General features: G+C 46.2%; 1 protein-coding gene across 1 annotated transcript; it reads left to right on the top strand.

Moving 5' to 3' along the window:
- Window positions 1–63,062: 63,062 nt before the first annotated feature.
- Window positions 63,063–286,999, top strand: GALNT10 (polypeptide N-acetylgalactosaminyltransferase 10). The gene is given in 14 exon segments (XM_027605662.2): window positions 63,063–63,221; window positions 162,081–162,183; window positions 165,249–165,387; window positions 196,535–196,701; window positions 243,794–243,979; window positions 247,868–248,051; window positions 253,508–253,521; window positions 253,524–253,559; window positions 253,562–253,623; window positions 268,139–268,246; window positions 273,107–273,328; window positions 276,693–276,809; window positions 282,376–282,525; window positions 282,998–286,999. Coding segments are annotated over 14 exon segments (1,806 nt in total). The 3' UTR covers window positions 283,157–286,999.
- The last annotated feature ends 1,359 nt before the right edge of the window (window positions 287,000–288,358 follow it).

Raw genomic sequence — 288,358 nt, 5'->3', positions numbered from 1 at the left:
CTGTTTAGAGATTCTGCCTCAGAATCCAATAGTGAGAGTTCAGATCCCAGGTCTGCTACTCATTAGCTGTGTGGTTTTAAGTTTCCTAATCTCTGGGATCCTGGTTCCCTCATCTCTTACACTGCAATCATGACCGTATCTGCCTTATGTGGTTGTTTGGGGAATTCAGTGATATAATAGGCAAATAAGTGATTTATTGAGCCACTGACATGAAATGTCTTATTTTCCTATTTCTGCCTCTGGTTGCACCCAGTCAAAGCCACCACCTTACCCATTTGGTAATGATCACTTTGGCAGACACCAAAACATTCTGGCCACTTAAAGTCCAGTCCAGTTTAAATCTCATTTCTCCCCTCCTCCTTGTGTGCGTTGGACTGATAGCTCAAGAAACGGCACCAGAAGGGGGACAGGGTCTCGGCCTGCTCATTCACGCCCCCTCTTCCCTGCACCTCAGAACGACATCCACCTCCCTCCCTCTCTGATTCTAGGCCTCTCCTTCCCCCTCTGACATGCAGTGTCCAAGGCAAGTAGCTGGTGTGTTACCATCTGAGCTCCAGGAGGTTGCGGGGAGGCATTTCTTCTCTCTTAGAGGGTCAGTGGCTTTCCATGATGTGGTCTCTGCTGATCCAGTGGTCTTTGCATCCGTGGTATGCCTGCTTTCTCCGGGGTGGCATTAACGTAGTGTAACGGTGGCTCTGAGCATCACTCAGAGAGGGGCAGCCCACTCATCCTTCAGCCCTGTCTGGAGGCCATGAGGGCCCTTTTGTCTTGCCAGCCGCAGCCCCTTTTGGGAGCCTCCAGGCTCCTTCGCATGGAGCTGCGGGAGCCCCTGACCACCCAGTCCTTTGGGTCTCGAGGCGCATACTACACACCAGCTCCCTACTCACTGTAGGGGAGGAAAAAGTTTGCCTCGTAGGGTCCGCGGCTGGGTCTGAAAATTAAACTGACAGAGATTAACAGGAGAAAAGCAGGCAGATGTATTTACTACAAGTTTTACGTGACATGCAAGCCTTCATAAGGAAATGAAGAAATGACCAAGCCTGGGTATTTTTATGCCAGGTTTGATGAAGAGCAGACAGTCATAGAGGACTATGATAGGTCACAGAGTATAAAGGAAATGAGTTAACTGGAGGAAACTCAGCAAGGCCTGTTCACACGCCTCCCTCTCTAGGCCCCTTCAGGCCCCTTTAGGCCCCTTTGTCTGCGGGGATGAGAAGGCTCCTTCCCTCCAGGTATAGGCAGGCCCAGAGGCCAGGTCAAGCAGCTCCCAGCTAAACTGCAGCAAGCACTTCCTACCTTCGAAGGTGTGAATTGTAGCAAGCACTTCCTACCTTCGAAGGTGTGAATTGTAGCAAGCACTTCCAAATGGGGCTGCAGCTGTCAGGGCCCCTGAGAGGACTCTCACAGGAGGGTTTTAGGACCTGCCTCAAGGTGAAGGATGGGCGTGAGAGGGACCTTCCCCCTCCTGCTGTTTCCTCAAACCCCTTCAGCTTAAAATAATTAATATGCCAGCGTACCATATTTTGGGGTAGCGTGTCCTGAACCCCATCATCACCCAGCTGGCCCAGGCAGCTCCAGCCGTACCCACTGCCTTCCTCAGCACCAGTCTCTATGCACTCCGTGTTCATGTCTGCCCCCAAACGCCGGGGACCCGGGCGGAGCACGCCCACCAATTGCTCAGCACCCTCGGGCCCCAGGGCAGCAGGGACTGGGCCTGTGGGCTCTGCGACTCAGCAGATGTCCAGCTGATCCTTTGTGCAGGATCCTCCAAACTTCCCTTAGAGGCCACCCCCCCCACCCTCACCCTTGGACTGGCCTCTGGGGGTGGGGGGAGGTAGGAGGTAGGGAGAGGCTAGCTGGTGACCCCAAGGAAAAGCTATGACATAGCTGATGTGAGGGGCCCAGCTCAGTCTCTACTCCTAGCTTATCTTTTATCAGTATTACTGTGATTTATAATACATACTCAGCTCACATAATAATAATTGCAATTTACATCACAAAGAGTTCATATATCTATATGCACATGAGCTTCTAAAAATGAGAGAAAAGACCAGCAAACCTAGAGAAAACCCTCACTAGAACATTGCTCCCCACCATTTCTGCCTCTCTCCTTGGTTTTCAATTACACACCGGAAGGCGACCCGGGGGCTGGTGTGGGGGTGGCAGGACTAATCTGCTGCCTTTTCTGGGGAGGGGATCCTCATCAGAATAGGGAGAAAGTAACACTTCTGGATCCTCTGCTCTGGACCTTAGGCACCTGTCCCAGGGGTTAAGTTTCAATTTCTCTAACATCCCCAAAGGTGAAGTTAACGTGGCAAATAGTCAGTGGTCACCTCAGTTTAGCTGTTGGCTGCTTGCCCAGCCTCTACACCACCCCTTGCCCACCATGCTCCAGCCCACCAAGCTTCTTTCAGCTCCCCAAATCCGCCCCCTGGGTCTCTTCCCTCTCCATCCCTTCACCCCAGGGAATGCTTCTCCAACTTCCTCTTCCCCTACCTCACTCCTCTTGGCCACTCAGGTCTCAGCCAAAAGGTCTCAGGGAAGTCCTTGCTGACCATCCCTGCATGAGTCAGGCCCTCACACTCAGGGGCTCCCAGGGCACTGGCCCTTTCTTGCAGGCTTATTTTTCTGCTTCTCCCACTGGAAAGCAGACACATATCTATTGAGCACCCCCCTCAGGCCTTCGCCAGCGGCATAGTGGTGGGTACAGAAGAGGAGCCCAATACCTGTTTGTTGAATGGGAAAAACCCACCCAATTAGCTGTTCTTCTTAAAGGCCACTGGCTGGTGAAGTTCTGGTATCCCAGGGGATCGGGAGACCTAAGACCTGGGGAGCTTGGAGCCCTCTACTCTCCCCTCCAAAGAGGCAAAGCAACCCCTAGCAGAGGTTGTGGGCTCCCCTAGCCCTGGACAAACCTCACTCTGCCTCCCACACGCTCCCCCCAGGGTGCCACCTATCAGCAGATTTCTTAAGGCCGGGGAGAGCTAGGGGCAAAGAGGAATAAAAAGCAAAAAAGACTCAAACCCAATTCTATGAAGCTATAAAGTTACCAGGGCCCATTTCTCCCTGAAGGTCCAAAGCCTCCCTCCCTAGTATCTGTGTTAATGGAGCAGTTATCAATGTTCCATCTGAGAACAGCCAAGATAGTTAAGGGCTTGAGACCAAGTCCGTGGCCATTAACCAGCTAATAGGTGAGAAAGAATGCATGGGCCAGCACTTGGATGGCTGTCAAACACCACTGGGCTACACAGCAAGGCAGAGTCCTTCCTCTGCTACCCACTGGTCAGGAGACCTTTGCTAAGTCAGCTCAGCTGTCAGCACCAGATTGGGACATGGGGATTCATTCGTTCCACAAATATTTGCTGAGCTCCCACTATGTTCCAGGGCCAGGGATTTCATTCCTTCCTTTGCCAGTGGTTTTGAGAAGAAACACTGATTCAGATGTTTCTGTGGCCCAGGCCGGTAACAGAAATGGGGGAAGGGGGACACTGGAGTGTCCATGCCTGGTGGGAAGGGGACAGCAGCTGCTCTACTCCAGCTGGCCATTGCCCTCTGAGAATGTGGCCCAGCAGGGCCAGGGCTTCTGTTCCTTTCAGAGAATCTGAAAATCGCTATTTTTATGCAAAATCTTATCATTTTTAGACGTTGGCAACAAATGCAAAGTTGTAAAAATTCCCATGCAGGTCAAACACAGGCGCCAGGTTTGGCTTACCAGAGGCTAGCTGGTGACCCCAAGGAAAAGCTATGACATAGCTGATGTGAGGGGCCCAGCACAGAGTCTCTACTCCTAGCTTATCTTTTCTCAGTATTACTGTGATTTATAATACATATCCAGCTCACATAATAATAATTGCAATTTACATCACAAAGAGTTCATATATCTATATGCACATGAGCTTCTAAAAATGAGAGAAAAGACCAGCAAACCTAGAGAAAAATAGGCTACAGAATTATACCAACAGTCCACAGAGAAAGAAATGAAAGCGGCTCTTAACCTTTTGAAAGGTGATCAAATGTGTTCATTATAAGAGAAATGTAAATTAAAACTAGACTGGGGTATAATTGCTCACCTATTCTATTGGAAAAATTAAAGTTTGACAAATTCTCTGCTGGAGAATCTCTGGAGAAATAGCATCTCAAGCTTTGCTGGTGGAAATGCATATTGTACAATCCTTATGGGGGAGAATTTCAAAATACCTGGAAAAATTACATAAGCATTTACCTTTGAACCAGCAAGCCCATTTCTAAAAATAAAAATCAAATATACCCTGGCAAGAAATATAAAGAGATATATGCCCAAGGCTACTCATTGAGAAATATTTGTAGTTGTAAAAGATTGGAAACACCCACATAGCCATCCAGTAGTGGTTGAAAAAACTATAGAATACTCATACAACGACAGGACGACCAACCAACCTGGTTTGGGACACATGGAACTTTCAGTGCTCAGACCTGGGAAGTCCCGGACAAACGGACACAAGTTAGTCACTCTTACAATTGAGAACTATGCAACCGTAATGAAGGAAGGAGCCATATCTCTTGATACTAGTATGGAGTAGCCAGCAGAATACATAGTTACATGAAAAAAACACAGTGGAGGAAAGTATGTTAGAGTATACTAGTATTCATCTAAATAAGGGGTGAATACAAAACACACATACACAAACTCTCACACACACACACAAACTCTCACACACACACCTGCTGATGTTATCAAAAGAAAGAACAGAAAATAAACCATACACATTATTTTTGTTACATACAGTGGAATGAAGGAAATAGGGCAGAAGGTACAGAAATACCAGCTAGACTTCTATGAATAAATCTTGTTTTATATATTTGATTTGTAATCATGCAAATATCCTGTGTGATTATAAAATAAATTGAATTACAAAAAGAAACTCCAAAAAAATTTTTTTAAATAACTTCTGCTTCAGGCAGTGACAGAGGAACTGAGACTGGACCAGGCCTTCCACCATGGGAATGCATATAATGTAACTGTTTTTAGATGTTGTACAACAGGCAGTTGAGGACTGGGATCTGTGAGAGAAACTACCCTGGCTCTCCGCTTGGAGGTACTGCTCTAAACCATGCAGCACAAGACAGTAGACTCCGAGCAGAGCAAAGCAGTTTTGCTGAGAGGGAGTAGATAGAGTTCCGGCTACTGAGGCAGTTGGAGTTGCAGGACTGGGAACCAGACAGGAGGGACTTGTGCATAGAAAGGGCTTTGAGGGGTGCCTGTGTGGCTCAGTTGATTAAGCATCTGACTCTTGATTTCAGCTCAGGGTCATGGGATTGAGCCCCATGTCAGGTTCCAGGCTCAATGCAGAGTCTGCTTATCTCTTTCTTCTACTCTTCCCCCCACCTGCAGCACACACACACTCTCTCTCTCTCTCTCTCAAATAAGTAAATAAAAATAAAATTTTAAAAAAGAAGAAGAAAGAACTTTGAAATCTACATAGGAGTCCCCTTAAGTCCTAGCTGAATACAGAGAGTAAATATACATGACTAGATTCTGGAAAGCCTGGCAGAGAAACAGCTACAAAGGGACAGTGATCTGAATGCAGATTCCGTAAGTCATAGCTCTGGGAGGTATACTAGGTATGATCATCCAGAGCAGAGAGACCTACCGAACACTCACGACATTCAGCGGAGATACTGGCAAAGCCACCCCCTAGAGTATAGGGTTATTATAGCCCCAGAATAAGGTCTACTCTAAACACACGTTTCAAAAATGATCAAGCTGATCCACTAGTAAATTAACTGTCTGCCAGGAAAAAAAAAATCCAAACTGCTTAAACGAAGACACCAAATCCCAGATTCAACATCACACGTCCACAATATCCATCATATGATCAAAAGTTATTAAACAGGTGAAAAAACAAGAAAAGGAGACTATAACTAGGAAAAATAATGAATAGTAATCAAGAGAAACAGATCCAGAGATGACAGAGGTATTGTAATTAGTAGACAAAATCTTCAAAATAATTATAAATATGTTTTTTTTAATTTCAAGGAAAAGATAGAATGGGTAAACCTCTGGAGGAATATCAGTATAGAAATGGAAACTATAAAAAAATGGAAACTCTAGAACCAAAAAGTAAAATATCTGAAATTAAAAAAATTCAGTTGGATAAGCTACATTGGGCGGTGCAGGAGAAAAGGTCAATGGACTCGAATTTATGACAATAGAATCAATCCAAAGTAAAGCTAAAAGGCTAAAAAAAGAAAGAAAGAAAAAGAAGGAACAGAGTCTCAGTGACTATTGGCATAATATCAAACACTCTAACATACATGTACTTAGAGCTCCAGGAATAGAGGAGAGAGAGATTAAGAGAGAAAAAAATACTTGAAGAAATTATGACCAATTTATTTTTCCCAAATTTGTCAAGTATCAGTTTCCTTCAGAAAGGTCAATGAACCTCAAGCAAGATAAACACAGGGAGCATGTAGGCATATTATGGATCAAACCGCTTTAAAAAGATACAAAGAACATCTTAAAAGCAGCCAAGGCCAAAAGATACATTATATACTGGATAAAAATGGAAAACCACCCACTTTTTACTAAAAACAATGTAAGTCAGGGAAAAAAATGTAATGACATATTGAAAGTGCTGAGAGAAAGGGGAAAAAAACCCAACTCTGTTAACCCAGAATTCTATATCCAGGAAAATAACCTTCAGAAAGGAAAGCAAAATAGAGACATTTTCAGAGGAACAAAAGCTGAAAGGATTTGTCATCAGTAGATCTGCACTGGGAGAAACACTAAGGTTCTTCAGATGAAACATGGACCTAGATGAAGACACAAAGAGAACTGAAAACAGTAAATGTGTAGGGGGATAATAAAAGGCCTTTCCCTTCTTGTTTTTTAATTTTAAAAATATAATGACTGGCCTAAGGCAAAAGCAATAATGTACTGTGGAGTTTATAACATATGTGGAAGTAGAATGTATGATGATCACAGAAAGGTTGGGTAGGGGGTAAGTGGAAATACACTGTTGTAAATTTTTTATGTTACCTGTGGAGTTGATGCAATATTAGCTTTAAGGAGACTATGATAGGTTAAGGATGCATATTGTTTTTGTAAATCAACCATCAAATATAAAACAGAGAAGTCTAGCTAGAAAGCCAATAGAGGAGATAAGACAGAATACTAAAAATAATTAATTTAAAAGAATGCAGGGGGAAAAAAGGAATTCAGAGGAAAAAAGGAAGGTAAGACATATGAACAAATAGAAAGCAAATAGCAAGACGACAGATTCCAAGCTGACCGTATCAATAACTGCATGACTTTACATTATATTTAAGTAAGACTGGGCACTCCAATTCAAAGGCAGAAATTTTCAGACTGGATAAAAAAGCAAGACCCAACTACATACTGTCAAGAAATGCTCTCTAAATATAAAAGCAAAAATAAATAAATAAAAAGACAAAGACAAGATTGAAAGTAAAGAAATCTGAAAAGACATGCCATGCAAATAGTAAGCATAATCAAGCTGGGGTAGTCAAAGATTTCTTGGACAGGACACAGGAAGCACTAATCATAAAATATTGATACATTTGTCTTTCTCGAAATCAAAAACTTCTGCTCATCAAAAGACACCATCAAGAGAATGAAAAAGCAAACCACAACTAGGAGAAAATGTTCACAATACAAATGTCTAACAAAGGATTTTTATCTAGAATATATTAGGAAGTCTTATAATCCAACAGCCAGAACAATTCAGTTTCTTTAAAATGGCAAAACAATGGGACAGACACTTTCGAAGGGAAGATATACAATGACTGAGAAGCAACTGGAAAAGTGTTTATATCATTAATCAAGGAAATGTGCATTTAAATCATAATGAGATATAAGTCCTTCAAGCAGGTAAAATTGAAACAATTGACAACTTCAAATGTTAGCAAGGATGTGGAGTTGCTAGAACTACCATGTTTTGCTGACAATACTGTAAAATTGGTCAACCACTTGGGAAAATGGCCTGGCAGTTTCTCATGCGGGTGAACACATACCTACCCAGCAATTCCACTTCTTAGATATTTACCTAAGAGTGTTCACAAAAAGACTATGCATGAGAATGTCCTAGCAGCTTTATTTATAATTACCAAAACTGGGAAGTAATTCAATAGCCCATCAACAGGAACATGGATAAACAAGTGATGAATTCTCATAAACGGAATACTATTCAGTAATACAAAGGAACACACTACTGAAACATACAACATGGATGAATTTCTAAAACCTTATGCTGAGTGAAAGGAACCAAACACAGAAGAGTTCATACTATATGAATCCATGTATATAAAATTCCATAGGCCAACCGATCTATGGTAAAAGATATCCAAGTAATGGCTGCCTTGGGGTGGGTGTAGGGTAGGCAAAGGACAGATAGCGTCTGGGAAAAACACACTGTGTTTTCCTTTGTTCTCACACAGTACTTCTGACACAAGATGTGTGGGGTTTTCCTCACGTGGACTTTTCCTCATGTGGACCAATTCTTGAGATGTCCTACAACTCAATTCAGTTCTGACACTGTCTACTGGACTTAGCATCAGCTGATCCCACAAGGCTGTCCCCACTTCAGATGCCAATTACAAGTCCTAGGTCGTCCTCTGTACTTCTGACAGAACAGCTATGATTGGGGTTCCCACGGCCCTCTCTTTGGGTTGAACAATTTGCTAGAATGGCTCACAGAACTCAGGGAAATAGCTAGCTATATTTGCCAGTTCCCTATAAAGGATATAGATGAGTAGCCAGATGGAGAGATTCATAGGGCAAGGTCAAGAAGCTTCTGTCTCTGTGGAGTTGGGGTGTATCACCCTCCTGGGACATAGAAGTGTTCATCAGCCCGGAAGTTCTCTGAACCCCATACTTTTGGGATTTTTTATGGAGGCTTCATCGCATAGATACGATCAGTTGTTAACTCAGTTTTCAGCCCCCTCCCCTCTCTGGAGAATGGGGGGTGGGGCTGAAAGTACCAAGCTTCTAATTATGGGTTGGTCTTTCTGGTGACCTGCCCCGACCCAGGAGCCCACCAAGTGTTGCCTCAGAACAAAAGCTGCTCCTACCACCCAGGAAATCCCAAGGGATTTAGGAGCTCTGTGTCAGGAACTAGGGTTGAAGACCAAATATCAGAACAACAGTGCTCCTAGCACCCCTATTTAGAAGGATTTTAAGAGCTCTGTCTCAGGAACTGGAGAGAGAGACCAACATATATTTGTTATTTCACAGATAGAAAGGAGCTTTCTGAGCTGTGGACAATTTATATCTTGCTAGGGGTACAAGTTACACAGGTATATGCATTTGTCAAAGGTCATCAAACATAAAACCATTTGCAAAGTAAAAACTTTAAGATCTGAGCATTTTACTATGTAAATTATACCTCAATTTAAAAAATAGAAATAAAAATTTTAAATGAACTAAATTATATATGTATTTGGTGGCATAACCACATATATAGAAATATTCTAAATGACTTTAAAATACCATAAGTTGACTGTACATCCTTAATAGTATACATGCCAAGGACAAAAATAATTGCAAGAGAAAAACCGTAAGCTCTCTCCAGTGATCACATTGTTGGTGGTTCTGTTGGTATTGTCATTTTCAGACTGTACTGTGGGACAAAGAAAACGAGTAGTTAAGTGATATTCTAATGCTATCATTGTCATTGTCCTTGAGGACCTGGATTTTCAACTTAGAAGAAAGGACACACTGGTGGAAAATTTTTTAAAAGGTTAAGTAAAAAAATCCTGAAGTACTGAATTTAAATAGAAAGGATTGCTATTGAACACAAGACATACTTTATCCTTAAAAAAATTTTCAGGCTCGGGGCGCCTGGGTGGCTCAGATGGTTAAGCGTCTGCCTTCGGCTCAGGTCGTGATCCCAGGGTCCTGGGATCGAGCCCCACATCGGGCTCCTGGCTCGGTGAGGAGCCTGCTTCTCCCTCTGCCTCTCTCCCTGCTCGTGCTTTCTCTCTGTATCTCTGTCTCAAATGAATAAATAAAATCTTAAAAAAAAAAAAAAAAAAAAAATTTTCAGGCTCTATCTACTGAAAAGGCCTAAAAATCATAGCCAACCAGTGCCAATAAGCTCCCTTAATAACCATAGTGTGATCTTGAAATATCATTGCCTACCAAAAGGAATTAGGGATTCTTGGAGAAGTGGTTGATTCAGGTCAGAGATAATTTTAAAAAAGGTACAAGATGAGCCTAGAATATCTTATTCCTGATAATAAAAAGACTATCAACAAGTACTAAAGACATGTCAAAAGGACAAGTAATCCACTTGAAGATGTTCCCACTGGCCAAATACGGGATAAATGGGGCATCAATAAAGACAATAACTGCAATAGGTTAAAACACGTTCAATATGTTTAAATCCAGGAATTCATTATGACATTAGGACAAAATAAGATATTTGAACACCATGGAGGGTGTAAGATAATCAACTTTTAAAAAGTTGAAAATCGGTGAAGAAATGGAAAGAATCAAGCATTTATCCTGCCTTTTCTATTCAAAAGATACCACTGGAAACCTAATAGTAAATGAGGGGAAATTTCTCTTTCCAGAAACATTCCAGCTAATAAATGGAGAAGAATGTTACCACTTTGCAATCCCTAATGAATTAATGAGCCTGGCAATGGGCAACAACTGTTAACATCACAAGCGAGTCAATCAGACATGATGAACCTCCTAGTAGAAGAATAAGGCACCACCTATGAAACAGGCTTGCTGAAAAAGATTGAAACTGAATCTGATCAAGCCTCTGGATCTAACTTCAAAGGACAGAGGAACGTGTTAAACAACACCATGGTTGTATAATCTGTAAACTTCATTTATCTATGGGAAACTCTACAGGACAACTCGTTTCTTCAGCAAACAAATTGCAAGGCCAGAGAGAGAGAGAGAGAAGTAAATAATTGTAGAGGAGTTGAGGGATTTGAGGACTGATCAAGGAAAAACATATGAGTATGAGAAGCAACAACATACAAGTCTTATTGACAAGAGGGGGAAGTCCATCTCAGCACAAGACCATCCAGAGCTTAGGGCAGGGAGGGGGCGAGGGAACATTCTGGGGAGTGGGAGATCAGACAGAGGCCTAGGTGTCCAGATGACATCTGTCACTCAGAGAACTCGGAAAGGCAGCTTGGGGTCTCATAACCACAAGGCTCCACCTTATCAACAGTCAGCAGATGCCGGGTGAGGTATCAGAGGTATGCAAAGCAGGCAGGCTCTAAGTGGCTAAAAATCTGCTTGTTTGGGATGTTTTGGAAAACAATTAGATGTGTAAAAACTTGAGTTTGGCTCCTGAGCGCTTTTAAGCTAATGAGTCTCAGCCTGCAGAGAAGAAATAAACAATGCATACACAGAGGTCATCTTTGGCTCATTTAAACAATATATAACAATACATGATTTCTGAGATTTTTCAAAGTAATCTGGTGGAGGGGAAGTGGGTGAGAGTAATGAAATGAGATAGGCTGCAACTAATTGTTGAGGCTGGGTGGTAGGTCCATAAAGGCTCAATGATACTCTTGGTACTTTGTGTAGGTAGAGAGCCAGCCATCCTCTTGCTGTGCAACCTTGGGCAGAGTCCATCCCCTCTCCGGGCCACCACTTCCTCATCAGCGGCCCAACCTCATCATCTACAGAAGAGGCAGAAATGGCTACTCAGCAGTGCGGGGCAAAGGGCTTGCCCAAAGTCACACATTTTGTCAAGGACATTTTTCATTGAGAGATCACTGAGCAGTAAGCTTTGGGTAACAGGGGAGGGCTAATGGAAGAGAAAAGGAACAGCAAGGAAAACAGGGGTGAAGAAGGTGAGGGGGGCAGTGAGGTGGACAAGGGCAGGGAGTCACAGAAACTAACAGAAGTCGCCAAGTGCATTCCCAGCTGGACAAGGACGGAGAGATGGGGGTATGGCCATAATTATAGAAACCCTTCAGTGCAACAGTGGCATAGAAATCACCCACCCCTGCTGCCTGGCTCCTCCAGCCTGACTCTTGAATCATCAGTGAGTAACAATGCAGAGCCCCGCAGGCAGACACTCAGAGTTTGATTCAAGCCAGTCAGTCCTTTGATTTGTTTTCCTTAACACTAACAGTATCCCTGCAGGTCCTGCACTTAAAAGGCCCGAGGGCCCGGGAGCTGAGGGCCTGTGAGAGAGGAGAAACAACGAAGAGGGGCTTTTGCCACGGGCACCAAGATGAACTGCTCTGGCTTCACGGTTAAGGCTTCAGGCTGTGGGTTCGAATCCTAGCTCCTGCACTTCTTAGCTGTGGGACCTTTGGCAAGTTTCTTATACTCTCAGAGCCTCCTCAACTGTAAAATGAGGTTACTGACAGTTCCCCACTAAGAGTGTCCTGGTAAGGATTAAATGAGCTAATCTAATGTATGCAAGGCATTTTCTCGATGTTAACTGTTAGAAAAAGTGAACAAGCCATAATCTCTGCTGGCAAGGAACTCACAATCTGGTAGGAAAGATTAAGCTAGGGATACAAATGGCAATATTGGAAGGCATAAAGTGCTAATGTCTCAAGGGTGGAAAAGATAAAGTGTCGCATGAGTATGGAGGAGAGAAAAAGATCATTCTTGCCGCCAAAGATAGGACCAGCTCCCAGGAGTGTTGACATTCTAGCTGGACTGAGGTAAAGTCTGGGCCCCAGAGGCCAGATGGCAAGAGCAAGAGAGAGAAAGTAGAAGCATGAGGAGGCTTCCTGGCAGAGGCAGGTGTGTAGAAAGAGGTCAAGAACCCCATTTGGCTGAAGAGTAAGGTCCACGATGAGAGTGTGGGAGATAAAGCTAAGTAGGGCTGGGGCTGGCTTCTGGATTGGGCTGTTCTGCATGTAAGGAGCAGAGAGAGACACTGAAGCTCACTTTTTTTTTTATTATTATGTTATGTTAATCACCATACATTACTGAAGCTCACTTTTTAAAGCAAAATTATTTTGGGGCACCTGGGTGGCTCAGTCCATTGAGCGGCCGACTCTTGATTTTGGCTCAGGTCATGATCTTGGAGTCCTGGGATGGAACCCCGCACCCCTCTGTACCTCCCCCTGCTTGCTCCTGGGCTCTCTCTCTCTAAAATAAATAAATGAAAGTTTAAAAAAAATAGATAAAAACAAAATTATTTTAAGGGAGAGATATAGGAAAATCCAAAGAAAGGGGGAAAGTAGGATTTAAGAGTGTTGGGTTTTGTGGAGGCTGACTGGTGGGCTGATTTATTCAACAAAGGTTTGCTCAGTCTTACCACTGGGTACCTGGCAGTGTTCTACTTGATAGGATCAAGGTCCCTGCCCTTGGGGGCCAATAATAAACATGGAAACAAGTCAATAAGATAATTTCACTTAGTGATAAGTGTTGTAAAGACAATAAAAAGCAGAGTAATGGGACAATGACTGGCAGGGACAAGGAGATCAGCCTTGATTTGGGGGTAGGGGAAAAGGCATGCGAGCAGAGGTTGAGAATAGAATGAATGATCTTGCCGGCCAGCGAAAGCCAGGTGGGGAGAGCCAGATCATGAAAATGTTAGACTTGTTAAGCCATAGTAAGAGGTTTGGAATTTATTCTGAGTGATGGGAAGAGATTCAAGGGTTCTAAGCAGAGGAGTGACATGATCTGTTGGCCATGGTTACAAACCAGCTCAGGGTGCCCTGTGGGAATGGATTGTCAGGGGAAAGCTCAGAAGTAGGAGGGCCAGTTAGGAGGCTGCCCCATTGTCCAAGCAGGGGATGGTGGGTAGGGAGAAGCTCTGGGGACCTTGACAAGGGGAGTTTGTGCCGCTTCCTAACAGGGAACCTGATGAATAATTTATGGCATATCCTCGAATCATTCTGTAGCCATAGCCATGGTGTAGATCCGAATACATTGCCAGGATCCGAGACATGCTGTTTCAGAGAAAAAAGCAAGTTGTACAACTGCACAGATATTTTATGAGCCCAGCTATGTAAAATTAAATACTCATTTCTATATCAGTTTATCTACATATAAAGAGACATCTGGGAAGATACTGAGTTATCAGTGATTTTTCTGAGAAGCAAGGTTTTGCTTTTTTTTTTATTCTGTACTTTGAACTTTTCTGAGCTAAAAATTTTTCAGTAAGTGTGTATCATTCATACAGAAGCCTACTTACTTTTGTAAAAAAAAGGGGGGGTGTGGGGAGAAGGAAGAGGAAAGGAAGGAAAGAAAAAAATAAAGAAAATTAAAGACCAACGCCTCCGTACCCCTAACCCTCACACACACACACACACACACACACACACACACACACACACACACACACACACACACACACACACACACACCCATACCAGGACTGAAGGACCAACTCCAGATGTGTATCTTCCAAGGACGTCACCAGAATCCTGGAGAGTTCCTCTTGGAGAGGATGATTAATCCTGCTACAATGTGGCTCAGGTGCCCAGAGCAAAGATCCTTCACTCCTTCAGAGGTCGGCTTTGAATTTAAGAGGCAGGAAGCAGAGATGGTGTCTTTGAAGGGCTCCCGTCCCCTGGACACACACACATTCTGAGGCTGCCAGGTTGCCCATGACCATGTGTGGAGAGTTGCCACGACATCCACGGGCAGGAGGGAAGTGTCTGAGTGGCCAGAAACCAGAGCACAGACAGCAAGGCAGGACACCTGCAATCTTAAGATTCAGGCTCAGCTGGGTGAGCTTGTGAAGATTTCTTGATCCTCTCAGAAGGAAACTCAGAGCTCGCCTGGTAATGGGATGGTCCAGACAGAAAGAAAAGGGAAGAAGGTGGGAGAGGCAAGCTCGTCTGTCCCTGTGGAGCCTTGTGCCAGGAGCCTTGGCTCCTAGGTGCCAGTTTTTGTCACTTGGCATCTATGGGTAATTACAAGTTCCTGGCCCTCCAGATGTGTTCTGTTTGACTCACCAGTGCTTAAAAACTGAATTCATGGGCACCTGGGTGGCTCAGTTGGTTAGGCGACTGCCTTTGGCTCAGGTCATGATCCTGGAGTCCTGGGATCGAGTTCCGCATCGGGCTCCCTGCTTAGCGGGGAGTCTGCTTCTCCCTCTGACCCTACCCCCTCTTGTGCTCTCTCTCTCACTCTCTCTCTCAAATAAATAAAATAAAATCTTAAAAAAAAAAAAAACTGAATTCATTGCCAAGGTCTAAAATTTGGGAGTTTTACATAACAATCTAAATTTCTATTTTTTTTCTGGGAAAATGCCGTCTGTGGGCCTGCCTTCCCACAGGAGAACAATCGGCCGGCACTGAGTAGCAGCTTCCCCTGGGGGCCTGTGCCTTCCTGCTAGCCCACCATACATGACTGCTCACCTCTGTTACTTTCCTGGGCAATGTAGACATGCCTTTGCTACCCCTGACGTGAATAGCTTCTTTACTCCTTACACAAACCTACGGTGTAGGAGCCATGTCCATTTTATGGCAGAGAAGACAGGCTTAGAGAGGCTCAGAGACCTGCCTGAGATCACACAACGTTCAGGGACAGAGCAAGGATTTGAACCTTTGATTTCAGAGCCTGAGCCCTCCCTTATCAGTGGGCAAAGACACAGAACCAGGAACTACTGGGTCATCTCCCAAGCTTCTGGCCATGGTCCCTTTAAGTTTCCTTTTTTCCAGAAAGAACTGGTCCTCCAGCCCAGGACTGCACTGAGCCCCAGGTGGTGGCGAGGTGGCCCTTGTTGAGTATAGGGGGAGACAGGCATGGCAGCGGGGTATTGGGAGGATTCTTCTTCTGTGAGGTGGAGCCGGTGAAGGAGCATAAGCATTTTAAATCTGAGCTGAGACCTTTGTTGCCTGAGGCCAGGCCTGCGTGGAGGGGGATGGGCATAACCTGAACGGGTAGGGCACTGTGCCCCATCCCCGTTTCCATACTGGGACCAGAGCAGCTTGCTTTCTTCTCCTTTTTATGTCAGGGTTCCATTTAAAACCTCCTTTGGGCCAAAGAGGATTTTGCTGCTCAAAAATAATTTGAAAAAATTTGATATTTTGAGTTTGTGTCAAAAAGCCATAGATATATATTGTGCGTGCAGCTAAGAGCTATCTCCGGGAACTGTCAAATGAGTCCTGTGGGCCATGGCCAGCCTCTTATCTTCAGCTTCCAGGAGGGGCCTCCTGCTAAATTTGCGTCCCCCTTCACAGCTCCTGAAATGGAGTCAGCCCTCCCAGGACTCCAAGCAGGGCCCAGAATTTGTTTGTGTGGATTTGCATAAAAAGCTTCACTGAATGAGATCATTCATTGAGATTCACTGAATGCAGGTGAGATTCACAGAGTCCCCCAGGGCAATGATTTTTTTTTTTCCTTTGGATTTCATTTTCTCTTGGGAAGTAAAATTTCACTTCTCTGGCTTTCTCCCCTGACTAGACCTATACCACATGTCACACACACGCACATGCACACAGACACACACATGCACACGTACACACGCACAAGGGCACATGCACACGCACCCAGCAAGCTTTAAGTCGCTGAACAAATGGCTATGTTGTTTCTTGCACACATGGACCCTGGAGTTTGACTTTGGCCTGTATTGGAGTCTGGCTGGAGTTCAAAGGAAAAGCTCCCAGCCCCATTTGCCTGAGAAGCACCCACCATTGGCTTGGGCATGGTGGCGTGGCCAGCACACGGGGACTCCAGGATCTGTACTGGAATCTCAGGAGAGTCTGAAGTTCAACTCGCTTGGAAACCCCTGAGGAAGACCCTCTCTCTCTGTTCCTAGACTGAGTCTAGATTCTTGGGAAAGACCTTTGGACACAGCGTCACCCAGACATTGTCACCTGCCCTGCTCATGTGGAGTGACTCTAATAGTAAGAGTCTGGCATCATCACAGGGGATGAGATAGAAACTTTGAATGGACTTTCCCAACAGCCCACAAGCAGAACCTGGGGATATCTGCCACTCAGAGACCCAGGTCAGCTGACACTGAGATGGCTCTGTCCCTGGGCACTGAAGATGGGATGGATGGGCTTCCCACCTCACCAACCTGTGCCCCATTTCCTGGCTGGACCAGGCATCCAAGACCCTCACATTGTCTTGTGAGGGCTCCCTGCTTGTTAGGGCTCCAAACCCACTTCTGTCCTCTGGGCTGGATCCCTCAAACCCCTCCTCTCCTATATCATCCCAACCCCACCCACAGCCAGCCCAGTTTATTAATTTTCAAAGTGACAATGAGCAGGGTTAAAAAAATCAAGAAGTGCAAGGAGGTATGGAGAAGTTTAAACCTCCTTCCTCGATATCCACTGCACTTCCTTCAAGATTATAGGGCTCTTATGTGTCCTTCCAGAGATATTCGAATGTTCTGTGCATGTGTGTGCTTGTATAAGCATGTATGTAATTGTGTGTGTGGTATTACCTCATAGAAACCATCCCGCAACTTAATTTTTTTCACTTAATATAACTTGGAAGTGTTCAAATCAGTATATATACCTGCACACACACAAATCCCTATGTTATTAACTTTCATACCCATCATGTGGGTCCCAGAGAAGTCCTGGAGACTGGAGTAGTAAGTGTGACCTGGCATCATGGATGACCTAGAATCTTGGAGTGAGGAGGGAGCTCTGAGATGGTCTGGTTTAGCTAGCTCCCTCATGTTACAAATGGGGAAATTGAGGCCCAGGAAGTGGTGGCGGTGGGAGTAGATATTCCTAGAGCCACATAGGGAGTTAATTACAGATCTGGGGCAGGAACCGGGCCTCTGGGACCCTTGGCCAGGCTCCTGCTGCCCCAGCCTCCTCTGTGCTTGGCAAGCTCAGAAGAAATCATAGCTAGCTCCCAGCAGAGAGAATGCTTGCTTGGGCCCTGTCAATGGCAGTGCCCTCCCAGGCAGGCTGGGGCGAGAGAGATTATGTAGGTCGCTTGGTAATCAGAAAGAGAGCTCGAGCCCTTTAAATGCTGGCTGTTTCATTTGGTCCCCGAAGATTGGATTAGCATCGATTGTCTGCACTGAGCTGGTAGATAAAAGAACCACACCAAAAGGGAACATCAGCCTGTGAGGATGAGCCGCCGCACCTCACTCTCAGTGCAGCCTCCGCTCTGGCATCCGGGGTCTCCTGAGCAGCTTCCAGGAGTCTGTGCTTTTCCCTCTCGTTGGCAAAAGTATGGGTGGGGTGGGAGTTGAGGGGACAAATCAAGAAGCAAAGCTAGGGGAGCAAAATTCAGGGGAAGAAGTCTCCATCGGGGTGAATGCTCTTAACTGCATGTACCTTCTCCCTGTGCCTCCCACCCCATCCTTTACCTTACCCTCCCCAACGCACACACACATACACACCTGCACGCTCCCGCTCCCGCACCCGCACACGCACACACGCGTGCAGGCACATACACACACTGTACGCTCTAATGAGAGCAGGAATCTAGCACACCTTTTTCGCTGTGATTCCCAGTGCCTAGAGCAGTACCTGACATGTTAGGTGTTCGATAAATATTTGTTGAAGCAGTCAATCCGTGCACACACATATATGTTTCCTCCACACAGAAACACACTGTGCATTCCCTCCCTCTGGATTATTGGTTGACCAGTTTCTACCCCCTCGCCGGTCCTTTTCCTTCCTTGCGGCTCCGGGTAGAGCCTCCTCCGGGAAACCTTCCCCACTACTCTGGCTACAATGCCCTCTCTTCTCCCTGCAGCTCTTAGAGCTTCAATGAGTAAAGCAATCACATCTTCGCAAGCCCAAACCCCAGACATGGTCTGGTGGGTAGTCATGATTTATAGGAATGATGAGACAGAGGGCTTAGAATCTGGACCATCAGAGAAAAATCCACTTTGAAAAGACAATTGACACCATACAAGCAATAGTTAATTCTGTGTTGCTTTTTATACAGAGGTAAGGTGGGGCAGTGGAAGGAGCCTTGGGCTTGCCATCACACAGACTTGGGTTCAAATCCTGCCTCTGCCACTTGTTAGCTTCATGGCCTTCGACAAGTTGCTGAGCCTCTCGGTGTCCAGTCCTCCTCTGTACAATAGGGGTAATCAGACCCTCCTCGCAGGTTGTGAACACGAAAGGAGTGAGCACTCAGATGTGACCCCATGAGAACCATGGTTTCTGTCTGTTTTGTTCACGGATGTATCCCAGCCCCCAAAACAGTGTCTGGCATGTAGTGAGCACTCAGTAAACAGTTGTTGAATGAACAATCAGGTAGTAGTAATAATGTTGGCTATGATTTACTAACCAGCCTGTGTGGCAGGCTATAGGCTAAACACTTACATGCATTTGTTATTTAATCCTTACCATAGTCCTGCTAGCCCCATCCCCCCCCCCCCCCCCCCGCCCCGGGTAGAAACACTGAGGCTAAGCCCCAAGCTTCACAGCAAGTTTTCAATGAGAGTTTATTCCCTTCCCTCCCCTGGCACACGGTCCCTTCTCCCTCTCCTCTGCTGCTGGCTCTGTCTCCTTCACTCAGCCCTCAGCTCCTCAGCAACTGCAGCCTGAGTCTCATCCCTTGAGCATCCTGGCCTCAGGCCCTCTCAGTCTGCAGTGTGCAACATGTATTCACATCCAGACAGAGAAGCGTAAGGGCCAGACATGGACGCCCATTTCCCCTGCTCCATCCCTCTCACCGGCTACAAAGCAGCTGCCTCTGCTCCAATCCTCACTGCAGTCTCCTCCTCTATCCATCACTCTAGCTAGTCACTGACTTCTAAGACTTACACATTTTCTGCCTAGACCGAACCTTTGCTTGGAACACACTTCCTGTCTTCTTGGCTTGCAAATGACTAGATATCTCAGGTGAGGGGTGGCATCCTCCAGGTATCCTTCTCTGAACCTTCCTGCACCATGACAGGGGCCTTCCTTCTGTTCCTGTGGCTCTATATGTCCACCCCCACCATCACTCTGTGTTCTCATTGCCCGTTTAACCGCCTGCCTCCCCTCCTCCCCCACACTGACTCAAAGATCTTATTTAAGACCAAGAACATTTGGGGGCACCTGGTGGCTCAGTTGGTTGGGCATCCGACTCTTGATTTTGGCTCCAGTCATGACCTCAGTGTCATGAGATTGAGCCTCACGTTAGCCTCCATATTGGGCATGGAGCCTGCTTAAGATTCTCCCTCGCCCTCTGCCCTTCCTCCTCCCTGTCTCTCCGTCTCTCTAAAAAAAAAAAAAAGACCAAGAACATTTTCCATTTCCCCCACACCTCACTCAGTGTCTGGCCCAGAGTAGGGCTCAGTGACACTTGAGAGAATGGCCTGCCCTCTTAGCTGACTAATATTCTATCAGGTCCTACAGTTCTGCTTTCTCTTTCCAGTCCAGTCCACAACCCTGTTAGCAATACCTTCCTCCTGTTGAGCCGAGCTCCTGGATTTGGCCCTTCCTCCTGGTAGAAACAGGCCAGGCCAGTTTCTACCAACCTTCCCAACCTTGGGAAGAGTCTTCCCTGCTAACTCACACAGTTTTTCCAGGCTGTTGGTGGGGGAAAAGAAATGTCTCCCAAAGGGACTAAAAGATCATGTAGTCCAGCCCTTGGATTGTACAGAACTGAGGTGAACTGGGGTACAGGTCAGGAAGACTGTTTAGGGTCAGTCTGTTTAGGGCAGGGACTGGAACAAAACCCAGGATTCTCAACTCAACATGCAAAATCTTTTCTCTGCATTTAGCCCATGGTACATACCAAGCCAAATAATGAGACTTGTTTTGGATGGGATTTTACAGTGCTAAAAATCAAGACTACACCTTGAGTTGAGGGTTTTGTATGTCGTTAATGTTATATCTCCTGTCCCGTTGTGTTTGGGAACGAGGATAAAAAGCTGGGGGAGGACTTGGGTGTTACCGCTCTGGCCTCAGCCCTGCCACTAATAGGCAAGCCATTTCCCCACTGCTCTCCATAGAGAACAGTGAATCTGACTACAGCATTAGAAGAGGAATAGTGGGAAATAAGGCTGGAAAGAAAGGGTGCAGCCCAATCAAGGAGAGCTGGGAATGTCAGGGTGAGGGAAACTGTTTTGAAAGGCGCGGGGAGCCTCAAAGGGTCTTTGAGCAGGAGAGAGAGCCTGCTTGACCATGGCTGAGCCCTTAGGGAGCAATTGCCTAATAAACCCGGGTAGAGAAGTGATGATCGCTTATGAGGTTGTAACCTTAACCACCTGCTGGGGAGGCTAATGTCCCAGTAGCTCTACCTCTCAGGTGACAGTTATCTCCCCTAAGGACTCTCATTTCACAGGCTCCGATTTCCTGAGGACAGATTTGAGCAAAGCACAGATTCCCCCAGGCAAGTCATTAGTGGGGTGGCTGGAATCTCTATGGAGGGTTTTGATAAATAAATCTGCCCTGAGAGACCAGTCCTTGGCAAAACCTGTCATGAGGTTCCCCGGATCTCTCCCAGTTTGTGCCACAGAGCCTGGCCTTCCAGGAGGGGACTGTGAGTGGAGCCAGGAAAGGCCCCACGAGGACCGTCTCTTTACCCAGCCCCAGCTGAGGGGGGAAACTTGCGGTTCCTGCAGGAACTCGTACTCTAAGCCAGAATGTTGTATTGGGGGAGCCTGGAGGACGGTGTCTGCCTCAGGGTGTCAGGGCAGGAGGCCTGGCTGAGGAGGGACAGCTGTTCCGGCCTTGAAGGATGACCAGACGTTCTGAGTTGAGGAAAGGGAAGGGAAGGGGACTTCGGCAGGAGAAACAGGTGCTAACGGGAACAGGGCGGAGAATCTTGGCATGCCAAAGATTGTCCTGTGGCTAATGGCTTAGCATGTCCCTGGAAAAGACTTGATCTCTCTGGACTTCCCTTTCCCTCACCTTGGAAGGAGGGATTTGGACCATTTCAGATATAAAATAACAAATAACAGATGGGTTCCATCTCCCCTTTCCAACTCTGATCAGTCGTTAGTGGTGGTCAACATGTCTTGTGTTAAGAAGGACTCTGAGGCTACCTCCAGAGAAGATGACAGCATTCTATCAGATTCCCCAGAAACAGGAGTAGCCTCAGGTATTAGCCTCCTATTGCTGTTGTTACAAATTGCCTACCCTTCGTGGCTTAAAACAACACAAATGTATTCTCTCACAGTTGTGGAAGTCAGAAGTCTGAAATCAGTTTCCCTGGGCTCACCTCAAGGAAGTAGAAGGGCTGGTTCCTGCTGGAGGCTTTGAGGAGAGACTCTCTTCCCCCGCCTTTTTCAGCTTCTGGTGGCCCGCCTGTGTTTTCCTTGGCTGGCAGCCCCTTCCTCCGTCTTCAAAGCACACCACGCCAATCTCTGTCTCCATCATCAAATCACCTTCTCCTCGTAGTTAACCCTCCCTCTGCCTGTTATAAAGACCCCTGTGATTACACTAAGTCCCACCACCCAGATAATCCAGGATCATCCCTCCATCTCCGGGTCTGCAGCTTCCTGGCACCTGCCAAGTCCCTTATCCATGTAAGGGAGCACAGTCGCTGGTTGTGGGGATTAGGACATGCTATCTTTGGGGGGCCCATTATCCCGCCTGCCACCCCTCCCACCTGGCACTAATTTGCAGTCCTGACCGTCAGCCTGGAATTAGAACTGGAGGGGAATAATGGAATAATTCTAAGTTAGTGTGTGAGGCCTGGCATATGGGAGCTGTAAGGGAGGGAAAGATTGCACGTGGCCTTTTCTCTGTTTCAAGAACCATGCCAGCCTCATTGAAATTCCACATCCCACTGCCTTCTCCTGACACTGTATCATTTACAATGCTCCTGAGGCTAGTACAGTGACTCATTATTATTAGTTAATGAAGCATCTAAGGCCTAAGCCCACAGTCAGCAGCTGGGCTAAAGAATGAGGACAGAGCTGGGCTGAAGGGAGTCTGTAGCCGGGACGCCGACCGGAGGAGACAGAGGCCATGCTGTCCTCAGGCATTCATTTCACAAACATTTACTGAGCACTTAGGAATGGTTAGTAATGGTTCCTGGAACCAGACGGATAGTCCTGACCCCAGAGAATGCGCAGGCCGGCGGGAGAGACAGACGTGTGCACGAATCTGCCAAGAGGCCCGTGAAAATGCTCCAAAGGGGGTGGGTATTGGGGAGCCCAGAGGACGGTGTCTGCCTCAGGGTGTCAGGGCAGGAGGCCTGGCTGAGGAGGGACAGCTGCCCGGGCCTTGAAGGATGACCAGACGTTCCGAGTGGAGGAAAGGGAAGGGAAGGGGACTTCGGCAGGAGAAACAGGTGCCAACAGGAACAGTGAAAAGGCACATTTTTTCACAGCGGCTGGAGAGAAATGCAGAGATATTCTGGCAAGAGGAAAAGAGGATCTGGAAAATTTGCCTTTAGGCTGCAGCGGCGGCAGGGAGGTGACATTTGGCTGGTAATGGGAACACGGGCAGAGCCCACCGGGGAGTCTGGCTTGGTGGCTTGGGGAATAAAGAGGCAACCAAACCACTCTCTGAACAAATTCAGGAGGCTGCATGGAGAGGCCAGGCATTGGCTGACGTTGTGAAGACGGACTTGGCTTCACCATGTCAGGTCTCATGCCTACTAGTTCTGTGACTCTGGTGAGTCCCTTAACCCCTCTGGGCCTCAGTTTCCTCACCTATAAAATGGGAAGAATCATAACCACCTGTGGGGATGGTTGTGTGGTGAGGGCCTTTTCTGTCTGGTTTTCTGCTGTACACCCTGCATCTGGTGCTTGTTTGTAAACTGAATGAGTAATGTCGGGAAAAAAATGCTTGGCAGGGTGTCTAATGAATAATAAACGCTCAGTGAATTAATGTATTAAGTTTAGGGGGAAAACTCAATGATCATCAGCCCTGATGTCTCACTGGGTGACCCCTGATATTCCCGATAAATGCTCACCCCCTGTGGGAACATGACAGCCTGGAACCATGGGAAAGACCCCTAACTCTGGATTAGGGGAACAAGTGGCCTTGGTTCCAGTTCTGTCACTCAAGGACTGTGATTCTGGGGATGCCCACCCCCTTTGGCTTCCTCCAGGCCACATTCAACCCAGCTTTGCCTTTTCCTAGACAAGGTTACCAAGGGCTAAGGAAGGCCACCAGTCCCCTGGTCCTTCTTGATGAGCTCCATGCCCTCTCCTTCCTTCTCAATCAGCAGTCCCACAGAACCTCCAGAACTTTCCATGGGTCTTGCACCATAGAAAGTGTATCGTCTCTGGAGCTATGCCACCACTTATAAGCTGGGTGACCTGGGACAACTTTAACCTCTCTGACCTTAGAGAGAGTTTTTATTCATTTATCTGGGCATGCTAGTTCCTGGATTTGAATCCTAGTTCCAGAATTCTTTAGCTGTGGGACTGCAGGAACTTAACATCTCTGTTCTTCATGCCTACTGTATGGGTAATAACACCTTCTCCCAGACTTACTGGAGGACTGGTTCCCAAAGCTGGCATAACTGGACTCATCCCTGAAGACTGGGTCCTACCTCAGCCTCTCAGATGAGTCCTGCCTCGAGCTGTCCAGCTGCTAATCCCACCTGTGCTGAGTCTCTTGACTCTAGGTACCAGTGTTGGGGACCCGGGCCTGGATTTTTCATCCAGTCCAGTGATGGAACATCATCTCCTGCCCCAGGGCTGGGAGGGTGCCTCTGGAGGAAACCCCTGAAGGCTGATTCTTCCCATTTCCTCCTCAAGGGTAAGTGGGGATGGTGGCTCGGCCAATAACACATGCATCACACCAGAGACCACTGGGCCCAGAAGAAGAAATATTTTGAGAGAGAGGACTTCAAAGGGAACCCTCTTAATCCCTCTCTGTTTTTGGATTTCGCTTTAATAAACTATCATTAACTTTGGGGGTCCCTCAAATAATAGAAGACAATGGCTTTCCCTTCAAAAGTTTCAGGAGACTGCTTCCTTCACGTCACCAACAAGTGCATGTGAAGTGAGAAGAGAGTGTTTCCTGGGGCTGCAGGGAGGGGGACGGCGTCAAGAATGGCCAAGAATGGCCCCGCCATCACTCGGTGTACCTTTTCCCTCTCCCTCCCCGTTTCCCCCCCTCCTTATATATACACACACACATTCATCCTTATGATTGGTTAACCCCTCCACTGGTTGTGCGTGACCTCGATCCTAAAGCAGAGTAAGATAGTGGGGAAGTGTTCAGGCACTAAGTGATCTGGCCCAGGGTAGGAATCCCAGTTCTGCTCGGGCAACCTTGGACAAGATTCTCAACCCACTAGGAGTTTCAGGTTCTTCATCTGAGGCAAAGGGGACAATAAGAGTACCTCCATGATAAGGTTGTTGGTGAGGATTAAATTAAGTAAGACATGTAAATATAGTACCAAGCAGATGGGAAGTGCTCTTCAAATAGAAGTCATTGCTGTTACTATTGTCATTATAATCTCCATGAGAAGGTAAGCCCTGTGAGAATAAGGTCACTCTCTGCCTTGTTCACCATTCTTTCCTCATCACCTAGGACACTGGCTGGTATATTATCGATGCTCAATAAATATTCGGAGAATCAATTAATGATCATATTTCTTGGAAGCATGGCTTATTCTCCTTGCCATGTGATTTCGAGAACCGGTCTCTGAGCTCCCACAGCACCTGGACACAAGAACTATTGCAAGACCTTCCTATGAGCCAGGCACCAAGCTAAGGGCCTTATCCTACATTGATTTTCTTGCCTCTGCTCCCCTCACCTTGTGAATTCCTGAAGGAGAAACATCAGCCGTGCTAACTCAGGATGAGTGTTTGGCAAATGTTTTCTGAAAAGGTGGATAAGCAAGCAGCCTGTTTTACACGTGAGGAAACTGAGCCCCAAAGGGTTAACATGCTCATCCAGAGCTGGAGGGGGAGTTCTGGTCCCCAGAGGGCCAGATCAGCACTGTGTTTCCCCCCATCACCAATGACTCAACATGGGTGGGTCCACCAACACCAGCAGATAGTGAGCTAAGGTAGCAGAGGAGGAGAGGACTGGCTGCTTCTACTTGAATTCCAGAGACACTTGTGTGACCTCATGGGAGGGTCACCTATGCCACCGTGATGTGCTTTTCATTAAAGCAGTGCTCCCTCAACAGGTAGTCTTTGAAATGCCAAATTTAATTAAAACCCCAATCCTAATAAACACACCATAGATTAAACCCAGCCAGAGCAGCTTCCTGCTGGGTGAACGTCTCACATGCTTCACTAAACAAAATTGTCTCCAGTAAAAGGGCTTGTTTGGGAACATCCAGTCCACCAAGCATCCTCACTCAGAGAAGGGCCTTGGCCATGGTCCCCAACATCACTGACTCCAGGCTTCCAAAGATATAGCTCAGAGTGGAGACAGCTGGATGCTGGTCTCAGACCTGCTGCTGATATGGGTTGATGCTTAGCCAGATAGAATCAGCATCATCAGCATTTGAAGGGACTCTGGAGATCATCTGGTCCATGTCAACTTACAGAAGGGAAACTGAGTCCTAGAGAGAGGAATGGAAATAGACCTGTCAGTAGCAGGGAATCCAAGGCTCCTACCTCCCAACTCAGTGCCCTTTCCACTCATCATCCTGGCTTTGCCAACTGGTAGCTGTGTAACCTTGACCAAATCCACTTTCTCTCTGAGCTTCAAATTCCTGATCCTATATCATTGAAGGGGCTGGACCAGAGCAGGGGTCTCAACCTTGACCACATACTTAAAACATCTGGGGAGCTTTTAAAAATCCCAGTATCTAGGCTTACCTGAGACCATTCATTAGAGGCTCTAGAGTGAGCCCTGTACATTTGTTTTATAAAACTCTTCAGGTGATACCAGTGTGCATCCATCCAGGAGTAAGAACCAGTAGACTAGATAATCACTAAGTCTCTTGCTCTAACACTTCATGAGTTTAGAATTTCTCTGCCTGGAACTCTCTGTCCATCACACACACCCATGCCCTCCCCCATCCCACACACCTACCCCACAATTGATCTGAGCAATTCCTCCTCATACTTCAAGTCCTAGCTTAAATATCCCTTCACTAGACTAAGGGAGGGAGGCATTACCTGAGTTCTTCCCTTCTATAGCCTGAATCACACGACATAGTAATTATATTTTCTGGCTATCTTCTCTGTAAACCGACTCACAGCAGAAACTAAAAATAGTGCACAGACACTAAGATCATCCCAGTTACCCTCATCTCCTATATGCACACCCATGTGTGGTTCCCCCAACCCCCCACTCCTGCCACCTTGAGTGTGGGAAGGACCCATGACTTGCTTCTAATCCAGGCTATATGGCAAAGGTGATGGGATGTCAATTCTGATTAAGTTACATAAAATTGCAATGCCTGTAGTGCTAGGGGACTCCCTTTCTTGCTGGCTTTGATGAAGCAGGAGGCTATTTTGGGGAGGGCCATATAGCAAGGAACTGAGGGTGACCTCCAGCCAACAATTAGCTGGGAACTAAGGCTCTGAGCAAGCATCTGAGCCCTGCTAACAACTACATGAGCTTGGAAGTGGGTCTTTCCCCAACCAAACCTTCAGATGAGAATCCAGCCCTGGCTGACACTTTGACTGCAACCTTGTAGAGGACCCAGCTAAGCTATGCCTGGAATTCTGATCCACAGAACCTCTGAAATCACAAATGTGTTATTTTAAGCTGCTAAATTTCTGGTAATAATGTTACATGGCAACAGATAACAAATAACTGAGCCTAATTCATTCAACTACTATATTCTTGGCATCTACTACAGTGCATGACACAACATAGGTGCTCAAAAGTATTTGGCAAATAAATGATTTAATTAATTAATCAGTATAATGACATTAAGTCCTTTGAATCCAACACTTGCCCAACATTTTCACTTTCTTTCTCCTAGGGACAAGCTAATTGCTCAAACTTCAATGTCAGTCTCAGCCCATCAAACAAGGGTGGTACTCTCAAACCTTTCACCCTTGGGAGGAAAAATGGGAAGCACACACTGTTATTATGAGGATAAATGTGATTTAGCCTAATGAAATCAACATGTGGTTAAATAACTGTTTGCTGAGTATAAATTGTTGTCATTATTGATGGACAATTTCCTCTACCCAATAAATGCAGTGCAGTGATCCAGGTGAGGGAGTAATCATGGGTTTACTGATCGATAATCATTCCAAAGACACAGAGGATGCCATTGACCACCGTGGGTTAGCCTTTGGATGACAGTGTCCTTCAGTCACAGCCCACACCGGGACTCTCCCACACAGTCTTGGCTTTTAGGTCTGCTTAGGTCAGTCAACCAAAGCAGACTGCCATAAGTTGCAGTCCTGCCTGGGCATTTACTGCTGCTTTTTTGTGGTGTGAACGGCAACAGAAGTTGCTCATGCTGCCTGACCAGTCTCCACAGGGCTTTGACAGGACTCTGCAGGCTCAGGACTGGCTTTACGAGGTTATCAGATGTTCCAAGTTCACCTGGAGTCACCAATAGAGAGTGAGACAGGATCAAAAGGCAAGACCTCACTGGCCTCTGCTTACCAAGAACACTACTGGCTGGCACTCTGATAAAGTTCCAGTATGCTGAATGTGACTAGGTCTTGAGAGTTAGCTGAAGGACTCAAAGGAGCCTGCTGAAAGCATGTTGGAAGGCCCCAGGGAAAGGACAGAGGGACTTTCTTAGAGAACGTTTGTGGCAGATACTGAGTAGACAGTGTGTGGTGGAGCCCAGGGCAGAGAGAGCTTCTGGGACTTTCTTCTCACTCTCACTCTGCTTCTTGGTCTCTCTTCCTGATTCTCAGGTTCCTCATCTGTCTCTGCTTATGGCTCAGGCCGGTCATTGCCCCTACCCACTCACTGATCAATGCTCCGAGGCTGTGGATCCAAGTGACTTGCTCCTTCCTTGTGACAGCTGGGCCTGCAGAGGGAGTTCTTCTGGAGGGCAGGACCTACTCACAGCAACAGGACCAGAACAGGAGTTACATGATCACATGCCATGTACAATGTGCTAGGCTCCTTGTGCACATGATCTCACTCAATACTCATGGCAGTCAAGAGAACAGCTCATTCTTGTTTTACAGTCAAGGAAATTGGACTAGGTTAAAGCTTTGCTTCATGTCACACAAATACAGAGAAAGGACACTTCTGCGTCTCTGTATGGCTGACAGATATCTAACTTAAAACTCCCGAATTCTCCAATGTCCTCATCTATAGCATAAGGATAATACAAGGTATAAGGATTGGTACATTCATTTATCATACAGAAAATATTTATAGAGAACTAGGCACTCTTCTAAGTGCTAGAGACTCCATAGTGGGAAAAACAGACAAGTATCTTCTTTCATGGAGCTTACAAATGAAATTATTACACACATATGTGTAATGTTTATAAAAAGTGCCATGAATGGTATGCATATAGTAGTATAAAAGTATATAATAGTGAAAACTGACCAAGAAAAGGCAGCTAAGGATGGATTCCTTGAGAAGTTGTGTTTGAGCTGAAGAGTTAACTAAGTCAAATAGGAAGGCAAGGACCTTCTGAGTAGAGGTAATAGCATGTGCAAAGGCCCTGTGGTGAGAAGGTATGAGGGAAGTACAAGGGCTAGAAAAAGACCTTGAGGGCAAAAAGCAAAGAGGGAGAGAAGAATGTGGCATCAGATGACAGTGAAGAGAGAAGTTTGATCTCCACTTGGTCAGGGGTAGAAGGTACAGTAAGTAAGACATGGACCATGCTCTTATGGGGCTTACAGCCTAGCAGGACAATTAAAACACAGACAAATGATTAAACAGGAGCTTTCCAAATGGCAGTGCGAGCTATGAAAAAGTAAAATGAGGTGATATGATAGAGTCAGTAATGTTGAACTAAGTAATTCAGACCAACTCACCAATAAGAAAAGATGGACAATTTTTTTAAAAATCTACTTGAGTGTATCATAATGCTAATGAGGGTAGTGAAGAATCACTGAACCAAGAGTTGGGAGGAACTGGAGATGTGCGTTCAGAATTTTGTCCTAGAGGGCTCTGTTCATCCAAATGTGTCATCTGAGAGTCTGAAAAGCACTCCTTTGACAGTCTCTCTGGGCTGAGAGGACAAAAATTGATGTCTACGACCCATTGTGCCTGAACAGAAACTCAAAATAGCCATAGTACATAAATACAGGTAAGCCAGAAGCAAGCCAGCCCTCTGGCTAACAGCAGCCTAAATGACACATTACTTTCAAAGGAGCGGAAATTAGACCAACAGCTGGCTTCTCAAGAGAAACAATGGAAGACAAAAAACAATGAGATAGTATCTTTAAACTGACAAAAGAAAATACCTCAAGTAAAATTCTAAATGTAGCAAGAATATCCTTCAGACATAAATATAAAATAAAGGCATTTCATACAAACTATATTTTGTCTGAAAGATTTTATCACTGGCAGACTTATGCTAAAGGAAATAGTAACTTGTGTTTTCTTGAGCAGAAGGAAGATACTCCACATGGAAGGTAAGAGAAGTCAGAAGGGATGAAAATGGTAAATGTGTGAATTAATCTAAATGGTTAATTACTTGACAACGGTAATGAGGCTTCCATTCATATGGAAGTCCACGACAAAGAAATATATAGACAGAAAGTAGATTAATGGATTCTTAGGGCTAGGGGTGGAGATGAGGGGCAGAGGCAGGGAAAAACTAAAGGGTATAGGGGGTCTTTTTAAAATGATGGAAATGTTCTAAAATTGACTGTGGTGATAGTTGCACATATCTGTGAATGTACTAACAACCATTGAATTGTATACTTTAACAGGCAAATTGCATGGTTTGTGAATTATATCTTAGTAAAGCTATTTAAGAAGGGAGATATTCCTATGATGTTTAAAATACACATAAAATTATAATACAGGAGAGTAATAACATGTAAGCTGGAAAGAGTTAAAGCGTCCTGAGCTTCTTGCAGTGTCAGGAATAAATATACATAAATTTAGATATAGATATCGATAGAGACATTAGATAGAAATAGTCTACATGCTCCAGTTAAAACAAAGATTTTCAGCCTGGGTTTAAAAACCAACAACAAAGGCATATGGTTTAGAGGAGACCCATCCAAAGCTTAAGAATACATGAAGGTTGAGAGTAAAGGGATAGAAAAATACTAGTAAAGGTATGCCATGCAAATACTAATCAAAAGAAAGTTGACATAGCTATGTTAATAGCAAGTAGACTCCAAAGTCAAAAAAGCGCCTGGCTGGCTCAGTCCGTGGAGCGTGCAACTCTTGATCTCAGGGTTGTGGGTTCGAGCCCCACATTGGATGTGAAGATTGTTTAAAAATAAGATCTTTTTTTTTTTTAAAAAAAAGCCCTATAGAGATAAAGAGGCACTTTTCTTAATGATAAAACACTCCATCAGAGAAAAGGGTAACAAATTTAAATTCATATGTACCTAATTCCATGGCCTTAAATATATATATTTAACATGTATATATATTTTTTATTTTTTTTACTAGACAAGCCATAATTATAGTGGAAGATTTTATCAGTAAGTGATTTTTTTAAAAAGCAGACCAAAAAAAGCATGAATATAGAAGACTTAAGACAATTAGCAATATCTACCTAGAGGACAGAAATAAAATTCAAAACTACAGGACAAATACCTTTTCAAGCACACACAGAACAATTACAAAAATTGGCCATATTTAGGCTATAAGACAAGTCTCAACTAGGCTCAAAGGTAAGAAATTATATAGAGCATATTCTCTGATCATAGTCGCAATTAAGCTATCAATCAATAACAAAAGCATAACTAGGAATCTCCGTATATTTTGAAAACAACAAATACATTGTTAAATATTCTATAGAAACAAGAAGTAATCACAATGTAAATTAGGATATATTTCGTCCTGAATTTTAATTAAAATGACATGTTTAGAACATTGAGATACTGAGATACAGTTAAAATGTACTTAGAAATATCTAGCTTCAAATATACATGTTAGAAAAGAGGAAAGGCTGAAAATAAATTAAATATTCATCTCAAAACAATAGAAAAAAACAACAGACTAAATCCCAAATAAATTTTAAAAAATTAAAATAAGAACAGAAATTAATAAAATAAGAAAACCATATAATAGGCAGGATCAATAAAGCCAGAAGTTTGTCCTGTGAAGAGACTGATAACATTGATAAAGAGCTTGAAAGTCTGATCAAACTAAAAGAAAGTAGAAACAACCAATGAAAAGAGGGCTTTCACTACATATTCTACTGAGTTAAAAATATAATAAAGTAGTAGTATAAACTATTTTATACCAATACATTTGAAATAAATTAGGTAAAATGAACACATTTCTGGCAAAGCACAACTTATCAAAACAGACACAAGAAGAAATAGAAAATCTTAACAGGGCTATTCAAATTCGTATTTAAAATTTTCTCTCAAAGAAAATTTTAGGCATAGATGGCTGCACAGGCAAATGTTATTATATGTACTATACCAACTCTTCTAGGAAAGGGAAAAAGAGGAAACACTTCTCAACTCATTTTTTGAAGCAAAATGCTTTTCAATTCATTTTATGATATGTAATTTTGATATCAAACCTTGACAAGGATAATACAAGAAAGGAGAATTACAGACCAATCTCATTCATGAACATAAATGCAAAACTCCTCATTAAAATATTAGGAAAATGATTCTAGCCACCTATAATTAGGATACACTTGCTAACCAAATTAGGTTTATTCCTACATGCAAGGTTGGTATAATATTTAAAAATTAGTCAATATAATTCACTATGTTAATTGAATAAAGGAGAAAAATCAAATGATAATCTCAATAGTTTCATAAAATGCATATAATAAAATTCAATATCTAGTCATGATACAAAACTTTTAGAAAACCAGTAATAAAAAAGGAATTTATTTAGTTGCATAAAAAGTATCTTGAAAAACATCTTATTGCAAACATCCTACATAATGGTGAAAAAAGCTAAGAGCTTTTCTTGGAGAGGTGGAATGTGTCAAGGCTGCCTGCTATCCCTACTTCTATTCAACATTATACTGAACATTTTAGCCAGTGTGGTAAAGTAACAAAAAAATTTAAGGCATAAGGACTGGATGGCAAAAAATAAAAGTATCATAATTTGTACTTGATCTGATTATACAGAGAAAGAATTCATGAGAGTCTATTGATAAATTACCCATACATAAAAATCAGTATCAGATGGTCACAGACATGAATCTGAAAGACAAAACAACAGAGCTTTAAAAGATAAAAGATACATTTTCCTGGGAAAGAGAAATTTTTTAAAATAGTATTCAAAAAGCACTAATCATAAAGGGGGGGAAGGTACAAATGTGCCTACACTAAAATTTAGAAACTCTGTTTATTATAATCATATCATTAAGGAAGTGAAAAGCCAAGCTCTGCGCAAGAGGATAAGATATCTTCAAAAACTGTAACTGACCAACGGGTCATAGTCTGAATATATAAAGAACTGCTACAAATCAGTAAATAAAAGACAACTCAGTAGAGGGCGCCTGGGTGGCTCAGTTGGTTGAGCAACTGCCTGCGGCTCAGGTCATGATCCTGGAGTCCCGGGATCGAGTCCCACATCGGGCTCCTTGCTCGGCGGGGAGTCTGCTTCTCCCTCTGACCCTCTTCCCTCTCGTGCTCTCTCTCTCTCATTCTCTCTCTCTCAAATAAAAAAAAAAAAAAAAAGACAACTCAGTAGAAAAGAAGACCTGAGCCTTGAATAGGAATCTCACAAAAAAGGTGATCTGAATGACCAAGAAACATAAGAAAAGCTTCCCAACTTCATCATTCCCCAGAAAATGCACGTTCTGGCAGTTTCTGTCCCAAATATATGTGCAATAGAAATTTGTATGCTGTTGCACCAATAAATCTAAATAAGCATGTTTGTTGTAGTATTTATCATTTATAAGAGCCAAAAATGTGGAAACAATCCAAACGTCTATCAAGAGAAGAGTGGATAAACAAGCTGTGGTATGTTCATACAATGGAATATTACACAGCCATGGAAGCCGACAAGCTGCAACAAACCCTGTGTTGAATGAAGAAGTGGGCCACCAATGAGGGCGCACAGAATGATTCCGTTAATATTAGACAAAACCGCATTTTAGTGTTCAGGGATGCATTGTTAGGTAGGAAAAGTTTGTGTGTGTGTGTGTGTGTGTGTGTGTGTGTGTGTGTGTGTGTGTGTGTGTGTTTAATGCAAAGGAATCATGTCAGTCAGGGTCCACTCATGAGAAAGACATCACCACACAAGGTATTCTAACAGAGAGAATGTCAAGAATCATCCATATTCAAGAACCGAAAGGGCAAAAGCAGTTCACAGAGGTGGTAACTGTGGGAAGCAGCTTCTGGGCGAACAGAGAAAAGAGGTTGGACTGATGGAAACTTTGCATCTTGGAGGTGGACCGGCTCATCTAAGGAGGGACGCTGGCTGGCTGGCAGTTGCCAATGTCTCTCAAGGGCCACCATGAGACTGTTTCTGTGAGTGCTGGGAAAACGGAGTCAGAATCTACTCCTGCTACTGAAACACAGTGCCTTGCTGTGGTGAGGCTGACAGGTCCGGAAAGCCAACAGGACAAAGCAAGTCCTTTCTTCCTCCTCCGGGCTCTGCTGTCTCCCCCCAGTGCCCCCTGTGGGCAGCATCCAGGAAGAAGCTAGCTCTAGAAGACAGAAGGGGCTTGCAGGGTCCCAGCCTTGGCAGAGGTTAACAGGGTGGGCCAGAGGCAGGGAGACCGTCGCCTAGAGACATGATTACTGGAGGGCAAGGTAGTGGTTGCCTTGAGGAGGAAGGGAAGGGCGCACCTGGGGGGAACTATTTAGGGACTGAGGAGAGCCTCTTTCTAGGGTGCAGGCAATATTTTCTTTCTTAATGTGGAGGGGTGGCTACGTGGGTGTTTGGTTTATCATCCCCTACCATGCTGCACACCTGTGTTCTTTGTGCTTTGCTGTGTGTGTATTATTTCTCACAATTAAAAGTGAAGTAAAAATTTTAATGGAACAACATGGGGAGGAGAACAATGTTGCTGTAGATTGGAGGGTCAGAGGAGACTTCTCTGAGGAGGGAATATCTGAGCCCAGCTTGAATAATCAGAAGGGCCAGCCATGCCTGGAGCCACGTACAACCTTCCATTCAGAGGCCATGGGCACCCTACATCTTATGAACACGGGCCTGGTGGCAGTGCGCAGGGTGGCCTGGAGGAGTGGAAGGGAGCGGAGGAAGAGAGGTGGCAAGAGGCTGCTGCTGTGGAAATTGTGGGCGAGCAAGCGGAGGAGGGCCTGGCTCTGGGGGTGGCTCAGCTGGTCAGGCGCAGAGGAGGCAAAGCACCCAGAGATCAATCCGTCTCTTACCCATTGGAGGGCCGATGAAACGCACCTGGCCACGGTGAGCACACCTCTCCTCAGTCCCAGCCTCCTGGAAAATGTCCCCAAGTGCGGAGAGGTGATTCTGGGACAGAGAAGCCAGCAGATGGACTGGCTCCAGAGAGAGTCCTTGAGGTTTCTGAACCAATTCCAGTCTGCATTCCTGGAGCTGGCAGGGGCTTCTGGAAAGAACAGCAAGATCTGGTCTTGTGCTGTCTCATTTCCCTCTTTCCCTCTTTCCTTTCTCCAGCCTTTCCTTTCTTACTAGTTCTTTATCCAACTTTCCTTCCTCCCTCCCTCCCTCCCCCCTCCGTCCTCCCTCCTTCCTCCCTCCCTCTCAAACATTAACTAACACACAATCAGACATAACACATATGTATATAAACATACACACCCTACAAGTCCACCTCCTACACACACACACATTCATATCTACACACACACACACACACACACGCACAAGCTGAATCACACACAACATATGCAGGTTCATTCATACACATCTCAGATATATTCCTCTTACACCTGCAGAGCACTTTAAAGTTCAGCTTTCAGGGCACCTGGGTGGCTCAGTCGTTAAGCATCTGCCTTCGGCTCAGGTCATGATCCCAGGATCCTGGGATCGAGCCCCGCATCGGGCTCCCTGCTCCGCGGGAAGCCTGCTTCTCCCTCTCGCACTCCTCCTGCTTGTGTTCCCTCTCTCACTGTGTCTCTCTCTGTCAAATAAATAAGATCTTTAAAAAATAAATAAAATAAAAAAAATAAAGTTCAGCTTTCAAGTTCATGGCCTCTTTGCAAGTCATAGCAACCCCATTTGACAGGGGAAGATCTTCCGCCTCAGAGAAGTTGAAGAGTATCTTCAAGGTCACAGAACTGGGAAGTGACAGAGTTGGGAGCAGCACTCAGGTCGGCCTGGCTCTGTGTGTGTTAGTTAATGTGGGGACTGGCAATGTCCCTTCCAGCTCTGTTGCTCTCCTCCTGGGCCCAGGACTTCTTTAGGCTCAGTGTCTCCATCATCTTTTCCACTTACAATGCTGTTTTCTCCATGAGGGAAGATTTTAAGACAGAGGAAGTCCTGGCAACTGAGGCCATTTATGAAGTTGGCTCTTGGAGCCGTATTCCAGGTATCACACTGAAGAAATCCTTCCTCTCAGAAAGAAAAAATTAATATGTGCAAAGAATCTATTATTTTCCAGGTACCGTGCTGAGCTTGGCTGGACACCTCACTTCTACGAGGTCATTTAAATATCACAACTGCCTTGGGCAGCATTATCGTCCCCATGTTGCACGTGAGAGAACTCAAACTCAGAGATTTAACAATTTCCCCAAGGTCACACAGCTTGTAAGGGCCCCCTAACCTGGGTCTGTCTGGCCCCAAAGCCTGGGGCTCTTTTCACCAGCACCTGCCCACAAATTAGGATTTCTTCAAAGAGAGAGACCATCAATGGCCAGTGCCTCTTTCCCACAGATACCCAAAGGATTCTGCTCACTCTGGCTCCCAACTGTCACTCTCTTTCTGCCTCAACTACCATGTTCCAGACTCCTGGAACACTCTGGAAGGTGCACGTATTTCGTGGAAAGGGGATTATTTTATTGTACTTAGCATGCAGTAGCTTATTTGATTTAATCCTGGGGAATTCGTTCCTGAAAATATGGACTGCAGGATAGACAGACAGGGGGGAGACAGGATGCCTCTGAGCATCCCTGCTGCTTCCATCTCCGGGGGCTAATGTGGAAAAAAAGAAGCATCAAGGGGACTGTCTCACTGAAATTATGATCAGTTTTTCCATTTCTTGAGCTTTTCTCTTAATTCTGGGAAATTTTAGAAGAACAGCATCTACCAAATAGCCAAATATCCACCATCGAAAAATGACCATTCAAAAACCATTTGTCAAAAATTTTCAGTTTCTTAAAAATAAAATAAGCAACATGTTGCTCATCTAGAGATGAAACCCTCTTGTTTGGCCATTCTAGATTTCATTTCCTTCCCACCTCATTCCCCAGCACCCTCGGTCATAAATTTAGATTATTTCTGCCTAATCCATTTTGTATTTATACCTATAAGTATGTGTTAAGTACATGTATCATGAAAAGATAAAAAGTAAAAATTGAATTTGTATAAATGGTACCATACTGTACCGATCATTCCATGCCCCGCTTTTCTTTTCTTTATGCTGTACCACTGAGAGCTCTTTAGAAGTTGAGAATCATGTCTTATTTAATCCTGGTGGCCTGGTGTGTTCTGAATGCTCAACAAATCAGGAAGGAAGGGAGGGAAAAGGGAGGGAGGGAAGGTGGGAAGGTGGAGAGGGAGGGAGGGAGAGAAGGCAGGGAAGGTGAAAAAGAAAGAAGGAGGATGGGCGGGAGGGAGGAAGGGTCACTCAAAAGTTCTTGTGTGGCTCCCAGTTAGAAGTGAGAGTAACGACAAAAGCCTTCTAAGTCCTCCATGCCGTGATTTCCTTGACTGGGAGTTCACATCCCATCAGAGCACACAACCCCTCTACCCTTTGGTCTGCTCACCAGCCTGCTCTCTGGGGAAGTCCCAGGCTGGCTTTGAGAAGCTCCAAGCCACAGAGCTGCCTAATGTGCTTAGCTCCAGTGTGGCCCAACTCTCACTGGGCGTAAATCAACCAGGCAAGGCTGAAGCCTGCACTACTCTCTAGCTCTCAAAAACCCTCAAGGATTTGGGGAATTAGCTGCCAGTTCAAACACATGCCTTCCCTCCTTTCCTTCTCCCACTCCGTCTTTGTCTCTGTCAACCATGGAGCACCTTTCTCGAGGACTGTCTCTGCCTCGTGAGTGTCTTTCTCTCTGAGTATCTCTCTGTCTCTGATTCAAAATTACGCCTCTGTCTTCCTTCAGCCCCCGCACCTTCCTTCCCACCCTTCTCCCCTTCCCGCCCCTGAGTCTCACTCCAGGCACAGGTCCAGGATCCCAGCTGGCCCGTAGATCTCCCCTTTCCCACTCTTCTCTCCCTCTCCCTTTTAAAAATGGTTTTCATGGTGGCTTCTAGCACAAACAGCTGTCGGAGCGTCTTTGAGAAAACCTCTGGGAACAGATGCTCTGGCGGTAGCTCAGATTCTTCCCTACTCTGCAAGCTGAGATGGATTTGGGAAGAAATTCATTCATTCATTAACCCATTAAACAAATATGTACTGAGCTCCTATTGTATGCCAGGCACTGAGATGGACACTGGAAATACAGCAGTAAATAAAACAGCCCTTACGGAGTTTACAGTCTAATGGGGGAGGCAGATATAAATCTAACAGCCACTTAAATATATAATAACAAACGGTGATCAATACTATGAAGAAATGGTCCACAGTGCTCTGATAATAATAATAATAATAATAGTTAAGGTCTATTGAGTGTTTATTAAATAAGGGGAATGATTACAAGCATTTCACATACATTTTTCTTAACACAAACTTCCACAATCCTACTTTACATACAATATAGCTAAGGAACAGAGTGATGAGACAACTTGCTCACAGGCACAGAGTTTGTGAGCGAGAGGGCCAATATTTATTTATTTATTTTTAAAGATTTTATTTATTTATTTGAGAGAGAGAGAATGAGAGATAGAGAGCACGAGAGGGAAGAGGGTTAGAGGGAGAGGCAGACTCCCCGCCAAGCAGGGAGCCCGACGCGGGACTCGATCCCGGGACTCCAGGATCATGACTTGAGCCGAAGGCAGTCGCTTAACCAACTGAGCCACCCAGGCGCCCTGAGAGGGCCAAGATTTAAACAGAACCTAGGGACTGGGGGAGCAAGGGGAGAAAAGCCTTCCTAGAGGCTCAGTTTTCTTCTCGTATGAATAGAATTTTCTTTCCAAAAATCACATACAGAACAGGACACAGAGACAGAACTAGAATCAAGCCTCCTGAATCCTAAACTAGTCCAGTTCTAAAGTTAAATACACTGGAATGTGAAGGTGGACTGTTACCCACACTATCAAGCCCCACGAGATTTCCGAAGAACACAGAGGAGTGTGGGAGTGGAGGGGATGCTAGGTAATGACACTTCCCTCTCAGAAGGGCATGCAGGGGCTTGAGGCTCCTGCCCTGGATGTATTTGGGAATGATCAGCTCCTTGAAGGAAGGACCCTGTGTGTTCTCCTTTGCATCTCCAGCCCTTAACACTTCCTGGTGCACAGTAGGCGCTTAATTGTTATTTACTGAAAAATGAATGAATGGATAAGTTGAATTAAATGTAAGTGAATTAAGTGAAAAAGATAGAACAGATGGAAGCTCCACATTTCTTCCAAACTAGGGGTTTATGATCGCAAGAACTTCCTTTCTTTCCACTGTCACTAACACCAGCCGGCAGTGCAGAGATATTCTGCTCGGTATCTGGGTCAGTTGCTACCCTTTCTTTTCAATCTGCATATCCAAAATGTTTTCCTGCTGTTTCATAAAACTCCCCTTTTAATTTTTTTTTCAGTTTTGCTGATTCAATTAAGAGCTGAGTTTGATCTAGAAACCTTACCTCTTAAGTCCCTTTTGATAAAACAGTCCCCAGAGCCCCCGTCTCTTTGAAGCCTCTTTATGAGTTTTGGAACTGAGTAAAATGCCGACCACTTTCAAGATAATTACACTGGAGCAGACACATTGTTCCTGGAATCTGTTTCCCAATCTGAGTAAACAGAGCCTGGTCCTTTTTATGTTCTTGTAATACACACTGCCTTCTCTTTCATTTTTCTTTCTGTCTGGAGAGCTGCCTGTGGGTTATTTAATCTCTGGACCCGGGAAGAGGGAAGGACTTGTTTGGGAAAAAACATCATCCACAGGAAACTTGCCCTTGGCTGGAGGGCCAGCTCTTGGCTGATTCTGGCACCTTCAGTTGCTCTCCCTGTCCTACAAAGAGATCATGGAAGCCAAGAATCACTCAGCAACCTTAGAAAAGACTGAAGAACCAAATGTCCCCACCAACTCAAGGGTCATTAGGCTGAAATAATCAATTAAAGCAATGCCCACTGTTGTATCTTTTTTATAGATGCTGTGTTGGATAAGGACACACATGTGGGAATCAAGCCAGGTGAGTTCCAGTCTCAACTCTGCCACTTAAATTAACCATGTGACTTAAGCTCCAGTGCCATCAGTTTTCTCATCTGTGTAATGGGAATAATGATAGACTTTATCTCAAATGCTTATTATAAGAATAAATTTAGGGGGACACCTGGGTGGCTCAGTTGGTTAAGCATCCGACTGGTGATTTCAGCTCAGGTCATGATCTCAGGGTCGTGAGATCGAGTCCCACGCCGAGCTCTGACCTGAGCATGGAGCCTGCTTAAGATTCTCTCTCTCCCTCTCTCCCTGACCCTCTCCATCCCCACTTGTGCCTACGCTCACACTCTCTCTCTCTAAGAACGAAAGAAAAAGAAAGAAAGAAAGAAAGAAGGAAGGAAGGAAGGAAGGAAGGAAGGAAAGAAAGACAGACAGACAGACAGACAGAAAGAAAGAAAGAAAGAAAGAAAGAAAGAAAGAAAGAAAGAAAGAAAGAAAGAAAAAAAACTTAGGTAATAACTTCGAGCAGTGTCTGATATTTAAGTGCCTGACTGATGATGATGATGAAGGTGATGGTGATGATGATCCGTGACATACAAAGCACTTTCACATTCATGTTTGCATTTCATCTCATTTTCCTTGCTCTCCTAGCAGAGGACCTACAACAGAACCACATCCTGCAGACTCTCAGTCTCTGTGCACCTCTGTTCTGGGCCATTCCAAAGGAATTTAGCTTATTCTCTGTGATTCCCAGGACAAGGATGTGGAAGCTACAGGAAGACAGATTTGGACTCAAAATAGGGATATTTCTTTTTAATGGTCAGAGGTATCAAAAAATGACTGTCTCAGAAAAGGAGTGCGCTTCCTGTCCCTGGCAGCATATCCACTCAGAGGTGGCCGGCCACCAGGAGAGGACATTGTAAAGGGAATGGAGAAGTCAGACTTGGTGGCCTTCCAATTCAGAGAGTCTGAGTTTCTCGTATGAACAGGAAGCGTCTATTTCTGCCAGCCCTCCACCCTCATACGCCTCATTATTTTTCCAGGAAATCCCATGAGGCTTGAGAGATTTACTTGCAGATCCAGCCCCCACACTCCAGCCAATTTGACTAAAGAACCAGAATTTTGGGTGATTCAAGAGGCTGGATTCTAGTACTATTTCTGCATCCTACTCTCTAAGTGATCTGGGGAAAGAAAATTCTATAGTTTATGCCTGCCCAGCACCAACTCCCTTTCTCTGGTAACACTTCCTCTATTTCCATTGTTAGGGACCACTCCTCCCCTACTCTCAGTCCCTGTGGCTCTGCTGAGATTGTCTCATCTCCCACGTTCGGCCCATGACCCAAGTCTAACAATGAGGTAGGTATTCCAGTTCCCCGGCAACAGTGATTGGTTCAGGAATGGGCATCTGATTCAAGGTGCACCAATCAGAATCCAGTCCAAGACTTTTGCTACATTTGTTGAGAAAGGGATTCTCTTTTCCTGGAGATTGCTGAGCTGGTAACATGCAAGCCTGGATTGTCTGGGGTCTACCATGTGGGCAGAGCCTGCCTTAAAATGACGTCAACACAGAGGAAAGCAAATCTAAGAGGTGGTGAGAACAAATCCTGATGACATCATTTGAATGCCTGGATCCACCAGTACCTGAAGTTAGACATATAGCTACAGTTGGTCAGTTATACTAGCCCATAAATTCAGGTGATTTTTTAAATTTTTGGCTATTGCATGTATGTATGTATGTATTTCTAAGATACATTCAACTTGGATTGCTACCACCTGTGACCAAGAATTCCAACAAACACCGATCACAATACGCTGGACTGGGGACAGAAGACTTCCTATAGAAGGTGAGCCTTGAGCTGCATTCTTCTCTGTATCAAGGTATACCTAGTAAAGTCCTTGGTAAAGACTGTTAATTATTTAATATGTCACTCTATACAGAGGACAAATCATTAGGGTCTTAACCAGAGCCATCAATGCCTTCACTCGAGGGAAATTTAATCACCTCTTATATTCCATATGTGCACCTCTAGTCTTAACCACCAAAATGCCGGGTTGCCTCCTCCCCATTTTTTAGTGAAGAAATTATCATTCTTCCACTATATATTAAAAGTACCGGGGCACCTGGGTGGCTCAGTCGTTCAGCATCTGCCTTCGGCTCAGGTCAGGATCCCAGGGTCCTGGATTCGAGCCCTGCATCTGGCTCCCTGCTCAGCGGGAAGCCTGCTTCTCCCTCTCCCACTCCCCCTGCTTGTGTTCCCTCTCTCGCTGTGTCTCTCTCTGTCAAATAAATAAAATCTTTTTTAAAAAGCACCTACTATGTGCCAAGTGTTATAAGAAATCATGTTTGGAAAACAGAGATATCTAAGGTATTAAGCCCCTTGCAGGAAACCCAGAAGGCAGCATTTGTAGTGAACTTTTATATGACCAGCTCAGTGTGCCTGCAGTTTGACTGATTTTTTTTAAATCACAACCCTGTATTAGGTTCCTATTGCTGCAGTAACAAACTACCGCAAATTTAGTGGTTTAAAACATACAATATGGGGCACCTGGGTGGCTCAGTAGGTTAAGCGTCTGACTCTTGGTTTTGGCTCAGGTCATGATCTCACGGGTTGTGAGATCGAACCCTGCCTTGGGCTCCATGCTCAATGGGGAGTCTCCTTGAAGGTTCTCTCCCTCTGCTCCTCTCCCCATGTGCTCATGTGCTCTCTCTCTCTCTCTCAAATAAATAAATAAAAATAGTTAAAAAATTTAAAAATTAAAAAAAAATAAAACACACAGTACAGTTCTGGATGATGGAAACAGGCTTCACTGAACTAAACTCAAGGTGTCAGCCGGGCTGTATTCCTTTTGGACGCTTTAGAAGAGAATCTGTTTCCTTGCCTTTCCTGGCTTCTAGAGACTGCCTGCATTCCTTGGCTCGTGGTCCCTTCCTCCATGTTCAAAACTAGTATCTTAACATCATTAAATCTCTGTCTCTATCTCTCTCTCTAGAGAGTGTGCTCACACTTAACCCTCTTAACCCTCCTGCCTCCCGCCTATGAAAACCCTTGTAATTATATTGAGCCCACCTAGATAATAGAGGATAATCTTCCCGTGTCAGCATCTTTGGGGGACCATTACTCAGCCTACCACAAATACAAAGAAGTAGGTATGATGATAATTATGATTATCTCCATTTTACACAGGGAAAAACTAAGGCTTAGAGAGGTTAAAGTGACCCTCCTGATAACAAGGAAGAGCCAGAGCTTTGCTTCACATCCAGGGGTTCTGATCCACTGTTATTATTATTCATGGTTATTGTACCTGTCAACCCAAATAATTATGGATTTTTAAGTCACCCAGACCTGGGCAAGTCACTTAACTATCCTGTGCCTCACTTTTGCCATCTGCAAAATGGAGCTAATAATTTTGTGTTTATGAACATTTGCAGTTATGCATGTGACACCCCCAGTGCATACTAGGTGCTCAATAGGTGGCCACCATTTCATATGGTGTATGAATAACATATGAATAACATACCTGTTATTCAAGGTATAAAGATGACAGGGGCCTGGAGACAGATACAGTGCCCTTGCAGGGGGCAGGGGGCAGTTAAGGGTGGGGTGGGTGGGGGGCTGTCCAGGCGAAAGAGGAAACGCTCAGCTTTGGCTCAGAGGAGTTGGGTTTCCAAGGATAGCTGTGGCGCTCTGGGTGAGCTGGGGGCTTTCTGCTGGCTTTTAGAACACAGGTGGGGGGACACCTAGCCAGGTTCAGCCATCTGGGGGAGCAAGTCTAGGGCCAGACAAGGCTGGGATATGGGGCTTTTGTTGTAGATTAGTGGCAAAATGAGCAGATAAAAAACCTACTGTCCTCCCTGACTCCTTAGCAGATGGCAGGTCAGCTCATCCCCTCAAAACAAACTATTGGCCAGGTCCCACTTTGAGAGAACATACTTGGGGAGCAACCACACACCCCACTCCCCCAGAGCTTTGCTGCCAGGTGTGCCCTTCTCTTTACCCCCCGCTGAGCTGATTTGCTGCAGGGGGCAGCTGACAACAGAAGGGCAGCAAGATTTATCAAGGCCTAACCTGTCCATTTGTCTTCTGCTCGGAGGGTCCTGACAGGGGAGTTTCCAAGGACTGCACTGAAGCATACTGGAGTTCTTGACAGAGACACATGGCGGTGATTACATGCGGCGTTAGGCACAGTTACTGCAAGGCGCGGCAGCTTCAAGTCCTCTCTCGAGCACAGTCTCAAATTGACTCTACAGTCTCCTTTGCTTCCAACTACTTTTATAAATTTTGTGTGGGGATGGAGAAGGAGAAGTGCGGAGCACAGAAGGCCCAAGGAAGGGTTTCTTTGCCCCAAGGGCCGAGATGGGAGTTTCCTCTGGTGGCCAATGGAATGGGGCAGCCTAGAATGATCTTCTTCATCACCAGACTTCTGTCCTAGGACAGGAGAGCATTCGTTCCTTTCTCAAGCATGAGACTCAAACCAAGACGTCCCTGAGAAAGGGAGTATGGTGATGGTGTTAGAAGGCCGAGAGCATTTCCCGAGATGAAGGACAGAGGATAAGAAGGTGGAACCACAGAGATTGTCCTGGCCATGAACTGCAACTCCTGAGCTAAGGTTGCAGTTCTGTCCCGTCTCTGCCGGGTATTTATCTGGCATTTGCTTGCATACTTCCATTGACAGGGGGCTTACTACTTCTTAAAGCAGCTTATTCCATTCTTGAGCAGCTTTGACTCTTAGAAAAGTGCTTCAGATGGAACAGGAATCTGCCCCTAGCTGTGGGTCTTGGTTCAGACTTTCAGTCCACTTTCTCAACCACAGGGTTTCTCCAAGAACGCCTCTTCTAGGAAAATCCTCGGGGGTGCTCATTAAAATGCAGATACCCAGGCCCAACAACCTGGCAACTCAAAATATCTGAGTCGGAGGCCTTGGAATCTGCATTGGTAAAGGTGCCTGATCTGTAACATGAGAGTTGTAGGTCCTTGAAATGAATTGGAAGGGTGCCCACAAGCAAAGAATGTCCAAAGGGAAAGCAGGGAACCTGGAGGACAGCCTCCCCCAACTTGTCAAACTCTGCCAAGGGTGGGGCTGCTTGGGGAGGAAGCCCCACCAGACAGGGATGAACTAACCAGGAAATCACAAATGACAACTAGCACTTAGAGGTACCCACCTGCGCAGGCCCAGTCCAGAGGCTTTGGCATCACCCCTCCATGTGCAGCCATTACACTGATCCCCACTTAACATACAGGGAAACTGAGGCTCAGGGGGGTGAGTCTCCCCAGGAAATACATCTGGGAAGTGGCAGCTTGAGGTTTGACTCCAAACCAGTGACCACCATCCAACAGCCTGATGGGAACCCCAGATCTAAGCCTCCGGAGGCCCCGGCCTCTTCTTTTATCTCAGTGAGCAGACAAACTTGCTGTCATTTAACTGTGGGCCAGTTTTCACCCTGACCACCCAGGAAGAGAGAGAGCCCTGCCAGCCCTTTGGGGGGTTGCCCCGGCCAGTCCCCAGAAAGGCAGGGCTACCAGTGGCTTCTGGGTGATGATTCTGGCCCTGGGCAAGAGCACAGCCCCTCAGGGAGCGGTCTTGCTTACAGGGTCACTCCTGCAGGCAGCCGCATGCCAAACACTTGCAGGGCCTGAGCAAGAGTATCTCACACGTCTGAATAGTTAGAAGTTACAAATTGAGTAACTAAAAAAAAAAAAAAATGTTCTGTCTTACTATCTTGACAAGTATTCTTTCATTTTGGCCCAGCAGGCCAAGTTCAAATTTGAAATTTGAAGGAGCTCCTTGCCTCCTTGGAACATGGCAACATGGAGAAAGCTGCTCCCCCCAGCCCCAGCTCCGGGTGAGACCCGCCTTTCCACTCCCGACTCTGCCTCACACCCCGAAAGCCTCACATCACATGTGAACAGCACAGCTTTCACATCCCAGCTCCGTCCACGTACCCGGCAAACAGCTGTGCCAGGCAGATTCCTCTGGTGGAGCTCTGTCTTGTCCTGCCTGCTGCAGACATGGCCCCTGGCCCGCTGTCTCTGCCCGCCCCTTTGCTTGCAGCAGCAGCTAATCATGGGGACGGAGGTGGCCGAGGGCCCGGGGCACGGCAGTTCCTTGGGCCGTGTGCATTAGTAGGCCACTTAGCCACGCCAGGGCCCGCAGTCCCTGCTCTCAGCCTGGCCCCGGGCCTGGCAGTGGTGCCTGGGAGGCAGCCCCTCCCACAACAGATGAAGCATGGGGCCAGGCAATGAAGTCTTGCTCAATGCTCCAGGCTGCAAATGAAGGAGACAGGGAGAGAGAGAAAGAGAATCTTAGACTTTAGGCAGGGAAGGAGGTCACCAAGATCATGAGATCGTATCTGCTTCACACCTCACCTGAAATTTGCCTATTAAATCTTATTATCTTTGGATTTTTAAAATAGTATGATGCATCTTACTGGGGGATGATATCAGCTGCAATCCTGCGTGTCAGTGAGGATCAGAGTGTCATCTGGACCAGCTGGACCAGTTTCACCTGTTGTTACACATGCAGATTCTTAGGCCCCTGTCCAACCTACTGAACCAGAAACTCTGGAAGGGGGCCAAGCACTCAGTGTTTAACAAGCCCTCCTGATGACTCAGATGCTCACCCAAGTCCAAGAACCACTGACGCAGATGATGCAGAGTCGTTGATGGTTTCCGAGCAGAGTAGCGATTCTGTGAGAGCCATGTTCATCAGTGTGTATTCATTTAACAAATTCTTATTGAGAACCAAACACTGTGTTAGGCACTGGAGGTTCAAGATCAAGTTCTGCCCTCAAATTGCTCATGGCCAAACTCAGGAGCCGGCAAGTAAACAGATCACAACACGAGGATGTGACAAATGCTAACATGGGACAGGCTTGGGGCACTGTGCCGGGGAGGGGTATCAGGTAAGGCCTCCCAGAGGCCGTTCCGCCTCCTCCAGAAACTGGAAAAGTAGGCATTGTCAGATGCAGAGCAGAGCAAGTCAAGTGCTCCTGCTGACGCACTCTCTCCTTGACCAAAATTTACTGGGGCTCCTCTGAGCCCTCTTCTCAACTGGGTCTTGATCTTGGCGCCCATCCTGGCTTTGGTCTGCCCAGTGCAGTCTTAGCAAAGAAGCCTGCCAGGGCATCCCCTCACCCAGGAGATCTGATCACCCTTGATACCTGAACAAATTCCTTGTCCCTTACCCTTGATGTCCAACCCCTGGGCTATAGCAAGAACCCTGTTAGGTCAGTGTAACAAACTCCCCCTACGCTGGGCACTTCCTCTTAGTAATTTTCCATCCATTGACCCCCTTCCTGTGCGCATCGCCCATAAATCCCTAGCTGCCTTTGTTGTACTGGGAGGTGAGCCCTATCTCTCTCCTCTACTGCAAAACTCCTATTAGAACGGTCCTGAATAGTCCTCCGGGCTGGTTTTAACAAGTGTCTGGGTAGATTTTTCTTTAACACTGGATGAGGGGAACTGTTGTGCACAGGCTTAGAAGAAGGAGAGAACATGGACCGGCTCATTCAGGCCCTTAGCATGGCTCACATGTTAGGGCAGAGTGTGAGTGAGTTGGCTGGAGAAGTAAAGAGGGTCTGTGAGGCTCTCCAGGAGTTTGGGGTCTGTCCTGTAGGCAGTGAGATGTAGGGGGATATTTTAAGCAGAAGAGTGACATTCTAGAGGCTTTCATTCTAGAAAGATCTCTCTGGCAGGCTGCCTCACAGGGTATGGATTGGGGAACCCAAGCCTGGAGCCCCAAGAGACCACTGAGGAGACTGCTGTCCCAGGGGAGAAGAGGGGGTGGACAGAGCTGGAGTAGGGCAGGTGGCTAAAGGGAAGGGGACAGCTTTGAGATCAATTTAGAGAGTGGGCCACACATCAGAGTCACTGGGGAGAATCTTTAAATATACATGTGCCCAGGCCCCCATCTGAGCCCCTGAATCAGAAAGTCAAGCATCTGTATGTTTAAAAAGCTGTCCTGGTCAGTCATCTGAAGCCAGGGCTGAGAACCACTGAGTAAGAGGTAAAGAGACCCAGCCTACTGACAGATTGATGGCGGAGGACAAGAGCGAAGGGAAGGAAGGAATGTGTGTGTGTGGGGGGGGTCCCCCAGGAGTCTGTGTGAGTCATCCGAGATGCCAGTCACTGCATTTCAGAAGGTGAATCATGAGTCTGGACTGGGGCAGTCAGGGTCTGAAAGCTTCATCCTCTTCTCTTTAGGTGCAAAGATACTGGGTTTTGAGTAGGCAAAAGCTCACATAAATGACCCATTTGATTAAAGGGATTGAATTCAGACTCATTCATTCATTTCTTCGTTCATTCAGGAAATGTTCATGGAGCACCTTGTATGTGCTGGGTGCTGGGCTAGCTGCAGGGATTTGGTGGTGAGCAAAAGCAGAGATGTTCCCAATCTTGTGGGTGAGAGTTTGTACAAGCAATGACTAATAAATGTAAACGTACCACTGTGCGAAGTGTTACCAAGGGAAAATACTTAGAGGACATAGAAGAGGGGATGTGGCCCAGGCTGCGAGGTCTGGAATTCCTTTCGAAGACCGCTCTGTCCTCTGACCAAAAGTACAAGAATAAGTAAGAATTTGCTAGGCAGCAGCGTAGCATGAACAAAGACCCTATGTACGCAGATGACCTCTATCTTCACAGGTATGCAGGCCCAGCTTCTCCAGTCTGTGCGAGAAACCTCCCCGGGGAGGTGCCCCTGACACCCCTTTCAGAAAGCCCCCTGTGGAATTGCTGCTGGCAGAAGACCCCCCTTCCCACCCTGTCTCCCACGATGGGGAGATGGCCAGGGGCCTGTGTGGAGTTCCCCGGTGGCCTCCCTCTGGTTGGCAGGACAGGCCCAGGTGTGTGAGCCCAGACAACCTTGCAGCCAGGTCATCTGCTGTCTCCGCTGGGGGAAGTGCTTCCTGACAGCGACTCTGAAGCGATTCTCCTTCAATTTCCACTTTATAGCTCCTTGTTCCCTCCTCAGCAGGAGGCTGTGTTTCCAAAGAAGTCAGTCTGACATTGCGGGCTGTAATTACCATGCCCTTCGCCTGGCTGAGATTTCTTGGTCATCTCCCACCTTTGGTGCTGTTAAGTTTCTCTGCGTTGATTCTGGTACCCAGATATTTATCAAGCCCCTGCTGGGTGCCCATCACAGAGCTGGGTGTTATGGAGGATGACACTGGATAAGAAGAACACTTGGGATGGCCTTTCCATTACCCACTCACGGGTGATCCCTCACAGCCAACTAACAAATGTTTGTAGAGTACAAGCAAGGAATTGAGGCTTATATTACTTAAAGCCCCCAAAGGTACCCACAACAGAACTAAATATTGCAATGTATCTATCTAAAATTGGAAAGCAGAAGGCAGGAGGATTAAGTGAGCTAAATCCTCATCAATCATACTAAGAAGTCAATGGATAATGTCCAGAGTTGATAAATCAAGGAGCACAAGTAATCAGTCTTTGACAGGAACCACCAGAGTATGGTGATTAAGAGTATTTAGGTGTCTGGAGTCCAGACCTGAGTCGAAATCCCATTTCTATTGCTTAACAGCTGTGTGGGACCTTGGACAGATCGCTTATTTTCTCTAGGCCTTAGTTTCCCCATCTGTACAATGGGCATAATAATGGTAGCTGCTTCATGGGGTTGTGGTGAGCATTCATGGAAACAATGTACAGAGAAGGTTTAGCACAGGGCTTGGCACATGACTAGCCTCTGTATTAGCCAAAGCTAACAACATAAACAATGAAAAAATGTTGGTCTGGGGGAACAGGACACGGTGGGGGAGGGGCAGCTGCTTTTTATTATAAATTCTCTGAATTATTTAATTTTGTAGCCATATGCACACATCTCATTGCTAAAAATAAAATGTTAAAATATATCTACAAACTGGGTAATGACAATAGAAAACTGGAGCGTAACTGAACTTTTTTGGCTTGAATGTGTCTGTTTCTGCCACATTCCAACTCCTCCTCTTTCCTGCCCCATTTCCATCCCCAGTCTCCCCTGACCCCTCCTCTTCCCTTTCTTTTTGTTTGTCTTGACGTTACCCACTCTTCTGTGTTCTCAGTAGGGCTTGGTGTCTGTATTAGTTTGTTAGGGCTGCCATAACCAAATACCATGGATTCAGTAGCTTGAATATAGAAAATGATTTTCTCACAGTTCTGGAAGCTAGAAGTCCAAGATCAGGTGCCTGTAGGTTTGGCTTCTTCTGAGGCCTCTCTCCTTGGCCTGCAGATGGCCACCTTCTTGCTGTGTCCTCATGTGGTCTGTCCTCTGTGAGTGTATTCCTGATGTCTCTCGGTGTCCAAATTTCTTCTTAGTATAAGGGCACCAGATTGGATTAGGACTCACCCCAAGGGCCTCATTCTAACTTAATTACCTCCTTAAAGACCCTATCTCTAAATACACTCCCATTCTGAAATTCTTTCCCATGTCCCTCCATTTTCTTAGCAAACCTGTCCTTCGGGATCCACCCAAATACCACCTCCTCTGTGACCACTCCTATATACCCCTCAGCAGAATTACAATCCCTCCTCTGGGCTCTCATGGCAACCTGTATGTTCCTCCAAAAAAACACTTCTAGTGTTCTATCAAGGTTTTGCCTACTTGTTTGTTCAGTGTTTAAATGCTTGCTAGTCATCTTTGAACCCCCAGTGCCTGGATCAGGGGCTGGCCCACAATTTGTGTTCGATGAATAAGGGAATGAATGAATAACTGACCCTTTCTGCTGTCCCTTTTTTTTTTTTTTTTGGTTGCTCAGAAGAAATAGAAACCAATTTGTCACTCTACTCTATGAGGATTAGTCACGGTTTAATCAACTACAGGGTAATGTGATCTATTTAGTGAGCAAAGCAAGTGCTAAAAAAAAACAATTCCAGTTTTAATGCTAAATTGTCAGTGCTTTTATACACTTACCCTGCCTCAATTCTTGAGCTTATTCTGGAGGCCAGATGGTGCACTGGACTGAGAGATAGTGATGTAGGAAAGATGTTGGGGTCCAGAGCCAATGGTCAAGAAAGAATTCTTGAGACATCTCTGGTGCCAAAAGGTTAAGCACTGGGAACAGGACCCATGGGCAGGAAGAGCCGCACAGGGTCATGAGGAGTGGCCCATTCTATACTTTCAAGTTGGGAGGGGGGTAGGGATAGCACAAGTCTCTAACAAATTTTAGAAGCAAGGTTTCCAGGACTTTGAGGGGGCCAGCTGGTCATTTATTACTGTCTAACAAAACCTTAGTCATGAGACCCTTCAGATGTATATTGGTGGGTCTTATGCTTCGGGGATGATTGCTAACATATATCTTGGGGGTTGGACGTAAAGGAAGTTTCCAAAGCAATTTTGATATGTTAAAGTAGACTTACAGGATCCTGGGGGTTTTGCCCTTAGCAAAGTCTCAACATCAAGGCAGCTGAGTCCCTAGAGGAATGTCACTCTGCCTGTTTCAAGGACTTGTCAGTGGGCTGTAGGTAGTAAGGAAATTTAATTTTTCTTTTGCCTTTATTTCCCATATCAGTAGGAGACCTGGGTTCTAGTCCCCACTCACTTTCCTCTATGAATCTGTGGGGTCTCCTCATCTTCATAATGAAGGGGCTGGACCAGATCAGGAGTTGAAACTTTCAAGACCCACAAGGGCCATAGTGACAACTTGGCCTCAGTGACCCCTCAGCCCCAGCTTGTTATGGCTATGCGGGAAAACAGGCCCAGTGTTTGCCAGATTTTGTGATTTTTAAGAGCAACTCGGAGTATAGATATTTTTTATATAAAATGCATGTTTTAAAAAAAAATACCCTGTGGGCCCGGGATGTGAAGAGTCAGGCACTCTCATACATTGTTGGTAGGAGTGCAAAAGGATTCAACCTTTGTGGGAGGGAACCAGACAATATTTTTGAACTAAAGGTGTGGTTACCTTTGATCCAGCCAATCTTACCTCTAAGAATTTCCCCTCAAGATTCACCTCCATGTTAACAAATGAGACCTACACCAGGTTATTCATTAAGGTACTACTTTATTAGCCTCCAAAGCAAACAACTCCAAATGTCCCCCTCACAGGGGACTGTTTGAACCCTGCTTTATTCACACCACCCAGTACTTTGCAAGTGGAAAACAGAATGGGACAATGTCTATGTATTTAAATGGAGTGATCTCCAGAATCATTTACATGATAAAAGCAAAGAGCAACACTGAATAGAAAAATGCTCTTCAAACTTGAGTCCCTCAACTGAAAGAAGGCATTTGCAAAATCCACTGCACTGCTTCCTTCCCAGCTCTCTCTGCAGCTGGAGGTATGGGTCAGCTGTGTGTGTGTGTGTGTGTGTGTGTGTGTGTGTGTGTGTGTGTGTGTTTGAGTCTTTGTTGTGTAGTGCATTTAGGTCGCCCACAGTAAGTGGCAGACTTCCTACAGGGACAGGGACTGCCCAGAGGGCCACTGGCAAACCCAATGTCTCATTAGATCAGCCTAAGGGAGTCACTCTGGTGTAACTTGGCAGAAAGAGTCTTGGACTTCCTCCAACTTGGATTTCAATAGTATTAGGTTCTAATACCAGATCTGCATCTAACAGCCATGAGGACTTTCTCCTTCCTCCCACCTAATACAATTGTTATTTGTGTGTTCATGCTTATAATGCCTTTTCTGCCACTAGACCCTGAGCACTGCAAGACTGTGGATTTATCTGTTTGCCCATCACGGAATCTCTCGCACTTGCCATAGCGCCTGGTATGTGGTAGGTTCTTAATATCTGTGGAATGAGTGACTAAAAGGAATAAATGGGTGATGTACATAAAGAACTTAGCATAATATGTAGATGTGGTTAAGTGTTCTATTACGGGGAGTAGCAGTTCACTTAATGTGAAGATGAAGGTGATTACAAGGTGTGTGACTTTAGACAAATGAATGAAATCCCTGAGGCTCCAATAATACCAACTTCTAGGTGTCGTTGTGAGCATTGATAAGATAACATATACCAGTCACTCAGTGTATGGCTTGGCACATAAGAGATATTAAGTGGTGGCTATGATTAGAGAAACAGCATAAAATAAATAAGCAGAAGAATCAGGCAAACCCTTGTTTGATGCAAAGAGCCAAGAGCGTTGCACAAAGGGGCTGTCTTCTGCTTTCCACTGTCCTCTAACTTAGGGTAGACATCCATTCTTCAACGGGTGCTGGCTGAGAGATACTATGTGCTGGGTACCATGCCAACTGCTAAGTGCAGCATCAAGAAATGAGCAATTAATGACCATGAGTTTCTTTCAGGGGTGATGAACATGTTCTAAAATTGTGGCAGTGGTTGCATACACTCTGTGAATATACTACAAACCATTGAACTGTACACTTTAAGTGGGTGAGTGAATTGTAGGACATGTGAATTATAGCTCAATAAAGATGCTCTTAAAAAAAAAAAGGAAGAAATGAACAATAGGTCTGAGTCTACTGCTTCCTACCTGTGTGACTTTGGGCAAGTCACGTTACCTCTCTGCTTCGGTTTCCTCTTCCGGAAAATAGAATAATAATAGAACTTACCTCATAGGGTTTTGGTATGGATTAAAAGATATAATGTCTGGGGGCACCTGGGTAGCTCAGTTGGGTAAGCGGCCAACTCTTGATTTCAGCTCAGGTCATGATCTCGGGGTCCCGGGATCGGGCCCTGCATCGGGCTCTGCACTCAGCCAGAAGTCTGCTTTGGGACTCTCCCTTTCCCTCTGCCCCTCCCCCAACTTGCTCACTGTCTCTCTCTAAAACAAATAAATAAATCTTAACCAAAAAAAAGAAATCATGTTTGTAAAGTGCTAGCTTAGAATCTGGTATGTAATAAGATCTCCATAAATGTTAGCTAACATCATCATCATCATCTTTATGCATATGTAAATACTAAAGCAGAAATTACACAAGTAGGGTGGGAGGAAGAGGAAGGGGCTCTTAGCTCCCCTGGGTGGGAGGAGGAAGGAGTCAGTGAGTAAGTGAGGCAGGAGAAGCTGACATCTAAGCTAAGTAAGAACTCATCCACAAAAGGCTGTACAGCGTAGACCTGGAAGGGGGATCAGCGTGAGCAAGGGCACGGTGCTCAGAGGCAACACGGTTAAGTAAGGTTAAGGAACTACTGGGAGTCCCGCACAAAGCACAAGACCAGCACCCTGAGCTCTATGAAGAAGACAATGAGGAGACCACCTGCAGGAAGCCACATGGCAAGTTTGCATATGGGAATAATCACGGCAGTGGGGAGGGTGATGTTTAAGGGATGCAGGACCGCAGTGACAGCGGAGTTAGGAGACTCTTGCAACAATGAACATGGGAGATGATAAAGGCTTTAACCTGGACTTCGAGATGAGGGTGCCAAGGCCAGGGCTCCTTTGATCAGAAGGGACAGAAGATCACTCACAACTTCAGGGAAAGGGATTACAGCAGGAAAGCCTGCCTGAAAAGAAAAAGTCCCAAGGCAGGGATCCAGGCAGGATCCCAGAAACCAGCACTGGAGCTAGAAAACCAGGAACCAAGGTGGTTCTCTTGCATAGTTATCTCTCTCGGCACCTCTGTTCCTCTCACTTCTGCTCCATTGTCTTCTTCTGCCTGATGCACTCCCTGTGTTACCACTGGCTTTCTGCTTTCCTGAACCTCCTCCTTGTGTTCGGCCCACGAGTCATCTCCACCCTGATATTACCTGAACTTGCACCTTCAGGGAGGGCCAGCAGCTGCCTTCTTCCCTCTGTGGCACTTGATTCCAATTTCTTTTTTTTTTTTTTAATTATTCATTTGAGACAGAGACACACACACAGAGAAAGAGAGAGAGAGAAGACGAGCAGGGGAGAGGGGCAGAGACAGAGGGAGAAACAGACTCCTCACTGAGCAGGAAGCCTGATGCGGGGCTCAATCCCAGGACCCCGAGATCATGACCTGAGCGGAAGGCAGACGCTTAACGAACTGAGCCACCCAGGCACCCCTTGATTCCAATTTCTGAGGCAGAATCTGAGGGGCTCCGCTCATGCTTTCCATCCAGGTCAGGCTAATCCTCGGCCAAGGGCCAGCCCAGAGATGAGGCCGGGGGCTGGTTCACAAGGCAGGGAATTCGGCCATTTGAGGTAGCAAGGTTCTGATCAGGGATTCTTCTTGCAGGCCCCTGAAATATGTCTCATATAGGAGGCCCAGAGGGGAAGGGATACATTTAAAATTTACTAGGCAATAAAATCAGCATTATTAGGTAATTGTTTGAATGTGGGAGGTGAGCTGGAGTGGAGTCAAGGATGACGTCAGGGGCTGGCTTGGGTCACTGGGTGATCTCTCGGCTCTGCTCTTCTCTATGTTGGTGCTATTCTCAGCTTCTCAGGCAGCTTCTCCACTTGATTCAGTCAGGGGCTCTGGCTCTCTCACCCTGGGAAGCGTGAGTGTTTAGTAAGAAGACAATGGGACCAGAGAACCGCAAGGGAGAACGCAGCACCCCTGGGGCAGGAAACTGCGCTGTGCTGTCCAGCTGGGGATGGTGAGGGGAGCTGGTTACTGGAATGCAGAGAGGGAGACCCGCCTGACCGCAGCTGAGTGGCCTTTACCACGGACACATCCAGCCCTCATGTCCCAGGAAGGAAGCTGGGCGAGGAACCCCCCCTGCCTTGGTTCTTCTCTCTCCCTCTGAAATCCTGGCCAAGATCTAACCCCAACAGGAAAACAGTGAGCAAGGAAGCCCACTGATGTATCCTTCTACACTCTGGGGCGGAGACCTGGGAGGAGCAAAGGTAAGATGTTCACTACCTTCCTTCCTCTTGGTGGGGCCCAGAGCCAATCCTCTGAGCAATCCAAGCTGGAAGTGGACACAACTTCCTGATAGCCTCTACATCAAAACCACAGAACTGAAATGTGACTGTTCTAATTTGCCTTAGGTAAAGCAGGGATCCGTCCTTGGACCAGTCATTATAGGGGAAAGGGATAGCATGCTCTGATTGGCTAAGCCAGAAGCCAAGGCTGGGGTCAGCGCTGATCTAAGCTTCCCAGCTGAGACGGAGGAAGGTAAATCCCCGAGGAAAATCAGGGTGCTGTTTAGCTAACCATGTAAAAAGAACAGAGGTCCGCTACAGCCCCTAACAGGGCTCGTTGAGGACTTTTGAGCAGATTTTTTTTTTGTTCCTGCTGGACAGATTGGGGGTAAGACACAATGGGTGAATGGGTGAGCCCAGCCCTCGGGGATGGAGCTGCCCCCTTCCCGGGCCTCAGTTTCCTAGCAGGGATACGTCTTAATATTCTGTGGTTCCAACACTCACCAGAGAGTTGTTAACCAACAGATTAAGCCCTCCCACCAGCAGTGCAGACCCTCTGTAGCCAGTAAAGACCACCAAGGATTGTTTTCTGAATTCTCTCCTTGCAATTAGACCTAGACAAGACCTCTCTGGACCCACTGAAGTTTGCTGGAAGGTGCCACCTAGTGGAACATCAGATGACCTGCCACTTAGACAAAAAGAACCCTTAGGAGGTTTTAGAGGCCTGAAAGCCATTGACAAACGGTTCTCTCAAACTACTGGACTGCAGATTGCAATCACCTGGGGATGGCCGAGTCCTACCCCCAGAGGTTCTGACTTCATTTGTGTGGCGTCCAGGGCGGGCATCCCCTGGTGATTCTATGCACTGCCTAAGGTTGAGACCATTGGGTTATAGAGCATCCAACCCTTTATCTTACAGAGGTCCACAGATGGGAGCCACTTCTTCAAGAGTCTCAGACTCCTAAGCAGCCCCTTTCTCCTGCATCACACTACCTCTCCATTTGTTTTTGTACAACTTTTTCCCTTCACGCAAAAATGAAAAATAATTAAGCAGGAAGAACTCTCATTTCCCAAGCCCTGATATTTAGTTTAGTGGCAGTGCTGGGAGGAGGATTGGCTCCCTGTACACCTGATATTTGCATCTGACACTCCCGACTAATACTCTGTTTGAGATGTACCCAACTAATGACGTAGTCTATTTACTTTTTGAGATTTATGGCATTCTCTGTTTGCTCTTTCAAAACGTATCCTACTTGAAGCACCTTCACATCTGCTGCCTTGATTCAGCGGCATTTCTTTATAGTTCGTGGGACTCATTTAATTGGCAATCTCATTGTGGAAATGACAAAGTAGACTCCAAGAGAGAGACAGACAATTTTCTGTCTAGAGGTCATTTCAAATAGGCATCCTGCAAACACTTTCTTTTATTCAAACTAGAGCTGAAATGCCACTAAATGCACACTCTGGACTGAACCACCTGAGTGGTGTTCCATATCCGGCTCCCCTTTTCCCCCTACTTTGCAAGACTGAGTCCCCGAATTTTAGAATTTAAAAAGACCTCAAAGAGCATCTGGTTTGATGCCTTTTTAAATGCAACCATAGTCTATATTTATCTAGACCTCTCTAATTCCTGCTATCACATATACTCATGGACCCATACATAATAAACCTGATGCTCAGAGAATTTGAGCAGCCTGTCTGAGCCACACAGGAAGTTAAGAGCAAAGTCTGGACTGATCCAGGCTGAGAGCCAGCTGGAGAAATTTCAGCTCCAGGACTTTTGTTCTCTTCTCTATATTAGAAGTTGGAGCCTTGTTAAATGACCAACCTGGTAGAGATAGCAATTTGGGTCATTGACACCAGTGTTAATGAGTTTCCTGAGTGCAGGTTTTAAAGAGGTGAGTGCTTGATTGATTAATTGATCCATTCATTCATTTCCCAAGTGTTTGCTGAGAACCTGTTTGGGGCCAGGTACTGTACTAACAGTGAGAGTACCCTGGGGAGCAAAACAAACAAAACAACATGATCTCTGTCCTCGTTGGGCTTACACTCCAGTGAAGGAGGCAGATATCAAACAATCTTTCAGGAACCATAAACCTTGTGACTGTTACGGAAAGGCATTGCTAAGAGGTTGAGAAAGCTAGACGGGCTTCCTCGAGAACGTAACGCTGATCTTGATGATCTCCAAGGAGAGGAAGAGCAAGAAGGCTTTAGGTTTGCAGCAAGCATAGAAGTCCAACACCCAGAGCTTCTTAGTTTTTGTTTAGGGTCAAGCAGACTTCTGTCTTACCAGCTTGGAAATTACATCATTAAAGGGTCATGATTATCCCCATTTCACAGATGAGGAAACTGAGGCTCAGAACAGCTAAGAGACTTGGTCAACGGTCAGGAGTGTCTGAGGTAGACTGAGTTGCAGTCTGGCTTGCCTCTGGCTTGCCGCTCTGTTCCATTTTCACACCCCTTCAGCTCAAGCCTCGGCCAGACCAGCCTGAGGGGACAGCCCTGGACAAACGGGGTCAGCAACAAAGGGCCCTGAGAAAGCCAAGGTGAAGACATCTAGTTAAAAAGATTTTCATATCTTCATCAGGAAGGACAAGGGCCTGCCTCTATCACTTCTTTTCTGGTTGGCCCTTCTTGCTGAAGTAGATCTCAGGGGATCCCAAAAGATCTGCCTGTTACTGATGACAGGATGGAAGACTGAAAAGTAAGCAAGAGAATAAGCAGCTCATTGGAAAAAAAGAAGAAAGAAAGAAGAAAAGGAACCAAAGATGGGAAGATGGGGGAAGAGAGGAGATACTCACCATTCATCAAACCTTGGTGTCAGGCACGTATGGGGCAGAATTTGGGGATATAGCAGGAAAGGAGAAGCCAAAGCCTCTGCTCCGTGCCCCTGACGTGTGATCTGGAGGAGCTCAATAACAAACAAGTAAATAAGCAAATAAATAAGATCACGGCCAAGAGGGATGTGCACTAGGAAGAAAACAGAGCAAGATGTAAAGTAGGCAGCAACATTTCTGGTGGGCGGTCAGGGAGGGTCCCTGTGAGGAGGTGACATTTAAGCTAAGATCTGAAGGATGAGAGGGAGGAATAGTGGAGGAAGAACAGGGAACCAGCATTCCTGGCAGAGACGAGGGCCAATTCAAAGGCCCTGGGGCTGGATCTGGGCAGAGTGGGGTCAGAATCCCAGAAGAAGTTGGGGGCGGCTGGTTTGGAGTGACAAGAGGGTGATAGGAGATGAGATTGGAGAGGCCCAGGCCACTAGTGAAGATTCCTGCCATGCAGCTGAAATCCTGTTCATTCCTCCTCAGTGTTCCTAGTGGTGCTGGACTTTTATTTCAGCCAAAGTTACTAGTTCCATCTCATGGGTGTCTGCAGTAAGCCCTTTATGCCCATCATCTCATTTAATGCCCACAATAGGCTTAGGACAGGTCAGTCTGAAAGTAATATATCTTGTTCAATTTCAGTCAGTGTCCAGATCAGTTTTCCCAGAAAAACAGCCAGAACTAATAGGCTGTCTACATGTCTCAAATGGTATGGTCTCAGTGAGTGGGATAAAACCCTAGGAGCTCCCCCCAGCATCCCCACACTGTAGAAGGTGATCAAAGAGCCCTGGGATTAAAGCTGGGTTCATGGGTTAGAGTTTCCACTGGAGGCTTACCGAGCTGGTGTGTACAGCTTTGATCAACAAGTCACTCAGTAAGACACAAGAAAAAGCTCAAATCCAATTTTGTACAGACTCCTCTAGGGAGCTGGAAGAAGGGGTGGGGAGGAGAGAGACACTGAAGATTTTCCAGTACATGACTTCAGCTGCTACACGTTACTCCTCCCATAATTATTGAGCACCTATTGTGTTCCAGGCCTGGGAGGGGCATTAACTTAGCTTTGTGTGGTCTGAGCAGCAGTATGAGCTGAAATCCATCTGCCCTGGCTCAGCTCCTGTTGCTTTGGCTCAGGAAAGGGGGGTGGTTTTTGCAGATTCCTCTGCTTGGAAGGAACATCAGTTTTCTGATTTCCAAAAAAAGAGAAGTATGTGCTAGCAGCGGCAGAACATACTATAAAGGATACCTGTTCTAAAGAAAAATAAAGCAAATGGAAATGGGGTACTCTTTGATATTTTAGATCAGCTGGTCAGGGAGGCTTTCTCCAAGGCAGAAAATTTGGTCTGCTTCCCAAGAGATGGGAGGGAGAGGTTTAGAGGACAAGATTGCTAGACAATGATGGCACAGCAAATGTGCAAAGGCTCTGAGGCCATCAACTTGGCGCATTTGAAGCATACAGCAAGAAGACCAGTGTAACAGAAGGGAAGGAGAGAGAACAGAGTCTAGAAATTGGGTCAGATCATGTAGGGCCTCATGAGCTATGTGAGCATTCTCATAGATTATTCTAACACACAGAGTAGTCCCAGGCAAGTTCCCAGGAGCAGAGGGAGCCTCATGTTTATAAAAGGATGGCTCTAGCTACTCTGTTTCTAGCATTGTGCTTCTGCTGTGAAGGCACATAAAAGAATTTTGCAACACTATCTTCACCTCTAGAAACTTCCACTTTTGTCAGAGACAGATGGACATTCAATTACATAAATACCGTGTTATCAACTGCAGTATAAAAAGCATAGGGCTCTTTTTAGCAGCATTAATAACGATAGCCAAAAGGTGGAAATAATCCAAATGTCCACGCATGGATGAATGGATAGACAAAATGTGATATCTACGTACAATGGAATATTACTAAATCTTCAAAAGGGATGAAATTCTGATACATGCCACAACATGGATGGACCTTGAAAACATTATGCTGAGTGAAATAAGCCAAACACAAAAGGACAAATGTACAATTCCACTTATATGAAGTACGTAGTTAAATTCATAAAGACAGAAAATAGAATGGTGCTTGTTACCAGGGGTTGAGAGGAAAGGAAATGAGGTGTTAGTGTTTAACGGGTACAGTTTCAGTTAAAGATGATGAAAAAGTTCTGGAGATGGATAGTGATGATGATGCACAACAACGGAAATATACTAATGCCACTGAATGGTTTAAATGGTAGGTTTTATATTATGTATATTTTACCACTGAAATAATTAAAAAAAACATTTTTTAAGGTATAGAGCTAAGATCTAGGGATAGAAGAGTGAGCCTTCTAGGCAGAGGCAGGAAAGAACCTCTGATGACAGCAAGAAGGCAAATGAGCTGGGGCACAATGAAGAAAGAAAAGGTGAGGGCTATTCGTATATGGCCTTGCAGGATCTTGTAGTTCCTTATAGAAATCCAGGAGATGGGAAACCACTGGAGGGATCTGAGCAGAGGGGTGATGCTGTCTACCCTTTGTTAAAACCCTGGTAGTGGCTCTCTTAATGAGTCTCCTTTGCAAACCAATATAAGAAAAACACTTACTTCACAGGGTAGCTAACTGTGAGCATTAAAAGAGGTAATGTGTGTCAAGGGTTTAACATGGTGCCTGGCACAGAGTAAGCCTTCAATAAAAGGTCAGCGTTACTATGAAAGACAGCAGCCCTCTGAGGAGTTTTGGAGGAGTTTGTGGAGGAGGCAGCAGTTCAACTAGATGTGGAAGGATGAACAAAGATTTCCATCAACATAGATGTGGAAGAGGAGAGGGCTTTCAGGGTGGAAGGAACTTCCTGGACAACTGCAGAGAAAGGAAAACAACTAGCCACAGGGCAGGGCAGGGCAGAGGAGATAAAGCAAGGAGTGTGAACTCTGGAGCTTAGGTGATGGGAGTTTTTAAGGTTTTGGAGATGTCCAGATCCAAGCTATAATTTCAGCAAAACTGAATCCCCATCGCTCATCCTGGAGCGTCAGGATGGTGGTCCGAGGCTGGGAGGCTAGGCATGGGGGTCAGTGGTTGGGCAGGAGACGCAGAGAATCCGGAGCACGCAGGTGGGGGTGGTAAAGAGGAAGGCAACCGAGAGGGCGCGTCATCCCTCGCCATGAGAGAGGAGAAGCAATTAAGTGGAGAGCCCTGAGGAGCCACAGCCGTCGCCGTCGGAGTCAGCTCTGCAGCCCTTCAGAGAGCCCAGGCAGCTCGACTTCCTCAGAGCCCTCATCACGGGTATAGACACACTCCCTCGCCTAATGCTATTATGCATTTAATGTTTCAGCTCCCAGACCACACGGCTCGAGTTTGTTTTCATTTCATCCCGGTGCCTGGCACAGTGTCTGGCACACAGAAGACATTCACTAGTGGCTTGCTGAGTAGCTGAACAGGAGATAGAAACCGACAAAAGAGTTTTAGAGAAAGGGCTCCGTGAGCTAAGCACCTAGAAGTATTCATTGGACCGGAGGGCATTCCAACTCCAAGGAGACTGGGCTTGCGTGAGAAAAGCTCCTGCAGGGAAGCTCCGGTCCCCTCCCGCCGCTTTGCAGAGACAACAGACGGGTGGCAGGCGGGCGCAGCACTCCACAGTTTAGAGGGCGTTCACAACCAACGCCAGGAACTCTGAGAGGAAGGAAACTAGGGCCCTGCCGCAGCCCGGTAGCGTGGAACACAGCTGCGGCTCCATTTCCCGCCGGGGACTATCGAGTCCCCGGGACAAAAGTTGGTCCTCAAAGCGGAGCCGAGGGGGGCGGGCAAGCCACAGCCCCGAGCGTCCCGCGGAGCTCCAGCACTATTTGCACACCCCCGGGGAGCTCGCAAACGCTCGGGGGAGTCCGGAGCAGAGCTTGCGGGCAGAGCTTTGCGGGGGTCCCCGCGCGTCTCAGCGCGCGGACAAGCACCTCCGCTCAGCCGGCAGCAGTTAGCGCCCAACTCGCCAACTCCGGGACTTTCTCAAAGCTGTCGCGGGCGGGGCAGCCGCCGAGGAGCGGGCCGCACCATCGCGGCCCGAGAGGGGGAAGCGCTCCGCTCCGGGGCCCCCGCCGCGCCGGGGCTGACCGGCAAGAGCCGCGAGAAAGCCGGGGCCCCTGGCGCACAGAGTTCGGCCACCGAGCCGGAGGAGAGCGGCGCGGGGCACCGCGGCTCGGCCGGCTCAGAGGCGGCGGCGGCGACGGCAGCCTCCCCCGTGGCTGCGGCGCGGTGGCAGAGGCCGGCTCCCCGGCCGGCGAGCGGCGGAAGTGCCGCGGAGTTGGAGCGGGGCCGGCGCCGCGGCAGTTTCTCGTCGCTGAGCTGCTGCCGCCGCCGGGCGGACGGGCGGACGCGCGGAGCGGGGGGCCGCGCGGCGGGGCCGGCGGGGCGCGGCGGGGCTGACCGGCCCCGATGAGGCGGAAGGAGAAGCGGCTTCTGCAGGCGGTGGCGCTGGTGCTGGCGGCCCTGGTCCTTCTGCCCAACGTGGGGCTCTGGGCGCTGTACCGCGAGCGGCAGCCCGACGGCACCCCCGGGGGATCGGGGGCGGCGGTGGTCCCGGCGGCCGGACTGGTGAGTCCCCCAGTTGCTGTGGGGGTGGGAACACTCTCTCCCCGTATTCACTTGGAGCCTTCGGGTCCTCCCTCCACCTTTCCGTTTCTGCATCCTCAGTGTCAGAGCCGGAGACCCTTCGGTTCTTCCCATTTTGGGGATTGGGAACATTGAGGCTCAGAGAAGGACAGGAACTTGTCCAGGGCCCCCACGTCAGCCAGAGGCCGAATCAGAACTAGAAACAGACTCCTGTTGCTCAATCTGGAAGATGTGTTTGTTACCTTAGGTTACCATCCTCCTTTCTATCCATGTCTGGTAACCCCTCACCTCCCAGCATCTCTTGCTTTTGGAGGGTCCAGTCTGCATTCCTATATCCCAGGGTGACTCCTTCTTCAGGAGCTGGCGGTCCTTCTATTTTTGTTCTGCTTTCACCCCCACCTGCTGATCCCAGTGTTCCCTACTCAGGTCAGCCACTTTCCTGTTTTCCCATCTGCCTAATGGGACACCAGGCCTCCCTCCTCTCCCCATTTGCTTACCCTCCCCCCTCCTCACCCTTCCTCTTTCCCAGATCTGTGGGTTCCTTGGAGGATGCAAAAATCATGCTCCCCTTGGAGCTTCAGGTCCTGGGGGAGGGAGGAAGCTCCTGGTTCTTGAGGGACCTCCTGCCTTTGACCTTCTGGGAGTCCAGAAGTGTGAGTTCTGGTGGAGGGACCCCCAAAATTTCCCAAAGGCTATTTGTGTGCAGTATGCCCTGAGGATGGGACTTCAGGTGCCTTCCCTGTCCCTTCGTAGAGTACCCATGATCCCTTTTGAACTTGTCCAGTTTGATTAGGTGCATTGTTTCTTGCAGCCAAGACTAGGATCTTAATTGTTCCTGCTTCTTCTGAACTCACCCACGTGTGTGTGTGTGTGTGTGTGTGTCTGTTGTGTCACACGTACCTACAGATTGATAGCAGAAGCACTGTCAGAGCCCTCCTGCTTTCCCAGCTCCTGGCTCAGTAGGTGCGAGTGAGTGTGTATATATGCTTGAACTGTTTCACACAGTGGGACATTTCAGGTTTTCTTATAGGATTTCCCTGGCCCCATGGGAAGTGGATAATTTGTCTATTGGGGTCAAATTTAACTGATTGTTGGCAGGATGAGGGAAGAAGCTGACTTTTGAGGCTGATGTTTTTCTCTCTCTTCCTGGTATCAGGCTGCTGCCTGGGCAGTCTGGCATCTTGAGCACGGAGGGCTGCTTGCCACAGGGATGACCCAATATGAGTACAGCCTGTCACTGGTAATTGTTGCAAACCGTTCTGGAGGGCCTCGGTGATCTTTTTGGTAGATCTTATTGTTTGGAAATTAAGCTCCCTCAACGCCTTCACTAAACCCCTGGTTCAAACCCTGACAGCCATATTAGACCTCTTTCCCTTAAATTCTGTATCCGTATGAGTTTTTCCTTCATGAAATCTTTCTTCTGTTCTCACCCTATGTCAGCATCAGGGGGAGGAGGCCAGGGTTCTGTCCTCAGCTCTACTGTTAACTTGCTGTGTGTATCCTTGATCACCTCTTATCTCCCTCTCTGAGCCTCCCTTTCTCCATCCGTAAAATGTGGTTATTGGTGCAGGTCCAGCATTATGATACCCAGTCAATCATTGAGAAGTACAATGGCCACTTCTTCTTTCTTTCCTGAGGGCTGGGGACCCTTGTAGCATCCCTAGCTGTGGGGCCTCCATACTGGACACAGCCCCATGTCAAGGTGGGGAGTGTCCTGCCTGAGCACTAACTCTCCTTTAGAATAGCTGTAGCCAGTTCTAAAATAGCTCCTGACATTCTGCCTCGCCTGAAGAAAGCCCTCGTATTTCATTTGCCGTGGATGCCAGAGACGTCCTGATTTTCATTTTCTATAGACCCAGATGTGTAGAGAGAAGGTCAAGGTTAACTGCCAGTTTGGCCTGAGCTTTCAAAGTAAATTGCTCACTTGTGCAAGAGGGAATTGATGGAGTAAGGCAGCCTTTTGGGCAAAGAGAGAGGGGAGCAACAACTGGGCACTGCTCAGAGCCCTTAACTGGAAAGGACAGACAGGCTCATTTGGGAAGGTCTAGTTCTTGTTCATTACTTTTGCTCTGGAATATCATGAGGAGGAGGAGGAAGACATTAGGGGTGTGGTGGTGGGTATGGGGGGCGGGTACTGATAGATTATCCTTGCTTTAAAGAAACTCCCTTTGCTTTCTGGGAGCAGCAGAAGGGAGCTGTTTCCCCAATGATAAGCTCTGCTAGATGCTGTAGGATTCAGCATTCATCTGCTGCCTTTCAGGAATACTCTGCCAAATTTCCACACAGCCACTTTTTGTGTCACTCTCCTGCAGATGCACAGCACTGGGCTTGGCCCCCAGTCCCTTGTCTGAATGTCAGCTGGCCTTGAGGGAGGAGGCTGACTTCTCAGAGCCATGGTGTTCTGTTCCTCATCCCAGGGTGCTGGAACATTCACGGAACCTGTCAGTCCGCCTGCTATCTGGGAAATCTGGCCTCTTGAGCACACAGGGCTTCTTTCGACAGGGCTGACCAGTTTGGAGCTCAGCTTGTCACTCTTGTAATTGTTGAGAATTATCCCAAGGCACCTCGTTGATCTTTCTGGTAGAAATAACTGCAGAGGCTCTGGAGGGAAGTCTGACAGGACTTTATCCAAATGCAAAATATATTCCTCGTGGGTTCCAGGGTTAACATACCCACTGTTAGAGCAGTCCTTTAACTCCTTAACTTCTCCACTGGTTTGAAGAATAGAGTTTCAAGTTAAGAGCATTTATCATCTGCTAGAAAGTAAGTCTATAGAACTGTCATACTAGCTCATCCTAGGTATACCTCTGGAGCTGGGTAGGGCAGCTGATTTATAAACGACACATAATGCTTTTAGGGTTTCAATATTCATCTGGTCATACAGCTGGCTTCTCCAACAGTTGTGAGACTGAGCAAGAAAAGCCAGTCCTGAAGCCATCCTCATTTTATTTATTTATTTATTTATTTAAATTTAAATTTAAATTCAATTAGAGCCACCTTCATTTTAATTTAGGGATCCCTCTCATTCCTAGCCCCAGTCTGTTTAATATCTTGATTTAATCCTGCAGTCTGTTTCCTATTCCAGACCGGGGGACTAGCTATCAAAACCCATGTTAGGAAACGTGATGCAGTCCCTCCCCATTTCAGAGCCATAATCTCTTGTGAGAAATGACTTCATTGGATAATAGCGACTGTAGCATAGAAATTGTAGGATAATAGAATACCAGTGACTTTAATTTTCAAGTATCAAGAGTTTTTCTCATTGTGTCAGAGCTGAACTTTATTCTTAGAACATCCAGACATCAATACGTCCCCCCTACTCCACCCTTTTTTAGTCTTCCTGGTGGCAGAGCCTTACCCATCAGAAAGTTAAGTACCATAGAAATGTAGCCTTGGAATGATTTCTTTAATTTTCCACAGAGGGCCTGGGACCCTTTATCCTGCTAATCTCTTGTCTGTCTGCAGGCCCAGCTGAAATCTGATGCCACCGGCGCGGGGTTGTTGGTTTACCTGAGCAAATCTGGCTCTCGGCATTCACCCTGTCATCCTAGGTTTGTAGTCTCCTCAGGAGCCCAGATGAGGAAGGCCTGGGAACAGAGGCTGGGATTCTAGTTCTCTCTCCTGCCCCTAAACTCCCTGTGGGACCTTAGGAAAGGGGTTTAACCTCTTTGGGCCTTGGATCTTTCAACTGTGAAGTGAAGGTTTATATTCAGGAGAGGAAAGGTAAATGTGTATCGTAATGGTGTTCCCCTCCCCTGGCCAGGCAGACATTGCTCATCGGTCTCTTTCCCACTAAGTCCAGACTTGGTTGCTACTCAAGTGGAGTTAATGGCATTAAAATTTATTTGTGACATAAGGAATAGATCCTTTGTTAGGATGTTTCCAACTTTAACTTCCTGGGGTTCTATGAGTTTGTTTGGAAGCATGTATTGCAAAAGTCCAAACAGTAGAAGTATGTTAAAACAGGCCTCCCCGTACCTAGGTTGTGATGAAGCCACTACTACTTAGGGATGTGTTTATACTCTGAGGATGTTCAGTCTTTAATCTGTTGGCACCAGTGACATGATAACAAATAATGGAATCAGGAATGAAAATGCAAAGACCTATTTCAAAGATAACCGTCTAGCTTGCTAATTGTACCTTGTCCACAGTCGACTCTTACACAGAGATAGCATCGGGATCCCATCACTGAAAAACATCCTGAGGTAAACTGGCGGCCCACAGTGTGTCCTGTGGCAGCTAATCGCTCATGATGGTGTTTGCAGTGGGTTCTGTATTTTGTATGTATCTGACCCTCTGCATCCCATCTGTGTATCCAAGCTCCCAGGAAGACTGAGGTAAGAGTCTTGCTTCTCAGAGAACCACTGTCCTCCTGCCCAGTGCAGTGGGGAAAGGAGGTACCCTATACCTTCCTGAGTTCCTGTGGCCAATGAGTGCATCGTGGCCTCCCCTTCCAGAAATGTCTTGAAGGAGGAACTGCATCCTCTTCCAGCACATAGCCTAAGGCTTGGCCCTTGGAAGATGGTCAGAACGTGTTTGCTGAAGGATCAAGATGTACCGGAGCTTCAGAAGTCATCTAGTCTGCCTGCCTTGTTGTGTACGTGTGGAAATTGAGGCCCAGGAGAGGGGGGAATCCATTCTCAGAGTGGGGAGTGCAGATCAGAACCCAGTTCTTCTCCACATTCTTGCTCTTTATCACCACGAATACTTTTTCCCTCCACATCCTGATAATTGATCCTTCTCTACATGAGTCAAAATCATCACCCCCAGTTTTGGAGGCTGGTACTTAATCGCTGGAACTTACCTGGTTTTTTTGCAGATCCATTTTTATACATTTCTTGTCAAGTTTTTATAGTGTTAAAGCAAGTAAAATGAATTAGATTTTAAGGTGGCAAAGGGATCCGGCTGAGAAATTGAGAAATTAAATGGATGTATCACATGTGGCATTATTACTGCTATCTGTGGCAGATGGAGCTAGTGCGAGCTGAAGAGCCACTTCAGATTCTCTATCACTTGTAAGTAACAGAATGGGCTGAAATGAGTAAGGGGATATATTAGCTCCTGTAATTGCAGTGGCCTCACGTATGGTCTGATCCGGAGGTTCATGCCCTAGACTGAGCCCTTGTGGTAGCAAAAAGTGGTTGTAGCTCTTTCTGACCTCATGTCCATACCCAGATCCCGGAGGAGAGAGTCTGTCTCCTCTGGTGGCTTCTCTAGAAGGGGGAGGAAACTTTTTTTCCTCTAAGTGCTCGCAAGTCTCTTTAGGTATTATCAGCCCAATTTAGATCTAATATGCTCTCTGAACCAATGACACTTGTCAAAAGCATGAGCTATGCTGATTGACTTAACCCACCCTGGAGCTAGGGTTAGGCTCAGGCCATCAGAGTTGTAGGAAGAACAGTTCCCAGAGAAAAATCCGAGTGCTTTCGTGGAGAGGAGGGGAAAAGCGATCTAGCGATGAAGACAACAAGTGTCCATTCCAGAACCTCTCTGATAGTGTCCCAAGCAGTCACTGCTGAGGGGAGTCAGGCTTGGCCCCCGAGGTAAAACCTCTCGGCCATCCTGGACTCAGTGTCGGTCACTGAACCTTCAGTCTGGAGGTCTGTGTTCTCATCGCAGCTCTGCCCTCCCTTGGCTGGGATGTTTCACTCTGGGAGCCTCACTGTCCTCCCGAGGAAAGCTGTGGACGCTTCCCGGCGTGGAGTAGAGGGGCTGGGATGAAGCGCAGGTGGGAACTGTCTTTATTTAATCTTGCCTATGAGTTCTGCTGCTGCCTTCCTCCCCCTCCCAGACGTCCTGAGAGTCGCTGCGTGCCCTGCCTGCACGCACGCACACACACTGAAAGTCAGTTCATTGAAAATTTCTCTCAAGCTGAAAAAGAACTTCTGTCTCTTCAGCTTCGACTTTTTTTCTGCCTGGCCCTCTTAGCTGGAGGAGGCGGAGTGTTCATACTTTGGAAGCTAGAGGAAGCTAAACAATTCAGCTTGCTGTGGTGGGTGGGTGTGTATTTATGAGTGTGTAGCTTTCTCTCCATGTGTCTCTCTTCTCTCTCTCTCTTATCTTTGGATGGTTCCTGTTTGCTGCCCTCTGCTGAGTATAGATAGGAGAAGGAAGGGAAAAAAGCAGGCCCATGTTTTCCTTCCCTTTGGTTTTGAGAGAATTCTGAGCTTCAGATGCTAGATTTTCTTCTGTTTGCTCAGGTGATAAAAGCCACAGCATTAAATGACACTAATAAGGATGATGATGATATAGATGACGGGGAGAATGACAAGGTTAATCATCATCATCATAGCAGCTACCATGTATTTGGCACTTACTCTGCTAGGCATTGGACTAAGAAGCCCTTTACCTGTACATCTTGTTAAAACTTCCAATTATAAACACCAGGAATGAATGGAACCAGGGCTCACAGAGGTGTGGGTACTGGCTGAGGATACGCAGCCTGTGGTTGTAGAGCTGGTATTTGAACCTGTGGGTCTCTGACCCAGTGCCTAAGCAGGATAAAGGACCTGTTTCCCACCCTGCCCTTCCATCCATTCCTATGAGGCTGCTAGGGGAGCCCTGACGTCTGAGCAGATGGGACCATTGTTCTAAGACTGAACCTCTTCCGTGGCCAAGGAGGAACCCACGAGGTCAGTTGGTGGTGGTGTGACCTTGAAGAGGAACCTTCGCCCAACCCCCACTGAAGCCCCATTAGCAAAGGGACTCTCCCATCCTCCTAGATTGAGATGCTGTGGGGCAATGTGTAGGGCTCTAGTTTTGGAGCTACACTGCTTGATTCAGATCCCTAGCCTTGGGCAAGTCACTTGACCTCTGTGCCTGGATTTCTTGGTCTGGAAGATGGAAACAGTGTTCTGTATATTGGGGGTTTCTTTCGGTGGTTGAATGAATTGTTGTTGGAAGCTGAGCAGTCTGAGGATAGGTGGTTGGCCTCGTGGCACAGCATTCAGAAGTGGAACAGGGCCAGCCTCGCTGATGATTGGGGGTGGGAAGGAAGGTATGTCTGCACTCTTTGTACCCCACTCCCTGACTCTTTGGAATCTGAAGCAATTATTGAGGGAATCTTCCCACTTCCCAATGTACCCTAGGAAAGAATCCAGCTCCTCTGCATCTTTCTAGGAAGTATTCTTTGCCGCCTCCAGGAAGTTTTTTGTTTATTTGTTTTTAGAGAAAGCATGCATACAAGAGGGGTCAGGGGGAGAGGGAGCGAGAGAATCCTAAGCAGGTTCCACACCCAGTGTGGGGCTGGATCCCATGACCCTGAGATCATGACCCAAGCTGAAATCAAGAGTCAGATGCTTCGACCTCAGCCACAGCAACTTCTTCCTAGAAACATCGTTGAAGGCAAGGGAAGCAAGGGCAAAAATGAACTATTGGGACTTCATCAAGATGAAAAGCTTTTGTACAGCAAAGAAAACAGTCAACAAAACCAAAAGACAACCGACAGAATGGCAGAAGATATTTGCAAATGCCATATTAGATAAAGGGCTAGTATCCAAAATCTATAAAGAACTTATCAAACTCAACACCCAGAGAACAACTAATCTAATCAAGAAATGGGCAGAAGACATGAGCAGACATTTCTGCCAAGAAGACATCCAAATGGCCAACAGACACATGAAAAAGTGCTCAACGTCACTCAGCATCAGGGAAATCCAAATCAAAACCTCAATGAGATACCACCTCACACCAGTCAGAATGGCTAAAATTAACAAGTCAAGAAACGACAGATGTTGGCGAGGATGCAGAGAAAGGGGAACCCTCCTACGCTGCTGGTGGGAATGCAAGCTGGTGCAGCCACTCTGGAAAACAGTATGGAGGTTCCTCAAAAAGTTGAAAATAGAGCTACCGTATGACCCAGCAATTGCACTACTGGGTATTTACCCCAAAGATACAAATGTGGTGATCCGAAGGGGCACATGCACCCCAATGTTTATAGCAGCAATGTCCACAATAGCCCAATTATGGAAAGAGCCTAGATGTCCATCAACAGATGAATGGATAAAGAAGATGTGGTACACACACACACACACACACACACACACACACACTGGAATATTATGCAGCCATCAAAAAATGAAATCTTCCATTTGCAACGAAATGGATAGAACTAGAGGGTATTATGCCAAGTGAAATAAGTCAATCAGAGAAAGACAAGTATCATACAATCTCACTGATATGAGGATTTTGAGAAACAAGACAGAGGATCATAGGGGAAGGGAGGGAAAAATGAAACAAGACGAAACCAGAGAGGGAGACAAACCATAAGAGACTCTTAATCTCAGAAAACAAACTGAGGGTTGCTGGAGTGGAGGGGGTGGGAGGGTGAGGGGGGTGGGTGACACTGGGGAGGGTACGTACTATGGTGAGCACTGTGAATTGTGTAAGACTGAGAATCACAGACCTGTACCTCTGAAACAAATAATACATTATATGTTAATAAAAAAAATGACAAAAAAAAAAAGAGGCAGATGCTTAACCGACTAAGCCATGCAGGTGTCCCCAATAAGTCTTTTTTTTTTTTTTTTAAGATTTTATTTATTTATTTGACAGAGAGAGACACAGCGAGAGACAGAACACAAGCAGGGGGAGTGGGAGAGGGAGAAGCAGGCTTCCAGCCGAGCAGGGAGCCCGATGAGGGGCTCGATCCCAGGACCCTGGGATCATGACCTGAGCCGAAGGCAGACGCTTAACAACTGAGCCACCCAGGCACCGCCACCCCCAAGAAGTCTTTTTTGGTCACTCCAGCCCCCAGGAGTTGCTCACTGGTCTTAGTTCCCCTGAGCCCTGATCTTATCATCTGCCCGCTTAGATCAGAGGACCTTCCAGGAAGGCATGGCCTTGTGCTTCTTCCTGCTGCTCACTCCTTGCACCTGTCAGGCTGTTGCACGTCTCTCAGCCTACACCCGCGCTGCTCCCTTGCCTCTCACACCTCCTTCCCTGCCACCTGTCCCCTAAGCCTCACTCACCTGTTTAGGGGCAGCCTGTGGTTATGTTCTCTCCTACAGGGACCCAAAGCCCCTTATGTAAATGTGTCATGCAGTGTAATTGTTTTAATTTGATCTGTCCAGAGTGACGGCTCCTGAAGGCAGGGACTAACCTCTGTCTCAGTCGCCCACTCTTGTTTGCCCAAAGTGTTTGCTGAATGACTGAGGAAGCGAGTGAGTGGTTGATAGGGTTGGTACTCAGTAACTGCTGGTTGAGCGCAGGAAGCTTAGCCTTGAAGAACGGTTCTTCAAGGACTCCCGGGCTCAAGGAGGTGGTGGGTGGGCCAAGGGTCTGTGTGTTTCCATCACTTCCTAGGTGGGGTGGGCCAAGGATCCGTGTGTTTAACAAACTCTACTGAGAGTCCATCCAGGAACTCTCGCCTCTCTACCCACATCCTCAGCTTGTCAGCACCCCTGGGAGGCCGACCTCACCTTCCCCAGGGGCCCACTCCATATTCCCCAGGAGCACTCTGGGACTGCCTTTGAACTTGTATTCCTGAGGAGTGTGTTTATTTGCCAGGTTGGCAAGCAGTGCTCCCAGAGGGCTCTGTGGTGCCTGTTACTCGTGGCACTCTTATCAGGTGCCAGTGGTGCGAAAGCAGGATCCGGGATCCGGGATCCGGGGTGGGTGGCACACTTTGAAAATTCCTCTGCCAGGGGCCACGAAGACTGTCTGGGGTGTCTCAAGTTGTGTTTTCCCCTGATGCCTGTGGTCTGTTGCCCTTCCAGGATGGGTGCTCTGCCCTCCTGCCATGGGGGCAAGGAGGAGGTGGCTGTAAGTGGGGGGTGGGGGGAGTACTCAACCAGGGCCTCCCTGGGAAGGTGTGACATTAGGAAGGCCTACACACCTCTCCCTTGAGGTGGAAGCAGTGTGGGAGTGGGGACAAACTCCTCTGATTCCAGGCCCAGCACTGGCACTTGCTCACTTGCTCTGTGTCCCACTCCGGACTTCAGCTCCAGCCTTATCCTAAAATGAGCTCAGTGGTCACTGCTTCACAGTGTCATGAGGATTACAGTAAAGATGAGAAAGCTGAGGTGCAGAGGGGTTCGGTGACATATCCAGGGCCACACAGCTAGGAAGTGATGGAAACAGGATTCCAGCCCAGGTGTCTCACTCCAGCAGAGCACCCGGCCCGAGGCTTCTTTCTGCTGCCTTGCCACCTACTGGCCCTATGACCTTGGGGGAATCTCCCTTTACCTTTTCCCCAGGACATGAGGAGACCACACGTGCTCCCTCGGGCAGCCTCCCAAGAGCCCAGTTAACTGGGGTTGTGTGTGTGTACGAATCTCCCCCATGATTCCAGATGTCAGCTTCCTCCCTGAGGCCGGCTGGGAAGCAGAGGGTGCCAGAGGTGGCTTCTGGAGGAGGGGGGTTTCTTAATTTTTCTTAAAGGGAACAGGTTGGAAACATCTGGCAGGGGAATGTGTGTGAGAATTACTTCCTGCTGCTGAAGCACATTGTATGTGCTCAACTGAACACTTATTTTTGCATGGTTCCTCCTGAGTATTGATCAGAGTCAGGTGCTGACAGTTAAAAAATGTATATGCATATCTATTTGTGAAATAATAAGTTTCCAAATCTGGCACCTAACTAGGGAAAAGTTGGTGATCGTGTTTTGGGGGTGTCAGGATCTGGAGTAGGATTCCTGATCATTCTATTGACAATAGACTAATGACTCTCCCTCAGAGAACTTCATTCGACCTTTGTACTGTTTTTTTTTTTTTTTTTTTTTGAACCTTACATGTATGCTTTAATGGAGATTTCAGACTGGTGGCCTGTGGCCAGAAGTAGCCCATGTAGCTCATGTGGCTCACCCAGTGTTGGCCCATAGATGGATGGACATCTTCATTTAAAAATTTTTTTTAAAGATTTTATTTATTTATTTGAGAGAGAGAGTGTGGGAGAGCAGGGGGAGGAGCAGAGGCGGAGGGAGAAAGAGGGGAAAGAATCTCAAGCCGACTCCACACTGAGCACAGAGCCCAACATGGGGCGCAATCTTATGACCCTGAGATCGTGAGCTGAGTGGAAACCAAGAGTCAGACGCCTAACCGATAGAGCCAACCAGGTGCCCCGAGGGTGTCTTTATTTTTAAGTGTTAGTTAGAAAGTTGTCAGTACTTGAACATTGGGATATTTCATATTTAAAAAAAATTCTCACTTCTGGCTTATGAGAAAAAATGTAAAAGTCTTGCTGCTGGGCCCAGGTTCCAGTATCACAGAAAGTGTCTGGATCAAGGTAGCCGTTGCCTGCTCTAGACAGGCCTCCGCTCAAACCTCGGTTCTTTACCCTTTCACATAACGAGCCTGGCCTCCGGAGACTTGTGAGTTTGGGAGCCCTCCTTTATAACCTTTGTCTAATTTGTTCTTTTTTTTTTTTTTTAAGATTTTATTTATTTATTTGAGAGAGAGAGAATGAGAGAAAGCACGGGAGGGAAGACGGTCAGAGGGAGAAGCAGACTCCCGCTGAGCAAGGAGCCCAATGTGGGACTCGATCCCGGGACTCCAGGATCATGACCCGAGCAGAAGGCAGTCGTCCAAGCAACGGAGCCACCCAGGCACCTAATTTGTTCTCTTTCTGTCATGGTGGAGGCACAACAGGGCTTATGACCCCCAGTTTACAGAATAGAAAACCGAGATTCAAAGGGCCTAAGTGACGTGACTAGTCACAGAGCCAAGTAAGTTGAGACTGGTCCTTTTTGACTCTTGCCTAATGCACTTTTTCGGGGACGGGGGGGAGATTGTTACCTGGAAATATAAACATATAAACCTTAGGCTCTTGGGGGCACCTGGGTGGCTCAGTCGTTAAGTGTCTGCCTTCGGCTCAGGTCATGATCCCAGGGTCCTGGGATCGAGCCCCGCATCGGGCTCCCTGCTCTGCGGGAAGCCTGCTTCTCCCTCTCCCACTCCCTCTGCTTGTGTTCCCTCTCTCGCTGTGTCTCTCTGTCAAATAAATAAATAAAATCTTAAAAAACAAAACAAAACACAAAAAACCTTAGGCTCTTGAACAAAGTTAAGTTTATATCCAGATGATTTATATTCCAGCTCTATCTAAGCCCAAGAACCATTTACCTTGTTTCTCTGTGTTTTTAGGTATTCTGAATTTGAGGTCTACCCTGTCTAATAAAGTTTGCTCCAGCTGTGTCAGGGGCTGCTGTAGGTTTATTAGAAATGATGTGAGCACAGAGTCCACTTTGTTTTCTGCCCTGGGCTTCCTGGCATGTCAGAAAACCCCAGAACGTGCGTTCTTGTTACTGCCAGAGTGTTGGGAATCTAAAAGGAGAGGAAAGACAGCTTTCCAGTGGGAATGGCACATGCCACATTCCCTTGTCTGAGGGGGCCCCAAAGGCATCTGGGGGCATTTCTGGAAAAGAGAGGGCCTGTGTGAGGGCTCTGAGCTAACTGGGTGAGGCGGTTCAGCTGAACACAGCCACCCGTGTCTGTGAGTACAGGACCCTTTGCCGGGGGCAGGAGTAGCTGCATCTCCCCTCCCCCCTCCCTGCTTCAGGAACCTTCCTTTAGAGGTTCCAGGTGGCTGCTGGTGTGGCAGTAGGGCATGGGGTGTGGCAGTAGGGCATGGGGTGTGGCAGCCTGTCCTGGGCTGAGAGTTTGCTCTCTTTGAGCCTCGGTGACAATAACGATCATTAATTTATTGAGTTCTTGGCGCATGCCGTGCACCAGGCCCTTCTCGCGTCTTCAGCATAGTATGTGCTCTTGCTGTGGTCATTGCGCAGACGGGAAGGCTCAAGCTCAGGAGGCTTAAGCAGCTTCCCAGGCCTGCAGGGGAGACAAGTGGTGGGACTCTGACTCAGACTTCTGACTCTCCGCCCTGTGCTCTTAACTACCATGCTTTACTGACACCGGGGCAAGTCGTGGAACCTCTCTCGGCCTCCATTTCCTCCTTTGTGAAGTGGGGATAATGTATTCCTGGCGTGCCAGCAGAGTACAGATGAGAGGGACTCCGTCAGCTTTCGGACTTGCCTGTGTCCCTCGCTCTGGGCAGTTGTCACACATTGCTGTCTGCTCTGCTCTCTTTCCTGCTAGGGTAGCTCTGTTCTGGAGTGCCAGGCTTTCCCTGAGGAGTCCGCCCAGCATGTGTGGAGTGTGCCTCTCTCCCCAGCTCAGATCCTGGCTGGGCTGCTGCCCTTCCCCTCCCCTGACAGTGGGAGGCCTGGCCAGGGAACAAAGGGGCACATTAAGAAGGCTGCCAGGTGCCAAGCCAGAGGTATTGAAGGGACATTTGATTAGTTTTAACCCTAGTTGTCAGGCTTTTGCTCTTTCTTTCTCTGCAGCAGGTAAGGGGGAAAGAAGCTGGGATGGCTTTCCTCTCTGTGTGGTTGTTGTGGGCTCTCTGACTTTGGGTGTAAGTATGCCTCTGTCCTCAACCCTCTCCACTTTCTGTGTGAGTCTGTCTCTCCCTCCTGCCCTCCATCGCCTGCTGTCTCTGTGCTGTGTGTGTCTAACTCAGCAAGTGGTGAGACATGAGACTGAAGAATCCACAGTTCCAAGGGGCTATCTTTCATCTTGCCCCATCTCCCCAACCTCATCCCTGCCAAGAGGTCAGCCATCTTTGGCTTGAACACCTTCAGCAAGAGGGAACTCACTCTCTTAGCTTCAGCAGAGTCCTAGGTAATCTGCTGTGGCTCAGGGAGGCTTAGAGGATTTCTTGAGTGCCCACTATCCTTCTTTTCAGACTCCTCTCAAATCTTTCCTTTCCCAGAAAGTCTTCTCTGATCTTTCCAGTTAGAATTAATGTCTGTCTCTTGGAAATGCTTATAGAATTTATTGTCTAGCTTTAGCGGCGCGAATGTTACAGCGCTATGTTTTGCCATTTCTGTAGGCAGAGGAAAGTAATGTTGAAGGAGCTTTCCCAGTAGGATAGCCCGTTGGGTGAGGTTCCAGCTGGAGAGAAGGGATCCCAGAGAACTGCCGTGTGGGCCTGGGCTTCCTCCTGTTTCTAGAAGGTCCATCTCCAGACTTGGCCAGTGTATGTTATGTATTGTTTTAGTCTGGAGAATATGTTAGGCTTTGTGGGCCATATGGTCTCTGCGGCAACTTCTCAACTCTATCGTTCTACTGTGAAAGCAGCCAGAGACGATACATTAATGAACGACTGTGCTGTGTTCCAATAAAACTTTATTTGCAACAACAGGCCCCAGACTGGATTTGGCACGTCGGGGTTTGCTGACCCATGTTCTAGTCTCTTCCCGCTGGAGAAGATGCCTTTAGTTGTTATGTGACCTCGGGGTTGGTGAGGTCCTTCTCTCAGGACCACATCTACCATTAAATGGATGAATGGAATATTATGGGTTGAATCATATTCCCTAAAAAGATATGTTGCTGTCCTAACCCCTATACCTCAGAATGTGACCTTATGTGGAAATAGGGTCATTGCAGATATAATTAGTTCAGATGAGGTCATGCTGGAGTAGGGTGGGCCCTTAATCCCATATGACTGACTGGGGTCCTTACAAGAGGGGAGACCAGAGAAGGACAGGACTGTGGGGAGACTGAGGCAGAGACCAGAGTGATGCTGCCATAAACCCAGGAACGCCTGGGACCACCAGCAGCTAGAAGAGGCATGGGGCATGGATGCATCCTCCAGAGACTTTGGAGGGAGCCTGGCTCTGCCAGCACCTTGATTTTGAACTTGTACCCTCCAGAATAGTGGAACAATAAATTTCTGTTAGTTTAAGCCACCTAGTTGGTGGTGCTTTTTTATGGCAGCCCTAAGACATGAATACATGGACCATTTTCCATTTTCTCATCAGATTGTTTTATGGGTGTGCATGAGTGTGTTTGTGTGTTGTGTTTGGGTAGAGGTGGATAAAACACTCTGTAAGGCAGACATAATTGTGATAATCTCTTCCAGCTACTTCAATTCCTTTTTAATTCGTGGAAAAATCCTCTCTTCCTATGGAGGATTAGTATATTACCCGGCATGTATGTATTCTTTAAAGCCACTCTCCTTATTAACAGATCAGCCTCTTTTTTTTTTTTTTCTTTTAGCTTAGCCCTTAGCCTGGAATACCAATGAGTAAACACAGGGTGCCCATACTGCCTTTTATTTAACCATATTATCTTTCTTTTTCTCAGTTTCCACTATAATGATTTCAACCATTTCTTTTTGTTCTGGGTCCCAGCTTAATTGGTTTGGGGGCTTACTGTGTGTTTTACTATGTTACTATGTGTGTTTCTGTAGTAAGTACAGAAGACAGCCCCTACCTTCATAGGGCTTGTCATCTACAAGGGACCTAGACAAGTTCACGGTGATGTATGCACAAGGCAGAGCGTACTTAGTACTGCGGGAGGGGTCAGCCCAGTGTGGTGGGATACCAGGAGGCACAAATCACATGGATTGAGGTCAGGAAGGACATCAGGAAGGTGGTGACTTCAGGGTAGCCCTGGGGAAGGATTGGGGCCTCTCGAGTAGCAGGAAGCGGGGAGTAATTTAAGAACAGGGAGTAAGCCAAAGTCACTGAACTTTGGATGTCTGTTAAGTAACTGCAGGGAGGTGGGCCAGAGCTCTGCTGGGAGGCTGGTGAGGCTGGCAAGGCCGGACTTCCGGAAGTAGGGAAGCCATGGACAGTTTTTGCACAAAAGATGATCTGAGCAGAGGGACCAGATCAGAAAGGTGGATAAGGCAGTGTGGGAGGCACTCGAGGCTGCGGGCCAGTTTGGAGGCTCTGGGAGGGAAGGGAGAATGAGTCCGTCCATTTGTGCGTTACACCCTGCGGTGGCCTAGACACTGTACCAGGTGGTGAGGCCATCAAGGAGTGTTACCTGCAGCCTCGGAGGATCAGACACTCATAATACGAACTACCATGCAGGCTACTTTGCCAGGCGCAGTGTAAGCACTTTATATAAATTACTGTTCCTAACTGTTCTTAATCTTCAGAGCAACCCAAAGATACACGCTATAATAGCCCCATTTTATATGAGGGCACTAAGCACCACCGAGAGGCAATGTTGCACCCAAGGTCACGGGTTGGTCACTAATGGAAGTGGGATTAGCCTGCAGGGTCCTGAGCCTTCACCACTAACCTTGACTCCATACATGCAGCAGGTCATTCGGAATACAGTAGGATCTCCTGGTGACTGCAGGTGCAGTTCTACATGAGCATGCAGGCGAGCAGATAAACCCAGGTGGCTGGGTGGGTAGAGCAAGGAAAGGCTTCCTGAAGGAGGGAATCCTCACCTAAGTCTTTGAAAGTGAGTGGGATGATTTAACCAGGCAGGGAAAGGGCTAGATGTGGAGTGGCGAGTGCAGGCATTTCAGCAGAGAGGACAGCACAGTCAAAAGCCCAGATTGGGGAAAACAACACAGCATACGCAGGGTCTTCCAAGTTCAGTGTTGCTGGCCCCTGGGAAGTAAAGCCAAGAGTGGGCCTGCAAGAGGCTGGAATGTAGTAGGGCCAGGACCATGGACTGGACTTTGCCTTGTGGTTCCCAGAGATTTGAAGGGTGTGGGGCAGAGAAGTCCTGTGACCAGATTTGCTTTCTAATGGGTCCAAGAGTTGGAAGTCATTTTGTCAATCACTGTCAGATGTCCGCATGTGAGGCCAGATGACATAAGAGGAGCTCCCAGGACAGGAATCATGAGGCCAGCGCACTCTAAGCCTGGGATATGACTCGGAAGGCTCAGCCCGTTGTTTAGCTGCTGTTCGCGTCTGTAGTTCTGCTTCATTCAACATGTCATTTATCCAGCAGATTTTGCGTGAATACTGAACGTGCCCAGGCTGGCTTTCTGCTAAGCACTTACAGTCCAGGAGGAAAGGATGGGGCTCTACCCTTGAGGACCTGCTGGACCACTAGGCAGATAGTTCCTGGGCAGTGGGATGCAAGCAGTAGGTGAAGTAGGCACGGGGCCCCGAGAGCATGGCGGAGGATGCACAGTAAACTTCAAGCTGATCTCCCGGCTGCCACCTCTCTCCTTGCTCCCGACCCACCTCGCTCCCAGGCTTAAAAGGCCACAAGTTTGCCTGGATTTGAATCCCAGTTCTGCCCTTCACTGGTTGTGTGACTTCGGAACTTACTGAATCTCTTTGTGTCCTCTGTTTTAAAATGAGCACGATAATAGTCCCTACCTCAGCAGATAGTTATCAGGATTAAATTAGTTCACATACACAAAGCACGTGGAATAGTGCCTTACGTATTAGAAGTGGTCCGCAGATGCTATTATTATTTTAGGTCCAGAATCCCTGAGCCCAAACCCTCTATATGAGGCACATTTTAGGTTTCAGAATTATGTTAGTCAGGGTTCAGTCAGGAGAGAGAAACCACCCAGCAATCTAAACACGGAAAATTTAATATAAAGAATTATCACCTATGACAAGAAATTGTAGGAATGAAGGGTTGGCTATCATGAAGAGCGCTCTAAATGTATTCTAAAGAATGTGAGAATAGTAGATGGAGGAGCAGCACCAAGGAGCACCCCCCCCACACTCCTGTTGAGATAGAGTTTCTAAGGAGACCCCCTTCTTGGGGCTGAGATAGAGCACTCCCAGAAGAGGCCCCCAGGCTGAGATCTTAGTTTTGTTGGGAAAGGCACAGGTGTGCTGACTGAATGGCAGAGAAGCAGCTCCGGTCCCACATCAGTGAGATGTGCTGGGGAAAGTGGATCATGGCGAGGTGTCTCATGGAAGGCGTTCAGCTGCTGCATTGCCCACAGGAGCGAGTATTAGGGGAAGCTGCTTCGTGCTGTTGGTCCCTGCAGCGGGACAATGGGAAAGCTGCACTTGCTGCTCTAGCACTGTGCTGGAGAAGGTGTAACCGAACCAACGTGAGTTCACTCCTTGGTGAGTCACAGCTGGGAAACCATACCAGGCAGAGTTGTTACACAAAGGAAACTGTGTTTGCAGCAAATAAGGAGATCCTGAGGAATAATTTCCAAAGCTGTGACTCCCCGAGCATTGGCGAATGGGTTCCTTTCATTTAGGGTTAGGGTGAATATCCATCGTGTAGGGAGGTGGACATGGTCGTAGATGCACCTTAAGGAAACATGCCTATACATACGTTGTATGTTATGTAAGTGAGGCTTGTGCTCCTCCTTGGGTGGGGATTTTAGTGTAATGAGGTGAAGGTAGTGGCCAATCACTCCATGGGTCACTCCATGGTCCATCTGCACAGGCTTATGTCGGAGGTGGATTTGAAATGGGTCTGGGTGCTGTGGGCCACCAGAGCTCTGTCCGGACAGTCATTATTGCTTGCGGGGTGTTTCGGTTTCCATCATGGGATGCTATACCCCTTGGGTCTTTTGCCTGAATTAGGAGATAAGCTGGAAAAAAGAACTTAAGGAAAAATGTAGGACAAGGGCTGGTGGGGACAAGCATGTGAGCGGTAAAGGTCAGGTCCTGGGGTCCAGCTGGTGACAGAGTCATCCATGCTGCCTGCCTGGCAAATACACCGGAACCAGGATGAAAAACAGAGAGACAGGAAAACCCCTTCTCCTGCGGTGTCTCTCCAGCATCTTCTACTGCAGTGTCTCTCCAGCATCTTCTACTGGTCACTGTGATTACTATTAACATCATGTTATCTGGTGAGGGAAAAATGTATAAAGGGCCCAGATCCATTTTTGCGCAGCAGTCAGTGAAGGGGGATTTGTGGTTGAGAGGCAGTGAATTGATGAGTGCACAAGGGTCTTTCTGATTTAGGAAAGTTGTTTCAGCACATATACTGCATTATTTAATAGTCCCAGTAGGACCTATGGTAGCTCCCCATAATCGTAACACATTTTTTCCTGTGGCAAAAATATAAGAATATTTACACTAAGTGGATAAGTAAAGAGTATAAGTAGCTTCGTGTGCATTCAGGTCAGGTTTTGTCACTGAGTTATAAAAAAAGTTATAAAAAAAGCTTTTGGGGGGACCTGGGTAGCTTAGTTGGTTGAATATCTGACTCTTGGTTTCAGCTCACATCATGATCTCAGGGTCCTGGGGTTGGGCCCTGTGTTGGGCTCCCTGCTTGGCAGGGAGTCTGCTTGTCTCATTTTCTCTGCCCTCTGCCCCTCCCCCTGCTTGCACGCTCCCCCCCACCATAAATAAATCTTAAAAAAAAAAAAAAAGCTTTTAGATTCTGAAATCGAGAATAAAGGATAAAGACTAAACTCCACTCCAGGCCCCCACCTACACTACTGTCCTGCCCCCTCTGCCTTCCATTCATGCTGACCTTGAACAAACCATCTTGCTGCATGGAGCGTTCTTCAGTTGCCCTGCCCCTCCAAATACACGCACGCACACACACGCGCAGTTGGCTTGGCTAACCCTGCCTCACCCTTCAGATCTCGGCTCAGGTGTCAACCTCAGGAGAGCCTTCGCGCCTTCTTTGCCCCCATCCCCCAGGCCTCATTCCAGTTGAGGCCTTTTTTCTTTAAAGCACATGTCTTAGTTTGTGATTACACAAACTTAGTGTGATTACTTGATTAATACGTCACCCTACGAAACTACAAGTGTCTTGAGGATAGTGGCTCTGTCTGTTATTCCCCCTCATTATTTTATCCCCAGGGCTTCACACAGTGCCTGGCACATGGCATATTTGATCAATGAGAAAATGAAAGGACAGGCTTGGATTGGATCCTGAATCAGGAAAAAAGAATTAGCTATAAAGGGCATTATGCAAACAACTGGGAGAATTTGGTTATGAACTGTTGACGAGAGGGTAGTATTGTATCAATGGTAAATTTCCTGACTTTGGTGTCCTTATTTCTAGGAAATACATACTAAAGAGTTTAGGAATAAGAGGTTATCATGTCTCCAGCTTTCTCTCAAATGTTTCAGAAAAAAAATTATAGGTCAGATAGATGGGGGGAGGGAGAGAGAATTATAAAACATGTGGAAGATGGTAACAGCAAACATGGATGAAAGATATATAGGAGTTCATTATGCTGTTCTTGCACCTTTTCTGTGAGTTCAAAGTTACTCCACAACATGACTTTTTTTCCTTAAAGATTTATTTATTCATTTTAGAGAGAGAGAGAGCGAGCACACGTGTGTGGAGGGGCAGAGGGAGAGGGAGAGAGAATCTCAAGCAGACTCCCTGCTGAGCCCAGAGCCTGACACGGGGCTCAGTCTCATGACCCCGAGATCGTGACCTGAGCCCAAATCAAGAACCAGACGCTCAACTGACTGAGCCACCCAGGCACCCCCACAACACAGCATTTTTAAGAATTCAGTGAATGGAAATAAATGAACAAAAGGGGAAAGGGATGCTAGAAGGAGGACCCTCGCGAGTGAAAGGCAAGCGGGCAGGAAAGGGCTTGGTCCCTCCGGGGGACTTTGAGGGGGCTGTGTAGCTGGCAGGTGGGATCCTCTCCCTGGGGCTGGGGAAGGGTAGGCCAGCGCTGGCTCCCTCAGCTGGGCTGCTGGCCTGCCCGGGTTTTGAGGGGGTGGAGCACTGAGCTGTTCCTCCAGCCTTAGCTGGAGTCATCTACAATCCTCCTCTACTTCCCTGTGGTGGTTACTGAGTCAAAGCCTGAATGGGTGAAGCCAGCCCATCTTGGGTCTTCCGTCTGATTTCTCTTGTAGCTTAATACTTAATAATAGGGTAGCTCTCATCCAAGGATGAGGATTACTCCTTCTACCCAAAAACTACAACTTTCCTGTTGTCTGTTTGTTGTTAAACTCACCACATGGCTCCTGTTTGGGTTACGTTTTGCTGTGTAACAGATTATACTGAAATGTGGTAGCTTAACACAGCAACATTTACTATCTCACGGTTTCTATGGGTTAGGAATCCAGGCATAGCTGGGTGGCTCTAGCTTTTGGTGGGTCTCTCATGAGATTGTGGTCAAGTTGTTGGCCAGCACCGTAGTCATCCAAAGTCTTGACCGGGGCTGGGGGATCTGCTTCCAAGAGGCCTCACTCACATGGCTGTTGTAGGAAGCCTCAGTTCCTCAACGCCAGGATCTCTCCCTAGGCTTGAGTGACGTTATTGCATGGCAGCTAGCTCACTTCAGAGTGAGTGATCTGAGAGAGCAAGCAGGAAGTCACAGTTCTTTCTGTGACCTGGTCTCAGAAGTCGCACGTTGTTGTGGACACTTTGTTCTGTTAGTTAGAAGTGAGCCACTACATTTAGCCTACCTGCAAGGAGAGGAGACTTAGACCTTACCTCTTGAAGGGAGGAGTGTGAAAGAACTTGTGGACACTTTAAAACCACCACAGTTCCTGAGGGCCTACTGTGCGCTTGGCACTAGAGGTGGTTCGGGGGATCCAAGGCATGGATCAAGGTCTGCCCTCTCGAAGTTTACATCTGCTTACGGAAGTAAGACACGCTCTGAAATTGGTCCCAAGAACCAAGATACTCCATGGCAAGCTAGGTCAGAATGGATAGCACAAGAGAGCTCTTTGGAACACCTGAGCTGGGCCTTCACAGACGAGCAGCTCTTCCTCTGGCTCTTGACCCTGATCATTGGCACTGTCATACTAGTGGTAATGAATACTGATGGTAGCCCTGAAGCATCTTCACTGGGATGGGTGCCGTGCCAAGGAGGATGGCCTCGTAGCGCATCTCCGTTTGTGAAGAGCATTCCTTGGAATTAATGGAGTCAGGCAGTCCTGATGCCAAGTGCTTCATTTATGTTATCTCATTTCTTGCTTTGAACTGCCTTATAGAATTGCTGTTATTATCCCCATTTTACAGATTACAAAAGTAAAGTTTAGAGACAATGGAAAACTTATGCAAGATCACACAGCTAGTAAATGGCAGAGGGCATAAACCACAGGCCCCATAGGTCTAAATTCCAGCGCCTGTACTTCCGAGCATTAGAGCCTTGAGCAAGTGCCTGGAACCTCACTGTGTTGGTTCCCTCCTCTGTAATATGCATATGGAGCTGTTTCATGTTCCCAGTGCAGTGCCTGGCCGGTGGTAAGCATTAGCTACTGCTGCTCTTGTTATCAGCGCAGAGTCAAACACGCAACTGTGCTGTCCTCAGTTCTTTGCATTGGTTTGTTAGAAGAGGAGAGAAGCAAGTGGTAACTACAACCGCCCCCTCTTCGTGTGTACGGATTACAAATTTGCAAGGAAAAAGAACTTGACCAGGCCAAACATTGCCAGTGGGTCTTCAGTGACTGATGCTGCCGTTTTTAGTTTCTACTTTATTCCATGAGGGTGTGAATGCTTCAGGGGACATGTGCCCATTCCCTCCTCTGCATGGGCCCAGTGGTGGCCAGACTGGATTTTAGGAAGCCAAACTGGAGTTGGCAACTTTCTTTGGAAATGCTTCCCTGTTGGGAAGCAAGGAGCACCGGAGTGAATATCAGTCAGGATGTAAGTCTGTGCTATTGTCCTTGAGCCAACTACTAAACCTTCCTGGGCTCCAAGGGCCTCCCCTCCAGGGTTCGCCACCAGAAAAAAGACAGAGAAAGTGTGTTTTGAAAACCGTGCATCTCTGCTGCAAGGCTTTGGACCTCTTCATTTCTTGGTAACCAGTTGAGAAATTGTGGTTCCTTAAGCAGTTGGAATACAGAAAGGCCATGTGATGGGAGTCACTCCTCCTACCCATTGCAACTCACACCCTCTTTGCTAAAACATTTTTGAGAAAAATCAGTTTCATTCTGAATTCTGAGGATCAAAACAGCCTCTCAACAAAATCAAGAACCAGGTGGTCCTCTTTTAGAAAATTCAAACCCAACAAGTAACTTGGGGGACTTATCTTTTAAAATTAATCTTTTTTTTCTTCTTTTAATGAATTGGCATTTGTCTTCTGCGCCAGTTCATTATGGAATTCATCCGAATGTTTCATTCACTGTGATCTCAGAAGCAGTGTGCACTCACTCACCACCCGTGGGAATGACAGAACCCACTTTGAAAAAGAAAAAAAATCTTCCTCCTTTCATTTCCTCACTTTAGACTGGAAGACTTCCTTTTTTAAACTTAAAAAAGGGACTAATTTTTTCTTTTTAAAATTCGGATATGCATGAACCTTTTTTTTTTTACAAAATCATAGCACATCTCTGTATCTTCGTTACCCGTGGAGGTTATGAGTAAGCCCTCCCTGGATCATCCGGTGGCACAAAGTGATGGGAGGGGGTTCAGTCAGTTGTCTGTATAGGAGGCTCGTTCTTGGTGTCTCTCCTCCATTTTCCCATTGTTAAACTGTACTTCACGGAAGACGGGAGGAGGAGTGTCAGAGAGGAGGCTGGCGCCTTCAGTGATTCCTGCTCTCTAGCTGTCTGACCTCAGAACAATTACTTAAACCCAGAGCCCTGTCCCACCTTTAAAATGGGGATAATGACAGTAATCCCTGTGTTGCGGGGCTGTGGCGATGATGATCTGAGAAAATACGTGCTGGAAAAATGCTTTTGTAAGTGCCATTATACTGTTACTGGTACTGAGAGATGATTGTGAACATGTATAACTTGTATGATTAAAAAAAAAAGTTTTAAAAGAGTTGCTCATATTTTTAGAAACAGTTTGAGTTGGAAGGGACCGTTAGGAATCCTTCACTATGCTGTCTCACCGAGGGGAGGAATCCTCTCTGCAGCAGCCTTTGGCTTGAATAGCTCCAGGGTTGGGGAGGTCACCACCTCTCCATCTTCTTTCTCCTAATCATCCCAGCCCTTTAGTTCTTCAAGATATAGGACATATCAGTAATTTTCTTTTTCCTGAAGATAGACAGCAAAAGAATAATGTCACGGTTAAAAACGGATAAGCATGCCATGGCATGCATTATGCAGATCTGCCGTCTGTACGCATTGCTGCTGGAGGTATGTTAGCTGGTCTCCAAAGTATTTGAATTGCTTGTTTGGGGGATCTGGTATTCTCTGTATCAGAAGCCACTGAGTTATCAGGACTAAGCCTGCGTACGCCCCAGAGCAGGAAGATGACCTGGCAGGGCCCTCTTAGCTCTGTGCATGTGAATACCTTTCTCTTTTTCAGCCGGTGGGGTCTTTTTAGCTGTGGGTAGATAGGGATTTCTCTCAGAAGGTAGAGTCTGGAAGCACTTGTTACCTCTCTCCTTCTCCTCCCCACTCTTCCCTCTGAAAGGGGGACTGGGGGGAAGCCCTTGGTGGAAAGCCCATTTCCTTCAGGCCTGCTCCTGCCCCTGGGATGCTCATTCCTTCCTGTTCAAGATCGAACAGTGAGGGTGAGGAGGCAAGGACTGGGGCCAGGACAACCTCAGACACCATACCAGCGAACACTTTACAGATCGCCTGTGGAGGTCCATGCGGGTGCTTCGGGGATTCTGGAAACCTCATTTCACATTGTGTAGACTTTTTAAACTGTAATAAAAGGTTTTTAATCACTTATATGTGTTACGTACTACGTTCTTACCTGTTGGAGGTCACCAACTTACTCTTCCAGCATCTGTTTCATTGGAGAGCATCCTGAGGTTATAGGGCAGGCTGTGTTAAAAAAAAAAATGCATCTACTTATTCATCAAATATATCTACTAGTCATTACATCAAAAGGTTTTCTCGGGCGCCTGGGTGGCTCAGTTGGTTAAGCGACTGCCTTCGGCTCAGGTCATGATCCCGAAGTCCCGGGATCGAGTCCCACATCGGGCTCCCTGCTCAGCAGGGAGTCTGCTTCTCCCTCTGACCCTCTTCCCTCTCGTGCTCTCTGTCTCTCATTCTCTCTCTCTCAAATAAATAAAATCTTTAAAAAAAAAAAAAAGGTTTTCTCAACACTGAGTAACTAAAGCGAAATAAAGAAACCCTGTACTTTGAGGCAGAGGTGAGCTCTAAGATGTAGTGTCTCCCTCCTGAGGTCAAATTATGTTGATCTAAATAACCGCATTGTCCTCATTGGTTGACTTTATACCAAGGACATGTTATTGATTCGAAAAGTGAAAATTTATCATAGTAAAATGCAACTTAGTAATCAAAGACTTTACTCGCTGAAAACCTCCCACCCTTTCATAGGACATAGACCTGGCCTCCTTCAGAGTGGCTGGAACCCTCTTCTGGCCCATCATTGCTTACCTATTAAATTATGCCCCAGGTAGTTTGGATAACAACATGATATTTGCATTAGAAGGCCTTCCTACTGGCAACTACATTTTTATTTTCATATTTATGTCCAAGCACCTGCTTTTTACTTGTGAGTGGACCCTGGCAGATTTTTCATTTCTAGATTTTCTTGACACATGGAAGAAATTCCCCTCTCCTGTGCTCATGAGTGAGAAATTCTTCCTTCTGCCCAATCCCAGATAGTCATGCTTTTATTGTAAGCCCATAACATTTTACCTCCTGTCCCATTTTTTTCTCATGTGCTTAGAGGACTATTGGGCAATTTCTCCAGCCACTGTGGAATACCTAGAATGATCCAGTAGATCACCCCTAAGCCTTCTTGAGGTCAAGCAGCCCCCATTTCCTTCCTGTTGTCTCACTGGACCTCTTTTCTACCCTCTCAGTCTCTCCGGCAGACCTCTCTGACCCCACTCCCATTCTTCCCAATTTTTGTGAACTACAGGGGCTTCAGTCTAAAGCCCTGTTTTCCATCCCAGTGATGCTAATGCGTCACAAGATTTGTATGTTCTTTGACCTCTGGCGGGTCAGGCCCCCCCCCCACCTTATGGAAAATGAGGATATCACCTCACCCTCCATGCTCACAGGGTGTATCGTGAAGGCAGGGGAGCAGTGCTGATAGTGGGGTGCCTGTTGCCATGGGAACCCGAGGTTCTGCTGCCTCCTCCTGTGGAGTTGGTGTCTGTGCACTGCCCCAGCCCTGTCTGCTGGGAAGTATGTTCCCTTCTCTCTCATCCCAAGATGACAGGTAGTAAAGGAGATGGAGGGAGTTCCGGCTTGCCTTCTAAATGAAGTAAAATCCAGTGAAGGTTCCCCCACACACAGAATGAGTGTATCCCTCCTTTCCCTGTCTCAAAATAAACCTGGGGAGGGGGCCTCTCCCTCGGACGCAACCCCCTCCTCAAGCAGAACAGGGGCTCAGCTGTCAAAGGCCTAGATTTGGGGGCACCTGGGTGACTCAGTGGCTCAGTTGGTTAAGCATCCGACTCTTGGTTTCACCTCAGATCATGCTGTCAGGGAGAGATGGAGCCCTGCATCAGGCTCTGTGCTAGGCGTGGAAACTGCTTAATATTCTGTCTCTCCTCCCTTTACCAGCCCCCCGCCCCCCAGCTCGCTTGCACACTCTCCCCCCAACTTTCAAAAAAAAAAGGCCTAGGTTTGAATCTTGGCTGTGTCGTTTGTCATAGTTGTGTGAACCTTAAGGAAGATGCTTAACCTTTCTGGGCCTTAGTTTTCCCATGCGGGAAATGGGGATAAGAGTCATCAACTGCATAGACTTATGCTGCTAACGATTCATCGTGAGACTGTAGACAGGGCTTGTGCCTGGCACTTTGTTAGGGCTTCACAATAGCTATGAATTTTTCAGCAGTAGTGGTGTTTAGAGCGTGTTTTCCCTTTTACAAGTAAACTGTACCATTTGATTGACCCACCTGGCCCCAGAGAGCAGTAGTGGGGTTGCGAGTAGAAGAAAGGGAAGCATTCTATGTGATTTGTCCCGTCTCCTCCTCCTGGCTCCCTTCCCCATCCCAGCCAGGCCTCTCCTGTTCCATCAGGCGCAGGATTATTCCCTCCTCCCAAGAGCTGTGCAGCTTCAGCCTCCTCGGAGTGGGCGTTTTTCAGCCCAGGTGACATTTGCTAACAGGCTGGCAACATCTTCCCTTTCCCACCCGGTAGTCCCTCTCATTTCAGAAGCCCTCCCAGGACTTCAAGATGAAACACTTCCACACTGGGTAGATCATTTTCATTGAATTCTCCAGGTTGCTGTCTCCAGTGCTGAGGACAGACATTTTAATTAATTACAGTCCCCATGGGCTCAGGAATCAATAGCAGGAAAGAGCCGTGGAATGAATTTCCAGCCCTGGCTCTGTTTCTGCTCTCTCCGTGAGCTTGCCCTAGGTGCTCAAGCCCTCTGGGCCTCCGTTTGCTGCCCCCTGAAATGGGAGTGCCGATCCCAGGAGTCCTGGGAGCCTCCAAGAAGGTATGGCAATCGCAAGTGTTGTGAACTGTAGCGTGTTGGCCATCAGTAAGATAGGACCGAGTGCGTGTGTATACCCGCAAGGGGCAGGCACGAGGGATGTTTTTCCTCGGAGCCATTTCTTGCTTTAGTTCCTTGATACCTTAAGACCAACTAGCAGTTTTCATCCCCCATTCTGAGCCTGAGAGAAGCAAGCGGCCCAGACAGAATTAGGCGGGTGGGTATGTGGGTGGGGTGCAGGTTCCTCCCCCAGGGAGGAAAAGTGATCATACTAGTGGGACCTGGGATGAGAAGCCACAAGCCTGGACTTTTCCCTGAGCGTCAGGGCCCCCAGCCGTTCTGACATTCACTACGCTGGCTACCTCTAGCACTGAGCCTGTACAGCCAAGAAAGAAGCCGTGTTTATTCCAGCCTCTTCTTCCTGCTTCCTGCTTCCTTCTTCTTGCAATGTATTCTGCACACAGCAGCCCAGGTGATCTTTCTAAAATACATGTCTGGTCGTGTTCCTACCCTGCTCAGAACCCTTCCATGGCTGCCTATAGCCTTTAAGATAAAATACAGAATTCTTGGTGCAGCTGCCTGGGCTCTCATGACCTGGCCCCTGCCACCTTCTCCCATGTCCATCTCCTGTTCTCCTTCCGGTCCTCTTGGGTCTAGCCAGAGCCCATCCACTTCCCAGACACATGTTCTCTACCTGGTTCTCAAGCCCTGAGCACACTACCAGTTTGGGTTTTCTCTGGCCAGGTCCTCCGTGTGCTACAGGGCTCTGCCGAGACATCACCTTCCCCAGTAAACCTTCCCTGACCACCCTGCCTTCCTCAGTCTGGGGGGGTTCCTGTGGCGCCCTGTGCTTATGGGTGTTATGGCCCTGACCACATCCCAGAGTCAACATCCATTTCCTTGGAAGCCTCTCCTTGCCAACCACCTGCATTCCTGCATGAGCTCCTTGAGAACCATGCCTGTGTGACTTGTTTCCTGTCATAGCCCCATGGCCCTGTCATACCTCCTGCCACAGAGTGCGTGCCAAGTCATGGAATGGAGGAACGACTTGGGATGTCACCACTAGATGACAAGTCTGGGGAGGTCAGAGTCACCTGGGCACTTGTCAGACACCAGCTTTCTGGCCCCATCCCACCTTCCAAGATGCAGAATTTCTGTGGGTGTGTGGGGAAATCCGCATGGGCACACTCAGGTGGTTCTAATGCAGATCTGAGGACCTCTCAGTGATCTCATTCAAGCGGTTCATTTTACAAAACAGGAAAAAAGATGGAGAGACAGATAGTAAGTGATCTCTGTAAGATCTCAGTCTCTCTCTCTCAAACACATACACACACTTCTGTTAGATGAAATAAAGGTCCAACGCTTTTTCTACTCCCACAGTGCTGATCTTCAAGAAACCCACGGAAGCACAGGAGAGAGAATTTTTGTTTTTGTCCTTATTCTACCCTCGGGTCTAAATTAGGGAATTTTGACTTTTTTTTTTTTTAAAGATTTTATTTATTTATTGGAGAGAGAGAGAGTGAGAGATAGAGAGCACGAGAGGGAAGAGGGTCAGAGGGAGAAGCAGACTCCCCGCCGAGCAGGGAGCCTGATGTGGGTGGGACTCGATCCCGGGACTCCAGGATCATGACCTGGGCCGAAAGCAGTCGCTTAACCAACTGAGCCACCCAGGCGCCCGACTTTTTTTTTTTTTAATTTCTGTTCCATGAAAGGTATGTAACCTCAGAATATGGGGTACTTATTTTAAAATTTGAAACAATTACTCTCACTCCAAGACTTAAGTCATTTTTCAAAATGTGGGAAATCCCTGATGTTTCCTTTTTCTGGTTCAGAAATGATTTGTAGAGGGTAAGAATTATCCTGCCTGATGCCATGAGGTCTATTTTTATCCATATGAGGATGTTGAGACTAAACGCGACAGAACGTATTTACTGTTACTTACAGTACTCAGTGATGCTGCCTCTCCTTAAAGCTTGCCAGAGAGAAGCCAGGTAGGAACATGTGTTAAGTTGACCTGCTCACAAGGACAAAACAGGGAGGAAGACTCCACCAGCCCCACATGTGGCAGAGAGAAAGTGGAGCATGCTCAGAGGAAAGTGCTGGAATGCCCAGGGACGAGGAAATGTGTCTAAAGGGAACGGCCATAGACACCGGGCGTCTAGGTTTTCACAGAAGAAGCGGTGGCTGTAAATGTCTGAAGCATGCGGGAAGGGTGGGGAGAGAGCCTGAAAGGAAAGCAGAACCCTGATGTGAGGGTGGGAGAGACCTGCCACTTGAAGGTGTAAGCAAGTGGAATCCTGCCCGTGAGCGTCCTCCGAGGTGACGGATGAGCTTCTCATCAAGAGTCGTGTTTAAGGCGGGGGGCCATCTTACAGGCCTGTCGCGCAGTGTCCCGGGTGAGGAGTCTGGACCAGGTGAAGTCCAAGTGCCCTTCTCACTGATCTGAGAACAGACTCAAAGCCCACAGGCCCAAGCCAGTGACCTGAGTGAAGGGTTCTGTGGGGGGCAGGGCAGCGGCTCTGTGGGCAAGCGAGAAGGGGTTACTTCCTCAGCTCCAACTATTGCTTGGGAACATGGGTCCAGTCAGGCCAGGTGTTTGGGTTTTTCAAGAAAAGTTAGATTTCTTGATTTTTTTTTTTTATATGGACTCTCCTGAGTTTTAAATACTGTGTGAGCTAAATAAAACCATCTGTGCCCACTGGGTCTTGGCCATGGCCTGCCAGTTTGACCCCTCTGTTCCAGGATTCTCAGGGTTGTTGTGCGCCTCAGGCCTTCAGGCGGGTGAAATGAGTGAGGTGGGCAGGGCAGGGATTATCTCTCCACCCAACAGATGGGGAAACCAGGACGCCTGGAAGTGCAAGGTAATGGCAGACAAAGGCTACACAAGGGAAAGAGTGCGCTTCCTCTCTCCTTATTCCGCTGACATTTCACTTTTAAGCTTTTCTCTTAAAATGTTTGATGAGGGGAGCACTGGGAGGGCTCAGTATTACTTTGTCGGGGGAGGGCTGGAACCGGGAAGTCGGCCTTCCAGGGGCACTTTCCCTTCCCCTCCCTGCACTGTTCCTGGAGCAGCCCTTGCACCACTGTGAATGGCGCCCCCTGGGGTTGTGCCCGCTCAGTCTACACATCCATACCTGGAGCCAGGCAAAAGCTCTGCCTCTCCTTTCCCCCAGGGTTCTGTATCTTTAGACCTCCAGCCATGCCTGAAATCTCCCATTATAATTCTCCTTTTGGGTGAAGCCTTCACCGGCACCCAGGAATCTCTTTCAAAATGCACACAGGAAAAGAAAAAAGGCCACTGGAATGCAACCTGACAACTGTCTCAGGCTCGAAGTATTGGACTGCCGGAGACTTGGGCACTGAATAAATTAGGTTTGCCACGAAAGCAACCTCAAAAAGCCAATCATATCCAAGCCACATTTATGGTGCTCCCCACTGCGATTTGAAGCCTGTCTGCCAAGCTTCCTGCCTCTTGGCCTTCCCGCGGCTCTTTGTGCTGAGACGAGGCTTTGAAGAGCAGCCTTCAGACCAACTTTGGCTTTTGCTTACTTTGCCAGTGAACATCCTGCTTGCTTCATTTTGTTGTTTGTTTTTTTAAGGAAAAAAAAGTTTTTAAGTACATTTTTTTCCATACAACTTTATTGAGGTATATTTGAAGTACAATTAATTGCACACTTTTGAAAAAGTGTAATTTGATCAATTTTAACATATGTATGAACCTGTGAGCTGGCCATCACAATCATAATAAACATTTTTATCATACTGGAAGGTTCTTTATGCCCTTTCGTAACCCGTCCTTGCCTGTCTCGATGCAACCACTGACCTGCTTTGTCTCCCAAGATGAGCTTGTGTTTTCTAGAAATTGTATAGGACTTTGCTTTTTTCACTGAACGAGATGATAATTGAGATTCATCCATGTCCTCGTGTGTATCAATAGCTTGTTTCTTTTTATTGCTGAGCAGTTTCCCATTACATTACTGTACTGCCATTTGTTTATCCGTTCACATGTTGGTGGACGCTGGAGTTGTTTCTAGCTTTTGGCTATTACAGGTAAGGCTGCTATGAACATTTTGTGTACAGGTCTGTGTGTGGATGTGGGTTTTTTGGTTTTTTTGGAGAGATACCTACGAAAACAATGTGTTGGCTAGATGGTACAGTAGGCATATGTTTACTTTTTAAAGAAATTGCCAAATTGTTTTCCAAAGGGGTTGTATCATTTTGAATTCCCACCATCAGTATATGAGAGTTACAGTTGCTCAGCATCCTTGACAACACTTGGAATGATCAGTCTTTAATCTGAGCCATTCTGCTGGTTGTGAAATATTTACACCTCTGAACATAACATTTACATGCTGTCATGAAGAGCATCTCTTCATGGGATTATTGGCTACTTTGCATCTTTTGTGAAGTATCTGTTAAAATCTTTTGCCAACCTTTAATTGGGTTGTTTGTCTCCTTATTGAATTTTAAGAGTTTTTAAAATATATTCTGTTATACAGGTCTCTTGTCTGATATATGTTTTGCGAATGTATTCTCCCAGTCCATGGCTCTGCCTTTTTGTTTTCCTAATAAGGTGTCATTATTGTCTAGTAAAATCTGGAACATAGGGGGTTTCCAGAAAACATTGAATATTGAACACGTGCAATATACCTTAAGAATCCTATGGAACCCAAACATGGTACCAACATGAATGAGAGCGTATTTAATAACGTATCACCTCTTGGCTTAGAAATGATTTTACATAATTTGAGAAAATGACCGTGTGGGGCACCACACTGGGTAGTAGAAGAGATAGAAGGAAAGGTAGAAACATCATCCGATGTGGATACTCTTCGCAGGGGGCTTACATCCATGGAAGAGTGGGCATAAGGCATGTATTCTGATAATAGTAATTATTGTGTACGCTATGTGCTTGATTGGCATGATCTCACTTAATGTTCAGGATGAATCTCTAATATAGATTGTCCCCATTTTGCAGATGAGGAAACTGAGGCTTAGAGAAGCTTCCTACAGCTAGGAAATGGTAGATCTGGATTCAGTCCTACTTCTGTCTGACTTTAAAGTCCATGTCCTTAACCTTTAGGCTAAATTGCCTCCCATATAGAGCATAAGATAGCATGTGTGTGGAGAATCATAAGAGAATTATAAACAGAGTGTTATGGAACAAGAAGTGAAAAAATTTGTTTTTGGCTCTGCACCCAGAAAGCACCATGGAGGAGTCAACATCTGAGCTGGGCCTTGAGGATGTTCACAACCTCAGTAACAAAGATGGTGGAAGGGCAATGACGCTTGAAGGGAACAACATATGCAAGGACGCAGAGGTGTGAAGGGTCATGGGACCTATTGACTAAAGCCTAGTATTATTCAGAGGTAAAGATATGAGAAAAGGTAATGAAAATCAACTCTCAAAGGGCCTTGAAAATCAGGCTAAGAAGTTTGAACTTGATTCCAGGAGACAGTTGTGACCCCCTGAAACATCTGAGCCCAGAGGGTGGGGAGGAAGTGATACCATGATGGCTCTGTATCATGATGAGATAAAGTCTGGATGGACAAGGAAATAGAAGAGGGGCCGAGGGCAGTGGAGGACCTTATGGCCCCTACTGTAGGTACCAAGGGCCTCGACGAGGGTATTAGCTATGGAAATGGACAGGAGGGAATAAATAATGTAATTCAAAACTAAAAGCTACCTCCTGTCCATGATTTTTTATTCTACCCCCTTTTCTGTAAGCTGGGACTAATTTGACTCAGTCCCTTTCTGCTGCTTCTTTTCCTGTCCATCTGCATTTCTCATACTTCATTGCTCCCAGACAGTGGCCAGGGAGAAGAGAGAAACTCAATTTGTCCTGCTTGTAATTTGTTCGCTAATTCTGATAAATGAAGTGGTGCCTGGAGAAGGCTGAAACTTTTGGCCAAAATGAAGTTTTATATCAGTCATACATTTATTCATTCAACTAACCAGATTCATTCATCTGCCATCCCAATGGGTTTTTTCCCAGTACCGTCAAGAAGGTCTCCAGTTCTCAGTGGACACTGACTGGGTGTCCTACAAATTTAACTCAATTCTGACACCTTCGACTTGGAGTTAGCATCAGATCCCACAGGCTCAGGGCTCATTCCCATAAGACTGCCTCCATTTCAGATGCCGATCACACGTCCAGCATGTCGCCTTTGCTTCAGACTACAGGCTATAAATCAGAGGTTCCCACCACTCCCTCTTCAGGTGTGATTAATTTGCTAGAGCACCTCATAGAACTCAGAAGAATATTTACTTATGTCTACCAGTTGATCATACAGGATATTATAAAGGATACAGGAGAACAGCCAGATGAAGAGGTACGTAGGGTGGGGTCCAGAAGGGTCCTGAGCACAGGAGCTTCTGTCCTGGTGGAACGGGGTTGCTCTACTCTCCCTTCACGTTTACCAACCCAGAGGCTCATCAGATCTTTTTATTGAAGAGTTTTTATAAAAATTAATCTGCAGCACCTCCTCACCCCTCCCCCTTCCTGAGGCAGGTGGGCGGCCTTTCTGGTGACCAGCCCCATCCTCAGGCTATCTGGAGGCCCCACCCTAAATCACCTCATTAGCATAAACTCAAGTGTGCTCAAAAGGGGACCAAAGGCACTCTTACTGCTTTGGAAATTCCAAGGGTTTTAGCACATTTGTGCCGGGAATCTGGGGCAAAGACCAAATATTTTTTATTCTACCATCCATCATCTGAACATTTACTTATTCACTTAGCAAACTCAGTCACTTGATGTTTATCAAAGGTGGTAATATGTGCCAGACGCTGTGGCAGGCTCTGAAGATGCAGTGGATGGCATCACACAACCTCTGTCTACAACAAGTTCACATTTTAGTGGAGGCTTATTTCTGCCGTCTTCAAGCATTCTTTTTACCTCATCTCTTTATGTTTTTTCCCCCTCCTTCCTTGACTTCTTTTTTTTTTTCATTTTGCTCTTCTCTTGTATTACACTATGAAAGCTCAGTATTCTGTTTCTATACTTTGAATAGTTAACTAAGAAATTTTAACATGTATTCTTGAGTCTAAAATTAGTCAGTATGCTTACCCTACTCCTAGCCAATGCAGGGAACTTAGTGAACACCTCACCTTTGATCACCCCATCTCCTAATTTACATGCTACTTTTGTCATGTATTTTAGTTACTATTATTGTGTAGAGTTGAGACACAATGTTATGTTAGTTTCAGGTGTACGACTTAGTGATTTGACAAGTTATACATTATGCTGTGTTCACCAAAAGTGTAGCTCCCATCCATCCCCCTTACATCACTATTATAGTTATCAGTGACTGTATTCCCTGTGTTTAGTTATCATTTTTAATTCCGTAAGACTGTACTCTGTTTTATGTCGGCCTTCCAAATGGAATCACTTTCCTTCTGCCCGAAGCATACCCTCTTAAATTCCTTTGAGGGTCTCTTAATAGCAAACTCTAGGTTTTGTTTGAGAATATGTTTATTTTGCTCCTGTTCTTGCTGGGTATACAATTCCAGTTTGACAGTTTTTTACCTTCATATATTCAGCACATTATTTTACTGTCTTCCGGATTTAATATAACTGTTGAGAAGTCAGGGGTAATGTAATGATTATTCCTTTATATTAAATCTGACTTTTCTCTGGCTACTTTTAAGATTTTACCCCCCCCCAAAAAAGATTTTATCTCTGTTTTTGATGTTCTGTTCTGCAGTTCCACAATAATGTAGATTTTTAAAAACGGCTTTATTGAAGTATAATTGGCATCTAGTAAATTGCACGTGTTTAAAGTGTATATGTAATTTGACATATGTCTATACCCGTGAAACCATCACATCAAGATAATGAACATACCCATCTTCTGCCAACATTTTCTTCTGTCCCATTGTATTTATAACCCCTCTCTCTGTCCCTCCTCCATTCCCCAGGCAACCACTGATCTGTTTTCTGTCACTACAGACTAGTTTGTATTTTCTAGAATTTTACACAAATGGAGTCATATAGTGTCTACTCGTTTTAAAATCTGGCTTCTTTCATGGAGCATGATTATCTTGAGATTCATTCTTGTTGTAGCATTATCAATAGTTTATTCCTTTAGCCAATAGTATTCTTTTGTATGGATATACCACTGTCTATCTGTTTACCTTTTGGTAGATTTTTGGGTTGTTTCCAGTTTGGGGCTAGTACAAAGTTTTTGTGAGTTTTAACATGCAAGTCCTTGTGTGGGCATATGCTTTAATTTCTCTTGGGCAAATACATAGGAACGGAATGGCTGGATTGTATGTTAGGTGTATATTTAACTTTTTAAAAATTGTGGTGGTACCATTCTAGTTCCCAACATCAGTGTATGAGAGTTTCAGTTCCTTCTTCAGTTCCATCAACACTTAGTATGATCAGTCTTTCCAATTTTAGCCATTCTAATTGGTGTGTACTTGTATCCCATTGTGGTTTTAATTTGTGTTTCTCTGGTGACCAGTGATGTTGAGCATCTTTTAATGTACTTATCTGCCCTTTGTATATCTTCTTTGTGATGTGTCTGTTCATACCTTTTGTCCATTCTTTAAAAATTGGGTTGTTTGGCTTCTCATTATTGAATTTTGAGACTTCTTTGTATTTTGGATGGAAGTCCTTTGTGAGATATATGCTTTACACTGTTTACTCCACTCCACAGCCCATCTTTTTATTCTCTTAACAGTGTCTTTCGAAGAGCAGAAGTTTTCAGTTTTGTTGCAGTTTTATTTATCAGTTTGTTCGTTCATTGTTCATGCTTTCAGTGTCATATCTAAGAAATCTGCCTAACCCAGAGTCACAGCATTTTTGTTGTTTTGTTTCCTTCTATAATTTTTATTATTTTAGGTTTTACACTTAAATCTGTGATCCATATTGAGTTAATTTTTGTGGGTAGTGTAAAATGTGGATCCTTGTCCCCCTCCCCCTTTTCCTCCTCCTCTTCTCTTTTTTGCATATTGATATCCCGTTGTTTCATTATCATTAGTTGAGTAGACTGTCATTTCTCCACTTAATTGCCTTTGCACTTTTGTCAAAAACAAGTTGCTCACATATATGTGTCTCTGTATCTGTACCCTCTATTCTGTCTCACTGATCCGTTGTTTCTCTTTATGCTGCTACCACACCATCTCGATTACTCTCACTTTGTACTGTGTCTTGAAATCAGGTGTTATCCAACTTTGTTGTTTTTCAAAGTTGTTTTGGCAATTCTAGGTGCTTTGCATTTCCAGATAAGTTTTTAAATCCTTTTATAATTTCTATAAAAGAGCCTGCTGGGATTTTTACTGGGATTACATTGAATCCATAGGTCAGTTTTGGAAGAATAGACATCTTATCAATTGTCTTTTGACACAGGTACATTGTATAGTTCATTGATTTGGTTTTTTGTTTACCTTAGCAATGTTTTATAGTTTTCAGTCTTTACATCTTTGTCAGATTTAACCATAGGATTTGATAATTTTTGATGCTCTCATAAATGGTATTTTAAAAATTTCAGTTTGAGGGGCCCTGGGTGGCTCAGTCAGTTAAGCGTCTGACTCTTGGTTTCAGCTCAGGTTGTGATCATCTCAGGGTCGTGAGATCCAGCTCCTTGTCAGGCTCTGCACTGGACATGGAGCCTGCTTAAGATTCTCTCTCTCCCTCTGCCCCCCCCTCCCCACATATGCATGCATGCTCTCTCTCAAAAAAAAATTCAGTTTGGGGTTGTTAATTCCTAATATATTGAAATCTAGTTAGTTTTTAATATATTGATCTTGTCTCCTGTAATCTTGCCAAACTCATTTATTAGTTCTAGTAGCTTTTTTTGTAGGTTCCATCAAGATTTTCTACACAGGCAATCATGTCCTTTGCAAATAAAGACAGCTTTACTTATTTCTTTCCAACCTAGATGGCTTTTTTCTTTTTTCTTGCCTTATAGCACTGGCTAGTACCTCCAGTACAGTGTTGAATAGAAGTGGCAAGAGTGGACATCTTTGTGTTGTTTCTGATCCTAGGGTGAAATTGTTCAGTCTTAATGGTGTTGTTATATATGATGCTAGCTGTAAGTTTTTGTAAATGGGCTTTATCAGATTGAGGAAGTTCCCTTCTATCTCTAGTTTCTTGAAAGTCTTTATTAGGAATAGATGTTAAATTTTGTCAAAACCTTTTTCTGTATGTATTGAGATGATTATTCGGTATTTCTTTTTTGATTTATTAATATAGTGGATTACAGTGATAGATTTTTGAAGGCTAAACCAACTTTGCATTCCTGGGATAAACTCCACTGGTCATGATTTATTATCCTTTTTGTATGTTGTTGGATTTGATTTGCCAAAATTTTATTTAGAATTTTTATATCTGTGTTGAAGAGGGAATTTGTGTATAGTTTTCTTTTAATGTCTTTGGTTTGGGTATTAATACATTTTTTAAAAGCCTGCTTGGATTAATTTTGTGAAACCTTAGATTATTATCTTTTATCAGTTCAGGAAATTTCTCATCTATTATCTCTTCAGTATTTTCATTACCCCAATTTCCCCTTCCTTTCCTACTTTATACATTTTTTTAGAGCTTTACCCTCTATTTTCCATGTCTCTTAACTTCTTTCATACCTCCCTTATTCTTTCTGCCAGTGTTGCTTTCTGAATAATTACCTTAGAATTCTTTGTCAGTTCATCAGTTTTATTTGAGATCTAGTTAGGCACTGTTATACCTTTCCACAGAGTTTGGGTTTTTTTTTTTTTTTTTTCTGTTATTATAGTTGTAAAAGTTGTGTTGTATATTTGGATCTTTTTAAAATCTCATTCTTTTTAATAGCTCATTATTTTTCATATTTTAAAAACTTTTTGTTTATGAAAGCATAATTAAACACATTCTGTGTCTGCTAATTTAAGGTTTTTTTGTGGGTCCAGTTTTGCTGGGTTTTTTTTTCCCCACTGCTTTTCTGGTTCCTTTTTTTTTTATATATTTTGTATGTTTATTTGGTTTTGCTCATATTTCTTGACACTTTTTTCTGTAGGGGTTCTTTGAGGCCTGGGTGAAGGTGTGTTCTTCCAGAAAAGATTGGCATTTGGTTCTGCTACATACCTAGTGGGGTCCCTTTATACTAAATTCTCAGCTTGACGTTTTTCAGAATACCCCTGGGTATTCTGGTTATTATACAAACCTCTATGAGAGCTGGCTTGTGGTAGCAAATTCTCAAGAGAGATTCCCTCCCACTTAGTTTACTCAATTTCAAAAGTTAAGCCAATTTTCTGGTGAGCTGGGTTTATTTCTAGCTTATTCTTATATAAACGGTGTAGGGAGTCCCAGCTATCTATGAGTGCTGGTGTAGGGTGGACCCTGATCAAGCTCCCCACCCCATGTGGACTTTTGCTTTTTCCTCTATGTCCTGTATTCTAAGATGATGTGAGAATCAACACCTGCATTAACCTAGTTTTGTAAATACCCTCAGACAAAAAAAAAAAAAAAACTAGTCTCAGGTGTCCACTTACCTCTGGGTTTCTATTTTCATTTTGGTTTTGGTTTCTGATTTTTTATTTTTTATTTTTTTGCTTTCTTGCAAGTTTATCGATTGATTTAAAATACGTGATTTTGTTTTTGTTGTTGCTTTTTATTCTCCCTTTGTAGTCACTTTCAGCTAGTGGTTCTCTTGGGATATCCAGTCCACCATACCGCTGGAGATGGAAGTTGGGCCTCAAACTTTTTATGTTGTGCTTGTTAAAAATTGTTTCTTATGTGGTATTGATTGCATTAGTGTTAGTTTTTATTTCCTTTGGTAAACACTAGAGAACCAGGGGAAGAAGGTGTTTACTTTTCCTGTATTGCTGATCTGTACACTGTGGTGTTACAACCACTTAATGAGCCCCTGGGCTTTATATCTTTTCCTTTTACTAAATCATCTATGCCAACAGAGTTGAGGTTTTGTTATAGTATGGTTAAAATGCCTGCACTCCACAGCATCTAGAGGCTGTCCCTTATTATCGTTCACACTAATCTCTATCTCTCCTTTAGATTATTTGTTAAATTAAAGCTATATGATTACTTGTATTAATGTTGGATTAAAATCTATCCCCCCTGCTAAAAACATAAGTTCTTTCAGATTAGGGACCGGGACAGCCTAACTCCCCCTTGTATCCCTGTTTTTCTAGCACAGTGCCTGGCACGCAAAGAACATTCAGTAAACGAAATGAATGAATGTATGACAGGTTTGTCAGAATACACTGAGGAAGCAGAACTTTGCAATAACTCAGTTTTAGCTCAGCAGCCGTCGATGGAGCCCCTACTCTGTCATTCTTCATGCCAGATGTATTTGGAGCATGAAAAGATGGGCGGAACAGGGGTCTCACCCTCAAGGAACCCACAGTCCAGTGGAGAAAAGGCTGTGTTTACATTGTTAGCATTTCCCCATTCACAGGATAGGTTCCTCACCTGCTGACTAGCCTCTGTTGGGTGTAACCTCGCCGTTGATGAATTACCCAGGGCTTAAATACTGTAATCCTGTGTACACAAACCTGTGTGTCCCTGGCACAGCCCAGATGGGCACGTCCTGCTGAGATGGTGAAACACCTGTCTCAGCCCTCTTTTTCGTCCAGTTAAGTATTGTGTGCTTCTGTATGCCCAAGACTGTGTCAGATAGCTCAGGGAATTATGAGTTTAAAATAAGATATTGGTTCCTTTCCTCAAGGAGTTTGTTTGGGAATGTGGGGGTCAGGACTGGACCTGCCCACAGAAGCCCTGAGTGGACATAAATAGAAAATTCCTAGGCCCTGCAGTGTAGGGCACAGATAAGGGGACCCTGGCACACAGCTTAGGCCTCTGTGTCTAGCTTGCTGAGATAACAGGTGTATGGTCTTAGAAGTTGCTTCCTAGGATTGAAGAGGCTAGACACATAATAGGTAACAAGCCCACAGTTCTGTGCTTCTCAGACTTGCAGACATCTCTTACATGGGGCTGCCTGGATCCCTTTAAGAAGACACAAGGCACTGGGGAGCTGTGTGTGCCCCCTGCATCTCATCCTCCTGAGTGCCTCCTCGGCACTGCTTTGTAGCTGCTTCTGGGCTAAACCAAAGTTAAGTGACTGAAGTTAATCCAAATCGCGGTTCTCACTCTTTCTGCAACCCACCCTGTCCCTGGGGTTTGGTGTAGCCTAGGAAGAATAGATGCAAGGTTTGATAAATAAAGGGAAGTCAGGCTCATTTGACATCTTTCTGATGCACGTGTCATCACAGATAAGGCGAGGCTCACACCAAGGCAGGGCAGATACTGCAGCTCTTGAGGGCTTGCCACTAACCAGCCTTGTGGAGCTCCGCGTTGTCTTTTCCTTATTTGTAGATGAATGGGATGGGCTGGATCCGTGATTCCCACTCACTGGTCCACAGACTTGTTCCAGTTGTTAAATTGTTCACCCATCCAAGGTAAAATGAAAAGAGAAAATGAGGGGAGAGCAATGAGTTTTGTCAAAAAGCTCAGTGGGATACTGATCCTGAGTGGACGTCTTTCCAACTCGGTATCATGTGTCCTTTATTTTATGAAATATGCCCTTATATAGTCTTTATTTTATGAAATGATAGCAGACCGTATGTTGTCTTCTTTGTTGTTTTGAATATAGTTACTGAAGAGAACACAAAGCTGACAACACTGTCTTTCCCAACATCTTTTGAAGAGGTCGAGGGGGAATCTCTTCAAGTTCATTGAATTTAGAAGTCAGAAAACTGCCAGGTTAGATGACTTTGAAATTGAACAGCTTTAGCTTTTCCAGTGTGTGGAATGGGGAGGGGAGAGATGACTTCCCTTTCTTATTAGCTGTAAAGTTTGGGTTTCAATTCATTTTGTTTTTGGTTTTATTATTTTACTATGAGCATATTAAAATGAGAGTGAAGCCCTCTCCTTGGGAGGAATAGGTCATTGTGGGCAGCATCTTGGTCCATTGTGTCAAGGTCATGCGCATATTTTCTAGGTCATGGGTTTGGTAGGAGCCTTATTGCTGGCATCCTGTCTCCTTCTGTACCCCTTTTGGCTCTCTGGGATACAGATGAGTCCTTTGACACTTGTGTGCTTGCCTTTGCTGAATCCTAGAAAACCTGGTTTTTGTGCCCATCAGCTTTTCTGCACAGGATCCTGGGTACATCGGGTTGTGGATTAGCTTTACCCCAGAGATCCTGTTAATTCACATTCCCTTGCAGTATGTCAGCTCAAAGAAATGCTGCAGACATGGGCACCTCTCTGCCCTCTTGGGGAGGGAGAGCCAGAGGGCTCAGCAAACAACACAGTGACCTATGAGAATCTTTAAGGCAATGGGAAGAAACTGAAGGAAAACTATTTTAAGCAAATTTTTATAAAATTTGACAGTATTAGAAAGCCAAATCATGGGTGAATTCAAGGCCCAGCCCCATCTCTGATTGCTGTGTGTCTTTAGGCAAGCCCCTTAATTTCTCTGGGCCCCTTGTTTTCATCCTTAGTAAAAATAGAAGGCTGTCATCTGTCCTACTTTATTTGATTATTGTAAGGTTAATTGGCTAATGTATATAATTTCGTTATTATAAATGAGTTGCTGTGGGTTTTGACAATGGTCAAATGCAAACAAGCTTTATTTATTAATTCAGCATACTTATTACTAAGTGCCTTGTATGTGCTAGGCATAGTTCTGTGGAATGGGGCACGCTGGTGAGAAAACCAGGCCCTGCCTTCAGGAAGCTTACCTTCTAGTGAAAGAAACAGACAAGAAAAGATGTGAATAAGACAGGGATGACGGGCGCTGTCAGGAAGTGAAGAGGCTGGTGTCAGAGAGTCAGGGTAGGGAGTTCAGGAAGTCTCTGTGAAGAGACGATGGTCATCCTGTGACCTGAAGGCCAGGAAGGAGCCAGGACAGGAGCGTCCAGGCAGAAGGAACGGCAAGTACAGGAGCTCTGAGGCCACCGAGAGCTGGCGTGCTTGAAGACTAGACGGGATTGCGCTGTGGCCCAAGTGCTGGGAATTGTAACAGACTTAAAGTTGCCTTCAGAAGTCTTGGAGTAGCTTTCCCTTTGTTTCATGCTTTTCTTCCTGTTTTTCAAACTCGTTTGTCTTGGGGGATAAAAATTAATTTACAGATATGTTCAAGATTTTAAAATCATTCTTAAAAATGCCTTTAGAATTTAGAAGGGAGGATACAGTATAACAGAGTGGGGGCTGTGGAACCAGTTGTCCCCTGGGTTCTCATCAGCTCTGTCCCTTAGGAGCTCTCCGACCTGGGACAAGGTCCTCTGCCTTTTTGAGCCTCAGTCTCCTTATCTAGAAAATGAATAATAAACCGCGAGCTCCATCCCTCAGAGGATTGTTATGAAAATAAGATTTTTTTTTTAAAGGCAGTGATAAATGTGAACATGCTTGGTATGTTTAGAGAGCGTGGTTAATGGGCAAGAGGGTGTCTTGACTCCAGATTGCCCCTTTGCATCCTGGGCTAGTTTGGCTGTCCGTGGTTGGAGACCTTCAGACAAGGTTTGCCGTGGCTTGGTCGAATCAGTGCTCGCTTGCGGGGGGGAGAAGCCTGTGCCAGGGCCTTGTCCTTCGACTGCAGCAGCAATGGTATTACAAGGAAATACATGAATAATAAATGAAGGGCTCCAAAGTCTGGCTGCTCCTGCCAGATTTCTGTGCGTAGGAAACTCAGCAAAAGGGAGTGGCCTCTCCACGCTGTGTCGGTGGGGGAGGGGGCCGCGCTGCTGGCCACGCTGGCAGAGCACAGGCTGTGGTCTCTGGCCCCCAGGGGTGGAAGCCTCGTCCTGGGTTACCCGGCAGCTTAGTGGCAACACTGGCGAGATTGGGGCTCCTGAGAGGGCCACCCCAGTGCTCGGGGGTGTTGAGCACCTACTGTGCTTCCGATAGCGTGCTAGCCCTGGGGATCCGGGGTACCCAGGGCCCTCCTGCATGGCGTCACAGCCTAGCTGGGAGACAGACTGTCAAGCACTGTAATGGCAAGAAGGTGATAGAAGTGCTTTCGTGGGCCGAGTAGAGGGTGCAGTGGGAGCACATAGCAGGTACCGAACCCAGACTTGTTTTCATTCTGCAGGATCCAGGGAAAGCTGCTCGGGAAAAACATCACTGAAGCAAATATCAAAGGATGAATTAGCCAGGTTGGAGTAGGGGAAGAGGAAAGGATTCCAGGCAGGGCGTCCTGCAGAGGTGCGGCTTGTCTGACAGAAGCTTGGCCTTGAGGGCTGCACAGTGAGGCTGGGGACGGAGAGGGGCTGGTCTTGGAAGGAAGAAGTGTCCCACGTTAAGGAGCTTTTTATCCCAGTGGCAGCAGGAAGCTGTTGGAGGGTTTACATGGTCAGGTTTGCATTCCTCCAGGGTCACTGCAGCTGCTCTGTCAAGACAGGTCAGGAGGGGACAGGGATCCCAGGAGCACAGCCATCTGGGAGGTTGTGGAGCCCAGGCAGGGATGCTGGAGAGAAGTAGACACGTCCAAGGGTATGTTCTCTTAAGATTTGCAAAAGCGAGGTGGCTTAACCACATTCAGTTAAGACCTCTGTCTCTCTCAACTTCCTCTTGTCGGGTGATGTTGGGGTGACCACAGGCAGGTTTAGGGTCCTCCGGTGGGAAAGTTGAGCTAGGACTACATCTGGCAGCATATTAAAAATACATGGTGTGCATGCCTTAATTTCATCTTCTTTTTCTTAAAGATCCTCTTCTTACCCTCACCCCCAAAACATAAACTGCAGGCCCTACAGAACTGAATCTACCCTTTGTGGTGGCTGTGATTTTTCCTATCTGTGGCCTTAGTGGCTGGCAGTGGCGGCAGGACGGAAAGTGTGTGAGGCTGTAAGAGCCGGCTGCAGATATCAAAAGGGCTGGCATGGAGATTGCTACGTATACTTCTTTTTCTCTCTGTGCAACGTGGACAGAAAAATAATTTGTTTACTCTATGCCAGGTATTGTTCTAAGCATTTCATGTAGTGACTCATTTAATCCTCAGAAACAAGTTTATGAATTAGAGATTACTACCACTGTTTTACACATGAGGCTGGTACTGGTTAGTAAGTGGGATCCAAACCCACGGAATTCACCATCGGAACCAGACCACATGGGCTGTGACCAGTGCAGTTGCTCAGGGTCTCATGCTTAGAAGGGCCTCGCATTAGGTTGATGGCTCTGCTGTTGCCATTTTAAAATCCTTTATAATTTTTTAACAAGGATCTCTGCATTTTCGTTCTGCACTGGGCCTTACAAAGATACATCATCAGTTCTGGTCAGGGACCCATGCTCTTAACCTCTCACTACCTTATTCTGACAATAGAATATGTAACAGGCTACCTCATGTGGTAGTGAGTTCCCCATCCTTAGAGGTATTCAAGCAGAGCCTGGCCGACCCTTTGGCAGGACTACTTTTGAAGGGACCTAAGTGGCAGCAGGGAGGAAGGGGTGGGGGGTCGGAGAGTGGAGTAGACAACCTTTAGTCTTTGAGATCCTCTGAGCCCAGACAGTCTGTGATTCTGTAATTTCCCCTTCAACGGCTTTACAGAAGTCACACAGTAGAGGAAACAGGGCCTGAAGGAAATGGTCTGATGCAGAGCATTTTGTGAAACGGTGGGACAGGTCCCAAAGGAAAGAGCTCGAGGGCAGGACACAGAACCTGGAGACGTTTCCTTTGGCACCAGCAGTGGTAGCTTCATAGGCTAGCACAGGCCTGCTGCTCTTCCTCACTCGAATCAGACATGTCCCCACCAGCTGTGGAGAAGTCAAATGAGCAGAGGGGGGCAGGGCTCCGTGAGCCTGCAAGTCCCGTCTGCAGGTCCCTGGCCACAGCTGCGGCTGTAAACGGTGTGCTTAGGGCAGCACAGATGGGGGTCCCTCTGAGACCCTGAGGTCACGTGTCCTCTGCGGCCACCCTCTCTGCAGCCTTTCCCTGCCACCTGCTCAAAACTGCAGTGCTAGGGGGACCTTTGGGAGTTCTCCCCAGGAGTTCTCAGCCCGTGTTTTCTACAGCCCTGGGGTGGGTGTGTGTTGGGGACTGAGACTGGAATCGGGACCAGGAGCACATAGCCCTCCAGAACCTCTGTTGTGGCTGTGTCATTGACTCTCAGTTCTGGGACCCTGAGCAAGTACTTAATCTCTGCTCCACCTCAGTCTCTGCCTCTGTGAAGGGGACGCGAGGGAATGCCCGTTAGCACCCTTCCTGCTGAAGCTGATCTAGCATCTTCACTAATATCACAACTTGTACAGTGCCTCAGGCTTCTCAAGGCGCTTTGCACATGCGTGATCTCACCAAATTGTCTGAATGGACAGAAGGTATGGCATCGCCTTCGTTTCCTTGATGCAGGAACTGAGACTCGAAAGTCAGGCCTGGAAGTTGACAATTCTGTCACAATAGGGACCTTTGTACTTTCTAAAAGTTTGTCCCTTTGTTCGGTGTGCTGGTGACGGGTTCCCGAAGCCTGGCATTTGCGTCGTCCACAGACCTCCCTGAGCACGCAGTGCTGTCCTGCTGAGGCCAGGGAGCTCCTGGTGTGCTCCATGGGGAGGGAGACCCAGAGGGTCATCCAGACCCTGAGCTCGAAAGCTCCAATCTGCCACTCACCAGCCAGCTACGGGACCTGGGACAAATGACCTCTTGGAACCTGCATTATCACGTGTGAAATAAGGACAGTGGTCACACTGACCACATGGAACGTTTGAGAGAATTCCGTGAGATAATCCACATAAAATGCTCAGCCCCATGCCTGACCCAGTCTGCCTTCACTGTCATCATTACTATTATTATAATCGTTAGCATTTTCACCCTAAGCAGATCCATCTTCAAATGAGCCACTTTCCATATTTTGGCCATTATGCATTAAATGCATTTTTAATAAACTCGTTTTAGGCTTGAAATGGTAGGCTCTTCCGGTTTTCTTTTCAGCATCTGTTAGAAGTATTTTTAAAAGCTCTGTCTGAATTCACAGGGAGCCCCTGTAAATCCACTTGAAAGCGGATCTCATCACTAAAAACACACAAAACACCTCAGTGAGAATGGAGGAGTCGGGCTGTAATTTATGGCGTCCACTTCTCGCTGCCATTTGGCATTTTGCAAACTGCCACTGCCATTAGCCGTCACTTGTGAGTATTTATGATCTTGCGGTTGAAGCACTTTGATTCTCATAACAGAAACAGGGTCACATTTAGAAAATGTACCCTACACCGAGCTGGAAAATGAGATCCCCTAGGGTGGCTGATGGATGGGGCCTCACAGGGAAGTGTGGCCTGCCAGCCAGGCTGAGCTGTGCCCTTTCCCTACACCCTGCTTGGAAACCGTGTTTGTGTCTCGGCCTCAGCCTGCCAGGCCTGGGCTTTCTGTTTGGCAATGGCCAGGGGCCTGGGGCAAAAAGACGTGTAGCTAAATACCACACTGTTTTCCACATGGATGCTCTTTATAGCCATGAGGTTGGCAAAGATAGAGCTAGAATTTGGCAGGAATTCCGCCGTGGCCCTAAACTGGTTCTTTGTGTCCCAGGTAGCAGGGTGACTTTTGGATATTGCAAGTGAAGAAGCGTGAGTGAAGTATGGCACCAACATACTAAACTGGCAATAGGCAAGACACCGTCCCCTACTCTGGGCCTCAGTTTTTCCTCTGCGAAATGGGAGGATTTGGTCTTGGTGAGCTCTGAGGATCATTCTTCCAGTCCCTTGAATCTCTGGGTTCCCATGAGATGCTTGGCTACCAAATTATACAGGATTTTTGGTCCATAGAGGTTTGAGGGTTTTCAGAGGAGGGAGGAAACTGCATCTTAGTTGCAATTTTAAAAAAATCAAGGCATTCACTATGTATGAAAAGGAACATTGCCTCCGTCATTCCATAATGCATGTTATGAGAGCCTATCTATCAGGAGAGGCTGTGAGAATTTAGATGGGTCCCTTCTCCTCCTAGACCTACTTCACCCTCTGTGATAGCCCTCCAGGATGCCACATTACACTAATTTGTGCCGCTTGGCCAGAACAGCTTCTTAAAATTTCTGGATGTTTCTGATGACCTTGACAGTTTTGAGGAGCCCTGGTTGGGGATTTTGTGGAATTCACTGGGATTTGTCTGATGTTTTTCTGCTGTTTATAGACAGGAGTTATAGGCTTGGAGGAAGAAGACCACGGATCAAGTACCATTCTCATGGCATCGTATCAAGGGCGCGTACTGTGAACATGACTTAGCACTTTGACATTGACCTTGATCACCTGGCTGAGCTAGTATTTGCAATGTTTCCACTGTGAAGTTACTCCTTTTGACACTGTACTCTCTAGAGGGAAGTCCCCAGGCACCCCCTCACCCTCCTTTCTGGGGGTCATTTGTTTCATTACATGTTATTCACTACTGCCTACGTGCCTGGCACAGGGCTGGCGACCAGGGATGCAGAGGCATGTCAGATGTGGCCACCGCCCTCAGGGAATTTGGGGTCCAGAAGGCAAGGCCAGAGAGGAGGCTTGCAGCCACAAGACCTGTGGTTAGTCCAGCGCCACAGGAGCACAAAGGAAGGCCCCTCCCTCACACCAGGCTTTCCTCTTTTATGTTTTTTGTGCTTTAAGTGAATTTTCCTAACGCCCTCCATTTCCTTCAACCATAAAATTTTAAATGTTAACAAAAAAGAGCCTAGCTTATTTCCTTTCCATACTTACCCTGTGACTCCTGGATGTTATTATTGTCTTAACCATTTGCATAGCACTTTCCATGTTGCAAGCAGTTTTAGTCATTAATTAGTAATCCACATTAATATGCAGATTGAATTAATCTATTTCAGGCAGAAGTTTGTCTTGAAGAAACAAAGTAGCGTAAGTGTTCTTCCTCCCCACCTGCACCCTCTGGTCTCCCCCCCCCCCGCCCCCGCACTTTACCCCGATCATTATTAGGATTATTGCCGTGATTAGTAAACTCTGGTGGAGCGCCGCAAGTGTGCGCAGCGCTTCGAGGAACTCCGGGGAGGGCACACCCCTGCGCTCTGCACTGGGAGCTGCACACAGCCTGCCGTGGGGGATTCATTAGCACTCGGAAACTGAAATTGGCCTCATAAATAGTCATCCTCAGGAAACGGTTTCGGCTCTCCTGTTTTTATTTTAGTTGCTGTAAGCCAGATTCCTTCTTGGCTCTGTTACTGTCTGAGGAGGTTGGCTTTTACCTTCAGAGAAACAGTGTATCCTCCATAATAAAACTACCATTTATTGAGGTCTTACTATGTACCGGTGGCTCAGCACACCTTATATTGATTCACAACAGCCTCCTGGGGCAGGTTCTGTTCTTTTCCTCCTTGCAGAGATGAGGTGACAGAGGCTCAGTGAGGTGAAATCTGAAGGCTGGTAAATGTCGGAGCTGGGATTTGAACCTTGAACCTTCCTTCTTAATGCCTGTCCACATTCAAGGCCTTCCCGGCCTCGCTGCCCGCTCTTCCCCATGCCATCACGCCATGCCCCTTCTCCTCCGTCTCAGGTGGGCAGAAGGCTTGCCAATGGTACTTCGTTTCTGCCTTGTTAGAACGCTGCAGGGTCGGCACTGTTTTCCTCCCCATTTTATTTATGTATTTATTTATCCCCATGTTAGAGGCAAGGCTGGCTCAGGAGCCTACAGATCTACAAAGAGAGAAGAGGTTCTCTCTCCTCCCTTCCACCTCCCTGCCCATCTGTGCACAGCTCACAATCACCGCCCTGGGCAGGAAAGGTCTCCATCAGCTGCAGCCATTTGTTGAAGACCGTTGATTGGCCAGTGCTCGGGTCACGGATGTAAGTGTCCCAGCCCTGCCCTCAAGGAGGTCACATTCCAGTGGGGAGACAGAACACCTGGCATTCCACGTGTCCCATTAATTGGGCACTTCTGTTTCTGGCCTTGGGGTAATAGATGTCTGTGTTTTAGTAAGCAGTTACTACATGCCTGATCTCCGCTCAGAGATTGATATCCCTGACTCCTGTTCATTCCTCATACCCTCCCTAGGAGGTAAGTTGGAGTCCCCTTTTAATAGGTGAGGAAACTGAAGGTCAGAGAAGACTGAATTGCTTAAAGGAGAGACACTTAGGATGAGGCAGAGCTGCTACCCAAACCCAGATCTGTCTGAATCCAGAGGCCCCTTTCTGGACTGCTTCCCTTGTAGTATGTCGTGTGTGTGTGTGTGTGTGTGTGTGTGTGTGTGTGTGTGTGTGTGTGTGTGTGTGTGTGTGTGTGTGTGTGTGTGTGTGTGTGTGTGTGTGTGTGTGTGTGTGTGTGTGTGTGTGTGTGTGTGTGTGTGTGTGTGTGTGTAAGCTTACGCTTACCATATATTGGGTACAGGATTAGGTCAGTGTGAGGGACATAGTCCTGAATAGGATGCCATCCTTGTCTGATGGGGTGACAGACACAAAAGTAACCCTCAAATGTGCCCGAGTGTGATAGGTGCTACAGGGCACTTGGTGGTTCTGCGTGACCTTGGGCATGCCTCTTAGATTCTCTCAGCATGTTTCCTCCCCTATAAAACAGTGAGGAATGTCTCGAAGGGTTGTGACAAGGCTTAGAAGAGAGGAAGTACGTAAAGTACTTGGTATGTGGTGGGTCCACTAAATGGTAGCCCTTACCACAGAAGTGTTAGTGAGACCCTAATCACAGGTCAGAGTACTCAAGAAGGGTCAGTTTGACACAATTTTGGGGACCTCTCAGTCTGTGGGTTATAGATCTACAAAGAGATGTTTAGATGCTTAAGGACATAGGCCATTTCCCATAGTTTTTGTATGTGTGTCCTGGGTTGAGCACATGGAAGGTATATACTCAACACCTAATAAATGCTCCCTGATTAAATGAAAACAACAGTTCTGTGTTTGTGGCTAGTGAGCAGTCTGGGAAGTTGGGAAAAGTCACATGGGGGTAGCTGTGAGTACCTTATTTAGCAATCTTGAGTGTTACCAAGAGCCCAGCTCCTTGGATGAGGAAAGGGAAATTCAAGGCCAGGTACACCGAGGTCTACAAAACCCAGGAGAAGATGCTGTGTCAGTGTGGTATGTAGCAGGGTTAGACCTGAGGCTGACTCCCTCTCAGCTCCTTCCTAGCTGTGTGACCTGGGGCAGGATATGGCAGAGCCTCAAGTGTCCTCATCCATAATTTGGGAGAAAAATACTTGCCTTGCAAGGCTGTGGAGATCAAATAAGATAATGCTTGGAATGCATTTAGCACAGCTCTGTGGTGCAGGGCAGAGCTTAAATGCTCAGTAAATGGCTGGAAGTGTTACTTCAAGGGGCTCCTTGCCAAGATTCTGAGCTGCACAGCCTTCTGCCTGATGGATGGTCTGTTTCAGATACCTGTCATTCTCGCTTTTGACTGAGGTTCTTTCAGGAAATGCCCATGGAAAGAATGTGTTCTTGCCAGTTAGATGAGGCCCCTCTGGAGGCCCCATCCCAGCCCATTCCTGAGGAGTATGGGTTTGGAGTTTGGCAATTCCTTGGAATGCAGGGGCCCCAGCTGGGGAACGAAGCTGCAGGATCCGTCAACCCGGAGTCCCTGGAATGTGGGAAGAGACATTTGGCGGAAGATAGAGGATATTGTAGAATGCTACAAAATACAGATAAGCACAAACACAAAAAGATAATCCCCAGTGATTATGACCTTCCAGAGATAAACACCACGGTCACATTTTAGTATCTGTCACTCACATTTTGTTGTCGTTGTTGTTATGTGTCTTGGTTTGGTCTGCTACAACAAAACACCACAGACTGTGTGACTTAGAAACAGCAGAAAGGTATTGCTCAGAGTTCTGGAGGCTGGAAGTCCAAGACCAGGGTGCTGGCATGGTCAGGTTCTGGTCAAGGCCTCTCCCACATTGCAGACTGCCGATTTCGATTTCTCATCATTCCCTCAAATAGAAAGAGAGCCGGTGTGATGGTATTCGGAGGTGGGGCCTTTGGGATGTAATTAGGTCATGAGGTTTGTACTCTCTTGAATGAGTTAGTGCCTTTCTTAAAATGTCATTAGACAGCAGTACTCTTTTCCCAAAGGATCTTTGCGAAAACATAATAACTTTTTGTCGAGTGCTTACTCTGTGGCAGTCACTGTTTAGGGAATTAACCGTATTAACTATTTTAATCCTCACGATGACCCCATAAGGTAGAACTACTACTGTCCCTATTTTACAGATGAGGAAATGAGACCCAGAGCGGTTACACAGTTTGCTCAAGGTCACACAGCTGCTAAATGAAAGAGCCGGCAGTCAAAGCCAGGCAGACTGATTCTGGCTGTGCATTATTAACTGTTATGCAGTATTGCCTCCTTTGGATGAATCTCAAAGAGAGGGGAAGTTGTCTGTGGAGGAAGGTGCAGAAGCCTCCAGGAACACCAAGGTTCTGGCACTCAGTCCTAAGTTAGAGAGCACCTGGGTGGAGACAGGCAGAGTCACCCCCAAGAGAACACAGTATTTCTCATCTGTCTCCCATGTGAACTGCAAAGTGCTCAGAAGGGAGTGGGGGTAGAAAGCAAGAGAGTCATCCCAGTTCTCTCCTCAGGAATGGCACTTAAATTTATGAGATGTTCAAGCTCTGAGCTCTAAAGTGTGTTTAGAAAGCTTCTGGTTCATCACCCTGGTTTCACAGACGAGGGTCAGAGGCCCGAGCACAGAAGGGCTTGCCAAGGTCACCCTGCGAGTGGTGGTGCCAGGAACTAGAAGCCAAGCCTCCAGCCCAGTGTTCAGACCATGACTGCAAGCAAGCTCTTAGTTTTCAATGCCACATTCCACACCAGTTGGGGATGGGAAGGCTCGTTTTCTCCTAAACCCAGGGCTTTGCCCATGCTGGGAACTGAATGACTGCCCGGTGATGGATGGATTACATTGTGAGATATCATTCACACAGCCTGCTTTACTCATTGCATAATCACAGCCACATTTGTACAGAGAATCATTCCAACCTGCTGTGAAAATGAGATGGCACTCCAACCCCGGAAAGGCTTTCCTGAGAAACACCAGAGCAGGTTTGTTCTGTGAGCCCAGAGGGTAGTGCTGGGACTGGCAAAATTGGGGGAGTTCAGTGTTTATCCATTTATTAAGTAAGTTTAGAATACCTCCCCTGTGCCGGGGTGGGTCATCATCTGGCAGTCAACAAGGGTGGCAGATGTGAAAACATATAAGCTCAGGAAGGTAGAATTGATGCTGAGAGGTAAGCAGGTGCAGCAGCCAGAGAGGGCGCACGCAGGGGTCGTCACGGCTACCTGAGAACAAGACTTCGAGCCGGCACCAGCTCTGGGCTACATCTGGAAAGATGAATGTGGCTGTGCCAGGCAGAGGGGGACCAGGCATTCCTACTGTGAAAAGGCCACAGTTCTTGTGGTCCCCAAAGTAATTAGGTGTAGAGTCTGGAAGGGGCCCAGAAATAAGGTCAAGGTTGGGGTGCCAATTACCAGGGGACTGGTGCATTCTGCCCAGGAGCTGGAACTCGACCCCGAGGAGCACGGGGAGCCACTGCAGGGATTCAGGAAGCTCACACAGCAGAATGAGTGGCTGAGCTTTGCAATTTTAAAAGCTCGCTGAGCTGTCATCCTGGAGAGCGTACCAGAGGCCAGAAGACCTGTTGGAAGACTTGCGTGGTGGGGCAGCAGTGTGCGCTGAGGACCAGAGCCACCACTGGCAGTGGGGATGGGCATACAAAGATGAAGAAAAGAGGCCAGATGTGGGAACTGTCAAAGAGGTACAGTCAGCATGACTCGGTCACTTGCTGGACATGGGGAGGGACGGGGCAAGGTGGTGGAGGCTAGCAATGACACGGAGCTGTGTATCGGACGCAGTGCTAAGCGCCCAACAGGCTGATCTCATTTCATCCTCCCTGACAGGCGCTGTCCCTGTACAAGTCACAGCTGAGGAAAATTGGCTCAGAAAGGTTACAGCTCGCCCACAGTAACACAGAGAACGAGTCACATAGCTGGGGTTTGAACCCAGGCAATGTGCTTCCCTAAGCTCCTGCTTTGAATGGCCCTGCCCCACCATTGCTGGGGTTTCTGGCTTTGATCATTAGGTGCATGTGGATGCTTGCCTCTAATGCTGGCCCTATAGAGGAGTCAGAAGGGGAGAGGGTGCCCTGCTCTGATCATCCCATATGAGGACTGGAAGTGTTTTGGGCTCAGGGGGCAGATAAGTTGTTAGGATGTATGCAGAAATACTAAAAGTGGTTAAGGATGGTTTTGAAATAGCTGACCGTAGGTTTGTGGCTTTGCAGGTTGCTTCCTTTTCTAATGCAAGGGGAGAGGCACCGGCCTGGGGGTCAGACCCAGCTTCTAGTTTAGCCTCTGCTAGTTTCCAGCCCTGTGATCTGAAGTCCGTCACTTTAGGCCCTTCCCTCACTGCATAATGAGGGCCTTAGTTTTGTCTTCGTGTGCATGGAAGTCACCTGGAGGGCTTGTTAAAACAGATTTCTGGGACCCATCCCCAGAGTAGCGATCCAGTTGGTCTAGAGTGGGGCCTGAGAATTTCCATTTTAAGATGCTGATGCTGCTGGACCAGGAGCCCTATTCCCATGGGCAGGAACACACCAGGCAAATAATGACTCTTTTTTTTTTTCTAATTATGTTATGTTTGTCACCATACATTACATCATTAGTTTTTGATGTAGTGTTCCATGATTCATTGTTTGCATATAATACCCAGTGCTCCATGCAGTACGTGCCCTCCTTAATACCCATCACTGGGCTAACCCATCCCCTACCCCATCCCCTCTAAAACCCTCAGTTTGTTTCTCAGAGTCCATCGTCTCTCATGGTTCGTCTCCCCCTCTGATCCCCCCACTTCATTTTTCCCTTTTTGCTTCTTTTTTTTTTTAACATACAATGTATTATTTGTTTCAGAGGTACAGGTCTGTGATTCAACAGTCTTACACAATTCACAGCGCTCACCATAGCACATACCATCCCCAATGTCATCACCCAGCCACCCCCCATTCCTCCCACCCCCCACCACTCCAGCAACCCTTAGTTTGTTTCCTGAGATTAAGAGTCTGTTACGGTTTGTCTCCCTCTCTGGTTTCATCTTGTTTCATTTTTTCCTCCCTTCCTCTATGATCGTCTGTCTTGTTTCTCAAATTCCTCATATCACTGAGGTCATATGATACATGTCTTTCTCTGATTGACTTATTTCGCTCAGCATAATACCCTCCAGTTCCATCCATGTTGTTGCAAATGGCAAGCTTTCATTCGTTTTGATGGCTGCATAATATTCCATTGTGTATATACACCACATCTTCTTTATCCATTCATCTGTCGATGGACATCTTGGCTCTTTCCACAGTTTGGCTATTGTGGACATTGCTGCTATAAACATCGGGGTGCACCTACCCCTTCGGATCCCCACATTTGTACCTTTGGGGTAAATACCCAGTAGTGCAATTGCTGGGTCGTACGGTAGCTCTATTTTCAACTGTTTGAGGAACCCCCATACTGTTTTCCAGAGTGGCTGCACCAGCTTGCATTCCCACCAACAGTGTAGGAGGGTTCCCCTTTCTCCGCATCCTCGCCAGCATCTGTCGTTTCCTGACTGGTTAATTTTAGCCATTCGGACTGGTGTGAGGTGGTATCTCTTTGACACACCAGGCAAATAAATGTGCATTCCAGTATCAGTACCAGAGAACATTCCGTCCAAGGCCGAGAGCACTAAACAAGTGACAGGTGTGGCACTTTGAGATGAGAAAAGGCTGCAGTCCACCGCGCCCTCCCATCCTTTTCTATTCTATTCCTTTCCATCCTTTCCCCACTACCAGTGACCTCAATCCAGCCCTCTCCCCAGAATAGTTTGTTTCCCTGTGTGGTTTTTAGGATGGATGGGTCAGTGGAGGAACCACACATACCAGCTGTTGTTAGGGCCAAGACACCTGCCCTGAGCAGTTGATGAGTTGAAGACACCCAGCACAGACACAGGCTCCGCAGATCTTAGGCCTCCCCAGCTTGGGGGGTGAATTTCTCAAAGAGCAGCCAGCAGACCCACCTCCCACCTTAGTTGCAGTGGCCCATGGCCTGACTATTGCCATGGAGTGAGGAGAGGAAAAGCTTCTCTCTCTTGCTTCCCCCCAGATCACCTGTCTTGGCTTCCTTAGCCTTCAGGGGCACATAAGGGAATGTTTTGGTTTTTTTTTTTTTTTCCTGACCACACTCCAGGCATGAGCAGCTTTGTGCCTCTCTGTGACCCTGTGCCAGAGATCTGATGAAAGAATTTCAGGGAGACAAATGGAGATTACATGGAAATCAATCACACGCAGCTGGTGTTCTCTGCAAGCAACTGTTCAATTTTATTTCCTTTTCATTTTTCCCCCTGTTCCCTGGGATCAGCTCCTTTACGAACTTGACACCAGCTAGAGTTGTGTGATTAAATGGTAAACTTAAGCTGGCTGCTGGAACCTTTTGTGTGTTTCTACAGAACTGGGAGATTGTTCAGGGCAACCAGTTAGATCATAAGTCCTCTGGACCACTGAGGGCATGGAGCCTCTTTAAAGGCACTTTTTGGAGTCTTACTTATAAGGGTCTCGGTGAGCTTTTTTAAATTATTTTCCCTTAAGACCTATTTATAATTTTGGCTACTTTGGGCTGCAAGTAATGGAAGACCCAACCATTTAAATGATACAGAGATTTACCATCTCACCTAACAAGAACCCTAGCAGGAGGGCAACTGTGGGATTAATTAATTCAGTGGCTCAGCAACATGATCTGAGATTCATATTCCTGCTGTTTTTCTGCTCTGTCATACTTAGCACGTTCTCCCAGGTTAAAGTTCCTCATTATCCCTAGGCAACTGCTGTAGCTCCAGACATTTCATGTGGACACAGAAACCTGCAGGTTGGGTAACTGGATAAAATCAGAGTTCTGGGGGCACCTGGGTGGCTCAGTCGTTCAGCGTCTGCCTTCAGCTCAGGTCATGATCCCAGGCTCCTAAGATCGAGCCCTGCATGGGGCTCCATGCTCGGTGGGAGGCCTGCTTCTCCCTCTCCCACTCCCCCTGCTTGTGTTCCCTCTCTCGCTGTGTCTCTCTCTGTCAAATAAATAAATAAAATCTTTAAAAAAAAATAAAATAAAATCAGAGTTCTGTTAGGATGGAGGAAAGGTTGGGGGTGAGAAATGACCACTGGGGTGGCTCGATGCAGGTATCAATCCTTGTTCAGAAATATTCATTCTTTCTCTTCCCCCTAAGACATTAACATCTTACACAGGTATAATGAGACTTCCACAGGATGCCCTCAGCTACTTTTCTAGTTTTATTTCCTACTGTTCTCTGCACAGAGACCTTGGGTAGCCAAACGGGACCCTTGCATTCCCGGAATGTGCCACACCTCTCATCTCTCCCACTTGCTTTGCTTCGGCTGTGCCCTGTATCTGGAATACAGCCTCTCTGTGATCCCTGTCTCAACGCAACACGTGTCAAGGACAGGGATAGAAATAGAGCCTTTCTTCTCTCCCTCCTGTTCCTATCTTTTAAAAACAACCTTTTTATTGTAAAATAAGATACAGGATACAGAAAACCATACAAAGCAACTTCAGAGTTAAAGAATTATTTTAAGGTGAATCCCCTTGCCACCAGCACCAACGAAAAAATAAACTGTTGGCAGTCCCTCTAGAAACCCCTTCTTGTGCCCTATCCAACCACCGCCCCTCTCTCCCCAAATATGACCACAGCAATCACGCCCTTCCATTTAAAAAATAGATTTATCCCCCAAATGTGCATCCCTAGTCGTTGAGTCTTACCCATTTTAAAATGTGTTGTTTAAGCCTTAGGGTGCCCCCTCCAGTTCTTTCTTTTCCTTATAATTTGTCTTTTGAAGAATCCAGGCCTGTCAAGTCTGGATTTTGCTGATCGTACACTCACGGTGCAGATTAACACATTCCTCCGTTTTCTTTATTTCCTGCAGATTGGCAGCTGGATCCAGAGACTTGCTCAGACTGGTGTAGATCCCTCTGGCAAGAATCCAGGGGACGCTGTGCTTCTTCATCAGGAGGCACCTGACGTCTCTTGGCATCCTAACTCTATCATTTCTTCTTTACTTATTTGGTGGGAGTCTCATCAAGTTGCATCCTGAGTTCTGCGGCATGACCCCAGTAATCTTGATCATTTCCTTGCTCTCTGAAACATTCAGGTATTTCAGATGCATCCAGTACCTATCTTGCCCTCGACCTGGAGTTGGTTACTTCTCTCAGAACTCCCTTTCTTTTAGTGGGAAATGGTATTTGAAGACCATCATGGGGGAACTAGAGATGCTCTTTGCTAGTGGACTCACTCCTGGACTTTTCACTGGACAGAGTATAAACATATGAGTATGTTTATGTTTATATTTGAGTTACATTAAAAGAGCAAGTAGCTCATGAATTCATAAATATGTGTTTAATGTAAATTCAAGGCTGGAGTTTTTTTCTTCAGTACATCTGTGTATCTCCTTTCTTCACATCAAGAACCCTGGCTTTCAAGAACACAGGACATAATGGAATTAAACTCTTGTCTTATTCCATAGTATACACACGGCAGGTGCTGGTGTCGCAGGACTAATACTGCTATCAGTACGATTGCTGGGAGCACTACAGCATCTTTTTTGCATGTACTTTCCCATCCCCTCCCCCCAACTTGTCTTATAGTTGTCTTTTATTACGCATACTACTCTTTCCCTCCCGACTCCCATTCAGTCTTAGTTCTACAGGTAACTATTTAATGTTCACCATCAGTCCAAAGGCTGGTATTTATACAGTCAGTTTGGTTGTCTGAAGCTTGTTCTGTGGGACATTCTTTTTTTTTTAAATTTTTTAATTTTGTTATGTTAGTCACCATACATCATTAGTTTTTGATGTGGTGATCCACGATCTATTGTTTGTGCATAACACCCAGTGCTCCATGCAGTACGTGCCCTCCTTAATACCCATCACCGGGCTAACCCATCCCCCCGCCCCCCTCCCCTCTAGAACCCTCAGTTTGTTTCTCAGAGTCCATAGTCTCTCATGGTTCGTCTCCCCCTCCGATCTCCCCCCCTCATTTTTCCCTTCCTTCTCCTAATGTCCTCCATGCTATTCCTCATGTTCCACAGATAAGTGAAACCATATGATAATTGACTTTCTCTGCTTGACTTATTTCACTTAGCAACATCTCCTCCAGTCCCATCCATGTTGATGTAAAAGTTGGGTATTCATCCTTTCTGATGGCTGAGTAATATTCCATTGTATATATGGACCACTTCTTCTTTATCCATTCATCTGTTGAAGGGCATCTCGGCTCTTTTCACAGTTTGGCTGTTGTGGACATTGCTGCTATGAACGTTGGGGTGCATATGGCCCTTCTTTTCACGACATCTGTGTCTTTAGGGTAAATACCCAGGAGTGCAATTGCTGGGTCATACGGTAGCTCTATTTTTAAATTTTTGAGGAACCTCCACACTGTTTGCCAGAGTGGCTGTACCAACTTGCATGCCCACCAAGAGTGTAAGACAGTTCCCCTTTCTCCACAACCTCTCCAACATTTGTTCTTTCCCTGTCCATTTTTGCCATTCTAACTGGTGTAAGGTGGTATCTTAATGTGGTTTTGATTTGAATTTCCCTGATGGCTAATGACGATGAACATTTTTTCATGTGTCTGTTAGCCATTTGTATGTCTTCTTCAGAGAAGTATCTTTTCATATCTTCTGCCCACTTTTTGACTTGATTATTTGTTTTTTGGGTGTTGAGTTTGAGAACTTCTTTATAGATCTTGGATACCAGCCCTTTATCTGTAGTGTCATTTGCAAATATCTTCTCCCATTCTGTGGGTTGCCTCTTTGTTTTGTTGACTGTTTCCTTTGCTGTGCAGAAGGTTTTATCTTGATGAAGTCCCCAAAGTTCATTTTTGCTTTTGTTTCAGTAGCTTTTGGAGATGTATCTTGAAAGAAGTTGCTGTGGGTGATGTCAAAGAGGTTACTGCCTATGTTCTTCTCTAGGATTTTGATGGATTCCTGTCTCACATTGAGATCTTTCTTCCACTTTGAGTTTATCTTTGTGAATGGTGTTAGAGAATGGTCGAGTTTCATTCTTCTGCATATGGCTGTCCAATTTTCCCAGCACCATTGAATAAAGAGACTTTTTTCCATTGCATGTTTTTTCCTGCTTTGTCAAAGATTATTTGACCGTAGAGTTGAGGGTCCATATCTGGGTTCTCTATTCTGTTCCATTGGTTTATATGTCTGTTTTTGTGCCAGTACCATGCTGTCTTGGTGATCACAGCTTTGTAATATAGCTTGAAATTGGGCAACGTGATGCCCCCAGCTTTGTTTTTCTTTTTCAACATTTCCTGGGCAATTCGGGGTCTTTTCTGATTCCATACAAATTTTAGGATTGTTTGTTCCAGCACTTTGAAAAACGTCATTGGAATTTTGATCGGGATGGCATTGAAGGTATAGATTGCTCTGGGTAGCATAGACATTTTAACAATGTTTATTCTTCCAATTCATGAGCATGGAATATTTTTCCATCTTTTTGTGTCTTCTTCAATTTCTTTCATGAGTGTTCTGTTGTTCTTAGAGTATAGATCCTTTACCTCTTTGGTTAGGTTTATTCCGAGGTATCTTATGGTTTTTGGTGCTATTGTAAATGGAATCGTTTCTCTAATTTCTCTTTCTACAGTTGCGTTTTTAGTGTATAAGAAAGCAACTGATTTCTGTGCATTGATTTTTGTATCCTGCCACATTACTGAATTGCTGTATGAGTTCTAGTAATTTGGGGGTGGAGTCTTTTGGGTTTCCACATAAAGTATCATGTCATCTGCGAAAAGAGAGAGTTTGACTTCTTCTTTGCCAATTTGAATACCTTTTATTTCTTTTTGTCTGATTGCTGTTGCTAGGACTTCTAGTACTATGTTGAACAATAGTGGTGAGAGTGGGCATCCTTGACGTGTTCCTGATAGTAAGGGGAAGGCTCTCAGCTTTTCCCCATTGGGGGTGATATTCGCTGTGGGTTTTTCATAGATGGATTTTATGAACTTGAGGAATGTTCCCTCTATCCCTATACTCTGAAGAGTTTTAATCAGGAAAGGATGTTGTATTTTGTCAAATGCTTTTCTGCATCAATTGAGAGGACCATATGGTTCTTCTCCCTCCTCTTATTAATGTATTCTATCACATTGATTGATTTGCGAATGTTGAACCACCCTTGCATCCTGAGGATAAATCCCACTTGGTCGTGGTAGATGATCCTTTTAATGTATTGTTGGATCCTATTAGCTAGGATTTTGTTGAGGATTTTGGAATCCATATTCATCAGGGATATCAGTCTGAAATTCTCCTTTTTGATGGGGTCTTTGCCTGGTTTAGGGATTAAGGTAATGCTGGCCTCATAGAATGAGTTTGGAAGTTTTCCTTCTGTTTCTATTTTTTGAAACAGCTTCAGTAGAATAAGTATTATTTCTTCTTTGAATGTTTGGTAGAATTCCCCAGGGAATCCATCAGGCCCTGGACTCTTGTTTTTTCGGAGGTTTTTGATCACTGCTTCAATCTCGTTACCGGTTATTGGCCTATTCAGGTTGTCAGTTTCTTCCTGTTTCAGTGTTGGCAGCTTATAGGTTTCCAGGAAGGCCTCCATTTCATCCAGATTGCTCAGTTTATTGGCATATAGTTGTTGATAATAATTTCTAATAATTGTTTCTATTTCCTTGTGTTAGTCGTGATCTCTCCCCTTTCATTCATAATTTTATTAATTTGGGTCCTTTCTCTTTTCTTTTGGATAAGTCTGGCCAGTGGTTTATCGATCTTATTAATTCTTTCAAAGAACCAACTTTTAGTTTTGTTGATCTGATCTACTGTGTTTCTGGTTTCTAATTCATTGATCTCGGCTCTAATTTTAATTATTTCTCTTCTAATGTGTGGCTTAGGCATCGTTTGTTGCTTTTTCTCTAGTTCTTTAAGGTGTAGCGTTAGTTGGTAAATTCGGGATTTTTTTATTTTTTTGAGTGAGGCTTGTATGGCTATGTTTTTCCCCCTTAGGACCCGCCTTTGCAGTATCCCATAGGTTTTGGACCGATGTGTTTTCATTCTCATGATTTCCATGAATTGTTTAAGTCGTTTGATTTCCTGGTTTACCCAAACATTCTTGAGCGGAGTGGTCTTTAGCTTCCAAGTGTTTGAATTTCTGCCAAATTTTTTCTTGCGATTGAGTTCCAGTTTTAAAGCACTGTGGTCTGAGAATATGCAGGGAATAATCTCAGTCTTTTGGTGTTGATTGAGACCTGATTTGTGACCCAGTATGTGGTCTATTCTGGAGAAAGTTCCATGTGCGCTTGAGAAGAATGAGTATTCTGTTGTTTTAGGGTGGAATGTTCGGTAAATATCTATGAGGTCCATCTGGTCCAGTGTATCATTCAAAGCTCTTGTTTCCTTGTTGAATTTCTGCTTAGATGATCTGTCCATCGCTGAGAGTGAAGTATTGAGGTCTCCTACAATTAACGTATTGTTATCAATATGACTCTTTATTTTGGTTAACAGTTGGCTTATGTAGATGGCTGCTCCCCTGTTGGGGGTATAGATTTTACAATTGTTAGATCTTCTTGTTGGATAGACCCTTTAAGAATGATATAGTGTCCTTCTGTGTCTCTAATTACAGACTTTAGTTTAAAATCTAATTTGTCTGATATAAGAATCGCTACCCCAGCTTTCTTTTGAGGTCCGCTGGCATGGAAGATGGATCTCCATCCCTTCACTTTCAGTCTGGATGTATCTTTAGGTTCAAAATGAGTCTCTTGTAGGCAGCATATGGATGGGTCCTGTCTTTTTATCCAATCTGCAACCCTGTGCCGTTTTATGGGAGCATTTAGGCCATTCACGTTGAGAGTGATTATTGAAAGATATGAAATAATTGTCATCTTGTTGCCTGTGAAGACGTTGTTTTGTAGATTGTCCCTGTAAATTTCTGTTGTATATCACTCTTGGGGTCTTTCTCCTTTTATAGAACCCCCCCTTAATATTTCTTGCAGGGCCGGCTTAGTGGTCACGTATTCTTTCAGTTTCTGCCGGTCGTGGAAGCTCTGCATGTCTTCATCCATTCTAAATGAAAGCCTTGCCGGATAAAGTATTCTTGGCTGCATGTTCTTCTCGTTTAGTACCCTGAATATGTCTTGCCAGGCCTTTCTGGCTTGCCAGGTCTCTGTGGATAGGTCTGACGTTATTCTGATGTTCCTCCCTCTGTACATAAGGAATCTCTTCCCCCTAACTGCCCTTAAAATGGTTTCCTTGGTTCTAAGATTTGCAAGTTTTACTATTACATGCCGGGCCGTTGGCCTGTTTTCCTTGATCTTGGGAGGGGTCCCCTCTGCCTCTAGGATGCAAATGTTTGTTTCATTCCCCAGATTAGGAAAGTTCTCAGCTATGATTTGCTCAAGTACATCTTCTAGTCCCCTCTCTCTCTCCATTCCCTCCAGGATTCCAATTATTCTGACATTGGAACACTTCATGGTGTCACTTATTTCTCTGATTCTATTTTCATGGATTCTGAGTTGTTTTTCCCTGGCCTCCTCTTTTCCCTTTTTATCTATTATATTGTCTTCCAGGTCGCTTATTCGTTCTTCTGCCTCAGTTACCCTAGCTGTTAGATTATCTAGATTGGATTGGATCTCATTGATAGCATTTTTAAGTTCTGCCAATTCAGCTTTCATTTCTGCCCTTAGAGACTCTATGTTGCCATTAATTGATTTCTCCATTCTAGCCATTGTCTTCACAAATGCTAGCCTGAATTCCACCTGCGACATCTTGGTTATATCTGCATCCATTTGTAAATCTGCAGCATAAGTCATAATCTCTGAGTCTTTTCTATTTTGGGGGCTCCTCCTCCTAGTCATTCTGTTGATGGGTGTTTGAGGGAATGTATAGAGTCCAAATTATTGACCAGAACCCAAGCAAGATGCACCTGTTTTCTTGGGACCTTAGGGTTGCTGGCCCCTTGTTTTCCCGGCCTGTCTTCTGGGGGAGGGGCCTGCTGCGCTGTTACTCAGGCAACCCTGTTTGGGCAGAGCTGCCCTGCCCCCCTGTGGCGGGGGATGGGCTCCACGGGAATCAGTTTTTGGGGCTTTTGTTCTCTGGCGGCTTTCCCTGGTGGCTTTCCACGTCTCTTCCCCGAGTCAGAGCAGAAGAGACCATTTCCAACCCTCTGCCTCAGAGCAGAGAGACCGCAGTCTGTTTTTTAGTGAGCTCTCAGGCCACACTGTCTCCGTTTCCGTCGGCGCTGCTATAAACTGCAGCGGCCTGGGTTGTGCGCCCCTCTGCAGTGCCCCCAGTCCTGCCTCCAGGTCGGAGCACGTCTCTGCCCTTTGTGCTTCTAAAACCGCCAGCCGCCCCCAGATCGCACCCGCGACCCCACCGCTCTGGGTTTCCACCCCAGGGGCTGCCCTAAAGTCCTTTCCCCACCGCTACCGGTCTGCGAGTCTGTGCCCTGTCCCCAGCGCGCGAGGCTGTTGCTCACTGGTGGTGTAGGATCCCCACGGCCAGGCTCCCTCCCGCTGCCGTTTATCCTCCGATATCTGCCCGTGGAACCACGGCTCCCCACTTCGTACCTCGAAACCAACCACCTGCGATATTCTGTTTGTAGAGATCCAGATCTTCTTACATCTCAGACTGGTTTTGTGGGTGCTCAGAGTGGTCTGGTAGATAACCAGCTCATTTCCGGGGACCAGTTGAAATAGGGTCCCCTACTCCTCTGCCATCTTTCCTCTACACCTGGAACATTCTCTAGAAAGACCTCATGGGAGCAATATTTCTTGAGTTCTTCAATGTTGATAACAGCTGTGTCCTTTATACTGGAAAGTCAGTTTTGCTGGATATAAAATTCTTGGTTCATATGTTTTTTTCCTTGAGTATCTTGAATATGTTACTTACTCCCATTTCTTCTGGCATATGGTGTTACTGTTTTTTTTTTTAAAGATTTTACTTATTTATTTGAGAGAGAGAATGAGATAGAGAGCATGAGAGGGGAGAGGGTCAGAGGGAGAAGCAGACTCCCTGCTGAGCAGGGAGCCCGATGTGGGACTCGATCCTGGGACTCCAGGATCATGACCTGAGCCGAAGGCAGTCGCTTAACCAACTGAGCCACCCAGGCTCCCCCTGGTGTTACTGTTAAAAAGTCTGGTGGTGATCTAATTTTCCTCCCTTGTAAGTACCTTGCCCTTTTATTGTTCAGATACCCAAAAGGATACTTCTTTCCTCCCTCCCTCCCTCCCTCCTTCTCTTCCTCCCTCTCTTCTTTCTTTCTTTCTTTCTTTCTTTCTTTCTTTCTTTTCTTTCTTTCTTTCTTTCTTTCTTTCTTTCTTTCTTTCTTCCTTCCTTCCTTCCTTTCTTTCTTTCCTTCCTTCCTTCCTCCCTCCCTCCTTCCCTCCCTCCCTCCCTCCCTCCCTCCCTTTCTCCCTTCTTTCCAGTACATTTGCTGGATTATGTCTTAGGGTTGGTCATTCCAGATTGATATTCTTAGTTAGGCAGTGAGCTCTTTCTCTCTGCCATCTTTTATTTATTTATTTATTATTAACATATAATGTATTATTTGTTCCAGGGGTACAGGTATGTGATTCATCAGTCTTACTCTCTCTGTCGTCTTTTAATCAGTGAAGAAATCCTTCCCCAACTCATGCCTCTAACCCCAACTAATTAATACCTGCACAGTGGTTCTATCCTTGGACCAGTGCCTCGTAAGGAAAATCAGACCACCGAGATTGGCACAGACTCACCAACATATACTGGTTAATTATGTGAAGGAAATATGGTAGCTTTATCAAAATTTGGGCCCTGGCAACATGGCAAATGGGGGAAAAGAGCTCTTAGGTAAGCAGTTCTAATGCTTGCTACAATAAGGAGTGTTGTGATTCATTAATTATATCTCTCACAGACATAGGGCAGAGATACAATGTTTTGTCCTGTATTCGTTGCACCTGGTACAACCTTTGGTTAAAAGGAAAAAAAAAAATGCTTTCGTATCTCTTGTCTCTACTGTTACTCAAAACTATCCTTGATGTAGGCAGTTCAGAAACTCTCATCTTTATTTTATAGTAGTGACATGGAGACCCAGAGAGGCAGTTGGTATCACACAAGATCACACAGCTAAGGATGGCAAGCAGGGTTTCCTGACTGTGGATCTTGTGTGCCTTCTACTTTCCCATACTTTACAGCTCTGGTAGTCTGGCGAAAACCAGATTTCTTTTCCAGGAGAGGGACACTAAAAAGGAAGCTGGGAGGTTACCAAGGCTAAACCTTGTCAGTATCATAGTCTGGTCAAGACCTTATCCTCTAGGAGCCTTTCTTCCTCTTCCTCCTCCCCCCCCCCCCCGTTTTACCCTTACCCCCTCTTCCAGCCTCCTCTGCTTCTTCTCCTTTAACAGCTTTATTGAGACATAATTTACATACCATAAAGGTCACCCTTTTTAAGTTCAGTTCAGTGGTTTTTAGTGTGTTCACAGAGTTGTACATCCACCACCACTAAAGTCTTCCTTTCTTTTTTTTTCTCTTTTTTAAAGATTTTATTTATTTATTTGACAGAGAGAGCGAGCACAAGCAGGGGAGCTGCAGGCAGAGGGAGAGTGAGAAGCAGCTCCCTTCGAAGCAGGGATCTCCACACAGGGCTCGATCCCAGGACCCTGGGATCATGACCTGAGCTGAAGGCAGATGTAAAAGTCTTCCTTTCTTAGTACCCCTTCTAATTTTGCTTCTGGAGTGGAGAGGCTGACAGAGGAAGAGGCTGGTGATGGCTTCCTGAGGTCCTAGATCTACTCCCTTCTTGGGGCAGCAAATGCAGATTCCTAGAGGGGCTCTGGGGGCCAGTTGCATGAGCGATCCCTGCCAAGTACGAGAGGGGCAGGTTGGGAAGAGAGCAGATGGTTGGAGAGCGTGTCCCCCCTCCCCATCTTGAGGGGCATCCACTGGCAACTCAGCGTCTGCCAACTGCTGCCATGTAAGAACATAGGGCTAGGTTGCCAGGCCTTGTGGTTATTCAAAAGAAGCTGGACATCTGGATCTTTAAAAGAACTTTCTGGATTTTTAGTAGTTGGCAAGATATGTTTGTATTGTTTTAAACAGGGATGTGTGTTGTCCCTTGTGGACTGGAGGTGACTTTCGACCTCCAGTTTGAGACTTCTTTTCATTGATTTGATTTATCTCATTTTATTTCATGTATTCCCATTTATTTTGCATTCATTTCTTCCTTGTAGTTATTATTTCATATTACCAAGTAGGGGAGGTTTTCTCAGTGCGCAGTAGGGGCCAGCTGTTGGAAACTGAGGGCCAGATCAGCCCCCAGAAGTTCCATTAGTGGAATATAATTGTGTTATTCAATGGGAAGACTAAACAGTGGTGTGGAAGAGAGTGGATTGGTGATGCACTTGATCATCAGATATCTGGTTCACATATTTATCTTCAAGCACAGTCACACTGTTTGGACAGGATGGCTTGACTTCCCCCTTGTTTCATCTTTCACCACAGATGTTTTCGATGTTAGCACTTCTGCATGGGCTTCAACCGCCGACTCCTGAACCCAGATGCTGCCATCCTCCCCCACTCCCTTATCTGTGCCCTAGCAAAGGAAAGAAAGAACCCTGTTAGGGCAGTACTTCGCTGTGCCATCCAGTATCTCTCTGGTTTTTATACAACCCTGTGCAGTTATCACTCCCATTTTAGACATGTAGAAATAGAAGCTCAGAGAAGGTTAGCAGTTGCCCAAGGCTGTTTATGTGGTTAGTTGCAGAGTCAGTTTCAAATCCCATTTGCTGAACTTCAAAACCAATTTCTTTTGACTTCTTTATGCTTTCTTGCCCTTATGACTGTACTTTGTTTTTTAAGATTTTATTTATTTGAGAGAGAGAGAGAGCACATGCACACAAGCAGAGGGAGGGGCAGAGGGAGAGGGAGATAATCTCCAAGCAGACTCTGTGCTGAGTGCGGAGTCTGACACGGGGTTCAATCCCATGACCCTGAGATCATGACCTGGGCTGAAACCAAGAGTCAGACGCTTAACCCTGAGCCACCCAGGCGCCCCCGACTATCCTTTTATCTGAGTAGAATTGTCTGACCCTGGATCTAAAGTTGAATTTTAGAGGTTAGAAAGCCCCACTTCATCTCTGCCTTCCTAATAGTCTCTATTTTTTAAAAAAAAAGATGTTTGTATTAGGACTCTTTTGGTTGCAAGTGACAGAAATTCTTCTCAAATGGGCTTAAGCAAAAAAGGGACTTTTTGGAATATGTAAGTAGAAAGACTGGAGATGTACTGCCTTCAGGTGTGGCTGAATCCTGGGGCTGAGAGGTCTCCTGCGATCTCTGCTCGGAGCTGGGTTGCTTCTCCTCGGGCTGGCTCTCCCCTACATGGTGGCAGGAGGCCTCCCAGAGCTCCAGGCTTCCTTCCTTCAACTTGGTAGCAGCAGAAAGAGAAAGGCTCTTTTTTGATCTTTTTAATCAAAGTCACTGAGCCAATCTCTGTGTCGACTCTGGGCCATGCACTTGTCTTTAAGCCTTCTATGGTTGTCAGGAAGATACCATACACTTTGTATGGGTCAGGCCTCCACTTGTGGAACTGAGAAAGAAGCCAGCCTCCCTAAACCCTGTGAACGGATGCTGGGAGAGGGCTGGCTCCTCAAGGTGAGGGTGTAGGTTCTAGAAAAACAAAGGAATGAAGACCACGAAGACAATTGCCTGCCTTTATATTTAAAACAACAGATATTTTAATGTTTATTGAGTTTCTTGAGGACCAAAAAAAAAAAAACACTCGTAACAGGGATCCCTGCTTTCCAAGAAAGAAGGGCCAAATGCAGAATTTTAACACTGCTTCAAAAACAGGTTATCTGTTATCAGCAGTTCAGATATTCTCCTTAAGAAATAAAAGAACCATGGGGACATTTGCCAAACCCACAGTTTTCAAAATAGAAAAAGAAAGGGCAGGCTTTATTTTCCCATGCATAACTAATATATGTACATGCCAGTTTCCTGAGGTCTTAACACAACTTCCTGCTAGAGCAGTGCTTCCTTTATCTGACATCATTAGGCAGCAAGGTTTTCTGGATGAGTGAGATTCTGCAGATGTATTTGTGTTTTTAAGCTTTAAATCTGTAAAAAAAAAAAAAAAAAATTTTAAAGCACTTCTTTGTACTAACAGCATACACTGATACATTGAATATAAACATTTCCTAAGCTATTTATACACTGTGCTTCTAGAAGTTAGGGTGTACACCAGTAGGTATGAGAACCCACAGAATTAACATGACTCTTCTTTTCTGGACATGATTTGGGGGTGGGCGACTGTATAAATGACTGTAACATTTATATGAAAATAATCATGAGTACATTAAGGAAGAGAATGCAAAATTCTCATGAATTTTATGGGTGAAACCAGAGTTGATTCAATCCCCAGCCAGTTTCCGTCTTTCCCTCCCCTCCCCCTTTTGCCTCTTCACCAGTGTGTCCAAGCTGCAGTGCTTTCTTCTTCAGTGTGTATTGTCTTGAGCTCTTGTCCATCACCACTTGGTCTTTACTTTATTCTAGGAATAATGGAGCATTGCCAGGAAAAGCCAGACAGTCAAGCTTTTTAAAATGAATAACATTAGAATTCACACATAGACCTAAATCAGACTTGGCATAACAGGGATTCTGTTATTTTTCTATATATATTTTTCATATTTGAAGATCAATCCAAAATTCCAATTATATTTCTCTCAGATGGTGATTTTTTAAAAATTAGATTTAGTTTGGAAACTTCTTTTTTTACTTTTTATTTTGAATAATTTTAGATTTACAAAAAATATTGCAAAAATATTCCTTTGTACCCTTCACCCAGCTTCCCCAATGTTGACATCTTATACAATCATAGTACAATTATCTAGACCATGAAACAATATTATTATTTTTTTTAGAGAGGGGGATGGGGCAGATGGCGGGGGAGAGAAGGAATCTTAAGCAGACTCCACACTCAGCTTGGAGCCAGATCCAGGGGTCAGTCTCACAGCCCTGAGATCACAACCTGAGCCGAAATCAAGAGTCAGACACTCAACCAACTGAGCCACCCAGGTGCCCCCATGAAATGATGTTATTAACCAATCTACAGACCTTATTTGAGCCTTGCCATTTTTTCCCACTAGTGTTCTTTTTTCTGTCCCAGGATCCCATATTACATTTAGTTGTCATATCTCCTTAGTGTCCTCCAATTTGTGACATTTCTTCAGTCTCTTCTTTGTGTTTCATGACCTTGACACTTTGAAAAGAATAACCAATTATTTTGTAGAATGTCCCCCAATTTGGGTTTGTCTGATGTTTCTCACGCACGTGGGTAAGAACACCATAGAAATGACAGGTGCCTTCTCAGTGCATCATATCAGAGGTACATGGTGAGTTATTACCCACAGTGTTAAGATGATGTATGTCAGGTCTCTCCAATGTAAAGGTACTATTTTTCCCTGTGCAGTTAGTATTATCTGGTAGAGAGATACTTTGAGACTAATATGAATATCCAGTTGTAGGACATTTTTCTTGAAAGGATGTTTTTATGTTAAAGCCTGGCACTGGGGTGCCTGGGTGGCTCAGTCGGCTAAGCAGCTGCCTTCAGCTCAGGTCATGATCTCAGGGTCCTGGGATCGAGCCCTGCGTCGGGCTCCCTGCTCAGGGGGAGTCTGCTTCTCCCTCTCCCTCTGCCCCTCCCCCCAGCTTGTGCTCTCTCTCAAGTAAATAAATAAAATCTTGAAAAAAAGAAAAAGAAAGAAGGAAGGAAGGAAGAAAGGAAGGAAGAAGGAAGGAAGAAAGAAGAGAAGAGAAAGCCTAGCACAGAAAACAGGTAGAAGTGAGTTGTTTCCATTGAAATGGATGGACGTAGGATGGGGTTGGCAGCCCAGCAGTCTCTACCTCCTTCCCTCCCTAACATAACCCCTGGTCACCTCTGTTGAATGATAGGCCTCTGTGGAATGCTGTTTGAAAATCATGGCTCTGGACTGTGGTTTTTGGCTTTTGGCTTTTATGATACTTACATGTGCAGTGGGAGCCCCTGTACTCAGAGTATTCCACAGGATGGTATTCTTTCAAACTGAAATTAGCAAAATTAGATTTAACTTAAACAGCATGAAGTGTAACTGATGCCAATCAGCAAACATTTATTTAGCATCTTCTGTGTGGCAATTACTGCACTAAATCCAGGGAATATAAAATTCATAGAACACAATCCCTGCCCATTAATCTTGTATCTTGTCTTTCAGAACAGTGAGAACTTTATAATCTAGACTGAAGGAAGAACCATGATGGAAGAAAACAAACGAAAAATATTTGGCTTTTTTGGGGAAAGATACTTGAGGTTTGGGGGTTGTGTTTTGAGTGAGTAAAGAAGCCACTTGACCTGAGTGGCCATCATGTCTTGGTTAAAAGCAATTACTTTCCTTCTGAGAAGCATGTTTACTTTAGTGGGGGAAAAAAAAAGAGAAAGACCATTCTAACCCCCTTAGCCCCCCAAAAAGGAGCCACCCATTGGTGCCTTTGAGTCTCCTTCGCATATTTGAAAGACTCCAAATTCTTGTCCTTCATGGATGAGGTGTTTGAGCTGTCCGTAATTACATTATTATTCCAGACACTGTCTGAACGCTTCTTGCTGAGGAGGGAGGATTAGGCCGAGGAGGGAGCGTGCAGCCAGTCATCTGCCCCATGCCTGGCAAAGGAGATTATGCCTCTGGAAAGGAGGTTTCTGGCTGAGGCTTTGTTACTTAATTAGTCTCCTGTCTCTTTTCCCTTTATGACAGTGGCAGGAACCAGGATGCACCCCCATTTAGATGAATGCAAATGCCTCTAATGAGGTTTTATAATCGTTCATTTTAAACAAATCAGAAAATTGTCAAAACCACTGGAGTCACAGGGAATTCAGGGGTAGGAAATAACTTTTAAAGGCATATGTTTCTCAAGGGAGTAAGGTAGCAAATACCATCTCTTTAAATTCTGTTTAACATGAAGCCTTTATTGACTGTTCATGATGGTTCTGCACAATTTAATGCTCTTTTAAGTGAATATTATTTAGCTTCTTCGTGCAAGTCAATGTGGACTTGTGGATCTGTAAATTTAGATGCTGATCACAACCAGAAGTCAATGTATAAAACGGTTACAATTTAATTAACTGGTAATAGATCTTATGCAATGTCAGGTTAAAGGGAATGTATAAATATTGCTTTATGAACCAGCCTCTGCAGAAAGTGTAGACACCGGCCATTCTCTCTCCTCTCCTTCTCATGGGAAGAGTTATGGGATGGCCCTATTAACTGCCAAGGAGTATGAGGTGGGGTGGAGGGGGGTGCTCATTATTAAACAGCTGTGTCCAGCCAATCAGCCTTGAAGAGTTTGACTTCAGAGTCAATAAAGATTCCTGACACTGTTAATTTCATTTTATGAGACACCACCGAAATGCATCAATTCATGCTTTGTCTTTGTCTTTTGATGGAGAAATGAATAGAGAAAGTTTTGAGAGCTCATTGAGTAGATTTGAGCAAAAGAGCAAGCATTAGTTCAAGCTGTTCACCTTGCAGGTGGGGAGACAGAGAAACTGAGCCCCAGCAAGAGGGGGACTGGGCTTTTAGCACTGTCCAAGAGTGCTACATGCAGCTGCTGAAGCCAAGGACCTCGGGGAGTTTACTCAAAACCTAACGTCCCTTAGCAGCCTTGCCCTGATTTCTTGTCTCTTTAGGAGATGAGGCCCGTGGGCACTGGTATTCATTCACTGGGCAGCTCTGTGTTAAGCACTGAGGGGAAAAGCGTTCTGTTGCCCTTCCTCCACCAGCAAAGTAGGCCCCAGGTGAGAGCTTTATTCCTGCTACATGAAGCATATCTGCTCCACCCTAGAAGACCTCGAAGAGCCCTGCGTGAGGACTAGGAGTCACATGGTCCGTGAAGGCCACCTGAGGCCAGCCACGAGCCACGAGCCCGGATTCGAGGCCCCTGCGTGGACTTCCTGCTCACATTTTGTTGTTGTAGCTCATTTACTCGTCCTCCCCACCCAACTAAAAGCTCAAGAGGGAAAACCTTCTTACCTAGCTCACTGTTGTGCACCCAGGCCTAGCGCACGGCCCCTGGTGCACGGTGGGTGCTTCGTGATGATTCAAGAATGAGTGAATTCACCTCAGATCTGTAAACCTTCACCTGCAAAATGGGCGTGATCCCTTGTTCCCCGTCTACCCCATGAGGGGACAAGTGAGCTGACACTTGTGGAAGAGCTATAAAAGGCGCCGCACCAAAGTGAAGAGTCACTAGCATTGTTGCGAGGCCACAGCCGTGTTGCATTAGCTCTTCTTGCTACGATCACCCTTTGACAAGAGCACATCTGAGTTATTGGCCAGTAACGTGAACTGACAGTGTCGTGCCTAGGATGAGAGATTCCTAGCGATTAAAGAAACCTCACGTGTTCCTCTCCCCCACATTATAAATTAGGGAGGGCCCAGAGAGGTTGATCTACCTGCCTCATGTCATGCAAGGAATCTGTGGCTAAGCCAGGAGTAGGTCCCAGGGTCCCTGATCCTGTCCCCCCATAGCTCAGTGCTTCAAGTCTTCATTGCTGTTGGAGAAGCTGTGGCGAATTTAATTAGCTACAGTCTGAGATGTGATACATGTCAGAGCTCATTACTGTGGTGGAGCTGGTGGGTATGACTCCATAGTGCCATCCCCTGTGGTAGTTCAGTGCCCCCAATTAACTCCAGCACTCACAACAGTCCGGCCGGAGCTTCAAGGCAGGAGCCCAGATTCCTCAGTGCCCCCAGACATGCTCTCCTCCATCTCAGACTAACCTGCTGCTTTCCCTGAAATGCCTGCTGATGCCAAACAGAAGCCTTAAGGTGTCGAGAAGCATTTCCCACTTAAGAGTCACAAGATCATTTTGCTCGGCTCTGACCAAAAACCCATACAAGGCTAGTGAGCTCATCAACCCAGAAACTGCTCCCAAGTTTTTGATGCAGTGAGCAAGAGAAAGGTCCTTTAGGACCCGCCAGGATCAGGGATGAATACCTTCTCTGGACTAGACTCTGTTCTTATTCTAATTTTAATGTCAACATCAGGAAAGGCAAAAGAAGGTTGGGGAACAGGTCCAGATTAAAGAAAACAAGAGTAAATACAATGCAGAATCCCTGATTGGATCGTGGTTCAGGGAAAAGATAAGGGTAAAAGCACTTTGGAGACAGACGGTAACAAGTGTTGGTGAGGAAGTAGAGAAATTCGAACCCTCATGCATTCCTGGTGAGACTATAAAATGATACAGCTGCTTTGGAAAACAGTCCCTAGTTCCTCAAAAGGTTAAACACAGAGTTACCCATGTGACCTAGCAATTCCACTCCTAGCTGTCTACCAAAAGAAATGAAAACATACTTACACAAAAACTAGTACGTGGATGTTCGTAGCAGACACAGGGTGGAAACAACTCAAATGTCTATCAACTGATTAATGGACATACAAAATTTGCTTTATCCATACTGTGGGAATATTATTCAGCTGTAGAAAGGAATGAAATACTGACCCATGCTTCAACATGGATGAACCTTGGAAACATGATGCTAAGTGAAAGAAACCAGCCACAAAAGGCCACTATTATATGATTCATTTATGTGAAATGTCCAGAAGAGGCAAATCCATAGAGACAGAACATAGATTAGTGGTTTCCAAGGGCTGGGGAGAGGAAAGAAATGGGAAGTGATTGATAATGGTACAGAGTTTCCTTTTGAGGTGATGAGAATGATCTAGAATTAGTGGTGAAGATGGCACAATTTTGTGAGAATATTAAAAACCATTGCATTTTACCATTTAAAAGGGTGGATTTTATGTTGTGTGAATTATACCAGTTAGAAATTAATAAAAATAACTTGGTTGGGGGGCGCCTGGGTCGCTCAGTTGGGTTGGGCATCTAACTCTTGATTTCGGCTCAGGTCATGATCTCAGGGCCCTGGGATGGAGCCCCACCATCGGGCTCTGTGCTCACCAGGGAGTCTGCTTGAGGATTTCTCTCCCTCGCCTTCTGCCTTTCCCTCTCTGACTCTCAAATAAATACATCTTAAAAAAATAATTTGGGGAAATTTTGAATACAGAGTGAGTATTGGATAATAGTTTATATCAGTGTGATAATGGAATTGTGATTATGTCAGGGAAAGTTCTTTTGCTTGAGAAATGGATGCTGAAGTACTCAGTGGTCAAGCATCATGATGTCTGCAGTTTATTTTCACATGATTCAGCAAAAACATATAGAGAGGTTGGTGAGCAAGTGTGATAAAATACTAAAATTGGTAAACCTAAGTGAAGGGTATACTGGTGTCTTTTTATATTTGTAAACTTTCCTATTGAAATTGCTCAGAATAATAGGTTGGCAAGTAACATTTTTTAAAGTGAGGTGGAAAGTTACAATACCAAGGGACAGAGACAAGTAAAAAGGCTTTTTGGCTGTCCCCTTGACCCTTTAGTCTCTCCAGGACAAGGCTAAACAAACACTTGTTTCAGCCTTTGTGGAGGAAATTAATTCCATTTCTGAGCAGTATAGGCCCCCTCTCAGCTCGTAGGGAGTGCCTGAAACCACAGCCAAACACTGCAGGCCCACATGTCATCTGCCAAAGAGGAGACTTTCTTCTGACCTCCAGTGGGCAGAAGTGACAGCCAAGAGAACCTCCACTCACAGCTCCTTCCCCGACCTTATTCCAGGGGTGGGGAGGAGTCCTGGTGAGCAGACTTTTATCTCTCTTCTCTAAGGGAAACACTGAAAAACAGTCAGCAAGTATAATTTTGAAGACAAGAGTCCTCAATGAGTTTTCCAAACCTTGCATGTCTTCCCTTGTTGGCAGTATTTATATTTTGGCAAGAGATATGTGGAGCCTTCTGGTAACTTGTCAGTCCCTATTTCTTATCCAACTCCCCAACATATGAAAGAACCAGCAAAGGTCTCAGGTAGTCTTTAGGCTCATGAAGGAGAATTTGACCACATCACTTCCAGAACAAATGGCTAGAACCAACAGTGGAGAACATCAGACCTTGAAAGAAAGGGACCTCCTTGGAAGGTGTGTTGGAGCCGCTTTATTTCTGATGTCAGTGAAGCCTTCCATGAGAGAAATCACTGCTCTCACACCTTGTGCACCTGGAAGTATATTCAGGAACATATATGCACAAAGCTTTAAACCAACAACTGTTTTATAGTCTGCAGACTGATTTTCAATGTGCAGATTTGCTATAAATTTATAGAGTGTTTTGATTCTAAATTCACAATGTGCTCTTTAATGGCTCCAAGTTTGGATAATTTCATGCTGTTTATATCCTAGCAGCAATGGTTTGTGCATATTTCCCAAGCTATTACCCTCCTAGGAGAGAGTGAACAACTCTTTTACAAAAGACAGTCCCATATGTCCTGGTTTAGTGTGTCTCTCTCCAAAGACATTTTGTATTGAGATGCAAGGAGAGCGATGACAGCTGGATGAGGCACCCACCCCAGTTTGTGGCAGGTGGGTTTGTGGGTTTCCTGGATCCTCCTACCCGGCTCCCAGATGGCCTGCATTTGAAAATCACCAATTAGGCACTTTGCAGTCACCTGGAGTTTTTCTACTAAGACATTTCTCAGCTTCATTAAAACAACAACACAACAACTTTGCCCACCTCCCTCTATTCCCATCAGGAAAGAACTTTTTTTAACGTGATAAGAGTCTTAGAAAAAGAGCCGGGAATTTGCTGTCCAGGGAGTTCATCCTGAGATGGTAATCAGAAATGTGACATGGATAGGATGTTTATTGAAACTTACCCAAAAAATTTTATTGTAGTAAAATATATATAACATGAAAAAAACATAATAGTGGAAAATTGGAAGCAATTAAATGTCCAGCAGTAGGGGATATGATTCACCCATGTAATAGAATATAATGCACCCTTTGAAAATACTTTCAAAGAACTTTTAATAATAGGAAATTTCTTTGACACAATGACGGGTAAAGAAAGCTGTTTCCAGACTTCCAAATTAGGTCTTCAGATTTCAGATTTCAGACACATGCACTGAAACAAGATAAAAAGGGTAACCACAGAATTATTAACAGTGGTTATTATTGGGTGGTGGGATTATGGAGGTTTTTTTAAATTACATTTTTTATTTTGAGATAATTATACATTTCACATGTAGTTGTAAAAACATTACTAAGTCCTGTGCCCCTTTTTCCCAGTTTCCTGTATTTAAATTTTCTTCTCTGTGCTTTTCTCTTTTCAAAAACAAAAAAATCTACAGTCAGGGAAAACACAATTAGGGACTCATTAAAAACAACAAATTTATCCATCCTTTTGGAGAGAACCTAACTCCAGATTGTAACTGATCTATCTTCCTTTTTCCTGGACCCCATAGCCCATTGCCTGGCTTTTTGGTCCACCTGCTTAGCACCTGCTAATATGGTAGTTAATCAGATCTTTGCCTATGAATGGACTTTCATGCAGTAGATTTCTTGTTGGAATAACAAGGCATACCTTCCAGAAGCATCAGTAAGTTTACTCAAAATATTTGGAGAAGAAAGGAAAGAAACACATTACTTTTATAATAAAGTTAAATTAAGACATCCACATTATGGAGAGGAAAGTAAGATTTGAGATACGATGAATAAGATAAAACAAAGTCACAGAGAAGCATTGCTATGCACATTAAAGAAATGCTTCTTGAATTGAATCACGCCGTCTGGTGGATATCAGGGAACACCCAGCACTGTAGGAAATCATGGAGAAGGAGCATGACTGGAGTCACTCTCTTAACTTCTGAGAAAAGATTTAGATTTTCTCTTTGTCCTAGTGCCACGTCTTGCTGGAACGTACGCTACTGGGAGGTCAGGGGCCCTGGGTTGGATTCTTGACCCCAGCATTGACCTTTATGGTAGCCTGGCTGAACGTCCCGTCTCTAGGCCTCCTTTTTCTTGCCAGCAGAATGAAATGTTCAGCCCCGAGCATCCCTATGGGTCGAGATGCTTAGGTCAGTCAGCGTGAAGCGTGTGACTTCCCAGGCTTCTCAAACCTGCATCTAAGAAAGCACAATGCACAGTGAGCCTGCAAGGGCTTTAGCATCCTTAGAAGTTAGTTCATTGATTTGGGTCTTCCTCTGCCTCCTCATGACCCTTCCTGTCAACACCTCTTTTTTGTCATTAAAAAAAAAATCAAGTGAAAGGTCGTTAGAAACTGATTAAATGGAGACCCTCCTACCCCCCCCCTTTTTTTTTTAACTTTGTCTTTTCCCTAAAGATTATCTTGGGGATGTCAAAAGCAATTTTTATAGGCAAGTTGGTCTTTTACAAAAGGTGTGTTTGCAAAGCATGAAATTAACATTTTTGCTCAGAGCCAGATAATTGCTTAAAACGTGACTTTCAGCAAGTTTGTAGCTGGAGCAGTTATTAGCAAGGTCAGGTGCTTTATGCAGTAATGCAATCATCAGACGCCACCACAAAGCCAACTTGGCCAAACATCTTGCAGGGGAACAGGTGTTCATCCATGAGATCATTTCAGATGTCGGGAACAGTTAGTCCACCGATACCGCAGTCTGCCAACACCGCTGTATCGCAAGGCCACCCCACCCGTGGAGCTTCAGACTCCTACAAGCCCACTTGTAAGGTTACACCCCCAGAGGGGCTGAGGAAGTTCACCAAACAATGTCCAGCACGAGAGGGGTGGCTTCCCCTTCAGACAAGACAGCACATTTTGGATAGAACCAGATGCCAGAATCCAAAGGGAAGAGACAATAGAGCAGACAGATTTGGGCAAACAGCTTGCACATTTCAGTAGCAATTTAGGACATCCTTAAGTTCGTAAAGGTGACAAAGAATATTAAGTTCTATCCAGGAAAATCTCCTTAAGGAATCATGCAGGTGTGTGATTTTGGATTTGCATTCTTATTGGTAATGTTAGGTGGTATAACAGGTCAACCCTGAAATGTCAGGGTTGTAACCCACAGAGATTTATTTCTCACTCACAAATTACACTCTGGCCTAGATCTCCAGACTACTCCAGAAACGAGAGGTGGGAAGATGGAATTATTGAGAGGTTCCCATGGAACTTAGTTTAAATCTTTTGGGAAAATATGAAGAATCTGAGGATGTCTTATCTTTTTGTGGCTCAGATCCATGTTTGTGGAGAGAACATTCTCCCTTCCCTGTGCTCACCCACTGGCAAGCTTATACTCTGAAACAAAGGGAACATATTTGAGATGTTTTCTACTGCCTGGCTGGGATCAAGTTTTGCAGAGTAAAGAGCACAAGCATTGGAGTCAGACAGACCTGAGTTCAAGTCCTGGCTTTACCACTTGTGGTAAATATATTTGTGGCCCTGGGCAAGTTACCAAACCTTGTAAAATTTTAGCTATGTCTGCAACTTGGGGATAATAACTGTACCCACCTCAGAGGGTTGTTTTCAGGATAAATGAGATTACATCGAGAGGGCCTTGTTCTAGGGACTAGCACATAATATGCACCCATTCATCCATTCAGTTTATTTAGTGGACAGTGTTTGAGCACCTTTGTGTCTGCTACACTGCTAGGTGAGCCAGAACAATGCTACCCTGCCCTTCTGGAGCTTATCGTGCAGGCACGATATATGCATTAATTAAGAACCACTCCGAATAAAGGTCTGCTTGCTAACTTCATGCTGAAGAATAGGATCACTGGGTCTGCCAGAAGCCTTGACTGAGAAGTCAGGGAGAGCTTCTCAGAGGAATGGCATCTGAGTTAACGTGCTCGAGTGGAGGGACCAGGGTGTGTGACAAGTGTTCTTGAGGAAATAGCATGTGCAGAGGCCTCATGGCAGGAAAAAGTGGGGTGTCTTTGAGGAACTCAGGAGAGTGGCCAGAGCTCTGAGACCAAGGGGAGCATGGTGTAGGATGGGCTGGCACGGTAGGCGGAGACCAGGCCACGCAGGATCTTGTGAGAACGTTAAGGAGTTTGGTTTAATCTTAAGAATGATGGGAAATCATTGCAGGTTTTTAAGCAGGGGCTTAAAAATGATTAAGCTCAATAAATGTTAGCTGTTATTGTTCCTTTCCAGGAACTTTTGTGTTACATCCCAACAATATTAGCTCTCTTATTGGATTCCATGAATACATAATTTTAAAAACAACAACCCTGGAGATTCATTTGGTGGTCTGAAGGAAGGATCTGTAATGTGCCAGAGCCACTTTGTCCATTGTGATGTGCTTCCTCCTCTGTGTGGGATCAGAAGGACTCGAAAAGCAACCTGGACCCAGGACAGAAAGGGTGAGGCCATGGGAAGTGGAGCAGAGCCAAACTGGATGTGGCAGGGACTTTGTCAAGTTTGCTGAGCCAGATAGGCTTCCACAGCCGAAGCCAGGCCACCTGCAGGCCTCTGACAGTGAGGGGATGCAGGGCGATAGGAGAAAAAGTGGGAGCAGGCACGGGCCAGGAGACAGGACATTGGGATATCTGTGGGCAGGGAACTTAGGGCCAGACTGGCAGGGGGCAGAAGGAGGGGCTCTGGGCCAGGGAACTAAATGGGACGCCCAGGTGAAGGTGGCCCTTGTCTGAAGGAAGGAGAGAGTTCGGGCACTGAAGCTCCTGTAGGAAGGCCAAGTGTCTGACCCACATGAGGATGCTGACTCCCCAACTCTGGGGTCCAGTGACCCTCCTCTTTCTCCTGTCAGAGGCCACACTCATCCCCAAAGCTGGGTGACTTGGCTGACGTCTCTGGTGGGGGTCAAGGGATCCCAACTCTCAGAACATATTTGTTTCCTCCCTGTGTGACTGCATTTGACTTGCGCTGCTCTTGTCAGCTATCTGGCTCGACGCCGGGAGCTCTCCTGTCTAACAAGAGCTGTGTTCCCCATCTTTCCGCCTTCACTCACTCATCCATAATTTCCTGTGGTGAATCCCGAAGTTGGAACAGGATAGCGTGCCTTCCTCATGCCAGGCTTTGATCTGGCTCCAGTCTAGTTGTGTGACTGGAGAACCAGTGACAGAGTTAACCGAACTTAGCATCATTTTCCCTAAGAACAAGAGCAGGGCCAGACTGAAGATGGCCTGGACCCACAGACTCAGCAGATTTTTACAGACAAGAAGCAGATGGGGAGAGTGATTTCCACATCCTCAGCTAAACAATGTGAGAGACCACTGGTTCCATAGCTTCAGAAGGTGATGTGGCCACTTCCACATGTCTGTCCCTTCATAACCACAGAATGCTTCCATATATGTGGGGGGGGATCCCCCTTGAGCCTCCATACAGCTGATGAAGACTCTGGGGCAGGTGTTATCCTCTCCCTTCTTTGGATGAAGAAACCGAGGCCTGGCCAATAGGTACTCTGCTCGGGGTCTCACGTGAAGTCACAGCTCCTGGGACATCACGAGGCCAATCGGGATTCACCTGCTGGGAGCAGCTTGTGTTGCTCACTTCTGTGCCTTAGAGAGAGAGAGAGCCAGAACTCGGACTGGCGCCATGACTGAGGAAATGCTAGCCTGGACAGATATTTAAATCCTGTAAATGAGGTTACATATAGAGCAAATAGGGATCAGTGTGGGGCTTAACCACAGAGTCGTGGGCTTCTTTAGATGATCTGGCTGCATTCAAGCTTTCCAAGTCCAAGAGCTTGTGTGGGTGTATCTGTCTGTCTCATGTGTCCATTTCTATCTGGCAAGGAGGCTGAAGTTAATACGTCTATAAATTTTGTTTCTTTGAGCCCTGACATATTTCAGACAGTGATCCAGTAAGTGCCACGTGTCCAGTGGTCCGTGACTCCTTTAGGAAAAACTAAAATGCACACCAAGAGAGGAAAGAGTTGAAAGCCAGAAATGCAGGTAGAGGCCACGTGCCGATTCAGGTTACCCTACTGAGTGTGTTTCTTAGAAAATAAGTCCCCCGCAGTATGAAGACTGAGTGGCTTCCCCCCTCCTCCGCCTCTTTCTTGTGTAATTTTTAAAAGCATGACAAATGAAATGGGGCCTATCACATATGAGACAGCTGTTTGCTCAGGTCTCATGCCTTCCTTTTGGCTAGCCTGAATGATACAACTTATAATTATGCCCTGCCTGGCAATGTATTTTTGCCTTCTGAGTGCTAGCCGAAATTTCTGGGCAGGTGAACGCCATTGACAGGGAACCTCTCTTTTCCCACCTTGGTTCCAGGTGGCCTCTCTGGGGTGCTCTTCCCACCCACACGGGCCTCCAGGGCTGAAATGACTTCAGTCATTTCACCGAGAAGAGCTCCCCAACTTCCTTGGTTACCTGGGCACTGTGGGGAGGGCCGAACCCCCCTCCAGAGGGAGCCACGCGGGTCTGATTAATTAAGGTAAATAGGGGAGTGATCGGCAGTGGCTTAAACTCCAGGCACGTAACCTAGGCAACAGCAGGGAGCCCGCTCTGCTGACAAGTAACATGGGATTATTTTTTTTCACAGATCTAAGGCCTTCTCTTCTGCTCAGAGTCCACTTCAAGGGCCTTGAGAAAAGGCTGGGCTGTTGGATAACGGGGGGAGGGGGGAGGGGAATTACCCAGCGTCTGCCAGGGGTACCGTGGTGTTTTGTCTCCTTCCAAAACATGATGTGGGCAGTGTACTGGGCAGGCTTGACATCAGAAGCCTCAGGGCCCAAGGCAACTCTCTGGCTTTAGGAACTTGAACAAGTCCCCCCCTGAGCCTTGGTTAACCAGCTCTGCATTCCTGTGCCAGCTTCATAGTCACCTTCCTTATCTGTAAAATAGGACAATAAGAGTCAGTGCCACCTTCTAGGCTTATTGTGAGGCTAACCCCTGTAAATTGCCTCGTGCAACCTGGCACATGGAAAGCCCAATAAATATCAGCCCTCTGGGTCTTCTCTAGGAGAGAAAGAGCTCCGAGTGCATTTATATTCTCTTTACTCCCAGGGAAGAAAAATGGGTTCAGTCTGGAGATGGGCCCAGAAGAGAAAGCACATAGGAAAAGGGGCTGCAGGTGAATGAGGCACATGATGCAGGCAGGAAGGTTGGGAACTGGGGGCTGCAAGCCCAAGGGCCAGGAGACCAGTGAGGAGGTTGACAGTGCCCCCAGAGAGGAGCCAACGGTACAGAGATGTTCCCCCTTCTCCAACTTCTAGGATTTGGGTCAAGCTTGAGTTTCCACCCAGTGGCTCAGACCTCTCGCTGAGCATGCACTTTGCAGCACTGCTCCTGGCTTGAACACTGGCCAGTTGAGAATGTGATTCTGGTTGTTTTTCCACCATGTGAAACAAAGACCATGGGGAAATAGGGTCCCATGAAAAAGACACAAAAATATTCCTGTTCAGTGAGTGAGACCAGAAGATGCGTAATGTATGGTTTCTGAAGCTACAGATGGGACTGGGGAGGGAGAGTTTTGCAATCTATGGAAACATTTGAGACTTGCAAGTTAGAAAGAGGGAGAGAAATGCCAGAGCATAATATCTAGTACATAGCCTTGGCTGAATAATCTCAAATAAACCAACCTCAGGGGTCCAGTTTCCTTATTAAAAATTCTGGAAGGAATCCTCAGAAATGTTAATAGTGGTTATCTCTAAGGAGTAGGACTAGGGGTTGGGAGTGGGGAGAGATTTATATTTTTCATTGTATACCCTTTTGACTTTTTAAATCTTTCACTATGTGCCTTTATTATTGTTATAATTGCCAATCAAATTATAGGGTCTGTCTGTAAAAAAAAATGCAGTGAAGGGGTTGGCTTAGAGCATTGGTTTTCAAATTTGTTTTTTTAGCAGTGGAACACTTGTCATAGAATCTTACTTGAAAGCCTAATGAATGTATGACGGAGAAGAAATCGGAGCCCCTCTTGTCAGGACATCCCTGGCCCAGCTCCCAGCTACAGCATCTCCAAGGGATACATTGAACATAGTTTGAAAATGACAGGTCTGACCGATTTTCCGCAGGCACCTCCCACCTCTCAGCCCTGTGCTTCCCTTCTATTTAGCAAAGGATGCTGGGGCATCCTAGCCCTATGGTACGAGCTCCTGCTCTCAGTGCTCTAGCTACACACACACACGCACGCACACGCACACGCACGCACACGCACACGCGCGCACACGCACACGCACACACGCACGCACACGCACGCACACGCACACACACACACACGCACACGCACGCACACGCACACGCACACACACGCACGCACACGCACACACACACGCACACGCACACGCACACACACACACACACACACACACACCCTGCCCTGCTGGGGAGTCAGCAGTTGGGAAGGATGAGCAGTGCCCAGGCTCAGTGTCACTCAGACTCTGGGGGACAGGAAACAGGTCACCCTCAGATTGCTACTACTGGCTTGAAATCATAGACAGATGTTAATGGGTGGGTTTTGTAGCCATTCCAGGTAAAGCAACCTGGGAGCTTTGATCGGATGCTGAAGGGACAGGGAAGTGATGTGGGATGGTAGAAGACCCGTTTCCCTTGTAAACATTTGATTTGAACACAGACCCACTGCTTACTTACACTATACTTTGGGCAAGTTAACTTTTCTGAGTCTCTCATTGGATCTATAAAAAGAAATCCTGGTACCTACTTTCTAAGACTATTGAAAGGATTAAATGAGATTGTAAGCCCAAGTGCTTGGCATAGTGCCTTGCCCATAGTAGGTGTTCAGTGAATATTGGTAATACCAATCATCATCATCATCATCCCCGAATTCCTGGGCAAGTCAGGAATAACCTCACCACCTCTTCTGGTCTGTTCTTGGTTAAATCTATAACCTCTCAGGACCTTAGTTTCATTACCTGTAAATGAGAGATGCTCAGGAATTGCAAATTGTTGACCTGTTGGACAAAATCTAGCATGCAAACATATTTCTTTATCTAGATAGCATATCAAAAATTAAGAAATAGTGTCGAGAAACTTGAATTCTCCAGCTTCTTTTTAAAAACTGAACATCTGTCTTCACTTGCCCTTACTTGGTGGCACTCAGCTGGCAGCTGCCCCCCTCCCTTACGTGGGCATGCATACACTTGCCTTTTCGCCAGCCTCCTTCCTTCCATATTGTCTCATACCTGGACAACCCCTCTTTACACATAGGTAGTTGGGTTGGCAAAGCCTAGATTAGGCTTCGTAGCTCTACCACTAGCTTATCCCTTCATTTCTCTGGACTGCCACATTGCCATCCATAACGTGAGAGAGTTGAGCTTTCAGCCATGGCTTCCTTTGGGTCTTCTACTCAGTCCGTAAACATTTACTGAGTTCTTCCTATTTCCAGGAATTCTAACAGGCGTTTGGGAGGATGCAGAGGTGAGTAAGAATGGGCTTGGCCCAGAGATGTTTAACGGCGATGCCTCTCAAAGTGTAGTCTGCAGAATGGCGGCAGTTCACCATGAGAGAAATACAGAAATTGAAGACTGGAGGGCCACGTGCGGGTGGCCTCTAGGAGCAGAGAGCAACCCCTGGCTGACAGCCAGTGAGGAAACAGGGACCGCAATCCTACAATCTACCTGCCAACAACCTGAATAAGCTTGGATGTGGATTCTTCCTCACAGCCTCCAGAAAAGAGCCTGGACTGGCTGACACATTGGTTGTGACCTTGTGAGACCCTAAACAGAGAACCATTAAGTCGGCTTGGACTCATGACCTATAAAACTATGAGCTAATAAATGTGTATTGTTTTAAGCCACTAAGTGTGTGGTAATTGTTGCAAAACAAAACTAATGCACCCCTGTATAGTGTGGCAGATTATATTTTCCAAAGGTAGCTGTAACAAAATCTTATATACTTCTAAATACTTCTAATACTTCTACAAATACTTCTAAAACCTTTTTCCACAAGCCCATTAAAAGGTGGAATCTATGTCTCCTCCCTTTGAAGTTCGGTAGACCTTTGCTAATACCTCAACCAACAGAGTCTGGCAGAAGAGATGCAGTGTGACTCCTGAGACTAGACTATAAGAGTTCTTCACACTTCTGCCTGATGCCCCGTCAGATTCTTCTCACTCTTTGAGTCCTTTTGACTTCTCCTCCTTCCAGATGGAAGAAACGCTGTGCTTTTTTGTGTGATTAGATGATGTTGACCTGGATAATCTTTGGCCTGTACCGCGGTGTAATCAGAGAAGGAACATCTCTTTGTATTCACAGGTTCCACCTATACTCAGAGGGAGAGGAATGTAACAGGATGAGGGTCATTGGATGTCATTCTTAGAATTCTGCCTACCACAGATGGTTTGGTTCACAATGAATTGGAAATTAAAACAAAGTGGTTCTTCATCACAGAGAGTTTGGAAGCACTGGTTTAGAATCTGGTGGAAAGGAGTGACATTGTGTACAAATGGTTGTAATTGGAGACCTGCAGGGCTAACTTCCAAAAAGAGAGGGGTAGAGAGAGTGCAGTGAGAGGTTAGTGGAGGGAGATTATTATTTAAGTGGAAGGGAATGGATGAGGGTACAGTATTTGAGGATCTGGCATTTGAATTGAGCTTGAGAATACAGGTATGATTTGGATCTTTTAAAAAAAACGAGACAGGAGAACAGGATTCCTTTTTGTTTCTATTTTGGCACCTTTGGATGTAAACAGAACTGAACTGAATCCTCTCAAAGGTTATTTATCGCTTTTCTGTTACCACCAAAAACAAAACAAAACAAAAACCTATCCCAACCTCAGGCAGTGACTTCGAACAGCAACCATATATTATCCCTTACGGGTCCACAGATCAGTTAGGTGGTGTCTGTGTTCTTGGCTGCGCTGTCTCATGTGTCTCTGGTTAGCTGTGGGCAGGCTGGGTGGCTCTGCTGGCATTGGCCAGGCTTTTGTATCTTTGGGGGTTGGCTCTCTGTCTAAGTTGACCTCAGTTCTTCTCCATGTGTCTCATCTTCCACTCGCCCCTCACATTCCTCTAGCATACTATCGCATACTAGCCTGGGCTGTTCCTTCAAGGAGGCAGAAGAACAAAACCCAGGCTGGAAAGAGTGTAAGTCCTCTTTTGAGGCTTAGGCTCACGATGGACACACTGTCCCTTCTGCCTCATTGGGGCAGTTAATTCCACCTGTTAATGAGAGGAGCCTCAGGGCCCCACTGCAGAGGATGTGGACACAGGGAGGGGTGGAGGATCGGGCCACTTTTTCGATCAGTTTACCGCAGTCATCCTGAGAAATCTTCCTGAATTCTCTAGAGGAAAAAACGAGAGCCTCAGTTCCAACTTCAAATACATTGTTTCTTGAGCCAACCAAGGGTTTTTGGAGAAATTTACATATGAGAAATGATTCAGAAAACATAAAGTGATCCATCAACCACAGTTCTAAGAAGCCAGGCTTTTAAAATGATCTGTACTCCTCTGTGTGAGGGACATTCCTGGGCAAACTTATCACCTTTGCTTTGGTGGTGCCTTCACCAGCCCACATTGTGCTCATCCTTCAGTGCTCATCCCCAGTGCCCTCTGCAGAACTGTTTCCAGAACAGTTACGCTACAATAATTCATGGTTCTCCTTCCAGGTCCCAGTAGCAATTTTTAGAATGAAATGATCTCGGGGTGCCTGGGTGGCTTAGTCGGTTTAAGCGTCTGCCTTCGGCTCATGGTCATGATCCCAGGGTCCTGGGATGGAATCCTGCACCAGGACTCCCTGCTCAGCAGAGTCTCTTTCTCCCTTTCTCTCTCCCTCTGCCCCTCCCCTGCTTGTGCCCTTTCTCTCAAATTAAAAAAAAAAAAAAATCTAGAATGAAATGATATCAAATCTGGCTACACCATAGACAGAAACTGTGTCTTTTATGATATTCCCCAAAGCACCTAACCCAGGGCCAACGAATAGTAGTTACACAATGAATGTTTATCAGATGGATGAATGGATGGGTGAGTAGACACAGATATCAGAGGCTTCAGCAGGTGACTAAAGCTTTCTTTCCGAAAATCTTAAGATGATCATAAACTTGATTTCCCTCCTTCCAAGTCCGTATGTCAGTCTGAAATCTTTGTCATTGTTCCATGTCTACATGCTTCAAAGTAAAACCCAAAAAACTGACTGCACATTGCAGAGGGGAGGAATCATGTTGTGTTCTTCCTCATAAACCCTGTCATTAGCATAGTGTTTCAAAACAGGGTCCCTGAGTTCCTCAGGGTGTTAATCATTTGCAAGCAGGTGGGGTGGGTGGGTGGGTGGGGGGAACTTCCTATCAAACTGGTGAAATGCTAAATTAAACAAAGTTAGGTAGCTTTCTTTCCTCTGAGACTTTACAGAGCCTAAATACGATAACATCCATTGTGAATTTCCAAGAGAGTTATTGGAATATGTAAGGGTTGAAAATGGGAAGAATTTGCTTTTTGGGGGGGTGGGGGAGAATGAGGGAGGTATTTCTTTTTAATGTGGAGAAAGACACATAATATTCATCATTTTAACCATTTGTAAGGTGCAGTTCGGTGGCATTAAAGACATCACAGTGTTGTATCACCATTAACACTCTACTCAAAACTTTATCATCATCCCCAACAATAATGACTCCGTCTAAGCACTAACTGCCCTCTTCCCCCCGGGTAAGCTCTAGTCTACTTTCTGTCTCTGTGAATTTGCCTATTCTAAATGCCTCATGTAAGTGGAATCATGTAATGTGCATCCTTTTGTATCTGGCTTATTTCAGTAAGCGTAATATTTTCAAGGTCCATCCACATTGTGGAACATATCAAAATTTCATTCCTAAAATTTTTATGGCTGAAAAATATTCCGTTGTGTGTATGTGCTGTGTTTTGTTTATCCCTTTATCTGTTGAAGGACACCTGAGTCGTTTCCACCTTTTGAGTATGTGAATGATGCTGCAATGGACATTGGCATAAAAATACCTACGTGAGTCCCCGCTTTTAGTTCTTTTGGATATGTACCTAGGGGTGTTATTGCTGGGTCATCTGGATACTTCTGTGTTTAACCTTTTGAGAAACCACCAAACTGCTTTCCACAGTGGCTGCACTATTTTACATTCTCTCTAGCAACGTACAAGGGTTCCAGTTTCTCCACATCCTTGCCAACATTTTTTATCTTCCATTTTTTTTTTAAATTATCACTATCCTAGTAGGTGTAAGGTGGTATCTCATGGTAGTTTTGATTTACATTTCCCTAATGACTAATGATGTTGAGCTGTAACATATGCTGTATGCATTCTGAATATAAGTCCTTCGTCAGATATGTGTTTTGTAAATATATCCTCTTAGTCTGTGTCTTACCCTTTGAAGAGTGAAGGCTTTTAAATTGTAATGAATTCCAATTTATCCATATATTACGCTGTTTGTGTCCTATTTAAGAAACCATTGCCTAAACCTAGATTACTAAAGTTTGCTCACATATTTCCTTGTACAAATTTTATAGCTTTGGCTATTACATTTAAGTAAGTGGTCCATTTCAAGTTAATTTTTGTGTATGGCATAAGGTAAGGATTGAGGTTTATATTTAGGCATGTGGATATCTGGTGATTCTAACACCATTTGTTGAAAAGATTATCCTTTTCCATTGAATTTCCTTTGCACCTCTGATCAGCGTCAACTGACGATTATATCTCGACTCTCCATTTGGCTCCCATCTATCACATGTCTTTCCTTACTCAAGTACCATACTCTCTTAGTCACTGTAGACCTAGAGGAAGCCTTAAAATTAGTAGATATTAAGCGCCCCAACTTTGTTCCTCTTTTTCTAAATCGTTTTGACTAGTTTTCTATGTCCCTTGCATGCCAATTTCTACAAAAATTGCACTGATTCTACAGCTAGAGGATTGACATCTTAACAATATCAAGTCTTCTGATTTATAAATATGACGTATCTCTGCATTTATTTCCCCATTTATTTAGAGCTTTGATTTCTTCCATTAATGTTCTGTAGTTTTCAGTATGTAGGTCTTGCATGTTTTTGTTAAATTAATCCCTCAACTATTTAATATTTTTGCTGCCATTGTAAATGCTGTGTTTTATTTCAATTTCCAATGATTCATTACTGGTATTTAGCAATACAGTTGACTTTCATTTGTCCACCTCGTATCCTGTAACTTTGCTAAACTCACTACTTCTACTACCTTTTTGTAGATTCCTTAGCATTTTTTACAGAATCATGTTGTAGACAGATACTATTTTGAACTCCCTTCTACAGTAAAAGAATGGAGCTCAGAAAGACAAGGGACCTGCCTACTGTGCCACTCTTCATAAATGTAGAGCCAGAAGTCTAAAGCCCAGGACTTCTGAATCCTCCTTCAGGGTCTTCTGCATCACACAATGTTATTTCTCAGGCTTTCAAGCCTCAAGAGAAGAAGGTCTGGGAGTGTGCAGTCCAGGACTGAGGTGACAGCTCTGCTCCCTAAAGTCCTCGGGAATCTCAGGTTCCTTCCCACCAGAATCCTCATCATTTTTCTAGGGTATGGACCTCTGTCTCGGGACCCAGCCTGGTAGCGCTTGCATTCTAGGCAGCAAGGTAGAAGGAATCAAGGTTTCTTCAGGTGGGTTCCATGGACTGCCGCACAACACCTGCACTCACATCTCATCAGAGAGGACCTAGTCAGGCCACAGCTGGCTGCCAGGCTGTATGTCTGGGAAATATCACCTTTATTCTGAGAAGTCCTATTCCCAGCTAAAATTCTCATTACTGTGGCAGAAAAAGAGAACAGCTCCTGGGGAATGTACAGCAATTTGTGCACAAACCTTAATGTTAGGGATCCAGAGAGGAAACAGCTGGAAAATGAAGGAAGAAGGTAGAAGAGTTCAGTATGTTGCATCTTTCAGAAATCATTTCACGATCTAGGTAAGCCAGCTCTCTTTAGTCTTGTAGCCCATTAAGTTGCCCTGAAACCTTTTAGTCAAAGGATAAAGTTAATCCCCAGAACCCCTTTATGGTATTAAATCCTTGTGTCTATATTAGACATGTCTAATCATGGATGACCTTCCTCCCTCTAGAAAAGATAAAACAAAAGATGTCTCCGCTCATTCATTCATTCAACAAAAATTGCTATCTCCTACCATGATGGAGTTCACAGTTTGGGGAGAGGCAGACAGTAATGAAATAATCACCCAAATGAATGTGAAATCACAAAGGAGCGGTAAGGATGCTATCGGGGCACACTTAGAGATTATGATCTAGTCAGGGAGGTCAGGGAAGGCCTGCCTGAGAGCTGGGATTTGTTCCGATAGGGACTGTCTACTTTCATAGCAACGTCGTGTGTTCTGAGAACACCATCCTGTGTGCTGTTGTGGCTATACCTCATGTATCCCGCCTGGGCCACTGTATGTCTAAGAGATCAGTATGTAAGAACAAGAATGACAGAGTGAGAGTAAGGGAGGGGACAGGGAGGTGGTAGGGATGCTTCTCAAGGAGGTTCAGAGCATTTTGTAGCTCCCACCCCAAGAGAAATGGAAAAGAGTTCAGAGGTCCCAAGATGGCAGATGGAGGGGCCAGGATCATAGTCCAGTCCAGGACTCCTTGTGAGCCAGGAAGGAGCCCAAGGAGTAAGTACCAGAAGGAATTTTCTAATAACTGTAGCCATCTGTATAGAGGCACTCTCCTAAGTGCCCAAGCCAATCTCAGGGACCAGACATGTGCTGCAGCAAAGAAAGAGTTACTGGGTCCAGTGAACCATCACAGGAGACAGCATCTCCGCTCCCATTCAGCATCTAGGTTCTGTGACTCCGGGGCATGGCACATGGGAAGGCCCTGGCAGTTGTGAGTGAGGGGAGGGCAGCACCAGAGGAGGGGACAGCCTCAGTCACCTTCTGCTTTCCCCAATTTCCCCTCCCCACTGCCCTGGGGGATCTTTACAAAGGTGAATAGTCATCCAGCCTGAATGAAGATCTAAGATTGTAGCAATCAACCATCGGATCACCGCCTACCAGGTGTACTTGGGAGTTCACTCTTCCAGCTCGAGGCAGGCATGGCAGATAGGTCCTATCCTTTGGCCATCACTGGCTCACTGTGAAGGGCTGCTTGGAGCACAGTATTGAAAGGATTCTCAGAGTCTGGGGTCCCCAAGGAAGAGCATTAGGATAGGTTGGTGATGCCTGCCTTTATTCTGGTGTGATTGTAGTGAAGAAAGAGGATAGTATATATTAAAATGCTTTGTAGACTGCAAAGTACTATCCAAATAATAACTAATCATGATAGCTATGACTTTTAGTGCTTCCTAAATACCAAACGCCGCTAAGACCTTTGTGGCTATATCTCATTTAATCCTCACAATAACCTTTATGCCAGATACTGTTAATATCCCCCATTATATACTTGAGGAACCAAGGCTTGGGAAAACAATGTAACTTGCCTCAGGTGGCACAGCTAGCAAGCAAAGCAGAACTGTGACACAAGCCTAGGTCTTTCTGACTCCAAAGCAGGTGCTCTTACGCACTTTGTTTTGCTGTCTTCAGAATGTAGGGGATCCTGATTGTAATTATTACTACTAATAGAGCAACTACTATATTGCTTGGCGTTTCAGTTCTAATTCCCCAAGTAGGAGACGAGTAGGATGTGTTTGCTGTCATTTTTCAACCCCCAAGAGCTTGGAACTTGCCTTCTCTTCAGCTTGCCAGTTTTGCCTGCCTTCCTCTTTACACATCCACATCTGCTCTGCAGAGCAGTGTAATGACCCTCTGTTGTGCTCGATCCACCAAGCCTCTGAGAACACGTTTTAGAGACTTCCCTGTGGTTGATCACTTATCAGCGAGACTGAGATTTTCAAGACCCCTTGTGAACAAGGTGCAGAAGTATGATTCACTCCAGCGGGTTTTTCTTTCCTGAGAACTGACTATGTTCCGAGACGTGGGAAGGAGTGGGCAGATGTGTGTAGAAAGAACCATTAGTTGTGATGATTATACTCATGGGGTGGTTGGCAGTTTGTAAAACACTTTCATATTGATTTTCACTCCAAGCCTCAGTTTTGTCATCTTCAAAGTGGCTATAATGACAATAATAACATAGTAAAGTCTTATCTTATGAAAGGGTTAGGTTATAATAAACTCACCACTTTAGGGGGAAATAACATAAAATCAGAATCACCATTGACAATTGCCCATGGAATATAATGACACAGCAGCTCTCAAAAGTTCAGTTTAGGCAGTTTTTTCTCTGGCATTAAAACCGATGACAATTTCCTTGGTTGAAGTCCTCACAGTGCCTTCTGAGGTAGTGAAAATACTTACCTTCTGAGAGAAAGCTCACTCAACACCAAAGTGCTCGCATCCCTGAGGCTGGGGATTATGACGCCTCTAGGGACACCTTCCGTGGCACAGGTGCACCAAGCATGGGGATGGGAGGATTTCCAGCCTCCCGAGTTACTGTTTGCTTCTCTTTCTTTTTGACTTCATGTCATTTAATTCCTGAAGCTTAATAGACATACGATACAATTCTTATTAGGGCTGATTCCCTGACTGGTTGTCTATGAACAGGGCTCAGACTTGGAAGTAACATGTCATGAAACAAACAGCAGGCTAGGTGAGGGGAGGTCTGGGCTCAGGCCCCAGGTCAGCCCCACCTGCATCCACGGGACTTTGGGCTTACGGACCTTAAAGATAAACTTATCACCCAAGTGTCCATGTTCTCAGGCTGCATTTCTTGACTGCAGACCTGCAGAACCCTCGTGATTCTATTAAAAAAAAAAAAATCTGTCTGTGTCCATCCCCACTTCTGTCTTCCTAGTCCATGCCGGCATCATCTCTGCCTATACACAACACATACACTATGATAGCCTCTTCCCTTAGTTCCACCCTTCTTGGTCTCCTAATCCCTTCTCCACTTGGCTGCAAGAGAACTTTCCAAATGCAGCCTGATCCTGCCACCTCATTATTATATAAAATACTTGGACAAACAAAGTCCTTATTCCTGCCCACCTGTCATCCCCAGTAGGCTTCCCCTCCTCTTCTGTGTGCCATACACACTGCTCTTCTTTCAGTCCCGCCTCTGTTTCATATTTGCCTAGCCACAGGGCCTTTGCACAGCCTTGCTTTTTTCCCTCCATCTGGAATGCTCTTCTCCTTTCTCTGTTGAATTAACTCCTAATCATACTCCCTCTCTTTCTTCAAGGAAGCCTCTCCTGACTTTGCTGAGTAGATCAGACCCTCCTGATCTGATCTGAAAGAAAGGGACTCTCTTTGCACCGTGTACTTTTTTTTTTTATGCACATGTCATTGTAGCTGTTTTAATTTATTTGTGGTTCCGGAATCAAGTGTATATTCCCCCCGCCACAGATGATACTGTAAGCTGTATGAGAGCAGGGACCTTGGCTGTCTTACTTGCCAATATCCTGGACACCTAGCACAGAGCCTAGCATGTGGTTGTACTCATTAAACATTTAAGTGGATAGATGGATGGGTAGACAGACAGGTGGACGGATGGGTGGATGGACGGGTGAGAGACTCAAGTGAATCTTATCAAACTATTGACCAGAGTATTGTTCCCCCCACACACACACCCCCAGTGATAAAACATGGGAACTTCCTCTGAAGAAAATTGTACAAGTTGATATCATTCTTTTAGAATGGAAAAGTTACTAAAGATTCCATTTGCCCTTTAGATAATGGACGTTACAAAATATCTTGGCTATTTTTCTCTCTGCTGTTGAAAAAGTCTCTTAATGAGCTTTCACACCTTAAGTAGCAAATGCCCTTTTCTAGAGCCATCTATTCAAAACAGAGGGTGAATTGGACAGGTGGTATGGCTCTGCCCTTGGAAGTACAGGATCAGCCTTTTTAAACAGTGGTTCCTGTCTGTGAATGACCTTGCCCTCTTAGGAAATGGAGCCCCTTCTAGATTTCAGATTCCAGCAACCTGGTGTTGAGACCACGGAGTTATCCGAGCGAGGAAAATGGACACACCCACTTGCTGAGTAGAAGAGCCGACTTGAGGGACCTGGGCTTAGCAGACTTAGGCAGTCTTGTGGTTGCTGGGTTGTAGCATCTCCGTCCCCCCATAAACAGTGCCCTTTAGGTTTGATTGTTTTCTCGTACAGCTTGGTACCGGTTGTGGTGAAAGGTAGGTCTCAGAACGGCCACCCTATCTACTGGGATTAGGGTTCAGTCAGCCCCATTTAAGTCTGACCTGTGGGAAGCCAGAATGAGAGTGGTCCTCAGCCCACAAAGAGGGAACATTTCCTCTGAATGAAAACAAGATCTTTCTTCTGCCATCTCTCCCAGGGAGAGGAGGATTCTGAGATTAACTGCAAGTGGATAGATAGTCCTTGCTCAGAGACCTTCTGTGGCTCCCACCTGCTAAACAGCTCCAGTGTAAGGCCCTCAGATTCTGGCCTAGACTTCCTGGCCTCATGGTTCATGACTCTCACCTTTTTTTTTTTTTTTAGATTTTATTTATTTATTTATTTATTTATTTATTTATTTATTTATTTGACAGAGAGACACAGCGAGAGAGAGAGAACACAAGCAGGGCGAGTGGGAGAGGGAAAAGCAGGCTTTCCGCAGAGCAGGGAGCCCAATGTGGGGCTCCATCCCAGGACCCTGAGATCATGACCTGAGCCGAATGCAGACGCTTAAGGACTGAGCCACCCAGGCGCCCCCTCACCTTTTTTTTAAAGATGTATTTATTTTAGAGAGAGAGAGAGAAAAAGCATGCATGAGTGGGGGGAGGGGCCGAGGGAGAAGAAAGAATTCCAAGCAGACTCCTCGCCGAGTGGGGAGCCCAATGCAGGGCTCGATCTCGTGACCCTGAGATCCTAACCTGAGCTGAAATCAAGAGTTGGACACTTCACCAGCTGATCCACCTAGGCACCCTTCATGACTCTTTTTTGCATCCCACTCACTCCAGCCAAATCAGGCTCCTTGCCATTAAGTAAATCTGTCCATTATTTCATAACATCCATTTCTTTGCATATGCTTTTCCTCCAGCTAGATTCTGACGCCCCATTGCTGCCCATCAAAATCCTACCCATTCTTTCGGGCAGCTCTCAAAGACTCTGCTTCTGTAGGAATCCCTCCCTGATGGTCCCAGGTAGAATTTAATCTTGTGCTCTTGTAAATATCAGGAATTTATCCATACAACTTTCAGGGCCCTAATGTTAGTGTCGCAGGTTTTTTTTTTTTTCCTTTCTTAAATACTTGTCTCATATCCATACTATTTGTTGAATCCAGGGACTGTCTTATTTATCTCTGTCTCCCCCACATTTCTTTGTACATAGTAGGTCCTCAGTTTATCAACAAAGTCATCCTTATTTGTTAGATGAATGAATACATAAAAACAATCCAGCTTATGTCCTCAAAACTCATAAAGGAAGTACATTTATCCAATTGCCCAAACTCCCTTGCTTAAAGTAACTTTATGCTTTCAGCTAAATTAAGCTGTACTTGGCCATCTTTGAAATACAACCTTGCAAGCAACCTTGAAGAGAATGCTTTGCTATATGCGTGTGTGTGTACGCATGTGAAGATTATTAGAATAATCTCCTTAGCAGATAGACAAATGTTTAGAATTATATAAAGTCATCTAAACCTCAAAGGAAAATCATTCTAGCACCTTTGTAGGGTTAGTTGTGAGGGGTGTTGGGGGAAGAAGCCATGCTAAAACTTGCAGCAGAATCTGGTCTGTAATATATCCTCAGACCCTAGATGAAGCAGATGACCTGCTTGGTTTAACTTCCAGCATTGCAGTTTTAGAGTGGATAGCCCTTTTTCCATATTTTGAAGACACTGGCCAGCTCAGCCAGAGGTGCCTGGTTCCTCTGAGCAGGAGTTGCCGTGGCTGCCATGTTGGGAATCGAGCATGCACTTCAACAGATCTTTCTCCTTGGCCAGAGTACAGTTGGCTTACTTCACCACCTTCCTTTCTTCCTTCCAAAGGGTTTCAGGCACGCTAAATAGTGATTAAACAAAAGATTAAAATTCCATTGTGTGTGTGAGTATGTGGCTGTTTGAACACTAATCGATTCTTCCCGTGGAATGTTAGGTAAAAGCACACAGATACCAGAAACAGTTTAGACCAGCCATTCAAAATCCATTTCCAGTTTATTGTTTAATGGGATTTCCATGTTAATTCTGCCAGCCTCCTTCACAGACTCTCCCTGGCCTCTCTTGCCCTGCTCTCCCAACCCTTTGCTTCCTGTAGCAGCAGGACCCCTGGAAACCAAGGGCAAAAGATGGATGCTGAGGCGAAACAGTCACAGCTTTTATAGACGAAGATTTCAGTCTACAGAATTAAAGAAACTTACAGCTACCTCTGGATTGAAAATCCAGACATGCTTTCTTGCACATTATTAAATGATTGCCATTGCATAGGAATTGCTGTCTTTTGAGAAGTGTCGTCTGTGCCTTTGTTGTTGCTGAAAGTCTTGTGACGTTTTTTCTGTCGCAGAATGCCACTATTAACTAGGAACTTTGTTTTTGTCTGAAGAATTTCTACATGGGCACATGCCCTTCTGTGAATGAGGAGACTCTCTAAATCCTGTTATCAGCAATGGCCAGTTGAATCAGCTCAGGTATTAGGTTGCCTCTGAAAGGCTTACAGTTTTATTATTTGATTCCCCATCCCTCTTCTTTTCCCCCTGACGTGCCCATCATAAGCACTGGATCATAAGCTTTCTCTAAAAATAATGTATTAATAGACCACCTTTACTGAGAAGGCCTAACTTTGTGCCAGACACTGAGCTAGATGCTTTGTGTTGATTAGCTCAGTTCGTTCTCCCAACAACCCACAGGTTATAGTTATTCTGTTAGTTTTTCCTGTTTATCAGTCAAGGAAATTGGGGTGCACCTGCCGTGCAAGTGAAACCTAGGTTTTTTTCAACTCTGAAACCAGAGTGCTCTGAGTCATTAAACTAGACTGCCTGCCCCATTGATGAGCAGCCATTCACTCATTCAGCTGATATTTATTGAGGGCCTAAGATGGGCCAGATATTAGCCTAGGAATAGGCCAAATGCCCAAAACAAGGGCATGCCCCTGCCTTCCAGAAGCTCACAGTCTGTCCCAGAGAGAGAACAGCCAGATCTGGTTTGATCTTTGGGGCTGGCAAGCTATGGGATTTAGGGCAAATCTGTTCTATTCTCTTAACTTCAGATTTCATATCTGTAAATCGAGGCAGCTGGATTTAGACAAGTGGTTTTTCCAGGTTCACTGTGAATCAGAATCACTTGGGGACTGTGTTTAAAACACATCTTGGCCTTCCACCCCCCCCCCCCAGGTACTTTGATTTAATAGGTTCAAGGTGGGGCCAGGGCTCCCAAAAACCACCCTTTGAGAGATACGGATCTGGCTGTAAACCCCATGAACACTTATACAGGATCTGTGTTGTCATGCCTGCGTCCCCAGTGGGGATGTGCTGAGTGTCTCCTGTAGAAATGTAGCTGAACACAGTTGAAACTTGCTGGAGGAACTTCCAGCTCAGCTTCTGTGATTTCTGAGAACCCCCGCGAACCATTCGTAGGCACGTGGGCTTTGTTTTCACAGTTTTCTTTCCCTCTCTGACCAACACATCTGGCATGCTAACTTTCAGAATTTTCTCCTCACAGCTCAGAGAGGTCTGTAGGAGAGGGAACGCAAAGGATTGTTATTATCATTAGAGCTGATATAAGGATATTGAGCCGTTGTGGAAAATCTGCTAACACAAGGATCAGCCAGAGACTTAATAAACAGGCTTGGGGATGATTTTATTCTGGTGGCTTCTTGTTAGTGCTAATGTTGCAGCATGCCACATGCTCAGGGCCTTCGTAGCTAATTACATAGGAAATAGGACTATTGGATCTTGCGTGCCACAGTGGCAAGAATAAGTCTGCAGGATTTTTAATGGGCAAGGTGATGTGGAAAGCCATTCTCATTTACATGAACACAGGAAGATATTTAAACAGCCATGTGGTGCAGTGTTACCTGGGGAAGACTCTAACTGAGCCCCCGGGGCCAAGTCTTTAGACTTGACTCTTGGCATGGGGAAGCATCTGGCACCTTCTGATGACCCCAGATACTGGAATGAAATTCCTTTAATTAGGGAAACTGCTTCCTAATAGGCCCACCAGGATGGACTTACCTCCCAGACACAATAAATCCCTTCAGAGCCCAGCCCCTGGGGACTGCTCTCTTGTGACTGCTGTATATTCCCCTATTCTTTCAGCCATCCAATTGCTTGTTCATACATTCCACACACAATGGCCGAATGTTCACCCTCTTTGGGACTGGGCCATTGGAACTATAGAAGTGACCAAAACCCAACTTCTGCTCCTGAGCTCAGAGCTCCTCAGGCCCAGCCCAGCTCTGCCACTCTCCACTGCACCTGGGAGTCTTGCCCTGCCTCTCATTTCTGCTTACCCAAAGCTTAGCCCAAATGCTCTCAAGTCTGTGAAATTTTCCCCCGTTCTCCCAAGTGAAAGTCAACTCCTATAGCCCTTTCTCCAGGCCTCTGATTTGAGGTTCACTTACCTGCCCTGCCCAGTATATAGCCATGAGCCACCTGGAAGGGTCTGAATTGAGATGAATACAAGTGTAAAACACATACTGGATTTCAAAAGGCTTAGGGGATGCCTGGGTGGCTCAGGTTCATGATCCCAGGGTCCTGGGATCAAGCCCCGCATCAGGCTCCCTGCTTAGCAGGGAGCCTGCCTCTCCCTCTCCCTCTCCCTGCCGCTCCCCCTGCTTGTGCTCACTCCCCCCCTCTCTCCCTCTGACAAATAAATTAATAAAATCTTTAAAAAAGAAAAGAATTTCAAAGGCTTAGTACAAAAAAAAGTATGTAAAACATTTCAGTGATTTTTTACACTGTGTGTTGAAACGATAATATTTTAGATAGAATATACTGGGTTAAGTAAAATATATTATCAAAACTGATTCATCTGTTTTTTATTTTTATTTTTTTTAGTGTGAATACTAGAAAATTTAAAGTTACACATGTGGCTCACATTTGTGGCTCCCATATTTCTACTGGATGGAGCTACACTTACTGCTTTCTCCCTTGGGGGAAAGGACTGTCTGTCCATCTGTTTTCTCTCCTGCTAGTTTCTGAGTACCAGGAGGGTGGACAGTGTGTACCTGTCATCTGACCTTTGCCCACCTGACTGGCACATGGCAGCTCTAACAAAGGTAGATTGAGGGAATTCATAAATGAGCAGATGATGACAGACCAAAAGCTCCCGTAGATAGTGCAATTTACGGGTCTCTGTTATTCAACTTATTTTCCCTTTCCTTCCTTTTCACTGTTTTTATCTTTTTTTTTTTTAAGGGCTCCCACAATCAGCAGAAGAAGATATTTTTCGTGGAAGATGGGCAAAAGCTGAGGGATTGGCATGACAAAGAAGCCATCAGGAGGGACGCCCAGCGCGTAGGTATGGAGAACAGTATTGAGCACTGGAGGGTCCTGTGAAGGGCACGTACGCATGCGTGCACTCGCGTGTGCATGTTTAGCAGGCGTGTCTGGATCTCCTTTTCACTCCCTCTCCATTTGGCGTTATCCCTTCCCCTGCTTCTTGGGGGTCACCCTTTTCACCTGCTAGCTGATCCCTTTCTCCACTCACATCACCAGATCCACTGCCTTCAGGAGTTGTCCCCACCACCTTTATTGGGTGATAAACAATGTCTCCCCCCTGATGAGCTATTTTACCACTAAAATGAGGAGCAGTCATGGTAAGAGCCAACATTTATTAAACACCTGCGGTAAGCAAGGCCCATGCTCCACACTTTGCACATTTTCTCAGGGAAACCCCGAGTCACCCTTTGTGGCCCATTTGATGAGAAGGAACCCGGAGCTCAGAGATGTGGGGTGATCTGCCTGCAGTCACACAGTGAGAAAGATGCAGGCTTGTGACTCGAACCCAGGTCTGGAGGACAGAGTCGACCCCTACCCAGCTCTGTAGCCACAAGGTCGAATGGACTTAGCAGGCTTCAGCTAAAGTTTTCTTTGGCTAATTAGTCTTTGGAGCAGTTCCTGTTATACTGGGGAGTTGGGAAGGGGTGGGGAGGGTTGGGGTTTATAGAAATTATGTGGAAAATCATCTCTAGAGAGCCTGGACTAGGAGTCAGGATGACAGCTCTGGCACTGCTGACCAACCACGTGACCATCAGAGAGATCCCATGCTCCTGGAGCCTCGGTTTCCCCATGTATCTGTGGGCCTCATGCTTCCTGCTCCGACATCCTCAGGGTGTTGTTGTGAAGGTGACACAAATAAAGTGATGGGTATGAAGCAACTTTACAATACTGGAAAGCACCGTAGAAATATAGGGATTGGTATTTCATTCATTTTTTTTATAAAGATTTTTTTATTTATTCATGAGAGACAGAGGGAGAGACAGAGGGAGAGAGAGGGAGAGAGAGAGAGAGAGAAGCAGAGGGAGAAGCAGGCTCCCAAGGAACAGGGAGCCCAATGCGGGACTCGATCCGAGGACCCCGGGATCATGACCTGAGCCGAAGGCAGACGCTCAACCATCTGAGCCACCCAGGCGCCCCGGTGTTTCGTTCATTTTTATCTCAGTTAAAAGCACCCACCGCTATTGATTTTTTTTTAGATTACATTATGAAAAAACCAGACTACAACAGGGCTCTAATAGAGCTGATATAATAACCAATGGTCAGGGAAATCTAAAAACATGACATGCATTTTTCTGTACAGCAGTGATGGAAAATGAAGTAGGGGTGGGCGCTGCTTAAACTGAGAAAGGGAACATTTGAAAAAAGCTGATTTTCCAGGCAGTTATCATTACCAGAATTATTAGAACATGGAGCTAACTAGCAAGAAAAAGAGTAAGCAGTGGAGACATTATTAAGAATAATAATAATCTGGGCGCCTGGGTGGCTCAGTTGGTTGGGCGACTGCCTTCGGCTCAGGTCATGATCTTGGAGTCCCAGGATCGAGTCCCGCGTCGGGCTCCCTGCTCAGCGGGGGGTCTGCTTCTCCCTCTGACGCTCCCCCCTTTCATGTGCTCTCTCTCATTCTCTCAAATAAATAAAATAAAATAAAATTGATCTTGAAATGGAGAACAAAATAATTTAAAAAAAGAATAATAATAATCAGCTTGTGTGGAGTGCTAACTCTGTGCCAGGTATTTTGCCCTGCATTATCTCCTTAATCATTACATTGAACCTTCTTTTCCCCATTAATACGTAGGGCAAAGCCCAGTCAGAGAAAGGCTAACGGCATGTCCAGGATAACTTAACAAAGCAGTGAGTAGCAGGTTGGGGCTGCACTCTGCCACACTCTAGGGCCTGAACTCTGAGTCACTCCCCTGTGCTGCCTTCCTGAAACTTCCCTCCCCATGCAGATGCTTCTGGCTCTCCTGTTTCTGCTGGCTGCATTTGTGTCCCTTGTGGAGTCTGTCCTGGGCATGAGCCAGCAGCGGCTTATCGTGGAGCCTTCTGAGTTACAGATGGCAGCGTCCTCTCTCATCTGGCTGGGTGGAAGTAGGCACAGCCCTTGGCCCCACCTGTCAGCTTGCAACTCCCCATCAAGCTGATGTTGTCAACATGCACTTTGCAAAGTAAATAGGATGTTGCTCAGACCACAAGCTCAGGAAGATGAGGTGATTTTTAACGAGCTGATTTTATGGCCATTTCTTCAAGACTCTCTCCAGTTGCAGATTCCTGGGCTGTTATTGCAGGGGTGGGTGTGGACATTCCTACTCACCATCTGCACCCTGGGAACCCAGAGAATAATTTCCTGGGACATCAGGGCCCCTTTCCCCACATGGACTGTGCAGAGCTAGCACTTCATCTGCCCAAATCCATGACTCAAAGCAACACTTTTCAGGCAGTTGAGACCTAGGCTAGGTGGATCTTAATTGTTTGTTGACTTAAAAGATCAAAGCATCTTTTATCATCTGTCACATTTTTTAGTTGCATATGAAGTTTGCCTCACCTAGAGAGTAGTCATAATATTGTTTACAAATTCTGCCATGTGTGCAACTTCGCATTTGACTTTCTCAGTGGGGTGTGGGTACCGGATGGAGCATAGCTGCCTTTCGGGGAGTTGGTGTGACCGGCCCAAGGTTGATCAGCTCATATGAAGTAGATCTGGCCCCCTGTCCAGCTGATGGGATGCCATGGTCAGGGATGTCTCGGGCCCTTAGCAGAGTAGGGGAAGCATGGACTTTAGAGCCCACAAACCTGCTCTTATAACCTTCTTGAGTCCCAGTTTATCCACCCATAGAATGAAGGCTCGCATGTCCACCCTGATAGCTTGCTGTGGGAATGACGTGAGAGCCAGTCTGTAAAGTGCGTGACATGGGCATGGCCGAAAAAATGCTCGTTCCTCTCCCCTCTTTAGACTCCCCCTGCAAAATCTGGAGGTCCATTCTATATCCATGTATAAAGTTTGATCTCTGTGCTTTAATCAGATCTTTCATCCCCCTTCCCCCATTCCATTCAATTGGCAACATTGACTTTGCTCTTTGCTCCTAGGAAATGGAGAACAAGGGAGACCTTACCCCATGACCGACGCTGAGAGAGTGGATCAGGCATACCGAGAAAATGGATTTAACATTTACGTCAGTGATAAAATCTCCCTGAATCGCTCTGTCCCTGATATTCGGCACCCAAAGTGAGTGTGACATCTCTCATGTTCTGGGATCTCAGGATTTTACCTGTGGCTCTTGATGAGAATTGATTAAAGAAACAGGTACAGCAAGCGAGCTAGAGGAAATTCCCTTCTTGGTACACAGGGCCTTGGTGCAGAGGTTTATGGGATCAGATTCTCCTAGATTTAGAGGTGGGGTGGCAGAGGGATGAAAAAGAGCCGGCCTCCTTCCCCTTTTAAGGCAGTGGAAACCGTAGACTGTAGGACCTCTGCATTTCCCCTCTGCTCTGGCCTTCGGGGACGTTCAAACCTCACATTCAGACAATTGCAGTGACAGTTTCAACCCTCATGCTCCCCACTTTCTGTGTGATACATTTTTACTTCCTTTTCTTAAAAAACGGCTTTATTTTAGCTATCCTGTGCACCTATATGTTTGTCTTTTTTTAATAAGCTGTCTCAAATCACTTTGAGATAGGACACATCATAGCAATGATAAAGAGGGTAAGAGTGGCAATTAACAGTCCCTGAACAGTTATCATGCATTGTTTGCAGCATCTGAGGTTCCTGTGAGGTAGGTCCTTTAATGGTACCCATTTTACAGCCAGGGAAACTGAGGCTTAAATGAGTGTCATAACTCATGGCCCCAAGGTGGCAAAGAAGCCGAGCCAGGTCTCCAACTCAACCAAAACCTATACTCTGGACCTTAAGCTGTCCTGCCTCCCTGGCCATTTTCAGGAGGCTCGTTGCAGTGGTCATGGTGATTTTCTACTAGAGCAGGAGTTCTTAAAGTCGGTATGTAGTAGAGTCACCCGGAAGGATGTTAGAGCCCAGGATATTGTGCCTCACCCCCGTAAATCCCAATTCACTAGATCTGGGTTGGGGCCCAAGACCTTGCATTTTAAGTAAGCTCCCATGTGGTGCTGGTGCAGCTTATCCTGGGTCCACACTTTGGGAACCTCCACAGGTAGAATTCGAACTGGCTTCCACAGGAAGGCAGTACCGAGTGGCATTGGAGCACACGAGCGTTTTGCTCAGCGGTTAAGAAAGTAGAGCCCAGGAAAAGATAATAGCAGCTAACACTGAGTTGGTGCTTACTGTATGCCAGGCTTGGTTCTCAGCCAGTGGTTCTCAAAATGTGGTTCCCAGGCCAGCAATGCCATGGGTACCTAGGAGCGTATTAGATGTGCACATTCTCCATTCCCAGCCTAGATCTACTGCATCAAAAACTCTTGAGAGGCACCCAGCAATCAGTGTTTTAACAAGCCCTCCAGGGATTCTGATGCAAAGCTTAAGTTTTAGAAGATGTTCTAGGTGCTTTAAGTGCTTTACCTCACTCAGCCAAACCTTCCAAAAACCCAACATACCTTTATTACAGATAAGGCATAATAAGGTTAGGGGATTTGCATAAGATGGCTCAGTGGGTAAGTGGAGCCAGACCTTGAATGCGGGGAGTCTGACCTGGTATCCGTAATCCACAAGGTCTTTCCACCTGGAAGAACTCAACTGGTAGAATGCAGTACAGGCACATCTCAGACATAGCGCAGGTTCTGTTCCAGAACACCGCAGTAAGGCAAGTCAGATGAGTTTTTGGTTTCCCTGTGCATATAAAAGTTACGTTTACACTCTACTGTTGTCGATTAAGTGTGCAGTTACATTTTGTCTAAAAAACATTTATACCTTAATTAAAAAACACATTATTGCTAAAAAATGCTAATCATCATCTAAGCTTTCAGTGGGTCATATTCTTTTTGCTGGTGGAGGGTCCTGCCTCGACATGGTGGCTGCTGACTGATCAGGGTGGTGGTTACCGAAGGCTGGGGTGACTGTGCCAATTTCCTAAGATAAAACAACAATGAAGTTTGCTGCATCAATCAACTCTTCCTTTCGAGAAAGATTTCTCTATAGCATGTGATGCTGTTTGATAGCATTTACCCACGGAGAACTTCTTTCAAAATCGAAATCAATCCTCTCAAACCCTGCCACTGCTTTATCAACTCAGTCTATGTAATATTCTAAATGCTTTGTTGTCATTTCAACAGTCTTCCCAGCATCTTCACCAGGAGTTTCCATCTCAAGAAGCCACTTTTTTTGCTCACTCACGAGAAGCGTCTTCTAATCCATTAAAGTTTTATCATGAGATTGCCGCAATTCAAATATAATAATAATAATCATGAGAAAGTTAGTGAGAATTACCAGTATGTCACACACACACACGAAGCGAGCAAATACTGTTAGAAAAACGGCACCAACAGACTTGCCCAACACAGGGTTGACACCAACCTTCACTTCATAAAAAGCATAGTATCTGAAAAACACAGTAAAGTGAACGGACCCTAACTAAATGCTAATACCGATAGTAAAGAATTAATCTTGATAGCATGTATGAGGTACTTGCAAAATGCCTTCTGACCCCTACCATCTTTCAGTTCCTGCAACAATACCTTGAGGTTGGCCTCATTATCATTATTATCCTCCCGACTTTGTAGATTAGGAAACCACCCAGCCAGGAATCTGTCCCCCAGAAGCTGTGCTGCTTAACCAGGATGGGCCCTATTCATAAGGACTTCTTGCCACAAGGGGAGGGAGCGTGGGGCCTCAGAGTGCTTGTCCGTGGCGTTTGCAATAATTTGTTTCATGGTCTTCACTGTCAAGCCCCAGATTTTTCATCTAAGTCTGAGAATGTAGTTCAGATATTACTGATGTTGCTGGATTCAGAACTGTGACCTGACTCTGAGGGTGAGAAACTCAATTTATGTGTTTAGCCCCTCGCAGAGTTCAGAATTCTGCACTAATTTCATCTTGCTGGCTCTAGAAAAGAAGTTCATCTGGAGCACTGCACTCTGACTTCAGCTACTGTTCTGTGCTACTGTGGGGGTCTCAACTCTGGCTGTACCTGGGGTGGTTTTAAAAACAGGCAGAGGCCAGGGCGCTGCCCCAGACCACTGGCATCTTAGTCTCTGGGGTGCATCTGGGGTCTCAGTAGTTTCTAAAACCTCGAAAAGCAATGCTCACTTATATAACTAGGGTTGAGAAACTGCTGGTGTGAAATAAGGAATATTTTTATAACGAGAGAGAGAAACTAGGTGTGGTCACAGCCTTCATCCATCCATTCATCTGTTCAGTCAGTAAATATATAGGAATGGTCTCCTGTGTGCCAAGCCTTGTGCTTGACACCAAGAACACAATGATAAATGAGCCATTATTGCTGCCTTGTGCAAGAGGTGGGGACAGATGGGCCAAGCAGGTCATTACACCACAGATGAGAAAAAACAGTAAAAAGAGTAGACACAGAGTACTTGGAACTCCAAAGGACACCCCCACCCAGCACCAGCCTTTGCGGGAAGACACTGAAGGTGGAGAAGTAGGCAAGAGATGCTCGATCTCCAGCTTACTGGTTAAAAGTTTGAGGCTCCCAGCTGATTAGAGGCCCCCAGGTTGGGGCCTGGCCCCCTGGTCTCCAGTGCACTGCTCTCTCCCAACAGCTCAGGAAAAGAAAGGTCTTAATCTAGGAGTCCTGGGGCCCACAGACAGGTCTGTAAACCTGAATGGGGTAAAACGTTGCATTTTTCTTTCATTAGCCTCTCACTGAAATGCGGTGTTCCTTGCCGTTATGACCGTAGGCAACAAAGCACCTGGGTTGTTGTCGCCAAAAGAAATCATTTACTTTTACATTACTTTACAGATGTCTAGAAATGTCATGAATATTCATCCCTGCTTTGAAATGAAGGTAGTTTTTAGAACTGCCACTAGATTGTGTTGTTTAATGTGTCCATAAGGAAATTCTTCTATTACTATATTTCAAATTGTTTATTATTTTGATAACTGTATCTCAGTCCAATTGGTTTCCTTTATAATCTGATTTATTTTGTGCATTGTAAAGGCTGCTCCGAGAAGTGGCCATAGGCTTCAGCAGCCTGGCAGAGGGGTCCGGGGCATCAGTAAGGTGAGGAACCACTGTTCTTCTAGGTGGCTGTGAATTGAGCCTAAGGACGCCTCAGGCCCCTGTTGCCAGCCTACCCAGCCAGCCTCCAAGTCACCATGAAGGATGTTGCTAAACCCAGTGCTCCGGACATCCCCCACCCCCCGCCCAACACACGCTTTTTAGAATTCCCAGTGTGGAATTTCACTTTCCAGAAATGAGTTGGCAGATGTCTTGAAGAGCTCTTATTTTTTTCCCCGGGCTGGGCGGGGGGGTTTGGTGGATCTTTCCTGCAGACGGCAGAAATGTGTGAGGAAATCAGAGCAGTGGAGACACTCTCTCCCTCCGGTTTCTTTGAGCTCAAACAACTTCTCTAGCAGGAGCTGAGGTAATGTTTGCCTTTTACTTCTTCAACTGAATTTTGGCACTAGCATGCCAAGAAGAGGATTGAGGGGCTGTTTGTGCCGGCTGCATTTGTTTCCACCAGAAGTTGCACCAGGGACCATGGAGCCACAGAGAACGGAAACTGGGCAGTTGGGCCTGACTTGCTGGGCTTGCATGTGGGAGGCGGCCAGCTGGCTCTGAGGGGACCTGACCTCTGCACCCCCCCACCCCCGCTGAGGGAGCCCGAACAGAGGCTAGCTGGTGCGCTGGCCTGCTTTCCCTGCTACCCTCCCCGGGGGAGGCGGGGGTTGCTTGGCAGCCGTGCATGGGGGCCCCTCCAGGGCACAGAGCTGATGGCAACAGCCCCAACTGCTAAAGTGCCTGGGGTCTGAAGGTCCCTGTGCAAACTTCTCCTCTGAGAAAATGGTCATTTTCTCCCATGTAAAGAGTGTCCACGGTGGGACTGAAAGCAGTCAACATTCGTGTAGGAATGAGAACTGTCTACAATTCTGACCTGCTTTCTCCAGTCCATTGGTTTAGCTTTCAGCAAATGAATGAACCTGAATGGAATCTTTGTTGCAAATCTACCAGATTCTTGGTTCCATGCTTCTTTTTGCTTGTTGCTTTTTGCTAAATTAACTCTCTTGATTTAGGGTATATGCTGAATTTCCTCAAAAGAACTTAGAAGTTCATATTATTATAATAGGCCAGTATTCTATTGATCACCTTTACATCTCCAACAAGTTACAAAAACATAAAGGAGGCAATTATAGCCTATTCGTTTTGACAAGCATTTATTAAATATATACTCTGGAAAGAAAGCTTGTCAGCACAAGTATAAATCAACCACACTTACGGGACTAGTTGTAATGATAATAATAGTGCCCCCAATATGAATGTACACACAGACATACAAAAATGCTATTTGGGGGCCAAGACGGAGTAACAGGGACATTTTCCTGCCTGAAATAACAACAACAAAGGACAAGCTGTAAAGCAATGCTTTATAAGACATTGGACATCAGTCAGTGATAGGCAGGAATCCTTAAGAGATGAGAAACAAATGAGGTGAGCCCTACAACTTCCCCAACTTTTGTCTTGAGAGAGTTTCCAGGCTGTGGTGTACGGAGGGGAACCCAGGTAGAGCCCAGGGCACTTCCTGAGGTGAAGAGAGGGAGTGTGAGAGTCCAGGGAGACCAAAGAGGCCAGAGTTCACAGGGCCAGGTCATAGAGAGGAGAGAGCCACATGGAGATTGAGCTCTGGAGATCTGCAGAGAGGGGTACTTGCCTGTATAGAAGCTTCCTGAGACTGGGAAAGGGATCACCCAAAAGGGTTGGAGGGAACAGTGCTTAGCTCTCACACAGGGCTGAGACTCTCTACCACTCAGACTGGGAAACCTCATAACTCATAACTTTTGGAGAATTGAGTAAGAGCACTTAAAAGAGTTTTACCTCATGAAGACTAATAATTAGTCCCAGACTGAACAGTGCTCTGGACTAGTCTAAAAAATCATAAATTAGGACCCAGGAAGGTCAAAGTAAGTAATTTAACTGCATTCTAGAACCAAAGCTTGAGATTATAAAAAGACAAAGATATTCAGCGTGGACCAAGGTAAAACCCAGTCAAAGACTATCAGGCATACAAAGAAGCCAAGAAATATGGCCTATAATGAGGAAAATACTAATCAAAATAAACCCAGAGTTGACAAAGATTTTAGAATTAGAGGACACTAAAACAGTTATACCTGTATCCCATATGTTTTAAAAATTAAGTAGACACATGGATGATATAAAATGACCCAAACTGAACTTCTAGAAATGAAGCTAACAGTATCTGCAGTGAAAAATAGTGTATGGGATGAACGGCAGCTTAGATATTGCAGGGGGAAAAAAAAGTGAAACTGAAGAGTAGGAAATGAAACTACTCCAAAATAAAATACAGAAAAGGAATTTTCCAAAATTAAAAGAGCATTAATGAACTACGGGACAACGTTAAGCAGTCAAATATGCAGGTAATTGGAGTCTATGAAAGGGAGGAGGAAGACAGTGGCCACAAGTTTTCCATGCGGAGTGACAACTATAAGACCACAGATCCAAGCAGCTCAATGAAACCCAATCCAAGACACATGAATAAAATGACACCGCTGGGGGCGCCTGGGTGGCTCCGTCGTTAAGCGACTGCCTTCAGCTCAGGTCATGATCCCAGGGTCCTGGGATCGAGCCCCACATCGGGCTCCCTGCTCAGCGGGGAGCCTGCTTCTCCCTCTTCACTCCCCCTGCTTGTGTTCCTGCTCTCGCTATCTCTCTCTCTGTCAAATAAATAAATAAAATCTTTTAAAAAAATAAATAAAAAATAAAATGACACCGCTGTACACCGTAATCAAATGACTACAAACCAGCAATGAAGACAAAGTTTTAGGGTAAGCAGAGAAGTAAAATCTGTTATAAACAGAGGACCAAAGACAAGGATGACAGAATTCTCACTGGGAACGATAGCGGCAAGAGCATGGTATAACAACATCTTGAAGGTACTAAAAGGAAAAACTGTCAACCTAGAATTCTACACCCGGTGAAAATATCTTTCAAAAATAAAGGCAAAATAGAGACTTGTCAGACACCAAAAAAAGCTGCAAGAATTTATCACAGCAGCTATGTACTATAAGAAATGTTAAAGGAAGTCCTTTAGGGAAAAAATATGATTACAGATGGAAATAGGGATTTCATTTACAAAGCATGAAGATCACTGGAAATAGTAACTATGTGGGTAAATAAACTCTTTCTTCCCCCGCAACTCCATTGCACCCCACCCCCTACACTATTTCTTTCTTACTGTTTAAATCTTTTTAAAGGGTATCTGTGTAACCAGAAATAATAACAACATATTGTTGGGTTTAAACCTATGTAAAAGTAAAATGTGTGCCAACATAAAGGTCAGAGAGGAGAAATGATAATGTACTACTATTAGATTCTCATACTACTTGTGAAGTGATATAATATCATTTAAAGGTGTACTGTTATAACTTTAAAATGTATCCTATAAATCGTAAAACAAGCACTAAAATAGCAAAACAAAGAGTTATAGCTAATCCAACAAGGGAGACAAAATGGAATAATGAAAAATATTGGGTTAATCCAAAAGAAAGCAGAAAAAGAGAGAAAAGGGAACTAAGATCAGAAAAGAGAAATAGAGGGGCGCCTGGGTGGCTCAGTCAGTTAAGCATCTGCCTTGGGCTCAAGTCATGATCTCAGGGTCCTGGGATCAAGCCCCACTTCGGGCTCCCTGCTCAGTGGGGAGCCTGCTTCTCCCTCTCCCTCGGCCTGCCTCTCCCTCTGCTTGTGCTCTCTCTCTCACTCTTTCTTTCTGTGTCAAATAAATAAAATCTTAAAAAAAAAAGAAAAATAACAAATACCAAGATGATGGACTTTATCCTAACCATGTCAATAATCACATTAAAACTAAATGCACTAATTGGAACTGAAACAGGCAGACAATGTCCAATTAGATAAGAAAGCAATATTCAACTACATGCTGGTTGCAAGAAATGCACTTTAAATATAAAGATACAAATAAAAGCAAAAGGATAGGAAAGATCTGTCATGCTAACACCAATCAAAAGAAAGCTTTGGTGGCTATATGAATATCAGTTAAAGTAGAGTTCAGAACAAAGAATATCAGGGATAAAGAAGGTGGTTTCATCATTTAATACAAGGGTCTTTCATCAAGAGAACATAGCAACCCTAAATGTTTATGTACCTCATAAGAGAGCTTCAAAATACACGAAGCAAAAACTCATGGAAGTGCAAAGGGAAATAGACATAGCCACAATTATGAGATTTCGACACTCTTCTCTCAAAAATTGATAGAACAATTAGACAGAAAATCAGCAAGGATGTAGTAGACTTGAACAGCGTTATCCACCAGCATGACCCAACTGACATTTATAGAACGCTCTACCCAATAACAGCAGAATGTATATTCTTTTGAAGTGCATACAGAGAACATTTTTCAAGATAGATCATATTCTGGGTTAGAAAACAAGTCTCCATAAATTTAAAAGGATTCAAGTGATACAAAGAATGTTTTGTGACTGCAGTGAAATTAATTTAGAAACCAATAACAGAACAGTCTCTTAAAATTTCCAAATGTTTGGAAACTATGTAATTCGTGTATGAATACTAGATGGGTCAAAGGAGAAATCAAAAGGAAAATTAGAAATGTTTTGAACTGAATGGTAATGCAAACAGCATATCAGAATTTGTGGGGTGTCACTAAAGCAATACTTATGGGTAAATTTGTAGCATTCAGTGCTTATATTAGAAAAGAAAAATGGTCTCAAATTGATGACATCAGCTTCTACTTTAAGATACTAGAAAAATAAGAGCAAGTTAATCCAAAATAAGCAGAAGAAAGGAAATAAAAAAGATCAAAACAGAGATCAATAAAGTAGAAAATAGAAAAACAATAGGAAAAAAATCAATGAAACCAAAAGCTGACTCTGTGACGGTCAATTAAATGGGTTAACTTCTAACCAGACTGCTACAGAGAAAAAGAAGACACATATTACCAATATCAGGAATGAGAGAGGTGATAGAACAATAGATGCTGTAACTATTAAGAGAATAATAAAGGAGTATTCTGAACAACTTTATGTCTGTAAATTCAGCAACTTAGATGAAATCATAAATTCCTTGAAGGGCACAAACTACCAAAGCTCACTCAAAAAGAAATGATTAACCAGAATAGTCCAGATTGATAATATAGTTAAGAACCTCCCCACAAAGAAAACTCTAAGCAAAGATGGGTTCACTGGTGAATTCTTAAAAAAAAAAAAAAAAAATTTAAGAAATAAAGCAAAATCTACCTAAACTCTTCCAAAAATTTAAAGAGTGGAGCACTGGGTGTTACCCGCAAACAATGAATCATGGAACACTACATCAAAAACTAATGATGTACTGTATGCTGATTAACATAACATAATAAAATTTAAAAAAAAGAGAGTGGAGTACTTTCCAACTCATTGTGAACTCAGCATTACCCTGATACCAAAGCAAGACAAAGGTATTGCAGGAAAATTATATTTCAGACCGACATCCTTCATGAGCAGGTTGGACAGGTACTGTTACTGTATTGTCGTCATTACTCACTTTTTTCAGATCAGCAAATAGAAGAATCAAAATGGGGGAGGGAGAGTGACCTGTGGTCAAAGTCACACAGGTACACCCTGGGCAGAGTTACAGCTGGAATCCAGTTGGAAATGGATTTGTTGTAGCGGTTTGCCAACCATTGCAGTATCCAAAACACCCAGATAAAAGGGTAAGGAATTGGAAGGAGGGAGACCCCTGAAGGGAAATGGCTCTGTGGGCCCAGGAGAGCTGGTGGCGCTGAGGTCCTTCCTATTCAGGGATGACCCCCTTCCCCCCATGATAGTGTGGCCTTAATGATGCTGAGGGCTTGAGAACCAGGAAAGCCTGATGTTTATAAATATCCCCAGAAACAGGAGCAGAACCTTCTCAAATGGTGATGTACACCTGAGCAAGAAAGGCCAGGGATGTAACAAGAATTGAGCTTTCCTGACCCAGAAGACATTGCCAGCTATGCATTTATGTTGGGGACCCTGGGGGCCAGGGAAGCTGTTGGTGAGCTGCCGCCTATGTTCTTGGGCTCCTGCCCTGCATGGCCACCTGTGGATATACCCAGAGCTAATTAAATCAGGAACTTAATCTAAAGTAACTGTGTTTGTATTAGGGGCTTCTTTCCCACTCCTCCACCCCCAGTCTGTAGCCCACCTAAAATATAGCTAGCCCCTACTCATACCAAAATGATCAAGTGTCAGTTCCTGCCTTAAGGAGATCTCAAGCCTATTAGTCACCTCATACTGTCTCTGCAAGTCATTCATTCATTCATTCATTCAACAAATATTTATCATGTGCCTACCATGTATGCTTAGTGTGTGGGCTAGTCCCTGGGGAAACAGCAATGAAGAAAATAGGCAAAATTTCCTTCTTTCCTGGAGTTTACATTCTACTGGGCGGAGGAGGTCATAAACAAATAAATGTATTATTTTTTCAGATGGTAATAAATAGATATAAGAAACATAAAGAGTCAGAGTAAGGGGTAGAGAAAGTGATGGGAATGGGATGGATTTTATTTCAGTGATGGGGGAGGCCTCTCTAATAAGATGACATATGAACAGAGATACAAAGAAATGAGGGGTCCCGCAGGGCAGTTAACTGGGGGAAGAACTCTGTAGGCAGAGGAAACAAGTAAGTGCAAAGGCCCTGGGGCCATGATGCTTGGCCTGTGGAGCCCAATGAGCCAGGAAGAAAGTGATGGGAAGCAAGGCTGGAGAGATGTCAGGGCTGCATGGGGCTTTGGCTTTTACCAAAGGGAGTGAGATGGGAAGCGCCGGAGAGTTTTGAGCAGGGAGCAACATAATCTGCTTTTCCTTTTCAGAGGATCACTTCCGTTGCTATGTTAAGAACAGACTGTAGGCGGCCTACGGTGGAAGTGGGGAAAGCAGTTGGGAGTTGATCACAGCCAGGCAGAGAAGAGCGGCAGTGACTCAGACCGTGGTGGCAGAGAAATAGCAGAGAAGCAGTGACCACATTCTAGATAGACTTTGAAGGTGGAGATGACAGGTTTACTTATAGACAATATGGATATGAAAAGAAGAGAAGAGACGGAGATAATGCCAAGGTTTTTGGCCAGAGCAGCTGGGAAGATGGAGTTGCCATTTACAGAAACAAAGGCTTTGAGAAGAGCAGATTTGGGGAAAACGAAGATTTTTATTTCTGTCAAGTTCAAGACGTCATTAAACATCCAAATGACGAGGTCAAGTCGGCTGTTTAGTAAATGATGCCATTTATGTTGTGAAAATTGGAAATGGTGACAGGATCCTTTTCTGAGTTGCTCTGGTTTTGTTTTTTTGTTTTGTTTTGTCTTTTAAGATTTTATTTATTTATTTGACAGAGAGAGAGCACAAGTAGGCAGAGCAGCAGGCAGAGGGAGAGGGAGAAGCAGGCTCTCCACTGAGCAGGGAGCTGGATGTGGGGCTCGATCCCAGGACCCCGGAATCATGACCTGAGCCAAAGGCAGCCGCTTAACTGACTGAGCCACCCAGGCGCCCCTGAGTTGCTCTGTTTTTATTGTGGTTTTAATTAACTTGCTTTCCTTGAATAGCAAGACATGCCTGAGGCATAATGGATAGTAAATCTAAAAGTGATCCAAGATCAGCTGTGGGCTGTGGCGTGGTGTGCGGGACAATGGAGCTTGTGTGCCGTGTGCAGGTCATGGCAGGGGCCGTGCATACCTCCTCCCACCCTCTGCAATGGGACTGAAGGGCCAGAGTCTGCATCCCCCCCATCCCACCCGCCTCGGTGCTGAGAGGTTTGTCAGACCCTCCGTGGTACAGCGACAGGCTTCGAAGACATATTTAGTATGTACTTTTACAGTTTTTACGCTTTTTTTCATGATTCGTGTGCCGGAGTAAGCTTGCTTGACAGTTCGTAATGGAGAACTTCGGTCTAAGATTAGCAGCCCCAAGATGCGCAGTCTGGGAGGGATGAGGAACCCCTAGTTTGGCAGACTGGTAGCTAGACAGGTGTGTAGGTAGGGGCAGGAGTATGGAAAGAAGGGCTGTAGCCTGAGTGATTTGTGAGCTGAGAAAGGAAAAAGTCCAGATTTCTTTGGCGCATCACTGATTTTTCAGGAGGCTTAAATCAGTTCTCCTCTGAAATTACATGACTCCCTTCTGAACAGTGGTGTTTCTTTCAAGACAATAGTTATTGATCCATCAGACCAAATATCGAGATTTAAAGTTGCTCATAAGCCTTAAAATAAAATGGCAGCCAATAAAATCTCTCAAATTGACTTCTTTTCTGTAATTTTAAAAACAGATTTCAGTGAATTCAGCCCGTGGTTTGAAATTACAGAGATAGATAGCTTGTAAGCAAAAATGGCTGCCTGTCAACTAAAAAATTAAATGGGCATACATCCCCTGCAATTTATGTTAGGCCAAAACCACTTGACATCCACATGAGCTGATGTGTGGTTTCTGTTCTTTTATCATTTCTGCAGACCAGTGCATTTTCTGAATCTTCTAGAAATGGATGCTGTGTTCTCCATGAATAATAACAATGTTTCTCATTTATCCAGTGCTTATGTGCCAAAGGTGGAGTTGAGCACTTCACCAACCTCATTTTACTTCTTCCAACTTTGAGGTTTTGTGTGATATTTTTTTCCTTTATGTTTCAACACTGTCTCCTCGTTTACAAAAACACTACAACTCTTTGTGATTCCAGCCTCTCTGAAATTGTTTGTATCTCATGGGGATCACTAGCTCCATTTTACAGATGCACAAACTGGACCTCAGATAAGCTCAGCCAGCAGAGAGCAGAGAGGACTCAAACCTGGATCCAAGCATATGCTCTTTCTGCTGCCTCACACGCAGACCAAGACCCCTTCCTTGCAGAGGAGAGAGACGTTTTTAAATTCTAATCCTTTGTGCCTGAAGGTTCTTGGACCAGGCATGGCAAGCAGGATTGGTGAGATAAATATAAATAGACAACCAACAGATGACTCAGGTTGCATTTCACTCACCATGCTGAAGGTAATATACCTTGTCTAGGAGCAGACAGATAACACTCAGTAAAATTGGTTACAGAGATGGGTTTGATTTCTAAGTGGTGCTGGCCTTGAAAGGGTTTAAGGAGAAAGAGAATGATAACTATGAGTTAAGGCAACAGTCATTTCTCTCCCTTCATTAAGATGGCATCCAGGGCAGCATGGTGGTAAGACCAGCAGAAGAGCTCAGCAGAGCAGCGCTGTTAAATAGACTAGGACAGGGGCGCCTGGGTGGCTCAGTCGTTAAGCATCTGCCTTCAGCTCAGGTCATGATCCCAGGGTTCTGGGATCGAGCCCCGAGTCAGGCTTCCTGCTCAGCAGGGAGCCTGCTTCTCCCTCTCTTCCCCACTTGTGCTCTCTCTCTCTCTCTCGCTCGCTCTCTCTCACTCTCTTTCTGTCAAATAAATAAATAAATCTTTAAAAATAAATAACTAGAATAAGACATCATTTCACTTCTGATTGTAAACTTCCTGTTCCCACCTTTCTGAGGGGAAGAAATCAGTAGGATTCCCTACCACCACCACCCACCTCCAATCCTAAACCTGCCCAGGTAGTGAATGCTAACAGTTTAGCCCTCTGTAGTTTTGTTTTCCTTTGTTTATGCAACATATATAGACAGATGAAGGGGTTCGTTTTTTGTTTGGGGGTTTTGGGGTCTTTTTTTACAAAAATGTGGTTGTACTACACATATTTTATTTTACAAGTAGCTTTTTTTACTTAATATATTATGGTCATGTTTCCAAGACATTTCTAACAGCCGTGTAATATTCCACAAGAATCTAACCTACGCAACCATTACTCTCTGCTGATGGGCGTACAGATTGTTTCTTCCAGTTCTCTGTCTCTAGACACAGAGTGGCAACAATATCCTTGAACATATCTTTACATTTTTGCTTTTTCTTTCTTCCTCTTTCATGAATTATCAAGAATCTTGTTATTGAAGCCCATTTCCTCCTAATGATGTTTACGCAGCAGTTGGCATTCACGCAGGATCTGAAGTGTGGTCCTTCTGATGGTTATTTCCTGCTGCTAGTTCCGGGTACCTTGACCTCACATTCCGTATTGATTAACCAGAGTTCTTCCCACTGTCAGCCTGTGTTGAAAGTTGGAGCACGTGGACTACATTGCGTGTTACATCTGTGGAAGGACCAACTTTATCATGTGGGACAGCTGTGTAAAGAAACCGTTGGATTTTGCTGTGTACCTTTAAAATTTTTTTGTTGTTGTTTTCATAACTGTCTTAAAACTACGGTCAGAACGAAGGGCTTTCCAAAATGTGAGTTCAAAAGGGAAGAAAAAGATAGCACAAACCAGGATCCCTTAAATACTGCTTGTATCTGAAGTCTGGTGCAGGTTAGGGGGTGCCACACCGGTGATAAACGGACAGTGCAGGGTGCATAAGTAATAATAAACCTTTGCAATTCTCTGAGCTGTCTGTTGAGGAGAGGAAAGAGCAGGTGGGTGCAGCTAGCTTCTGGCAAAGCCTCCCTGAATGGAAAAGGCCCTTCATAAAGACGTCAGCCTTGGTGCATGTTGTCACACTAATCTTCCGGCTCCTCTGATTCCAGCCAGACTGTTAAAAAGAAAGCCAGCACCTATCCCATCCCCCAGAGAGGTGTAGAGAAGGGCTGGGAGCCAAGCCCCAGCTGAGGAGGGAAGGCTTGCTGTCAGGATGTATCAGGAGAGGGCCCAGATCTGCATCTGGAGGGAGGAGAGGGGGGCAGGAGCTTTTCACACTCTGCCCGCTAAGACCCAGTTTCTTCCTTTTGTTCCAGAGCCTGGAGCTATTTATAACTTCCTCTTAGCTTCTTGGTGGCTCCAGAGCCCATTGGACATAGTCTTACTGAGAATGTTTTATTATAAGGGACTATCCTTTATGTAAAATAGAGAGGGAAAAACACTAGAATACTGAATTTAAATCATTTACTGGAAAATGACCTACACTGTGGGGTCTCTAGAAGGTGGAAACTCACATTTATGAGCAAGATGCTGTACCAGGTGTATTCACCTGTAGTATCTCTTTCATTCCTTGTGAAAACCTCAATAGGAAGGAATTATATCCCTATTTTAGCCAAGTGGAAACTGAGGCTTAGGGACACTGTGACGTTCCTAAGGTGACCCCCCTGCTAAATGACGGATGTGGGATTTGGACCCAGATCTAAGGGTCTCTTGAGCCCATGCCACTTCCCTCACCATACCTGCTGTTACCACTTTAGGAAGTACCCTTTCTCTCAGGCTACTATTTGAGATAATCCGTATGTCATCTCACTCTGTGACTCTGGGAAAGTCCTTCCCCATGCTGGGCCTCAGTTTCCTCATCTATAAAATAAGGAGTGCAAACAAGGTGAACTTCAGGCCCTTCCAGCCTTCCTATCCAGTGATTCTCATTGGTTTTTCATGTTGAAGCTATGCAGTAGTTGGCCTTTTTCCTCAACCCAAAGAGATCCTGACTTCTGCCACCCCCAAGACACACAAACCAACTCCCAAAAGCCCATCTGGTCAGTGGAAAACCCAAAACTATCATCTGTTTGCCAGAGGAAGGTATGTTGATTTCACTCCCATGAGAAGGTGCTAAAATGGTGCACCTATTTCTAGAAGAAGATTGTTTACCTAAGAGTACAAACACTGGGAGTTTTATTTTTTTATTTTTTAAGATTTTATTTATTTGACAGAGAGAGACACAGCGAGAGAGGGAACACAAGCAGGGGGAGTGGGAGAGGGAGACACAGGCTTCCCGCAGAGCAGGGAGCCCGATGTGGGGCTCGATCCCAGGACCCCGGGATCATGACCTGAGCCAAAGGCAGACAGACACCTAATGACTGAGCCACCCAGGCGTCCCACACTGGGAGTTTTAAACAACAGAGTCACTCCACAAGGATTTTTTCAAATGATCATTCCTTTATAAAAACACACACAACTCGCTCTTATATTCACTGAACAATTCGCTATATAGAGTACAGACCACACTGGTGGTAAAACCCCACAAGCTGCGGGTAATTGCTCATGATGCCATGGTGGCCCAGTTGGCACAGACTGGAAGGGCATCGCTAATCGTGTGGAACAATACAGTGTGCCCCAGCAGCCTCAAGTGTCTGTGACCTGGAAGTCCCGTTTTTCATGTTAGCATTATTTTTGGAGTTTACAAATCTTAATTCTATCAGGGTCCATTCCTTTCAAAATAATAAAGAAAAAATAAGGACACTTTATCCAGCTCAAGTACAACTTTTGGCTGCTTGTTTTTGTTTTTCTTTTCTGAGAATGGACTTGGGAATAGGATGGACTCCTTGGCCTCAAGGTTATTTTGATGGGGCAGTCCCCTGCAAGGAGGCAGGGACAATAAAGGGAAAAGGGAATGTAGCTAGTTGGAATGTGGGAAAAACCAGCAAGGCTCTCTAGGAGGAGGATGTGGAACCAAGGCATAGCCAGGCCTCCCAGTGCCTGAAATGGGCAGATCTTTCCAAGTCTGGCTACCAGAGTCTCTTATGACCCCCTCAACAGCAGAAATTTCTGGATCCCATCAATCAAGAGGCCTTGGCTCTTCTCTGTAGCTCTGTGTCTGCTTCCCTCTTAACTCTGGGACTCCCTTTCCATACATCAGGTGCATCTCCAAGAAAGAGAAAGATAATTTGATTGGCCTGGTGCACCCCATTTAGGCACATTTCTTGCTAGGCTATTGACCACTGGCAAGTTGATGCATTGGCTGCCCTTGGGTCAGGGCTCTGCCCCTGCCCCGCAGCACCATCATGGCCAGGGAAGGTAGGTCATCAAGGCCCACTCAGGACTCCTTCCTCTCAGCCTTCCTCAGGCATAGAAGGCATGGCCAACTAGGATTGACCTGATCAGCACAGATGTCTCTTTTTGGACCAAGGTGACACTTGATGCACCCTTATGTTTGCAGAGCATCAAGATGTTTCTGTCCTATTCACTTCTCAGCTCATGCCTGCAAGTGCATTTTCTTTTAAAGATTTTATTTATTTGAGAGAGAGCTTGAGCGAGCATGAGCGGGAGCGAGGGGCAGAGGGAGAAGCAGGCTCCCCGCTGAGCAGGAAGCCCAACGTGGGACTCAGTCCCAGGACCCCGAGATCATGACCTGAGCTGAAGGCAGGTACTTAACCAACTGAGCCACCCAGGCACCCCTGCAAGTCCATTTTAAAAAGGAGGAAACTGAGGCCCATTTTATTTTTTTTTAATTTTTTTATTAACATATAATGTATTATTTGTTCAGGGGTACAGGTCTGTGATTCATCAGTCTTACACAATTCACAGCACTCACCATAGTATAACTCCCCAATGTCCATCACCCAGTCACCCCATCCCTCCCACCCCACCCCCACTCCAGCAACCGTCATTTTGTTTCCTGAGATTAAGAGTCTGTTTTGATTTGTCTCCCTCTCTGGTTACATCTTGTTTCATTTTTCCCTCCCTTCCCCTATCTATGATCCTCTGTCTTATTTCTCAAAATCCTCATATCAGTGAGATCATATAATACTATCTTTCTCTGATTGACTTATTTCACTTAGCATAATACCCTCTGGGTCCATCCACATCGTTGCAAATGGCAAGATTTCATTTTTTATGGCTGCATAATATTCCATTGTATATATATACCACATCTTCTTTATCCATTCATCTGTTGATGGACATCTAGGCTCTTTCCATAATTGGGCTATTGTGGACATTGCTGCTATAAACATTGGGGTGCATGTGCCCCTTAGGATCACTACATTTGTATCTTTGGGGTAAATACCCAGTAGTGCAGTTGCTGGGTTGTAGGGTAGCTCTATTTTCAACTTTTTGAGGAACCTCCATACTGTTTTCCAAAGTGGCTACACCAGCTTGCATTCCCACCAACAGTGTAGGAGGCTTCCCCTTTCTCCGCATCCTCGCCAACATCTGTCGTTTCCTGACTTGTTAATTTTAGCCATTCTGACTGGTGTGAGGTGGTATCTCACTGAGGTTTTGATTTGGATTTCCCTGATGCCGAGTGATATTGACACTTTTTCATGTGTCTGTTGGCCATTTGGATGTCTTCTTTGCAGAAATGTCTATTCATGTCTTCTGCCCGTTTCTTGATTGGATTAGTTGTTCTTTGGGTGTTGAGTTTGATAAGTTCTTTATAGATTTTGGATACTTTATCTGATATGTCATTTGCAAATATCTTCTCCCATTCTGTCGGTTGTCTTTTGGTTTTGTTGACTGTTTCCTTTGCTGTGCAAAAGCTTTTTATCTTGATGAAGTCCCAATAGTTCATTTTTGCCCTTGCTCCCCTTGCCTTTGGCGATGTTTCCAGGAAGAAATTGCTGCAGCTGAGGTCGAAGAGATTGCTGCCTGTGTTCTCCTCTAGGATTTTGATGGACTCCTGTCTCACATTTAGGTCTTTCATCCATTTTGAGTCTGTTTTTGTGTGTGGTGTAAGGAAATGGTCCAGTTTCATTCTTCTGCGTGTGGCTGTCCAATTTTTCCAACACCATTTGTTGAAGAGACTGTCTTTTTTCCACTGGATATTCTTTCCTGCTTTGTCGAAGATTAGTTGACCATAGAGTTGAGGGTCCATTTCTGGGCTCTCTATTCTGTTCCATTGATCTATTTGTCTGTTTTTGTGCCAGCACCATACTGTCTTGATGATTACAAATTTGTAATAGAGCTAAAGTCCAGAATTGTGATGCCACCAGCTTTGCTTTTCTTTTTCAACATTCCTCTGGCTATTTGGGGTCTTTTCTAGTTCCATACAAATTTTAGGATTATTTGTTCCATTTCTTTGAAAAAAGTTGATGGTGTTTTGATAGGGATTTCATTAAATGTGCAGATTGCTCTAGGTAGCATAGACGTTTTCACAATATTTGTTCTTCCAATCCATGAGCATGGAACGTTTTTCCATTTCTTTGTGTCTTCTTCAGTTTCTTTCATGAGTATTCTATAGTTTTCTGAGTACAGATTCTTTGCCTCTTTGGTTAGATTTATTCCTAGGTATCTTATGGTTTTGGGTGCAGTTGTAAATGGGATCGACTCCTTAATTTCTCTTTCTTCTGTCTTCTTGTTGGTGTATAGAAATGTAACTGATTTCTGTGCATTGATTTTATATTCTGCCACTTTACTGAATTCCTGTATGAGTTCTAGCAGTTTTGGGGTGGAGTGTTTCAGGTTTTCCACATAGAGTATCATACCATCTGCAAAGAGTGAGAGTTTGGCTTCTTCTTTGCCGATTTGGATGCCTTTGATTTCTTTTTGTTGTCTGATTGCTGAGGCTAGGACTTCTAGTACTGTGTCGAATAGCAGTGGTGATAGTAGACATCCCTGCCATGTTCCTGACCTGAGGGGGAAAGCTCTCAGTTTTTCCCCATTGAGAATGATATTCGCTGTGGGTTTTTCATAGATGGCTTTTACGATATTGAGGTATGTACCCTCTATCCCTATACTCTGAGGAGTTTTGATCAAGAAAGGATGGTGTACTTTGTCAAATGCTTTTCCTGCATCTATTGAGAGGATCATATAGTTCTTGTTCTTTTTTTTTTATTAATGTATTGTATCACATTGATTTGCAGATGTTGAACCAACCTTGGAGCCCAGGAATAAATCTCATTTGGTCGTGGCGAATAATCCTTTTAATGTACTGTTGGATCCTATTGGCTAGTATTTTGGTGAGAATTTTTGCATCCTTGTTCGTCAGGGATATTGGTCTGTAGTTCTCCTTTTTGATGGGGTCTTTGTCTGGTTTTGGGATCAAGGTAATGCTGGCTGAGGCCCATTTTAAAGAGGAAGAAACTGAGGCTTGCAGAGGTTTGATAACTTGCCTGGGGTTATGCAACTAGTAGTTGGTCTTTTCAGTTCCACATCCATACAAACTACTTCTGATAAATGTGAACAAACATTGAATGAATGGACATCGGCTAGCATATTGAAAGCATCCACATTCCTGCTAGTGGTAGTTTTTATGCTGAAGTTCACTGAAACTCCCAGAGACCCACTTCTCTAGGCTGCATGGTCCAGCCACCCACAGACCTGCCAAAGTCCCCAGGTCCCCAGCACTTGGAACATGACAGCAGACACCAGCTCCTTGAAACCTTTATGATTTGGATTTATTCTTTACATCCAGCTTTCCTCTTTGTCGTGTGACTAAACTGAAGAGCCAGCCCCCAGTCCCAGTCCAGTAGCTGCTGGCCATGTAGGCTAGGATCTCCATGCAACCTCAGTAAGCCTCACCTCCATACTTGGAAAACAAAAGTGTTGGACTAGGCCTTCCAACTCCAGTTCAACCCAGCAACCATTAATCACCCACTCCCTGTTGGCAAGGCACAGGGCTAGGCGTGAGGATACATTACTCATAAGGCCTTCACACTTTGTCTTTCTAGACCATTTTCATTCTGCTCTCCCCTCACAGCCTCATGCAGGGAGGCAGGAAAAATTATCATAATTTATTACTGCTTATTTGTCTGCCCCCCCTCCCATTCAACTCTGTATCCCTTAGGGACCATGACTCGTTCCTCACCAGTATAATCCCAGGGCTTAGCATAGTATCTGTCACATAGTGGGTGCTCGGTAAACATTTCTTGAATACATATGATTGAGGGAGTGAGCAATTGAGAATTTTTGAGCCATGAGCTGGCTAAAGCCTGGGGTGCCAAGAATGGGATGCATGTCTACAGGAGCACAACTCTTACTTAGGCCTTACCAAAGCCCTGTGCCTTTCTCTGGAATGTCCATCCGTGATTCCAAGAGAATTGAAATTAGGAGCATTCTTTTGCTATGAGTTCTTCTCCACATTTACCCATCTCCAAGGACAGAGCTAGCCACTCCCTCCATGTGGCTGTTTTAAATGTACAGTCTCACCAAGTTATCATGGCATTCTCATGGTATTACCATCCCCATTTCACAGATAAGAGCCTGAGGTTCAGCAAGTGTGGAAACCTACCCCTGGGTTTCATGGCTGCAGAGTGGCAGAGTCAGGATTTGAATCCAGGGTGAGAGCACTTTTGCTCCCTTAGACACATACAACATCAGGTTTGTTCAATTGACTTGCATTTCAGCTGGGTCTGTGGATGGTGTCCTGTGCTAGGGAATTGAATGTCTTTTGTAATTCCCTTCAAAATGATTGGATTGTTCTATTCAAAGTTGACTCAGAGAGAAGATTTTTGAAATGCGTCCCTTTGATTTTACTTCCTTTCTTTCATATTCTAGTGCTCCAGCATTAAGCCCTGAGGGGGCATCTTAAGGGCCAGTATATTAGATTTGTCTTTGTGTCCCAAGAGCTCAGAATCTTTCGGTGAATATTAAATTGGGGACCGCTCAGCCACAGATGGACTCAGTTACCTCCCGAGCGTCCCACTGCCTCCCATCCTCACAACAGCCCTCTCAGCCCAGCCCCTTTCTCCCAGTCAGTGATGAGCAGAATTCTGCAGTGGGGGACAGAGGCTGCCCCCTGCACATCAGAGGTGACTCCTGGGGGACCATTTCTGCCTCTGTCCTTCAGAAGCCATCCTTAGTTCCAAAACAGATTCATTTGAGTGAGAGGGCTTAGAGATGACGCAGTTATAACAGCAAGGATTATTTTAGTGATGAGTGACAGAGACCTAACTCGGACTGGCTTAAGAAAATGTATTGACTCACATAACTGAAAAGTCCAGGAGCAGAGCTTGGCTTCAGCTATAGCTGGATCCGAGTCCCTAAATGATGCCAGTAGGAACGTCTTTCCAACTCTTGCCTCTATTTTCTACTCTGTTAAATTCATTTTAAGACAGGGAGCACACACGGTGGCCCCAGACAGACCAGACTTATATCCTCCCATGTTCAGTTTCAGCAGAAGAGAGCGGATCTCTCTCTTAGCCAAGATGTCCTCTGATTTACAGGTGCCCATCCGCGAACTGTCACTGTGGTTGGAGAGATGGAGTGTTCTGATTGGCTGAGCCAGGCTCCCTTGCCCATCCTCAAGGCAAGGCAAGGACCTCCCCCTGAGCCCTATAGAATTGAGGGGTGGAAGATTCCTCAAGAAAAATCGGGATGCTATTATCAAAGAAGGAAAAAGAATACAAAGCAAGTGCCTGAGACTTGCTTATTGCGTCTCTCTCTGAGATCCAGCAAGAAGAGGGGGCTTAGATTATTGCATGGCAGAGCAGAAACTAGAAGCCAGGATGTCAGGCTCCTACTTAGTTCCCTCAATTTTTGTCTTTTATCTCTTCATTCTTCTTTTTGCCTGTACGATTAATATCATTGCTACATTATCCATATAAAAGTATTAATATGTATAAAGGGCAGATGGGTTTTCAATCCAGGCTCTCACCCTCACCAGCTGTTTGACCTCAGGCAAGTTACTTAGGTTTTCTGTGCTTGTTTTCCTCCTCTTTATAATGGGAGTAATGATAGTCTCTACCTCGAAAAGAGCACTGTTAATGAAATAAAATGACTCTGTGCATATAAAGCGCTTAGAACAATGCCAGACATAATGGAGATCCTTAACAGATATTTTCGGTTGTCATCGTTGTCATCTTCCACCTTATTTTTCACTGCTTATCAGTATTCCCTAGTTTGTATTTAAGCTTTCCCTATTGATGGACGTTCACTTTGTTTCTCCTCTTTTCACTGTTTCCCAGTGGGTCAGGGAACACCGCTGGTCATGCCCTTTGTCCTCACACTGTGCATGTGTGACTGTTGAGGCGGGACCTCCTCAGACCGCAAACCAGGTGATGACGGACATGCCTGTGCAAGGGGCCGCCTGCTCGTTACTCTGGTCTAGCTGTAAGGGCCGAAACTCCACAGGCGCCTCTTTTATGGTGCCGTCGGGGGCCAGAAATATTGAGGCAAGAGGGCATCGCCATTGAGTGGGTTTGCCATGTGCCATGTCATAGAAACATATACATGTTCAGAGAAGGGTGCAGAGGAAGACATTCCCTAAATGTTTAGCAGAGATCAGCCCCAAGTGTCAGGATGTTGCTGTTGTTACCAGTTGTTCATTTGCCTTCCTGTGCTTTTTAGACTTTTATCCCGAGCAGTTACCACTTCTGTCATCAAGAAAAACATTGTGGTATTTTTTTTATTCAAGTATAATTAGCATACAGTTATTAATTGCAGGTACACAATATAATGATTTAACAATTCTCTACATGACTCATTGCTCATCACGATAAGCGTACTCTTCATCCCCATCACCTAATTTCACCCACCTCCACCCACCTCCCCCCTGGTAACCATTGGTTTGTTCTCTGTAGTTAAGAGTCTGTTCTTTGTTTGTCTCTTTTTATTCTTGTTGGCTTGTTTTGTTTCTTAAATCCCACATATGGATGAAAATATACGGTATGTCTTTCTCTGACTTGTTTCACTCAGTATTATCCTCTCTAGGACCATCCCTGTTGTTGCAAATGGCAAGATCTCATTCTTTGTTATGGCTGAATGATATAACGTTGTTTATCGATGGACACTTGGGTTGCTTCCATGTCTTAGCTATTGTAAATAATGCTGCAGTAAACATAGGGCATATATCTTTTCGAATTAATGTTTTTGTTTTCTTTGGGTAAATACTCAGTGGTGGAATTCCTGAATCATACTGTAATTCTATTTTTAATTTTGGGGGGAATCTCCATACTGTTTTCCAGAGTGGTTGCACCAGTTTGCATTCCCACCAGCAGTACAAGAGGGTTCCTTTTTCTCCACATCCTTGCCAATACTTCTTATTCCTTTGTGTTTTCTATTTCAGCCATTCCAACAGGTGTAAAGTGATGCTCAACATCAGTAATCATCGGGGAAATGCAAATTAAAACCACAATGAGATACCATTTTACACCTGTCAGAATGGCTAAAATAAGTGTTATTTTAAACAAATACTATTTAGATTTGAGTCTTGGATCTAAGTCCCTTACCTGTCTGGTCCCTGTTTTCCTTCTGTGGGAAATGGGATTAGTACTCTCTGGTTCTCCTCCCTCCCTAGGGTTGGGACAGATTAAAGCAGAGAGAAGGACAGGTGCTCTGGAAACCATCAGGCACAATGAACCATGGGAAGACAGAGTTGTTATTGTCTGGTCATGGCCGAACCCAGCCTCCTTACATTGGGAATATTGTGCCCTAATTTCCCTTCCTGGAGACCACATTCTCTGTGACCACTTTCTAAAGGCATCGGAAACAGGGATGCCTCGTGTTTATCACACACCTAAGAACTGGGCATAACTCCACCATCCAGTGGTGAAATCTCAAGACACAACATGCAGACGGGTCTTAAAGAGAACTGCTAAGATGGGGGTGTCAGTGGGGGCAGGGGCCTTCTGGTTCTTCCCTGCCATCCCCAGGCCTCCTCTTCCTGCTCGTATCTGAGGCCTCATAAGAAGAGGAAAGATGGGGCTTTTTGCATGAGTTCCCCTACAGGAAGGTGGCTTGTGGGCAGGTCTGTGGCATCACACTTCCCGCTGGATTCTGGAGGGATTGATTTCAGCATGTCAGACAATTTTTTATTTAAACAAAGAGCCTCTACTAAGCTGGAACCCAACTAATGACTAGTGCCCTTGGCAAAAGTCAAAGTATTGTGTGTTTATTTAGTAAGTAAATGAGTGGATGGATAGAGGAGGGAGAAAAAGCCTAGTCCCCAGGCCCCCTAAAAATGGTGCATGTTCAAGGCTGTGATCCAAGCTGAGCCTTTCATATGAGTTATGAATAATCTGCAATTCCATGATTGAATCAAATTAGAAGTGAATTTAGTCTATTGTGGCATTGCCTATTTCCCTTAATACGTGATGGTGTTTGTGTGTCTGCTGGCACACTGTGGGGCCCAGCCTGGGGTTTTAGAGAGCCAGGCCTCTCTGCGGGGTAATAGCTCTATTATATTTCGCCCCGTGGACTCCAGGCAGCTTATTACTGCTAACCGCCCCCCCCCAACCCTGCTTCAGTCGAACAAGCCTCCTGTGAAATTGGATGGAAGGCAGGAACTTCTGTAGCAAACTAGATATTGCTGTCTTTCTTGGCCACAGAGGACCCAGCTGAGTAAGGGAAAGGGATTTTTAAGAGAGAGGTGCTTTCGTTTATTTGCAAAAACCCACATAATGAAGTTTGAGATGGCTCCCAGAGAAAGCTGGCTGACGTGACCAAAGGGATTAGAAGCGGGGGAAGGGCCAGAAGAGGGCTGCTGTGTGAGGCCTGGCTAGAAACCATCCAGCCAGACAGAGGAGCAAGACGGGACGTGAAAGAAGTCCCAAGGTCCCAAGAGGAAAGAGACTGACTTGTCCAGCAGAACTGGACTGGCGGAATTTGGCCGGGGGCGAGGGGGGTTCCTGTCCACACAGTTGGAACTGAGCTCACTGCCAGACACCAAGGGTTCATTCCTGTCCCCGCCCCCCACCCCCAGCTTCCCTTGGTGCCTCTAGCAGAGGTAGAATTTGAAACTAAGGAGACTGGGGACCTTGACCCATTTCTCCCTAATGTTTCTTTCTGAAAATTATCAAACATACAGAGACGTTTTTAAAGAATTGCACATTGAGCGCTCATGTTCCCACCACCTAGATTCTGCAGTTAGCATTTCTCTCCCCGTTTTATCACATATCTGTCCATCCGTCTCTCCATCTGCCAATCTATTTTATTTTTTGAGATGTTTCAAAGGAGGTTGCAGAGAGCCCCTAATGCATTTTGGCAGTTGAACAGTGGATTGCAGTGGCATACAAAAGGAGACATTTTGTTGTTACATTTGTTGTTCCACATTTTCTCCAAAAATCTTCTTACCAGTCTTGTGGAGCTAGCTCCCTCCCACAATGCCTTTTACTTGTAGGCTGTCAGTTTCAAAGGTCTCCAGGGACCTGGGAGGCAATGTAAGGGAGTGAAACAGCTCTGGTGTAAGGCTGAGGGGACCCAGAGAGCGCCTGTTCCATGGAGAGGGGTGTCCACTGTCAACTCCAACCCACTGCTGCCATGGGAGACTCATGAGAATTTTTTGTGAAATCTTCTACTTTTGAAGTGTTTGCAAATAATGTTTACAGACTGGGCAAAAGGTATCAAAGATGACTTTTGTGTATGAGTTTTCTGCAGCTGCCTTGTCAGATTACCATAAATTTAGCAGTTTAAACAGCACAAAGTTATTCTTAACAGTTCCGCAAGTCAGAAGTCCAACATGGGCTAAAATCAAGGTGTTGGCCTGGCTTCATTCCCTTCTGAGGGCCCTGGGGAATCTTGCTTATCTGGGTTATTGGCAGACTAGTTATGAAAAGTGAAACTCTGTTTTCCTGTTGACCATCAACTGAGGATCATTCTCAGATTCTAAAGCTGTCCACTTTCCTTGGCTTATGACCCCCTTCCTCCATCTTCAAAGCCAGCAATAGTGAGTTGAGTCCCTCTCACACTTCACTTCTCTACTCCTTCCTTCTCATCTCTCTGAGCCAGCCAGAAAGGTTCTCTACCTTTAAGGACACTTGTGGTTACATTGGACCTACTTGGGTAATCCAGGCTTCTCAAACTCATCTCAAGGTTCTTAACCTTAACGACATCTGCAAAGTCCCTTTGCCATGCAAGATAACATATTCATAGCTTCTGGGGATTAAGGCTTAGATATCTTTGGGCTGCTGCTCTGCCTACCATACCTGGCTTCTGACTGGAGACAAAGTAGACAGTTTTGACATTCCCCCTGGGCCTGCCTGGTCCTCAGGTCCCATCTTCTGGGCCCTGGGAAAATCCTTAATATCTCTAATGAAATATACCCCACAGACAAAAAGAAGTGAAGGACAAAAGGAATCTCAAATTTTATAAAATCAGATTGTTAGCAGTGATATTGGAATTGCTTTTCTGAAGCAATTATATATTACAGGAAAAAGCAAATAAGTAACAATGTTAAGAACCTAGATTTTTAGCAAAAGAGATAAAATAGATAAAACCAGACAAAGACATCACAAGAAAACTATAGACCAATATCCATTTTGAATGTAGATGCAGAAATCCTCAAAATACTAGCAAACCAAATTCAGCAATATATAAGAAGGATTATACACCATGACCAAGTAGGGTTTATCCTAGGAAGGCAAGGTTGGTTCAACATATGGAAATCAATCAATGTAATACGCTTTATTAATAGAATAGAGGAACAAAACCCATATGATCATTTCAGTAGATGCAGAAAAAGCATTTGACAGAATCCAACACTATTCCATTATAAAAACATTCAACAAACTAGGAATATAAGGGAACTTCAGCAAGTTGATAAAGAACATCTATGAAAAACCAACATTAACATTATATTTATTGGTGAAAGATTGCAAGCTTTTCCTTCTAAGACCAGGAACAAAATAAGGGTATCTGCTCTTGCCACTTCTGTTCAACATTGTACTGGAGTTTCTAGCCAAAGCAATTAGACAAGAAAAAGAAATAAAAGGCATCTAGCTTGGAAAAAGTGAAACTCTCTATTTGCTCATGACATGGTCTTATACATAGAAAATCCTGAGGAATACATACATACACAAAATTAGAACTAATAAGCGAGTTCAGCAAGTTGCAGGATACAGGTTCAACATACAAAAATCAATCATATTTCTATACATTAGTAAGAACAATCTAAAAAGAAAATGCATATTTACTAGACATTTCTCCAGAGAAGATATACAAATGGCCAATAAGTATTTGACAAATATACTCAACATTATTAGTCATTAGGAAAATGCAAATCAAACCAAATGAGATACCACCTCACACCCACTAGGATGGCTATAATCAAAAGGATGGATGATAACAATTATTGGTCAACATGTGGGGAATTTGGAACCCTCATAGGTTGCTAGTGGGAGTGTAAAATGTTCTTGCCACTTTGGAAAACAGTTTGGCTGTTCTTTGAAGAGTTAAACATGGAGTTATCATATGGCCCAGCAGTTCTACTCCTTGGTATATATACCCAAGAGAACTGAAAACATGTCTACACAAAAACTTATACATGAATGTTTGTACTAGCATTATTCATAATAGCCAAAATGTAGAAACAACTCAAATGTCAATCAATTGATGAATACATAGATAAAATATGGTATATCCATACATTGGAATATTATTCAGCCATAAAAAGAATGAAGTCCTGATATGTGCTACAACATGGATGAACCTTAAAAGATGTTCATTGAAAGAAGCCAGACAGAAAAGGCTACATATTATATGATTCCATTTACATAAAATGTCCAGGATAGGAAAACCAATGTAAACAGAAAGCAAATTAGTAGTTACTAAGGACTGAGGGGAGGGATAAAGGGTAGTGACTACTAATGGATATGAAGTTTATTTTAGGGGCAATGAAAATGTTCTGGAATTAGATAGTGGTGTTGGTTGTACAACTTTGTGAGTATATTAAAAACTACTGAATTATACACTTTAACAGGGTGCATCTTATATTGAATTTTATGGTATGTAAATTATATCCCAATTAAAAGGGCATGCAATATAAAATTAAGGTTCAGTAAAACTCTGTAGTCCTATCTATTAAATATTACTTCAGCATGAACTCATGATGCATGCATTGAAATATATTTCTAGCTCTGGGATACCTGGGTGGCTCAGTCAGTTAAGGGTCTGCTTTCAGCTCAGGTCATGATCTCAGGGTCCTGGGATTGAGCCCCACATCAGGCTCCCTGCTCGGCGGGGAGTTTGCTTAGCTCCTGGCCCCTCCCCCCTCTTGTGCTCGCTCTCTTTCTCTCAAATAAATAAAATCTTTTAAAAATAAATAAAATAACCACAAAGATACAAATGTAGGGACCCGAAGGGGTACGTGCACCCCAGTGTTTATAGCAGCAATATCCACAATAGCCAAACTGTGGAAAGAGCCAAGATGTCCATCGACAGATGAATGGATAAAGAAGATGTGGTATATATACACAATGGAATATTATGCAGCCATCAAAAGGAATGAGATCTTGCCATTTGCAACGATGTGGATGGAACTGGAGGGTGTTATGCTGAGCGAAATAAGTCAATCAGAGAAAGACATGTATCCTATGACCTCACTGATATGAGGAATTCTTAATCTCAGGAAACAAACTGAGTGTTACTGGAGTGGTTGGGGGTGGGAGGGATGGGGTGGCTGGGTGATAGACATTGGGGAGGGTATGTGCTACGGTGAGCGCTGTGAATTGTGCAAGACTGTTGAATCACAGATCTGTACTTCTGAAACAAGTAACGCAACATATTTTAAGAAAAAAGAAAAAGAAGAAGATAGCAGGAGAGGAAGAATGAAGGGGAGTAAGTCAGAGGGGGAGACGAACCATGAGAGATGATGGACTCTGAAAAACAAACTGAGGGTTCTAGAGGGGAGGGGGGTGGGGGGATGGGTTAGCCCAGTGATGGGTATTAAGGAGGGCACATTCTGCGTGGAGCACTGGGTGTTATGCACAAACAATGAATCATGGAACACTACCTGAAAAACTAATGATGTAATATATGGTGATTAACATAACAATAAAAAAGAATATAAAAAAATAATAAAATAAAATAAATAAATAAATAAAATAAAATAAAGCATTTCTAGCTCTGACCACTGTAAAGGCATAGAAACCATAACCAACCCAGTAGTAATGAATGCCCTTAGCACCCGTATTGCAGTATCCAAATGGTGATCACAATGATAATCTGGACCTGGGCTTCCTTGGCAGAATGGCTGATCCAGGTTGGGGCAGAAAATGTACAAGTTAAGCATGGAGAATCTTTTGTAATCTTTTATCAGTACTCTATGGTCATATCCAAAGGAGTAGGAGCCAACTTGAGAAGACTCTCTTGGACTCGAGATGGTATTATTTGGGAACCAATAAGAATAATAATATTTACACTCAACTGAAACATATTAATTATGTAAAAATTTATGAGTTCATAATGAAAACAAATAATTGGCCATCTTTGGAACATGGTAGGGAACCAAGTCATTCTGAAAACTGACAATCAAGAATGTGTCATGTCTTGGGGCGCCTGGGTGGCTCAGCCGTTAGGTGTCTGCCTTCGGCTCGGGTCATGATCCCAGGGTTCTGGGATCGAGCCCCTCATCGGGCCGCCTGCTCTGCAGGAAACCTGCTTCTCCCTCTCCCACTCCCCCTGCTTGTGTTCCCTCTTTCACTGTGTCTCTCTTTGTCAAATAAATAAATAAAATCTTTAAAAAAAAATAAGTGTCATGTCTTTCCTGTACTTTTCCTATACTTTCCTGTACCTCAACCAAATAGTTGATGTGGTGATTTTTCTTCATTATAGTATCCCAGCTAGTAAATAAAGAATGACAGAATAAGAGTATCACCATTTTGCAAACCCCTGATGAACTGAAGGATTTAGGCATTGATCATCAGTGGCCACCAACATCACAAAAGGAAAGACAACTGAAGAGTATGTGTTTCCTGTAGGAGGCTCACACCACTATAAAGAGGTTGCCAGAATATCTCACCGAATTAGGCCAAGCCTCTAGACCTAGTTGCCAATTTACAGGAGCCAAAGAGGGGTGGACAGAGGAACGTATTCAGAGACACCACAGCAATGCAAGCAGCAAAATGCAGCCTGTAGGAGATCCGACAGTGCAAATGACCCAGTTTCTTCAACAAACAAATTGTAGGGATAAAAGAGACTTAGAAGGTGCATCAGCGAAAGGCAGCATGTGGGCCTTGTCTTGATCCTGATTTAAATAACTGCAGAAAGGTAGAAGATCAGGGAAACTTGAACACCAACTAGATATCTGATGATATTAAGGAACTATGTTAATTCTCTTGGGTGTTAAAATGATATTAAAGGCCCACCGGGGCAGGGCCTCCCACCCCCAGGCTTACCATGGCATTGGTAGAGAGCAGAGGTGAAAATGTGCCCTCTGCCAGTAGAGCCCAGGGAGGGAGAGCGGAGGGGGCTGAGCCAGTGAAGCCCAGTTGATGCTTCCAAACTCGGGGATAAATGGTTTCTCCTCCACGGGTGAGGAGTGTGCGTGGGGTGAGGAGAGAGGCCAGAGCGTTACTGAAGGGCTGTCTTCCACGTGGAACCATGTTCCTGTAGCGAGGGAGGGCACCCAACCCCAGGGCTGCTGTCGTGGGTTTGTAACTGCTCTTGTACAGAGTCAGGGGCTTCCTGTAGACCTATCCCTGTCCACCGTGTGTGCAGGAATTGGAGACAGGACTTCGGGGTGCTAAGTGGAAGGAGGTTCTAAAGTGACTGAAGTGTCCCTGGCTTTCACTCGTGGTCCCAGAAGTCTAGAAAGGAGTGGCATTTGCAGTTAGCCAAACCGTGTGCTTGTGGAGTCCTCTTGGCAAGATGGGAGCTGAACCTATCGTCTCCTGTCCCGTGTCTCCCTCTAGCTGCAATGGCAAACGCTACCTGGAGACACTCCCCAACACCAGCATCATCATCCCCTTCCACAACGAGGGCTGGTCCTCCCTCCTGCGCACCGTCCACAGCGTGCTGAACCGCTCACCCCCGGAGCTGATCGCCGAGATTGTGCTGGTTGACGACTTCAGCGATCGAGGTAGGGCCCACCCCACCCAGCTTCCTGCCCCCCACACTCCATTCAGTGACCGGCCAGAAGGGTGACAGGTTTTCTTCAGCAGCACCAACAGGTGGGCCACCGTTTACTGATGCTTGCTGTGTGCCTGGCCATGACCCTGGCCCTATACACAGTATCTCATTTAGTTCTCGCACCATCCCATGAAATAGATTCTGTTTTTATCCTGTTTGTATCGATGTAGAAGTGCACTAAACTGCAAATAACAGAAAACTCATAAACAATAGCTCAAACAAGTAAGGGGGCTCATTCATTCATTCATTTCTAATAGGATCCAGGATTGGTACAGCTGCCTCAGGCTATCATCAAAGCACCAGGCTTCTCTGTTCCTGCTTCCTCATCCTCATGGTCACAAAATGGCTGCTGTACCTCTGGGAAGTCTGCCTTTCAGACAGGGAGAAGGAAGAAGGGTAAAGAGAACAAAGCCTCCCTTTTTCAAGATTCTGCCTTCTTATTCAGGAAAGACTTTTGGCCAGAGCTCTGACATCCAGGCATCCCTATCTGCCAGGATGGCTAGAAATGAAAGTGTTTTGATTTGGGGCCCCTTGAGGAGAGGTAGGAAAGGGAGACGTGCATTAGAGAAGGTGTTGAGTGAGCCCTTCTCCAGTGTCTGCGACACCATTCTACTGCCGAGAAGACTGAGCTACCGCTTGCCTACTCTGAGCAGGCTCGCTGCCGTGGTTGAACCTGACGGCCGCAGTAGGCAGGGCTATACTCATCCACTCTTGCCATCAAGGTACCAACCACAGCAGGGCCCTCTCTCCTTGAGCAGGCCAGGTTCCGTCCTGCCTCGGGATCATCCCCCGCTGCTCCCTCTGCCCGCACATCCTCTTGCTTCTTCCCCTGTCTGGCCCCCCAACACTGTCTTCAGTTAGGTGCGCCACCAGCACTGCTCACTCTTCTTCGTGTGTAGTTGTGTGGCTGTTGGTTGGCCTGTTTGTTGTCAGTTCTCCTTACTAGATCGTTCGTGGTCTAGAGCAGGGGATCCATAACTGTGTGTGACTTAGTGAATGCATGAACAAGGAGGAAGGAAGGAAGGAAATACGTGGCAGCCACACACACACACACACACACACACACACACACACACACACACACACACACACACACACACACACACACACACACACACACACACACACACACACACACACGGCCACACGGCCACCCGAGCAGCGTGGTCTAGAGCAGGGGATCCATAACTGTGTGTGACTTAGTGAATGCATGAACAAGGAGGGAGGAAGGAAGGAAATACGTGGCAGCCACACACACACACACACACACACACACACACACACACACACGGCCACACGGCCACCCGAGCAGCAGGGTCATCTTCAGCCACTGAGACAGCCGTGGCTGGGGAAGACACAGACGTTCCTTCCATGGCTGGTGCTAGCCTGTGTTTTGTGCTCAGCCTCAGGTCCCTGTCACCTGTGTTCTGAAGCATCAGCTGTCCTGGGGGTTGACCCTACACCACTTGGTAGGGTCCCTGTCTGAGAGTCATGGGGCATGAGTCCTCCAGAGGTAGAATAAACCACACATCTGCTGGATTAGAAACGAGTGTTTCTCCCTGCTCAATTAGAAAAGAATTTTAAGACCATCTAGGCTGCTGGCTTTCAGTGTGTATCTCAGAGCAGTAAGGACCCAGGGATGCCTCACTGTGAGCAGGAGGGTAAACCTCGCCGGTGCGGGGGGGTGGGGGGGGGGGGCTGTTCAGCTCCCTCTCCTGGCATGGTCTATATTTGGTTTCTGAAAAGGTGTTCACTAAGAGGAGCTGCACTGCTTAAAAATGCGTGATAATCACAGATATCACTTAGCCTGCTCCTTTTACAGGTGGGAAACCCGAGGCCTGGAGCAGTGGACAGGCTTAACTAGAGCACACAGCTGGCTGGTTGCAGAGGAGGGACAAGAAGCCCGTCTCCGGGCTCCTGGGGCAGCCTGTCCCTCCTCACCTCAGCTGGTTATGAGAAACATCGGCCGAAGTGCAATACTCTTTTCTATCCCCAAGGACACTTCTCAATAAATTACTTTTCCATTGTATTAAAGAGCAGAGTTCCTGCTATAAGGAGCTCATTATCAAACACGTCCAATCCTGGACTATAATGGTGTGTACCTCTAATATCCCAGTTTCCTCAGTGATCAAAATAACATGATGCGCCCACCCCCCAATAATAAAAGAATGTGGCAGTCTTGAGAAAGAAGAGGCAGATTTCATAAGAATGACATTTTCCTAGCGTATCTGTTTCTCCAGAGAGCAAAAATATTGATCCAATGTGGTGCCATTGCCAGACCCTAATCAGATAGGGAAGAGAACAGATAGTATCCCATTTCCTGGATGAGAATGACACCTCAGGCCCCTAATTGTTGCCCCTTTTGCTCAACGAATCAGGCGTGCAACCCAGAGACCAACTCCTACGTCATGCCCCTCAGTCCCGCACAGTAGCTGTCAGATTTCACAACCTGCATCTTTCAGAAAAGCAATCATTATTCTAGTTTCAAGAAGGAATTCTTAAGGCAGCTTTGGAAGAAAACTTACTCAGCAGTGATTGTTTTAAAAATGAGATTTGGAAGAAACAATTTCAGAACTATGGAGAGTCCTGTCCGAAGTACAGCAAATGTGGGCCATCATAAAAGACAGATTTCTCTGGGCCATGTGAGCAGAGGCAGTTCTCAGAGTTGAAATTCACAGATGCTAACTACAGGCTAGATTGGCATTGCTCAGCAGAAGGCATTTTCCTCCAAAATGAGTCTCCTCCAGGCTCCTCAGGGCAACTAATTGTAATTCAGCTAAGAGTTGAGACCTTGGGTAGGAGACAAAATTGGAGCAGATGAATGCTTGAAATAAGATCCCCAGCTTTGTGCAGGCAGCACTGGGGACTAGACTGGATGCTGATGCTGACCCCAGAATAATCCTGGCCTTGCCTGCAAATAGAGCACTGCAGAGTTTTCCAGGGGTGTCCAAAAGCTCTTCAAATGTGTGAGCTTTGCTTGAGGATTAGGAGGACATAGAGGTGTTTTTGCTCTAGTGGGAGAGAGAGATGAGGGTATAGGGGAGCAGACCTGCCTCCAGATTACACTGCCTGGATGGGAGATTGTTTATTAGAAGAAACAATAGAGGCCTTTGTTCATTTGTTTTTTTTTTCTATTCCTTTTCTCCTTCTCCTCCCCACTTTCAAATAGTGTTGGTGTTGCAGAAAAACAGGATATGTAGTAATGGAAAGGGTTATTGTCCTTAGCTGAACGATGATGGGGTCCCTGGACTGATGAGGTACAGAAAGGAAGGGCTATGATATAATCTCATTGACAGTACTCTCCGCAGCTCAGCTCCCCATCAGGGAACAAACAGGCACATGCACAGGGAATGGTTCCCTAGGAGGAAATCTAAAGCAAGTGTTTCGAGTGTTTGCAGAGCTGCTGATGGATCGTTGGCAGTGATTGGTGCTGGGAGGGTTATGGACGTTGCCGGACCCACGGGCTCACACAGGAGAGGCCCTCACCAATGAAGCCGGAGTCAGGTCCTCTTTCCATGATGGGCTTATTAATTCTGACCCGCACTCTCCTACCATGCCAGTCGTGGGGACCCATCAAGGACATCCATTTTGCCCTGTCCTGATTTGCATTTCAACATACCACTCTTGACACTGCCCCTGAGCATATGGGTCTGTTCCTCTCTCGGCCTCCGTCTGCTTCCAGGACCCCCACAACTATTGGGGTGCCCATTCCCCACTTGCACTGTACTGTTTCAGTTCTTTAACCCTGAGATTTGTACTGCGTATTTTGTTTTTCTCTACACTTGTTCTGATTTAATTCATATTCGTATATTCAACAAATTGCATGAATTGATTGTACTGCCTGCTGTACTAGGTGCTGGGAATGCAACAGGACTAAGACAGACTTCCCCCCAACCACTCACATCTAGAAGGGCAGACCGATGGGGTAAGAGACAATTGTAAGACCATGGAATGTGTGCCCGTTGGTGGAGATCCAGGCTCTGAGGAGCACAGAGAAGGTCAGGGAAGACATCCCAGAGAAAATGCCAGCTAAACTCAATCCTAAGGGACAAGTAGATACTACTCCCCAGGACATGGGAGGAAAAGAGTGTTGGAGGCCGAGAGAATGGCGTGAGCCCAGGCTAGGAGGGAAGGAGAAAACGTTGAAGGTGCAAAAAGAGCTGTTGATAACCTTATCATCTGCAGGCAATGACTATAAGCATTTAGGCTTTTTCCCCCCTCAGGGTTTGTTTTTTTTTAATAGACTTTATTTTGTAGATCAATTTTAGGTTCGCTGCAAAGTTAAGGGGAAAGTGCAGACAGTTCCCATACACCCCTCCACCCTCACTCCACACGTAGCTAGCCCCCAGGCCCTGTCAGTGCTCTGCACCTGCATCAGAGTGGTCCATTGGTAACAATTGATGGACCTATGTTTGACACATCATTATCACTCCAAATATATAGTTTTATATTGGGGTTCACTCTTGGTGTTGTATATTCTGTGGGTTTGGACAAATGTATGAGGACATATATCCACCATTATGGGATCATACTGAATCATTTCACTGCCTTAAAACTCTCCTGTGCTCTGCCTGTCCATCCTTCCCTCCCCCTAGCCCCTGGCAGCCACTGACCTGCTTGCTGGCTCCACAGTTTTGCCTTTTCCAGAATGTCTAATATAACTGGAATCATTCTCTATGTAGCCTTTTCAGATTGGCTTCTTTCACTTAGTAATATGCATTTAGGTTTCTCCTTGTCTTTTTATGGCTTGTAGCTCATTTCCTTTTGGTGCAGACTAATACGCCATTATCTGGACGTATCACAGTTTATTTATCTACTCTTCCGCTGAAGGACATCTTGGTTCCTTCCAAGTGTGGGCAGTTATGAATAAACCGATTATAAACATCCATGCACAGGTTTTTGTGTGGACATGTTTTCAGCTAACGTAGGTAAATACCAAGGAGCACAATTGCTGGATTACATAGTCAGAATATGTTTAGTTGTGTAAGAGACTGCCAGACTCTTCTTACGAAGTGTCTCTACCATTCTGCATTCCCAGCTATGAATGAGAGTTGCTGTTGATCCACACCCTAGTCAGCATTTGGACTTGTCAGTGTTCTGGATTTTTGCCCTTCTAATAGGTGTGTAGGAGTGTCTCGTTGTTCTAATTTGCATTTCCCTATGACCTTTGCTGTTGAGCATATTTTCACATGCTTATCTGCCATTTGTATGTCTCGTTTGGTGTCCAGTGTCTTTTCATGTCCATTTCCTTTTTCATACCCTCCCAATCCCCCTCTAGCTCCACTCCAGCTGAGGTAACTAATGTTAATAGTCTGATGTGCATTATCCTGCGTAGTAATACTAACATGTAACAGCATGTAGTAACAAGAACTAGTACTCACTGAGCGCTTACTTTGTGCTAAATGAATTCACCCATTCATTCCCCTGCCACTCTTTTTTTTTTAAAGATTTTATTTATTTATTTGAGAGAGAGAATGAGAGAGAGAGAGAAAGAGAGAGCACGAGAGGGGGGAGGGTCAGAGGGAGAAGCAGACTCCCCACTGAGCAGGGAGCCCGATGCGGGACTCGATCCCGGGACTCCAGGATCATGACCTGAGCCGAAGGCAGTCGCTTAACCAACTGAGCCGCCCAGGCGCCCCCCCCTGCCACTCTTGAGGGTTCTGTCATTCCCGGTATGAAAAGCACTGGACTCAATGATCTCAAACCACTTTTTTCTACTTGAAAATGGTCCTATTTTTATCCCCATTTTACAGATGAGAAAACTGAGATACAGAGAGGTTAAGGAAATAGCCAGCATGTACTTAGCCCAAAGAAACAGAGCTTTGATTTAAAACCATGTATGCTGATGCTAAAGCCTTTACCCCTAATCTTTACATGTTTTTTTTTTCCTTTTAATGGGGTCATTCTGTACACATTACCCTTTTTATTCCTGTTAATATATCACAGACATCCATTAAGTCAAAAAGATAGAGAGCTAACTCATCTGTTTTTTAATAGCTAAATCATGTTCCATACTGTGAGCCAACATTTAGTGCCTTTACCTTGCACTTTGTGTCATGGTCATCCGGTCGTATTTAACTTTATATCCGGGCTTCTCTTTCTTAACTTTCTACAATCCGTTCCCTTTGTCATTATAAACTGACTGTCACATCTCTCCTCCTCTGAGGCAACTGTGAAATAGAGACAGGAGTCAGATGACCCCAGAATATGAGCAGTGTTGTTGGAGAGGCTGATCCAGAGAACACAACATTGATCTGTTCCTCCCGCTCTCCTCCTGAACTCACTGACCCCTGGACAAGCTGAGTGGCTGAGGAACTGTAAGCCTCCCTGGCAGGGCAGAGCCCATGCCAGTGAGCGCACCACAGGCAGGAAAGGATGAAGCAGGCCGTGCAGGCGGAATGACTGTTTGTATTTTGGCCTGCCCAGCATCACCTCCCCTGACCACCCCAAAAGTGAAATACTGTTCCCTCTATAGTATGAGGGCAGGGGAAGCAGTTCCGTCTTACAGACGACAAAACCAAGGCTCAAAGAGATTGGCAGTAAGTGGCCTAAACTGCTTACCTGCCCTTACAGTCTAGGAGTCCCCCCTTATGGGTGGGGATATGTCCCAAGGACCCCAGTGGATGCCTGAAACCACAGATAGTACCAAGCTCCCTATTTACCATAGTTTTTCCTATACATACATACCTCTGATAAAGTTTAATTTATAAATTATGCACAATAAGAGATTAACAACTAATAATAAAATAGAACAATTATAACAATAAACTGTAATAAAAGCTATGTGTGAATGCGGTCTCTCTCTCAAAATGTTTTTTTTTTCTTATGTTAGTCACCATACGGTACATCATTAGTTTTTGATGTAGTGTTCCATGATTCATTGTTTGCATATAACACCCAGTGCTCCATGCAGTAGTGCCCTCCTTAATACCCATCACCGGGCTAACCCATCCCCCCACCCCCTCCCCTCTAGAGCCCTCAGTTTGTTTCTCAGAGTCCATCGTCTCTCATGGTTCGTCTCCCCCTCCAACTCCCCCCCTTCATCTTTCCCTTCCTTCTCCTGATGTCCTCCACGCTATTCCTCATGTTCCACAGATAAGTGAAACCATATGATCATTGACTTTCTCTGCTTGACTTATTTCACTTAGCATCATCTCCTCCAGTCCCATCCATGTTGATGTAAAAGTTGGGTATTCACCCTTTCTGATGGCTGAGTAATATTCCATTGTATATATGGGCCCCATCTTCTTTATCCATTCGTCTGTTGAAGGTCATCTTGGCTCCTTTCACAGTTTAGCTATTGTGGACATTGGTGCTATGAACATTGGGGTGCATATGGCCCTTCTTTTCACTGCATTTGTGTCTTTGGGGTAAATACCCAGTAGTGCAATAGCTGGGTCATAGGGTAGCCCTCTTTTTAATTTTTTGAGGAACTTCCACACTGTTTTCCAAAGTAGCTGTACCAACTTGCATTCCCACCAACAGTGTAAGAGGGTTCCCCTTTCTCCACAACCTCTCCAACATTTGTTGTTTCTTGCCTTGTCAATTTTTGCCATTCTAACTGGTGTAAGGTGGTATCCAAAGGCAAAGGAAACAAAAGCGAAAATGAACTTTTGGGACTTCATCAAGATAAAAAGCTTCTGCACAGCAAAGGAAACAGTCAACAAAACAAAGAGGCAACTCACAGAATGGGAGAAGATATTTGCAAATGACACTACAGACAAAGGGCTGATAACCAAGATCTATAAAGAACTTCTCAAACTCAACACCCAAAAAACAAATAATCAAGTCTAAAAATGGGCAGAAGACATGAACAGACAGTTCTCAAAAGAAGACATACAAATGGCTAACAGACGTATGAAAAAATGTTCATCATCATTAGCCATCAGGGAAATTCAAATCAAAATATGTTCTTGTGCCATACTCACTCTTCTTAGGATGTGAGATGATAAAATGCCTCCATGATGAGATGAAGTGAGGTGAATGATGTAGGCACTGTGACGTGGCATTAGGCTACTGTTGACCTTCTGACCATATGTCAGGAGGGTCACCTGCCTCTGGAACCACCGATGACCACGGGTAGGTGAAACCAGAGAAAGCAAAACTATGGTTAAGAGGGGCCTGAGCTAGTCTCCTGCTGGTCGGTAATCCCACTTGCCAGGAGGGATTGATCTTCCCCACGATGGGCTCCGTAATCTTAAGAATCCCGTGTCTTAAGTAGCAGTCTCTAGGGTGTCTTACCACTAAGAAAACCCACAGACTTCTTGTTTCTCTTCTCCTATAATATCTTTGACATCCGAATGCTTCTCTCTTGGACTCCGAAGGAGAGGACTACTAAGAAGATTAGAGCTGTTATGGAATATCAGTTAGTTTATAATGAGGGAAATCTATAAACCTTTTGGTGGATATCTGTCAGGAACAATTGATGCAGGAGTCAATATTTTTATGGGATATTTTGTGCATCTTAAAAAAAAACAGGATTTTGTGAATCAAGCACTGTATAAATGATTTACTGAGATAGCAAAAAAAATCAAATAAATCGCTAATATTGCATCTGAAGCATCAAAAACTCTGATGTTTGGGAAAGAATCATTTCTGTAGTGGAAAAGAGCTGCATTATATTTTCAGAAAGGTGACGCTTCTATTGAGGTGGGTGAGCCCTCTACATTTTAAAAACTTGGTACAGCACAGCTGTGCTAAATTGCTGATATTCTGCTGATTTTCTCGTGAGGATTAAAATCTAACCCTTTCCACTGTTTTAGTGTTTCCTTGAAAACATAATGGGGGGAAGCAAAACCCAAGAGAGCAGGTTATTATTGGAGGTCCTTGGAATAAGGCCCCCAGAAGCAGGACCACAGAAAGCCCTCGGCTTAGGGTTGACATTTGTTATTTACTCAGGATCTTGAGGGAGAGGAAATTTGAGGCTGAAATGAAAGGAAGAGGTTCCTTAGTACCTAACTTGATTTGGCTCAAACCAACCAAGTCTTTTTACATCTCTTGCGCTTAGCTTGTTAGGTGGGGAGCCGAAAGGGCTGATTTTGTCTACATCCCAGCAAGGATCAGGCACTACCAGCAGTAACAACAATGTGGTATGGTACCTGTGTAACACTTACACTGAACCAGGCACTCTTGTAAGTGATTCAAACATGTCATATCTGATTTCATAGCAAGCCTCTTAGTCGCCAACATTTACCTGAAGGGAAAATTCACGTTTAGGAGAAAGTACAAACCAAAGTTCAAGAAATTCTCTTCCTCTCCCTACCCCACCTCCTAAGGAAAACAACTTTTAGGTAAAAACAACAAAAAGCTTTTAGGTAAGAAATGCTTATGTCTAATCTATAGGTCCTGCTGTTTTCATTCACTATAAATATCAGCCCAATTCTCTAAATAATACAGGTTCTAGCCCGTTCACAAAGCACATTGGCCAAAAAGTAAGCATTAGCTCTAACCTACCGCTGGACGCCTGACACACAAGCAGCGTAAAGAACCTACTGCTAAAAGATACTTCAGGGATTCTTCCCAATTTCCCTGCAGAACATCCAGCTCCCGAAAGGCTCCATCACGTCTTTATCGGACAACCCCCAACTCCAGAGCCAATTTTGGTTTAAGTTGAATCCAGAGGCACCTTCAGAGCTGTAAACATCAGCAACTTAAAATGTAACCAATTTTCATGGCCAAAATAGGCAATACTTGACAGCTCTGAAGATCAAGAAGGCCCAATCCACACACTTACATGTTATTTATTTATTCTAAAAATTGAAAGGAGAGCATTGCAGTCCTGCCAGTCAATCTAGTGTTCATGGGCATTGAAAGTTTAATTTCTCTTCTCTCTCTCTTCAATCTTTAGATTTACTATCTCAAATAGAAAAATCTCCTGAAAATGCCATTTTTGCATCATTCTCTAGAACAAAGAAATAGGCATGTATGAAGGCCATCGTAACATCCCTTCTTCTCGTGTGGCTTAGTGATGTCGGTTCCTGTAAAGTATTAACAGATTCAGACTGCCTTTTCCAACCTTTCTAGATCCTTGTGTATACTCACTTCGTTCTCTTGAAAGACCAAAGCGCTCATTCTTCCCAGAATAATAAAAAAAAATTAATTTTATTTGTTTGCTTCATAAATGCAGACCTCTTCAAAGATGCCCACATTATTTATGAGCATCCAAGAATCTCAAAATAACCAATAACTCCCACCATCAACTGTGTGTCTTCCACTCCTGTGCTTATTAATGCATGGGATTTATTGGGCATTGCTAATAATCTGCAGTGAGGGTAAATATAGGACGAATTATAAAGCTATGCTTTGTACCCAGTCTTCTTAGAAACTGTTAGGGGTTGTTTTTATTTTCTGTGTGCTGTCAGAATATCTGGTCTAGAATATTCTAAATAATAACTGCATTCCAATCTCTATTAATGTAAAATTCAAACTAACCATTACCTTCCCAGAACCCGCCACGACAGACAGCAGATTTGTTTCAACCGGGTGGGAGGGAAGACTAGGCCTGACCTTTCCCCGAAAACATGTCCCTGCTGCCGTAAGACAGAAGAAGCATTGCTTGAACTCATGAGTGAAGAAAAATGACCTATAAATAGACCTTGCTCCTGAGCAGAGTCGACTCTACATATTCTTCGTAGGAGACACAAAACCCTGTTTTCTTCCTGCCTTCCGGCTGAGGGACAATGAAGGACAGAGTCCCTTGGTGAACTACTCCTTGCCCCCAGTTTGTTCCTCTGCTCCTGCAGGGACAGCCGGACGGTAATAGCACCCAGCCGTGGGGATGGCTCTGCCCCATCTGACCAGTGATGTCCCTTCCCCGTGGCCATGGTGATTCATCCAGGGGGGTTGGCCTGGGGCGCCACCTGAGCCCAACCAGTCCGACCCCCGTCCTTTCCCATCTCATGAGCCGACGCATTCGGCAGGGCCCAGCACATGTCGGCATTCAGTAAACTGTCCTTGTTAATGACGCTATGATGGTGGTGGCGGTGGTTATTACTATTAACTGGAATGTGGGGTGATGGGTGCTGAGCTACCCCATCTGCCTCAAAGGTCTGTTCTAGGGCTTAGATGAAATCAGAAACGTGTAAGAGCCTCATGAGCTAAAAACTCAATAAGGACATTGAAGAGGATGCCGATTTCCATGGAAGGAAAGAACCCCAAGGAATCACCAGCCTGCTGGACAAGGAGAAAGTGACCTCAAAGGCAGACAGCCCGCACCTGGAGTATGTCCCCCGTGGCCTCCAGTTCCCATCGGGGTTCAAGCTGTGATCCGTGACTCTTCTGTGTCAGCGTCAACCGAGGAGCTTGTTCAAATGCGGACTAGCAAGGCCCACCCACAGAGATTCTGAATCAGTGGTGATCCGCATTCTTCACCAGCATCTCATCCTAGTTTGATAGTGTTGAAACAATGTTTAGACTTGGGAAACGCTGGATTCCAGGAATGGCAGAACATAGATCACAGACAGATGCTACGTGATATAGTGGGATGGTAATCTCTTTGAACGTGTGTGTAGTCTGGGCTGCCTGAGGTGCAAACACACACGGCCATTGCAGGAAGAGACAAGTTCAGCTTCAGCCAGACCCCTGTTGTCCAGGATGCCTTGTCATAAATAAGTGCTGGCCTGGAACAGGCCGTGTGGATTTATGGTCCCACATTTAATTTCAACTGCTATTCATTAATCCTGATGATCTCACTTAAATTATTAAAACAGTCATATTCCAATTCCGAGGGCACTAATTATATCCTCGAGAGGCTGTTATTATCTGGATGATCACATACACTCAGCCAACACCAGACTGTTTTCTCCCCACTCATCGGAATTTTGTACTTTTTCAGGGTTTTTTTGTTGCCGAGTGTGTGTGTTTCATATGAGAAGACCTCACTGCTGAGGAGGTATGAAATCCTAGAGCAGGGGTTCTCAAATTGTGGTGTGTGTAAGAATCAGCTGGGAGGTATGTTTAACATGCAGATTCCCAGGCCCCACCCCAGCAGACACCCAGGTTCTTAGTCTGGGGGGAGCCCAGGAATCTGCACTCTGCCCCTCTTTCTAGGAATTCTGACGCAGGTGGTCCCAGGACCCCCGTGGGGAGACTGAAGTCCCGAGATGAGAAAGCTCTCATTCCCAGCCCTGCAGCAGAGCCACAACCCACATCTCTGGCCCTGTTGTAAGGACCAAATGAGATAATAGATGAGAAAGGGCTTTGGAAAGTATTCAGCACTCTATAAATACAAGGAGGCACTGTTATTTTCAAGCTGGAATGGCCTTGTGACAGAAACGGCTTGGTACTTTCTCTCTAAATTACCATAATCACCTGTTTGGGCCCCAACCAAGCTCATAACTCCAAGTTCAGCAGGCGTGGAAGAAATTCCTTCCGAAACATCCAGTAAAAAAAAATTTCTCTTGATGTGAGAATGTGCTTGGGTCCCTGCCTGGTCCTCCGTCAAAAGCTCCCTGCCTTTTCTGTTACTGGTCTTGTCTTTTCTGGGATAGACCGACATCTCCTCTAATCTGGGGGCCCCTGACTTCAAAGTCCTCTTTTCTGGCACATGGATTTCTGGCCCTTTCCTGAGACATTTAAGACTCATCCGTGAACATCTTTGCCCCCAGTGGGCTTCCTCCACATGAGCCCACTTCTAACCACGTTCATGACTTTGGAAATAGAAAAGCTCAAGCCAGGGTACCCCGGGTTTCAGTTCTTTCAGCTCTGCATACTCATCTGCCAAGGTTTGCTGCAGGTGTCTTGCCTCTCGAGGCTAGGTCAGCGATGCTGATGGCCACCTCTGCGTGCCTGCACCATGTCTGTCCTGCATCACGATGACCCGGGCGGCTCTTGGGAAAGCATGTCCTCATCTTGAATTAAAATCATGCCACCCTGCAACATCCGTCAGCTGGGTTTATTTCTGCCTTGATCTTCCCACGGTTCCCTCCAGGTTTCAGAAGACCCTGTTTGTATCTCCACCCCCAAGTTCCTTCCACTGCAAGATAAATTTCTTAAAAATATGGTGGTAGAGTACATTCAAGAACAGACACTCTGGTTCTATTCACATTTCAACCTTTATTTTTAAATATTTCTTCCACACTCCCACGGATCCTATCTCTTAGCGAGCTCTCCACATGCAAAACCTCAAGTTCAGGCATTTGCAAGTTACCCACATGCAAAATCTATTTTTAAATCTGGAATAAATCAAGGCTTTCCGCCGATGGTAAGGAGCCTAGTGTTTGCAGGCAGCACGACTTGAGAGTTTAGGGAATTTCTGCTCTACTTTCAGGAATCTCTAGCCAGCCTGCACATTTCCGAGATGAGAAGTGCAGGCCCCCTGGGCACTTCAGTCGTAGGGCAGGTTTGTGACCAAGTCCTGCTCCCGTTTCAATGCTGAAAGGGCAAGGCTACAGCAGCAGGTATAGACACCCTGGTCATGTCCTTTCATTTTCCCCTTCACTGACTTACCGTGTGAGCCAGATACGCACCAAAGCTCATCCTTGAATACATTTCCCAACCTGTCGAGTATCCACCCCATTTTAACATTTGAGCTAGCTGCTAACACAGCACATACAGTACAGACTTGCAACAGGACTGAACAGCATTCTTAGTCTTCTCGCGAAGGCATTTGCTCTCATGACAGTAACTACAAAAGCCCACCTTGACGGTACCAGGGATCAACTTTTGTGACCATCAACTCCCCTAGAGATACTGTTGTTTTAATAATGGCATAAAATTGTGCTTGTGCAAATTATTTTTAAAAAATGAAATGCAAAACTTAAACCTTAAGTAGTTTGGGCTTTGAATTCTTGGGTTCTAAGGACCCTTGCTCTAGAATCAGGCAATAGGTGACATTGAACTAGCATTTAATCTCTGTGTGCCTCAATGAGTAAAATTAGGCTACTTCCATAAAGAGAGTTGAATTGAGATGTTGCTTGTAGAGGGATCAGAGCAGTGGCTGGCCCAAAGTAACCATGGCTTAACCACACCATGAGCATTAACGTAGACACCATAATGTTCCTTGATATGAAATTCTATTCATCTGTCCCTATTTTTTCCTTCATCCACATGTTTTAGCTATACCTTGAAGACCCCCAAAACTTAAAATATCATTATTAGTAATAATTTATAAAACTAATAATTAATGCCATTGTTTATTAATATTTAATATATGCCAGGAACTGTTAATTCATAATCTCACTGAATCCTGTGATTGGCATTATTGTCCTGAATATTACAGGTGATGAAACAGAATCAGAAAGATCAAGTTTACACCACAAATGAGTGGTGGAGTTGGGATCCAAGCTCAAGTTTATTTGGATCCAGAATAATACACTTTTACGTAGTAGCATCTTTGTGATGGTAGTGATAACATGTAAAGATTTAATACCTTATATTTTCCGATTTTGTTTCTGATAGATCCATTCATTCTTCTCTTTGACTTTGAAAATCAGGGACCAGGTTGGGCTGGGACGAGTATATCCGCCTATCAGGAAAACGAATGAAAAACTGGGCATTTTTCTGCCAGAATTCCCACAGTTGATCTGCTGAGGATTTTTTTTTTCTCCCTCCAAAGCAGAGTGTGATTTTCTTTCCCTTCAACCTTCATGCTGCTGGAAAATTTTAAATTATTCAAGACATTGAAGGTTTATTATCTGCTGGAAGGCTGCAGTGTAATTGCAAGGTATCATTTAAAGAGCTCTCTGCATGAACCACCTTGTTCTGAATACCTGCTCCTGCATAGAGCGAGAAGATGGATATTTATCTATCAATGGTGGTTTATAACTGCCTTAGATCAATCCTGTTATTCTTTCTCCACGGCCAAAGCCCCCAGATAAATGGCTGGTGATGCACAGAGCATTGAAATCATTTGTGTATCATCAGCCACTTACTTCTCTTCTGCCATTTGCATCGTGATGGACAGTCGTGTGTTTGGGGGATCTCATTTTCATTACAGACTGAATGTATTGCCCATGTGTAATGCCAATTTGGATATTAATCACCCCAATTAGAGAACGCTCTTTCAAATATTATATCAACCCCAAGTCATGCTATTCACACCATGTTCATCATAAAGATCAAATGCCAGTTCCTGTTTCATTCTTCCTTTTGACACCTGTCTCCATACGAAGAGATCTCCTTTTCCAGTATTTATCATTAGTGACGAGAGAAAATATCTTTGTGTAACGGGGTCAAGAAGATACATTATGTTTTCCTCTATTAGTTCCTCATCAATCCAGTGGCATCATGGAGTAAAACAGTTCATCAAGTGACTTTTCCAGGTATTGGTATGAGAACAAGTAGACCAGCTTTGGTTCCAGCCCTGCCAGTAAATAGCTTTGTGACCTTGAACAAATTACATCTTCTCTTTGGTTTTCAGTGTCTGCATCTATAGAGTATGAATGACTTCTAAAGTCCCGTCAAGCTTTAAATCCTAGAACTTTAGGATGACTTTCCTCACCAGTGTTTAGAGTTAGCATTTGATGCCTCATAGTTTTCTTAATGAGTATCAGTTATCCATTATAGCCCTACCCTCAAGAACTACTGAAGTCTGGAAAAGTATTTGCCCTTGAACAAGATGACCCAATGTCTCAGTTTTCAGAAACCCAGGTTTGGTATTTATACATTTGTCTAACTCTTCTCCCTTACTGCATGACTCTTAGATGATTTTTACTTCTTGTCACCTCCAGTGGCTCTGTCCCTGTGAGCCTTTTTCCCTCCTAATTTGCTTTCAAATAAGCTTTGGAGTAAGAAATCCAGAATTAAAGTTACTCAGATTTTATCTGAAATAGGGGTTCGGGGCGCCTGGGTGGCTCAGTTTGTTAAGCTTCTTGATTTCGGCTCCGGTCATGATCTCAGGGTTGTGGGATTGAGCCCCGCGTCGGGCTCCATGCCAGGCATGGAGCCTGCTTAAGATTCTCTCTCTCCTTCTCCCTCAACCCCTCCCTTGCATGTGCTCTCTTTCTCTCTCTCTCTCTCTCTGTAAAATAAATAAATAGATAAATAAACAAATAAAAATGTTGAATAAATAAATAAAATAGGAGCTAAATAGGTCCCAAGTGGTGACTCAAGGCTCTCACCTGAGCCATGAGCCATGTTTAGTGGTCACAAAGAGGGTTCAGCCTTTAATTCTGAAAGGGAATGATCAGGGAGGGCTTCCCAGAGGAGATGTCACTGCCTAGTGAAGGGGGTTCCCTGGCCTAAAGAGAGCAGCATAAGCAAAAGCACAGAGGCAGGATGGTGTATCAGCGATAGATGGCATATTGCGATAGCAATAGTGATTGTTGAGAGACTATCCCCCTTGAGTGACAGACCTCTGCTTCTCTTCTGAGCTGGGAACCCAATATTTCCCAGTCCCTAAGGGGACATAATCTGACAGAAGTTTCTAGGTGGGAAATGTAGTCTGAGAGAGTGTAATTTAAATTCTGAAATATCAGAATTTCCAGACATTTAAGAAATTCCAGAATGTCAATGTTTATGAGTCAGTGGGAACAAAATATTTGAACTAGAGCTGGTGTAAATAATGCAGGATCTCTCATCACCATGATTATCAGTTACAGAAGAACCATAAGACACAGTCCTTCCCAAACGCCTAGAGCTGTGTTTTCTGATATAGTAGCCACCAGCTACATGTGGCTATTGAAATTTAAGTTAAAACCAATAAAGTTAAAAATTCAGGTTCCCCGTCACACAAGACACATTCCATGTGTTAAGTAGCCTCACATGACGAGTGGCTACCACGTAGGTCAGGACAGAGCCAGAGCATCACAGAAAATTCTCTTAGTGCTACTCCAGAAGGCCAAGTGGGAAACAGCAGTGACGTGCGGCCCCCACAGAGCAGGAGATGAGGGAGAGGAGAGCAGGAGGTGGTGCTTGGTGTATAATGTCCGGACTTGCTCTGTATCTTCAGCATGGCAGGGGCCAGGTGCAGGATCATGGTTCTACAGTCCACAGCTCAAATATCTGCCCTAACCAATACAGGGAAATAAACTCAGCCTGCCCTGCTAGCAGGAGTATAAGGTGACGGCATGTGTATCAGAACTCCCTAAAAATAGCCTTTGATCTAGCAATTCCACCTCTAGAGGAAACAATCAAAGATGAGCAAATAGATGTCTGGACATGGATGTTTACTGTAGTGTTATCTATAACAGCCAAAACCAATGGAAATAGCCAATGATGTGCTGTTAAAAAGTAACAACAGGTGGAGTGAAGGTGGGGAGCCCTGATTTGAAACATTTGCTGATTTCTGTGGTATTAACTACCCCCTCCCTTTATTTTATTTATTTATTTGTTTGTTTGTTTATTTATTTATTTGTTTGTTTATTTATTTATTTTAGAGAAAGTGAGCTTGTGGGCAGGGCAGAGGGAGAGGGAGGGAGGGAGAGAGTGAATCATTTTAAGCAGGCTCCACGCCCAGCACAGAGCCCAAGGTGGGACTCCATCTCTCGGCCCTGAGTTCATGACCTGAGCTGAAATCAAGAGTTGGATACTTAACCGACTAAGCCACCCAGGCCCCTCTCCCTTTATTTTTTAAGATTGATGGACTTCTTTTATTTTCACTTCCCTGACAAACACATTTTTCTTTACCTAACTAGGCAGAGGATGATAATTAGCAGCTATGCTCACACTGTAATTGAATACCAAATACTTTAGTTGCTTCAAGAACATCAGAGCTACTGCTAACAAGTTCGCTGAGCTCCTCAGAAGGAGCTAGCTGTAGGCTCTCCTGCGATGTTCATTCATCTGTTCTCTGTGCTCCAGCTGGGCAAAGTAGCATCTGCTTAATGCAATCTGGGCTACTAAGTAACTCCACTGCTGGCTTCCAGACTTCTGTTGAAAGAGTTTCTGCCAGCTTTATAGATAACATCCTTCGGGGGGAGGAGACAAGACACCAGAACCTGAGAACACGTTTGTAGGAATATTACTTTATCGTCTGAGTTCCTCAAGCATGCATGCAGCACGAAAGGTCTCAGCTGTTTTCAGTCGTAGAAATGAGTCAGGTTCTCACAGCATCATTGCACTTTAACCACATCCATGTGGCTCAATCCGTGGCACAGATGCCTGCAAATTCAATGCAGCCCACTCTGATGGCAGTAACTCTGTGAGTGTGGACCACCCTTCCCCAGGTGGACATAAAGTTCACCTGTTAATTGGGGTCTCCTGGCCTTTGATTGAGTGCTTACTGTTTACCAGGCTCAGTACTAAGTGGTTTGTACTCATGTCTCAGTACTTCTTCATAGCCACCCTGTGACATGGGGGTAGTGTGATCCCCATCTTGCATTTGCAGACCCTGAGGCTGGAGAGTGAAGTGACTTGGCAAAGGTCACACAGCTAGTTAGTGGTAGGGCCTGGAGCCTCCCTGAGATGAGTGGGCCCCAAGTCCACCCCACTCCTTTCTACCATTTCTCTGGTCCCTGCCCCCAGAGACCTTACCCATCAGTCAGGCAGCAGAAGGGAATTGGCCTTGGACCTGACACTGTCACCTGCCATTTTTCAGATTATGCCAGTTACATATCTGTCCGTGCAGAAGCCTGTTTGGTGGCACTTAATGCTATGAAGCCTTGTAAATAGTGTTAATTGGGTAAAGCCCGAGTTGAGTGGCAGAGACACTGGCAGGCATGTGAATGCGGGTTGACCAACTTCGGTAAGGTGATGAGGAGCTCTGAGCCCTGCCAAGTGCCTGAACACAGCCACCAAGTGATAGCTGCATTCCCATTGACTATTTTCTTCATATCTCAAGGGGCCAAACGCCTATAGCAGCTGCTCAGGACATTTTCTTCACATTTTCGGGTTTTAGAAAGCTTTGCTCTCTCCGAAGTCTTACATCAGGGTATAAGTATCGCAAGGAAGAACTTTCACTCAGGCGGGCAAAACTGTAAACTTTTTTTAAAAACGGGATTTCCTGTCTCAAACTCTGTCATCTGAAAGTGACACTTGGATCCAGGCACCTCACCCACTCTGACCGCCCCCCCCCCCCCTCTCTGATTACTACACACTCCCAGAGCCCAGCTCTGCCTGGCTCTGAGTCATGGTGAGGGCTGGAAGCTTACGCAGGACGTGTGCTTCCAAAGGTATTGTTTCTGCCAGCACCTTGGCTTTGCCAGCAACTTTTGTTTGTTTCTGTTTTCTGATGTTGGTTATGGCTTCTATCTCCAGGGGTATGGTGGTTTTGTTTGGGTTTTGGGGGGGTGGACAGTAAAGGGAGTGAAGCGGCAGTTGCGAGCAAAAACAACAGTGATAACCCCCACTGCCACTCCCCAGGGTTTATTTCAGTATTATCCCCCACGTTTGAGTTAATCCTTCACCGGGTCCCTGGCAAAGGTGCTTACAGGGGAAGCCCTCTCCACCTCACCCAGAGGAGTGGAACAAAGCCCTTGTCCCTTGGCAAACTCTGGTCCACCTTTCTGGACCAAGCTCAGTGAAGCCATCTCTTCCCCCCACTCTCGTCCTCAATGAGGACAGCGAGGATCCTTCCCTCCTCCTGAAATACCCAGCTCCCGTGTAGTGCCCACCCCGGCATTTCCATGTTCCCTGAGCATATGGACTATGTCTTAGTTACCTCAGCATCCCTAGCACCCCACACAATGCCAGGCGCATAGCGGCATCATTAAATGTCTGTTGAATTAATGAACAGACACAAGAGCACCTTGGGGTACTTGCATCAAAGCCCACCTGAGGCTGCCTTCTCGTCTCTCATTCTCTTCTATAGTGGCAGGACACTGTGGGTCGGGATGTGTTATAAGGTGTGCTGCATGCAAGTCATTTTTTTAAAAGATTTATTTATTTTAGAATGAGTGTGTGTGTGCGCACACGTGCATGCAAGTGAGGGTGGGGGGGCAGGGGAGGAAGAGAGAGAATCCTCAAACAGACTCCCCACTGAGTGCGGATCCCAGGACCCTAAGGTTAAGACTGGAGCAGAAATCACGAGTCCCCGCTTAACCAACTGAGCCACCCAGGCGCCCCAGGCAAGTCATTTGGTTCCTGACAACTCTTGAAGCACCAGTGCTTATGAATGACTTACTTTTATTTTACAAATGAGAGCAAATGTATGGTTCTTCTTTGTCTTACTTAACCTATGACCTCTCAAAAACAGGCCCTAAGCAATGATTAAGGCTTTGACACTGCTTGGGAGGAGCCCAGAACAGTGAGAGTAGGGGTAAAATGGGAGGAGCAAGAAACCAGAGGCAATTCCAGCAGAGGCTCCCACTGCACAGTAAGCTCCAGTGTTGGCAGGCAGGTGCTCTCAGTGGGGGTGGGGGGCTCCCTCCATAGGTGCAAGAAGGAACAGCATCTGGGGTAGTCCCTGCACATGGACGGGAGAGAGAAGGGGACATTTTTCTACCTGGCATTCTCTCATCGATTTCCTGTTGGGCAAAGCTCAAACTCCTTCCCAGCCCCTTGGTGGCCACTCAGAAAGCCAGATTCCATCCCCTGCCGTGATTTATGGTGTTTTCTAAGTGTCCACATGACTGGATGTGGATGGGATGCCCTCTGCCTCCACCTCTGAGAACAACCGCAGCTTTGTGTCTAGTCTGTCCTTATCATGATGACACACATTTGCTGTGCCCTGAATGGGAGAAACACGCAATGGCACTGTGGCTCTTGGAGCTCCGGGCACAGGGTGCCACAGGACCCCAGTATGTCCACGTGACCCTGTCACTTCGTGAGCATTGCCAGTAGTGTGTTGCCAAGTCCCCGCTTGGCATTGTTAGGCATTGTTTTTGCTTGCTTCATTCTCGTCTCCCCAGCCAGATTGTCAAGTTGTGGTACTGTTAGTGGATAGATGTAGGATGCTCCTTAAGATGTACTGGCCACATAGGACCTCTCCAGTGCTCTGTAGGGCCGAGATGGGGCAGATGAAGGGTCCGAGTCAGGTGTCTGCCCTCACGGGGCACAGAGTCCAGCCTGCCTGGCCCACCTCAGCCCCCAGTACCTCCCACTTTCCCCCTCACACACCTCATCACCCTCCAAGGCCCAAGTTGATCAGGTCCTCTGAGAAGGCTTCTTTGATGCTCCAGCCCATGCTGGTCTCCCTTTCCTGGGGCCCTGAAGCTTGGGTGCTGAGCCTGCAGGGTGGACCCTCACTGTTTGGTCTGTGTGCTTCCAGGCCTGGCACTCGCCTCTCCAGCTGGAGAGTGAGCAGTTGAAGGGCAAAGGCACAGGGAGTGGGCCTGCCTTGAAAGCTTGCTGGCTATGTGAGCACTTGCTAAAAATGCTGTGTTTGAGGCAACCACTGCCCCTGTGTGTCAAAGAATTGATTTTTTGGCATCCTAACTTTCTTTTTTAGTGAGACTCTCTGATAGCTCTGTATGCCTCCCAGCATGAGTCAGTGGGTTTGCCCCCATTTTGCAGGATGAGGTGACTGAAATGCAGGGGTTAAGTGACAAACCTGCCATACTGACTCCAGACCATCCCGTGTTTCCATTCTTACTGGAACCCAGCGAAGTTAGCTATGTGGTAGTGGCCACATTTCAGGGATGAGGAACTTGAGGCCCAGAAAGGATAAATGAGTTAAGGTCACACAGTGAGGCCAGCCTCACTCAGGTCTAGAACCCAGGTCCACACCAAGGACCACCCCCACCCCACAGCCCCTTCTTCCTCTGGGTCACAGGCCTAGCACTTTAGTGCCACCATCAGATAGATGTTTGACTGCAAGACTCGGAGCCTCCATTTCCTGAAAGGCTCTGTTCTAACGTTTAGAACGGGAACGGATTCTGAGGTTGAATTCATTTCTTCTTTCTATAGAATCATAAAGGTGTCTCCACCTAAGAAGATTATGTCTGTGTTTACAGAGCTGCAAACTGGGCCAACCCCCTCCCTCGAATATGCTAGAGACCATCGGCTGCACACATCTGACATGATGCCAGGTTCAATGGGAGGTTCCCCCATGTTGCACAGATCACCCCTGGCCCTTGGTGTCTTCCCATCTACACATCAGAGGAAACACGTAGGGAAGCCTTGAAAACTGAAGGAGCTGGTGCTTCTTTCAGGGAGGACACAGTGCACGGGGGGGAAAGCTGAAGGGTTTGGGAGGAAAAAGGCAGGAGGAATCTGGGGGAGGAATCTGAGGCAGGCCGGTGGCGGGGCTAAGGGAGGGAGCACCAGGCCATTAGAAAACCTGCGTCCTCAGGCCCATCTGTTGAGAGCCCTGCCCCTGTCCGGATTATCATCTCCCCATCTGTGAAATGAGAATGGCCTACATCTGTGCTTTGCCAACTTTTTTTTCCTTTTTTCAATAGTGAAAAGTTTTTTTAAAAGAAATCTTGCCCAAGAGCCCAATGTAGAAAATAATTTAAAGTATTCGCCCCCCGCCCCCCGCCGCCCGCCCCAGCCCTCCAAAGGTGGGAGGAGAATCGAAGTTCTACTCCAGGGCCGCAGAGTGCATGGGTGAAAACCAGTGGCCTCTGTGGTTTCTAAGCCCTGGGACTTGCAGGGAAGAAGGCCCCATGGGGTGGGAGGCAGGGGGGAGGCTCCCAGACAAAGAGAAGCTTCAGAGGCTCAGCTCACAAGGTCCTTGGGTCCCTGTGCCTTACACCAGTGTTTCTCCACTGGGGTTCAGTGGATCCAAGAGTTAGCCAGGAGTTTTTTAATTTGCCTTTTCATTTTGAGTTTTAATCTTTAAAAAAATTATTTTAGCAACTATGAAGATGCTTCTCTTTGCAGTGAAAATTCACACTTGGAAGTCAGAAACCTTGGCTTCTTTGGCTAATATTTCTCAGGTAAATCCCTGGGTGTGTTAATGGAGGAGCCCACAGTAGTTTGCTTCTTTTAAGGGGGTACCGTCCATGACTTTGATTTGAGAAACTTTGGCTCAGTGCATTCCTGAGAAAGGACCCAGTAAGCACATTTGACAAGAAGAGGGTTTGCTGTATGGAGCTGCCTGAAGAGGGCAGCATGCAAAGATGATTGCAATGTAGAGGTGAGAGCAGGAAAAGAAAGAGGACACATTGGTATGCTTCCACATGTGGGCCCTTCCTATGAAATATAAAAACCAGGCAAAACATCTGCAAACATGCATATATTTTTAAATGCTTGGAAGCATAAAATGCTAGGAGTGGTTTGGAAATACAGGTGGTTTTTATTGTCTTTTCTGATCCGTTAAACTCCTTTGGTTTAGAGAACTCCATTTGGTAAATTACTCCTCCTTTGCTCTAGGTCATAAATTTCTGGCTTTGAAGAGTTTATGTTCCTTTCAAGGTGCTGGATACATCCCCATAGACCTGCTTACTAGGCCTTCAAAGTAATTTTAAAATCTGATTGAATTGTCAGTAGTTGGAAGTTGGGAGGTATTCCCATAAAAATCTGGCCCTCTGGTTCTCCTGATACCATCTCTGGACCCACAGCCCCATGTGACCCCAGTTGGGTTTGTGGGTTTCCATCTGGCCCATTTCGTATACTTCTCTCAGCTGCCGGGCCCTGGAAGCATGTGAGGCCCCCTCTGCTCTCCATCCTAGGGCCCTTTAAGCATCCCATAACGTCTGCTCCCCTATGAGCTGAGATAGAGACTGACATGATGTCCAGGGTGCTCCAAAATGTAGGATTTAGGGGTGATGACTGAGTTGAGAGAGAAGGCTTTGAGACTCTGTTTGCACTCTGCTTTACATAAGATGAATAGACCGGGGGAGGAATGGTTAGGGGAGCCTCATTAATTACTGAATATTAGACCAAAAGCCTCAGTGAGGTGTTGGTACCTCTACCTAGCAGTTCATATTTCTGAAAAGACCAGATGGAGACAGTCTTTAGCATTTTTCTCCCTGAATGAAATGCATGGAACACTGGGAAGGAGTTCTGCCTAGGGCAGTTGGGTGCCTTCCCTGGCCTCGATGACATAGAAGGAGAATTTGAAGTGTTCTTTATGGGGGGAACGGTTTCTAGACAATGTAAGTTGGGGAGGTGGGGTTTCCTTGGGAGCTTCAAGGCTGATGCCGGTTTCCCTAGCTTGGTGTAACAACAACAGGAGTAGTAACTATGGTCACAATATTGATGCTCAGTCTGTCTCAGACACCGGCCTTGCCGAGCACTCGGCACGCATCATCTCATTCCATCCCAGCACCCTAAGGAGGGGCTGTTCTATATTATCGCCATTTTTCAGATGAGCAAACTGAGACTTACAGAGACGGAATGTAGAAAGGCGAGGTGCCGCCGTAAGTCTTAGCTGTCGCTGTTCTGTGCCGTGCACCCCTTTCCCATCTGTGCGCCTCCCCAGCGCTTTCGTTTTAACTAGTACCCATAATAAGGAAGTGCCCCCTCCCACACAAACACCCTGCCTGGCAAGCAGGAAAGGGATCATGATCCCCATTTAAAAGTGGGGAACTGAGGCCCAGAGAGGGACAGGGACCCCAACAGGATCACACAGCTCACCCTGATTCTGACTCCTCAGAGCATTCCCAGGACATTCTCCCTAGCTGATCGTGACCCTGCCTACAGTCACAGCCCTTCAGAACTTGTTTTCACAGACATCTGCCTCCCTGGGTGTGCCGTCATCAGAGCTGGCTGCCCCCCTCCAACCCCTGTTTTCTGCCTTTGTGTGTATGAGCCTTGCCACCGGAGCCATATTAATCATTCCAAGTTGAAGGTTACCAAGAAAAATATGCCAGAGCGTGACAGGCCATTAGTATTTGTGTTGTAAGGAAACCAGTAATCATCTTAATTGGTGCACACTTGGGAGCAGAGCGGGGCTGTGTTCTGAAGGGTTGTCTCCTTCGTATACCATTAACGCGTTAAAAGCCACAGTAAATGTGCCTTTCTAACCACCATTGTCCACAGAGGCAGCTTTACTAAGTTACCAAGGAGCTGCATTTTTCCCTGAAATTCTGAGCCATCCAGGTTAGACAGACCTTCTTCACTCAGACCGGCTGGGCGGGAGTATTTTGACGCTAGGAGCGATTTGTGAGGTCAGAGAAGCAGTCCTGCCTTCGGCCCCAGGGAATTTATGCCCCGTGCTGTGGTTTTGATGGTGACCAGATTTGCCACCTAAAACAGGTGGCCCCAGAGGCCAGGAGCAGGCCTGGGGAAGGAGAGCGTAGTCTGCCTACCCTATCCTCTTCCCAGTCCCTAGCCAGTGGCCCTCACCCAAATCCTAACAGGGCTCTGGGGGGAGGGTTTTCCACCATTTACTTCCCTTTGAGAAACATGCCCATCTCACCCGAGATTCTCGGGAGGACAGGGCCTGGCCCCCTCTTTGAGAGCCTTTCTTTTGTGTATCACCCCATGCCAAGATTTTGTCCCGCACTACTTTATCTAGTGTATAATATGAACACAGTAGCTATTTTTCTAAATAATTATTTTATTCTGATATCAAATATGCCATTTTAAATATCTCTCCCCTCATTCCACCGCACCTTCCTTCCCAAGCTTCTCACCATTCTAAACAGAAACTACTGGGGGGACTAAAAATTGGGAATTCCACTTTGGAAGGCAAGTTGGCAGTATCAAAAAATGTTAATGTGCATATCCTAAAATCCAGGAATAACATTTCTCAGGGTCTATCCCAGAGAACTATGCAGCATGTGTGCTGTGAGGCATAAATAAGGTTGCTCACTGCAACACTGTTCATAATCGTACCAAATTAGAGATGACCTGAGTGCCCATCCACAGGGGATGGGGCATAAACTATGACGAATCCCTAATATGGCATATGATGCAGCCATTGAAAACAAGGGACTGGATCTAAATGACCTGAACAGAGCACTAAGATGTATTATAAAGTAAGAAACAACAACAACAACAAAGCAAGCTATAGAACTGTTTATGTAAACGCACACGCAAAAACAGAAGCCGTTCTATATGTTTTCGACACGCACGCGTATGTGTGTACAGGCATATAGGAAAGTGCGTGGGCACGCATGCTCCACACTGCTATAGCAGCAGTGACTTAGGAGTAAGCCCTCAGGAAGTCAGGACCCAAGGTCTGTCCAGGCGAAAAGACATTTGACCCTCTCTTGTACTTGTAGGATTTTTGTTTTTTGGTTTGTTTTTGTTTTACAAGGAGAATATTTGTATTATTTCTCACTTAATTAAAAAATAATACTGCCTTGAAGAGAAGGAGATGGTTTATTTATTTAATTAATTTCCTTCAAGGTTTTAGAGATTTAGCATGTTCCCTTTCTGGAGGGGTTGGGGAGGGTTTGTGTCTTGATCCTCTATAGCCTAAATTTTTGTTTCTGTTTGATACTCATACAATCTTAGGAAATACCCCCTTTTAATTAGAAGAAATCATGAATGATTTCTTCCTTGTTTATTAAGATTTATCGTGGTGAGGTCACTGGACTCTGTCCAGTTCCCTGGAAACTTGACTGCCTCAGGGCTGTGTTTTCTTTCCAGGGTTGCTCTGCCTAAAACATCCTTCCCCACCTGACCCCACTGAGGATTCCACTGAAACTCTGCTTGGGAGAACTCTGCTCCCCTTCATCCCCTCCCCAAAGTTAATCTGTTCCTAGCTCGCTTCTGCTGATCTTCACACGTGCCTCCACTGGGAAAGGAGCACTGGCTCAGAAGCCAACAACCCCCTCCTGCCCCGCCCCGATCAAGTAAGTCCCTGCTTTGCTACTTACTGGAGGTAGAGAAAACGCTCCAGCTCTCCAGGCCTCAGTTTTCTCATCCCTAAAATGGAGACGACAGTCCCACCTCATAGGATCAGGGGGACATGAAATGAGATAATACTTGCAAGGAGGTGGAACACCATGCCTGGCGCGGGTCACTCTCACTGTGGGACAGCTGTTCCTGGCATTCTGGCAGCAGAAATACCTTCCTCGGTACACCTGGGGCCTGGGCTTGGTCATCCTGGTTTGTGAACAGCTTGCCCTGTTCCTGTCAGATAGGAGGCTCAGTTTAGTGTACAATAAGAAGTATGAAAGGATGACCTTCTGGATCAGGGGGATTTTCTACTAAGGGGACATAAAAGCCCCAATAGACCACAAAGTATTAAAAGAGGCCACCCGACAGTGCGTTAATTGGTGATATTTCATGGATTTTTGCATATCTGATTTTCAAAATGAGCACATATTACTTCAATTTTTAAATGCCCCACTCCCAAGAGGGAAGATGTGGTAACCTACAGGAACGGGGTCACAAATGGGGAAAAGTCAGGCACTGTGACAGACCCAAGTAGAAAAGGTACTGAGGAGCCAGGGGGCATTGCTGGCATGCCAAGGTCTTTCTGCTTGTTTTCTGGGTGATGCCAATCCCCTATGGCCCTGCAACTCAGCCAGCCACCTGGGCCCCTGCATGGGAACGAGATGCCTCTCCAGGGCACCTTGGCGATAGGCATTAGAGGGCTATGTGCATTTGAGCACGAGTTAACAAATCAGACCACATGGGCATCAAGTGACTCATGCACAACCAGAGGACTGGAAAACTCTTCTGTGTGGCACTGCTCTGTGTTCAGAATGCATGGAACTCCCAGCCCACGTTGCCTGACACAGACCCACCCCATGGAGTTCCGTTGGAGGCAGCATTCCGTGTGCTTTCTGGCCCTTGACAAATAAAACAAATACAACCTTGAAAGTAAAATTTGCTCACAGCTGGGGCAGGGAGGAAATTACAGGGGTAGATAAAATAGGCTAGACCTTATGAAAAGAAAACCATGTTCTCCATGCAAATTACTAAGTGCGTCTCAGAAGGAGTCATCAAGTTAAAGGATTAGGTCCTCAGAGCTGGATTTTCACCATTTTAGAGTTCGTGGTATATGGACAGGCATCTCCTCTTGTAACCAGAGAATCACCCGATCCCAGTGCTTGCAGGGGGCCTTCAAGGCCACATCGTCCTTCCCCCACGTTTGAGTCTTTTCTGTTGTGTATATAATGAGTTGAGCCTCTGATCGAATTCTTCCCGTGGTGGACAACTCACTGTCTGATGAGATACCCCTTACTGGGCAGCTCTCACTGTTAAAATGTTTTTTCTTTGTGTCGAGCTGAACTGTAACTCTGCAGATTTTGTCTCCTGGTCCTGGTCCTTTCTTCTGAAGGCACACAGCCTGGTGTCAGAGACAGGGCGTGAGCTATAGAGTGAGACAGCCCCATCTGCGGCTAATCTATGGGTTGTTGACTTTGGGCAAAATACTCCACCTCTCCCACCTTAGTCGCTGTGTCAGGGAGAATGGGGCTACTTCCCTCACTTGGGTTAACTGGAGGACTGAGTGAGATAGTGGGGGAAAAGACGGGTGAGATCTGCATGTACTGATATAGAAAGATGACTGTGATGTACTGTTAAATGAAAAAAAGCAGGTTACAGACACATGAAAAAATGTTCATCACCATTAGCCATCAGGGAAATTCAAATCAAAACCACACTGAGATACCACCTTACACCAGTTAGAATGGCAAAAATTGACAACGCAAGAAACAACAAATGTTGGAGAGGTTGTAGAGAAAGGGGAACCCTCTTACACTGTTGGTGGGAATGCAAGGCGGTACAGCCACTTTGGAAAACAGTGTGCAGGTTCCTCAAAAATTAAAAATAGAGCTACCCTATGACCCAGCAATTGCACTACTGGGTATTTACCTCAAAGACACAGATGCAGTGAAAAGAAGGGCCACATGCACCCCAATGTTCATAGCAGCAATGTCCGCAATAGCTAAACTGTGGAAGGAGCCGAGATGCCCTTCAACAGATGAATGGATAAAGAAGATGTGGTCCATATATACAACGGAATATTACTCAGCCATCAGAAAGGATGAATACCCAACTTTTACATCAACACGGATGGGACTGGTGGAGATGATGCTAAGTGAAATAAGTCAAGCAGAGAAAGTCAATTATCATATGGTTTCACTTATCTGTGGAACATAAGGAATGGCATGGAGGACATTAGGAGAAGGAAGGGAAAGATGAAGGGGGGAGATCGGAGGGGGAGACGAACCATGAGAGACGATGGACTCTGAGAAACAAACTGAGGGTTCTAGAGGGGAGGGGGGTGGGGGGATGGGTTAGCCCGGTGATGGGTATTAAAGAGGGCACGTTCTGCGTGGAGCACTGCGTGTTATATGAAAACAATGGATCGTGGATCACCACATCAAAAACTAATGATGTATGGTGACTAACATAACATAGTAAAATTGAAAAGAAAAACAGCAGGTTTCAGGAAAAATAAATAAGCACAAAAACCTCGGGAAACTGGCTGAGAAGTACGCCAAACTATTGAGTGGCCGTCGCTAGTGGATGAGACGAGACTGGGTTGTTGTTCAGATGTGACTTTGCTTCCTGATGGTCAAAAAAGGGTTGTTGTTGTTTTTGTTTTTTTTTTTACAGCAAATGGATCACGTTTAGAATCACAAAAAATAGTAAAGATTTTTCCATTTTTGAAAGAAAAAGGTGAAATATCCAGAACACCTCATATCCAAGAATGGAGTCCCTCTCTGTCAGTTGTGTTTCTTTCCCTGCAGGCTGTCTGAATCTTTGAGGCACGCCCTAACAGGACTCAGTGCAAGTGTCTGCCTACAAGAAATGGCCTTAAACATGAACCAGAAAAATCAGTGACTCCTTTAGGTCCTGCCCCACCCCAGCCCCGCCTCAGGGCCTTTGCATTTCCTGCACTCTCTGCAGCAGCTTATAATCAGTTTGTGTTGCTTTGCCGGTGGTCACATCCACAACACAGCCATCTCACAAACAGATATGGTTGTTTTAGGCAGAGATACCCTTTTGGTAAGTGGGGAGTGATGTTTGAGTGTGAACTTCGTGAGTGGCCAGTTCTTCAATAAACATCCTGCTGTGAAGATGACTTTTACTTCCCTTGGCTACCTCCTATTTTTAAAAACCCACAAGTAAATATCTGGATGTCAGGAACCCCCAAACATGCTTGACATCTTCCCCTGGGTGACAGGTTGAGTCCTCTGGAAGCATGTTGTGTGTACAGATTTTAAAAAATAAAAGCAGCAAATGACAAGGAAAACTAACCCAGTTGGGATCATTCCCCAGATATCTGTTAGCACCTACAGAATTACAGGTGCTATGAGGGACAGGGAATAAATCCGCCTTGGTCCTGCTCCCAGGAAGCTTGCTGTCAGACAGATCGACACAAGTCCTGACCAGAACACGCATGGAATGCAGAGCTGTGCTCAGAGCATTCGCTAGAGTCAGGGGGCATCAGAGGAGAATGCAGACAGTAATCCAGGAGCACTGTGAGCTGAGCCCAGAGGGAAGAATAGGATTCCCCGGCACAGAGAAGCCAAGAAGGGTGCTCTGAGCTGAAGGATTTGCAAGAGTAAAGGAACGAAGGCAAGAAAGTAGTCAAGTGGTGTCTGCAGAGAGGCTCAAGTGCCGGCTTGAGGTTGGGAGGTTGGCCTGGGAAGGTGGGCTTTGGACATCACCGAGAGGCCTGGGATATCACCAGAGAACGTCAGTAGGCCTGTGCTATAGCAGGAGTGTGGATGGGATGAAAGACGAAGGATCAGGGGCCAGAGACCTGTGTACCCAGATTAATTTCTGCCACAGGAGTTTGTGTAGATAGCAGAAGATCCCACGGTGCCTGCCCTGGCATGGAGCCGCGAGGAAGCAGGGAGGGGAGGGGCCCGATGAGAAGTCTGCAGGAGTCTGCAGAGCAGAGGTTTCCAAAAAGCTACGGTTGGGTTGGGGAATCTGGGGGAGAGGGGGTGGCAGTAGTTAGAGGGGTGGTAAGGAAATGCTCTGACATATGTTCAACTCTCTCTTCCTGTGCACTGAGCAGGAAAATCTCCCCCGGGAGAATACTTTTGCCCTTTAACAAATATGAAACTGACAGGTTGACACTGCTGCTGAAGTGGAGAATTTTTTTTTTCCTTTTTTAATAACACCTTAAAGGATAGGCATGGAAGCCGGCATCCTAAATGAAACACGTGTTGCTCTCCAACACCTGACAGCCTGCCATAATTTAAGAGCAGGTACCAAGGGCCCACAGCTCCAACTGCCCATGAATCTGCTCCCCTGGACGGGCTCCAACTGGGTGAAAAAGCGGGATGGGCCAAGTCCAAGGGACCCTACCTTCTCTTCTCATTTATAGCTGATCGGTGGGGAGTCGCTTTCAGAAAACAGGGGAGGCTGTAATTAACTTGATAGGGGTGTTTTCTGGAGTGTTTTTATTCGTCATCTGATTATTAAACAGATTTATGGCCCTGCCCACCCTATGAAAAGGAACCAAGGCATTTAGTTGAAATTAAAAGTGCAGATAAGGCTGCCTGTTTAGATAATAGCATCTCTTTTTTCATAGATTACTCATCTTCTGTGAAATCGGGGAGAGGAGTTAATTTGTGTGATGAAGTGCTTTCTATTTCTGGGAGCTAGCTGGTGGATGTGATTGCTTGAGGAAGGAGCATAATTCATTCTTAAAATCACCAAAGGCATGTTCAAGCGTCATACCTGTGCCCCGAGGAGTGGGGTGATTTGTAATGGGATGCCAAAGAACAGAGGGGCTTGCGGTTTCAAAGCAAATGTTTGGGGAAGATGTACAATTTGTCTTTAACTTGGAGGTCCACTTCCCGTTCGTTCTCAGAAACGCACTAGAGCAGTAAACTTCACACGTGCGTCTAAGCCCTCCAACCAGCGGGCCACGGACTGAGAGGGATGGTGGAGACAGACAGACTTGGGCTTGAGCTCCAGGGAAATCACTACCAGCTGTGTAACCACGGACAGTGACAGACCCTTTGTGGGTCTGTTTCCACGTCTGTAAAGTAGGGGTAACCCTCAGAGGGTGGCAGTGAAGGATGTGTGTGGACTGGCGCCAGCCCAGTGCCTGGTGCCCAGCAGGTGTATGCCCAAGTTGGCTGCCCTTGGCTTCTGGCTTCTGGTCCAGGGACTCACTCTGTTTCCACCCTGGACAGAGACACCCCCCCCCCCCGAAAGAATCCGTGTGTGCACGGGTATCAGGGAGGACTTCCAACTCTTGAACACTTGATGGGAAGAGGCAGAGGAGGGGTTTCACATCACATACTCCATAGCAACCCACTTCCAGCTTTCACTAGACTTTCCTTCCTATTCTCCCAGGGTCCCCGGGCCACCCAGTGCCCAGCCTTGCTGGCCCCCTCTCCTCCTCCCTCAGTTTCCCCCCAGAAATGTATTTTGTCACTGGGACATGCCCATGAGCATTTCACCCAACCTGCTCTTCCTCTCGCTCCTCCCCTATTGCCAGCTACCACTCAGAGCAGCTTACAGACACGGGCAGTACCCCCCCAGGTGAGCTTCCCCCTGACGCCAGGCATGTGCTCACTTTTCCAGGAATACATGGATATCAAGGGAAGATTGTACTTGTTCTAGAAGTTGTTCCCTGTTTTAGGAAATGACATCATCGACAGCAGTGCTGCTCTTGGGACTTGAGTTGCCAACCCACACACCCGCACTGATCTGTTAGCTGAACTAAAATGTAACCCAGTATAGGACGCTGTAAGTACAAGCATTTGGCTACTTCTCTGTCTTCTGGTCGTCATCCCAAGCATTTACATATTGAAATACGTGTTATTTTATTACGTCTCCTTTGTATCACAGCTGAGGCATGATATAGAGTTGTTTCAAATTGGGTATTAAACAGGTTGTGTTATTTATGAATTTTACTTTAGGATATTAAAGGGGACCATACAAGATAACTATAACATAAAGGGACATTGAGTAAGATAGGGTGGAAACCCCTGAATCAGAAGGTGAACCAGCCAGATGTTGAAGCTGTGTTGGCTTCTGACAAAGAGCTTAGGCCCACTTCCCTCAGATCTACTATGTCCTTTATATTTTCCAGCTGCAGAGACAATAGGACCCATAGATGCAAAAGCCCCGATAAACACATTTTCCTGGCAGCTCTCGCGGTAAGAGGAAGGACACCTAAAATACGCTCTTTAGAGTCTCTGGCAGAAGAAAATTGACCACTTGGGCATAATAAGTTTCTGCACCCATGTGGTACTCCAGAGATCTCAAATCAACACACAGGTGTTCTAGTAACGGCCTCAATTAGTGGTCAGCAGTGCAGGGGCAGTCGTGGGTACCGAACTGGACCTTGGGTACAATTTCTTGGAATCCTGGCAATAATAACGGTGACAACAATGGGCTTTGGGTAGGAAGCATGGCCTATGGTCAGTGGCCATGACCAGGGACCTAAGGGTCTTTTTTAACACTGAGTTCCAAGCTGTGCGCCAGGGCAGGGTTTTTTGGATTGTAGCAGATTCATTGGAAGGTCATGACACCAGTTGCAAGGATCATGGCCAGGTTTTCAACAAAAATGAAACACAAGAAGCTAGAATAGAAGTGCATCATACCTTGTATCTCAGTTATGTGTCTGGGTACCAGGTCGTGATGTAAAGTGTATTTTTTTATGGTCACAGTCAAAAGGTTTGAAAGTCACTGTTCCCCGACATAGAGAATGTCTGTGAAAACCGGCTCCCCCAGGGATTCTTAGGGCTAAGGTTTGAGAACCCTTGCTGCGAGCCTATCAGGAGGAACATTGGTTTGTCAGATCTTCTCTTGCTTGAAGGCAAGAGCAGGGTTGCGGAGGTGAAGGAGAGGCCAGGCCAGGTGGGGACCACCATGTGTCTGAGGACGAGGGTGGAGGGTACCCGAGCCAGGACCCATGCCCTTCAGTTTGGCTGGAGGCCAGCAAATAGTCTTGTGTTCCTTGGAAAACTTCAGTTTTTCTATTATTCTAGCAGGAAAACTGAGGTTCTGTTTCTAATCATTTAGAAATCCTGATATGATCATGTTGGCCTGATTCATTTCTCTGATCTCACCTTCTGCATTGTCAGATCGGTTTTTTTCTCAAACGCTAACATGCGCAAGCATCACTTGGAGAACTTGTTAAAATCCAGGTCAGTGGGCCCCACTCCTCTGATTCAGTGGGTTTGGGGAGAGGCCTCAGAATTGGCATTTCTCATAAGTTCCTAGATGATGCTGGTGCACCTGGTCTGGGGTCTGCACTTTGAAAATCGCCGTGTTAGATCAACAGAAAGGAACGTGCCCAGCATAGATCCTGGCACCCAGCAGGAGTGCAGCACATGCTTTCCTGATGAAACAGACGCAAGTTCTCTCTGCAGAAATGCCTTTGCTAAGGTCCAGCTGGTTTGCTACTTTCAGTAGTACAGAACTGGCCAGTGGACATTGAACTGTAGGCTTGAAATGGGTGAATTGTATGGGATGTGAATTATATCTCAGTAAAGCTGTTATCAAGAAGAGGAGGGCACGGGGGAGGAAGGGGGGAAAGAAATGGCTGGGTTTTCAGAACCAGCCATCAAGAATGTCTATTACACTTTAGACCGTCTTAGGAGAGGACCCACATCAAAGGAAAAGGAGAAAGAGCTTCGAGCTGAACTCCAAGGCCCCTTTCAGCTCTGCCACTCTGAAATTCTCCCGGAATTCAGGGCCAGAACAGTATGTCTCTCCTGAAGGACTGGTCTGTTTACCTTTTCTAAACAGTAAATGATGCTTAAACGCCTGTGCATTTCACCTGCCAAAACCCATCCTGGAGCCATCATAGCTTTCCTTCCCGACCTGTCTTTTTAATTTTCCTGCTGTCCGTAGTCAGCTGTCTGTAAGTTTTTTAAGCAAGTGAAAGCCCTGGACATCCCAGGGAGTGGGAGATAGGATAGAGGTGTGGGATCGGAAACGTACCCACCAGGCAGAATGGAGAGACCGGGGCCTCGGGGTAATGTAGTTTCGTTAATTATGCCAGCTTTGGGATCAGAAACACCTGGCATGACTCTCTGGCTGTCACCTTCCTCATCAGCATAAAATTTTTCTAAGTCTCAGTTTCCCCATCTAAGGTAGTTAACAGTGCCTGCCTAGTAGAGTTGTTGCGGGAATGAAATGAGACAGTGGGCCCAGGCACACGGTGAGCACACGACAGAAATCATGACAATGACAATGATAATAAAGATGAGGGTTCACCTCATCTTAACAATTTTCCTTTGGCTTGAAACACCTAAGTGTCATTAACAGCACACTTTTGACTGCTGTGAGCCCTCCCTCTTCCAAATGGATTGGCAGTGCCTTGGAATACACTAAGACTTACAAGTGAATAAGTCAGTCCTAGGAACAGATGAGCTATGACACTATCATAGCCAGAAGCCCAGCGGAGCTGAGATGTGACAAGACCCAGAACACCTACAGCTCCCAGAAGCCAGCCCGCATGTGTGGAAGGTAGCCTCTCCCACCGCAGCGTCTGCATTATTAACAACACCCCCTGGAGGCCCGGAGAAGTGACACAGAGACGATGCTGATTTGTCTGGTCTGTGACTTGATCCCTACTTCCCTTCTTCTCCTCTTCCTTCAAGGGCCCATCCCTGGGCCCCTCTCCCACATGCTCTGTGCTCTGCCAGAGTGTGGGACACACAGATCTCCTTAATTTTGGGTGCTCTCAGCAGGTGTCTCTGCAAGGTTCGATGGCACCAGAGATTGAAGCTCTGGTATTCCACCTGGGAATTGATTTGATTGCACACAGCCCTGGAGTAAATATTCCTGAACATCCTGAACTGGATTTGAGTCCTGTCTTCACCACTTACCTTGCTGGCTGTGTAACCTTGGAACAGAAACAACATCTCCTGAACTTGACTTCCCTCGTCACGAAATGAGGATGATGAACCATGACCTTCTTCCTTCACAGGGAAATCAGATCAAATCAAATCAAACCAAATGAAAGGATGGAGGAGGAAGGTGTGTGGGTCTCTGGCTCTGCGTGAGGCACACGGCAAGCAGAGTGTTTGCAGGGCTCACCCTCTGGGAGCTCAAAGTGGAAGGGAGACACGGTAATTCCCTGAATGCAGAACAATAGATGACCCAAGCTGAGGGACATAAAGGACATTTCCAGGGCTCGGTGACGATCTGCCCCAGGGACCTGCTGTGGTCCAGGAGGTCATCAGGAAGGCGTTAGCGAGGAGTTGAAGTCTTGAGTCAAAGCTGAAGGCTGAGCAGGAGTTCACTGGGGAGAGTGGGCGGTGGGGGTGGGGGGGTGCCTAGGAACTTGGCAACCCAGGCCAAAGGACCAGCATGGACAGACAGCTGGAGGCAGAAGGGGTCATCATGGGGCGTTGGGATGCCTGAAGGAAGAAGGCATGGTGGGGGGCAGCAAGAAGGGAGGGGACCAACCATGCACACACAGCCTTGTCATCCCTGATAAGGATTTTGGACCTTCTTCCAAGAGCCATGGGAAGCCATTGAAGGGTTTATGCAACGCAGTGGAAGAGTGACAAGATGCAATTTACTTCTCTTTTTAGAGACCATCTGAACTGCTGCATGCAGACTAGATCAAAGAGGGACAGAGAGGAGCAGGGACAGCCGTCACGGTCACTGCACTTGCCCAGAGATTGCAGTGCCTCAGACAAGGGATAGCAGTGGCTGGACTGAGACCATATTCCTCCTGTGTCACCAAGTGTTATGATGCCCAGGTGAAAGACTCACCCTTCTGTCTTAGTGTCCTAGGGCTGCCTTAACAAGGTACACACACCGGGGGGCTTAAAGCAACAGAACTTTGTTCTCTGATGGTTCTGGAAGCTGGAAGTCTGAAATCAAGTTGTCAGCTGGGCCATGCTCCCTCAGAAGGCTCTACAGAAGGATCCTTCCTTGCCTCTTCCAGGCTTCGGGTGTTGCTGGCCGTCCTTGGTGTGTCTTGGCTTATTTCTGCCCCCGTGGTCACTTGGCCCTCTCCTTGTGTGTCCAGATTTCCCTCTTCTTATAAAGGGTACCAGTCATTGCATTCGGGCCCACCCTAAACCAGTATGACCCCTTCGTAACTTGATGACATCCGCAAAGACCCAATTTCCAAGGAAGGTCACATTCACAGGTCCTAGGGGCTAGGACTTCAACATATCTTTGCGGGGGGTGGGGGGTGGGGGGGGGACACAGTTCATCTCAGAGCCGCTCCCCTGACTGCAGTTCCTCCCTGTGCCACAGCCCACCAGGCAGAACCACCCTCACAGTCCTGCTGCCCTAGAGACCAGGTAGGAAGGACAGGCCCCAGGCCCCAGAGAAGCCCGCGCGCGCGCACACGCACAGCGTGACACAGACAGGTATACAGGGAGGGCCCTGGGAAGCCCAGGCCCTAAGGTCTGGTCCTCACTCAGACCCCACCGGCTGAAAGACTTGGGACCAGACCTTTTCTTCTCTAGGCCTGTTTCCTTCCTAGTTATGCCAGAATTGATACCTGTCCCCCCCGCCCCTTGTAGTGGCTTTTGGGGGGAGTCCACAGGGTAATCAGCAAGTATTTCCTGAGAAGATACTATGTGCCTGACCTTGAGGTAACTCATGGGGAGAGTCCTTCAGAAAGGGCTGGCCTCTTCCCATGGGAGCTTCCATATCCTCCCACGTTAATTCCCCAGACTTTTCTCCTCTAACGGCATGAATGGTTATGAGCACAGACTCCGGTAGCTCCAGTATCATCCAGTGGCGGGGGCAGGAGTATCCATACGATAATTCCTGAAGCTGAGTGATAGGTTGAAAGCAGAGGGGCCTTTATTCTGTTCCACTTTAATATGTTTGAAATGATACTTAATTTTTTTTTTTTCAAAAGTGTCACAAAGACAAGAGCCTCTGGAGCCAGACTGCCTGGATTGAAATCCAAAACCTCCCACTTACTAACTGTGTGGACCTGGGGGAAGTGACTTAACCTCTCTGGGTCCCAGTTTCCTCATCGGTAAAACAGGGATACTAATCACGAGCTGCCTCAGGGAGTGTGTGTCAAGATTCGATGAGTGAATGTGCCTGGTGCGGCTGAGTACAGAACACACAACAACTGCGATCGACAGAAACCGGGTGCCACGGAACAAGGTGTGATGGAGGGGAAGTCATCCCTGGCAGCCTCACAGAACCATATGGCCAACCTTGCAGTTGCTCTAAGTCATACCTGCTACTTGGTTTTGTCTTAGTTGGGGTTTCCTGCAAACTGACACAGGATTTGAGCGCAAGTAGTTTATTTGGGAGGAGATTTCGAGAAACACCATCAAGAGAGTGAGGAGGTGAGAATGGAACGGAAGGCCTGTGAGGGCACCACTGCGCACAATCCCCACGGTAGCCCTGGGGGTCGGCACGGAGCACGTGGTTGGGGTTATCCCACCGCAGGGCCAAGGGAGCCAGGGCGGCTACCTGCCCACACCACAGCCTTTGACTGAGGTCCACCCTCAGGGGCGCAGAGAGCCCCCGGCCAAGGCAGGTGCTAGCAGGCCGGTAGCCGGGAGGAAAACAGATGCCAAGGAGGTGTAGACACACAGACTCCACCTGGGAGCACTCTTAACTGCTCTTCTGACATCTGCCTAAAGCCTTACCATGATGGGGCTCACCTTCAGAATCAACCTCACTCCTTGATGGACAGCCCTGACTCATCATTAAATAAGGGTAATGAGAGCAAAAGCAATTCTGTATTGCTTTTCAATCCGAGCAGCCCCTGGAAGAGGAATGATGAGGATGTGCCACCAGGGCTGCTGCCTCAGGGCAGACATCTCCCCTCAGCCCTGTTTTATGCTGAGCCAGGATATAGCCTCAGAGCCTTTCTTAACACAGCTTTAGGTATCCATTACAACCATTAGCTTAGGCACTTCAGTGAAGTGTGTTTTCCATTCCTGTCTTAGTGCTTATGAAGCTGGGAGAAATCCCAGGATGGAAAACACCGCGTCGCTGTAGGATTCTGGGCAAGAAGACAGTTAACTTCTCAGGCCCTCCCCATTCCCCCCTGGGTGGAACGAAGGGCCTGAATGCCATGAGGCAGAGGTGACGTTTGGTGCAGGAGGAAGAGCCAGCCCTTTCATGGTCAGGTGGGGCTGGGTTTTAGACCTTTGCTTCATCATTTATCAGCTGTGTTCTTTGGGCAAGTTACATCTCCCAAGGGCTCAGGAATTGTGAGCAAGGGCTCAGGAATTGTTCCCTATAATTGTCATCATGTGACAATTGTGAGCAAGGGCTCAGGAATTGTTCCCTATAATTGTCATCATCATAACCATCATCGTCTTCATCCAAAGTCCCTTCTAGCTCAAAAATTCTGTGACTTTAGGGAATGTGCTCATCCAAGAAGACAGTGCGATAAAATAAGGCAACAGTCCTGATTTTGTGTAAATGCATTTTCTGATAAGGACAGGAGGAGCATAATTGCCCCTAAATAATTGCTCCGATTTCACCACAAGCTGTCAAAAGGCCCTAATTGGTCGATCTGTAATGACTGCGGCCATCTGCGTTCGGGGTGATTTAGGAACGGGGCTCTGCCCAAGCCGGGGCCTCGATCATTAGAGCCGGACAGGGTGATATTTCACCCTCTGATGGGAGTAGTGGTGTGTGGGTGAAGGAGATTATCTCATCCTCGCTTTAACGACGTACCAGTTGAACCCAGCCAAGAAGCAGCGCTGGTCACAGACAATGACTATGGATTTTTTCTTTTTCTTTTTTTTTTTTTTTTTGAAGATAGTGTTCCTGCCCGAACAGCAACATACGTATCTGGAGCGTGATCATGCCTCTTGCTGTCTTGTTTCACTGCCCAAGAAATTCTCTTTTGGAAAGATTTAGTCCCTCAATTAGGGCAAATTGATTTCTGCTTTCTTACAGAGTCACTGTTCCAAAGTGAAGTGGTAAAGGGCAGGAGGCGCCATATTCATCTTGGCAAGCAAGCAAGAAGGCGACCTGGAATATTTCTCAGCCTTCCAGCACGCTTGTATATGTGTAGATAATCTTTTCTCTGTATATCTTTTAATTGCTCCAACCTGCAAGACACCAGGCAATACAACACAAAACACACTTCTGGTCATGCAAGTTTAGGAGACTTATATCAAGGGACCAGAGCAGTGTCCTGAGTGTTCAGGGCCAGAGTGGTTTTAAGTGGCGCCTGAGATGATCTCAGTTGGCTCAGAGACTTTGCATTAGGCCATGTTGAATCATGTGGAGAGAACGTTTTCTCTTTCCAGCGCTCATCCATTTCTTCTGATTACCTCAGATGGAGAGTCTCGGTTGGTTGCCCGTATCTCCCTTCTTGACAGAGAGAGAGCACAGACCGTAATTTAAGCTCCTAGTTGTGAGGAGGCAGGAAGCTTTGGCTAAAATCGAGTCATATGGTTTTATTTTTATTTGGGTTTTTTATTTATTAGCTCTTTATCACAAATGGTACCAATTTTCCTTTCATGGTGTTTGTTTCCCTTTAAAATAAATGTAACTCGATAAAAATCTTTAATTTAAAAAGGTGAGTTGAGGGCGCCTGAGTGGCTCCGTCGGTTAAGTGTCTGCCTTCAGCTCAGGTCATGACCCCAGGGTCCTGGGATCAAGTCCCATGTCGGGCTCCCTGCTCTGCAGGGAGTCTGCTTCTCCTTCTGCCCCTCCCCCCACTCATTCTCTCAATCGCTCTCTCTCAGTCTCACTCTCAAATAAATAAATAAAATCTTTTTAAAAATTAAAAAATAAAAAGGTGAGTTGATTTTAAAACTAAGTAAATTGTAGTAGGGTAGCGGAACTGGCAAAAATCGTAATATGTGATTGTGAGAGCTTGGGGAAACACAAGAAGGGGGAAAGCACCATGTTTCTATAGAAAAACCAGCGATTTACTGGCTGTACAACCTCAGGCGAGTTTCTTAGCTTCTCTGAGCATCCGTTTTCTCACCCTGTCAAGGGGAGAGAAGCACGATGCAGAGTATGATTTTATGAAGCAAGGGGGGATCAAATGTGTGAAGCTCCTTTGCAGATTATAATCTGCCTTACATAACAGTGGAAGTGATTCATTTCTATATGGGGTTAGAAGAATAAAAGGGTCATTGGGTTCTGGCAGCCAGGGGACTCTGGACTCTGCTTCTCCCTCTGCCCCTGCCCGTGCTCTCTCTCTCTCTCAAATAAAATCGTAAAAAAAAAAGAGAGAGAGACCAAACTACTCTAGTGGTTTCCAGGCCTGGCTGTGTATCAGAATCACTTACAGGTCAAGTGAAACAAAAGATGCTGGTTGCTGCCCCAGGCTTAGCAAGTCACAGCCCTCTGGGATGATGCTCAATACAGCTGTATTTACTTACAGCCAGCCCACCATGTGATTCAGATGCACCCCCTGACTTACAAGGGCCCTTCCAGCTCTAACCCGGGATGGAGTGAATTCAGAGCAGGATTTGGGCCTGGGTTAAGGAAGGTGATCACCCAATAGCTCTGGTCAGTGCTAACTGGGCTTCTGTGAGGTCTGGGTCCAGGGCCCGGGAAGACCTTCTGGTGCAAACCCTGATTCAGGCCCAGAGGAAATCAAGGATTGGGCCCACTGTGCCAGACCTGGGAGCGCAGCCCAGTGCTCCTGATTCCAGTCAGCTCAGAGACAGAGAGACAATGAATGTGTGTTTTGACCAGTATTGTTTTTCTTCAGATTTTTATTTAAATTCTAATTAGTCAACGCACAGTGCAATATTGGTTTCAGGAGTAGAATTTAATGAGTCATCACTTACATACAACACCCAGTGCTCATCATAACAAGTGCCCTCCTTCCTACCCATCACCCATCTAGCTCATCTCCCACCCACCTCCCTCCGTCAACCCTCAGTTTGTTCTCTATCTTTAAGAGTCTTGTGGTTTGTTTCCCTCTCTCTTCTTTTCCCCCTCCCATATGTTCATCTGTTTTGTTTCTTAAGTTCCACATATGAGTGAAATCATAGGGTATTCGTCTTTCCCTGACTGACTTAATTTGCTTAGCATAATACCGTCTAGCTCCATCCATATCACAGCAAATGGCAATATTTCATTCATTTTGATGGCTGAGTAATATTCCATTGTACATATATATACCACATCTTCTTTATCCATTCATCTGTCGATGGACAGTTGGGCTCTCTCCATAGTTTGACTGTTGATAATGCTGCTATAAACATTGGGGTGCATGTACCCCTTCGAATCTGTATTTGTGTATCCTTTGGATAAATACCTAGAGTACAATTACTGGATTATAGGGTAGTTCTATTTTTAACTTTATGAGGAACCTCCATACTGTTTTCCAGAGTGGCTGTACCAATTTGCATTCCCACCAGCAGTGCAAGAGGGTTTCCCTTTCTCCACATCCTCAGCAACACCTCTTGTTTCTTGTGTTGCTAATTTTAGCCATTCTGACAGGTGTGATGTGGTAGCTTATTGTGGTTTTGATTTGTATTTCCCTGATGATGACTGATGTTGAGCACCTTTTCATGTGTCTGTTGGCCATCTCTATGTCTTCTTTGGAAATATGTCTATTCGTGGCTTCAGCCCCTTGCTTAACTGGATTATTTGTTTTTCTGGGTGTTGAGTTTGATAGACCAGTATTTTTTTTAATTGAGATAAAAATTGCAAACAGTGAAAAAATGCACAGCTATGTTAAGTGTACAATTCCATGAGGTTTCACAGGTGTATACACCTGGGAAGCCAACACCCCAGTCAAGATACAGAAATTGTCTCACCCCAGAGAGTTCCCCCATGCTCCTTCTAGCCAGTCCCCACACCCCAAGGGCAAATACTGTTCTTAATTCCATCCTTGAAGATTATTTTGGCTATTGATGAACTTCAAATGAATCATACACGAAGTTAACTTTTTGTGTCTGGCTTCTTTGGTTCAACATAATAATTCTGAAATTCATCCATGTGGTTGGATATATCAAAAGTTTGCTCCCTTTATTGCTGAGTAGAGAATCTATTGTATGACCCTACCTCGATTTGTTTATCCCTTCCCCTGTTGGTGACATTTAGGTTGTTTCTAGTTGGTACTACTATGAATAGAACTATTGTGAAACACTCTCATTCTTTCATTGGTGTATGTTTTTGTTTCTCTGGGGTAAATAACTATGAGTAGAATTGCTGGATATAGGACACTTGTCCATTTACCTTTATAAGAAGCAATCAAACAGCTCTTCAAAGTAGTTGTACATTTTACATTTCTTCCAGCAAGGAGTGAGTTCCAGGTGCTCACCTCTTCTCCAGTACCTGATATTGTTTCTGTGTTTCCTCTTTGTCATGCTGGGGAATGTATAGTGAATGGCATCTCAAGCTTTTAATTTGGGTCATGCCTTTTCATACGCTTATTGGCCATTTGTTTATCAGTTCTTTTGTGAAATGTATTTTAGTGAAAATGTTTCAGAGTTTTTCACCCAGTTTCACATTTGTCATCTTTTTGTGATTGACTTTGTCAGAATTCATTACGTATTCTGGATACAAGTCCTTTGTCAGATAGGTGTATTGTGAATATTTTCTCCCAGTCTGTTGCCTGCCTTGTCATTTTGTTGCTGATGTCTTTTGAAGATCAAGTTCTTAATCAAGCCCAATTTCTTAGTTTTTTCTTTTATGGGTTAGTGCTTTTTATGTCCTAAGAAATCTTTCCCTACCCCAAGTTCACAATGATATTCTCCTATGTTTTCTTCAAGAAGCATTATAGCTTTAGCCTTTATATTTAAATCTGCAATCCATCTCAAATTAAATTTTGTGCATGGTATGAGGGTAGGGGTTGAGGTTTGTCTTTTTTCATGTGTTTATCCAGTTATGCTAGCACATGTTTTTTTTTTTTTAAGTTTTTTATTCCCCTCCAGTATAGTTAACATACAGTGTTATATGAGTTCCAGGTGTACAATATAGTGATTAACAACTCTGTACATGACTCAGCGCTCATCATAAGTGGACTCTTCATCCCCATCACCTATTTCACCCGTCCCCCTGCCCACCTTCCCTCTGGTAACCAGCAGTTTGTTCTCTACAGTTAAGTCTGTTTCTTGGTTTGTCTTTCTCTTTCTTTTTTCCTTTGCTCATCTGTTTTGTTTCACGTTTTTGAAAATTCTTTTATATTCTCATTGAATTTGCCTTGGTGGCCTTGTCAAAAATCAGTCAACGACATATATGTAGGAGGTACACTTCTGGCCTCTCTATTCTCTTCTATTGATGCTTTTGTTTATTCCTTGCCAGTACTACACTGTTTTGATTATTTTGACTTTATATTAAGTTTTGAAATCAGTGTGAGTCCTTCAGCTTTGTTCTTTTTCAAGATTGCTTTCACTATTCTAGGTTCTTTGCAAGTTGTCAATTTCAAAACCTGCTGTGATTTTATTGGGATTGCATTGAATCTATAGACAAATTTGAAGAGAATCAACTCTTAACATTATGGAGTCTTCCAATCTACACATATGATTTATCTCTCCATTTATTTGGGTATTTAACTATATGAAGCTGTTTTATGAAGGGTATTTTTATTGTACTTTCCAATTGTTCTTTGCCAGTACATAGAAATACAATTTTTTTTTTATTTAACAGCCTTATTCAGATATAATTTACATTATGTAAAAATCACCCATTTTAAGTCTGCAATTCAGCGTATTCTTAGGTGAACTTACACGGTTGTGAAACTATCACCATAATCCAGTTTTAAATATTTCCATCACTCCAAAAAGCTCCCTTGTGTCTGTTTGCAATCAGTCCCCACTCCCAACCCAGCCCCAGACAACTGATGACTTTCTTTCTGTCCCTATAATTTTGCCTTTCTAGAAATTTCATATAAATAGAATCATATAATACCTAGGCTTATGTGTCTGACTGCTTTAACCCAGCATACTATTTTTTTAAGGTTCATCTGTATTGTTGCAATAGCTCTTTCCTTTTCTATTGCTGAATAGTATTCCATTGTATGGATATCCTACGTTTGTTTGTCCATTCATCAATTGATAGATGTTTGGCTAGTTTTCACTTTGGGGCTGTTTTGAATATTGCTTCTGTGAACATCAGTGTACAAGTTTTGGGTGGGCATGTGTTTTCATTTCTCTTGGAGTAGAATTGCTGGGTAAAATGGTTACTGTGCTTAACTGCTTGAGGAGCTGCCAGACTAGACTGTTTTCCAAAGTGGCTGCCCCATTTTACGTCCCCAGCAGCAGTGTATGAGGATTCTTGTTCTCAGCATCCTTGTCAGCAGCATCTGACATTTTCACTAGCGCTATCCTAATGGATGTGAAGTAGGATCTCGTTGTAGTTTTGAATTTCATTTTCCTGATGACTAAGGACATTGAACTTCCTTTCATGTGATTTTTGGCTGTTTGTATATCATCTTTGGAGAAGTGACTATTCAAATCTTTTACCCATTCTTTTTAATTGAGGTAAAATTCACATAACATAAAATTAACCATGTTAAAGGATGAAAAGTATTAGCATTTAGTACATTCACTGTGTTGTGCAACCATCACCTAGTTCCAATATGTTTGATCAAAAGGAAACCCCATACCCATTAGGTAGTCACTCCCCATTTGTCCCTCTACCGCAGTCTCTGGTAATCACTAATCTGCTTGGTGTCTCTGTGGATTTATCTATTCTGGAATTTCATACAACTGGAATGATATAATATGTGACCTTTTGTGTCTGGCATCCGTTACTTGGTGTTATGCTTTGAGGTCCGTCTGCGTTGTACCCTGTATCAGTACTTCATTCCTTTTTACGGTTGAGTAATATTCCACTATATGGATATATTTCATAGTTGTTTATCCATTCATGAGGTGATGGAAGCTTGGGTTCTTTCCACCAGTTGGCTGTTGTGAATAGTGTTGCTTTGAACATTCATGTATAAGTAATCAAAAGATTGCTTTGGCCATCCTGGATCCCTTGATCTCTTCCATAAATTTTAGGATCAGCTTGTCAGTTGTCCGTTTTTGCAAAGAGTTCAACTGTGATTTTGAGTTCACTGAATCTTTAGATCAATATAGGAGGTATTGCCATCTTAACAATGTTAAGTCATCCAATCCATGACCATGGACTATCTCCATTTATTTTAGTCTTTAATATCTTCCAACAGTGTTTTGCAGTTTCCAAAGCATACACTTTTTACTTCTTTTTGTTAAATTGCAAATGGTGTTTTTACCATTTTTAATTGCATTTTCCATTTGCTTTTTTATCTGCCAGTACATAGAAACACAATTAATTTTTAAGAGTTGACCTGTATCCTGATATTTTGCTAAGTGGACCTATTAGTTCTAATTTCTTTGTAGATTTCCTAGGATTTTTCTATGTAAACAATCCTTTCATCTACAATTAAAGATAGTGTTTCCTTTTTCTTCCCAATCTTTATGCCTTTTATTTCTTTGTCTTGCTAGTTGCATTGGCTAGGAATTCTAGTAGAGTGTTGAATGGAAGTGGTGAGAGAGTGTACAGTCTTTATCCTGATCATGGGATAAGAGCATTTAGTATTTCATCATTAAGCGTGATACAAACTTTAGGGGGTTTTTGTAGCCATACTAGAGAGGTTTTTTGTTTTTTGTTTTCCATACTAGAGTTTTCATAAAGGGCCGTAACCCTGATTAAAACCAAGAGACACCAGTGTTAAGGTTGGGACTTTTAGTAAAAAGAGATTATCTTCGAAATCTATTCAGAACAACTTTACCAGGCACAGGACAAAAGACCCAGCCCACATTAGAATAAGCAAAAAGAGGCATTTGTTTCATGTGTAGTAAGAACATCTGGGAGTCTGTCTGCCTCAGGCACAAGGGGATCTGGAGAATCAAAATGCCATCAGGATCATTTCCATCTCCACTCTTTTTACACGTTACTTCAGGTCCAGCAGAAACCCCCCTTCCCACCTCTCATCACCTCATTGGCCAAAGATGTCACCAGCACCTCCAGATTTATGGCCAACCGACTTACCAAGTCTGGTAAAACAAAAGGGTCTCATTTTGTCTCGTTTTTCAATAGTTCTAAAAAAAAAAAAAAACCTCAGGATTCATTATTTGAAGCTACTGGAGTCACATGGCCATTCCTGAACCAATCACTGTAGGCAAGGAAACAGAAGCATGCCCGGATTGGTTGGGCCCATGCCATGGGCCCCTGTCCCTCGGTTCCGGGGGACGCGGTGAGCCCCACCTAAGAAGGGGGAGGGCCGGTTCCACAAAGCAAAATCAGAGTATTGTTTCCAGGAAAAGAGGGAATAGGTCTCAGCCAAGCCTTAACCGCAGCTGCCCACACTCTCATACAGACGCTCTCGTGTGTTCCAGGCCTGGCACGATTCCTGCACGACTTTGAGCTTCAGTTTTCCCATTTAGGGCATGCAGGTGGTGATCCCACCTGAAAGGTCCAATGAGGCATCCTACAGGAAAGCTGTGTCTCAACTATAAAGTACAGTGCACACACAAGGGAGGGGTGACAAGAATGGTTAGTAAGCAGATGTTCTTACCCATCTGTCCATCTGTCCTCTTCTGTCTCTCTCACAGAGCACCTGAAGAAGCCACTCGAAGACTACATGGCCCTTTTCCCCAGTGTGAGGATTCTTCGAACCAAGAAACGGGAGGGGCTGATAAGGACCCGGATGCTGGGGGCCTCAGCAGCAACTGGGGATGTCATCACATTCTTAGACTCGCACTGTGAAGCCAATGTCAACTGGCTCCCCCCCTTGCTCGGTAAGGGACCTTCCCAAGGCTAGGTAGGCCCCAGTCTTCTGCAGGGATCATCCACACGGGTTCCTTGACTGCTTAAGATGCAGCCAGCCAGTACCACGTGCCACGGGGGACTCAGGAATGCTCAAAGAAACCTTAAAAATCCACTCAAGCCCTATCCCCTCATTTTACAGAGAAGGAAGCCAAGAGGGGAAGTGACTTACCCAAAGTCCTACAGCACACTAATATCTACTTACGTGATTGCTTCCCCCAGATTACTTCAAGTTTTATTGGAAAGCAAGCCAAGGCTGTCTACTGGTAGGAGCCAACCTGTGGAGGGACATTATCCTAGCAACTTAGAATAGTTAACATTCGCTGCACTGCTCCTGAGCCAGGAAACTTGTAAGGGTTATCTCCAGCCCTCATAAAACCATGCCAGGTCAAAAGTGTCCCCATCTTCTAGTAGAAGAAATTGAGTTTCACTGAGTGACTCAATATTGTTCCCTTGGGTCGTAAGTGTCAAAGTCACCATCTATCTGGCCCCAAATTCTGTCACTCTCACAACACCACACTGCCTTCCCGAAACTCCTTTCCTCTCTGGAGAGTTTCTGACAGCTATCAGGAAAGGGCTGTGGACAGGGCAACACGATCCAGCAGCCATCCACCATAGCCTTGCAGACAGAAGGGAGGCATGAGGATTCAATTCTGGGCAGTGAGGTGCCTCATAGCTGGCTAAGGAAGGAGGTCTGAGTTCTGCGGAGCTCAGATTCATTGAATGCACGGAGCTGGTGCTAACAGGTGAACATCGAGGAAATGGCCCATTGAGACCAGGAATCAGGTGAGGGACAGGGACAGAAGCAGATCGGAGAAGAGTTGTCAATCTAGAGAGAAAATGAACTCCTCACACATGGGTGGGTATGCTCTCCATAAACAGAAAGCTGGGGAGCAAAGGGTCCTGAAGTTTAGGGCCAACTTGGGCCTGCATCAGAATCACCTGGAAGACTCATTAAAACACAGAGTGCTGGACCCCACCCCAGAGTTTCTGATTGAGGAGATCTAGGGGTAGGGCCTGAGAAGCTGCATTTCTAACCATCTCCCAGGTGGTGCCAGTGCTGTTGGTCCAGGAACCACACTTTGAGGAGCACTGGTTAGGCCACCAAACAGAGGTGAGAACAGAAAGCAAAACCCACACAGTTTAATGGGATAATCCAGCAAATCTGTTTTCTGACACAGATCGGCATGGAACCTCAGTATTAGATTATATGCTTCTGACCCCAAGGGTCCAGGATCCCACTGGGTTAGGAAAAGGATATAATACAGATTTTCTGGTAAACTGTTTATTTAATTAAGCCAAGAGGTCTCTGCATCTGCCTCTCATTACTGAAAGAGAAAAAGGAAAAGAGAAAGAAAAAAGCCTCACCATAAATCACCTAATTTATGGTGCTGAAGGAACAACCCATTTTTGGGGTCATCCAGTGACTCATAAAGAGAACGAAGTGGTGGGGCACGAAGCTGAGCTGGGAGCCTAAATAGCCCTTAACTCTGTTTCTATGGAAATATATGAGGGTAATTTTCATAATCTGCAGGATACATGGAAGAAACATGTTCCCTCTTTGTATTTTTTATTTTTCGGATAGAAATGTGAACGGGTGGTGTAGATGTAAAAGTCTGTCCCTGTTCATACGAGCAGCTGACAGCGCACATCAGGGCTTTTGTCTCGAAACCAGTAATGCCTCCTTGCACAGCTCACTCCACCTTCTGTGGCGATGAGGCATTCCTGACCCCGAGAAGGATGCATCCCCCCGCAAAGGAAAGCAAATGTTGATCCTCATTTCTCCCATCATCATCATCATCATCATCATCATCATCATGGCTCTGCTAGTCCCTTAGCTTTTTACGACACAGCCACATTGGAATTTGATGGTTATGGGGTAAAGCAGACAGGCCAGGCATTATTATCCACATACAACAAATGAGAAAACTAAAGCACCAAGAAAATGAGGAAGATGCTCAGCTTCTGAGCTTCTTTCAGCGAGCCTGGTCACAGACCATGTCGGCATTTGCTGATGGGATGTGCGGATGTGCGAGAGGCTGGGCTGACCATCTTGGCCCCGCTGTCCCACTTGGTCTTCACAGGGACCCCATGAGACTGGTGTTGTCTTCCTCCATTTTGTCGGCACAGAAACCAAAGTCCAGAGGCATCAGATAACCTTTGTCAAGGTTCCACTGCTCGTAGGTGACAACACCAGGGTCTGGACCTGGGCATTCTGTCCCCCAGTGAGTACAGCACCCCAGAATGCTGTCCGTCTGATGCTACCCCTTAACTTCCAACCTCCCACAATCAGCCAGCCTCCAGCAGAGCTCTGTGTCCTGGGCCCAGAGCCTCCGTAGAAGTGAAATACCCTGCATGGCCCTGAATAATTGGGAAGGGAAGCGCTTCTCTAGATCTTCCCTTGGAGAAGTTTCTTCGACTTTATTAAGCATCCCGAGGGAGCCCGGTCACCAGGCAGATCCAAGCTCCACCCCCAGAGATTCTGATTCCGTGCAGCTGGGCCAGGGGCAGCCCTGGCGGGTTTGTAAAGACACTGTGGGTGCATTGGCACTGGCGGCCAGAGGACACACTGCCGAAAGCAGCATTTCTCAAACTGTTTTGACCATGTGCCACAGAAATACATTGGACATCTCAATCCAGTACACAAACACACACACCCATGCAGTAGGACTGAAACACATTTCCTGAAGAAGTACTTTTTCTTATCACTTGGAATGCACCCTGACGTTCAGCATTCTTTTTTGGTTCATTATACAAACACACACACACACAAACACACACTCAATCAATTTCATGACCCACCTATGGATCATGTCCTGCAGCTTAGAAAAAGGCAAAATTGCTGCTTTCTCTCCCGGAAGAAAACTCTGTTTGTTGAAGTCTGAGCCCTAGGCAGCTGCCAGCCTCCACTGGCCCTACCATGTTCCACTTTCCAAGCCTTGAACTTGACTGCTGGCCCAAGCAGACAGGCACAGCCCACTTGCCCCTTATGGTAGATCATCTTCCCCAATCACTGACACCCCCCAAGCTACAGTCACAGCTTCTTCATGGAAGGAACATTGAAGAACAGAGCCAACCAAAGCTTAAAATTCTGGCTGGTAGGTTGGGCAGAGTGAATTTTATAGAATCAGCTCCTCCCTGGCTTAAAGGGGACCATAAAAAGCCATCTGGTTAGGGACCCCATTTGCCATCTTGAATCACCTAGCCTATAGCATTCCTGCACGGTAGAGGTCTGCCAGGCCCTGCTTGCTTGCACACGTCCCGTCGTGAGGGACTCATGGGACAGTCTACCCCTCTTCAGTAGTTACTACTGCTGGGAGAAGTGAGCTGAACTCGCAGCAGGGAGGGCTATCCGGCCACTGACTACAGCTAGGAAGTTTTGAGGAGCTGTCAGCGGCAAGTGCCGGGATGCCTGGCTACTTTGGGCCACAAGTCAAGGTTCGGACCTGGAATGTGGAGCCTGACAGGCCAGGACAGGAGCCCTCCCAGGAGGCAATGAGCCTCTTTCCACAATAGTGCTGACCATTACAGGCAACTGTGCTCAGCACCTCCAACCATCACGGTATCCGGTACTCATAACCACCTGGGACACAGAGCCTCTTCTCCCCTTTCACGAAGGAGAACACTGGGGCTCAGAGACATGGTTTATGTAGTTCACAGGTAGCAGGGCTGGGATGGGAGCCCTGGCCCATCTTTCTTAAAGCCCACGCTCTCCCTTCTTCTTGGGATTGTGAAACTCGAGTGTTCAGAGAATTCACTCAGGGCACACGTTAAAAATGTGAGTAAGCTGCAGAGCAGGGTGGTGCACTTAGCTGCTCCCCCATCCTGCCTCCCTAATGGGCATCTCTTGGCTTCTTCAGACCGCATTGCTCGGAACCGCAAGACCATCGTGTGCCCGATGATTGACGTGATTGACCACGATGACTTTCGGTATGAAACACAGGCGGGGGATGCCATGCGGGGCGCCTTTGACTGGGAGATGTACTATAAGCGGATCCCGATTCCTCCAGAACTGCAGAAAGCTGACCCCAGCGACCCATTTGAGTAAGTACAAGCGACCCAGGCTGATCCCAGTGGCTGACCCGGGGACCCCTCCCCAACATACCCAACTCAGGATCACCCCCGCCCCCAGGAGTGCAATGCAAGGGGACCAGGGCCGACATCCCCAACCAGAAGCACAGCCCCTCCCAGCTTGTCACAGAGCCTCGGCTCAGGGACCTCCCGGCTGGCCACCTCTTCTTTGTCCATGTCTTTGGTTGGCCGGACTGCCCACAGGGCCGTGAGCACAGTGGCTCTGTCCCTCAAGCCTGGTGCACAGTCGCGGTCACCACCAGCAGCACCAGCCCCGCCACCACATGCCGCACCCTTGCTAAATGCCAGGCACAGTGCTGGGCACATCGCACGCAGATCCTCTTTAACCCCCCACAGCCATATGTAGTCAGAATTATCCATATTTTCCAAGTGGGGACACCAAGTCCCGTGGGGTGAGGCAGCTCTTCTAGGTCACACAACTCGGAAGGAGTGAAGGCCAGATGCACACGCAGGTCTGTCTGCCTCTGGAGCCAGTTTTCCCATCATTCAGTTAACACCCTCTCGGAAAGATTAGGGAAATATTAGGGAAGTAGCAGCTTGTCCCATGGTAGAAGTTTGGGGAGGTGTGGACTGGACCCATAACATCCTAGAATGTGAAAGCCAGGAGGACCTACAGGTAATGGACTCCAACCCCTTGCAGATGGGGAGACTGAGGCCCCAGGACTTGGCAGGGGAAGGAGCAGGGAGGTGGCTGACTTATACAGTGAGTTAGTGTCCAGGCCAGGATTAGAGCCAGGGCCCATCTGGCGCCCATCCTGTGCTGTCCTGTGGGCCACTTTGGCTCCCCTGCTGGAGGTCTGGAAAGACCCTTGGGTACAAAGCCGACACCCAGCTTCCTGCTGTATTAGTCTCCTAATTATAAGTTTGCACAAATTTACTAGCTTATTAAAATAACACATATTTATTCTCTTAAAGTTCTGGAAGTCAGATGTCTGAAAAGGAGTCTTACTGAGCTAAAGTCACCATATCGGCAGGGCTGTGTCCCCTTTGGAGGCTCGAGGGAGGAATCTGTTTGCTTGCACTCTCTAGTTTCTAGAGGCTGCCCACATTCTTTGGGTCATGGCTCCTTCCTCCACCTTCAAAGCCAGCAGCATAACATCTCCAAGTCTCCCTCTCTTTCCCCCTTGCCTTCCCCCCATCCCTCCCCCTCGCTCCCTTTCCCCCCGCCCCCTCCTTCTCCCTCCCCCATCTGTCTTTCATCGTCACACCCCCTTCTCTCACTCTGACCCTCCTGCCTCCTCCTTTCACGTACAAGGACCCCTGTGATTGCATGGGACCACCTGGACAATCTCCCCATCTCAGATCCTTCACTTAATTTTATGTGCAGAGTCCCTTTGCTATGTAAGATGGCCTATTCCCAGGTTCCAGGAATTAGGCATTGGCTTCTTTGGGGGGCCATTACCCTGTCTACCACACCTGCCTAAGCAGTTTTACCCCAGTGAACCCCAGCTTCCTTGCACCTCATGCTCCCCATCTGAGAAAGGGGTCTTTCGGCAGCTCGGCCATCTTCATGGGCACAGGGAACACCAGAGTTCCTGAGGGGAGGCACTATTGCTGTGGGCCCAAGGAAAGGCTCAGAGGGAGGAAGAGACAAGCTTGTTTGGGGAAGTAAAAGGTGGCTGGGCAATGGAGCAGTGTGAGCTGAGAGCATGGGAGGAGCCCCGTGCCTCTTGAGCAGGTCAGACGTTTGGGTTCTTCTCCTGTCCTCCAGTGTCCTAAGCACAGTCAAGCACTACTGTTGGAACGCAAGCCCACATCATGCAGTCGGCAGCCCTCACACACCCGAGGCAATCCGCAGTCACCCTGAGTTCTCGAGAGTACTACTACTAAGACGAGTCCCTAACATCTGACCTGAGCTGGTAGAGCAGTCACAGGGGACATTACTTGGCCACACACGGTCCTCACCAGGGCGCCCCAGGGGTGGGTACAGTTCTCCACCTCTGCCTGATGCAGACCCTGAGGCTCAGAGAGGACGTGAGACTTGCCTAAGAAGACATGTAGCAACAGCTGAGGTCGGAATGGATTACTCCAGAGAGCAGACTTTTCAGGGTAACCAGTACCCCTTTTGGTTTGAACCAGTACTGTAAGCAGACTTGTGGGCCCTACATTTGAAATGTGCAAAAGGATGGGTCTCGTACATCATCTTCTCATTGCAGGATGAGGAAAGGGTAAGTCCAGGGGTCGCAGCTGCTTAGTGGCAGAGGCCCCGCTGGTTTCCTCTGGGGTCTCTCTCCCTTGTCTCACCTGGAAGGGGTCGGGCCTGCCCTAGAGCAGTGGTTCTCAACCCTGCACACTGGCATCACCTGGGGAGTCTGTCAAAACAAACAAACAAACCCACCAGGCCACCCGGGAGACCAGTTACACCAGAGTGTAACTGGGGCTGGGATCCAGGTATTCGTGTTCTTTAAAGCTCCCAGGAGATGCCGATGTGTGGCCATGGTTGAGAGCCACTGGCCTAGATGCTTCCTGAGGGACTCTCCATCTGTTGTATCCTCTGATCTTCTTTCCAGAAGTATCTTTTCTGCACTGTACTTGGACAAAACCCAGGGGAGAGGCCACTAGAAAAATCCTGGTTATTTTCTGCGCACTTCACGGTGCCAGCAAGCGGGCAGTCTGCAGGCACAGGGCAGCAGAATGATGTTTGAAGGGCACGGGCTTTGGTGGCAACCCCACCTCCACTGGAACTGCAGATCATCCACTTACTCAGTGTATGTCCTTGAGCAGGGTGTGTAGCATTTCTGGATTTCAGATTTCTCCATCCGAAAAGGGGGCTAGGAATGGAGCTTTGTAAGAGCTGAAGATGATGCCGGTGAAGTGAGTGGTAGACGCTAGACACTCCGAATAGTTGTTGTTATTATTGCGGAACACAGCAGAAAATAGACTGGGCCGGAGGAGAGGCTTCCCTCTGGAGGCAAGCCTCGAGCATCCAAAATGCCTTAAGGCTAATATCCTCCCAGTTCCACAGCAGCTCCGCAGCCCTTGCCTCTGGCTTCCACCCAGGCTGATGTCCATGTGCAGAGTCTTGGGTTTGATTTCCCATGAAGCATGGGCGCAGAAACACTCCCTGGCCTCTCCAAGCAGGGTATTTGCGGCTCCAGCCAAAAAACCCAAACCCCACAACCTTCAGGAGACAAAGGAAAGTTGATACGAGACACCTTATTTTTCATACTACTGGGTACTCTCAGAAATATAACAGCAGTGTGAGCTAGGAAACACAGCTATACGTTCATCCTGTAGATGGGGAGACCAGCTCAGAGGTGTTAAATCAGACTGTCCAGTAGAAATATAATACAGGCTACGTAAGTGCTTTTAAATTTCCTAGCGGCCACATAAAAAAAGGTAAAGAGAAGCAGCTAAGATTCATTTTTGTAAAATACTCTGTGTAACCCAGCATACCTAAAATAGTCTCATTTTAACATGTAACCAACACTTTGAAATTATTTTTTTTTAAGATTTTCTTTTTAAGTCATCTCACACCAACATAGGGCTCAAACTCTCAACCCCAAGGTCAAGAGTTGCATGACCCACCGACTGAGCCAGACAGGTGCCCCTGAAATTATTAATGAGGCCTTTTCCATTCTTTTTTTCCACACTAAGTCTTGGGGTTCCAGGGTGTATCTTACACTTCCGACACATCTCAATTCAGAGTAGTCACATTCCAGGTGTTCAGTAGCCGCATGTGGCCCATGGCTGCGGTACCGGGTGACACAGGGTTAAATGGTTAAACACTTTGTCTTGGATCACACCAAAGGTAAAGGAGAGAGGAAGCTGGAGGGATGGCTTCCCCATCCCTGATCCCCTGTCCTGTTCACGCATCACCTGCCTCTTGATTGCTCCTTCCTGACAGGAGGAATTGTTCTGTGGCCCTGAGGGGTGTGAGCTCTGGCAAAGATTAGAGATTCAAAACCTGCTTTAAGTAGCTGTGAAGCCTTGAGCAAGTTACCTCTCTGTGCTCTGGTTTCTACATGCATCAGTGGGGTGATAAGGATGAGGCCCATCTCATGAGGTCAACGCAAGGAGTAGTCATCTTATTAAAAAATTAGTTCAGGCAAGCACCTGCCACATTTGAGCCCTCAGTGAATATTCAAGGGGATCTTCTTTTAAAGGAGTCCCTCCTATGCTTTCAAGGCTCATCTGCTCCAGGAAGCTTAGGAGGCATGTGGGTTAGCTACGTTCTTTTTAAATCAGCCCAGTTTCCATGAGCTTGCAGTTCCCAAGGCCAGGAGGTGGCATGAAGTTTGCTGCTGGAATGTTATTTGGTCTGAGGGTTTGGAGTTTTCCAGTGGAGCCGGATAAGGACACGGCCACTCTGAGAGATCTTCCCTCAGCAAATACTGGTGGCCCCTCTGGGTGCCAGGCCTGTGTGAGGCACCGTGGGGATGCAGGCAGGCTGCTGCATGGCATCCCCTTGGGCTTGGCACAACGCCATGCTGACGTCTTGTTGCCCATGGTGCCCCCGCTTCACCATCTCTGTGCTCTTGCTCCTGGGGTTTTCCTCTGCGGGGTTCCTTCCTCTCCCCTCATTTCCCACTTGTCCAAACCTACCTCGAAGGCCACCCCCCGAGCACCCTTCCTGGACTCTTGCGCCAGCCTCCCTCCTTGCCTCCAAAACCTGGAGGCAGATACTCCCTCCTTTCGTGTTCCTATAGTGCTGCCTGCACCTGCCAGAGGCCCTTGTTGCCTGTCTTCTGGACCCTTCTGTCCTGAGGTGGCTGCCCTCGCACACTAGCTTCCCCTGAAATCCCAGGCCAACTCTGATTTACCTCCACAGTCTCCCAGCATCTACGGCTCAGCTGGTACTCAGTGACTAGAGCAATGAGACAGTGAATGTGTGCAGTGAATCGTATCCCAGTTTAACAGAAAGAACAGAGGCTGTGTCTTCTTCTGCAAACTCTCAGCAGAACAGATGTCCAATGCTGGGCTGACTGAGAATCATCCAAGGAACCTGTTTGAAAACACACATTCCTAGGCTCCATCCCCCAGGGACTGCTTCATAGATCTGGGGTAGGGCCCAGCAAGCTGTGTTTTGTCTTCTCTCTAAGAGATTCCACAGCCCAGACAGGCTCGAAGGGACCTGATTCAGAGCATGTAACCCGTGGGAGGACCAGAGAGGCCTGGCCAACGCAGCTGCAAGGCACACACGTTCCTGTGATTTCCTCTCACAAGTAACGGTTGAAAGGAGCTTTGGATCGGTTTGGTTAAAATGTAGCATTTAAGAAGGAAGGTTATGGCCAAGATAGAAGACAGCCCCCTCCCTTGGTAGGGCCTCGGAGTCCCCGCTAGACATGTGGGCTGTGCTCACGGGGCATCGTGCAGCACCATCCCCGGGGGAACAACAATGTCGGCTGACACCCAGAGCACGCGGCCGGGGCGTTTGGTCTTCACACTGCGCTCTTCTCCCCTGACAGGTCTCCCGTGATGGCCGTGGACTGTTCGCTGTGGATCGGAAATGGTTCTGGGAGCTGGCGGGTACGACCCAGGCCTGGAGATCTGGGGAGGGGAGCAGTATGAAATCTCATTCAAGGTGAGCCAGCTTTTTGGAAGCCCCCTTCTCCTTGCCACACCCCCCTTGGCACCTGTCCTGAGGGTTCTGCAGCTCCTGTTGCTCAGGTAGAGAAGTCAGGGGCCGTGGGCCACTCCTCGTGGTGCATGATAGTGGACGTGGGGTGTCTCCTCAGGCTGCGAAAGCCTTAACCACAGCTCTTACATCATCCGCTTCTTAGGATGGCCGAGTTAGAATAAGACAGGTCTCACTTCCAGTCAAGATGGTGCCGTGTCTCCCAGTGAGACGTGCAGCAGACCAGCAGCAGGGAAGAGAAACCAGGACGAGGAGGGTACACAGGCCTAGGGGAATGCTATGCTCCGGGGCTGGCCCCCGGCCTCCCAGATTCCGAGGTAGCCTGAGTGCTTCCTGGCCACCCCTCTCCAGTTTTCCTTTTTGTATCTACCACTGCTGGAGTTTGCCATAGAGACCAGTGGTCAGGAACTCAAGTTGTGGACTCAGAAAAGTGTGGGTTCAAATCCCAACTCCACTTTTCAGGAGCTTGGTGATTTGGGGCAAGTTTGATTGGCTTTCTTTCCTTGTCTGAGATAAGATAGCAATGATACTACCTACCTTACGAGCTCTTGTGAAGTTTGAATGAGGTAATAGAAGTGCTTAACATGCAACCTGGGCACACAATCAGCAATTAATAATTGGTAAAATTTATTAAAGATCCAGTGAAGGGGCGCCTGGGTGGCTCAGTTGGTTAAGCATCCGGCCGTTGGTTTCAGCTCAGGTCATGACCTCAGTGTCCAGCGATCGAGCCCCGCATCTGGCTCTGTGCTCAGCAGGGAGTCTGCTTGAGATTCTTTCCCCCTCCCTCTCCTCACCCCCTCCCCTTCTGCTCCTCCCCCTGCTCCCTTGCATGGGGCAGGCACATGCACTCGCTCTAAAATAAATAAACAAAAAAATCTTTAAAAAAAAAAAGATCCAGTGAATAAATATTTACACCAACCCATGTGCTATAGAAGCTTCGACAATGGTAGTAGGGAAGTGTTGGTTACTAGTTAGCCACCCAAACTTCTGGGGCCACTTTCTCCCCTTCAGTTGTGGGATTCCATTTTGAGTCAGGTGAAGAAGAGAGGCTTGGTTCCTCTGAGGGGAGGTGGGCCAGGGCCTGCTTCTGACATCCCCAGGGCCCGTGGTAGGGCATAACCCCGCCCACGAGGGATGGCCAGTGGCACATTGCTGGGAATACACAACCCTGATGCGCCGCCCCCCAAACTGAGCACCAACTTTTTATGCAAGAGACCATTGTCTCACACAGTGATTGAGACTTTGGTGCTGCTGCCACTTCTGACCAGCTACGTGATCTTGGATAAGGAAGGCTCACCTCACCGAGCCTCGGTTTCTGCTTCCACGAAATGGGTTTAATGATACTTGAATCCTCACGGGTCATGCAGAGGATTAAATGCGACCATGCTGGTTGGGTGCTCCTTAACAACATCCCAAAGTTTGTTTTCATTCTCAACATCATTGTTGTCCCCGTGTGCACCACTGGTTGAGCCATTCAGAACCAGGGAACATAAATACTTGATCAGCAAGAAACAACAACCTGGCATTCTGCCACAACACTATTTTGGTTTGAAGGGCCATCTGTGTCTGTTTTAACCTCCAGAGTTCTGAAGCTGTCTCCCATAAAGGGACTGGCCCCTGAACTAACCCTCATGTCCAGGAGTGATATTCGAAGTATTTAAGGGCGATGAGGGCCCAGGCACCAACCAGTCAGAGCGGACACCAGCTGCAGACAAGTCTGTGTCCCCTCTGAGGTGCAGCAGCTGGATTTCAGCCCTGCTCGGAGCTGATGGGACACTGTGCCAAGCCCTTCACACGTGTTGGCTTGTTTAATCCTCCCAGCATCCCTAGCAGAGTGATGTCATCATTATACCCATTTCACAGGGAGGCCAGTGGGGCTCAGACCAAGGCCCCACACAGGTGGAGTAATGGAACCAGGACCTGGCCCCAGGTGTGCCTGACTGCAGAGCCCGCACTCTGACCTGCCAACGTTTCCTAGGCTTCTATAGGGACAGGAGAGGGAAAGAAGACACGTGAGAGGAAAATGAGCCTGAGAAGTTGGCTGCAGTCTTTCCCCCTTTCTTCGGTTTTTGCACCTTCCTGGGGTTATTCTTAATTTACTGGGATATTGTACAGCCTCTCAGTGAAGTGAATTAATGACAGTCTAAGTGAGAAATAGCAAATAGGTTTCCTCTCGCAGCCAACTCTGATCTGCTCAGGGATAGGGGCTACCCGGCGCTGTGTTGCTATGCATTCTGAAGCTGCATCCAAGCTAATGAGAAAAAGTGGTGATTGATTAGTGATGTCTACCATGGGTGCAGGTGTGGCAAGTGATGGCACACATGTCATTTATTTCATATCCCTAGCCCATGCAATCTCGTTTTCCAAATGTCACATCCTTATGGGTACAGTGAAATCACACGCACGGGATCAAAAGAGTTGTAACCTCACACTTCGTCAATCCAGCAGTCAAACAAACTTGATTTACAGAGTTTTCTACCAAGTGTGTACCCAGAAATGGGTACACCTGTGTTCTGAGTGCTCACCAGAATGGAAACTTCAGGAGGGCAGGAATGTCTGTGTGTTTCACTCACCGCTGTATTCCAGCTACCTAAAGGATTGCCTGACATGGAGGAGGCACCGAATAAATATGGGTTGGTGTGTCACTGGCCAGAAACCAGCCTCCATAGTCAAGAATTCCCCTTTCAGAGACACCCTCTCTAGAGAATAGTGAATGGAGAAGGCTTTGCACAAAGGAATTCCTAAACCCAAAATGATTTCATTCTGTGTGTTTCAAAGACCCATCTAATGATGTGCATCAGGCAATTACAGCAGAACAAATGGCATTTTTCTCCACACAGTTTGTTTACAAAAGACTTGGTAATGAAGCCATATTGGAAGTCTCTCACCCGGGAGGGGGAAGGAGGCTGGCCCCTGTTTCATTTGATCCAATTACTGTCCTTCACTCTCAAGGGGAAAGGGGTCTGTGTAATGAGGAGGCTCCCAGGTCTGGAAGGGAGACTTTCCTCCCTCAGTTTTCTCTCTCCTGGTTTGGAAAGCATGAGTTCCCAGAACCCGTGACAGCTCATCTGCCAGTGCGTTGTCTCCCCAGCCCCCGTGGAAGGCCTGCTCACGGTGCTGAGGGGACAGGAAAGCCCATCCATCTGCTAGAGATGCCTCCCTTCAAGGTTTCATTTCAGTGTTTCATTTCAGCCAGAGGGGAGCATTTTGAAAGGGCCATGTTCCCTCTCTGCTGAGACCCCTTTTCTTCTTGGTGACAGAGAAAAGAGACTGGTCTGAAAGGCTCGAGTGTATTTTCAGTAATTAAGATAAATTGATATGTGCCATCAGGACTGATGAATTAATACTTTGGCTCCAATTCCAGAGTAGGCCATCTATCCTGATGGGAAAACCCTAGAAGAGGTATTCTGAAGGTTCTGAAATTTCTGGAAGAGTCATTGGGTTTTTTTTTCCCTCTCTCTTTCTCTCTGTCTCAGGAGAGATTTTGTTTCCACAGTCACACTATCAAAGTTCTCCGGGTTGGCAGTTAGAATCTTCCCAGTTCTAGTGGCTGGTTAAATCTTGAACTCCGTGGCCTGCCTGTACCTGCCTCCGTGAGCTGACCCCTGCTTGTCTCTCCACCGCCCCTCACCCCGCCGTCCTCTCACCCCATTGCATTAGTCTGCCCTCTTGGTTACAGATGACCCAAATCCTAGTCAATCTGATTTAAGTGAAAAATCAGAATCAGTTGGCTCACACAGTTGAAATTCCAGGGCAGACCTTTTAGGCCTGGCTGGATCCGGGGACTAACCCATCTCTGGTCTTCATCTCTCTCAGTCCCTTGACTCTGCTTTCACCCAGGTTGGCTCCCTGCTCAGGGCAGGCTTTCTCTTGTGGAAATACTCAGCATCCAACTGGAAAGAGTGTTTGTCTTTCCCCATCAGTCCTGTAGAAGTCCCCAAGTTGAGTCTCACTGACCTGCTGCTTCCTTGCCCATCCTGGAGACAGGAAAGTGGGGTTGGGCTGGTTCCCCAAAGGAAATTCCAGGCACTGTATCTAGAAGGAGAATGGATGTGGGGCAGAGCAAACCACAGATGTCCACGCAGACGTGTGTGCGCAGCCATATGGAACCGTTCACAAGCCCTAGGCTCATGTGTCATGTCATCTTTGGAAGCACACACTGTTCACTTCTCTTAAAATGCCTTTCCTTAGTCTGGCCAGCCCACATTCAGCCTTACCTGAGCTCCCTGTGCTAGGTAGGGTCCACCCCAACGCCACTCCTGGCTTTGGCTCTGGATTCCTCATGTTAACGTGACCCAAGGGGTGGCCTGTCTTCCCCACTGGACTGTGAACTCCCTAGAAGCTATCTCTAGACCCAGTGTCTGGCCCATAGTAGGTGTTTTAAATAACTTAGTGGCATCAGTTCCTATCTGATAAAACTTCCTTCGCCCTTCCCAGACTTAACATCACCATCTTTGGGTGTGGTGGGAAGGGTACTCAGCAAGAAGGCAGGGTACTGGCTTCTCATCTCAGCTCTCCATCCATCCGTCTGAGGGCCCTAGACCAACTGCTTGACCTCTCTGGCCCTCACATCCCAAACAGTGCTGTTACAACTTTCCTTCCTATCCCACAGGATAGAATCAAATAAGGTGCCGTGGGGAAAGCCCTTTGACTTAATGCAAGGGTGGTTTGGATTAGAGGTGGTAGCAATAGGACGAGCCAGAGGAGGACTGCACAGTGTCCCGGAGGCCAAGGTTAGGGGTATCTTCCAACTCTGAGATCCAGGAGAGAGAAAGTTTCCACAGGACAATGTGGATGAGCTTGCATGAGAAAGGTGGGCTTTGCAAACAGTATAGGTGGATAGATCTTGTTAATAGCAATTTGGCAAAATCTGTTCCATGCCAAAGCAAGCCCTTCTTTGACCTAAAATTCCACACCCAGGAGTTTATCCAAGAGAGACAGCTGCAAGGATGAGCGAAGATTTAGGTAGAAGCTATTTATTGAGGCCTTACTTACAACAGGGAAAGATTGAGAATGACCCAAATGTACATCCTGTGGGGAAAAATAAGTTAGAACACATCTAAACAATGGAATATTATATTAAGAAAAAGTTAGATGCCTCCAAAATCAAGTTTAAACAGAAGTGAAAAATAGTATATATGTAATATGATCTCGTGTTTAATGTTTAAAAATATGATGAAGGCAAACCAGCAACCAAAAACCCCGAGACTCTCCTCAGGCCAGCTAATGTTTCCTGGGCCCACACCCTAGAAACGTGTGGGGCTCTGTGCACGGCACTGTTCACTCACTGTCATTTAGCCTTCATGATGCACCCAAGGAGGTGCTCTGATTTTCTCCTTTTGTAGATGAGGATACTGAGGCTCGGGTTAAGTCACTTCCACGAATCACACAGCTGCAACGGGGATGTCAGCCCTGCGTGTCGGACTCAGACTGAGCCCGGCTCTGACCCACAGCACCAGGAAAGCTTCCTGTCCCTCGAGGCAGCGGGGGTGGGAGGGCCCCAGATGCAGCCGTCCCCTTCCACTAATGTGTTTCTGTAACAGTGAATATGTTCATCGTAAGTACATATCACTTCTATAGTCGGGAAAAAAATTAAGATTTTTTTTTTTAACTAGAAGGAAAAAAATGTTGGTTTTTCAGCCCTCCCAGTGCGCCCTCACCATAAACATCCAATGCTGTGTTTGGGCCATTTGCAAGTTCAGGGATGAGGGACTCCCCCCGCAAGGGCAGTCCTCCAGAAAAGGCAGTGGCAGTGAGGAGACCCCAGGGAAGGACTGAGTGCAACAGCCCCTGCCCTCGGAGGGAGACACAGTGCCAGCCTGAGGCTCCCCTGGGGCAGGCTCCTGTAAGCAGGGGAGTAACGGGAGGCCACCTGAGGAGATGGGCGACAGCCTTGTTTGGAGAGGGAAACCCAGCACATATGAGTAGAGGCTGGAGGTGTCAGGGGGCCTGGGTTCGCTTTGTTTGATACAGCTGCCAAAGCGCAAGCCTGTCCCAGGCTGCAGATTTGGGGCCGATTTTAAAAAAAGAAAATGCTCAGGTTTTCCTCCTGTAAAACTCACAGCAGCATCATGAGGATTAAATGGAAGAGTGTGGAAAGAAGGTAGGAGCGCCCCCAGACACCGGTTACAGGCGATGTGACACCTTTAGTGGGTCTGGTGACTGGGCCAGGGTGCCTTGGCTAGATCCCAGATGTCCTGATGCTAAACAGCCCCATGCTCATCTCATTCCTCACCGTAGGAGAGGTGGAGGAAAGGGCGGCCCCGCCTAGAGAGAGACCACTGTTAGAGGCAGGGCCTAGAAGTCCAAACCAGCCCCGAGGGGAGTTAGGGTGCCGCATGGGAGGGAGAAATGATTTCCGGAGACCGGCCCAAGAGGCAGAAGGCTATCCGGGACCGCCATCCAAGCACCTGCATGCCAACACTTTTCCCCATCTCTCTCCCCTCCCGCTTCCAGCCCCTCTGACTCAGACTAGCTGCGGTGTCGCTGCCGGTCCCCTCGTGCTAGCGCCTTCCCTCGCTGGGAAGGACTCCAGGAACTTGCTCTGCTGCGTGCAGCATCCTCCCCCACCTCCCCCCCACCGGCTACAGGTGCCCAGCCTTTCCAAGAGCCGCCTGCTAGGAGCAGGGAAGGCATTCTGCTTGTGACGCTCTGAGCAAGCCCTTTGAAATTCCATGAACATCTCTGTCTGCGGGAGCCTGTGTCTCCCACATTCCTCCAGGAAGGTGGCTCAGAGGTCCAAGGGCCGTCTGTCATACATGGCTTCTCAGCCAGCACACACCCGTCTCTCCGTGCCTCAGTCTTTTCATCGCTAAAAAATGGCGAGAGTAACTTCTTCAGAGTTTTTCTGTAAGAACTGAATGGCCTGAAACATTTATCTGGCCTCGAGCCAGGCAAAAAGGAGGCAGTCAATAAGTGGTAGCTGTTCTGATCAGAAGCCTCGTGTACAACATCACGGGATTAAGTAGATGGCCCACAGAGTCAAACCCCCTGGGTTCTGGTGCAGGCGTGATCAGCTAGTCACTGTGTGACCTTGGGGAAGTGACCTAACCTCCCTGGACGTAACTTCACAGCTATCAGATGGGGATAGAATAATCCTTACTTCATAGTGTGGGTGTGAACATAATGTCAGTCGAACCATGTTAAAACCTTAGCTCGGGGCTTGGCATATAATAAGTGCTCGATAAACAGTGGCTGTCAGTGTTGGCACTGTTGCCGCCGATATGAATCGGGCTGGCAGCCACAGGAAGACGGGAGCGGAAAGAGCTTTGGGGCTGACGAGACACAGGCTGAGGACCTTGGGTCCAGGCCCAGCTTTGGGGCGAACTCTCAGTGAGACCTTGGATGGCTCCCTTGCCCTTTCTTTTTTTTCTGTTTTTTAAGATTATTTATTTATTTATTTATTTGAGAGAGAGAGAGAGCATGAGAGGGGGGAGGGTCAGAGGGAGAAGCAGACTCCCTGCCGAGCAGGGACCCCGATGCGGGGCTCGATCCTAGGACTCCAGGATCCCGACCCAAGCCGAAGGCAGTCACCCAACCAACTGAGCCACCCAGGCGCCCCTCCCTTGCCCTTTCTGCTGAAGCTGTATCTTCTCACCTACGAGGGCACTAATAACCCCAAACTCACAGGGCTGTCTGTGTGAACTCACTAGTACCATTATCCTGAGGGAGGCTGTCACTGTTCCAGTATGTACTGGTACTTAGAGTGTGGGCCCCAGACCAGCAGTATCCAAAGCGTCTGAGAACTTGTTAGAAATGTAAATTCTCAGGCTCCACCCCAGACCTGCTGAGTTAGACACCCTAAGGGTGGGGCCCGGCAGTCTGTATTTTAACCAGTTTTCCAGGCCATTCTGAGGTTCCCAAGGGTGAAAACTGTGGCTGTGTTGAATACGTGGGGTCTTGTACAGAGAGAGTGCTCAGGCTTGGGGGTAGAAGGACAGAGCAAACAGGGAGGCCGCTTGGCAGGTTGGCCAGTACGTCCCAGCACTTCACCCAGCTATATCCTTGGGTCATTGGGTCCACCCTTGGCAGCGAGTTTCTATTCCATTTCTTTCGACAGGGTTTTAGAGAAAGGCTGTCCAGTGACTAGGCAATGTGTGAATGAATGAATGAATGAATGAAACTAAGAAAGTTTGTATGGGCTGTGTTATTGATGGAAAGAAAAGCAAGGTGCCCCACAGAGCAGAAAAGTGAACGGACGGCTGCGGGTTCCCAGCAGCATCCACAACCTGAGCGCAGGGTTGTGAGAGGGGCCAGAAGTGACCAAGAGTGGAGGAACGGGTGGTGGAGAGCCTTGTGTACAAGCCAGGGGTGCCTGTTCGTTCTGCAGACAAGACAGGTGCTGATAGGGGCGTGGCAGAAGACCATAATAGGGTCAGGACCAGACTTTAGAAAGATTAAACCAGGAAGGTGTGGTCTCCCTGGAGGTCTCAGAGCTGCCTGGTTCTGGGGGACCCAACCCGGATTCCACCCTGGGCTCTGCCATTTATGAGCAGAGGGACCTTGGGGAAGGCACTTGGGTCTCTTGGCCTCACCAGGCCTTGGGTTCCTCACATATAGAAGGTATGATAGCACCTCCCTCACTGGGTGGTTATGAGAGTGCTCTATTCAAAGTATGAGTCAAACCTCAGGGACCCTGCCTCTTGACTGAATTTATTTATTAGTTTAAGAAACAAAACCCTAATGTAAGGCAACCATCCCCCATTTTTTTTTTGGCCAACTTGTCTATAAACACCTAAGGAAATGGTTGAATTAGTCAAATAATTTCTTAATTTAGACACACATATGCTTAAAACTATATTACATAAAATTAGACACGTTCTGCATAGAGCACTGGGTGTTATACGCAAACAATGAATCATGGAACACTACATCAAAAACTAATGATGTAATGTATGGTGATTAACATAACAATAAAAAATTTAAAAATGCTTAAATCGGGGGGAAAATAAATAAAATTAGAATAAAAATATTAACTTAGAAGTAAATTCAAATGGTTTTTAAAAATCAAGTAAAACTTTTTTTCCTACTCTTTACCAGCTGCATCCAGTAACCATTATCAACATCTAAAACTAGCATGAGTGAGGTCCTTTCATGCTGGTAAGACTCCATGAAAGAGCATCTTGTTGTTTAAAGCAAACTAATATATTCAAAACAACATGAGCCTCGGAAAACAAGGATGTCACACCATTTCTTCTTTTCTGAGGGGAAGTACCCTCAGCTGCCGTGCACCCACATAGCACCGTACACATTGCTCCCAGCCCTCTCTGCTTTGGGATTACCTCTTTTCAGCCTCATCACAACCCCAGGAGGCAAACACAAGAATTCATCCCATTGTGCAGATGGGGAAGACTGAGGCTTTGAGACTCCCAAAGCTTGCTTAAGAGCCTGATTAGACCTCAGTCCTTACTCCAGAACCAAGCTCCTAACAGGCAACCCCGGGTACCTCCTGAGCACACAGACAATGCAGGAGAACTTGTGGTAATTATTATTATTTGCCCCAAGTGCAACTAAATAGGGTTTGAACTCCACAGGGGTCCTCAGCCGAGGTTCCAAGAGCAGAAGCTGTGGCTGGCTGTCACCTTCTCCTGGCCATTGGCAGTTGGACGGCCGCCCAGGCTCGGTGGCACCCAGGCAGTCCGTGTCCTCGACAGAGGGAGGCTCCCTCAACAGGACGGGCCCTTCTGCCACGTGCTCTCTGGGCCCCCGTGTGTCTTCCTGATGCACATCACCACTTGTTTCTTCTCCCCTCAGTTTAGGAGATAAGAGCAAGTAATTGTCTTTTATAGACACTGTAATGAAGCCTGTCATCACACAAAAGAAGTTTGCTAATAAAATAAATCAAAGCAGCAATGAAAATGAATGGGGAGCAAGCTTTTGCAATTAGATTTGTACTTGTCTAGTGGCATGGTGCTTCCACGAGAAGTGAGAAGGCTGCTCTGGCAGGGGAGAAAGGCACCAAGAAACAAGCTGATGGGGCGGTGGAGGGGGTTGCACACTCCTCATGTAGAGCAGGCAGCCACATGCCCCATGGTTGTGGAGATTGGCGAGGGGCTGCACAGGGAGGGAGGGAAGGAAGCCGACGGCAGAGAGGGGTTGCAAATACCTCATCTCGGTGGTCTGTTGTGTGTCTACATCCAACTAGGAGGGGGTCCCATGCCACACGTAGAGTGGCTGCTGCTGGCGCCCGCCCCCCCTTCTCTTTGCCACCAGCTGGAGTGTCCTGCCAGTGTGTTACCTAGGGGAGAGACGAGCACCTGGGGCAGGCAGCTGGGCCCCCAGTGGTGCCCCATGCTGTGCCAGCCCCACCTGGCCCTGTCATTCCTGTCAGCTGCAGGTCTGCCCACCAAGTCAGAAAAACCACTTCATGTCTCTGAGCCTCAGTTTCTCCGTTTCGGAAATCAGGCATAGGATAAAAACCATGATGGGGCAGATGCTGTATCATTTCAAGCTGGTGGTGTTTCCCGTTCTTCTGCAAACAGAAATGACGAACGTGGTCAAGTCTGCTATGGCCAGGCATCAAGCTACATGCTTTTCACGACTGTCTCATGCCACGTGAGCGGCCTTGCGAGGTAGTGGTGAGCCGTCATGCCCAGGTCACAGGAGACTGAGGCTCCCGGGGAGAGGGGCGTCGTAGCCACAGGGCCACACGAGGTGGCATTGGGAATGGGGGGTGTGCTCAGAGCCCCCGTTCCGTGGCTGTCCTGGGTCTCGAGGGCAGCTGCCTCGCTGTGAAGGAAGGCGGGAGAGGGCCCTAACAGTACACAGACAGGGGACCAGGGCCGTGAGCAGAACCATGGGACCTGGGATCAAGACCCCCTCTGGCCACAACCCCAGCCGGGGGCAAGTCAGGACCCCGTTCTGTGCCTCCAGCTTCTGTCCTGTTCCTGGAGGGAGAGTCCCTTCCAGTCTTGGGATCCTCCCAGATACCAGTGAGCACCACAGAGGTGCTGACCGCTGTGGAAGACGCTAGAGGGTTTGTGAAGAGTTGGGGTGTGCCCTGCATTGGGCCCTTTCCAGGCTGTTCAGGTGTCTCCCAGAGGACTCGGGAGTTGGCAGCAGCTTCAGCTGAACAGGTATCTGGGTGTCTGAAGGCAGTCCCTTCTGAGTCGGCTGTCAGTGGATCATGTTCAGGGCAGGGAAGCTGAGGAGTAAACCCGTCATCCCAAACCAGGACTCCTTCTGGGCTCCGGACGTCCTGGAAATCTGAGGATGTTTTGGATGCCTCAAACCTCTCAGCAGATCAAGGGCATCCTGGCCCCTCAGGAACCTTCAGGCTGATGGCCAGTGTGGTCAGGGCCAAAGAAACCAGAGGTCACAGTGAAGAGAAAGATTTGGAGATTGATTGTCGTCTACATAAAGGAAGATTCCCTGCCAGGCAGAGCTGGAGACTCATCCTCGTTAGCTAATGTGAGCTTAATATGGAGTCCGGGGAGCTGGACGCCGGCCTAGTCAACTGCCCAGGAGACAGTCAAAAATAGAGTGGGGTAAGGTATCCCCCACCTGCTCAGCGCCACTCTGCCTTCCGTAAGGCAGGGGCAGCCCAGCGCCGAGCTGGTTGATATCCGCCAGACAAAAGCATCACTTCCACATCAGTCATTTTGTATAAAGGAAGAGTTATTGTTATGGGATGCTGGCGCCTGATCAATATCTCCTGCTTTGAAAAATAAACTTCTTGGCTTGGCCTTGACATTAATCTACCATCAGGAGCCTATTATCTCAAGACCAATGTTCTGTTTCTATTGACTTGCTCAATTTTTTTTCTCCCCCAAGATCAGACTAGAATTGCATTTCTCCCAGGCAGCACTTCTACTAATTGCCACCCCATGCATACATATCCCCTTGCAGGAAGCCTGGGATGCAGTACATCCGGGGTGGTTGGAGACAGTGGCTGGCGGAGGGTAATGAGGGACTGAGGACACCCAGGTGCATGAGGTGGAAAAGCCTCCCTTCTAGAGCCTGTGAAATAATTAAGACATGAAGCCAGATACCCACTATCCCATTGAGCCATTCAAGCTGGAAAATACTCTTTTGCACAGAATCAGGGTTGCAGATATTCCCACTCCTGCTCCTCATTCATAAACGAGGAAACGGGAATAACATTAATAATAATGCCCGAGAGGCGCCTGGGGGGCCCAGTCGGTTGAGCAACCGACTCTTGATCTCAGGGTCATGAGTTCAAGCCCTGCATTGGGCTCCACACTGGGCATGGAGCCTATTTTAAAAATATATATATATGTAACGGCCCAAGTACAGTTGAGCCCTACATCACCACAGCGTCCACAAAACCAAAGCATGACTGCCTCTATCTGCAAGAGCCTCCCAGGCCCTCGCTGCGCCCTAGCCCATTCTCCACCCCACAGGCAGAGTCATCTTGGTAAAATAGAAACTGGATTATATTGTCACCCTCACTAAACACTTTTGCTGAAGACTCTTTGCTTTGCGCTGTGAGACCCTCATGATTGTCCCTGCTCACCTCTCTGACCTCCCCTCCAATCTCTGCTCCTGCTCCAGGCCTCTGGCTTTCTCTGTTCAGTGATTAAGACAAGCCTCGCCCTACCTCAGGGCCTTTTCACTTGCTCCTCTCTCCACCTGTTCTCTCACCCCTCGGATCTTTATGTTACTTTTGCCTTCTCATTATTTAAGTCTCGTATCTAATATTCCCTTTGAAGTGAGGATTTCCCTCACCGATGTAAAGGAACCTCTCATAGATCCATAGATGCATACAGTGAGTCTGGCCTTGCTTTGGCTCCCTTATAGCACATATCACTATCTGAAACTGCCTTTGTGTTAGTTATCTACTGCCACAGGAAAAGAATACCCCATACCTCCAATATACCCTCCTAAAGCCGCAGTAAAAGTATCGCAAGATTTGTGTGGCTCAGGGAGTTAGTAGTGATTTAACCGGACAGTTCTGCTCGGGTCTGTCATGAGGCTGCAGTCAAGGTGTCAGCCAGGACCACCGGCATCTGAGGGCTAGACCGGCACTGGAGGATCCCTTTCTCAGAGGCTCGCTCACGTGGCTGGCCCATTCACACGATAAGCAGGAGGCCTCAGCTCCTCACCACCCGACCTCTCCACAGAGCTGCCTGAGTGTCCTCAAGGCACGGCAGCTGGGGACCCCAAAGCAAGTGGTCTCAGGAAGGAAGGCAGAAGCCACGGTGTCTTTTATGACCTTCATTTCTGCACTTTTCTGTTGGTTACACGGGTCCATCCTCACAGGACACATTTGGGAGGGAACTGCCTAAAGGTGCAAATACCAGAAGGCCAGGCTCACTGGGGGCCATCCTGGAGCTGGGCACCATACTCACCGTCCATGAGGGCAAGGGCCTTGGCAGACTCACCACTCTATGTGCCCAGGACAATGGTTAGCATGTAGCGGATACTCCATACATATTAGTCAAATGTCTGAATGAATCATTGTGGCGTGTGTCACTGCTGTGACCGTGTGCCAAGCCTTGTGCTAAGTAAGCGCCTCACATGCGATATCTCATCCCCAAGGCCCGCTTCATGTAATCCTCCACAGATGAGGAAACTGAGTCTCAGAGAAGTTAAGTACCTTGATCAAAGTCACAAACCTGGTAAGTGGCTGAGCTAGGATTTGAAGCCAGGACTGCTGAGGAGGGTCCGTTTAGCCTCGGCCCCGCAGTGGGTGTGAGTCAGCATACTTAGGAAGAATTCCCAAATTGCCATCAGACCAACATGCATCAAGCTCAGGAGCTCTTTGTGACGCCAGCTCTGTAGGGAAACACAAGGAGAAACTTGGGATTCCCCTCTGCAGTGATAGCAGCTGCGGGGCTTAGGGAGCCAGACTGCAGAGAAGTCGGGGCAGGGAGGCTGCTGTCTCTGCTCAGGGTGACCCAGCAGGAGGCTTAGAGATCTCGGAGGAAACTCCAGAACCTGAGGCCACAGTCAGTAAATATACAGAGCCTGTGTGCCATCTCTTCCCCTCTCATACCTGTGGCAGACATCACTAAGCAATCCCTGCGGTCTTTCCCACGGAGCCCCCATTGCCACCTTAGAGTTTGCAACACAGCTGTCTGCACACTTGCACTTGCTCAGCTGGAGTCAGCTGAAGCGGGGTTTAAATTCTGGCTCTGCCAGTCACTAACCCTGCGACCTTAGACAAGCCTCTTAGCTTCTCTGAGCCTCGGTTTCTTCTGTAAAGTGGAGCTCCGTTACTACCCGCTTTATAGGGTTTCTGATGAGGCTTAGATGCAGTTGTGCGTGGGGAGCTTGTACCATAGCGTTTGGCAATGAGTAAGCACTCAACGCTGTCAGCTATTTAAAAGCACTGTTGTTACTACTGTGTTTTCCTCCTCGCTCTGTGAATGGGGGCTTTAGCAGACAGTCCAAGCTGATGCTTTCAGTGAATGCATGGAAGGAGGCGACGGTGACCTTTGGGGGTAATGGTGAATGAGAGGCAGAAATATCATCTTCTCTCTCCCTTCCCGCCCTGCAGGTCTGGATGTGTGGGGGCCGCATGGAGGACATCCCCTGCTCCAGGGTGGGCCATATCTACAGGAAGTATGTACCCTACAAGGTTCCCGCCGGAGTCAGCCTGGCCCGGGTAAGGTGATGGCTCTCCTGGACGGGGAGGCGGGAGGGGGCTGGGCCCATCAGCACAGCAGAGACCTCCTGAGATACCTGGGACTCCACGCCAAGTGACTCAGGTGTGACAATGTGCATGCCACCCCCCAACTCTCTAGGTGAAATCCAATTTAAAATAACTTACTTAAAGCCCTGCTTAACCACTCATTCCCTGTGACCTTAAGAGGGTTGCTTAACTCCTCTGAGCCTGTGTTTCCTCTTTTGTTCAAAGGAAGCTAATTTTTCACAACTCTTAGCATTGCCAGAGAATTAAGGAGATGGCACAGTTTCCCCAAGTGTGACAGACAAGATGATTTTAGGTGCCAGACATAGGAACATTTTTATTTACATGGGTTTAAATTAATGTGCATTAGAAATTAATATGTATTAGTGTAGCTAACTTGTGATTTTCCAGATCTGATTACTTAGGATAAAGCTGAAGTAGGTGCAAAGTTAGACCAGGAGTGATTTAAAGAAAGCTGTTAGATAAATATTAATACAGGTGGAGCGATGTGTTGGGGAAAGCCTGAGGCAAGGCACTTAAAAGTTCCTGGCAGGAGGGTGGCTAATAAATGTCAGTGTCTTTCTCTCCCCCCCCGCCCCTCCCCCACTTACACAGCCAAAAATTCTCTGGGTCAAACTATTTCATTACCTTAAGATGGTTTGTATTAATCATTACTTGAATTAAATTGGCCACTGGCTACACACAGAACTCTGTTAGCCAGAGGCTTGTTTGGGGTTGGTTTTGTTATTTGTATTAATGATCTTCCCCTAAACCTTAAATTTTAAAATATTAAGTGTCTTGAGGAAAAAAAAAAAATCAAGGTGACCACAAGAGAAAAATGGGGCCGGGGAGGGCCCCAGAAGGTAAAGAGGGCCGCAGAGAGGTTTGTGGGAAGCTGGAAACGTAACCAGGTAACCGGCACAGCTGTGCCTGGTGGAGACCCCTCCCGACAGAGACCCCCGTGGGAGCCTGTTTGGCATCCGTCCAGACAGCCTCCTTCGGCCCGGCCGCCGCCTCCCCGTCCCGTATCACCTGACAGTGGATGCCATGCAGAACTGTAGGCCCGGGGTCAGGAAGAGCCCCGGTCCTGCAAGTTACACGAAGACTGGGCGGCTCCACCAGGCAGTGGAAGCCCGGGCTCCATCCATGGGTGGGAGCTGAACTCGGGAGGCGGCAGGAGCGGCTCTGGGGCCCGCGTTGAAGAAAAAGAGAGCCAGCAGCGCCCTCTAGTGGTAGAAGATTCCAACGACAACCAGGCACGGGCCCTCGGCGCTTCGGACCGCCCATCCGACGCGGGGGCGCGGCCGGTTCTAGACTCAGCAAGAGAGGTAGGAATCAGGTTTCTTCTGAGATCCTGTTGGCAAGCCCCGAGAAAGACGCCAGACGGGACAACAGCGCAAAGTCGCTCAGTAAGCCCAAGAGCGCGCACGCGACTCTCAGCTACTGGGAGTGGTGGGACCGTGGGGACACCTCTGACCCCTCAGCAGGATCATTTCCAAAGCAGCCTTTTCTTCTCTGGTCATTTATAAGACCCACCTGGTTAAAAGGCACCACGACCTCCTGTTTATTGAACCACAGATGAATTCAATGGATAATAGCTCACTGTAGTAACACATAAAAACTTCCTGTGAGCTAGACTTCATGCAAAGCATCTTACATATTTATCGAACTTAATTCTCATATGCTTTTAATCCCCGTCTGAGAGATGAGGAAAGGGAAATGTGGAGACATTAACTAACTAGAATTCAAACCCACTTAGGCCTGACCAGTGCCTGGCACAGAGCAATTGTCCCTTAAACAGTGGTTGCTGTTGTTAGCGTTAATGTCACCATCTATTAACAAGACTGGGAAGTTTATTTCAATGTCTTCTCTTAATTCTGTGTTTAAACATTTTAACTTCTTTTTCAACTGTCTATATCTTATCAGTCTCCTGGTGACTTTAAACCAGTTAACAATCAGAGGGGCACCCCACGTAGGTTTACAGGACCACAAAGATGCCTGAATCAAGCTCCCCTGAATTTTTATCATAGTATCTAACTACCCTCATTGAGTTGCAGATCACATTGTAAATGTTTGCTTCTTGTTTTAACAGCCAAATCCTTCTAGAACATAATCTCCTAGAAGATCATTTTAATAGATTTGAGGAGAGGTTGTCTAAAAGTCCTAAGAGAGCCACATAAAGAGAAAAACCTCAGTCTTACTAAAGTTGTCAGATTCCAGGACAAACAGCTAGAGAGCAGTGAAGTGGCAATTCAAGAGAGATGAGCTAACCAGCAGTTCGCCTACCTCAAGAACAAGGCCAGTCTTAGTTTGTTTACTAAATTTATTAAAAATCCTTCTTGTCTCTGCCCCTGGGAAAGGGATCTTAGAGAAAGAAGTAACAGAAACCCATTCAAACTCGCCAAAAAAAAATAAATAAAAAATGGCCTCTTATTCCGAGGATCTGGGCAAATCTCTGTAATGCAAGCACAAGGAGAGCAGAGCAGCTTCCAACAGGACTGGGACCTGGAACTAGGGAGGTGTTGGGGGAGGGATGAGAGGAGCACGCAGCCTCCTAAAATCCCAGAGTCCTTTGTGTGACTCTAGCAACGGGAGATGTAATAGAAGTAAATGTAAAGTCCTTTACTTTGGTCAAAACAGTCAACTGTACAAAAGTTCAAAATCTGGGAGAGGCATGTCTAAAAAGTGCAATATTCATTAAAATAGTCATTTAAGGATCAATTAAAATATTGTGTGATTTGATCCTTTTATCATTGCACTGGTGAATTTGGTCAGATTGGCCACTTTAGCCTGTCGTTGGAGAGAAAACTGTAGCAGTTCCTCAGCATCCCTGTGGCATGAGCAAATTAGTGTGCCAAAGGACCTGGGTGGGCAGACTGGAAAAAGGAGAGTCTTCAGGTGTGCAGGCTTTTTTAGGCTTTCAGCTTCCTTGGGGCACAATTTTAAATTAAGCCCAGCCTTTGCCGTGTCGGAGCCTGGCAGGTATGACACTGTTCCTTAATTACTTCTAACCCACTGTCAACCTCTTCAGCGCTCAGAAAGAATGAGTCATTGGCAAGGAAATTTCATGGTTTCCTTGTCCCAAACTCAAGAGTCAGCACAATGGAGGAGTTGGTGAATTTTGCCTTTGGCATGGAGCTCCCCCTCCTGCTGGCTTCCTTCCTCTTTGCTCAGGAATCAGCAAATTGCTTTGTGTGGCCCATGAGCTAAGGATGACTTTTACATTTTCAAATAGGGTGAAAAGATGAAAGAAGAATATTTTGTGATACGTGAAAATCAAATTTCAATGTCCATAAAGTTTTATTGGAATACCACCACACCCATTCATTTACATAATGTGTCGAGCTCCTTTATAGCTACCTCAGAGTTGAGACCAAATGGTCCACAAAGCCTCAAATATTTACAATCTCACCCTTTACAAAAAATGCTTGTCGACCCCTGCCTTACCTTCTGCTTCTGGAGCAGTCATTTACACTGAGGTGTGAATGACTGATACAGCTTAAAATGCTAACTCCCTTTTACCCTTCAGAAGAAAATTTGGATTGCAGTGGGAGTGGCCGGGGCCGGGGGGGGGGGGGGGGGGGGGGGGGGGGGGGGGGGGGGGGGGGGGGGGGGGGGGGGGGGGGGGGGGGGGGGGGGGGGGGGGGGGGGGGGGGGGGGGGGGGGGGGGGGGGGGGGGGGGGGGGGGGGGGGGGGGGGGGGGGGGGGGGGGGGGCGACCTTTACGATAGAGATAAAGCTGGGAGAGTTGAATGTTGAGTTGAAGGGCAGATTTCTGACAACCCAGGATTGTAGGAAGATGTTTTGGAACAGAGAATTTCGCCTGAACCCTGAAGCTGTGCTCTTCCAGACCAGGCGTCTGTGGTCCTCAGCAGGTGGTATGTACACCTACAGATGGAGGGAGGAATCTTCCTCCTGGTTACATGGAAGAATTCACTTTCCTGTATCTCCAAAACTACCCACAAACAGGTGGTTTTCCTGCCTGCTGCCCTACTTGCCAATAATGTGGTTGTCCTTTTTTTATTGATTATCCTTGTGTTTCATAACAAAAGTAGCAGCAACTTTTGCACCTCAAAGATTATTTAAAATTCCAGCTGCTGCCACCTTTGGTTGCAGATTATCATTTGTTTTCACCAGGCAACTTGTCAGCACTCAGTAGAAAATGACAGAAACCCAACTCACATTGGCATAAGCAGAAAGGGAATTTACCAACTTCAGTGAACGGAAGGTCACGGGATAGTGCTCACTTCAGGCACGGCCGGGTTCAGGTACTAAAAGGAGTGTGTTCCTCGTCTAGGCCTCAGCCCTGCTTCATTCATTCACCGTTGGTCAGGGTTTCCCTATGGCCCAGCAGCTCCGGCCTCCATCTCACGCATCAGGTCTTACCCAGCAATCCGAGAAGAAACAGAGCAATTCTTCCCTATAGCTCCAGTAAAATTGCCAAGGCTGACACCTCTTGATTCTGATTGGCTCGCTTGGTCACGTGCTCGCTGCTGGCCAATCCCTATGCCCGTGCCTGTTCCCGTTCGTCAGGGGGTTCATGTACCTTTTCCCGAAGCCACCTGAGAGAGGACAGTGAGGCAGAGGAGACCGAAAAAGGGGTGTGGAAGATGAGCGGGTAAACACCAGCCATCTTTTATTCAGCCAGTAGTCGTAGAGTCCTAAAACCATGCCATAAGTATAGAAGGCTTTAAAAACACGGTGGGGCTAGGGTCTTTGATGCAACATAAATAAAGAAGGATTAACTTCAACTTCCAGAACCCTCGCTCCCCCCCACACCACTCCCTGGCCTCGGCCCCTCAGGGCCTGACCCTTCCACCTGCCTGTCGCCCTCCAGAACCTGAAGAGAGTGGCGGAAGTGTGGATGGACGAGTATGCCGAGCACATTTACCAGCGCCGGCCCGAGTACCGCCACCTCTCTGCTGGGGACGTCGCCGCCCAGAAGAAGCTGCGCAGCTCCCTTAACTGCAAGAGTTTCAAGTGGTTTATGACCAAGATTGCCTGGGACCTGCCCAAATTCTACCCGCCCGTGGAGCCCCCCGCCGCAGCTTGGGGGGAGGTGAGTGCGCAGGGTGGGCGGCTACAAAAGTAGGGCCCAGTGCAAAATGCAGTTGCAGCTCTCCTGATTCTAGCCTTGTGGTGGTGGGTTTGTTTTTTTTGTTGTTGTTGTTGTTATTTAATGTTCTAAGTAGGGAAAAATTAAAACCTTCAATTATTAGCAGAAATCTTACCATTCATCTTCATATTCTGCAGTGCCAGTTTTAAATGCAAACAGAAGTGCATTAAACTCATATACCAGATGGGTGAAATTTCACAATCTGTATTTCAACCCTTGTGCATGCATATGTATTTCTTACCAGCGCAAACCCTGCACAGAACTGACTCAGCTGATCTTATTTCACTTGTTGATAATGCGTACTTTTTACCAAGACGCTCTCCCTGCAGCTTGCTGATGAGTGAGGAAGGGTGGAAGGCAAGCAAACTGTGGGCTGTCGTATTCTTCCTTCTGTGCGGTTATCTGCTGCTGGTGAGGGGAGCTGTGGCTGGTCCAGGGCAGTAACACAAGTAAGAGGATACGCTAGAGCTCATCGGCCCAGAATGCCATGGCCCTCCTTTGTGCAGTCTAGTCCTGGTTGGAAAGGAAAGGGTGGCCTTCAGACCTGCCAGCACCCCACTTAGTCATAGCCGTAACTTGAGTCTTGCCCAACTCCCGTGCATGTGGGACCCCCGGGAAGCTGTGCTTGTGGGGCATCACAGATGCTGTATGCAAACACAGAAGAAAGGTACAGCGGGTGCACGTGTAGTGTGTCATCAGCTCTGCTTACACTCATGCTCCGTTGTCCTATCAGATTTCACTTACAAATTCAAAAATCAGATTACTAAAAATCAAACAATGATGGGACGCCTGGGTGGCTCAGTCGGTTGAGTGTCTGACTCTGGGCTTTGGCTCAGGTCGTGATCTCGGGGTTGTGGGATAGAGCCCCGAGTTGGGCTCTGTGCTCAGCGGGGAGTGTGCTTGAGATTCTCGCTCTCGCTCTGCACCCCCTCTCTGAAACAAATAAATAAATCTTTAAAAAAAAATTTAAGGCAGTGATAGCAGAACTTTATGCCAATGGCAGGCCCTTCTGGCTGAGGGGCTCTGGGCCACTGCCCATGTCATACACTCATGAAGCCAGTCCTGCTGGGGGACACAGGCCGTCTTCCAGGGGGAGAAGCACTCCGTCACCAGATTCTGGCTCCTGGGTCTCTGAGCTGAGAGGACCCACTCCCTTATAGATGGATATATTGAGGCTTGGGGACAACGAGCATAAGAGTTGGATCTCCTTTACTTGTAGGCGGCAGAAGTCCAATTTAAAGTGAAAAGAGAAATGTATTAATTCTCATAGAAATTTTGGGTAGCTGTTGCTTCGGACACACCTGGATCCAGGGACTCAGATGATGTCAGTTTCTTTTCCTCCTGTTTACCTCTGCTTCCTTTTGTGTTAGCCTCATGCTGAGGGTAGCAAGATGGTTGACAGACCGTCAGCTTGGCCAGTCAGCAGAAAGTATATGCCTCCTTCCCAGTAAAGCCAGCAAAGGTCTTATTCTCGGGTCTGCAGCAATCCACAGGACAAGGAGGGGTAGGACGGATACTCCGACAGGCCACAGGGTGGACAAGGCGTGGTAGCCCCATAGAAGATCGGGGTGTTGGGCGCCTCGGCGGCTCAGTCGTTAAGTGTCTGCCTTCAGCTCGGGTCCTGGGATCGAGCCCCGCATCGGGCTCCCTGCTCCGCGGGAAGCCTGCTTCTCCCTCCCCCACTCCCCCTGCTTGTGTTCCCTCTCTCGCTGTCTCTCTCTCTGTCAAATAAATCAAATCTTTTAAAAAAAAGGAAAAAGGGAAGAAAATCAGGGTGTTGTTACCAGAGGAAGGACAGATGCATTTGGGCCAGCAGAAACAGCAGGTATGACTTGTTCAACTTCACACAGCAAATCAGAGGGACCTTAACTAACTAAGCTGTCTGGCCAGCCCTACCCAACACCTGCACGAGGACGTGTCATGTTGACCTCCCTCATGAAGCTCTTCATTTCTTTGCCATTTTATGGGCTTTCTCCCCTGTATTAGGTCCAGTTCTCTGAGAAACAGACACCAAAAGACTTGTTGGGGGAACACCTGAGAGAAGAAATAAGAAGGGAGGGCGCCTGGGTGGCTCAGTTGGTTAAGCGACTGCCTTCGGCTCAGGTCATGATCCTGGAGTCCCGGGATCGAGTCCCGCATCGGGCTCCCTGCTCAGCAGGGAGTCTGCTTCTCCCTCTGACCCTCTCCCCTCTCGTGCTCTCTATCTCTCATTCTCTCTCTCTCAAATAAATAAATAAAATCTTTAAAAAAAAAAAAAAAAAAAAAAAAAAAAAAAAAAAAAGAAATAAGAAGGGAGCCAGGAGAGGCTGGGAGATTCCCTGTGGGGCTGGTCTGCCCTCTGGGAGGGGGGGAGGGGAGGGAGAAGAGCTGGGGTAGGAGGAGTCCCACACTGCAAAGATGCTCTGAGGAACCTTGAGCCAAGTAACTAAGCCAGATGAGAGGAGTCTGGCATCTCCCAGGAACGGGCCTGCTGCAGTGGCCCTGCCACCCTCAGATGCTGGCTGGAAGCAGCGCACGGGGAGCATGGCCTCCACTCAGACACAGTGGGTTCAGAACACAGCCGCTGGGCAGTCAGACTCCCTGCAACAGGGTAACTGGGTGGCCACCACAGGATAACTCACGACCACCACACCTCCAAACCCTCTGTCAAAATCAAGTGCTTCTATGAGGCAGGAACTCCACGATGGGGCAGGAACGCCAGGATATGGCACCTTCACGGCGGCCATCAGCTAGTGATGCTGGCTAACGGGGAGCAGCTAGGCCTTCGGCTCCCAGCCTGGTGCTCCTCCACCACACACACACTGTCTCACTGCAACTCCTCTTGTTCTTGGGATTGAGAACCTTTTGCCATTCACCTGCTCTAGAAGGCAGAGAGAGTCCAAGACCCTACAGCAAAGATGTCATGTCCTTTTCTAGAGTGGTTTTCAAGGTATGGTCCCTGGATCACTTGGAATGGAAATAAAATTCAATTCCTGGACCTAGTGGATCAAATTCTCTGGGAGGGGAGCCAGGGGGTCCTTTGAATACCAGCCCCCCACAGCTTTAGGCCTCCCACCACCCCCAGCACCCTGTGACTCTGCATGCTCTAAGACAAAGTAGGCTCTGGAAGAGTTCTTCTCTGTGGACTGAGTATTCCTTTATTGAGAGGCACAGAGCACTTCCCTCAGCCCAGGCCAAGCTTTTTTAAGACCATGCAGAGCTTTCCCCATCTGATGTCTCTGTTGGGTTCCCTCCTCCCACCCAGCATGGTCCCAGGGGGATATCTCAAGGTGCTCACTGGTCACTTCTTCCCTTCTGTCTCTTTCAGATCCACAATGTGGGCACAGGGCTGTGTGCCGACACGAAACATGGGGCCCTGGGCTCCCCGCTGAGGCTGGAGAGCTGCGTCCGGGGCCGCGGGGAGGCTGCCTGGAACAACATGCAGGTAAGGGCCACTCCTCGGGGACCAGCAGCCAGCTCCCCTGTGTCGTATGCAGCCTGGAATGCTCACATGGTCAGGGCTGGGAGAGAGAGGCCACAGGTCAATGATGACTGACAAAAGTTAGCCCAGGGGATGAGTTATAAGAGCTTCCTGAACACCTTAGAAAGAGGAATCCTTCACATTGCAATGAAATCACCAATCTGGTCTGTTAGTTGCACATGACAGACACTCAGCCTAAATGGCCTTCAACAAAAAGGAGAACATACTGGCTCATGTTGCTGAAAAGCTTAAATGATGTTCAATGGGATCCCTCCAGGGTCTCAACTCTGCTCCTCTCTTCCCTCCTCTCTGTGGGCTTCGTCTTCACCAGGCTCTTCCCATGTGGTGGCAGATGGGACCGCCAGCAACAAAGGCTTCCAATCCCTCCATGAAAAGGCAGGTCCCTTTCCAGGGTTCTAGAAAAGCCCTGGGGCACTCACGTATTGACTTTCCTGAGCCTGTTGCAATAGGGATGTGATAGAGTCCTCTTATTGATTAGGCCCAGGTCACATGCCCACTCCTGGAGCCCGGGGTGTGCTCAGCCTCACCGAAGGATGGGGAGAAGAGTGGAGAGGGTGGCTTCCCCAGGAGATCATGCCCTAGGGGTGTTATCTGAAGAATGAAGAGTGCAAGCCAGCAGTGCAGGAAAGGCACCACTCTGAAGAAACTGCATTTAGCTTTCCGTGGTACCCTCCTCTAAGCAATAACCCCCAAACCACACCACATCCACTGAATCTTGGTTCAAGGGTACATTTTTATAGTCTCCTTACTATAGGTTTTTGGCATTTTGGAAGTGCACACGGATAGAATTCTACATTGTGGGTCCTCCGCAAAAACAGAACTCAGGAGGGGTCTGTGGCATGCGTGCTGAGAAGGAAGAGCACCGCCTCTCCGATGGGCACAGTGCCTAGCCTGGCAGTGTCTGCTCCTCCCTCAGAAATCCTTGTTGCTCTCCCCCCTCCTTTCTTGATAACAATTCTTATTAGAAGTGGCTCTCCGTCACTGATTCTCCTGAGTTCTCCAAGGCAGCATGTGACTGCTCCCCACACCCACCCCACCCTAGGACCCTGAGAGAGACCAGGAACAGCACAGGGCCTGGATAGAATGTGCCCAAGTTGCTCAGCCTAGAAGAGCCTCACTGTGTGGCAGAGAGTCCACATTAAATGCCTGAGGATTCCCTCAAACAAGCAACAAAATGGCGCCTGGGTGCTTGGCTGTGCCAGCCTCCCCCATCTGAAATGGGAAGCATGGCAGCCCAGTTGCCCCAATGGGATCTAGATCCCCCAGGGCTCTCAACCACCCTGAGCAGAGAGCTGTAGTGAGCCTGTAAAGGGAGAAATGTGAATCTAAAATGCAGCCCCTAAGTTACAGAGGCCTGGGGAACAAACCATCAGGAGACAGGAGCTGCCAGTACCTTGGTCACCATCATGTCTGCTTCTGGCCAAGACGGAGTGGAGTAATGAGGACTAGACTTACCCTCCTGCCAGAAACAACTGAAAAACCAACAAAATATGTAGAAAACTGTCTTCAAGAGAGCAGAATCAACCAGTGGAGGACAGTAATCCTTGAGGGATAGCAAGCAAATAAGGTAAGCCCTATGCTGTCCCAGTCCTTCCTTGAGAGAGTCTCCAGGCCACAGGTCAAGGAGGAGGACCCAGGGAAGCCAAGCAGACTCCCAAGCTAGAGAGACAGAGCTGACAGTGTTGGAGACCAATGTGGCTAGAATTCACAAAATAGAATACAAGTGAGGAGAGCGCCAGACACAGAGAGAACTTGTGGGATTTACTGAGTCCCCCTGGTACATTTGGTAGAGTGCTGATCCATGCATGGGTGTGAGGGAGTTTCCTGGGCTGGAAAAATCCTGAGAGGATGAGAGGGAGCTGTACCCAGTGCTCACACAGGGCCAGGGATGGTACCCACTCTCACCAGCCTGACTGGAAAAGAACAGAATTCTATTCAAGAGACTGACATTGCAGTTGAAAACCTTCCCTCAAAGAAAAATCCAGGCCCACATGGATTCATTGGTGAATTCTACCAAACACTTAAAGAAGAAATGTTACCAAGTCCACAGAAACTTTTCCAGAAAAGGAAGGAATACTTCCCAACTTATTCTGAGGCCAGCATTACTTTAGTAGCAAAACCAGACTAAGATATTACAAGAAAATTGTAGACCAGTATCCCTCGTGCACATAGATGCAAAAATTCTGAACAGAATTTTAGAAAATCCTATCCAGCAATATGTAAAAAGGATAATCCATTATGACTAAGTTTAATTTATCCCAGGAATGGATGGTGAGTTTAAATTTTTTTTTCTTTTTAGATTTTATTTATTTATTTGAGAGAGAGAGAGAGAGAGACAGAGATAGTGAGAGACAGCACAAGTGGGGAGGAGGGAGAAGCAGGCTCCCTGCAGAGCAAGGAGCCCGATGCGGGGCTCGATCCCAGGACCCCGGGATCATGACCTGAGCCGAAAGCAGTCGCCCAACCGACTGAGCCACCCAGGCGCCCCCTGGATGGTGAGTTTAATATTAGAAAATTAATCAATAGGTTCACCATGTTAACAAATTGAAAAAGAAAGACCATATAATCACCTTTTTTAAAAGATTTTATTTATTTATTTGAGAGAGAGAGTGTGTGAGAGCAAGCACTAGCAGGGGGAGAGCACAACTGGGAGAAGCAGACTCCCCGCTGAGCAAGGGGCCCAATGCGGGACTCGATCCCAGGACCCTGGGATCATGACCTGAGCCGAAGGCAGACGCTTAACTGACTGAGCGACCCAGGCACTGCCCCCCCCCATATAATCACCTTTACCCAGAAAAAAAGCATTTGACAAAATCCAACATTCATTCCTGATAAAAACTCTCAGCAAACCAAGAATAAAAGGAAACTTCCTCCACTTGATCAAGGTCATCTATAAAAAGCCTGCAGCTAACATCATACTTAATGGTGAAAGTCTGAATGCTTTACCCCTGAGATCAGGAACAAGACAGGGATTCCGACCTTACCATTTCTATTTGACACTGTACTAAAGGTTCTAACCTGTGGCAAGAAAAAGAAAAGTCCTGCAGGTGGGCAAAGAAGGAAAACAATCTTTATTTGAAGACTCTATGATCATCTTTGTGGAAAATTCAACTGAGTCTACAGAGAAACTACCAGAACTAATAAATGAACTTATCAAAGTTCTAAGATACAAAAATCAACTGTATTTCTATATATGAATAATGAAGAATCAGAAATTAAAATTAAAAACAAGCATTATAAAACCCCCCAAAAATATAATCCTCAGGTCTGTCACTGACAAAAGACCTATACACTGAAAACTACAAACCATTTTTGGTAGACATGAGAGAAGTCCTAAGTAAGTAGAGTCCTAAGACCATGTCCAGAGATTGGAAGACTCAGCATTGGTGTCAGTTCTTTCCAGACCACTGTGTAAATTCATCACAACCCTAACATCTTAGCAGGCTTTTCTTACAGAAAGTGAAAAGCTGATTGTAAAATTCACACAGAAATGGACAGGACCTAGAATAGCCAAAAGAACTTGCAAAAAGAAGGCCAGAGTTAAAGGACGCACACTGCCTGGTTTCAAGATACATTATAAACTCAGCATTCAAGACAGTGTGATACTGACATAAAGAAAGATCAATGGAACAGAATCAAGAGACCAAAAATAGACCCACATGTATATGGACAATCAGTTTTTGCCAGTGTTGAAAGGCAGTTTGGTGGAGAAAAGATAGTCTTTTCCAAGCAATGGTGCTGGAACAATTGGATATCCATATGCCCCCCAAAATTGTTCAATACATACCTTATATTATATGCAAAAAATTAACTCAAAATGGTGTATTGACTTAAAACCTAAAACCTTTCAGAAGAAAACATAGGCAAAACTGTTTGTGACCTTGGATAAAGCAATGATTTCTTAGATAAAACACCAAAAGCACAATCCATAAAAGAAAAACACGATAAATTGGACTTCTTTAAAAAAAAAAAAAAAAAAACTTCTGTTCTCTAAAAGACACTGTTGAGAAAATAGGCAAGCCACAGACTGGGAGGAAATGTCTACAAAAACTGTATCTGATAAAGGACTTGGATCCAAAATATATAAAACTCTCAAACTCAATAATAAGAAAACAATCCAATTTAAAAATGGGCAGGGCGCCTGGGTGGCTCAGTCGTTAAGCGTCTGCCTTTGGCTCAGGTCCTGAACCCAGGGTCTTGGGATCAAGCCAGCCCTGCTCAGCGGGAGGCCTGCTTCTCCCTCTCCCACTCCCCCTGCTTGTGTTCCTGCTCTCACTGTATCTCTCTCTGTCAAATAAATAAATTCTTTTTAAAAAAAATGGGCAAAAGATTTGTACAGACACTTTAGCAAAGAAGGTATATTAGTGGCAAATAAACACATTAAAAATGCTTAACTCTTGGAAAAATGGAAATTAAAATTCAGAAGACTGACCATACCAAAGGTTGGCAAGAATGTAGGGGAACTGGAAGAATACACTGCTGATCGGAATGTAAATGGTACAAGCACTTTGGAAAAGTTTGGCAATTTCTTAAACATTCATCTATCGTATGATCCAGCCATACCACTCTGAGCTATTTGTCTAAGGAAAAGAAGGTATATGTCTATATAATGACTTGTACACAAATGTTCTTAGCTGCTGTATTTGTAATAACCAAAAACTGAGAGCCATCCAAATGTCTAAGAACAGGTAAAAGGAGTACGTTGCAGTGAAATACTACTTAGCAATGGCAAGGAACGGACTATTGATAAATGCTGTCCTAACAAAATGATGTTGAGTGGAAAAAAATCAGACAAAAAAAATACATACTGTAGGATTCCTTTTATTTAAAATTCTAGAACTTGCAAACTAATCTCTAGTGATGGAAAACAGAGGAGTGGTTGCCCAGAGGCATGGGGAATGAGGAGGGACAGGAGGAAGAGACCATAGGGGTTGTGAGGACACTTTGGGGGTGACAGATATATTCATGACCTTGACGATGGTGGTGGTTTCACAGCTGTAAACAAGTCAGATATATCAAATTGTGCACTTCCAATGTGTGCAGTCTATTGTACGCCAGTTAGTCTTAAGCTGCTGGAAAAAACAAACAAAAAACGCTTCTCAGCCAAATGCAGTATGTGAACCTGGTCTCGATCCTGATTCAACCTATGAAAAGAAACTTACAAGGCAAGAGCACTTGAACTCTAGCTACCTGATGACATTGTGGAGCTACCTGATGACACTAAGGACTTCGTGGTAACTTTTTATTGCTATAATGGCACTTTCGTGAAGTCTTTACACCTGATATGGTGTGAGGTCTCTAATTTGCTTCAGAATAATGTGGGGGTGGGGGTTCGTGGTGGGGGTAAAGCTGGAACAAGATCCACCGCGAGTTGGGAACTGTTGAAGCTGGGTGATTGGAACACGTGTGGTCAATAGTGTTTTCTGAATCTCTATGTTTAACTATCACTCCAAAAAGGAGAAAGTCCCCTGGTTTGGCTGTCCCCGTGACGATGTCCCTGTATGCACAGGTGTTCACCTTCACCTGGAGAGAGGACATCCGGCCCGGAGACCCCCAGCACACCAAGAAGTTCTGCTTTGACGCCATCTCCCACACCAGCCCAGTCACCCTCTATGACTGCCACAGCATGAAGGGCAACCAGCTGTGGAAGTACCGCCAAGTAAGGCAGTTTGCGTGGGCGAGACAGGGCAATCGGCTTGATTTAGAAAAAGACAAGCAGATAAACACGCCGCTGTGCCTCCCTCCTTACAACCCCCCCAGCCCACTCACTCACGCGTTTGTTCCACAAACCCGCCATGCCCGACTTCTCAGTCACTCGCGAGCAGCCAGAAATCCAAGATTTTTGTGTGAAACCTCTAGGATCTTAAATGTTGGCAACTGAGTCCATTATAAAACAAAACAAAAGACACCATGAGAACCAGGGAAATTTGGCGGGAGCCGAGCATGCGTAGGGCGCGGGCCGGAAGTGGCGCATCACTTCCGCCCGCATCCCACCCGAGCAGGGAAGCCTGGCGGTGCGGGGGTGGCTGGCCGGCCAACCCCGCGCTCACTCAGGGCCGCATTGCCGGTACTGGTGCTGCTGTTGGGCGTATCCCCAGCGCCGCCCGGCTGATTGCCTCCCTGTTTTCTAGGACAAGACCCTGTACCACCCGGTCAGCGGCAGTTGCATGGACTGCAGTGAGAGTGACCACCGGATCTTCATGAACACCTGTAACCCCTCTTCTCTCACCCAGCAGTGGCTGTTCGAACACACCAACTCGACAGTCTTGGAAAAATTCAACCGGAACTGAGCCCTCACGTGTCCTCAGCAGGCCTGGCCCCGCCGCAGACGTCCTCTCCGAGGGAGGCAGGGCTTCTGTGGGCGCCGTGATGTGAGAGGTGCTGGCCCGCCGGTCCGGGGCACGCAGGGCTTTTAAAGCAGGAGCAGGGTGTCCGCCTGCTCCCTGAAGCCCAGGGCTGGAGGTGGGGTGGAGAACAGACCCCACAAGAGGCCCCACAGAGAGCAGCGCCTGCTTTAACCCCCGATGGCATCATGGAAATCCAGGGGGGCCTTTTCAACTTTGTCCCCGCGGTCCCTTGAGCGTCATGTGGGAGGAATGGCAGGGCAGCCCTAGGCCACCCCAAAACGGGTCCCACAAGGTTGCCTAGCCTTCAGATGGCTCATACATGACGGTCCTCTAGGAAAAGGGCAAAGTTTGCCTGTGTGGGCAGCTTGTAGCAGCAGTGCCCTCATCTGCACCAGAAGGCCGGGGGGAAGGTCTCGGGGCCACTGGTGCCAGTCGTTCAGTGTCTGCCTGTCGTGGGCTAACTGCAGTCACCGCCCAGCTTCCGTGCTCTGTCACAGCCCCAGCTGATGTGATGGAAGGCCTCACCTGGACCCTCGTGGTGTTCAATACTGAGCGCTGGCCAACTGCCAGGCCTGGGGTCAGAAGTGGGACCCCCCAGACATTCCTTTGCTGCCACGACGCATGGGATGTCTCTCCTTGCTCTCTGGGCACTGGAAATGTCCACATAGTGCTCTGCAGGCATAGGACAGCTCAGCCACCAGCTACTCAGAGCTGTGTTTCACCTGGCCTCGTGCCCGTGGAAAGGGCCTCGTTAGAAGACCCCCGAACTAGATATGCTGGCGGAATTCCCCTGAGCCGTGCTTCTGTTTTCCTCTTTCTGTCTTGGGCAATTACCTGCCCTAAGAGAGGAGCAGACATGTGAGGTGCTTACCTCAAAACATCTGGAGGCCTCCAGGGTGGACCGTGGGCAAGATGCCCAGCCTCTGACCTCATCATGGCTCTAGTTCTCATATAGAACTCTAGAATTTTTCAAGAACTCTATCATTGGATCACAACCTAGAATGCTACCTGGGATTCTGGTATTCTAGCACCCAGTATGGATTTCCGGAATATTGTGATTTAAAAGAGCCAGCCAAGTGTAGTACAGCCAAGGCAGCCCCCCAGCCTGAGACAATCTTTGAAATCCGAGGTTGATGGTGTCAGGGGAGGGGGGGCGGTGACCTGTGTCTGTCAGCTTGCACCGGAGACCTTGGCATGACATGGTCCTCAGCGCAGTCCCGAAGCCCTGCAACCTTCCCCCACCCTCCCAGTTGCAGTGGAGTAAAGCACCCCACAAGCAGCTGTACACCCAGCTCCATGCCAGTCCCTCGTGTTTACCTTTTGCTTTGTTAATTACGTGTCAGACTCCCAGAGGGCTCCCAAACTAATAGGAATCATTGCTGTAACCAGCCTGCCACCCACTGATTTAGAGATGGAAATCGCATGCCACAGCCGATGGCTTCCACCAGCTAGTCCGGGAAATACTGGAAATCAGTATTCCAATTAGAGTTGGATCTCTCGATTGTGTCATTTAGCAATTAAATGCAACATAAATCTCAGAACAGAGCCACGAATCTGCCTTTGAGATGCTGGCTGATCTCAAGGCCATCATTTATCTTGGGGGTGGGGGGATAAACTCCCAATCACCACCACCACCCTGATTAAGCATAGAGCTGGCAAAGCATCACTTCCTCCACTTCTGCCCCTGCACGAGCCCCGTCCTGGCCACCTGTCGACATGGCCTCTGTGCTCGAGGAAGCTTGCTTGTTGATCCCTCGTGTCTTTTCCAGATGAGTGCTCTATCTTTCATAGTGGTCCTCGGTAGGAAGGAGTCCGAAGAGGAGGCCCCTTCCAGGATCTAGGAGAACAGGAGTGTGGCAGTTTGGAGAGCTGAATTAGGGGTCATCCTCAGAAAGCAATGCAGCATCATTAAAATAAAAACTGTGCCTTTTAAAAAGAGAAAATGCAAATGTACAGCAAATCCCTAAACTTGAACAATTTCCTAGTGCCTTGCTAGACAAACCTCCAGGGGCAGGGTTGGGGGGAGGGGAAACATTGGTGGTGGTGTGTGCCGTTTCTATTGGATGAGTGTGTGTTTCTGAACTTCTAGTTTCAAGCAGGAGACGTGGGGCCTAGAGCAGGATCTGAGACGGAGAAGTCCCTTGAGGGCCAGAGGCGAGAGTTGTTCCAATTCGTGGAAGAAACACTCCAAATTAAAAGAGCAGCTGGACAACTCGCTTAGTCCGTGGCCTGGAAGGGCCTCAGCAGCCCCCGGGGAGAGGGCCGTGTTTGGAGGCCATGCCTGTAGTCCCCCATCCCAGCCTGCAGACAGAGTGCCGAGCACTCGCTAGATTCCCAAGTGGTCCCCCTCCAAGCGGGTGGCCATGTCCTTGGCAAGACCAGGACCCGTGTGGACAGCAGGAGCAGCAAGCGGGCCACAACCTTCCTCTTTCCCAGCCTTTGGTTCTCCTTTCAAGTCTGGCTTGACCCCCTCAGCAAGGGAGGGGTAGTTCCCCTGAGCAGGTCTTGCTGAGCCCTTATCCGGAGGTGCTGGGACTGGCCAGAGTGTGTAATAGGGGAAGGAAAGAGAGAAGTTCATGGCTTAGCTGACCATCGGACAGATAACAAATACTGACCACTCATTGTTTTGGCCTCATTTTTGAAAACGACCTGTCTCAAAGATTGCAGTTCCTGCTCACACTGCCCCCTGTTGCTCAGTAAAGCAGCCAGGAGTCTGGGGGGTGCTCTCCTCTGGGTAATGGGTGACAGTGTGGGCCCCTTTTCCTCTCTCTATTCTGGCAGACGGTCACAAAACGGTGTGGCTGGAAAGTATCATGACCATGGGGCCCACCAGCTGCCTTTCCACAGGGGGCCTCCAGAAGCATTTTGCAATGCAGAGAGCATCTTTGCTAGAAATACAAGGCCTCGGGAGGTGGCCAAGTGTGCAGGCACATGTGTAAAAAGCCATCCCACTGTGTGCCTCTGCCTGGTGGTTTCAACTTTGAAAACCATCCGAGAACTAGCCATCCTCCCCTTGAGGAAGAACTAGTTCAGAGGCAGAGAGGGGAACTCCCACAGGCCTAAGGAAGAAGGAGCACCTCTCGCTGCTGATGCAGCAGATCCCCAAAGTCCACATTATCTTCACTTTGCAAACCTACCTGTTGAATTTCTTTTTCTCCTGAAGAAAGACATGGTACCCTTTAAAATGACTCCATGTTTCTTTCCGTGCGTCTTCATTTTCCTGTCTCTGGAGTCTCAAAAGAGTGGCAAAGCACTTTACGGTAGTAACTGAGAAACCTGGATTCCTTGCTTCAGCAATCCTAGTTTGTACAGGTTGGGTGATCTTTTATAATTCCTGGGAGGCAGTGCATTTTTAGTGTTTTCTGAAGACTTTTAAGTGTGGGAGAGGGGCAAGGAGTGCAGTCCTATTCTGGAATTCTTTTCTACTTTGTGAAAGTCCAAGTCATATTTCAGTCCAAACTTGATCTTGAGCCAAGGTGCACTGCCAGAGTTGGACCTACATCCCCAGTGACAAGGCCCTCTTAACACCTGCTCCCCACATGGCTTCGATTCTGCCGTGTTAGATAACAGGGTTGGGCTTCTGCCCCATTTTTGGCTTGAAGACTGGGATCCCAAAGGGACTACAGGCAGGGAATATTGAGATGGCAGACTGGGTATTCCATACAGAAAGCTCAAGACCACCAACCTCTCTTCTCCTGTCTGGAAAAGTGAGCCTTTGTGAAGAACTGACTTACCGTGTACAATTGTGATTGTGACTTGTTGAATAAACCGCCAGACTTTCTGTAACATGCTGTCTGCCTTGTTCTTGTCACACGCCAACTTCCACCCCATCATTCCCCACGTATTCAGAGAGTGTCTGCTCAGTACCCAGGATACTGAGCAAGTTCCCAACAGCCATCGTTCTAGAGAAGAAAGCAGACCTCCAACAACTAACCAAGATGATTCTAGATGTGAACAGGGTGATGAAGGATACGAAACAAGATGTTTGAGAGACTGGAGTGGGGATCAACATTAGGTTGGCCGGTGAGAGAGTGCCTCTCTGTGAGAGCTAGAAGACATTAGAGGTGTGAGCCAAGAGGCAGTTTGGGGAGGAGAGTTCTGGGCAAAGGGAACAGCTAGTGCAAAGGCCCTGAGGCAGGAAAGAGTTCCCATGTGGGAGGCACAGAAGGAGGTGAGCTCCCAAGTTTAGGTGGAGTAACCCACAAAGGGTCCTACAGACCACAGCCAGGAACTGAAGATTTCGGGAGGGTAGAGCAACATGAAATAGTTCATTTCTGATGCTCACCCGTCAGCCACAAGTTCCTACCTACCAAAACACTGTGATGCTTTGAATATTAGATGTATGTAATACCGTGTGCTAGAAAGAGCACTGGCTGGCCTGGCCCTGCAACGGACTGTAAGGTCTCAGGCAAATGCTGCCCCCTATCTAGGCCTCAGTTTTCTGCCATAAAATGGGAAGTTTTTGGATGATGCTTCCAACTCCACCTGTGGTTCTGTGGTTGAGACTTGGCGTGGGACTGCCAGTGACCATGAGCGGAAGCTGCCTGCTGGTGCTGTCACCCAGAGCCCACCAGAGGGCGCTGTGGACCCACAGCTTGGAGAAGGCTGATGAACAGGAGGGGAGAACCAGTTCACCAGCCACAGTGGCAGGTTTTGAGCACTGGAACCAGAGGTCGGTATTAAATTAATTTTCTTCTAAAATGTCAATGGCTTCTTTTAAAAAGATTAAATTCTTTTACTAGGAAGAAAGGAAGAGAGGGAAGACTATTCCATATGTAGGGTCAGCAGGTGCAAAGACCTGGGGGGGGGGGGGGTGGCGGAGCATGACAGGTATGATGGTCAGTGAGCAGAGTGGGGGAGAAAGAAAAGAAAGAGGGGGTGGGCAGAAGCCAGACCCTGCAGGGCCTTGTGAGCCATGTGAAGGAGTCTCTGAGCTTCATTTTTAAAGCAGTGGGAACCATTAGAGGATTTTTAACTGGGCAGGGTGAGAGCATCAGATGTGCCCTTCCATGGCTGATGCGTATAGCCAGGAATGACTTGCTCAAGGTGCTGGGCATATAGTAGGCACACAGGGCCTAGAGAGTGAAAAATCCAAGGCAGCTGGATTCTCAAGGTTCAGGTCCTTCCTCCCTGGAGCAGGCGGGA

Source organism: Zalophus californianus, chromosome 5, assembly GCF_009762305.2.
Source record: "Zalophus californianus isolate mZalCal1 chromosome 5, mZalCal1.pri.v2, whole genome shotgun sequence".
In the NCBI taxonomy this organism is placed as follows: Eukaryota; Metazoa; Chordata; class Mammalia; order Carnivora; family Otariidae; genus Zalophus; species Zalophus californianus.
This window is presented reverse-complemented; position numbering and strand designations above follow the sequence as displayed.